General features: G+C 36.4%; 2 protein-coding genes and 1 long non-coding RNA gene across 9 annotated transcripts; 2 read left to right on the plus strand and 1 right to left on the minus strand.

Moving 5' to 3' along the window:
• The first annotated feature begins 29,237 nt into the window (after positions 1-29,237).
• On the plus strand, positions 29,238-191,233 carry TRPC4 (transient receptor potential cation channel subfamily C member 4). 2 transcript variants are annotated; one of them, XM_049701357.1, is made up of 11 exons: positions 29,238-29,473; positions 72,667-73,071; positions 103,613-104,131; positions 139,094-139,430; positions 156,622-156,761; positions 166,532-166,845; positions 173,947-174,142; positions 177,785-177,979; positions 188,531-188,572; positions 188,698-188,787; positions 190,263-191,233. In XM_049701357.1, the coding sequence occupies exons 2-11, from the start codon at positions 72,694-72,696 to the stop codon at positions 190,983-190,985; spliced, it is 2,934 nt and encodes a 977-aa protein (XP_049557314.1). In that variant the 5' UTR covers positions 29,238-29,473; positions 72,667-72,693; the 3' UTR covers positions 190,986-191,233. The 2 variants fall into 2 exon arrangements, with proteins under 2 accessions (XP_049557314.1, XP_033265968.1); XM_033410077.2 differs by lacking the exon at positions 29,238-29,473 and adding an exon at positions 30,558-30,758.
• Positions 118,011-138,277, minus strand: LOC117197611 (uncharacterized). Its single transcript, XR_004478314.2, has 5 exons — positions 138,089-138,277; positions 137,527-137,669; positions 133,515-133,728; positions 127,005-127,136; positions 118,011-122,562 (listed from the first exon to the last, which is right to left on the minus strand). It is a non-coding gene; the product is annotated as an uncharacterized LOC117197611 (long non-coding RNA).
• A 35,455-nt stretch (positions 191,234-226,688) lies between the features above and the next one.
• On the plus strand, positions 226,689-260,979 carry POSTN (periostin). 6 transcript variants are annotated; one of them, XM_004282233.3, is made up of 23 exons: positions 226,751-226,925; positions 228,219-228,317; positions 231,691-231,755; positions 233,532-233,689; positions 235,820-235,984; positions 236,919-237,065; positions 237,590-237,731; positions 238,890-239,102; positions 240,082-240,216; positions 241,372-241,520; positions 243,093-243,229; positions 243,803-243,933; positions 244,450-244,580; positions 244,687-244,789; positions 244,898-244,965; positions 245,691-245,736; positions 248,656-248,736; positions 251,799-251,888; positions 252,565-252,654; positions 253,683-253,760; positions 254,142-254,225; positions 258,583-258,624; positions 260,178-260,979. In XM_004282233.3, exons 1-23 carry the CDS (start codon positions 226,807-226,809, stop codon positions 260,213-260,215), a joined length of 2,511 nt encoding a protein of 836 aa, XP_004282281.1. In that variant the 5' UTR covers positions 226,751-226,806; the 3' UTR covers positions 260,216-260,979. The 6 variants fall into 6 exon arrangements, with proteins under 6 accessions (XP_004282282.1, XP_004282283.1, XP_004282281.1 ...); XM_033410072.2 differs by lacking the exon at positions 254,142-254,225; XM_012537591.3 differs by lacking the exon at positions 248,656-248,736.
• Positions 260,980-288,358: the final 27,379 nt, after the last annotated feature.

Consider the following 288,358-nt stretch of genomic DNA (forward strand, 5'->3'; position numbering starts at 1 on the left):
CTAGACCTAATAAAGAGTAACCTCATTGTGTGAAAGTCACCTAATTAGATGAAAAACTCATTCACGTGGAAACACCATGGTCCGCCTCCTTAAAATGGGTCGAGGAGAGATGGCTCTCTCTCCAGGAGGCTACCATCCACACTGCTCCTCTTTAAGAAGAGCGTGACCAGATTGTAAGTCTCACTAAGTGCCCTGAAGATCCCCAAACACCCACTTCCTCCCTGGGTACCAGAGGATTTGCATTGTGAGCCTTATCCCCCTGGGTTGTTTCCTGGTGGGAGCTATTTCATCATTTCTGTGCAAACTCTAGTCAAAAACATGTTTAGCAGTTAGTGCATTTCTCTGATTCTGAGCATGAAATGGCCACTCCTAAAGAAGTTAGTATACTCAGTATTACCCAGTTGATGTCAGGAAAGATATAGAGACATATTTACAGATTCCTGCTGAAATCCTCTGAAAGGCTTTTAAAAAAATAATCTTTCTAAAGCAAGACCCTAAAATTGATCATCAGATAATTTCACTGTTTCTTGAAATTCCTCATTTTGCTTCATCTCATGATAAGAAGTGAATTTGCACTAGATTCACTGCACTGAGAATTATTTGCACGTCCACATTCCTACAAAATTTAGCGAGTGATCTATCTGTTGTCTACTCATTATAGAAAATTATTGCCATCGCCTAAAATATTCGTTATAGTATATGCATGTAAAAGAGTATAAGATTGATTGGCAGTGAATTTGGGGCACTTGCTAGCTGATATGTATATTGAGAATTTTGTTCTATTAAGATAAAACAGATGCTCATGATTTCATTAAACTTATTTCTTAGGTTGAGAATGGGTGATCCACTCATAGATTCAAAGACCAAAAAGTATATAAAGAGAAATAAACTCTTCCTCCCATCTTTGACCCCATGGTTCAAGTTCCCACACTGCCCACAACTCATATACATGTAAAACCTGCCCTTAGCTCTTATGTGTTCTCGGAGAGTTTATCATGCAGTCTTTCAGCGTTTCTTTATGCATATTTCAAAAAGTACTTAAGTAGCTTCTCATTTTTCCCTCTTTAATATCTTTACTTTCTTCTGAAAGGCTTTTCTAATTCACTTTTAATTTTATCCCTAGATATTTCATCCTTGTTGTTAGTATTCCAAACGGGGTCTTATCTTTCACTGTATGTTCTACACAGATGTTATTTCATATATGAAAGCTATTAATTACTGCATATCAATTGTGTACCTTACTGCTTCACTGAATTCTCTCTTTTTTAAAGTTATTTTGTTATCTTCTGGTTGTCCCTTGTACAACATTCACATCCTATGCAAGCTAAAACGTGTTCCCTTCTCATTTTTACTTTTTATACCTTTAATTTTCTCTCACATATAATAATACCTATTATAGAATGGAATAAATTTACATACATATTCTCAACTGGCATATAGGCACTATATAAGAGACTGCTGTCATTTTTTCCGTGTCACTTCTATGTTATCAGCTAGTCATCTTCTATATCATCCATACCAAGTGTTGCCCTTTTTTCAATCAGGACTTTATTTGTAGAAAGTTCTCAGTATCTCCTTAAAATTATTTATTTAGTCCCTAGTATGTATTAGTTACTATGATAAATTCTTGATATATATGTTGTGGTGAACAAGAATGGCCTGAATGAAGTGTGCACTCTGTCAAAGGTTGCAGAGAGGTATGCAGTTAATTATTGTATTAACATCTTCATCAACCATGTATACAGCTTTGGCTACCCACGTTCTTAACTGGATACTGGACAAATTGAAGTATTTCTGGAAATCTAGGGATTTCTGTCTCTTTTAAGTACACATTTCTTGCTGCCATGGTTTACTACCCAGCTATACCCCCCTTATTTCTGTGCAGTGGAGGTGAAGTTACATAAACAGCCCTTTGTTCTGGAGAAGTATAACTTCCAAGTTAAGTCATATATGAAAGTCTTTCTGCCTCTGCAGAAATGGTTACTTGGCTTGCTACCCCTTGAGGTGTAGCAGAATGGGGTTTTATTATCTAACTATATAATGTTCACGTGGTGTCACGTGTTATTAGCACATGGAGTATTCAGCGGTACAACTTGGATTTTTGTCTTAATGGACTCCTTTATGTGACTTGATAATGTCACACTAGGCTCTCTAAAAAGCTTAAGATTGAATAATCTTATAAAACTCTCTCCCCCTGCCCACAGTGGGGGGTTGCATTATTCTGCTTTTCCACTTTATTTTTTAACCCCACTAGGACATGGCTAGATTTCTTTCTTTTCATTAAATTACTCAAAAGAATAAAATAAAAACTGGTTTAAAATAACATTTAGATCAATTGGAATATGGTAGCCCTTATTTCTTAAGGGAAAAAACATCTGACAGCTTTTCACACACCATATAGAAGTAGGGCAAAGAAAGTAGGTTGATCATCATTTCCGCAGTCCAACTGCAAGTTTCTAAACCTAAGCAATGTCTTACTTCTCTTTCAGTGATTCATGGGTAATTAAATTTTGGAACTGAGGCAGAGAAAAGCATGTCCTTGCTGCTGTTGTTAAGGAGATAGCAATTTTTCCAGCAGAGGAACAGAAGAGGACAACTACAGTGGAGACATAATTACCATGATCAGTGAAGTCAAGGGTGTCATCACAGGGAATTAACTAGAATGACCCCACCCCCGCCCATGCATGCTCTAGGAGCATGTTTCTAGGATGTGTCTGTAGGGAAGAAAACATGGCCCAGGGGCGGGGGGGGGGGAGCTAAAAATATGAGGCTGTGAGGTTAAGAAGTCCATGCAAAATAGTGAGGATTCTACAAAAGGAAATTGAGCATCGTGTAAACTACTGGACAAGAGCATCAAAGACTGTGTTTATCTCTAACTTTTATGATGGATTCATTTGTAGGTTCACTGTTTGATATTAGCAAGGGAAATTTCAGTGAGAGTTTCACTTGGGAATATGAAATTATAGCTCAGAGGAGGGACAGTGGCGAGATAGAGGTGTTGAAGTACAGATTTGGGAGACATCTGCTTGGTGGAGATAAATGAAGCATATTATTCTCCCAAGAGTAAGAGAGCGCTAGCCATCCAGAAACTGCAGGGGCCATTGAGAAGGCAAAGTAAAGACAAAAGCATAAATCAGTGAGGGACCAGAACTATACGTGTTTAAATTATTTCTTAGTTTCTACTCTAAACATAGAATGTGCATGGATAATTTATATTTCTCTTCTTAAATAAGTATTTTTATCATTTATCGTATGATCTTTCTCTAATATATACCCATCAGTGTCTTGAATAGTCTAGTACAATATAATTATATGAAATAACTACCTAGAAAAATGTTGGTGTTTTTTACTGTTTAATAAACCTGGGTAGAATTCTCACGGAATGTGCTGAACAAAATACAATTTACTTAACATTACTTTGTATAGAGCTATGTTTTCAATCAAGAATTAATCAACTTTTATGATTGGAAAGAGATTTGGGTTAAATGTATTTTTCAGAGCTTTTTATAGAGCTATATACTCTGGAAGGCCTCTATGATCTATTATTCTCTGTAGCGTATAGGAAAAGCTCATTGGCTCCTACGTTAATTTAGCAGTATAAATTATAAGCTGGAAGATTAAAAAAGGCTCAGATGAGTGACTACCCCAGGGCTTCTTTTAAGTGTACATTAGTGCACAATAAATCCTTGCTATTTAAATCTTCTAATGTTTTTATTCAAAATAAATAGTTTTCCATATATTTCCAGTTATGAAGCTTACTTATGGTGATTTAGATAATCTCAAGACAATTATATTGGTGACACTACTGCAGTGCATGTTCCTTTGGAATTGCTGTTTAGAGACATGGAGATCATCTATGGCCCGCTGCTTTGGATGACAAGGATGAGTTCATTATCCGTCAAAAATATGTCACCTTATTTCCTATGGACTTTGCCTAGGATTGTTATTTACACAAAACCACCCCTATATATTTTTTAGTGTAAATGTAATTATTTTGCTATATAAAATACATTAAGTATCCTTATGTCCATTTAATTCAGCTAAAAACCCAGATCTAAAAAGTAGATGGGAAGATAATTCTGAAAATTCTCAGAATAAATGGCATAGGCTACTAAATAGAGCAGTTCATTAGGGCATTTAGATAGCACCCGTCTAGAAAGCTTTTTCACAGTGGAAATATTATTTAAGCTCTTGGCTTTGGAAAATAATGACTATTTTTTCCTCCACCTCATAGAATGTTACCAATTATTTTAAGTGAGAAAATGAGTGGTATTCTATTAAATAGAGAGGCAAAAATGACTCGAACGTATTTGTCTTTCAAATACTATGGGTATCCTTTATGCGACATGTCATAATAGGCAGAGTTAAATAAACAATCCTTGCCATTGGACTGCAACGCGCTGGGACTCAGAGAGAGACTGAAATACTGATCCATTAGCCCAGGACAGACCTGGTTTATTTTCGTTGTCCCTGCTTTTTATTAATAGCCCTCTCATTACACTCTCTAATGCACCCTGATTTGGATGATAAATCATAGGCCACCCTAAGAACTCTATGGCAATGAGAAACCGCTCTTATGGCTCTTTCCCCTTCATGAACAAATGCTTCTCCTGTTTATCTTCTAGAACAAAGGTTCGCACACCTGGGTGCACACTAGCATCACCTGTCGAGGTTTTGTGCCCAGGTTTCACCAACAGAGATTCCAGTTTAATCAGTTGTAGGTGGGGTCTTCTCAGGAGTCCTTTTTTTTTTATGCACCTCAAGTGCGTAAGAAGTGGGCAGAGTTGAGATTCACTCTTCTCTATGGAAGCAGCTCAGAGGAACGGAGCTCTGGGATCAGAAAATCTGCATTAGGCACTGAGTGGTTCCACTGGGCTGCTCTGTGACCCCAAACCGTCCCCTGGGTTCTCTGAGCCTCTGTTGTCCTGTCTGCAAAGTGGGAATGGAAATATTCATCCTGCAGGGCTAGTCTTGGTTTAAAATATTGGTAGATAATATGTATACAACATGTGCAAAATAGTAAACATTGATAAATCCCACTGAGCCTTCTATAGAAGAGCAGGGCCTTACACTGGGAAGGGCTGAAGCTGCTGAGTTGGGAAAGCTTTCCCAGAAGTGTAACTCACATGTTTCTCATCTGAAATAAATATCATTTTTATAAAAATGACTTTTCTTAATATTCTAGAACTGGAATGTGTTTGCATAAATCCGACTACCTAGATTATTCAACAAGCCACAGGAGAGGGAGGTATTTTCTTCCTCCAGCTATAAAGACCATGGAAATTAGCATTGTTTATCGAAAATGTTCGATTATAAGCACATGATCAGATATTAAGAGCCCATATTTTATCACAAACAGGTTATGTGATTTTGAGACACTTAACTCTTCTCTGTTTTAGTTTCCTCATCAAAATTATTCATATTTTTTGTTCTCCTTGAGCTCTATTTAAGTTTTTCTATGTATTCAGTGCTTGATACTAAGGGAGAAAAATAGGAAATAATACTCTCTAAAACAAGAAGCTTAAAACTAAGATAATTTAACTAGTTATACTATTAGGTAAATCATCATCATCATCACTGAAATATACTATAGAAGAATTAGCAACATAAAGATTGTATTTAGGACTTCCCTGGTGGCGCAGTGGTTGAGAGTCCACCTGCCGATGCAGGGGACACGGGTTCGTGCCCCGGTCCGGGAAGATCCCACATGCCGCGGAGCGGCTGGGCCTGTGAGCCATGGCCGCTGAGCCTGCGCGTCCGGAGCCTGTGCTCCGCAACGGGAGAGGCCACAACAGTGAGAGGCCCGCGTACCGCAAAAAAAAAAAAAAAAAAAAAAGATTGTATTTAAAGCATACGGAAAACAAATCCATACTCACTTGCTATTGATAGATTTCCAGTTTTAGTTATTGAATATAAGCTACAAACACACATTTCAACATTTTATTGTGACTTTTGGGGCACATTTTTTGCCTATGGAAATCTTTCCTTAGCCAGTATTTTATTCAACAAGTAACTCACTTTGGAGTATAGAAAATTCATTTGCTATTACCCAAATGCAGACATTTTCTGATTCACCAAAATTCTGCCTTTCTAGCTTTTAGAGGTTTCTTGCTTTTCTGATTAAGTTCTCCTTCTGTAAAGGCTTCACAAACAAGTAGCAGTTGAGAAAGTGATGCGATGTGAAATAATCCCATCAAGAACTCATCTAGAATGTTTCATTTTAGAAATGCACTCTGAGGATCATCTTAGCATGCCTCCTTATTAATCGCATTTTGTTTTACATTGTACCTATTGATATTGTACCTCAGGACTTACAGAGGGTGCTAAAAGGGAAATGCTGAAAAGAGGAAAAACAATCAAATCTGATGGAGGTATAGCCATTAGCAACCTTGTTCCACCCCCCTGCTTCTACTCCTCTTGCTGTTCCCACACAATCGGACTGAAAAAGCAAAACTGTCACCTCTTCTCCAAAGTGTGAGAGCAGATGAACAGGAAAGATAGCCAAGCTGAGGCACAGGCAACTTGGAGGAAACAGTGTGATCACCCAGCATCCTGCTTTATTGCCATCATTAAACCATTAACGATGAAATAATACAACAGGTGAAATGCCATTCGTATGTGTCACTGGCATCACTTTCTCTAGGTTCATAAAATAGAGTAATTGGTTTATTGCTTATATACAGAAACACATGGCAAACATCCACCCACTTCATTTACTTTGGGTATTGAGCCTTCTAGAAACATTAGTAACAGTAACCAAATAAAAGCCCTTTCTAAATAAAATAGAAGAAATTTTTTATATTCTACGTTAAATGTCACCAAATGGTATGGATCAAAATACAAAGCAAAATGAAAGGAAAAGTCACCCTTTCTTAAGAGCCTTAAAATGGATTTCAAGTGCTCATTTTCTTAAAGAACATAAAGAGCTACAAAACCTGCAAAAAAAAAATAAAGTTATTGAAAAGAGGACACCCCCATTTTGTTGATTTAAAAGGCTGGAAAAGATTAAGGGAAAAAAGAAGAGTATAGGATAATTCAAGAGGAAACAGGCTCCATTTCTGTAGGAAACTTGCAGAAATAGTTACTCTGGGCAAGAGGGCTTCCTATTACAAAGCGTATCCATTCCCAAAAGTGCCAGTGACACCATGCCATGAAGCATCTTCACTGAGATAGCCAACAGCACTTCACAATCGATCCACTCTTTCTTTGCTCTCTACTGCACCTCCTTTTCCAGCTCAGTTTTCTGACATAAATATCTGGGTAGACTTTTCAGTTCAGTTTAGAACGATTATATAGTCCTTTCCTCTTTCAAATCACTTTTGATTTTTCCCAGAAAGTCTATGAGACAAAGTTTAGTATCTCCATTTTACTAATAAATGGATGACATTAAGAGAGACAGATTTTCCCACAAATCACAGTGAAAAAGTGGTGGAACCGATATTCTAATGGGTTTTCAAGTCCTTACACTCTTTCTATCGCTACACCTTTGTCCTTTGGTTAATCAGGACTTTACTTTTTGAAGTGACAGGACCCCAACTCAAACTGGTTTAACAGAAAACAAAACTCAGATAAATCAACCAATAAAAGGGAAATGCACTGAATCACCTAAAAAGGTTGGGGACATATAGAGCTCCTCTCAGGTTAAACTGGATCCAGAAACTCATTTGCTGCCTCTAGATCTCTTTTTCTCTGTATTCATCTTTCTCTCTGTCGTTATACATCTTCCTGTTTCTCTATCTCTTTTCCGTAATGCTGTCCTCAATCTCTTCTACTGAGATTATGGAGACCAGGCTGAAGAGTCATTGTTTTCTCCACAAAGTGAGAGGTATGGCTCTCAGCACCTCTAAACTTAAACGATCTTATCCCAGAAGCTTCAGAAGACAGGAAGAGTTTCACTTTTCATTACCTGTAAATTCCAGGAAATAATTTGCCCATCCTGGGTCAAGAGCCCATCCCTTTGTTCAACCATTAAGGCCAGGGGATACATGCATGCCCTTCTCTGTGTCTATAGTGGTGGGTTTCGTGTGAGTTTATAAAGCTTGGGAGAGGGAAGAGTACCTTGCACTGTAAAAAGAGATAACAAGTTTAGAAAGCAGAAACGGACAGCTGCCTTTAGCCCTTCATTTTAATTCAATCGCCAGAGCTGAAGACAGAATTTCTGTTCTTTAAAAATGATTATTAGTTATGGCTTCCTAAGCCCAACAAACACTGTTCTTGGTTTTCACTGAACAAAATTTATAACAATTATCTAGAAAATACAGTAAAAGAAATTGTATTGAATAGTATCCTACTCTAGGGAAAAAAACTATTTTGCTGAAACTAAATGAGAAAATCTTTTCAGCACTGGGTCTAGCTTTTCCTTTACATTCTAAAACCTATGTCCAGAATGTAAAAGTTATTTGCCACAGGTAGAAATTCCACCTTTAAAAAGAGAGCATTTGGTTAATTGCGGTATGTGCAAGAGTAGGAGTGGGTGAATAGGAAAAACCTATGCATTTCCATTTAAAAGGTTTTCATAATGACTGTACTAGCCATTTCTCTTTGCCATTTATGTCACCAGTCCCGTTGCACCCTCTGTCCTTTTCCTCTCTCTGGATACATTGTTTTCTGCTTGCCAAGTGTCAATCTACCCTTTTCTTCCTACTGTGACATCTGAAGTACTTTAAGATCTCGTGATTTATTCTGGCTAAGAAATAATTAACACATAGTCTGTGCCATTACGGATGATACGACAGACATCTCTCAAAGGGTAAGTGCAGATTCCAAGAGAAATCTTTATAATGATCTGAATTCTTAGAGGGAACAAAACTTTATGTTAAAGAAGCTAGAAAGAACACTGTTTTGCTATGTTTTATCATTTGATACCTTTCATGCTAAAAAGGAAGGAAAAAGACATGGAACAAAGCGTTTTTGGAAAACAATAAAAGTGTACAGATTGTATAAGGAAAGTAAGGCTACTATTTTCTTAAAGTGAATAGAACAGCAATTCCTGCTTCAGGATAAGCTCATACACTTACTATGAATCACCAGGCTGATACAAAAGTCAGACAGATCATATTTAGCATACATGGGAATCAGCAAATTAATCAGAGAAAATGTAATTTTGCAAATAAGCAAATTCATATCATTGAATTGTTTGCTGCTTGAATGCATTACTCTATAAAGTCAATATGTCTCTGTTAAAGCATTTGTAACAGTGATTTGATGGTGGTGGGAGAAGCAAAATGTGTGTATTCCAAGAGAAAAGACAATTGAAAGCATTATGTATGACATCTTAACAACTTCTAAATATCAAATGCATTTTGATAGTATTTATTTATTTTAATTTTATTTGCAAAATGGCAGCTCAGAGTTGAGAAAAGTAGACGTTTTAGATCACACTGGGAAGAGACACTGAAAGTCATCAAAACAGAAGAAAGGAATTCTGGAATTTGGTTCAGAGTACGAGTTACATGCCCCATGCACAGTCATTAATAACCCAGAGATCACACAGCACAGCTGGTATGCTTGACACTAATGTCACATTTACATATGGTTGTGCTAGTTGGAGCTGCTCAGGTAGGTGTGCTGCTTTTAGTCTTCCAGACTATCAGTTTAGCCTCATCTTTTCCTACTGCAGTCTGTGGCCCAAGGAAGCACATATGATTTCCACATGAGAAACAGGAAGGCTCCAGGTAATAGGTGCTTACTGTCTTCTCTTTATTTCACAGCTCTGTTGCATTGAGCTCTACATAAACTATTATTATTTTAATCATCCACTCCCTTCCATCACAGAATTCATTAAATTGTTCTTTCTAAATCTTTATTTACCATAGATCCTTGAATACAAATCAGCTGCTTCCTCTTTCTTTCACGAATAAGATTTAAATAGTAACACTGTAAAAGTAAAAGGTACTCCATCTAAAAAACTAGCTTTTTCCTATACATAGAACTTTATTATAAAAGCCTCTGAAACTAGTTCTACTACATATGGTTAATAATCTTGAAATAACATTTGGAACAGTAAGTAAAAAAATTCATGTGCCTAAATAAGTTGTAAAATTACTTCAGTGTAGGGTAGATGGATAATTATGATATCGTTCTACATATTTTGTAAGAATGTTTCACTTACGTAATCAAAATTTGGTAGGATTATTATGCAAGCTACTATTACTTCCAAGTTGCAGATGAGAAACCTGAGGTTTGTCAAATTTAGCAAACATGGCCAAGGCCACACAGGTTTACCATATGTGGCATAAACCAAACTTTGTCCATGCCAACTGACTTTATAGAAATAAGGTCATATTATCTTTACAAATATATTTTTGTAGTTCTCTAATAAGTACTTATATTGTTTAGAAGGTCAACAATTTTCCTGAGATTTAAAATATTTCAACAATAAAAATAATCATAACATGCTAATGCATAACTAGTGGAGAGGGTTAAGTCCATCTGGAGAAGGACCCAGCCTCTCCTTTTGAAGAACAACTCTTTTGGCTATTCAAACACACACTCCACCCCCTTCCAAACAGAACCAGCAAAACTCTCATAAATGGAAAAGATACTCCAAAAGAAACAAGCAAAAAAACCTCAACATAACATTTCCTTTTCTAGAGAAGCTGAGGTGCTTTGTTATATTCCACTATATCAAACACTTCGACCACAAGCACTTCACTGCTGGCTTCAGGCTGTGACACGAGACATGGCAGAGGCCATGCTTACAGCAGCTAATTTGAATTTAACTCAAAGGACCTCTGGCAGAAAAATGACACCACTGATCTGAAACCATCACTGCGTGGTCATAGAATAATAAAATGCATCCATTCCGTGAAAATGGGAGTATATATTTTTTTATTTATTACGTTCTTAAAGAACATCAGAGAGCTTGACACACTAGGGATAAGTGAACTATTTCTAGGATATCTAAAGACCAGGTCTTTTCCTCCCTCGCACTCTCCCTCTGCCAGCCCCCCTTTGTCTTCTCTCCCTCTCTCCATCTTTATGTATTTTGTCCTTAGCAGCAACTAATAACTACTTTATCTTCTCCCAAATGAAATATGAAGGTGGGTGCAATAAGAATAACCAAGACTACCACCAGAAAACAGCTACCTTAGCGTTTAACACAGCTGTCAGCACAACTACGTGTATCATGTAGTCCAATTGAATCTTTGTTTTATTTCCGTTTGTATACTTCGATTAATAACCCAGAAAAGGAACAATAACCTTCTCAGAGTCCTTAAGTAGCTTTTCATGTTATGCAGTGGTGGGATTGGGAGTCATAATTTCATTCTGATGAATGAAATAAAAAGTAATATCTAGGAGACGCAAACTCATCTCAAAGAACCTCAGTCAATGCCAGCCTTGGATGCTTAGAGCTCACTCGTGAAAGAGTCATCATTAAAAAAGAAGTCAAAAAAATACAATACACATGTGGTAATTATTTCTAGGAATATGTGCTCATAATTTGTGTTCAATAGTATTGTAAATTAGTCTTATGTTATTAAAAGCATTACATGTTTTATTTGTCTGTTTTGTGGCGATCAGCAGTATATGTATAAGAGATGAAAAAAAATGTTCTAATGTTATGTGAATGGATTCTTGAGGCATAAGATAAAGCTTCCAGTGACAACATCACACACAGAGTGCATGATGCATTTAAAAGGGCAGCATATCTCCAAGTGTTTAAATGGAAATGAAAATAAGGTTTTCTATAAAACTGTTAGATATCTTGAATAATGGTTCTAATGGTGACTAGGAAATTTATTTTGAAGTGGCAGGTGAAGAATCTCAATTAAATTGTTTCATCAAATATGAGAACAGAGAAAAGCAATATTTCTAAATATCTTTATTTCCTACAACATAATTTTAAATGTATTGACAGATAAATTAATAAATTAAATATAAGTAGATATTTTTCCACATTATCTGCATGTTTTATATTCTAATGGACCAAATCAATTTTTTCAAACGTTATAGAGAAAAATAGGGTTTTACTTTGTATTTAGATTTCCCATATATTTGATTCTCTATATTATTTTGGTCTTATAATAATTTTTTAAACTTTATTTCCCTCAGTTGAGTTTGTAGACTGAGAAGTATACCTGGTACAATAGATGTTGATAAGAAAACTTCATATTTAAAGAACAATTAATTAAAACTCTCAACCTGATACAGCCAGCAGTATTTGAATTCAGGTACACTGGCTTCAATGCACATGTATGATTCATATATATGGTGTTGCCTCCTCAAGAAATGAAAATTTACTGAGGTAGTAAAACCCTTTACATATGACAAAATGTAAACTCTGGAAGTACCAAATGAATGTAACATGCTAAACATATTACATAAAAATTTAGAAGCAAAAGAAGTTATTCTAGGTTGGGATTGTCGTCAAAGAAGTAAGTTGCCCAACTGTCCTGACTGGCCTAGGGCTGAGGAGTTTCCGTGGGGACACGACTTTCAGTGTTAAAATCAAGAATGTCTTGTGAAAACTAGGATGAGCTGATCACTCGACAAACGGGTGAAATCATACAGGGTCATGAGTAACTCAACAAAAGAAATTTGAGCTCCTTCAAGAATGAAAAAACAGAGAAATTTGTGCCATGATTGGTATGTTAAGAAAAGGATGTACTTTTTTGATGGCATATATAATTGTTAACAAGGAATGCCTTTGCTTTGGGATCAGAAAGAATAAAACAAATTGGAATACCCAGAATCCATTAGGGAAGCAGGGTTGATACATAAATTACCAACAAGATACTGATGTTGGCTTTAATGACAAATCTCTGGTGACTGCTTTTGAGCACTGTGAACAATTAAATTCCATATCTTTATCTTATGCTACAGAGAAATATTTGTGTCCATTTCATAAGTAGAGCTGATTACACTTTCACAGGTTTTCTTCAGTTAAAAATAATTTGTGCTCACATGAAAACTATAGTTTTAGTGCTTACATATTGTGTTCTGTGTATTGTTCTTCTTAGAAGCTCTTAAAACAAGTTTCAGGAATTGAAAAGAAGGAATAAAATTTACTACATTTATTGAAGTCTTACTTTGTGCTTTATAAATGCCACCACATTTAATGATCATAACAACCACAGAAAGCAAATACTCATGTTCATTTGCCAAATAAGGAACTGGAGTCGCAGAATGGTTAAGTTATTCTTGCCTAAGGTCACTTTGTTAGAAAGGGGTAAAGGCAGGATTTGAACTCAGATATTCTGACTCTAAAGCCCATGTACTCAGACACCATACAATATCCAATACGTGAAAAGAACATGAAGTAATTTAAAACTTCGCATCATAAAGAACTCATAAAAGATAAGATACCCAAGTTTCTTTTGAGGACAAATGTATATCTGTGTGCTGAAACCTCAAAGCTATTTTTTGAGTTAGGAACTCAGAATTTATTCTATGACATAATTTCCCCTGGTTTGGCCCTATTTCCTACAAAGCAGGACCCAGCTTTTCCAGCATCGTTGGAAGGATAGACAATCTAGACAGTCCAGAACTGAATTGCTCTTGCAGCTCTGAGGTCCTTGAATTTGCTCTTTTCTCTGCTTGAATTCACTGATGAATTGCAAACCTCTACGCTACTTTGCTCTGCACTGATATATTGCAAGAATTCCATCAAAATAAGTCTTAACTTTCTTGAGTAGACCACATTTTTATTAACATTTTAGGAAATAGCTTCACCATCTGTGAAAAGTCAGAATACAAACATACTTCTATGTAAAGTAAAAAATAAAGCAACATACAACACTTACAATGGTAGGTACTGGAGGCAATTTACATTCATTATTTTACATTTGTTTACACAGATTTCTATACCAGTCCTACAGCAGAGGTAATATTATATTTCCCACTTTAGGAACAAAACCCTGAGGCTGAGAGGGTAGGTGGTATGCCCAAAGCCATACAAAGAGTACGTGGCAAAGCTCAAATTCAAACCTAGGCAGTCTGGCTGTAGAATACGTGTTCTTGTCCACTTAATTGGCCATTTCACCTACTTTTAAAAGTAATTTGATCAGTTCATGTATTCTTTTTTTCTTAAATTTATTTATTTTTGGCTGCATTGGGTCTTCGTTGCTGCTTGCGGGCTTTCTCTAGTTGTGGCGAGCAGGGACTACTCTTCGTTGCAGTGTGCGGGCTTCTCACTGCAGTGGCTTCTCTTGTTGTGGAGCACAGGCTCTAGGCATGAGGGCTTCAGTAGTTGTGGCTCACGGGCTCAGTAGTTGTGACACAAGGCTTAGTTGCTCCGTGGCATGTGGGGTCTTCCAGGACAAGGGATCGAATCCATGTCCCCTGCATTGGCAGGCAGATTCTTAACCACTGTGCCACCAGGCAAGTCCCCAGTTTATGTATTTTTAATCAATTATATAGAAACTAAAGGCTGACACAGCAGTAATTGGGTTCCTGCTATGAGTTAGGCATAACCCATAACTTAAGTATTGTTTCCTGACATATTATTTCATTTGATACTGTAAGAAAGATAAGAGCCATTCCATTTAACATTCAGTTATTTTCTCAGAAACTTATGATCCTTATAAAAAACAGTAAAGACTCAAATAAACCAAGACACACAATGGTAAGGAGAAGGGTCTCTAACCAAAAACAGGATGCTATCTTTTCTTTTCATAAATGGTCTGATTTAAAAGACTAGGTAAGGGAAGACCTTCAAGATGGCAGAGGAGTAAGACGTGGAGATCACCTTCCTCCCCACAAATACATCAGAAATACATCTACATGTGGAACAGCTCCTACAGAACACCTACTGAACGCTGGCAGAAGACCTCAGACCTCCCGAAAGGCAAGAAGCTCCCCACGTACCTGGGTAGGGCAAAAGAAAAAACAGAGACAAAAGGATAGGGACGGGACCTGCACCTCTGGGAGGGAGCTGTGAAGGAGGAAAGGTTTCCACACACTAGGAAGGCCCTTCACTGGGGGTGCCGTGGGGGGAAGCTTCGGAGCCACGGAGGAGAGCGCAGCCACAAGGGTGCGGAGGGCAAAGCGGAGAGATTCCCACACAGAGGATCGGTGCTGACCAGCCCTCACCAGCCCGAGAGGCTTGTCTGCTCACCCACCGGGGCGGGCGGGGCTGGGAGCTGAGGCTCTGGCTTTGGAGGTCAGATCCCAGGGAGAGGACTGGGGTTGGCTGCGTGAACACAGCCTGAAGGGGTTAGTGCGCCACAGCTAGCTGGGAGGGAGTCCAGGAAAAAGTCTGGAACTGCCTAAGAGGCAAGAGACCATTGTTTTGGGGGCACAAGAAGAGGGGATTAAGAGCACCGCCTAACTGAGCTCGAGAGATGGGCGTGAGCCACGGCTATCAGCGCGGACCCCAGAGACGGGCATGAGATGCTAAGGCTGCTGCTGCCGCCACCAAGAAGCCTGTGTGCAAGCACAGGTCACTGTCCACACCTCCCCTCCCGGGAGCCTGTGCAGCCCGCCACTGCCAGGGTCCCCTGATCCAGGGACAACTTCCCCGGGAGAACGCACGGTACACCTCAGGCTCTTGCAAAGTCACGCCGGCCTCTGCCGGCACAGGCTTGCACCGCATCCGTACCCCTCCATCTCCCTGGCCTGAGTGAGCCAGAGCCACCGAATCAGCTGCTCCTTTAACCCCATCCTGTCTGGGTGGGGAACAGACACCCTCAGGCGACCTACACGCAGAGGCAGGTCCAGATCCAAAGCTGAACCCCGGGAGCTGTTCGAACAACGAAGAGAAAGGGAAATCTCTCCCAGCAGCCTCAGGAGCAGCGGATTAAATCTCCACAATCAACTTGATGTAACCTGCATGGGTGGAATACCTGAATAGACAAGGAATCATCCCAAATTGAGGAGGTGGACTTTGGGAGCAATTGTAGACATGGGATCTGCTCTCTGCATCTAAGTTGTTTCTGGTCTTATGTTTATCTTAGTTTAGTATTTAGAGTTTATTATCGTTGGTAGGTTTGTTTATTGACTTGGTTGCTCTCTTCCTTTCTTTTTTTTTTTAAATATATATAGATATATATATATTTTTTCCTTTTTCTCTTTTTATGAGTGTGTATGTGTATGCTTCTTTGTGTGATTTTTGTCTGTAAAGCTTTGCTTTTACCATTTGTCCTAGGGCTCTGTCAGTCCATCTTTTTTTTTTTTTATATACAGTTTTTAGTGCTTGTTATCATTGGTAGATTTGTTTTTTGGACTGTTTGCTCTCTTCTTTCTTTCTTTATTTTTCTTTTTTTAAATTACTTTTCAATTTTTTTATTTATAATAATTTTTTAAAAAAAATTTATATTAATAACTTGTAATTATTTAATTTATTTATTTTTCTCCTTTCTTCCTTTTTTTCTCCCTTTTCTTCTGAGCCGTGTGGCTGACAGGGTCTTTGTGCTCTGACCGGGTGTCAGGCCTGTATCTCTGAGGTGGGAGAGCCGAGTTCAGGATATTGGTCCACCAGAACCTCCGGGCTCCACGTAATATCAAACGGTGAAAGCTCTCCCAGAGATCTCCATCTCAATGTTAAGACCCAACTCCACCCAACAACCAGCAAGCTACAGTGCTGGACACCCTATGCCAAACAACTAGCAAGACAGGAACACAACCCAACGTATTAGCAGAGAGGCTGCCTAAAGTCATAATAAGGTCACAGACACCCCAAAACACACCACCGGACACGGTACTGCCCACCAGAAAAATAAGATCCAGCCTCATCCACCAGAAAACAGTCACCAGTCGCCTCCACCAGAGGGCCTACACAACCCACCAAACCAACCTTAGCCCCTAGGGGCAGACACCAAAAACAATGGGAAGTACGAACCTGCAGCCTGCAAAAAGGAGACCCCAAACACAGTAAGTTAAGCAAAATGAGAAGACAGAGAAACAGACAGCAGATGAAGGAGCAAGGTAAAAACCCATCAGACCAAACAAATGAAGAAGAAATAGGCAGTCTACCTGAAAAAGAATTCAGAGTAATGATAGTAAAGATGATCCAAAATCATGGAAATAGAATGGAGAAATACAAGAAACATTTAACAAGGACCTAGAAGAACTGCAGAGCAAACAAACAACGATAAACAACACAGTAAATGAAATTAAAAATTCTCTAGAAGGAATCAATAGCAGAATAACTGAGGCAGAATGGATAAGTGACCTGGAAGATAAAATAGTGGAAATAACTACCACAGAGCAGAATAAAGAAAAAAGAATGAAAAGAATTGAGGACAGTCTCAGAGACCTCTGGGACAAAATTAAATGCACCAACATTCGAATTATAGGGGTCCCGGAAGAAGAAGAGCAAAAGCAAGGGACTGAGAAAATATTTGAAGAGATTATAGTTGAAAACTTCCTTAATATGGAAAAGAAAATAGTCAATCAAGTCCAGGAAGCACAGAGAGTCCCATACAGGATAAATCCAAGGAGAAACACACCAAGACACATATTAATCAAACTATCAAAAATTAAACACAAAGAAAAAATATTAAAAGCAGCAAGGGAAAAACAACAAATAACTTACAAGGGAATCCCCATAAGGTTAACAGCTGATCTTTCAGCAGAAACTCTGCAATCCAGAAGGGAGTGGCAGGACATATTTCAAGTGATGAAGGAGATAAACCTACAACCAAGATTACTCTACCCAGCAAGGATCTGATTCAGGATAGACGGAGAAATTAAAACATTTACAGACAAGCAAAGCTAAGAGAATTCAGCACCACCAAACAAGCTTTACAACAAATGCTTAAGGAACTTCTCTAGGCAGGAAACACAAGAGAAGGAAAAGGTCTACAATAACAAACCCAAAACAATTAAGAAAATGGCAATAGGAACTTACATATCGGTAACTACCTTAAATGTAAATGGATTAAATGCTCCAACCAAAAGACATAGACTGGCTAAATGGATACAAAAACAAGACCCGCATATATGCTGTCTACAAGAGACCCACTTAGGAACTAGGGACACATACAGACTGAAAGTGAGGGGATGGAAAAATATATTCCATGCAAATGGAAATCAAAAGAAAGCTGGAGTAGCAACTCTCATGTAGTCTATCAAAATAGACTTTAAAATGGAGACTATTACAAGAGACAAAGAAGGACACTACATAATGATCAAGGGATCAATCCAAGAAGAAGATATTACAATTGTAAATATTTATGCACCCAACATAGGGGCACCTCAATACATAAGACAAATGCTAACAGCCATAAAAGGGGAAATCGACAGTAACACAATCATAGTAGGGGACTTTAACAACCTAATTTCACCAGGGGACAGATCATCCAAAATGAAAATAAATAAGGAAACAGAAGCTTTAAATGATACATGAAACAAGATGGACTTAATTGATATTAATAGGACATTCCATCCAAAAACAACAGAATGCACTTTCTTCTCAAGTGCTCATGGAACGTTCTCCTGGAGAGAATATATCTTGGGGCACAAATCAAGCCTTGGTAAATTTAAGAAAATTGAAATGGCATCAAGTATCTTTTCCGGCCACAACGCTATGAGACTAGATATCAATTACAGGAAAAAATCGGTAAAAAATACAATTATATGGAGGCTAAACAATACACTACTAAGTAACCAAGAGATCACTAAAGAAATCAAAGAGGAAATCAAAAAATACCTAGAAACAAATGCCAAAGAACACGATGACCCAAAACCTATGGGATGCAGCAAAAGCAGTTCTAAGAGGGAAGTTTACAGCAATACAATCCTACCTCAAGAAACAAGAAACATTTCAAATAAACAACCTAACCTTACACCTGAAGCAATTAGAGAAAGAAGAACAAAAACGCCCGAAAGTTAGCAGAAGGAAAGAAATCATAAAGAGCAGATCAGAAATAAATGAAAAAGAAATGAAGGAAACGATAGCAAAGATCAATAAAACTAAAAGCTGGTTCTTTGAGAAGATAAACAAAATTGATGAACCATTAGCCAGACTCATCAAGAAAAAAAGGGAGAAGACTCGAATAGAATTAGAAATGAAAAAGGAGAAGTAACAACTGACACTGCAGAAATACAAAGGATCGTGAGAGATTACTATAAGCAACTACATGCCAATAAAATGGACAACCTGGAAGAAATGGACAAATTCTTAGAAAAGCACAAGCTTCCAAGACTGAACCAGGAAAAAATAGAAAATGTAAACAGACCAATCACCAGCACTGAAATTGAGACTGTGATTAAAAATCTTCCAACAAACAAAAGCCCAGGACCAGATGGCTTCACAGGTGAATTCTATCAAACATTTAGAGAAGAGCTAACACCTATCCTTCTCAAACTCTTCCAAAATATAGCAGAGGGAGGAACACTCCTAAACTCATTCTATGAGGCCACCATCATCCTGATACCAAAACCAGACAATGATGTCACAAAGAAAGAAAACTACAGGCCAAATCACTGATGAACATAGATGCAAACATCCTCAACAAAATACTAGCAAACACTATCCAACAACAATTAAAAAGATCATACACCATGATCAAGTGGAGTTTATCCCAGGAATGCAAGGATTTTTCCATATACACAAATCAATCAATGTGATAAAACATATTAACAAATTGAAGGAGAAAAAACATATGATCATCTCAATAGATGCAGAAAGAGCTTTCAACAAAATTCAACACCCATTTTGATAAAAACTCTCAAGAAAGTAGGTATAGAGGGAACTTACCTCAACAAAATAAAGACCATATATGACAAACCCACAGCCAACATCATTCTCCATGGTGAAAAATGGAAAACATTTCCTCTAAGATCAGGAACAACACAAGGTTGTCCACTCTTACCACTATTATTCAACATAGTTTTAGAAGTTTTAGCCACAGCAATCAGAGAAGAAGAAGAAATAAAAGGAATCCAAATTGGAAAACAAGAACTAAACCTGCGACTGTTTGCAGATGACATGATACTATACATAGAAAATCCTAAAGTTGCTACCAGAAAACTACTAGAGCTAATCAATGAATTTGGTAAAGTAGCAGGATAGAAAATTAATGCACAGAAATCTCTTGCATCCTATACACTAATGATGAAAAATCTGAAAGAGAAATTAAGGAAACACTCCCGTTTACTATTGCAACAAAAAGAATAAAATAACTAGGAATAAACCTACCTAAGGAGACAAAAGACCTGTACGCAGAAAATTATAAGACACTGATGAAAGAAATTAAAGATGATACAAACCAATGGAGAGATATACCATGTTCTTGGATTGGAAGTGTGAAAATGACTATACTACCCAAAGCAATCTACAGATTCAATGCAATCCCTATCAAACAACCAATGGTATTTGTCACAGAACTAGAACAAAAAATTTCACAATTTGTATGGAAACACAAAAGACCCCGAATAGACAAAGAAATCTTGAGAAAGAAAAATGGAGCTAGAAGAATCAGGCTCCCAGACTTCAGACTATAATACAAACCTGCAGTAATCAAGACAGTATGGTACTCGCACAAAAACAGAAATACAGATCAATGGAACAAGATAGAAAGCCCAGAGATAAACCCAGGCACCTATGGTCAGCTAATCTATGACAAAGGAGGCAAGGATATACAATGGAGAAAAGACAGCCTCTTCAATAAGTGGTGCTGGGAAAACTGGACAGGTACATGTAAAAGAATGAACTTAGAACACTCCCTAACACCATACACAAAAATAAACTCAAAATGGATTAAAGACCTAAATGTAAGGCCGGACACTATCAAAGTCTTAGGGGAAAACATAGGCAGAACACTCCATGACATAAATCACAGCAAGATCCTTTTTGACCCACCTCCTAGAGAAATGGAAATAAAAACAAGAATAAACAAATGGGACCTAATGAAACTTCAAAGCTTTTGCACAGCAAAGGAAACCATAAACAAGATGAAAAGACAACCCTCGGAATGGGAGAAAATATTTGCAAATGAAGCAACTGACAAAGGATTAATCTCCAAAATTTACAAGCAGCTCATGCAGCTCAATATCATAAAAACAAACAATCCAATCCAAAAATGGGCAGAAGACCTAAATAGACATTTCTCCAAAGAAGATATACAGATTGCCAACAAACACATGAAAGAATGTTCAGCATCACTAATCATGGAAATCAAAACTACAATGAGGTGTCACCTCATACCAGTCATAATGGTCATCATAAAAATACTACAAACAATAAATGCTAGAGAGGGTGTGGTGAAAAGGGAACCCTCTTGCACTGTTGGTGGGAATGTAAATTGATACAGCCACTATGGAGAACAGTATGGAAGTTCCTTAAAAAGCTAAAAATAGAACTACCATACGACCCAGCAATCCCACTACTGGGCATACACCCTGAGAAAACCATAATTCAAAAAGAGTCATGTACTACAATGTTCATTGCAGCTCTGTTTACAATAACCAGGACATGGAAGCAACCTAAGTGTCCATAGACAGATGAATGGATAAAGAAGATGTGGCACATATATACAATTGAATATTACTCAGCCATAAAAAGAAACAATATTGAATTATTTGTAGTGAGGAGGATGGAACTAGAGTCTGTCCTACAGAGTGAAGTAAGTCAGAAAGAGAAAAACAAATACCATAGGCTAATGCATATATATGGATTCTGAAAATAAAATTGGTTTTGAAGAACCCAGGGGCAGGACAGGAATAAAGATTCAGATGCAGAGAATGGCCTTGAGGACACTGGGAGGGGAAAGGGTAAGCTGGGACGAAGTGAGAGAGTGGCATGGACATATATACACTACCAAATGTAAGGTAGATAGCTAGTGGGAAGCAGCCGTATAGCACAGGGAGATCAGCTCTGTGCTTTGTGACCGCCTAGAGGGGTGGGATAGGGAGGGTGGGAGGGAGACGCAAGAGGGAGGAGATATGGGGATATATGTATATGTATAGCTGATTCACTTTGTTATAAAGCAGAAACTAACACACCACTGTGAAGCAATTATACTCCAATAAAGATGTTAAAAAATAAAATAAAAGACCAGGTTAAATGTTCAGGCTTGAAATAGCATCTGCTAGCAGTTCTTTTACAACTTCTGTTAACTTTCCCAAAATTCATGTCTCAGAGAAGAGATTTCATAACAATGTTGATCTTATGTAGGACTAATTGTTGCTCTGTCACCAGAGTGTAGAAAGATTTCCACTAAATTAAAAAATCATGGAACAGAACATGAATTGTACAACAAAACTGATGATGCAGCAGTGCTTTGCTTTAGGAATTGTGCAAAGCTATCCTGCTGAAATCAGGAGGAAGGTCCTTTAGCCAGGTCTCATTATCTCCTTCCTTTTTGAAAATTAGTATGTGTTATGTGTATTGCTGTACTTTAGTAACCATTAGGAAAGTGGGATTCTGCACGTCTACTCCTTGTGTTTCTTGAGGCAGCCAAAATATCTCTCTCAGGTTCCCCAATGGTACATACTTGTTCTAGATCTAGGAAAGGACTTCAACCTCCAGAACATAACTAAGCAAGAATTTGTGGAAGAGAGGTTACCGAGTCCAAGCACTTCCTGCTCAAAGCTCAACAGGTCAATAAATCAAGAGATGATGTTTTGGGGCGAGAAGTAACTAGTGACTTTATTCAAAAAGCCAGCAGACTGAGAAGATGGTGCACTGGTGTCCCAAAGAACCATCTTACTCGAGTTAGAATTCAAGCTTCTTTTATACTAAAAAGGAGGGAATGTGGCTGGCTGCTGCAAACTTCCTGGTGCTGGAATCCTTTGTTCCTGCAGCTGTCACAATGTTCCTGTAAACCTCTAACAAGACACAGATTGTTTTCTGTTATGTAATTTTCATCTCTATATGAATGGGAAGGTGTTATAACTTTAAAGATCAAGACTGGGAGGCAGAGCCTTGAGAATGGGCTATCATGTATATTTCAGGCTATGGGCAACATTCTTTCAAAAACGTGCAGAGCCAGCATGACTGAGACAGGCAACAGAGCACAAGGGTTAGAGCTAAAGGAATAGATCCAATATGGAGTCAGGTTTGTTCTTCTCTGTTACAAGAGTAGTTAATGAAGGTGAACTGTATGCTGTGAAAATTTTTCCAGGTTAGGGTGGAGAACACAGAAGTTCTGGGATAAGTAGTGCACTTGGGATGGGAATCTGCTACGTACCATATGTGATGGAGTGCTAGGCTGAGGGTAGGAGGGTAAACAATTATTCCATCTTAGGGGCAGCAGAGCCTCATTCATTGATGGGTACTGATAAAGCTGACATCAGTTAACAATTATTGAGCCTGTATATGTGCTCATCCCTGTTACTATCATTTTACAGGTATTAGTATTAGTTCATGTCATCCGGACAATTATGGCTTTCACTGGCCGTACCCATCTAGACATTGGGAACTGATGGAGGAGCTAACCAACACCATCCTGTGGTATTTAGTAATTGACCAACTCCAAAAAGGATAGGGAATGAGGAAAAAGGCAATTTGGGGCTAATTCATAAAAGTGGAGGTATCAGTAGAAGAGTAGATAGCTCAGAAAGAGGCATTGGCAAAAGAATCTGGTTTATAATAAAGGTGACATTATCAATCAGTGTGGAAAGAAAGAAGTCGTTCATGCATTGCCAGTTATAGTAAATAGTTCTGGTTCCCTATTTTGTCAAAGAGAAACATTAGATCTTCACTAAATAATGCATACTAAAATAATTCCCATATATGTTAGAATTCAATGTAATAAAATGAATAGACAAAATCTACATATTGTATACACTGTGTTGATAACTGCCATAAGTGCTTTACATATAAAAATGTTTTGGTCCTCATAACAAGTTCCTATGAGGTAGGAACAATGATTTCACTCTTCCACAGGTAAGAAAACCAGCATGGAGAGAGGTTAAGTAACACTGTCCAAGGTCACACAGCTTATCTGTTCCAATAGCCATCTCAGACTTAACATGTCCACAAGCAAATTCCTAATCTTCTTTATAAAAAAATGACATATACCATCCTCTATCGTCTCCATCTCAGAACATTATTTACTTAGAGTCATCTAGTTACTCAAGTCAAAAATCTCATAGCCATGCTTAACTCTTCTTACATCCTGCACACAAGCATTTTGGAAAATGCAAGTGGATCTAAGATGGTCCACACCCTATTTCCTAGTTTATTTCGTCTCCTAAGTGGTCTCCTTGCTCCCACCCTTGTTTTTCTACAGTCTATTCTCACTGAAGCAGCCAGAATAATCCCTTACAATGTAAATCAGATCAGGCTACTCCTCTGCCTGAAGACTGCTCCCCAGTGAATCCCCATAGCCAGCTCTTCAACCTTCAAGTCTTTGCTCAAATGTCTCCATAATAATGAAGACTATCCTGACAACATGTCTAAAATTGTGACCCACCATCACCATCTGCCCCCACCAGCACTTGTAAGCCCCATATTTGACTCTTTTAATTCATCTCTAATATCACATATAATTTATTTAATATACTTATTATTTTTTGTTTGTCTTCCCTAAAGTGTAAGTTCTGCATGGGCATGATCTTATCTGTTTCATTCACAGATGTATGCTAAGCACCTAGCACAGTGCTTCACCCTTAATACAGACTCCATAAATATTTATTGAATGAATGTTGGGACTAGGATTTCAAACATAGACAGCATGAGTCTAGAGTCCATAAAATTAATGACTAAGCAGCTCCATAAACAATAAAATTATTTCTAAAAATGTTCAAAAACTCAGTGAACATGGGAAGGGAAAAGGCTTTAGGAATATTAAAGTACTAAAAGAAATTATTCACGAAAAAATGTGACAGTTAAAATTATATAAGAATTAGGAAACACAAAAGACCCCGAATAGCCAAAGCAATCTTGAGAAAGAAAAACAGAGCTGGAGGAATCAGGCTCCCTGACTTCAGACTATACTACAAAGCTACAGTAATCAAGACAGTGTGGGACTGGCACAAAAACAGAAATATAGATCAATGGAACAGGATAGAAAGCCCAGAGATAAACCCACGCACATATGGTCACCTTATCTTTGATAAAGGAGGCAGGAATATACAGTGGAGAAAGGACAGCCTCTTCAATAAGTGGTGCTGGGAAAACTGGACAGGTATGTGTAAAAGTATGAGATTAGAACACTCCCTAACACCATACATAAAAATAAACTGAAAATGGATTAAAGACCTAAATGTAAGGCCAGACATTATCAAACTCCTAGAGGAAAACATAGGCAGGACACTCTATGACATAAATGACAGCAAGATCCTTTTTGACCCACCTCCTAGAGAAATGGAAATAAAAAGAAAAATAAACAAATGGGACCTAATGAAACTTCAAAGCTTTTGCACAGCAAAGGAAACCATAAACAAGGCCAAAAGACAACCCTCAGAATGGGAGAAAATATTTGCCAATGAAGCAACTGACAAAGGATTAATCTCCAAAATTTACAAGCAGCTCATGCAGCTCAATAACAAAAAAACAAACAACCCAATCCAAAAATGGGCAGAAGACCTAAATAGACATTTCTCCAAAGAAGATATGCAGACTGCCAACAAACATATGAAAGAATGCTCAACATCATTAATCATTAGAGAAATGCAAATCAAAACTGCAATGAGATATCATCTCACACCGGTCAGAATGGCCATCATCAAAAAATCTAGAAACAATAAATGCTGGAGAGGGTGTGGAGAAAAGGGAACCCTCCTGCACTGCTGGTGGGAATGTGAATTGGTACAGCCACTATGGAGAACAGTATGGAGGTTCCTTAAAAAACTACAAATAGAACTACCATATGACCCAGCAATCCCACTACTGGGCATATACCCTGAGAAAACCATAATTCAAAAAGAGTCATGTACCAAAATGTTCATTGCAGCTCTGTTTACAATAGCCAGGAGGTGGAAACAACCTAAGTGTCCATCATCGGATGAATGGATAAAGAAGATGTGGCACGTATATACAATGGAATATTACTCAGCCATAAAAAGAAACGAAATTGAGTTATTTGTAGTGAGTTGGATGGACCTAGAGTCTGTCATACAGAGTGAAGTAAGTCAGAAAGAGAAAGACAAATACCGTATGCTAACACATATATATGGAATTTAAGAAAAAAAAATGTCATGAAGAACCTAGGGGTAAGACAGGAATAAAGACACAGACCTACTAGAGAATGGACTTGAGGATATGGGGAGGGGGAAGGGTAAGCTGTGACAAAGTTAGAGAGTGTCATGGACATATATACACTGCCAAATGTAAAATAGATAGCTAGTGGGAAGCAGCCGTATAGCACAGGGAGATCAGCTGGGTGCTTTGTGACCACCTAGAGGGGTGGGATAGGGAGGGTGGGAGGGAGGGAGATGCAAGAGGGAAGAGATATGGGGATATATGTATATGTATAACTGATTCACTTTGTTATAAAGCAGAAACTAACACACCATTGTAAGGCAATTATACTCCAATAAAGATGTAAAAAAAAAGTATATAAGAATTAAACCGTTTTTAAAATATAACGTTATCCAAGATGTTAGCAATAAGTAAAACCGAGAAATATCTACTATACATGTGGTAAACTGTTACAAATCAAATGGGGAAAAATCCTCCCTACAAGTATTAAAAAGATATATAAACTCACAAGAAAAGAAACAAATAGAAAAGCATAATATATAGAAATTCACATTGTCTAATAATACAACTCATTACATTGAGGTGTCATTTTTAAAAACCAGGAAGTTAGCAAAAATACAGAAAGAAAAGAGGAAAAAAAAAAAGACTACCTAAACCCTGTGTCGATGAGGGCTCAATAAATCATGTATAGCATCTATCATGAGCTTTAAGATATTCCTGCATTTTGATACCGTGGCTCTATTTCTAAAAATCTACTCTGAGGACGTAAGTGGATGTGTAGAGAGAAGTATGTGTACAAAGGCTTTCATCAAAGTCTCAGAATAAGGAATAATACTATAAAAACAAACCATACTTTCCAGACTTGAGAACTACTTAAGTATTTCATGCAAATGTATAGTAATCCATTAAAATGAATGTTTTTGAAGGAAACATAGAAAATAACTTTTTTTTAAAGGCAGGTAAACAGTTATGATGATAGCATGGTCTATGCCGGTTGGATCAAAGCCTAGTTACAACTGGAGGATGCAAAAACCTGGAGCAGGGGTTACAGTCTACTAGGCAAACTGATCAGACCCTTCAGTGAAGGGCCTTGGGTGAGCCTAGTGCCAAATCATTGAGACTCCTGGTCACGTAGGCAGAAAGGTCACTTGGGCTTCAAAGACAATGCTAACGTATTTCCCAGATTTGCCTAAGGAAAGCAAGTAAAGGCGATTATCATGTAATGATGATGATGATGGCATCATTATATAGAGAGTATTATATATATATATAAAATCACATATATATGTATATCACATAAAATCCTGTTAGTGACACATGTAAAAAAATAAATTTTCCAAATACCTCTTCCAATAACCTCTCTTTGTGATTGCCTTTAAGTCCGAGATACAGCAGCTTTGGAAGAAAGTTCTTCGCATGTTACTAATCAACTCCAAAGTGGAAGAATAATTTTTAGAAAGAAGTTGAAAGTTCCTGAAACAATTGTAATTCCAGTTCCATGATACACTTTAGCTATGAATAAATAGGCATTGTAGAGAATAGTTTCACTGCTATCATTTCTGAGGTCACCCACTTATCTCTTGCTAATTTCAAAATGAGCACGTTCTTGTTTTTCTGACTAAGGTACTCAAAAGAAATTTCAAGTAACCATATAACCTTTTATTGTAAATTTCTGTGAGTTCAGTGAATTGCATTTTAAGTGGAATGCCAGTTTGCGGAATGATGTCACCTTTGTATTGTCCTTCTATTGTTAATGACTGTAATATACCAGTTCAGTGTTATTTAAATAGATTTCAAATAACTTTCTTGTAGTCCTTAATCATTTTAGTAGGTGGCATGAGGTCAGCCATCAATAAGCACGTGAAAGTGTTGCAAATGAGGCTCAGGGATCAATAGAACATTCCTCTTCCCATGGAAACACAGCCTACTCAGATGGCTGCCCTCCCTGTTCCTTTCTGTTTTGTATTTATGGTACATTCACAGGCACATTTTTTATGGAAAAACTGCCAAATTAGGGAAATTGACAAAATGCATCTCACCAACATCATGACAGAGATGGCATTTGTTATAAAGAACATATCCTGAGAGAGGCAGGAGCAGGCATTACAGAAGCTAAGGTTGCAAAGTAAAGTTCTCAGCCTTTAATGGGTATGTGTCGTCAGTGGTCCACTTTCTTTTGCATGTATTTTTAAATGTATTACAAAGGCATACACTCATCTTAGTATGTGGAATTCTGTTACGGGTTTATTTTAAAAGACACACACTTAAATATGTAGGCTTTTGTTTATCAGGCTGAGACAAAACATTACCTTAATAAACGTCAGCTTCACTTTTGTTTCTTAGGCATTAAAACATTTTAATTACTGATAATTAATGGGAATATAAGTTGTTTCATGAAAAAATACAAAAATATTTACTGCTCCATTGCATAAAATAGATTTTCATATATGCTGTCCTCCCCCTCCCTTGTTAGGCAGAAAGTAGATTTGTATTTATTATAAAGTTCATTAGCATGTCTACAGATACATGTGTTCCTGCATATTTCATAATTGCCATTGTTTAACATAAAACATTTTACAAACTGTTTAAAAATGTTAAAGTACTTTTGTGGTAAAGAAGTGAAAAGAGAGAGATTTCAGGAAAGAAAGGAATCCCTTTGTTGTTTGTGCCTTTAATTATTTTCTGGAGAGATATTATAGGAACCACGTTTGCTTCTGTGTACCTCAGTATTTGTAGATGACCTAGAAATTTACAACAGGGGTCAAGCCTGGGCTTGAGAGAAACCCATGAGAAGAGCCGTAAGCTAGAGAGAAAGAAAAGTTTAGAAATAAGAAAAGTGATTTTTTATAAAAAGCAGCATGCACATCACCCCAGGGGGTGATCTCTAGCAATATCCTCTTTACTCATGTAAATACTCAAAAAGGAAAAGAAAACAAACAAGCAAAAACCCCCTCAACTCTTGTGAACTTAGAAGGAAAATATAAAAGACAGCCAAGAAGGAAATTCTCTAATGTTGCACTTTGGAGTCTGCGTAGGGGTCTTGCTTGCCGCCTATTCTTGACTCCCTTGGGGGAACATTTCTTGGGAAGAAACTGGTCCTCCCAGCAGTCGCCAGAGCACTGATTCCCAGAAGGTGTAACGACGTGTGTGGCTGGGACAGGGAGAAAGGGTTGCCACTCATCTGTTGCACAAGCGCGAAGCTGGAGCAGGCATCTGCTGGGACGCAACGGGCGACCAGCAGCTCACCCCAGGGCTTTTGGAAGATAAAACGAATCAAGTAGAACCCGAGGGTGTCAAGTCGGGTATTCGCTAATCGCTAGCTAAGATTCCGCGTGGACGCCACTCTCTATTTTACAAATGGACTCTCCAGTCCCTGGGTCGTGACCAACAAAGCCTCCGTGAGTGACAAGCTGGGAATCACCGCGTCGCAGTGGCAAGCAAGTAAGTTATTGCCAACTTTGCCAATATATATGTTTTTCCTCTAAACACTTGGATCTTATTCTCAGGTGTGACCATTAAAGTGGTTGCCAAAAGATAACTTTTATCCTGAAATCTCAGTACGCTGATGGGAGCATCCATCTCTCTCTCTCTCTCTCTCTCCCTCCCTCCCTCTCTCTGTCTCTCTCTGTCTCTCTCTGTCTCTCAATACATCCCACCTGAAGCCACCGAGCTTCGCGCTTCTAGGCTGGTGCGCGTTTGGGGTTTTAGTTGATATTTGGAAACTTACTGATTTCCTATGCCTGTTGCAAAGACAGAGCTGGATGAGGGTGGGTGGAACGCTGCCTCGTTATTTATTCATTGCGACTGTCTCCATTGTTGACACTAGTAGGAAGCCGCAGACGCCTGCTCTTGCAGGGGAAGTCTGACACCTTGAGGACGGGAGAGCGGGTGCCGGGACCCCAGAAGAGCCAGAGTGAGAGAAGCTTTGAGAGTTACGGGGTGAGGGTGGCAGTTACTTTTTCAAGTCAGGCGACCTGCCGCCCGGGTGCTTGTTTACTAGGGTGGGAGCAGGGTGCTCAGAAGCCGGGTCCTGACGCGAACTGGAGTCGGGCAGCCTGCAGAGCTCGCCCGGAGCCTGGAGGTGTGTCTGGCTCGCCTCCAGGATCACTGGGTGGGTTCTGGCCACCGACAGGGCTGGATGACCGCTGGTTTGTGGTGAGCTCGCCTGCCCCCAAACACTTGGTTCACCCCAAACATTTGGCCCCGGGAGGCGGAGGGTATTCCTGGACAGCCGAGCCGGGGTCCTGCCCTCGCGCGGGTCCCATCCACCGCCAGGCAGAGCGGTGCGTGGGACGCGCATCTTCACGAGTGGTCCCCTCCGAGCCCGGTCTGTGCGGACCCCGAGTCAGGCAGCCGCCGGAGATGGAGGGAGGGGTGCCTTCCTCTGGGTTCATCGGCTGACAGCCGTGGGAACGCTAACTTTATCCGGAGGGGTCCGTAAGGGCGAGGGTGGGCGAGGTTCTCCTCCCCCGGAGCTCACCTCCCCCTCCAGGGCCTCCCCTCCCCCGCCTCCCATGGCATCACTCTCAGAGCATCCTCACTCCGCCCAGTTCGGTGCCAGCTGCGTGGGCTCCAGCTTCGTGCGTTTTCCTTGGAATGCTCCAAAACTCGGCGGAGACTAAGGAAATCCCGTTGGAATTTGCCGGGCGTGCTCTCACCCGGCAAAGCACCCGCGCCGCCGACCTTGACTCGATCCCTCTTCAGCCAGAAGATTACAACTTTGCAGGTAAAGAGGGTGTCGCCTCAGAGCTCCATTTGACCCGAGCTATACCTCGCCTGCTTTCTGGGATCTCGGTTAAGTTTCTCAAGCTGCCTGGGAAGCCGGCTGTCTCTTGGGAGGCGGACATCCCTGGGGGGTTACGAGTTCAAGAGGCTCCGGCGGCACGGTTTCTCTTTAAGGCTTGGGACTGGGTCCGTGAAGCTTTCTGTGATGGACCCAGGCTGAGCTGGAGTTCTCAGCCTTTCACCGCAGCCGGCTTTAAAGCAGGGGAGAGGGCAAAGAGTGAACCTCCAGTGTGACTTATATGGTACTCAAAGCAGCAGCAGCCACGATATGGAGCTGGGAAAGAAGGCTGTTTTTAGTCTTTTATGCATTTAGGGAAAATGGAGATCTTGGTGGCCCCTGGGCGTATATAAGTGAGCCCTTAGATTCTGGTACCTAAACTGGGGTAATGAAGAAAGGATAGTGATCAATATCCTGTCGATCAATTATACTCTGCGTCATTTTCATTCTCTATCAAAAAACAGAAACACTTATCCGTGTCGCTGGACCCAGGCTAGGGATTCCTAGTTTGCTTGGCAACTGAAATTCCAACTAAGCCAATGACCCTGTTTGCTACTTGGCTGAATCACTGAGATTTGCTGCACAACTTGTTGTTCTAGCTGAGAACTCAGCTGCCTTTTGTGATGAGGTAACTAGAGACTACTGGAAGGGGATGGACGGTTGGGAGAGATTGAGACAAGGGAGCTCCGTGTCTTGTCTGTATTCACCATGCTGTATCCACTATGGTGTAATCCTCTTCACATGGTTTCTTAGGGTGGCCCTTCGTGGTTAATATCCACAGGGGACAAATGCAGCAGGTCGCTTACTCTGAGTAAGCACCAAGCCAAAGGAGCAGGGGGAGACAGAAGCAAGGTTTACTTGTTTTATTAAAAGGAAATTTAAAACATACTTGTAACACTGAAAAAAAAATTCTGTTCTCATATACTTTCTGGATTTCCTATTACAGTAATTGCTGCACAAAACATATTACAAATTCTTTAAGAGAAAAGGGTAGCTAGAGTTTGTTGTGTTTTTTTTTTTTTTTAATTCTGAATTAGGGAGAGTAAGAGTGGGTGGATATGTTAAAACATTGAAATCGTCATCACTGTGTTATGGTTGGCTATTTATACTTAGATTTGTAATACCTACTTCTGTTCACCCGGACAGTAGACCAAGAAACACGTCTCTTTTAAGTATGGAAGGCAAAGAATCAATAAGATAAAGGGATAACTGGCAGTTCAAATATTAGAATCAAAATTTAGTAAGATATTGCTAAAGAAGCACTTTAAAAACTATATTTATAAATTAATGCAGTTAATGCAAATCAGTATGTCAGTAGAAGTTAAATTCGCTTTATCAAAGTATTTTATGCAAATGTCTTGAATTAATGGACGGTTAGTACAGGTAGAAAGCAAGCAAGCACTTTCATTGTTCATGAATGAGACCACAGAGCTGGAGACCCTTTCAGTAGAGCTGATCAGAGCTCAGCTACCCTGCTAAGCTTGCCGTTGTGGAGTGAAGTGCCAAGAAGGTTACACACAAAGAGAAGTACTAACAGGTTAATTAAATTGATACATAAGATGTACTTAATATTCATTGAGTGAATGAATATATAGTTAGGTAGGCAGACAGTTTAAGGCATAGCAAGAAGATTTGTAATTGCAAATTTAGAAAAGTTCTTCCACTTAGTTAAGAGCTTAAAGGAACATGGGCATTCATCAAAGCATAATTTATCTCAGCTCAACAGGTAAAAGAAACATGTATCTTTAGTAAATCCTGTCAAATATTAACTCTGAAAATCTTGGTTTTTGAAAAGTAAGTTTCAATTTACTTGCTTAATGGTCATTCTCACAGATATGAGGTGGAATAAATTTTCCATTACTTATAAGCTTTAACATTTTGTAATTTTTACGTTATTTGTTTTTCTGTGGCAGTTGTTCCTATAAAGCCAAGTTCAAAATGCAAAGAGAAAACCTTGAGAAAATTAAAGTTCTATATGAATTTTATGGCCACTTTGATTATTAAAATGGTAAGAGAGCAAATAACTTTCCACATAAGATAAACTTTATTAATGCATACTTTATATAAGTAGGAAATACCAGACATTGCTTTTATTCTTTCTGATTAGGGGAATTTGAATATCATGTTCAGTACATACATTTTAAACTTTTAAACTTAAACCCTATTATAAATGTGATAAATTTCTATTGAAGTATAATAATAACCTCTAGGGATGCACTGATTAACCCCACTGAATTGAAAATACTTTCACAAATATATTGTAGAAAATATTGTCATAGTTTTATGCCTGCGTGTTTAATTGTCAGGATAATTTATGGCAATTCAGATTATCAACATTATATTTAGCAACTGAAAACTGACAATCTGCCTTTTCTAATTAATTCATATATTGGAACAAAAATAAAGACATGCACACTTTTGTTCAGTAGTTAATATTGTGAATATAAGTGCTCCAAGAGATAAAGGATTTTGTAAATAAAGATATAGAAGAAATGCTAAACACTAGCTAGGAAAGTAAAACTGTGGACTGAATATTTTCTTATGAAAATGTGCTTGGTTTATTTTTAAAAACAAGCTAGATGAAGGGAAATATAATAAACTATTAACTTTTCTTTTTTTCAAAATCATAATTGCTGAACATTTTATGAGATCAGATTCTAATGTGCATCTTTTCCTCCCACGTTGTATTGTCTGGGCCAAACTGAAACTCGTGTTACTCACCTCTTTAATATCTATGGAAAACCTACCATAAGCATTTTGGTTCTTTTTAAAAATGATGGGGCTTCCCTGGTGGCGCAGTGGTTGAGAGTCCACCTGCCGATGCAGGGGACACGGGTTCGTGCCCCAGTCTGGGAAGCCTGCTGCGGAGCGGCTGGGCCCGTGAGCCATGGCCACTGAGCCTGCGCATCCGGAGCCTGTGCTCCGCAACGGGAGAGGCCGCGACAGTGAGAGGCCCGCGTACCGCAAAAAAAAAAAAAAAAAAAAAAAAAAAAGATGAAGAGACAGCTCAAAACAAAAACCTTATCTTTTCTCCTCATTTATGCTTCATCATGCCACACAACACATACTCATACCAAATAAACATTAAAACGTGTTAATTCAACCCAACTTAAATTGGACATTTGCTTCTGTCTAGTTGTGATGAAAAACTGCTTTAGAACTATCTTTCCTCTCCTTATGTTTTCTAGTTCTAATCCTCCAAGATGCTTTGAGACCTTAATATTTTAAGAGATTTGAGAATATTTTGATCAGGGATGTAATATCATAGCTGTATCTTTTTAATCAGTACAAATAAAGACCTGATCTCTGAAAACATTAGTACTACCAAAATATGGTACGATGAAAAAATACATTTAGGAGAAGAAGCTCTTCATCTGTGAAACTGAAAATTAAAGACACATGCATTGGAAATGTATCAATTTAAAACTACATTGTTCCATGAACTATTCAGTAAATGTAGATATACTTAAATTTTTTAAAAATCTCAGTCATCCCTCTGAAAGTTCAGTTTCACTTAAACAGGTTATAAAAGAGAGACAATAGTTTCAGTACTTGATATTTTCTTTTAACTGATATCTCATTAATATTAGTATACGTTTTGTCAATCCTTATAAAAATGTATTGCAGTGTCACTGAGTAACAGCTTCTTGAGAAGCAACAGATGACACATGGGCACAGTTTTATTCATAAAATTAGAAAATGTTAAGTAAAATGTTAATTTAAAAACATGCTTTGATGGCTTTATCTAGCACACTGCATTCTTTTTGAGAAATGGCAAGTGAAATGTAATGAATCAGATATGCATTCGTTACACTCTGCCTGTAGTTTGCTATGTTTTTGAAATATGTTGAAAAAGTTACCATAAGTCATTCCTTGAACAAATATTATCAAGAGTAAATTTTACTTAAGACAGGAAAACAGGAACTATTATGAAAAAAGGAAAGGAGGAAAAAGAGAGGGGGCCACTATTTATGGGTACTTAAGGTATGCCAAGAGCTATGCTAGAAACTTAGAAAAAAATTTTTTTCTCACATTTATCTTCACATCTATCCTAACACTAAGGTATTATTACTACCTTTTAACAAATCTGAAAAGACTAAATTACTAAAAAAAAAAAAAAAAAAATCACAAAGCTGCTTTATGGTAGAGTCAGGATTTGAACCCATGTCTACTTGATTCTAAAGCCAATACTCTTTTTCCTTGATTCTTATGGTCTCCAAAATAAAATTAGTAATCTTTTAACAAGATCCATACAGTCATTGTATTCTTGCAGCCATTTATTGCTTGAATTTTTCAAATGTTATAACACTGGGACATAATTATGAGGCTAGACCCCATTATGAGGCTAGAATTTGAAACAGTACTCTTAACTAAAGCTCCATGGGTTTTGAAGCAGAGCAGGAGATGAGCTACTCAGCTCAAGCTAGTTTCTTAAAATTATTTCCTTTCTTACTCTCAAATCTAAATGTAACATATGTGGAAAGAAAAAAAGGCTTATTTTCATGGATAGCATTCAAGGTAATAAATTTTTAAATAGTCATGAGATTATAATTTCTAAATAAAAAATTGTCATTCAAAACTTTAGAACATCTGCAGGCTGTTGATAAAATGTCTTTGTACAAAACACAGTCATGTTAAGACAGGTTTATATTGCATCTTATTAGTGTTATATGAAATTTCTAGACAAGTGTTTGTTTTGTTATCATTTTAAGTTCCTAATTATTTTGCATGTCCCTTGGTATTTAATGAGGGGAGTGCTCTTTCATGCATCCCAGAAGATATCTGTCAGCTGGTGGCACATTTTAACAAACTTCCCATGGGTTTTTTTTTTTTTTTCTTTAAACCTACACCTGAATTTAAAACCAATGTGCTTAAATCCAAAAATCTATTTATGTCAAAAATTGAGGAAATAACTTTTTTGAATATATGTCATACCATTACAAAAATTAGCACTGAAGTGGTATCCATTCAGTAGATATTGTTTGAATATTAGTAAATGAATAATTGAATAAATAGATGAGTGACGCGCAAATTAGATCTTCATCTTTGCATTTGCTGGCAAAGCTCCCTCTGTACAGAATAACTTTTCCCTTATTGCTTCCTGTCAAAATGTTCTCCGGGCACCAAAACCTAGCTCAATATCACTGTCTCCTTGAAAGTTCCCTTTATGTCTCCAGCTGTCGCACGTATAAACACAAGCAAAACCCTTGTTATATTCTGCCTTGCAGATGGGTAGAGGTATATCTCCTGAACTAGACAGTAAACTCCTTTAAGAAACCCAGAGAATGGTCAAAAAATGTGTGAGGTTTTTTTTTGCGCTACGCGGGCCTCTCGCTGTTGTGGCCTCTCCCGTTGCGGAGCACAAGCTCCGGATGCGCAGGCTCGGCGGCCATGGCTCACGGGCCCAGCCGCTCCGCGGCATGTGGGATCTTCCCGGACCAGGGCACGAACCCGTGTCCCCTGCATCAGCAGGCGGACTCTCAACCACTGTGCCACCAGGGAAGCCCAATGTGTGAGTTTTTAAGTGACTTTGACTGTCAAAAATATTACGCTTTTGCAATTAAGCATACTTAATTTATTTCAGTTTTATAATTCCATTGCGAGCATATAATTGTGAGCATATTTATTTAACTAATGAAGCCATTAGAATGATAATTTTGCACTTATGTGATATAGTGAGTACTATATTACTTCCTATGTTATAAAACGTAACCCATTATTCAATGGACATAAATTTCAGTCAACTTTTATGTCCATTATTCAATGGACATAACTTTCAGTAATAACTTTCAGTCAACTATAATGCTCATTTTCACAGGATTTATATAACCAATTATATTATTAATGTGCTTTAGTTTAAGTGGTGCTGTGCTGAAATTCTTAGGAGGGAGTTTAAGTTCTATTACACCATGAGAAGTGTGATTAGAGTTGAAAGAGGACAAAACAAGTATTTCTCAGGAATACCTACTGAACTAAAAGTCAGAGACTTCTTTGGTGTGATTAGGTTTGGTAAATTAAGCTAAAAATTCATGTCAAAACCTTGACAGTATATGATGTCCAACTGTGGGTGGCATGAGCTATTATTTTTTGGAGGGTGGTTGGTGTATTTTTAGTCTTTTTATTCTACTTAATTAAGAGTAAAATTCTTACAAATGAAAGTGTATGAACAGTGTTCAGGTACTCTGCTACACTTTTAATATATTTTACCTCTAAATGATAGTGGAGAAACAACACAATTGTGTAAGCTAGTACCCTGTGCATACCAGGATCATAGTTCATAGCTCATGGGATCGTAATTTTCATTTTCACAGAATTAAGATAATTAGTGTTCAACATATGCTTTTTGAATGGGTGAATGGAATCAATGAATGCATGGGCGATTGTTGTCAGCTGCTATGCTCAACCTCTGTATTTTAATATGCTGTACCTTCAAGGAACTGGTCACGTACCAATATGAATCCCCCCAAATATGATAGAAGGATGAAAGGACAGGCGTGGTGCATAGTGTACACTAAGTGAAGGATGGAGAATCCATCATGCTTTCTATATAATCGTCCTTACTGTTTGTGAAGCATGGGTATCGTTTTATGTAAAGATCTCTTTACATCAAATCTTTAGGCTGTATGAGCTGAAGATCACATTGAAGGCTACACTTTAAATGAATTCTCTTCTGTGATAGTTGCAGTTTGACAAGCAATGTTGGGATTTGTTTAACTGTAGAAATATATATATATATATATATATATATATATATATTTGCATTTAAACATATACCAGCTCTTAAAACCTGCACTTAAATTCATTAATTAAGCATAAATTATATATATCTCCATCTGTATGGACTGTATATGTATATATATGTAAGCCTGTACATATAGCTATATATAATGCTATATAAGTAGTACAGAATGATACAGAGTGGGAGATTGGGGATGAGTTCTTAAGATGATGCTTACAGAGTAATTATCAGAGACAGGGAGATAAAAATTGTTAGCAAAGAGGGTAAAGTAGCCTATAAAAGACAAAAGAAGTTTTTTGCCAATGTATCAGTGTCCCTGTAGAAAGGTTAGATAAGTAATGAATGGCTTGGAAGTTCATCTAATTCAAAAGTCTTTTTTTAAGCAAATGCTCAAATCTTACCAAATGATTTTTTAAAATACTATATACATATATGATACATATACACACATATAGAATGCTTCATGAAGGACTTATTTAATGCATGGCAATCACTCTACTAGATGCTGGGCACACAGAGAGGCACATACTACCTTTTGGTTTAAGATTTCCAAAAAGGATTCTCATAAGCCTCTTAATATGTTCTAGTGTCCCCTGTTATCTTGTAGATGTTTTGCTGTTTTATTGTCACCTGATCTCTTCTCATGGAAATAGAAAACTTATTAGGAAAATAACAAGTCATGCTAAAATAAATATAGTCTATATTTAGAATTAAAAAAAAAAATAACATCAGGTCATGTTGGAAGAAATCCAAATGCATCTTCCTTGCTTCCAATTGTTTTCTGTAAGGGTAGGGCTTAGAGTTTCCAACCAGAAATTTATGTTAAATTTAAATAGTCTTATTGACACTGTTAAAGATGGTGCTTTCCTTTTATATATAGATATTACTGAATTACCATTCAAAGGTGATGTATTTTAGCAGATAAAGTGTTTTCCAAAGTCTTGATGGATTTATGGTGATACAGCCACATGTTGCCCAATGGCCCTTTGAACCAATGAAGCAAACCTAAGAGAAGAAGCCAGTTTTAGAGCTAGGGATATCTTGACTTGGATCCTCACCCCCCTATCCCTTTGCCTTGGTACATGAAAAACTTTGGCTCAAGATATTCTTAGATGGATGAAACTATCCTAGAATCATCTAAGAGTTCTCAGTATCCACTGTTAGTGTTTCTAGGAAGCTCTTCTGTCTACAGCTGAGCATGTATTGAAGGCCTCGAAATAGGCCAGCTACCTCATGGTCTTAAATATTGGGAACAAAAAGGGAGCTACACTGAGCTACATTCATGTTTTTAGAATCATGTTTGGGGGAGTACATCCCTAGGACTATCCACTCTACCAGAAATTTTTTTTGTCTGAGAGTTATCATGTGAAATAATCAGAGTGCCTGTCTCTAAGCCTCTAATAGCCTCTGCAATTAAAGAGAAAAAAATATTTTTAAAGAACACTCAAATATTCGGGTTATTATTGCTCTGTAGGATATTAAATAGCTTTGTATCTAAAAAAAAAGATATGTCTCTCTGTATGTGCTGTATAAAAAGAAAATGTTGGCAGAAGGAAAAGACTTCTTTGCTTATCTGGTTCATTTTAACCTCACAGCTTAACATTCTGATTTGTAACGTGCAAACTACTTAGAGAACTGAACCGTATATTTTCATTTAGCACTCCAGCACATTCGTGGAACAGAGTGAACCAGCAAGTAATTTTGCCCTTTCATGAATAAAAGAAGCCTTAATGAAAAAACATTTCATTATAATAGTGCTTATGATAAAGAATTTTTCCCAACATATAAGATATCAAAAAATCTAACCTGAAGAACAAAAACTGCTTTTGTCAGTTGTACTTAACAGTGAATCACTAAAACCAGAATTTAAAACCTAACTTTCTAATCTTCTTAAATATTTTCTTACTGGTTATTACATTGATATAATTGAAATATTGGGAACAATTAAATATTAAAATTACCACTTTTTTTTCAACAAATTGAGTATTTGAAATGATCCACTGTTGAATAACTTAGGTATATTTGAACCATATAACCTTGATTCGTTTCAGTTTATTTAAAGAGTTATTTGAAAACTGAACTACTATCTTATGAGTCAAGATCTTCTCATCTATACAAATATATAATGTGTCAATTATTTAATGTGATTAAAGATAACCTCTGCTCATAGAATGCATTGGTATTCAATAGCTTTTAGGAGTGTTTCAGAGTCTGCCAGAATTTGTTTTGATTTGAATCATAATAAAATGGATGTACAGGTATAACAAAGACAGTGACTGCTCAAAGGGTTTCATACACCCTTTGGTTCACTTCCAGTGCAGCATTCAATAATATCTACTGCTTGCACTCCGTCCTCATATCTACAGATGGGCACCTTCAATTGTCTAATTGGTCCTGTGTTTAAGGCTGCTCCCTCATAGACTGGAGGCTGATGACAGAGAAGTGGCCATATAGGAACCAACATTCTCTGCTGCCTCTACCAGATCAGGGTACTCCCGTATGCAGATGGCAAGTATGATGAACATTTATTTCTCTGAAGATTTATAAAATTGTGGTAAGGTTCTGTGTTCATGGTGAAATTTCATTGCAACCTCTAATGAATCATGACTTCTGATAAAATACTCTTGTTTCTTTTCTTTAGGTTAGAGATAAAAGTTTCTTTCTAATATATTTAAGAAAATTTCATATCAAGAAGGGCTTAAGCAAAGGATTTTAAGAAAGGGAATTTCACATTGTTACATTCTTTCTAGGTATACAAGGGGCACGATTAAACTATTGTGTTTAAGAAAAATGGTCAGTTGTATGCTCTGCTCCATTATGAGGGGAAAGTCATTACATGATGGTGCTGGGATTTCTGACCATTTTTGTGTTTTACACTAAAATAAATGCTGACCATAATCATAAGGATAAATATTATATGAATTCACTATAAAGATCTATATGAATATTTTAAATGTCTTGTCTGAAATAAAATACGATATACTACTGATTTATTAATCATAACTACTCATTCATTTTAAAAAGAGTTTAACCCTTTAATTTTAATTCATGCAGCAAATACTTTCAGTTTATTTTCTTAAAATTCACAGCAGTACTTTGCAAGTGTTTGCCAATTATTTGACATATATGTGTAAGACCAACCAATGCAAAACGTTTACCTGACTATTGATGAGCTATAGTCATCTTTCTTTCTTATCACAGAAGAAAGTGGAAATAAACTTGAGGGACAGTATATTGATCTTTTAAAAAATAAAATTTTATACACGCTGACATACATGCATTTGGTGGAGGGGTGGGCTGAGCTGGATAGACTTAATTTTTTTCAAGAACAATTATAAACCTGTTTCATTTTTTAATTTTGGTTTTCTTTTTTATTTTTATAATTGCAGATGCTACACCTGCTGTCTTTATATGCCCTCTGTTCCTTGTAGCACCGCCATGCCTCTGTGGGCAACCAAGCGTCCTCTTCAGCATGTTTAGTGTCAGTATGTTGGCAAAAATTTTTCTCAGTTTTTGTTTGATTGAAAATGTTTTTATTTGATCTCCCTTTTAAAGCTATTTCCATTGGTTATAGTATTCTAGAGTAAAAATTATTTTCTTCCAGTACCTTATGCCACTCAATTGACTTTTGACTTCTGTCATTTCTGCTGAAACGTCAGCCATCAGTTTGATTGTGGCTCTTTTGAAGGCAACGCGTTCTTTGTTTTTGGTTGCCTTTATGTTTTCTTTTAGTCTTTCGTTTTCAATAGTTTTACAATCATGTACCGAAGTGATCTCTTTGGATTTCTGCTGCTTGGCGCTTGGAACATTTCTTAAGTATGGCTTGCTATCAGTTTTGGAAAATTCTTGGTCATTATCTCTTCAGAGGTAGTTTTGCACCTACCTTTTTTTCCCCTTAACACCTCCAGTTACACATTTTTTTTCCTTTTTAGTCTGTGTCATATATCTAGTATTCTTTTAATTCTTCTTTTAATGTATTTCCACACATTTTTGCTCTCTGTGCTGTAATCTGGATATTTTTAATAGCTTTATCTATCCTCTGCAAGGCAGATAAAATGGGAGTAAACATCTTAATCCAACCAGAACCTAAGCTGATGAGAGGCTAATTTCAGACTTTGCAAGCCCATGAATACCTGGTTGACCCCGTTGATATGTTATAAGACCCCAGGGTCTGAGAACCTTGGCTATTTAATAGATCACTTCTCCTTGAAGGTTCCTGAATATGAATTTTTCCTCTGCATTTTTGCGAGATTGATGAATACTCTAAATTTCAGCAGCTTTCTGATAAGTGTCTTACTTATTTTCCTGCAAAGCTTAAGATTTTAACAAATGCTTTGAGAAAATTGCTGCTGAGTGTGAGACTCACTTCCATCTGTCTCTCTTCTTACCAGGACATGAGAAACTTGTATTTGCCTTGGCAGAAGCATTGAGGGGAAATGTGGTTTGTAGAAGGTCAGGTCATCTCTCTGTGGTTTCTCCCTAACTGAGATATTGGCTTCTGAAGTCCTAGTCAGCTCTGTGACTCTTTTTTTTTTTTAAGTTGTTTTTTTTAAAAAAATTATTTTATATTGGAGTACAGTTGATTTACAATGCTGTGTTAGTTTCAGGTAAACAGCAAAGTGATTCAGTTATACATATACATATATCCATTCTTTTTTAGATTCTTTTCCAATATAGGTTATTACAGAGTACTGAGTAGAGTTCCTTGTGCTATTCACTAGGTCCGTATTGATTATCTATCTTATATGTAGCAGTGTGTATATGTTAATCCCAACCTCCTAATTTGTCCCTCCCTGCCCAACTTTCCCCTTTGGTAACCATAAGTTTGTTTTCTAAGTCTGTGAGTCTGTTTCTGTTTTGTAAATAAGTTCATTTGTATCCTTTTTTTAGAGTCCACATATAAGTGATATCATACGATATTTGTCTTTCTCTGACTTGCTTTACTTAGTATGATAATTGGAACTTTTCTTTAGACAGAGATTTGTTTATTTGCTTGTTTGTTCATATTTACCCAGCGTTTCTAAATGTTATCAGAAGGAATGTTAGTCCACTACATGCCATTCTATCATAGTCAGAAACACAAGTACTTCTTTTATATTTGAATTTAATGCCGAAAAATTGAGACAAAATGTTTAAAAGAAAGAAATTATACTTATATGGTATAGTATAGATACATAATTATACCCACAGAGAGATGAATATAGCAACTGCAAAGGAGTTTTGGCACGTTTAACCTGCTTTTTTTTATTAGCTCAGGAGTAACATTAGTCTTGCAAAATGACCAAGTCTGTGACATTAGAACAACCATTTTAAACATCATTTTAAAGTTATTTTGTATAAAATAATAAATTCTAAATAAAACCGTATTAATGTGGCTCAAATCAATTGTAATTAAGTTCCAACCAGTAGCTCTTTCTTATTGAATAACAGAGACACTATTAACTGAACAAAAAGTAGAGGCAATATGATGCAGTAGCAATATGACCTCTGTCACTGAGGTGAGATTTTTTTTCAGGCTTGTGGTTTTCTGAGTAATCTTTATTTCTCCATTCGAAATCCATTATACAAGGTTGGGAAAGTGTCATCGCTCACTGCTGTTTGTGTTAGTTATAACTGTTATTGCTAAAATTGCCTAAGGCCTGGAATGTTTCCTTAATGGTGTTCTGCAGATGTGCCCAACATTATAGTAACCAGTTCATGTAACTTAAGACGTCACCCGAACCTACCTATGAGATGTTATATCTGAATTTTTCATCAGTATCATTCAGCATTTGATTAATATATCTGCTAGTTGTGTTCATATGATCCAAATCAGACCTTGTTTACCCTGAGATGTGCACTATTGTCTTTTTTGAAAAAATATACATTGTAGTTTTATTCTGTGCAAAAGGGATTCAGAAATGGATGAGGAAGATGCCATCTTCCCAATATAGACTGTACAGATCCATCATTAAGTCCAAACACAGCGTGGTCTCAGCTCCAGACTGACAAGTGACTGTTAGGTTGTCAGTATGAACCTTCCAGGAATGGAGAACCTTAAGTTCTTTCCACAGCCCCTTCCAGGTTAATAAATGGCTTTAAGTAGGATGAGGCCTTAGAGGAGGGTCTGGCTAAAGGACCATTATGTTTGCTCAGAAGAGAGTGAGGGGTTAGATTAAATTCTATTTAACCTGGTTGGTCCTGTCCCAGAAGTGAGATGCATATTTGTTTTTTGATCTGACATTCCTAACCTGTCCCTCAGCCCACAGTCTGATGCCATGGCTGTGACCATGGTCCTGAACACCACATCTACCACCATGGAAAGGAGTTCATCTCATGGTCAACAACAAGTAGACCATCTCTGAGCTTCAGGAGAACCCACCCTAAAGCTGGACTTTCCTTCCAGTGGAACCTCTTGGCCACCAACCCTAGATTCATCCAAGTAGTTGTGTTTATCAGTAGCTTGTTCCTTTTCATTCCTTAGTAGTATTTCACGGTACGGATGAAACACAGTTTTCATATTGGCTGGGACAACAAATGCACAAGCTGGAGGACTGCTGAGCTCGCTTGCCCACTGGGCTACCTTCCTATCCAGTACCTGAGCCTCCGTAGCTGCACATCCAATCCTCTGCCCAGGAAGCCCATAGATTTCATCTGACTGTGGGAATCCAGGCCCATGCAGTGGGCTGTGATGGGACTTCAGTCAGTCTCTTGATATATCTGGAGGAAGGTAATCAGCCTTCCCCCAAAGTTGCGGGGTGTCATCTGGAGAACTTTGGGGTTATAACCTTTATCTAAGACAGTCCTTGAGGAAAGAGAAGATGTTTGGGATCTCTCAAACCCAACCCAGAGGACCACTTTATTTCTACTCCACAGACCTGTAAAAAAGCAGATACTTTAGACCTTAATTCTTTGTGACCTGAGTACTACTTTCTTTTTCTCTACATACCATGTAGACTTGCCAGAAAGCCATCATGCCACTTTTCTCTTATTAGTACTAATGACCAAGAGCACCTGCTCACAGACCTGAAGGCTTTCTTGAATAAGGACTTCAAGATCAGTTGTCTCCTAACTGGATCTGCATTTACATAGATTATGGAATGGGAGGTGGGGTGTAAAATTGGAGGGGTCTACTTCTGGTCTTCTTGGTGAAGACCTCAAGTGCCATCCATCTCTGTATGATTTGACATGCCCTGTAGTAAGACCAAGTGCTCTTACAAACAAGAATGGTGTGGACAAAGGTAGGATTCAGGAACCTGAATACCTCTCCCTTTCCTATATTCCTGTCTCCCCCAGCCTCCTTTTCTGCTATCTCTGTCTGCCATTACGCTCCAAGGATGCTGTCATGATGGCAGTTTGTGTATTAAAGATTTTTCTATTGAAGTTTTTTGATGGCCAAAAAAATTTATACTGTAAATATATATATTTTTAATAAATACCAATTTTGAGACACAATTCTGTAACTGCATAATTACAAACCCTCAGGACTGAAATCCTCTTTGAGCCGTGAAGTTGCTCAGACTTTAACCATACGGGTTCAATTTTCTGAAGTGTTCTGTGAAGAGCGACATGCCTAATACAATTTTTCTTGAAATCTTCTAGTCTCTTGCTTTGTGGTATCGCACTGGAGCTTAAAGTCACACTGCAGTTCCCCAAATACACAATTATCGTGCTAAATAACTAGATGGCTTTTAATGATTCTGGGCGTACGGGAAGTTTAAGGTGCTCTGATAGTGGCTAGAATGAAGTTTTCCAACTTTTTTTCTGAAAATAATAGCAAAGTAACATCAGTTCACATTTAGTGAGTGAGTAGGCTATGGCAGGCCCTAGGCTGATTGGTTTGCCTGCCTTATATTATTAGCCTCAGGACAACTATCATCATCCCCATTTTACAGATGAGGAAAATAAAGGCTTAGGTGGATTAAACAGCTTTCCCAGGTCACACAATTATTATGTAGTATGGCCCTGAATTAAACCCAAACCTGACAAATTCCACAACATAGTTTCTTAGCAATTATGCTATAATGTAATGAAAGTTTGAAATCTGAAGCATTTTCTCAGTGTACCCACATGAATTACTGAACAGTCTCTAGTTTTCTGTTTATCAGTCTTAGCATGTATGACATCACGTTTCCAAGCCTTTTCAGGTTTTATAACACTTGCTAAAGTATTAATTTTTTAGGGACTGGATTTAAATCCAATTGTACAATGTCTGGGGAAACAGTGTCCTTATTCCTTCCTTTTTAGTTCTAGTCCATCTTTATCAATCTCAATTTTAATAAGACTCACCAAATCTTTATCTGTTTTTCCTTTTCAAGTCTATTTTAAACAGGACTGTTCCAAGGTCTGCCTCTTGATTTATATTTTAACTTGTGTGTGTCTGTGTGTTTCTTTGATAGACACCATCTCTAACCACTAGAAACCATTCATTTGTTTTGCATCACTGTATTTTTGTCATTTTGAGAATGTAAGATAACTGAAATCATACACCTTTGTATGACCTTTGGAGATCGGCTTCTTTCACTCAGTATTAATGCTCTTGAGATGCATTGTATTGTGTGTATCAATAGTTTTTTTCCTTTTTATTGATGAGTGGTAGCCCATAGTGTGGATAAACCACACTCTACTTAACATCTGGATTATTTTCACATTGTTACCATAACCAACAACACTGCTATAAACATTTGTGTACAGTTTTTTGTGTGAACATAAGTCTTCATTTATCTGGGATACATGCCCAGAGTGTAATTATTGAGTCATATGCTAGTTGAATGTTTATTTTTTTAAGAAACTGCTAAACTATCTTTCTGAGTGACTGTACCATTGTGCACGCTTAGCAGCAATGTATGAATGATCCAGTTTCTCCACATCCTTAACCGCAAAAGGATGTGGGAACGTAGGATAAGGTGACATCTGTACTTCAGTGCCATTACTATTTTTTTATCCTAAAATTCAGCCATTCTTCTAGTAGTGATAACTCATTGTGGCATTAATTTGCATTTCTCCAATGGCTAATATCAGACATAATTATATGTGCTTATTTGCATCTGTATATAATCTTCCATGGAGTGTCTCTTTATGTCTTTTGTGCATTATCTAATGTGTTTTGTTCTTGTTTTGTTTTTCAAGGTTGAGATTTGAGAGTACTTTAAATATCTATGTTCTAGTCATTTAGCTGATGTGGTTTGCAAGTATTTTCTTCACGTCTGTGGCTTGTCGTTTCATCTCTTAAACGAATCATTTGCAGAGTGAAAGTTTTAAGTTTGATGAAATCCAGTGTATCATTTTTTTCCTTTTATAGCACTTTTCTTTTTAAAAAGGAAAAAAATAAAGCATAGAGAAAACAAGTGATTTACTCAAATCCTCACAGCAAAGAAAACCAGCTTATTGCCTTCTTTTCTTGCTTCTAGTTATAGTGTCGTGTAAATGGGTATCTCAGTCATACTGTCCCCATCCGTCTGCTCACTCCTAGGCCATTCTTATTCTGTTGACATACAGGTGTAGCATAATATAAAATTTTTCTTGTATATTTTTGATTAAATGCACATGTGCTTATTATGATCATCTGTAAATCACCTGTCCTTATATACAATTAAGCTCAATTTGAACTATTTTTCATTTTATTTTGCATCATTCCAAAAGTATTTACAATACATCATCTCGAGCCACTGATATAAAATTTTTGCTTTTATGGTGATTAGAATTAGGTGAGTCTGTCTTGAATTCCAGATTCAAGATGAATTAATTACTTGAGTAGCAAAAAACAAACAAACAAAAAAAATAGATTCCCAGGCCAATACTCAACTCTGTAATGAATGATATTCATATAGTTATTATAATGCAAATGAATCTTAATGGTTTTCAACCATAGAATCAAACTTTGACAAAAGATGGAGGGCCAACTTTGGTGACAGAACCTACTGGAAATGTTACAAAGTTGAAAATGTATAATTAAATTTATAGCTCACTGAAGTCAGGAGGTGAAAGTTAAAATGAAAACAGAACATTAAATATAAATTTATGAATATTATTATTTACAAACAGTACTTAAATGTATGAATATTATTTATGAAATATAGATTTATAAATATTATTTCTAAAATATAAAATAGTTTGAATCATATGAAACTGCCTATATGTGATGACTTTTTAATACAAAATGACTACTTCATATGATTCAACCTATTACTAAAATGATTACCAACATTGGGGGAAGATATGGAAGGATGGGAAGGGATGGTGTATGTGAAGGAGGTCCTTATCATTCTTAGCAGGACACCAGTAGAAAAGTGTCTGAAGAATCACATTAAAATATTTTTCTTGCGAAGTTAATCCTTGCAATGATTAACTTTCAGATAGCAATCAGATTCATCCTTGCAACTGTCTAAATATGTTTTCAACTTTGTTGAGGTATAACTGACAAATGAAACTGTAAGATATTTAAAATACACGTTGTGGTGATTTGATACATGTATACGTTGTGGAAGGATTCCCGCATCTAGTTAACAATCCACCACCTCACATATTTATCTTCCTTTTTTCTTTTTAGTGAGAACATTTAGGTTCTACTCTCTTAGCAGATTTCATCTATACAATACAGTTTTATCAACTATCGCCGCCATGTTATACCTTAGATCTTCAGATCTTATTCCTCTCATAGCTGAAAGTTTGTACCCTTTAAGCAACCTCTCACTAGTTTCCCTACCCACACATCCCAGCCCTTATCAACCACTTTTCTTCTTTCTATTTCTATGACTTCGACTTTTTTTTAAGATTCCACAGATAAGTGAGACCATACAGTATTTGTCTTTTTCTGTCTGGCTCATTTCACTTAGCCTAATCCCCTCAAGGCACATTCATGTTGTCACAAATGGCAGGATTTCCTTCTTTCTCATGGCTGAATAGTATTCTAGTGTGTGTGTGTGTGTGTGTGTGTGTGTGTGTGTATCTTCTTTATCCATTCATGCATTGATGGATACTTGGGTTGTTTCCATATCTTTGCTATTGTGAATAATGCTGCAATGAACATGGGCATGTGGACATCTCTCTGATATCCTTTTTTCATTTCCTTGGAATACATACCCACAAGTGGGAATGCTGGATCGTATGGTAGTTCCATTTTTTTGAGGAAACACACAAATATTTTAAAATAAACATTTGTCTTCTTTGAATAATGTTTGCATTAGAGATTTCTCATGTTTAATAATCCTCTTCGTTTGCAGCATTGCCTCTTTCTAAGGCCCATTGTCTGAAATGGCTGGAAATATTTTTTCCTGTAGTGCCAGATACCTGACAACAGTAACAATGAAAAGGCAGAATTAAATAATTGATGTGGCTCCTTCTGGAATCAACCTTTGTTTGATTTGATTTATCTTCCTGGTACTTTCACTGACATAGCCTGTCAACAAAGTTGTAGAGTAAAACAAAAACATCGAAACACAAGGAAATGCATATTACTTTCTGTTTGCAAAACTTCTGCTTTAGGTAAAATTTGTGTCTGAAAATTGATTGTTGATGAGCTGACTAACAAAAAGATCATATTTCAGGCTCAAATCTGAGTGTTTTTACAGTAAATTGCCCAAGGCAGATGGAATCTTCTAGTTGATGGAACGTTATGGTTAAAAGCATTTGAGAAAAATATTAGAGTGACGACACTCTTTCACAGGGTGTGCCGTTTGAATTTTGCTAAACCACCCCAGTTGCTTGGGAGGAAGTGATTAAAAGCCTCAGATTTGATGTTATATAGACCCCAGTTTAAGTCCTGACCCTCACATTCACTAGCTGGATAACCTTGTAGAAATCACTTAATATTTTTAATCCTCAGGCATCTCATCTACAAACTGAGGATAAAAATACCTAGCTAACGGTGCAGTTGGTAAGATATATAAAATGAATATATCACAGTGCCAGGAGCATAATAATCTTTCATTAAGTGGCAGGATCACAGCTGGTAATTTATTACTGAAAGTTAATTATGAAAATTGCATTGAAGCTCACAGGTTGTTTCTAAGTCGAGTGATAGTAACTTTTTCATTGAAATTGTGCTCTAATAGTTAGAGATGCCCTGATATGCCTGCATTATAAAACAAACAATGCCATTGACCCTAATGATATTATCTAAGTTTAAAAGAGAGAGATGGAGAGAGATGTGATTATAGTTTTAGAGGCCAGGAAATAATGTCTTCTGCTATATTCCTTTCCATCGTTTTGTAGCGGGGCAAGGACTTCTCTGAATGGGGAAAGCAGAGGAAAAGAAAGTATGTAATAGCTCCAGGAGCAGGTATGCAGAGCTATAGTGTATCAAGGCAACCAGTTAGTGGAAATCCTTGGGACGTCTTCATGTGGGCCTAGGAGTAATAACAATGATACTAATACTACTAGTAGTTAAAGATATCAAAATCTTTCTGCATATTACCTTATTTAATTTATGAGATAAGTTCTATTAGGGTCATAACAGACAGTGGCTACGAGCATGGTATCACACTTACCAGGTTTCCATTTCAGCTCTGTCACTATCTGTGTCACTTTGGATATGTTATTTATTGAATTTAAGCCTCTGTTTCTTCTTCTGTAGAGAGTGTTTTTATAATTATAATCATGGATGAGGGCATTCAGGTTTTAAGTCTCAGGGCCTTGTAGCAAGTATGTGCAAGTCTAGAATATGAATATTGGTGTGTATATTGTTAACTTCCCCTCAGTGCTTCCGTCTCCATAAGAATAAAGATATACTTAAAATGTCTACACATAGAAAAGTATATATTGTTTATTGTCTATATACAGATTTGTGTTTGGGCAAAGAAAATGTCAATTGAATACAACCGAATGTTTGCTACTTTCTCTTTTCAAGTAGATGAAAATTCAAAAATGTTAGTTACAAGAAAAAAAGAAATAATGAATCATCTGAGTTATGTCATTCAACTGACATATATTTGATTAATGACTGCATGCAAGACAGTATTTATCTAGACTGTGCCACCCAAGATCACTTAGTTAGGAAAAAGATATTCTAGGCCCAACTTTAACCCTGCCACTGTGACTTTGCAATTCAGTGTTTTCTTTAACAATATTGTTCTAGCATCTAGATCAGTGGTTGTCAACCTTTAGGGTATGTACATCAGATTGCCGCCTTATGTTCTGGACTTTCTGGTTCAGTGTGTTTTGAGGTACAGCATGAAATTTGCATCTCTAACAAGTTCCCAGGTGACATCTATGCTGCTAATCACACGCTGAGAACTACTGGTCTGGATCAGTGGTTCTCATCTCAACGTTGTACGTAGCATTCCTATGTGATCAATACCAAGTTTGGTGCAAATAATTCATTATTAAGTATAAAGTAGCAGTGTTTGAGAAAGATATAATTAAACATTGGAGGATATTTATATTTACCCTAATAATATCACTCCTGTGTACAAATTAATGTCCTGGGAATTACGCATAAGAATACGCTGCACATCTGAATGCCAGCTGTCTCGTGTGTTGATTCAAAAAACCAGTCTGCAAGTAGGCTACAAACATTTAAGTTATCTTCCACTTGTTTTTGGCTTCCTTGTCACTGTCATGTCAAACTGTCCAGTGAATTCTGCTGCAGTCACTGGCTGCATACCATCATCCTTGTTATGTAACCCCTTGGGTGTTATCAATATCTAGTAAGAGGTAGAGGAAAGAGGAGGAACAGAGTTTGCAAGAATAAGAAACCCATCGTGTTTGCACACCATCACAAAGATGCAGCGGTAAATACTGTAACAAAATTTTGGACAAGAACACAGGTGAACCATTTTGCATTTAACAGAGAGGAACATCTCAAGCCTCTAATACTAGGGAGAGGGATGGCTATGGATGGAGGACATGGGACAGTCATAGACCATATTTTACAGTGAAATAGAAGGCACAGCTGCTTCCTGAGAAGGAAAAAGCAATAATTTATAGGAGGCATGAGGGAAAATTGAAAGCTTCTGCGAGTCACCAAAGAGAGTAGAAGTCAGCCAACTGAAACAAAAGTGTTAACTAACAACTTTGAGAAGGTAACAGTCATTAGAAAATGGATTTCATGGTGACTGACATTCCCATGTATTTTTGGTTTTGCTTTGTTTTTATTCCAGCAGCAATAAATAGATAGGACATATAAGAAAAAAAATCAGAGAGTAGGATTTATCCAGGATTCATCCAGATGTGGTGGAGAAGTAAATGTGTATCCCCAGTCACTGTGTACTCATCTGAAGATGCTATGATAGGAACTGTGTCAAAGAGAGGGCTCAGAGGCAAAAATCTTAACACAAGAAATGTGATGAGAACACATTCTCATCCATCCTAGAATTTAATTAGGAACTGATGAGAAAAATAATCTATTTCAGTGTGACAGTGTTTAGGGTTTGGGTTTATAGAAAAGGATTTCCTCAAATGGCTTGATAATTTTTGACCCACTATCAGTAACATACTTCATCTTCACAGGCAAACTCAATGGGCAAAGTTTTGATTTTTTAAGTAGCAGCTTTCCTTACATAAAAACATATAAAATAGTCAAAACCAATTAAGAGCAAACCTGACTTAAAGTATTCAAAACAACAGATAATTTCTCTTTAAAAACTTAAAAAAAAACCCCCACAGAAACAAAACCAAGGAACCCTCTAGAATACATTATCTTTTTGAGAGTCTTATTGCTATGATGTGTGAACCCCATCTAGCCTGGATGGCTGTGGCAGGCTGAGCTCTCTGTTACACATACTCTGAAATGGAAGTTAGGGCCTACTAGATATTTATTACAGAGTGGAAGAGAAGGAAAGGAAGCAGAACTGGCAAAAGCATCAAGTTGAGTTGTGGTGCAAACTCAAGGGTAACCTCAGCTGATCCCATAGGGTGCTCAGAGGCTAACCTGACTCCAGATTTACCTGACCCAGACACGGTGACTGGACTTTCTACTCCTGCATCCATTAATCATTTGCTGTGATGCCACCCCAGCAGGTGTGACCTTGGGTGAGGTGAAGGGGCTGGCAGCTGAAAGCTGTCTCCTGTCCACGTTGGCAACAGTTGATTCAATAAAGCCTTAACTGAAGAGGGATCTGGGTGGTACGTCACTGCCACCAAAATGTTTTCCCCAAACTCTTAGTTACAATTATAATGAGTTCTCTCGAGTTATGTAACTGTTAATGTGGGACATCCCTCTTTTTTTTTGTTGTTAGCCATTATACTATGTACCATCTCCACCCCTCTCAATGACACAAAAAAGTAATTTTCTGAGACAGGCCTGCCAATGTTTTCATTTCCATTCTAGTTTCATTGAAGACATTTTAAAGGGTCATAGACTTTAGGTGTTTCAGTGAACCTCTAAAACATAACACTGAGATAATAATTGGGAAGCATAGCTTTGAACTCATAGAATGTTTTTTCCTAGTTATATTCATTTCTTCCTTTGTATTATTAAAAAAGAGAGCAGAATCTTAGAAATGTTCTTCTAAATAAGTAGTAGAAGAAGAAAAGAAATAGATGTGAGAGGAGCAAGACCATTTAGCACCTGTCAGACTGAAAGGAGTCTGTAATCAGAGAATCAGACACCTCCTATGACCAAAAGGGTGTCAGTTTTCTTTTGAAAATAAGTAAAAATTGCATTGGCAGATCAACAGTTTGCAAACTTAAATTTATATCATTTAATTGAAGATCTCAAATTATTATTTCAAAGGGCTTTTTAAGCCTTTCATTAGTCACCGTAGGCTAGGTGGTTTTTTCTCCTTTAAAACAGATTGTCATTTATTTCAGAAACAGAATTGACACAAATGAGAGCAATAGTGTAGTGCTCATGACTCGATTTGGAAGGATGAAAAGAGTTTTCTGTTTGTTTCTCTTTGGAGGTGGCATTGCAGTGGACATCTGTTGGGTTAGCATAAGTTAATTTAGTCCCTTTGTACTTTATAGTTGGTCCAGAACAGAGCCTTTTCCATGAATGGGTGTGAGAGAGGGGAAAGAACCCAAGTATCCTCAATTAGTTTGCAATGTTTCACATTGTTTTATATTGCCTATTTGTTTTTCTTAAAAAAGATATTAGAATTTAAGATTATGATTATTACCCAGGTGTATTAGATGGAATTCTTGATTTTCAACTAATTAAACAACAATACTACTATCATCACCGTCATCGTCATCATCATTATTATTTTGCTGACAGAGGCTGAAAAGTGAGTATGACACTTTTAAGCAACCATATTTTAGGGATCTTTTTGTTTTTGATCAGTTTCCAGTCTGAATGCTCAAATGGAATGTTTTATAAGAATCAGTAGCTCTTCTGTGCATATAGAGATGATAAGAGCTTTAATGGCCATCAGGAAGGAAGGGTTTGAGGTGAGAAGAATTATTGTAGCAATTTGACAAATTCTGTATATAAAGGGGAGATGGAGGGAGAGGGAGTGTTTGACTCAGTTTGAAGTCTTCAACAAGTATGAAGAAAGGGCAGAGAAAGAAGTTGGCACATATAATAATTGCAGTTTTTTCATAGAGCATCTGAATGTATAAGGTGCCCGAGAAATCATTTTTTCTATAAACTGATTAAGCAGTTTCTTTCATGGACATTACTATGGTTGGAGTTTTGATTAGACAGTTCTTTGGGAATGGTGACTTCCAATTCCAGTACTCTTTTTTTTTTTGGCGGTACGCGGGCCCCTCACTGCTGTGGCCTCCCCCATTGCGGAGCACAGGCTCCGGACGCGCAGGCTCAGCAGCCATGGCTCACGGGCCCAGCCGCTCCACGGCATGTGGGATCTTCCCGGACCGGGGCACGAACCCGTGTCCCCTGCATCGGCAGGCGGACTCTCAACCACTGCGCCACCAGGGAAGCCCCAATTCCAGTACTCTTGAAGAATAAGAATAGTGCCTTGGCAAGTCCTGGTGCTCCAGAGTCAGGAGAGGCTCCCAGGGTGCAATGCGAGGGTCTGCAGGCCACGCGGCCAGAGCCTGCTGGTGTGAAAGGAAGACACAAGGGTTTGTGCTTAGACGCAATACTGGTAAGAGGACATATTCTTTCCTCCCCATCTCTCTTGTTAATCAGGTACAACTGGGAAGAGCAATGGTTATAATCATTCTGCTGACCTCTCACTTTGGTTCTAAAGACCACACAGGAAAAGCTTTCATAGGTCATGTGCATTGGCTTGAGAAGTTAATAGAAACAGAGAGAAGAATTTTTCAGCTACGTGGATGTCATTGCAGTTGTCCAAGGAATTATTCATTGTTTGTATCCTAAATGCCCAGTATATATGGTTGCAGCTGTGTATCTGAGCTTCTCTGGTATCCATAAAGGTTTGACGAGATACTAGTAGATGCCTGGGGAATAATAACAGTAACAAACCCCCCAGACTTATCTTGTTTTTTTCTTTTGTCTTTAATTAAACTCAATAATCACCTTGTTGTGTACAGTAATATCAAGAGACCATCTTTTGATTTGTATTAAAATTGAAGTTAGCATATGGGGATCATACTGCCCATATTCCTACTGACAACAATGCAATGTTATCAAAGATGAAGGTGGAGGGAAAGGACATTTGACACCTCTGAGTTGCAATATTCTTAATTGTTTGACATTCTTATATACTAACAACATTGTATGGTGGACTTCTCTGGTACCAACTCCAGAATCTTTCCGTATTTTCCTATTTAGAAAGTCTTTTGTCCAGATAAATGTCCTCTAGGCTTATAACTGAACTTGTCAAGCTCAATCAAGGCCTCATTCTTTCTATCAAACTTCCCTTCCATTTCCCCAACATTATGCTATGAATTTACTCTTTCTCTGGTTTATCATCTTCTTATTCTACCCTTGTTTCCGTGACACTTCTGATTCTTTTCAATTTTACTTAAGGATGCATTTACCTTGATCTCAAGAAAAAATGTTTTTATTTCTCAATGAGACAGTGTTTAGAGAATGGAACTTCTCTCCTTGAAGGACATCAAGAAGAACGCTACTCACAGGGACTTACTGAAAGATTTCATTCTTAGGGCATTTTGGTTGACATCGGGTTGGCTCTTCTGACTTATCGCGATGTTCGTTGTAAAACATAAAATGCAAGTCTCATGACAGCAAATTTTAAGTCATAGGTTTCAGAATTTGGGATGTATTTGGTAATACCCAGACGACTTTACTATTATCCAGAATCCCAGCTTTAAAAAAAAGGCATAATCTTCCAAAATGGTGCAAAACATACCTTACAAAAGAACAAAACCTAAGGGTCACATACTGTTGAGAGAAGAATCTCTCTCCAGCCAGGCCCTAGAACCTTGTGTCTATTGGAGGCATTCTACATGTAGGCTTCCTTACGGCAGATGGAAATGAACATCATGGATTTATGTTTGAGGGAAGAGACGTTACTAACTCAAGAATCCTCCAGTGAAGGCTTTACTTCTCAGTAAAGAAAAAGGGTATATACAAAAAGTGTATATACAACATGGTAGCAGCAGTAAAGATATGTTTACTTTATTGTATGAGTGGACATGTAATTTGCCATCGATGGAAATGGGTTGCCTATAGCCTATTTGCATTGCAAGAATTCATAATATTGTTATACACAACCGAGAGACAATGCTTCCTGCTTATAGAACAAGAAGTACTCCTCAGTAGGATTCATTACCTCATATAATAAAAATAGCATGAACCATTTTCAGTAGGAACTGTAGTAGGAATCTGAATTCTTTCACAGACAGAACAATCTAAGGGGGTTGGAGAAGCAGGCCAATGTGTTACCTTGCAGATTTGAAATTCTGTGATCTTTTTATGATATATTTATAGTAACCTATGCCATGTAAAAGCAAAATACCAACAGTCTGAGACTGTCAAAGCATTTTTTGAAAGAATCATGTCTATAATTTCTCATCTATAGTTTATTAATACAGTTCTTAGTTGTTAAGACATGTCCTTGTGGAAATATTTTCATTATCTTTTATGTGTCTCTTTGTGTGAAATCACTTGGACACATTACTCCCATACCTGTTTCCTCACCTCAAAATACACTTCTTCCTGGGTTTGTTAGGAAGATTCATATAGGTGAAAACACTTTGAAAGAGTAAAGCATTATGTCTTTTACTAGAATTCTATCTGCAATTGTTATTCACTTTGCCTATTATAGTTCTTTTCAAATTATCTAGTGTAATCTCGATAATTTTTTATTTACTTCTTAAAATACTCAAACATTTTATTGTTATTATAGATTCACAAAGTGAAATTTGAAGACATGTAAAAATCTTTCAACCTATAAAATACAATAGAAATCTTTTTAGTTAAATTTCTCAATAAAAGTAATGACCCTTTATAAATCAGTCATAACTTCTTTTTTCTTTTAATGAGAACTGATATCCACTCTTCAGAGTTCTTTTCAATTTGTATTGAAATGCCAGCACAGTGCAGGAATAAAGAGTGTGTGATCTGGAGCCAGACTGCTTGGGTTTATACCTCAGTTCTGCCACTTACTAGTTGTATGATCATGACGCTGGACGCTCAGCTTCTCTGTACACTGGTGCCAAACTGAATCTCAGAGACAGAGTTTTGAGTGAAGTAGAAAAGGATAGCTTTATTACTTTGCCAGGCAAAGGGAGCCACAGTGGGCTCCTGCCTCGAAAAACTTTGTTTCCCAACTTGGAGGGGCTAGTGAGAGGTTTTATAGGAATCGTTTAAAGAGGGCACGATCAGCAAATTCTTCTGATGGGCTGCTGGCGAGGTAGCAGGAGTCAGCATCATCAGCCTTCAGGTTCCCACTGGTCTGGGGTCTACATGCTTGTGGGCAGCATACATCATTAATCGTTAACTTCCTCACCTGGAGGGGGTTTCAGTATCTGCAAAACAGCTCAAAGACGGTGTGTGTATTGGTTGAATAGGAAGCAGGACCTTGCCCCAGGGCTGCATTATTGTTTCTCTTGACTGTTTTTTCCTCCCTGATCTGACATCCCCTCTGTTCCCTAATTAACAACTGCTTGAATCTGTCCGTTGGAACTCAGGGAAGGTCATGGAGGCTGAATGAAAGCTATTTCCTGTGATCAAAGAAATGGGGGACACAGACCGGCTTTGTGCCCAGGAGTCCCACAGGGCCCTGCTCAGTATCAATCATAGGGAAATATCTTAATCTCTCAGAGTTTCAGTTTTATCATCTATAAAGTACATATAATAAAGTTACTTCCTCTTGGAGTTGTAAGAATTAAATGAGATAGTGTATATAAAGCACGTGGCAGAGTACCTAGAACATACTAAGCACCCAGTGAGTGTCACCTTTCTTTACTGCGGTCTTTCTCTGGAAGTTTCTAATCCAGTATAATTCCTACTTCCTAATACAAAAAGGGTTTCTTAAACATCTGGACCATCAAGAATCTTACTATGTAGATTTCACCTTCCAGACAGTTCTGCATTTGCACATGATTGTGTGGCCTCTAGATTGTAGTCCTTAGGAGCCGTACTCGATTAGCTAGGAGATCCTGAAGTGCAGTAGTACTGAGAGGTATATCTTGATGGCCTTTGTAATGACCTCTGCAATCATTTCACTTCTTTCTCCCAGTGCTCCAGAGTGAACAACCAACTTTCTTCTAGCCTTATAGCCTTGGCCCCCTCTTCCTCCTTCTGCTGATGTTGTCATTTTCTTTAGTCTTCCCACGCTCACTCCTTTGGTCATTCGGATTCCAACAAACTTCCCCTAATGCAGTAATGGAACTAAAGTAGCCACGTGGGCCCTCGGTATCACGTCACCAATTTTATTTGTCTGAACTTCCGGATGATCTTCATGATAATTTGTTAAATTTGTTTCTGTCTCCCCATCGTGAAATACAAGTTCCATGAAAACTGTGGCCATATCTGCCTTATTCACTTACTGCAGTTTTCTCAGCATATTATACGCGTCACCTACGAACTATACGATACATATTTATTGACGCATAAATGCAAGAGAATCATTTACTTCAAATAAAATGGCAGAGCAGTTTTCATATATCTAGAATATCTTTCCCACATTTCTTATTTGTCAAGATGGCACTCATTCCTATTCTATGAAGTTCTTTAAGCTTCACACAGGAAAAAATTAGTCTCTCTCCTATGTGCTCCTATAATATGCAGTTTCCTTAGATGCAAAGGCCTTTGTTAGATATGATTTTGTAAGAGAAACTACTTGTGCATCTGGTCCATACTGGGCTGCGACAATTTTCTAATAGGGGTCACCCTATATAGCTTGAAGGAGATTCCTTTGCTTTTTTAAAAGATTTTTTTAAGGTGAGTTGAGAGTCATTATGTTCATAACATGGAAAAGAAATGCATGGGTTTATTATATAGCTAACCAGCATATTTTATACACAAAAACTTATAAAAACATAGAGTATGTCCTGGTTTTTAACATTCAATTACCTTTAAGTAAAAACTCAGGGAAGGCCTTTGATAAATGTGACAAAATGTAATGTTTCTGGTAAGGTGTAGATTCTGCTTTTGACAACCTGTTTATCATCATTTGTTTACCCACTTTAGTGTTCCACGCAGTTCTGATTTGGAACACTCTCTTCTTTGTCTAGAGGTTGCTAACAAAAATTCTAAGCTTACTTAATCTCCATCTGCTCTTGTAAATAGCTCAAGCGCACAATCTTAATTCATTCACTTATTTGACAAAACAAAACTGATTATTGGGCTTCCCTGGTGGCGCAGTGGTTGAGAGTCCGCCTGCCGATGCCGGGGACGCGGGTTCGTGCCGTGGTCCGGGAAGATCCCACGGGCCGCGGAGCGGCTGGGCCCGTGAGCCATGGCTGCTGAGCCTGTGCGTCCGGAGCCTGTGCTCCGCAACGGGAGAGGCCACAACAGTGAGAGGCCCTCATACCGCAAAAAAAAAAAAAAAAGAAATGCTGAATTCCTTGTGCATAATGAACTTTTATGAAGAGTATTCTGAGCAGTTGAGTTTTAAAAAAACTAATTTGTTTTTGATTTGCATAATTGATGTTTGAGTTCAGCATAGAAATAAACTCAGTTGGTAAATTGAAAGGACATGAAAAGATTGAGTGAAAGATTTAAAAGTTCAAGACAAAAGGAAGAGATTGCCTTTTATGATATTTATGCCTACTACTTCTCTGTGAATTGTATGGTGCTTTGAGGTTGTTATTCAGTCTGAATTACTCTCTAGAAACAGCAAAGAAAGTGAGAGTTGCCTTGCAGCACAGTTCTACTGAGCTTTAACATTCTGGGTTTAATTTAATATTGGGAGTGAAACCCACACTTAATTATTTACTAATTGCTACATCTCACATGAGCAAAGGACTAAATTATATTCTCTTTTCTAGCTGCATTCATAGTGAATTGAACCAGATTATTTGAGATGCTATGACTGGAGAATGGGAAGGGGGAGATGAGGTGACTATGACTTGCCAGGGGTCTTTTTAGCAGGCATCTATGAGCCTGGAAATATTCTCCAAACAGGAGAAGAGCCAATGGAGGAGTGACAAATAGGCCTCCGTTATCTTGAGGATAGGTTAATATGGCTGCTAAGACTCGGTTTGCAATGAAGCCTAAGATCTGAGGGACCAATGTTTAGGGGAGGTCCAACAGTGCTGGTAAGGACTCAGAGGACTTTCTGAGAGCCAGTGATGAGGAATCTGAGGTTCAGAATTAGACCAACTACACAGGTAAGGCATCACTGGAAAATTAGGGAACATGATAAAAACCCAGTCACTGGGAAACGGAATGGCCATTTCATTAACAGAGAGAAACGCAAAATGTGTAATATGGGATGAAGAAAATTGGACATAGAGTAGGGAACACATGTCTCAAGCCCTTGTGACCCTGTCAAGTTAGGTATCTCACTATCCATCCCAAGGGTCACTGATCAATTGTGCTTAATCCAGGCAGGTTTCCTGAGGATTGAGTTCATACATGTAAAATTTAGGACGGTGCCTGGCATGGATTAAGTGTTCTGTAAGTGTTGTTGTTTTGGTTGTAACAGTGTTTTTGTTGTTACAAGGGACTGAGTTTTAAAGTAGACTCAGTCTTTGCCGATCTAAGCAGTAAGGTAAGAACAAAATTCCTAGGGACATGGCGGGACCAGCCTCATTAAGCAACAGCCCTAATCTAATAGGACTCTCACTCCCACCTGCCTAGACCAAAAATTGGTTGGGAATGTGGAATAGAATTTATCCTGAAGGTGTTTACCATGTCTGACCTGACTACTTACTGAAACCATCAGCATTTTGCAGCATCTTCTGGATGCAACACTAAGTGGCTGCCTGTCCTTGCAGAAGTTTAAATTTTTTTCTGAGCCACAGAAATGTATCTTTCCTGTGACTTTGTATAGTTCTTTCAAATCCCCAAATTTATACAATCACTAACAAGTTCAGTATTTGGTAGGGAATAATAAAGGTCACTAAGTAATTTAGACCAAAACTGGGATAACCAAAATTCTAAAAGGCATAATAGGAGAGACATTGTGTAGAAGTCTGGATACTTATGAACAATAACAGTTATTCTAGGAAGAGAAACTAGCATAGAATGGGGGAGCTCTTTCTCATCCCCATTCCTTTAAAAAACTGCTTCCTCCTCCTGGAATTCCTTGCTTCCAGTGGTCACTGGGGAGACACCTACTCATAGTTAAATATTTACTTACACAGAGCTCCATTAACAAGCATTTCTTTCCCCACAGGTACAACTAACTGCTTTCTCTTTGGAATCCCCAAGAAACAGTTTATAAATCTGTACTGGAGGCCTTGCCATGTGGTGTTTATTATTGATTATCAACAAAACTCCTCTACTAGATAGTGTCTTCCCTGAGGTCAGGGATTTCTTGCTGTTGTTTTAACAGCTATATTGAGATATAATTATGTGCCATAAAATTCACCCAGTGGGATTGTGTTTTATTTGACTTCTTATCTTCAGCCCTCAAAATAGTCCTGGTGTGATATAAAATTAGCCTCAATAAATCTTTTTTTGAATAATGGAACCCACATATGAAGGAGTAAGGATTTCCAGTGGACACCGAGCAGATGTGAAACTGATGTACCCCAGTCAACTAGTTTGTCTTCAGGATCAAGTTGGTAGATGAGGTCACCCTCTGCCACCCACACTCTGTATACTTTGCTTTAAAGGTTGTGCCTTCAGGGACTTCCCTGGTGGTCCCGTGGTTAAGACTTTGCCTTCCAGTGCGGGGGGCGGGGTGTGTGTGTGTGGGTTCGATCCCTGGTCGGGAGCTAAGATCCCACATGCCTCGCGGGCAAAAAACCAAAACATAAAACAGAAGCAATATTGTAACAAATTCAACAAAGACTTTAAAAATGGTCCACATCAAAAAAAAAAAAAAAAACTTAAAAAAAAAAAAAAAGAATGGGCCTTCAGATAGAGGAGGGGACATTGCTTCACCAAAAGTGACCCCTTGCCTGAAATTGCAGTGGACTAGTATAAATAAATTAGCTTCAGGATTTACAACTTGGGACCTTAATAAGAGGCTTACCACGCTATCTTCAGTAACTGAAAATGGGAAACAAAACAAAACAACCTATCTTTTCCTTTTTGTATCAGGACAGGTTGTTTTAGGAATACAGAGAACAATGGATTGGGAAACATTCAGGATTAAACCTCTAAACATAAAAAAATTTTAGGAACTATGTATCAGTGGTTGCAGGGGAGTCTAGTTTTGTCCCCCCAAATGCTAAGAGCTCTCTTGGTAATGCTAAATAAAGCAAATTATACAATCAATAAGTACAGGGAACACTGTTTTCTACTTTTATATTTCCTCCAAATGTCTCAGATAAAGGCTATATGAGAAATGAATGTCATATAATAACTACCATTTAGAAGAAAAAAACTAATGTAGACTGTCGTATTTACAGGTATAACAAATAAAGATACATGTGTGAATTTTAAAAATTATACCCCTAATAAAAACATTCTGTCTAACCCTAGCATGACGGTAAACCTGTATATCTTCACTACCCAAACACAAAATATATTTTAGTTTTAATAATAAAATAGTACTTTTTAGAAACAAAAATAACCAAATTAACTTCATAATAAATACTTAGAATTAAGACTACGATGTAAAATTCTAAAAACTGCGTTATCTTCAGAAAGCTAATTTATCTTTGTAGTTATAAAATAAGTAGATTTGAAATGACTTCATACAGTTGTGTTTATCTAAACAACTAATAAGTTTGGAAACAGTTTCCTTGGAAAACTCATTTGTGTATAATGAGGAGATACCCAGTCTATAAGCAAGAGCAAAAGTCATGTATCAAAGCAGAATACAAATAACCTTGTATTTATAAAAATTAAGTCAAAAATTATAGAGCTTTATGAAAACATGAAGATGATTATAAGTTTAATAGAGGAATAGAAAGAATGACAAAGTAATATGTCTAAAGTCACATGGCTTATTGGCAGAGACAATGACAAAAGCAGAGACAAACAGGATCAGAGTCTAATCACTACAGTCATTAAAGATTATCCACTTTGTCATCTGTCTAGTTCTTGAATTCTCTCTTCAGTACATTTTCCCTTTTGAGTTGTCTCTTGCATGCTTGAATACTGTCAGCAACAGGGAGTTTACTAACCTCTGAGAAACACATTTAATCTTTGACAACAAATATTACCATTAATAGATCACTCTTTAGTTGAGAAGAAAGCTTTTTCATTATAATCTCTACCTATTAGTCTTTATTCTAGTATTTGCAGTCATGAAACACAAGTCAAATACCTTTTAAACATGAGACTTCTGCTAATTATCAAGAACAGCTGATTGTTCCTTTTATAAAGTAAACTTTTACTTTGTGATTAAGAGGTTTTTTTGTTCTGTTTTGTTTTTGCTTTTAGTAACATATACTGTGTTCTCCTTATCAAAACTTAGAACATTTAGGCAAGAACAGAAATCACCAATTACCCATAGGTAACCTTTCTTAATTATAAGCATAGTTACCTCCTTCTTACAGGTTTTATCATTGTTGTAGACATTAATTTTACTGTGTTCAAAATTTTATCCATGATTAGCACGTATCATAATATGATTATTCTGCATAATATTAACTTTTAATACATATTATTTTAATAGTGGTGCACTTTTTAATTAAATAGATATTTAGCTCTTAATTGACTAGCTTACAATTATAGGTTTTTAAGTCTCTCCAGTTTTTTCTGACAATATGTTAAGAGTTATTTTTCCTATGTAAGAGTTATTTTTCCTTTTGTGCATACATCATTGCCTGCTTTATGAAATACACCTCCAGGGTTGATTCCTGGGAGAGATATTCGTGGGGTAAAGGGCTTGAACCTTTCAAAAGGGTGATACACATATTTCTAATTCCTTTTCACTTTAAACTATCACTAACAATTAATAAGAGAAGTATTTTCACTGCATCTTTTCTGGTACCGGTTATTCTTTTGTATGTAATGTGATCACATTTGACATGCAATGTCTTTTATCGTATTGGTAGACTTCACAGTTTTAGAGGTCAGTAAAGTAGAATGCATTTTCAAATGATATTTTCCAGTTATATTTCCTTTTCTCCCAGGAGGCTGTTCTTTTTATTCTTTGAATCTTAGTGATTTTTCTTTTCTATTTAATAACCTCTTCTCAGTCATATTTATTTTGAATAATTTTCCTAGTTGTTTTGCCTCTTAATTTTGTACATTGTTTTCATACTAAGATTTTTTGCATTCTGTATATACATAGCATGATTCTTCCTCATGGTCTGACATTTTCCCACCACTTTGCTTCAATATTTAACTTTTAAATATACTTTGAATCACTCTTATGGTGTTACTAAATAATTATTTCCAAAACTTCTAACCAACTGTCTCAACATTGTTTATTGTTATTCCATTTCCTGCTCTGATTTTTCATGCTTCTTGGTTGATATGCTACTATGAAATATGTGTTCCATTACTTCTCCATCTCTCTCTCTCTCTCTCTCTCTCTCTCACACACACACACACACACACACACACACACACACCACCACCACCACCACCACCACCACCACCACCACCACCACCACCACCACCACCATGACCAACAGCAATAACATCTAACATGGTATCCTTACCTCTGCAATAATCTAATGGGTATTTTTTTTTATTTTGGCGTCATATATTTATCAAATATTCCATATGTGCATACAAATTTAAGCATTTTTAGATTACTTTTGCTATCACTACAAGATTTGTTCCTTTTTGTTTTGCTCAAAAGACTCACCATTACCATAGTTACCATTCATACATACACACACGTGCCCACACACAATGTCAGAAATTAAAGGTCAGCTATGGACTGCAGGATCTGGTTGTTCTGGGCGACTTTTGAATAAATTTTGCTGTTGAATATTTCATTTTTGAAATTAGGTTATTTTGTCTTTCTTTTGTCTCATCTTGTAAACTGCTTATCTGCAACATGTATTGCTTTTCCCCCACATTTCTTCTTAAAATTGCTTCCTTTATGACAACTTATGCTTTCACTGTCCACAAGTAGTGACATCTTTGACACAATGAAAGAAGTAAAAGTATTTCTGATGTAGTAACAGCAATATGTGTGCACACATTCTTGTTATAAAATGATATATGTATCCCTTAAAATCTTCACATTCCATGGAGGTATGAAAAAATAGGGATATGGGAAAGGATTAGAATGAGAGTACTTGAAATATATTCAATCAGAGCACTAATAAAATATTAATAAACTCAATAAAATATGAGCAGACATTTAAATCTCCACAAACATACCACCATCAGAGTCTGGGTTTTGCATTCTTAATCCTAAGGGTTAATGTTTCCTCCTTTGTGATATAAACTCTTGACGGCATTCACTTGGTTTATTGGCAGATGGTCTTAGTTTTCACTCTTACGCATTTCCAAATCAATCAGCAGCCTAAATGACCATTAAAAACAGAAATTGGAGGGACTTTCCTGGTGGTCCAGTGGTTAAGACTGCACACTTTCACTGCAGGGGGCCTGTGTTCCATCCCTGGTCGGGGAACTAAGATCCCACATGCTGTGCAGTGCAGCCCAAAAAAGCCCCAAAACAAACAAAGAAAAACAGAAATTGGATTATGTACGTCCTCAGCTCAAAGCCCTTCAAGAATTGCTTATTATGTTTTGAATACATTCCCAGATCCTCGCACTGCATTTCCTGGCTACAGAAGCCATTTCTTCCACTCTCTCCCTTGCTCACAACACTCCAGACATGCTGTCCCTGTTTTACATCCTAGAATGCATCCTGCCCCTCCCGCTTCACTGTTTTCTCACTTTCAGATCGTTTTAACATAATGGTCTTCTCTGCACTTTTTAATTTCACTTAGCTGGCTTTTTGTCATCTTTCATGTCATAGAGAGGTAACCCCTGAGCCCCCTACCTAAGGTAGATCTCCATGTTTCTCCACCCCTTCTCATCATTTGTTTCCATTGTAGCCCTTAAAAACGGTAATTTTGCTGTGGGTTCCTTTGCTTTTTTAATTTTTTGTGGGTCCTGTCCAATGGATCCTAAGCTCCGTGAGTGCAAGGATCCCGGCTTCAGGGTATTGCCAATGCTTAATATACACATTTGACATACAGATGTTCAGTAGATACTTTATTCATTCAGTAAATATTTATTGTGTACTTTTTACATACTAGACCCTTTTCTAAGCCTCGTACATAGATCAGTGAGCAAAACAGACAAAAACTCAACTATTTAAACCATAGAAATCTTTCTCTTTATATCTATACTTTCCGTATATTGTAGTGTCATCCTATGATCAAATATGGTCTTCATGTGAGCAGTCTTCTGAGGCTGTATGCATGAGACTAATTTTATTCCTCCCTGTATTTAAATACTTTTAATAAATATGAAATTCTAGATTCAAACTTCTGTTTGGGGGGGGTTTATTATCCTTTTCTACTTTTCAGTCAAAACCTCATTACATTCTAACCTCCAAATTTGCTGTTAAGAGGTCTGATGTTAATCTGATTCTTTATTCTTTTTATGTATCAGACTCCCAAAACATTATCATAGTTTTCCAGTAAAGCAAGGATAAGTTCTTTATAACTCCCAGCAGTAGGGAGAACATCACACTGATACAGCTGTGTAGTGCCACCAAAGGGGACAGTTGAGGAGAATATCTGTAGGGTTTTCTGCCCTGGGTACAAGGAGTTTAAGGTGGATATTTCAAGATAGGAGAATGATTGATATTGGGCAATATTTGTGACATACTAATTTAGGATTGGTAGATTTGGCCAAGTGAGGGTTCTGGAGAGAGTCTTGATAAGTACAGTGTCTGATAAGGAAGCTGTTTGCCCAGGTGAGCAGGATATTATCTCAGATAAACTTATATGCAGGAATTTCTTGATGGAATAGTGAAATCCTGACTTATTTATTGGTTTTACAGTCTTATCTTCCCTGGGCAAAGTTTTTCTAGAACAAAAACTAATGTTGTCACAGCTATTCCTTATGATGTATGTGGTAGGGGATATTCTCATAGGGGATATTTTTTTCTCTTCCTTTATAATTTTTTTTAATCTATGAAGGAGTTATTCTTATATATCTTATGTGGTACTATGGATTCTTTCCATGGGAGGTCTTATATCGTTTATAATTATGAAAATTCTTGGTCATTAATACTAAAAATATGTCCTGCAGTCCATTATTTTATTTTCTCTTCATTCAATTGCTATTTTATAGATTTTGGCTCTTATACATACATTCTTTTTCTCTTCACTTTTACTTTTTCCTAACTGGGAGAATTTCATGATCTGAACTTTCCGTTTACTGATTCATTCCATGGTCATTCTACCAGTATCTCCAATTACTTATCATTGATGATTTCTTATTCCTCAGATTTTCTCATATTCTCTTTATAATTTTGTAGATATGTATACACGTATTTTAGTCTCCTGTTTACAAGTGTATTAACTCTGTTTCTCCCATTATAAGACATTCATTTTGCTAGCCTTGGCTGTCTTGTACTTTTTTCCTCTGTGCTCGCACTTCCCTGGAAGTATCAGCCAACTGACCAAAATCTTATGCCTTTCTGATGATTTAGGTAGTAGTGCTAGGAAGTGTAGTCCAGAGCTGAGAGCTATAGATGTGTTGCTTTACACATTACAGTTATAATTCTTTGTATGGGTGAAAAAAACCTTGGGGGTAAGATAGTTAGAGAAGAAAACTAGGTAGAAAATGAAAGCATTTTCCCCGGGGTATTCAGTAGCTTCGTGACTGTTGGCTGGATGTCCGGTTATGCACTGTTGCCTTCAACGGGCCTACAAGTGCTAAACCATTTTTTGGCACCTGACTGAAGCAATTTTACCCTATTAACTTTATTCCTTTGCCCCAAATGACAGAGGAATAACTCTGAAAGTATAGTCGTTAATTCATTGATTCATCAACAAATTTGGGGCACTAACTACCTGCTTAGCATTGGGGATGCAATATTGTATAAGTCACAATCTTTTATACAGTAAAAAAAAAAAAATGTTCTAAAGCTAAGAGGTCCACAGGGTTTACGAAGATGCATAAAAAAGGCCATTAACTCTGCCTTAAGGGGAGGAGAAGAAAAATCCTCAGAGGCTATGATACTTCACAGAAGGTTTTTAAAACTTGGCAAGAGTTGCCAGAGACTCAGGGGAGGAACAATTTTCCTCTTGTAAAGAAAAGTGTGAGGAAATGCTTAAAACTGTAGTGGCCAAGTGGTTTGGGATTCTTGTCAGTGTAAAATAAGGTCTTCCAGGAACTGCCTTGGTAGACATATCTGAGAAGGCATTTAGAAGCCAGGCCATGGAGGTCCCGTATTCCATAATAGGTTAGTGTTTTTCCTGTGAATGGTTCTCAGTCATTTAAGGATTAAAAGTGAGAGAGTGATTGAATCAGCGTTACATTTTAGAAATATTAGGCACGTGGCATTGTGGAGACTAAACAGGGAGGACAAGGATAACATTGGTGAGATTATTAGAAGGATATTGGTGTAGCCACGTGAAAGATGATGAAGAAAAAGCCTGGAGTTAGGAATGATAGCCAAAATGAGAGCATTATGCTTTTAGGTGGACTATGCATTATATCAAAGATTATTGAGATAATATACCAATAGCAAGAAAAAAATCCGAATTGGATTGAGTGTGAATAAGTTATCTGCGAAATTGTTATTTTATATCAGATTTCAGAAAAAAATACAAATACAACTTAGATATGTGCCATAGTTTCCTAACAAAAAATGAGTGTCTTTATTTCTCACTGTGTCATAAGATCACACGTGTATGAAATGTATCTTTTGGTAGTTAGGGAATAAAAAGCGAAAAGAAAAAACAACGTTGTTTGGGGAAATTTTATTTTACTTTTAATAATGCATACTCAAGAGTGGAGATTTCTATTTTCTTTCCTTTGTGTTCTTCGGAATTCAAGTTCACTGTTCTTTGCACCACACAGCTAAATTTATCCCTTAGGGAATATGCCTTCAGACCCTATAAATATCTGAAACTTTTGTTTTCCTGCATATCTTCATGTTGTTTAGACGATTGTGGTTTTCATATCTAGGGACAATTTTTAAAAAATTTCTCTTGGGATTGATGTCAAGGTGAAGCTCTCCCGCAGTTTTGTTTCTTAAGTCCCAAACATATTTAGGGAAAATAAATGTTGGGTTAATTGAGAATTCACGTCGCGGGATTTGAGTTTTTCTTCATCACATCCCATAGCTCTTCCAAGTCTTTGAAACATAACTTGATGAAGCAGCCATATTACTCCTGGCTTATGTGTCATAAAGGGGGCATTGAAATCAAAGGATCTGTTCACCTCTGTAATTTATGGGGAAAAAAATATCTTTTTCCTCCAGAAAGTTTATTCTGAAAGTGCAGGGTCAGAAACAGGCTTTTATTTCCACATTTGAGGTCAAGATATTTGCTTCAGTGAGACCCCTGTTCTTTTACAGACGTTCTATCCAGTAGCAATTCCGTTGTTGCTGATAAGGGTGTCAGCTCAGGAGCCGTCGGCCTTATCGGCAGCTTCTTGCAATTACATTCGTGTATCACAGTTTTCAATTGTTAAACTTGATTTTTCTCTTTCTGTTAGTATCACTGCACCAGGTAATCCAGAAGGACAAGTGGATGTACTGAAAAATTATATACCCTTCCTGACTTTCTTAAGTTTTTAGCCATCAATCAGAGTTGCTCCACCTTCTTTCTCTTCCCCTCTCTCTCTCTTTCTCTGTTTTACTGTTCCACTGTAAATATTTAAATTTTATTTACTTTATGTATTTACATAAAGTAAATAAGTACATAAAGTAAATAAATACATAAAGTAAATTTTATTTACTTTATGCATTTACACTTTAAGTATATTTCAAATCCACGTAGGCTCCCAAACATGAATTCTTGTGTTTTTGTTTTTTTTTTAATCAAATTCAAGATGTTAAAAGAGGACAGCAGATAAAAGGTCTTTCTCAGCACTTACTCTTTGATTCTCCTCACCCATTCCTTCATCGTTGTTGTTTCTCCTCACTTTATAGATGGAGAGACAGGTTATCTAATGGAAAGTCTCATGCCCAATTCACATCTTAAACACAACGTTGAATAGAATATTTCTTTCTCTCAATGTCATATTACTCTTTTTGAAACTTACGTAGTTTACATTTATGGTAGTTATCTGGATTAAATGAAATAGATTTTAGTAAGTCTAACTTCTCATTATCTGTCCCCTCCTCTCGCACAAATTCTCCAGTATCTGCTGTGTTGTCCTCCAATCCCTTCGTTGTCACCAACATCTTGTACTCTGAAAATGAGAAGTCAAACGCTGTTTGCTGTCTAACATTTTATATGATACCATCATTAATAAAACAAAGTAAATGAAATAAAATGAAATACAGTTTTTCCATCCTCTAAGCTGATTCCTAATCCTGACTGAGCCATAATTCACATGAATTTCTGATACTGTGGATGTGTATGTATGTTCATACTTTCATCTTAACCTGTATTTTGGGTAAGCTACAATGAAACACTAGTCTTAAGCAAAAATATTGTTGGTGGGAAACCTTGGATTCAACTCTAGAAAATGAAAATTAATGTATTTTTCCAAGAGCCATGGGTAAGGACAAAGTGAGGTAATAGAGAATGTATACTGCTGAAATAGAGTATAAATGGTGGTTATTATCATTATGAAGATTTACACTATAGTCTGGATAAAATTGCCATGTGAAAACCACAACTTTGATCTCGCACACTTTCATGGATGCTGACATGGATAGAAAAGTTGTGCTGGGGAAGTGGGTGACAGTTGCCTTCCTAAGGCAAATATCTTAATGTTACCACTGATGCATATATGGGCCATTTGGGATCAGAAAATTAAAAAGAGATATGTAACATAATAATGATGTTGATTTTTGAAGTTTTGGTTATACTGGAGGACTATTAAATTGTCTTTGTTGTCTGATAATATAATTTTGTTCCCGTTATTCTAGTCAGTTAATGCATTGTCTAAATACTGAAATTATAGTCAAGCTTCAAGTAAGCACTTTGCATATCTAAAATTAATATATCTGAACACCAGTATTAATTTTTATGTTCCTCTGAAAAGGAAATATTGCTATTTAAAGAACTTACAACACACTTTGTCTGCAATTATAAAAATAAATTTAGATCATGCTGTATAGTTGGTCATTATACATTTAAAACACCAAGACTAACAAAATGTGAAATATTTGAGAAAAATATTCTGGATTATTGGATTACCACTTTTTGCTTGGTCTATGAAGAGGCCTTAATAAAGTGCTGAATCAAATATGCCAGAAAGGAAGAAATTATGGAATTGCAGTTTTGTGTATTAGATCCTGAACCTAGATATTTGAGAAATCATGATGCATAATCTGGACATCAAAAAATAAAACTTAACTATTTGATAACTGAAATTACTGTTAAATTGAGGTAGCATACAAACAATGCATACTTTCCCAAATTGAGAACATGACATTAAATATAATCACATTTGTCAATGCAATGCATGTTCAAGCTACAGTTAAAGCATTATTCAAATCTGGTTAAGTTACTTATAAAATGATTAGGTCTAAAAAGATCAATTAAGATGAATATGCATGTTCAGGTACTTAGAAAACCCCATTCATTTTAATTTGATGTAGTGAATGTATGTAAATAAACGTGGGTTGAATATAAATGACATAGAATAATAAAATAGTTCAGACCGTAAGTATGGAATCAGGACCTAACAGCAGTAAAGAAATTATATTCAAAACAGAATACATTTTTCAGTAAGTTTGTACCTCTAAGATGATTACCAAATCAGTATAACTTTTAGCGACATCAGACTTTTTTATTAATCTATTTTAAGATGATAATCTCTTATTTATTTGAAATAATTTCCTCATCTTCAACTGTATATTTACTGTAACTTCAAAATAATATTACATTTTACAATAAATGTATTCCTGCCTTGTGGTTTATTGTGTCATGATACAGAGGTAAGAGAATTAAGAAAATAGCATTTTCATAATAAACCATATATTTAATCCTTTTTTAAATGCTTCTGTTGGAAATTAAATTGCCTAGACTCATCTTGATAATTAATACCATTGGTACACATTCTTTCTTCCTCAATGAATTTACTTACAAGAGGAAAAAAATAAAATTATGCTCATCGGGCTCAGTATGATATTTTATTGACATTAATATCAGTAACTCACAGTAACTTTAACGTCAGTTCTTACAAACATTAAAACTAGAAATGAAAGTGAAAGACATTTTGCCCAGATACTGATACTCCGTAATCTCAACAGCATCTCCATGATGAGCAAAACTGACAGTGACTGACATTCTTGAAAATCCCTGGTCCAGTTTGGGGACCCCAGAGATACAGCCTTTGACTTTCAAGGTTCTCCGTTAAAAACAATATATATTTATGATAAATTTGGTAAATAATTTTTAAAAATTACAGGTGCAGCCTCTGACAGACGTCACTTTTTAAGTAACTTGCCAAATACTGGCCTCTCTTTCTTCTTAAGTAAGAACTTTGAAACCTGTGTTTCTAGATAACTGAATAATTATTGCCTATTTCCATTGTTTAAAGGGAACATAACTTCTCACTTAATAATTACGGTTTCATCGTTGTTATTGGCCTCATTGTGAGTTGTTAAATGCGATGCATAATCATTCAAAAGTGTGCTAATACTAATCCTTGTGTGTGTTGGTTTTTGTTTGCACTTTCAGAGACCAAGAAATAGCATGGCATGAAACATGGCTCAGTTCTATTACAAAAGAAATGTTAACGCCCCCTACAGAGACCGCATCCCTCTCAGGATAGTCCGAGCAGAATCAGAGCTCTCACCCTCCGAGAAAGCCTACTTGAACGCTGTGGAAAAGGGAGATTATGCAAGTGTCAAGAAATCCCTAGAGGAAGCTGAGATTTATTTTAAAATCAATATTAATTGCGTCGATCCACTTGGAAGAACTGCTCTCCTCATTGCAATCGAAAATGAGAACTTGGAGCTCATAGAACTACTCTTAAGCTGTAACGTCTATGTTGGAGATGCTCTATTACACGCCATCAGGAAAGAAGTTGTCGGAGCTGTAGAGCTGTTACTGAACCACAAGAAGCCCAGTGGAGAAAAACAGGTACGTGCAAAAATACTAGCTTTAGTTTATTTTACTTGCAGAAGGTTTCCAATATTAAGAAATGTTAGCCTTGAAATCAGAACTATTATGACACAAAACCACTGCTAAGTACACATTTTATACTCTCCAAAAGTCACCGCCCCCTGCACCCCCTACCCTGGCTAATCAGACTTTAGTGAGAACCAAAGCAAAACAAAGTAGCCTGTGGTGGCTTCCCATACATTGGAAACATTTCTATCTAATGGTCAATAATGTTTTCGGGGGGCTACTGTGTACGTGTGGGTGTTTCTCCTCTCGTGCGTCATTTTCTGACGTTCTACAGTGACAGGCTGAATTCTTTTGCTAGTTTCCTTTTTAACCTGCTTGCCTGTTCTGGAATTCTGCATGTTATTGCAGAAGTGAGTCGTACATATAATTCTGATATTGTTCTTTAGCAAACTCCAATAGATTCTTTTAAATTGAGACTTAAATTTTTTAAAAGCAGGAAAAAAAAGATTACTAAAAAGTAACTGAACTCTGACTGTAGGCTTAACTATATCAAATTCACTAATGGCAAAATGTAGCTGTATCTTAACATCACGGGTAGAAAATAAACCAAAATGGCACACAATTATAAATACAATGTGGTTTTATTCCTATCTCCCTATTTTTTTTTTACCACTAAGGAAGTGGAGAAATCGTTGACATAAACGAATAAGGAATCTATTTTTTCCTTATTTTCTATTTTTCCCATTTGTCCATCTAGATCCTTCCCTTTGTTACTGCCCTGTATCTGAATCGTCTCTCTGATCCTTTATCCTTTCACACTGAACTCTTCACTTCCCTGCATCAAGTCTCACTAATTGCAGAGACAATGCATGTACTTCATTGGCTCAAAACTGTCCTTTATCCTTTCACACTGAACTCTTCACTTCCCTGCATCAAGTCTCACTAATTGCAGAGACAATGCATGTACTTCATTGGCTCAAATCTGTCCTTTAAAGTAAAATCTTATAAAAATGTGTGTTATTACAGCTCTAGCAATTTCTGTTCTATTTGGTAAGGCGCAAACAATTTCTGAAAATGATGGACTCTTAGAGATGTTACATTCCTTTAAAGCAAGCTCTGCTGTAGCTACTATTCTCTTTGCTTTACTGGAGGACTTTGATCAGAATCCCCACCATAATTAGGAGAAGAACTTCATGGCTGGGTGTCTCCTGAAAAAGTCTCCCCGGAAGTTTGTGTTGTATGGCCCATTCTTTTTTTTTTTTTTTTTTTTTTTTTTTGCGGTATGCGGGCCTCTCACTGCCGTGGCCTCTCCCGTTGCAGAGCACAGGCTCCAGACGTGCAGGCCCAGCGGCCACGGCCCACGGGCCCAGCCGCTCCGCGGCATGCGGGATCCTCCCGGACCGGGGCACGAACCCGCGTCCCCTGCATCGGCAGGTGGACTCCCAACCACTGCGCCACCAGGGAAGCCCTGTATGGCCCATTCTTATGTCTCACCACCATGCACCCCTTTCCCTTACCTGAGCCCAAACTTTGATAAAACAACACTCCACGATGACAGTAGTTCTTTGCTTGTTGCTTTACTAGCTTTTTGTTCTCATATCCAGTTGTTTGGGATACCTTCCCATCATATTGGTAAAACTTTCCTGATAGAAGGATTTGCTTCTTTCATGTATCCTTTCAAACTTGTACTGACCTTGACAGAGGTGGATAGGTAATGGTAATATCTGAAGGCATATGTTATGTTATATCGCAGTTTTCCACCACTAGAGGAACACAGGACACGTAGACAGGAATGAGTAAGAGTGTGTTTTTATCTGTGTAAGTTCAGGCTCTACATTCCCAGGCCCCTCGTGATTTTGAAACTCCTTCCACAATCATACCCCTAAAGTATTTGCATTTCCTAATAACAATGATCTTATATCGTACACGCTGTTGTTTCATATCTATAAGGGCAACCATAAGACAGATGTTGGGACTGTGGGCCTAGATCATTTGAGGTTGCAACAAGTCAATAGAACAAAATTGCAATTGTGTTTTCTCTGTTTATTACTGTATAACCTTCTTAATTCTATTGTCTAGAGAAGAGTGACCAAACATTTCAGTGTCTCTTTAGTAAATGACATTTGTGCTGGCCAAAGTAATTTGGTGTCTGGAGAAGATATCTGCTATTATGAGATTGTTTGTTGGAAGATGTTCAACTTCTGAGCTAAAGTCTAGTCTGACAAGTGGGTCCTGGCTTCTTAGAGGCACTTGATCTGAACCCTGATTATTAATAAAAGGCAGTAAAGGTTTGCAATCTGCCAGGAGTCTGAAATATCCCAGGCCATGTGTTTCTGGAAGATTTCTCTTGTATCAGTTTGTAAGCCAAGAATTTTCCTTTTCTATTTGCACATTCTAGAATTCCTCTTCAGCGAAGGCACTGAGAATCAACAAAACATTGCATCTTTTGGTTTGAACTTTCTAATTTGGAAAGAGCAACTCCAGTCTACCTCAGAGTGCCTGGTATCTTGCACAATAAAAGTGAGGTTGTTAGGTCATGAAATGTATACAGTATAGCCCATAAAAGAAGTCCTCAGGGCTTGTTGGGGGGAGGAAAGGCAGACAAACCCCATGAGAGCCTGGCTGTTTATCTGTGATCTACATAGATAATGCATCTCCTAAGTATGGCCAACCTTGTTTGGAATAACAGTTTCCATAAGCCAGTGTCTGGTAGGTAACAAATAAATTCTTGACAGGAATTTTGTCTCTCATAAATTGTAATTCCTTAGATGATTCTTGTGATCATTGAAAGCCATTTTGTGTTTACTATTTTTGCCTAATTTCCAGTCTCATGGGCTTCCCCCAAAGACCCTGGAACACATTACCATTCATTTTGTTGAGGTCACTGAAGCCGAGTGTTAAAACCTGAGAACACTAATATCCAAGAGGACAAGATAAACATAACTTGTCTTAAGATGAGTCAAGGAAGAGGATCTAATATAAAAAAAACCATACAAATCTGAGGATTAGAACACTTACTTAGAACTTAAAATGTGACAGATGTGGATCAGGAAATACAGTCTTCTTTTACAAATTTGTCACAAATTGATTTCTTTCTCCTGAAGAAAGATGCCATGTGTGATGGCCTCCTGAAATCATGGGGGCTTGGGAGTTCAGATTAATCTGTTTACTCTTCCAGTACATTCACCAGGGAACAGTTTACAATTTGCATATGCTTACTGTGTCAGGCCTTAGCCCCGGCACTGGGGAGAAGACATTATTCCTGTTTTCTAGAGTCTAGTTGTGAAGAGAAACAGGAAGAATATCATGGGAATATGAATAAAGATGGTCACGGAAAAGATAAAAGAGAAATAAATCCTTGGGTAATTATGAAATTAAATTGACCGGACTTGGTAGATACAAAATATTATGTTTTAAGGTTTATAACTGGGGAAAGTTAATTCCATTAACTGAGATAGAGATTATAAGTAGGGTTTATGAGACCTGCTTGGATATACTCAGTTTTCAATTTATTGACATTAACATCTAGGAGATAATTAGAAATTTTGGACTTAAGAAAGGGGTCTGGGATTGATACACAGATGATAGGGAAGACATTGAAACACATAAAATCACCTGTCTTCCTATCACCCTGACATTGATTGTCTATCCTTTCCATCATATCTTGTTTAAATGATTATGATTGCTAGTATGTCAAAAACTTTTCTCAGTGCAGGATCTAATGAAAATATTTAGGTTTTGTCAGATAAATAGATGGGCATAGATCATTAAGTGTTTCCTTCCCTATTTAATGTACTTCTTCATAAACCAGGGTTTTCAGTTCTTAGTGTTTTATTTTCATTTTTACTGTAAAAAATAGAAAGAGTAATACTTTATTTCTTTCATGTAGTAGACAGCATGGAGAACCTGTAGTTCTCCACACTGGGCAGGAAGATGGAACATTATGTATTCTTACTGGGGCTGCTCTCTTGCTAGAATCATTACTCTGATACTCTCTGATGATTTATTAAGCTTTTCTTTAACCTTCTTAGTACCTTATTTCTCTACAGGGAATAACCGACAGTGGCTTCTTCGCCCCTTTTCTCAGTCAGTTGATTGGTTACTTGACTTGTAATTATTTCTAGCAGACCTTTCTCTTTGATATCTTCTAAGGCCAGATTCAATTTCAGTTTTAGCTGCTTCGGTAAATGTTTAGCAGAAAAAGAACTTTCTTTTTCACTCTTCACTCAGACCGTAGTACTAAGTCTTCAGTATCATCAAAATTTCTGGGAGGACTTGTTAAAACATAGTTTGCTGGATCCCACCCCAAGAGTCTCTGATACAGCGGGTCTGGAATGGGTCACTGGAACTTGTGTTTCTGACAAGTACCCAGGTGATATTCAATACTAATGCTTCCGGTCTAGAGACAACACTTTAAGAGCCAGTGACTTAGAAGATGTTGACAGTTACAGAATACCTATAGTTGTCTACCTTGTGTTAGGTGTGCTGGACTCTACCATGCTAACCTTACTTTAAGGAGACTTCAAATAATTAGCTTAAATATGAATGAGTAAGTGATATTTAATGTATGAGAATTTTCCAACTTCACTAATATATTTATTACATTTTCCCTTCTTTGGGAAAAATACTTTGCTAAACATTACTTATCAGTTCAACAGTTAAGATCCTAGAGTATTTCAATTGAAGAAATTTTTGGTTTGAAAATTCTGCTAAAAAGAGTACCAGATTTTAAAATTTAGAGGGATCGTGGAAATCTTGGAGACCATCTAATCCAGTCACTTCATTTTACAAAAGAGGGCAAGGAACCATGGACCCAGTGGCCTTTAGGGTTTAACCTAACCAAAAGAATCTATAAATTAATAGCTAGCAACCAACCTGGAGATAGTCTGAATGATGAACGTTCATTGAGCTTGTCACCATGCCAATAATTGTGATAAGAATTTTTTTTGCATTATCTCATTTAATCTTCACATTATCCTGTGAAGGTTGGTGCTTTTGTTCTCCCCATTTATAGATGAGGAAATGAAGGAACAAAAAGGTGTAAGTGACACGTCCCAGATCACAAAACCAGGAAATACCAGTGCTGGAACTCAAGAGTCAGAAGATAACCACCACACTGTCTGGCTCTAGCTGATTAGTTAATAATGCTAATTTAAGATATGGGTTATATAAATTTAAAAGAGCCTCTAGAGGTACATATTTAGGCTGTGTCTCTGTCTTGAACACTACGATGCCATTTATAATTTAGTGGCTCAATAGATACTAAGTCATTAGAAGCTATGAAATGCCAGGGAAGAACAGAGTTGAGTAACAGAAATGCTGACTTCTAGCCCTGTTCCACACTTGCTAACAGGACAAGCCTCTGAAAATCATTCTGAGCCTTGGTTTTCTTGGCTCTTAATTGGAATCATAGAATTAATTTACTTGCTTCTTAATGTCTGGTGGTGTTAAAATTCTGTAAAAGTGTTTTGTAAGGTGACATGTAATAACTTAATATACTGTTATTACTGTTTTATGCCATATTCTCTGCCTTCCTATTGACAAACAGATATATGAATAATACAATAAACACTGGAAAGAAGTCCAGCCCTGGCAATTTACCTATTTGACGTATGACTTCATTTTCATTTGAAAAATGCACTCACTGGAAATAGAAACCCTGTTCAGGGAGAGCAAAGTAGAATTTAACTGTTTACCCCTTTTCTTTCCATCTCAGTGCACATAGGGGATTTAAAAACTAATTTCTGTAGATGTTCTAATGCAATTTGTGACTTTAGAAACAGTACCTATTATGTGATCAGGAAATCAAAGGGTGAAATAGGAGATTGGCTTTAGCAGGTTAATGCAAATGTATATCCAAATCAAAATATACCCTGCTGGGCTTCCCTGGTGATGCGGTGGTTGAGAGTCCGCCTGCCGATGCAGGGGACACGGGTTCGTGCCCCGGTCCGGGAAGATCCCACATGCCGCGGAGCGGCTGGGCCCATGAGCCATGGCCGCTGAGCCTGTGCGTCCGGAGCCTGTGCTCTGCAACGGGAGAGGCCACAGCAGTGAGAGGCCACAGCAGTGAGAGGCCTGCATACAGCAAAAACAAAAACAAAAACAAAACAAAAACAAAACACACACACACACACACACACACACACACACACACACACACACACACACATATATATATATATACACCTTGCTGACTAAAAATAAAGGGCAGTTTTTAGTTGATATGGGTGCTAATAAATATATCCCTGGCTAGTGGGCAGAGATAAAGTTTACTTTTATCTCTTACATTCATCTGATTTTCCTCACTGGACTTCAGAACAAGTAATTTACTTTCTGCAGTCCCATGAACTTCAAATGGTCCCTATTAAATGTCGTATCTGCTAAGACAGCCCATCTGTTCTAGTCTTTGGAGCTGCCCCTTGCAGAATGAAAACATTTCAGCTTCCTCAGTAGTTAAACACTTGAGGTTACCCCTTTCTATTTGCTTTTGTTACATCCTGGATATTGACAGTAAGTGAAACTAAATAAATGTATAATAACCATAATCTTGGTTACTATCAAAATTCAGAGAGTATGCGAGTAAAAGCAAGAGCAAGAGAGAATTATAGTAAAGTATTAAAAGTGTTCTCCCCCCAAAATACTTATCCTATTGTGAGACATAGCTAGATAAATCATCAATTATACTTTCTTTATATCTGGATGTAAAATATCAATAGGAAAGATGTTTATAATATTGTCTAAATCCACCATTAATATGAAAAAGCTGAAAATTATCCCCAAATATGATCTGTATAATGTAAAGTAGAAATCAGTATAAAGTAATTTTTATTAAAAAGTACTTTGAAAGTCTAAAAATTAAATTGAGTCTTATTATTCCACAGCAGGGAATTTAAATGCTATTACAACATAGAGCCTAGATTGCCTTTAGTCAATTGGCAATTGGCAATCATGAGAGATCTGAATAATTCTGCCCTAAATGGAAGAATTTTTAAAAGACAGACTATGTTACACTGTTAATATGATGAAGTGGATTAAGATAACAGGTCATTCTGACTTATAAAATAATACACACTGACATTTTCTTCTTCTTGAAGACCAGCAAATTATAGACAAGTAATTCTCCTGAACCATGCTCTTTTCTCTCAGCATATCACACTTATTATGAAAGTAAAAGTAATCATCATCATCATTAAATATGTTTGGAACCGACAAGAGCAAAAAGCTTTTAGCTCCTTTTGAAACTCAAGTGAAAAAAAGTACAAAAAACAATCTCAAGCATTAGAGCTCCATGCATTGAGGCATTTCCATGCCACAATAAGAAAATACAAGACAGGGCCCTTATTCTCTGTTTGTGGACAGGGAAGGAGTGAGATATAGTGAAAAGAGTCAAGAGAGAAAGATGTGGCTATAAATCCTATTCTATAATCGCAGGAAAATTATTTGAGCCTTTTGAGCCCCAACTTTCTCATAAATAAGAGGGGATGAGAGTCCCTGCTTGGCAAGTTGTTTTAAAGATTGGATAGTTAACACACTAATGTGACTGACATCAAAAGACCTCAGTAAATGCAAATCCCTCCACCTTGATGTCATTTGAGTATTTTATACGTACGTATGCAATTCAATTTAATTAAAAATACATATGTGCATTGAAAAGGCTAAAAGTTCCTCAAAGCAAATGCATTGTGAGGTGTTACTGCTGGTGTGAAGAGTGAGTTTATGTTAGAATAAGAGAGACGGAAACTAGCATTTCAAATGTGAGCTTTGGTGAAAAGATTTTCAGGGGTCATTTTTATTAAATACCCCCCAATCCATTATAAATGTTGTGATTAAATCTAAAAATAATAACTTGATGTCTTAGTAAGCAGTATATCAATTGAACTTCATTAACTGTAATAATTTAAAAATTAATCATTGAGGAAAAATGATGTCATTCAACAATTGTAATTCACTGAATAGATAAGGTGTTAATATAATTAGGAATTTAAAAAATACATATTATGATTAGAATGTCTCAAAACTGTTTTTAAAATGTCCTTTCAACCTATTATATTTATTTCTGCTCTGATTAGATATAAAGTGAGTAAAGTTTTTATTGCTTTAATATCTGAAACACAAGAAAGTGAGGATTGAAGTAATGTAGAATTTTAAATGGTCTTTTCAAGAACCAATTTTCAAGCATTTAGGAAGAAAGAATATTGTCATTTTTATTACCACAATTTATTCTTTACGCAATAATTTTCTGGTTCAAGTAATGTCTGGATATATCAGTATTCCAAGTCTCCAATGTTTGAATCAGGTATTAGAAACACTTGACAGTAATTCTAAACTGTGAATTTTGAGCATGTAAGAGCTGATTTATAGAATCTAGCCTTCTCAGAGAATGCTCAAACCCACCCAGAAAGAGTGGGTAGTTTTGGGAGGGTAAGAGAAATTCATAATTACAAATTTACCAAATGGATGCATAACTTCTCTTCCCTTAAATGAGATGATGATGGATGAGTAGGGTGGGTTTGAGTCTGAACAATCTTCATCCCCGTCACATGTGTAACCTAACTGCAACACTTCTTTTCAGTTTCTGGACTCTCCCAGGGAAAAGTATATAGATTTGTTTGATTTGGAGCTACAGGCTTAATTTTTAAGCACTACTGGTACCGTCAGGTAAAAATGTGAATTATTAGTACAATAATATCTTGATGAATAAAGTATAAATTAGAAATAATTATGCATTTATTCAGACCTTATACTATGTGAATTTCCCACTGTCCAAAATATCAGAGAATCCTCAACTAGTAGTATATTGTAATTTTCCTCAAAAACAATACATAATTTGAAAAAGTAAATAGGTTGAGGTGCATTGTAAATTTCTATTAGATGTTACCATGGTGGTGGTAGGTCAAGGGATAGTAATAAAAATTGTTTATAATAATTGAGCATTATAGTGTGCCAGGCATTCTCTTAAGACCATTCTACATTGTTGTCTCATTTAAACCTCATAACAATTTTTGTAATAAGTTCTTTATTATAGCCATTAAAAAAATAAAAAGTTAACTTACCCAAAGCCACCATCACTAACTAAGGATTTAAACTGTTTTCTCCCCTCCAGCAACCAATGTGGACTCTACAAACAATTGCAGACTGCATACTTGCTGACTTTAAAACCAGCTTTAGAATCTTCAACAATTGTTGAAGCAGTCGTTATTAAATAATAGGGTTTAAATGAGGAGTAATGCATGAGTACATGAGTAGGGAATACAACAAACTTGGTTTTTTTTGACTGCCCGGTATGTATTTTCACATTTATTTAATGGATTCCTCCCAGTTACACTGAACCATTATAGGTAAGGAAATTGAAGCTCAGAAAAATTGAATAACTTGCCCAAGGGAGATTTGAGTGTAGGCTTCTCTGTTTTCATGGACTTTACTCTTCCTTTGTCAAACTGCCTGGTTACTTTGGCCATGAGATGTCTGGCACTCTCAGCCCTTCAGAAAATGCTTCCTCCTAGGAGTAAAACTTGGTCCTAGAGCAGCACAGAAAGATCTCTCCAGGTCCTTGACTCCCGGGGATCATCCTGAAATTCCTTCAGCCGGAGGCTACTGACCAAACCTTTTAGTACTTTTTTTGTTTTTTCAGATATGTAAAACTTTATTTTTATTTATTTTATTTTTTTAATTTAACATCTTTATTGGAGTATAATTGCTTTACAATGGTGTGTTAGTTTCTGCTGTATAACAAAGTGAATCAGTTATGCATACACATATGTTCCCATATCTCTTCCCTCTTGCGTCTCCCTCCCTCCCACCCTCCCTATCCCACCCCTCTAGGTGGTCACAAAGCACCGAGGTGATCTCCCTGTGCTATGCGGCTGCTTCCCACTAGCTATCTATTTCACATTTGGTAGTGTATGTATGCCAATGCTACTCTGACTCATTTAACAAAACTGGTTATCTGATTCCCTCGATTTCTCCTAGATTCTTGTAGGAAACAATTGGCAGCGATAAGGACACGCTGGTGGCACATTGAGAAAATGCTAGGAAGAGGGAGGTGATTACAGGTCAAGCCATGTGCATTTCAATATTGTCCTGTGGTTGGGTCTGACACAGAGGTTGAGGAACTCAGAGAGGACCTGACGGCTGAGACTCTGCAGAGATAGACCCACCCTCCCAGACTGGAGGAGACTATTTTGCAGACAACACAAATCCTTTTCCTATTTATGTGTGAGATCAGTTATGAAGCCCTGATCAAATTAAACATCTCTCTTTGCGACCATCATATCCTGTGCACCTCTTCACACCTCTTAGAATATTATGTTGAAAGTATGCAAATATGTATCACTTTCCTCTACTTTGTCAACCTCACAATACCAACAAGTGTATGTGTGTGTGTGTGTGTGTGTGTGTGTGTGTGTGTGTACACCCTCCGTATCTGTGGGTTCTGCAACATCCTTGGATTTATCCGATGGCAGATGGAAAATATTCCCCCCCACAAATTCCAGAAAGTTCCCAAAAGCAAAACTTAACTTGGCCTTGCACTGGCAACTATTTACATAGAATTTACATTGTATTTACAACCATTTACATAGCATTTACATTATATTAGGTATTAAAAGTCATGTAGAGATGATTTAAAGTATATAGGAGGACGTGCATAGGTTATATGCAAATACTCTGCCATTTTATGTAACGGACTTGAGCATCCTTGGATTTTGGAATCCAGGGCAGGGGCCCTGGAACCAATCCCCTGCAGATACCGAGGGACACACATACGCATATACACACACAGATACACACAAATATGTCTACACACACACGTATGCACGCACACAGGCTTGTGCAAGCACACACCCCCCTTCATAATAAAAATAATGGAAAATCGAGCTGCTTTTCTTAAAATCATAGGTAGTTTCTTAGGTTTGGAAGAGATTCTAAAGGTTATCTGGGACAAACACACATACAGTGTTTACTATCTGTGCCAAGCACGGGCAATATCGAATCACTATATTATTCTCTTTTTTTTCACTTTCAAATGATTTTCATGCTCACACCGATCAGCCTGATTCAGTATGGAAGGGCATGAATACCAGGAGGTGAAGGTCATTAGACGCCATTGGAGGCCTGTCACAAATGCATGGTAAAATGTTACCATTAGTGATCTGGGTATCGGGATAAAGTGCATGCTCTTCTTTCTTGTGCTTTTCTGTCCTTCCTAAAATCTCTACAATGAACATATATTATTTTTAAATCAGAGAAGAATACGTGTCTCTATCTATATACATATCTTTATGTATATTTAGGGACAGGCGCATTTATCTTGGAGAAACTGGTTATTTATGTCATCATCCACATTGACAGACCCAGCAAATTTAGAATCACTATGTTATTCTTAGTATAGAATCACTGGCTTCTGCTCCTTCAAGTCCACTGGAGCAGAGCAGCAAGGAGAACAACTCAAGATGAAGAGACAGAAGTCTCCTAGAGAATGGTTTGGGCGAACAAATCGTCAGTAAAGGAATCATGTGTTTTCTCATTTCTTCTCTTTATTCTACTATCTTTAACATTTCCTTGGTTGCCTACTGTGACCAAGATAGGGTTCAAATATGATCTCATAGTAGACTTGACCTCAAGGAATCTAATCTAGCAATCAATTGCAACTTCAAGATAAATAAAAGTAACAATATATAAAATGTATACTCATCCATTTTGCTTTTTATACTATATTGATTTTCCATTTGTATTTACATTAATATTTTTGTGGGAATAGGGGACTAGTGCTTAATGTCTAAGAATTATCCATATTAGATTATACAAGACACAAAAATTCAAGAAACTTAACATCAGTAAAAGAAAGAGACCAGTACCATCATATTTCTGTGAAATGATAGAAGTGTATAAAAAGTATTCAGTAGATTTGGGAAAGTGTAATATGTTGACCTATGAGAAGAATTTTTGTACAGAATAATACATATAAAGCATACACTTCACCCTAAATGGAATCAGTATGAAATATATTTGCTTTGCACACATATAACTATTAGCTTTAGCAATGAAATGCTTAAAATTAAAAAAAATTTATTTGGTAAATTAAATATATATTAAATGTTGCTAAACATACTTCTCTTGCATACTTTATCCTAGAGTATCAGAGCCCATTAATCTTTTTTAACATCTGAGGGGCCTTTGATTATTTTGGTCAAGCCTTAAAGTACCAGCTTTAGGAAAGACATTTCAAGTATATTCTATTTAGTGCTTTTCAGCCTAAACTTAGTGTTTGACTTGCAGGTGGTGTTCATTAAATCATATGTTATAGCACCTATTTTGGATGACTTTTACGTTACTATACCATGTTCTCCTTAACCCAAGTCTACACTGCCTGGTTCTCTCAACTTAAAAGCAAAACCTCAAGTTTAACTTTGTGAAATCAGAGAGCAGTTTGATATCATACTGACCCTACAGCCCTCTCCCCCTTCCCCCCTCCTCCTGCTTCGCTACCCACCCACCCACCCCAGCCCCCACAGACTCCTGGAACCATTACCTTAGAGATATGAAGAAAGTGAAATTTACAGAAGTTCAGGAAACTTGCCAAAGATTACTGAGATGATTCATTCTTGAGCCAAGATTAAAATTCACTTTTTTTGCCTAGAATCAAATAGAAATATTTACCATAAACAATACTTTAATTCCAGCCTTAAACATTTTGTAGCACAAGGAAAGAATACAGATATAAATAAATGTTTCAAGGTTTAGTTTTGGGCAACAGGAAATGTTTCCTGGTGGAAAAAGATTAGGTTTGGAATCAGACAGATAGGAATCCAAGTCTTAGCTCCACCCCTTACTATCTGCATGACCCAGTGGTGATTATTTAACTCAAAACGGAAAACGGTAATGGCTATTTCTCACAGTTCTGATGAGAATTAGAAATTTGAAATACTTCATGTAAAGTGAACGCCTAGTGTATTTACATTTGATTTCGTGTTGTTGCTATTATTATCATTATCATCATTCATTCATTTCAGAACCAACTATGCTAATTTGATCAATGTCTAAAGATTGACATTTGCATCATGATTCTAAGTTGTCGTGATTAGATTTCAAATACACTGATGCAGGCCACAGGAGGCAAACTTGCTGAATTCTGGTGATGAAATCTCAAAGGCAAGGCATCCCAAATATCTGCATAATGGTCAGGAGGATTGTGAATCGATGAGAGGTTGGATGGAGCCAGGAAGCTTGTCTGTGACCTCAGACATGTGGAGAAGTTAGGAGAGTGGAAATTGACCAGGCTTCTAAGACTACAGTGAAGTCTAAATACATATAATCTAAACATGTTGTTAATCATCTGATACAATGTAGTTTCATTCTGAATACAGAGAAAGAAAAAGAAAAATCATGACAAAAGAGGATGATCAGGGATGATCTCAAGGAAGAATAAACAGGTTCCCTTAAGGATAATTCAGAAGAAACAGGTCATTTCAATGCAACATTATGAGAGAAAAAGCAAAACATCTCCTGCCCTAAGTCACATTTCTTTTAATAAAGATGAGGTAAAGCAGATCATTTGTTTTAACCACACTTAAGGAAAAGACTGCCACCTGGTGAATATTTGAGGCCTTTTAAAATACATTAGTATTAGTTTAAACATCTGGCATGAACTCAGAAATAATAGTCATCCACTTTATATTATTTTCCTTTAATTTCATTAGATTACAGTTTCGCACACCACCATATTAGCAGAGGTTTTGTAAGGCACCATAAACATCACGAGTTTCCATGAAATTTATCCATTTTTACCTGGTACAAATGCATCTTTTACAGGTCACCTAATTGAGATGAAATATTACCAAGAAAAAGTAAACAAAAATTTATGAACCACCATGATATACTTCTTTGGATTTCTTCTTTACTTAATTCTATAGCAAAATGACAAAAATAATATCTTGGGATCACTATAATGCTGATACATTCCATTCTTTACAAATCTGATCCAAAAAGTCAACAGCCGGGGAAAGTCATTTTTCATTCTATAACTAGTGCTGTAGTCAGAGTCTGTTTTGATTTTCCCTGGGACTTAGCTTTTTCTGAATATTTTATCTGAGGCATGAGAGATAAGGAATTAATCCCCAAAGTTTTCTTCTTCTAGTAGCATGTTGCCACTCCACCTATCCCGGTAAATATTTCTGACACACTAAAGTGGAGGTTAAGAAGTCTCTTAGCTGGTTGCTACAGAACTTGTAAATTGCTGAAGTCTTTCATTGTTGTAGCTCAAGATTCAAGTTCACAGCTAAAGAAACTCAATGGAGGAAAGAAAAAGAAAACATGATTCTTTCCCTTCACATGTGTATTTCTCAGCCCCCAGTCAAAAATCTAGGTAGTATTTTCCTTATCTGTGGACGGAGGAAAGCCATCATTCCATTCAGAGGACTAAGTGCCTATCACTTTACTTTTGCCGAGAAAGTCCAGCTATGGGGCTGACATGACTTAGCACCTGTCTTTTTGCGTTAGTTTCACACTGTCATATCCTCGAATTTTTCCAAGCATTAGTTCAGTTATTTTTATGCAATCTCAGAAGAGAAGTTTTGTGAAACAAGTTATTTCCGTAGTCCTCCTTAGTTTCAGAGCTACGTTTTTATCCTGAAAGACTGTTTTTGTGTCCTTGCCTTTCTTTGATACTTACCAACATAACACACTGTGTTACAGTGATGGATCATACTATTATCCTCATTTGCATTAACTTCCCAATTCTTCTTTTTCTTCTTTTTTTTAAATTTTTATTTTATATTGGAGTATAGTTGGTTAACAGTGTTGTGTTAGTTTCAGGTGTATAGCAAAGTGATTCAGTTATACAAATCTATTCTTTTTCAAATTCTTTTCCCATTTAGGTTGTTACAGAATATTGAGTAGAGGTCCCTGTGCTACACAGTACGTCCTTGTTGGTTATCTATTTTAAATATAGCAGTGTGTACAAGTCAATCCCAAACTCCCAATCTATCCCTCCCCCCTACTTCCCGCCCCACCCCGTATTCATTAAGTAAGTTCTCTAAGTCTGTGAGTCTGTTTTGTAAGTGAGTTCATTTGTATCATTTTTTTAAGATTCTGCATATAAGCGGTATCATATGATATTTGTCTTCCTCTGTCTGACTTACTTCACTTAACATGATAATCGCCAAGTCCATCCATGCTGCTGCAAATGGCATTATTTCATTCTTCTTAATGAAGCCTTTTTACCTTTAATTTTTCCCTCATGTGATTACTAATATATAAATGTAAAAACTTTAATTAGCCGTGGTTGTTGTATTTTGGGTCTTTAAGAAACAAAATCTTTTTCACCCTGTTATACTGTGATGGTCTTTGTAGTTCATTTTCTTCTCAAACTTATGAATGCCAGCCTATTCCTTAGGCAGATTTTACTCTTCACACCAAATAACATGTTAGTCCTCTTTTCTTCTCCTGGCTACATAATACTACACACATCCTAGGTGTTAAGTAACAGTTTGCTGAATAGATGGATGAACATGACAGATTAAAAACCCCCATCATCACTCATGAAAATAAAGCAGGCAAGGAACAATCTGGAAAGATAAAATCAGACGTCAAGGAGCTTATAGGCACTAGTGAAGGTAGCACTTCTGATTTAGATCATACTCAGAATGAAAACAAAATTATTACTACCTCCATTATAAACTGTTCTGGGAATATATGGTTCTTGAAGTTGGGCCTCTATTTCACCACGATGCTGTGTTATGATGGTAAGTGAAGTATTGCGTTCTGAGAAGCCTCACCTCATCTTAAAAAGTTAAAGTTCCACCGTGGAGCATGCAGACTTCCTTGAAGTAACTGCAGTATTTCCATAAAAGCCTGCAACTGGTAGAAAAATATAAAGCACGCTACCAATTTTGTAGATATTGAGAGAGAGAGAGAGAGAAAGAGAAAGCATGTATATTTGGGTGAGAGAAAGACAATGTATATCTCTGGGTAGTGGGATTTACGGGGAATTTTGCTTTTCCTTTTGTACTTTTGATATTTTAAAAATCTTTAGGCAATAAGGGTGTATAGCTTTTGTAATAGGAAAAAGTGAATGCTTGTCTTAAAGATCGTAATGTGGGGCTTCCCTGGTGGCGCAGTGGTTGAGAGTCCGCCTGCCGATGCAGGGGACGCGGGTTCGTGCCCCGGTTCGGGAAGATCCCACATGCCGCGGAGCGGCTGGGCCCGTGGGCCATGGCCGCTGAGCCTGCGCGTCCGGAGCCTGTGCTCCGCAACGGGAGAGGCCACAACAGTGAGAGGCCCGCGTACCGCAAAAAAAAAAAAAAAAAAAGATCGAATTGCACCTGCACATCACAACAGGAAAAGGTAGTGAACGAGAAAGAAGTTATTAAAGCTATGGCCAGGTTAGGCATAAATACAGAGTTGTTACCATTATAGTAATTAATGAAAGGGATATAAAATTTAGGAATCTTATACCCATTCAACAGGCCCATTCTTTTAGGGTTCATAAATGAAATCTAAAATTTTATTTAGTATTCTTAAATTTGATTTCCCATTATTAATAGAAAAAAAGCCACAATTGTAATAATTGTCTGTTTTCATTTTTAATATCATAAAAGCAAAGGGTACTTTCTCCTCCTTACATTTATGAATCACTCCAACTCTGTCAAAGTTCTTTCATCATATTAAGGTGGCTTGATCCTGTGGGTAAACAGGCAATGCTGTTATCGCTAAAAGTGAAGCTGGTGAATGATGTGCTGGAGGCCACACTGATAGTCAGTGGATGAGCCAAGGTCACCTGACAACTCAGCTTTATCTCCTCTGCTCCTTTCAAGGTAACCAATCCAACCTCACACCCACTTCATAATAGCCAGACATTCAGAATACTACCCAGCACAGCCTTACTAACTTGTAGCCTCTAATATCTTCTTAGCCTCAACTGCTGGTTGCATACTTTCAATTTGCATCTCCTCATTCATGGCCTTTGGGATCAGCATGTTTTTCCATTAGGATACACTATCGATGTAATTCTGCTGCATGTCTCACTGCCAGAAAAGCATCCATATGAAATTCTTCTTATATCTTCTCTGTTTAATAGGTGCTGTGACAGATAAAAGCTCTTAGAGTGAGTTTTCCACTTGAAGTCTAGATGTTTTAAAGAAATTGAAGTACTAACAACAACATGCAATGGGACTTTGCTGTACTGGATTGATGAGACCTTGTTCCTATACTTCCACATTCCCCATATTTTGAGTGTTCTTCAATCAGAGTGGATTAAGATGTGAGGATTCATGTCTTTTGTCCCTACATTCCTGCCACACATGCTCCATTCAATTTGGCAGACAAAATCTAGTGCTATATTTCCTATCGTCCTAAGAGTCTCAGGGCACTTGAAAATTACAGGCAAGCTTGATAATATTTGTTTAAATTTAACGTAAGATAAGATCTCTTACTCCATGGAGCCTTGATTGGAACCTCAAGTCACAGGACTTGACATAATTATATCAACTTTTATTCATTCATGTAAATCTACATTAATCATGTGCAGCACAGTTTAAACAAATCTATGAAGAAAAATATAAAACAGAAAAAATGAAGGTTTACCTTGGTGTGATTTTTAACCTCTGAAAGATCTGTTTTATTTCAAAATTAGCTCTATAATAATTTAACAGTGTGTGTTCCTTTGTGTGTTTAAAGTAAAATCATAAAATCAAAAATTGAGAAAGGAATTCATAAAACATAAGACAAAAATTAATAAAAATAATTCTATTTAATGCTGACTGATAAATCAACAAAGGACAATAAGGCAATTATGCAATCTTCTGAATTTTATGCCTCATCTATATAGTGAAACTAGCACCCTTTATTTTTGTTGGAACTAAATCCTTTTGGAAAAGCAACTTAGTGATGTTTAGCAAAACCAAAGAAAAGGGTATTCATATTTAACCACTCTTTCATGTATTCAAAATGGAGGTGATTAAGTAAATTACAGTGTATTTTTAATTGAAATATTGCACAATCATCACAATAATATTTTAAAGTTTTAAAATCTATCACGGGATAAATAAATATCAAATAACTGAATTCCATATGGATTAAATAAATAGCATTATAATTAATTTAAATATGATGCAAATACTAAATCTCTTTAGCAAGGGTTAGGGGTTTTCATGTGGACAGACTGTCTCAGCTTAAAAGTAAAGCAGATATTTAGCTTATACAAAACCCTATACACATGGCTTTCATTCTCAAAGATTGGTGACCTATTTTCATGAATGAATGTCTGGGCTACACAGAGCAATATTAGGGGAAAGAAAGACTGATAAATTTGTTGAGGTGAAAATAACATTAACAATCTTCATAATAAAAATTTGCATAAAACCTAAAACATGGAAAATATTTGAAATAAATACGATTGATTAAAAAAAGGTAAATAAATATACTTTTAAATAACAATGAAGAAAAGCAGGTGAGATCTACCATTCAAGGAACATATTATTCCAATCTTTCACAAACATTTCTAATTTTATGAAACTGATACAGCCTTGGCATCAAAATCAGAAGAGGACAGTGTGAGAAAGGAAAATTATGGTCCATCAAAAATTCAATGCAAAATCTAAAGCAATTATTAGAAAAATCTATTAATGTAATTCGCTACTTTGACAGGTAAAGGAGAAGGAAATGCATGATTATCTCACTAGACGCCAAAAAAATAAAGCGTTTGATAAAATGTTTATCCTTGCATGTTAAGAAAAAAAAAAACAACCAACTAAGCAAGCCAAGAAGGAAATAGACAAAAAACTTTCCTTAACTTGATTGAGTCTACCCAAAGCCTACATCTTATATTATTCTGAATAGTGAAATATTAAAAACATTCATGTTACTATCAATAACAAAATAAAGATTCTCAATATTGATCTTCCATACAACACTCTACTGGAGGTTCCATTTTGAATAACCAAAAAAGAAGTAAAAATAAAAGATATAAAGACTAGAAGAAATAAAAAACATATTCAGCTAATTTGTCTACATAAAACCAAAATGTAATCTACATAGTATTATAAATAATTAGAAAGTTTATGCAAGTCATGGCATGAACCATTAATCTAGAAAACTGTCCTTCCATTAAATTGGCCAAAAACTCTAATTATACTCATGCTTCAGGGTCTTCGCACTTGCTGCTCTCTCTTCCAGGAATGCTCTGCCCTTAGATGTAAGCTTAGCTTGCTCTCTAAATTTCCTCAGCCTTCTATTCGAATGTCTTCATAGTAGTAAGACTTCCCTGTCACCCTACGTAGGGCAGTAGCCTCTCCTTGCCTCTGACACACTTTATTTCCTCTTACTCCACTGTACTTTTCTCCATGGCCTTTACTGTTTGAGATTTCTTCATTCATTGATTTTTGCATCCACTTGTTCATTCATGTGGTGTCTTTCCCTCCCCTCTCTTTCTAGAATGCAATTAGAATAAAGGTGAGGATTTTGTCTGCTCTGTTCACTGCTGTATTCCCCAAACTTTGAAGAGTGACTGGAATAAAATGGGTGCCCCAAAGTATTACTGAATAGCTGGAGGCTGGAAGAATAAATATTGACACATATAGACTATCATTAATATGAAAACAACCAACCTTCAGGGAGTACATGTATGCCGAATGAGAAGAACACTGGGCTTAAGTTTGATCCCTAAAGAAACAGTGTTCAAGGGATGAATAGGAGAAGGGTCCCCAGTGAGTGAGACTGAGAAAAAGCAACCAGAGAAAATGATGATGATACTGAAGATAATTATAGTAATTACACTAGATTTTGTTTTATCAAACATTATGTACTGATACAAAACACTTTCATATTAATTATTATTCTGTATTTCTTTTTGAATCCTTAAAAAAACCCTATGAGGTAAAGACTATAATAATCTCCATTTTATAGATGAGAAAATTGAAGTTTAGGGGGTTAAATAATGTTTCCAAAGCTACAAACCATTAGTGGGACAGCCAGGATTTGAGTCAATACACTACCCAGTTATGGAAGTCAAAGGACTGGTGACTTTCAAAAAAAAGGGACCGTGATAAACACTGTCAAGTGAAACTAAGATTAGAATCTCTGATCAGAATTTGTGTAATTCTTATACAATTAAGTATACACTTGGCCTGTTGAGCTACGTTCTTTACCAATAAAAGATTTCACTTGGATATCATTTAATAGATTTTCCTTCAATGTAACAGATATAAAGAGAGAGAGAGTTGTTTTTTTTTTTTTTTTTTTTTTGGCGGTACGCGGGCCTCTCGCTGTTTTGGCCTCTCCTGTATGCGGAGCACAGGCTCCAGACGCGCAGGCTCCGCGGCATGTGGGATCTTCCCGGACCGGGGCACGAACCCGCGTCCCCTGCATCGGCAGGCGGACTCTCAACCACTGCGCCACCAGGGAAGCCCGAGAGAGAGTTTTAAAAATAAAAGTGATGTCTGTGAACTAAACAATCTGGGAGTCAGTGATAGCAATCCTCTCATTATTTTAGTGATTAAACCTAGCCAAAGCTGGTGGTGATTTAAAGTTGCTATTTGTTTGATGTCGCCCTAGGAGTCGAAATAGATTTCTCCAGTTCTTTATCCAAGATGCAAATGATATTTAATAGCTATTATTTATGGTATATCTATAGCAGTATACAACAGAGTCTATGCCATTTTAGGAGATACACAGTTTAAATTTTCAGTCATGAAAAGTACATGTTCCAAGCTTTGACATCTACACTGATGAAACTGGCCCACCAGGAAATAATTGTCCTACTTTTCAAATGAATCAAGCACTATAACTGGGGTTGTGTTTATGTGAGGAGAAACAAATCAATCTGGCAAAACTGAACAAGACTGTTTTATGCTTTCTCCTAACAATCTTTGGCTTGTCACATAACACTAGTCCCTTCCTGTTATTTAGTGATTTGTAGATACCACATGCTTTCATGTTGCCCTGCAACATGAAATCTTCACTGCAGCCCTGTGTGTATTAACTTTGAGAAGCCTTTGATATATATTTCTCCAGTTCTTATTCCACAAGGAGAAATATCTTGAATGAATGTCCAGATTTCAAAATGGGAAACTGGAAATGTGGAGAAGTTAACTGGCTTTGTCATTCTCACACAACTGAAAATGGTTGAGGCAGGATGGAATGCTCACTCCTGATGCCTGAGCTATTTCCAGGACCTCACAGCTGCCTTACTTACAAGACATATAGTTTATTGATGAAGAATTTAGACCCAGGAGTCAAGCTGCATGGATTTCTGTATGACCATGGGCAAACTATTGCAATTCTCTAAGGCCTATTCTATTTGTCAAAAGAGGATTACAGTGACACCTAATTCCAAAAATGATTTTGAAGATTAACTAAGATGTGGCATGAAAAGCTCCTAGCACGGGGCACGGCACATGATAAGTGCTTCATACACCTTAGTTGTTACTTGTGTCACTGTAATCAGACTCCAGGCATATTTGTATTAACAGTGTCACTGAGTTGAAATGATTTTTGCCAGATCCTTGTTCATTTGGTTCAAGTGTGCTTCATAGTTCTAAAATAAATCTGTTACCCAAGTTATTGTAGAAGTATATTCACTATGTGTGTCCTACACCTATTTAAATCAATACAAACTATATCTATTTGCTGGTATTTTTAATTCAAAGTAGACTTGAAATAGGCTTACCATAAAAATATATAATCAATGCAATTTAAAATGAATATTAACTTTAAGAAAGTAGAAATAGTTATTAATGTTACATTATTTATATTTATATACTGGATGTATCACTGACCAAAGCTTGAGTAAAGTTATTATAAATAGTTTGTGTGAGCGCACTTAAAGGAGATAAGAGAATCATCAATTGTATAATCTGCACTCTCATTCTTCACTTTTCCCACAAACTCCTCTTTTTATTTTATTTTTTTACAAACTCCTCTTTTAAAAAATTGATATTTATCTCTTCTTGTAAAAAGCTAATAACAGCACCTTCCCTTTTGCCTGCCTCCATTTGAAGAAAAAAATGCCAGGTTAATGACAGTTCAGTTTTACTAAAGGGCATCATAGAAATCATAAGGTTTGAGTTGGGTCTTGAAGGTTTGGTAGAATTTGGTAAGTGGGAGGGAATAGGCAGAAGTCAACAAGAAAACTATGAATGGAAAGTTTGACACTGAAATGATTGGGCCATGGGATGCCTGTCAGGGTGGAGTACAATTTAGATTTGAATACACAGGGTGGGACATGATTATAGAGGTCTTTGTGTATCAAATAAAGTAGTTAAGATATAATTAGGTAGTACCGAGCACAGTCTCTGATATAAAGTTAACTAATGTTTAAAGAACCTAAAATAAGGAGCCTTTATGTAAATACCTATGCTACAACTCTCCAACAGGGCAAAATGAGACCTCAGGGGCAACCCTCCAAATTGATACCTACAGCACGCATTCAAGTTCAAATACTCAATAGCATCATAATGTTTCGTGTAGAGATATTCCACAATTTGTTCAACCTTTCTCTTTTGAAAAACATTCAGGTGATACCCAAGTTTCTATCATGACAAACAATGATGATATAAATACATAGTCTCAAGGTGCCTGATTTTCTGTAGGGAAACTAACTAACTAACACTATGGTGCTTAGAATTTATGTAAGTGCCAGAAACGTTCCAGCAAGGCTGTTATAATTTGCATTCCTCTTGCTTTTGATGAATGTGGATGCATCAGCTCCTTAAATTTGGCAAAATAATTGTAGTTCATTATTATTTTATATTTTCTTTCCCTGTCTATTAATGAGAAAGATCATTCATGTTTCTGACCTTTTTTTCTTCCAGTTTTATTGAGATAAAATTGACATACAGCACCGTATACGTTTATGATTAACATTTAGCATAATTATTTGACTTACATAATCGTGAAATGATGATCACAGTCCATCATCTCATACAGACACAAAATAAAAGAAGAAAATATTCTTCCTTGCGATGACAGTTCTTAGGATTTGCTCTCTTAACAACTTTCATATATAACATGCAACAGTGACAATTATATTTATCATGTTGTACATTACATCGCTAGTACTTATTTATCTTGTAACTGGAAGGTTGTACCTTTTGACTGCCTTAATCTATTTCCCCCTCCCCCTAACCCCTACCTCTGGTAACAATAAATCTGATCTCTTTTTCCATAGGTTTGTTGTTGGGTTTTGTTTGTTTGTTTTTAAGTATAATTGACCTACAACCTTATGTTAGTTCTTGGTTCACAACATAGTGACGGATGTTTCTAACATTATAAACTGATGACCATGATAAGTCTAGTTACCATCTGTCACCATACAAAGCTACTACATTATTATTGACTGTATTCCCCATGCTGTACATTTCATCCCCGTGATTCATTTATTTCGTAACGTATATTATATTTGTGCCTCTCAATTTCCCTCACCAATTTCACTTACCCCTGACCCTCTTGCCTCTGGCAACCACTTGTTCATACTTTTGGTATCTGTGACTCTGTTTCTGTTTTGTTATGTTTGTTCATTCGTTTTGTTTTGATTTTCTTCTGTGAAAATCTTGGGTCATTCTACTTGAGAACTGTAAAACCAAATATGTAGTTTTCCATATTCTGTGTTTCCAATCTTGCTTTAAGAGTTCTCCCCAACCCTTGGGCTATAGAACTATTTTTTAAAATTGTTTTTCTGAACTTGTGTTGCTTTCTGTTTTTACATTTAAATATTTACTCCATCTCAAATTTATTGTTATGAAATGAGATATGCACTAAGTTTGTTTGTTTGGGGTAGAAAATTGTTTCAATAAATGAACCACTATTTCCAATTGAATAGAAATTTTTTTTCACATATCAAGTTCCCATATAAAATAAGAAGTAATTCTGGGGACTTCCCTGGTGGCACAGTGGTTAAGAATCTGCCTGTCAATACAGGGGACATGGGTTCGAGCCCTGATCGGGGAAGATCCCACATGCTGCGGAGCAGCTAAGCCTGTGCACCGTAACTACTGAGCCTGTGCTCCACAACAAGAGAAGCCACCACAGTGAGAAGCCCGCGCACCAAAACGAAGAGTAGTCCCCGCTCGCTGTAACTAGAGAAAGCCCACGTGCAGCAACGAAGACCCAAAGCAGCCAAAAATAAATAAATTAATTAATTTTTTTTAAAAAAAGAAGAAGTAATTCTGGTCAAAATTCTATTCAACTTATCCCGTATTTCTTGCTATATTTTCTTGGATCATAGCCTTCATATCATAATTTTTGAAACACTTGGTTATGTATTCCTCCATATTAACTAATACAATAATTTTATAAAGTTATAAACAAAACAACGTAAGTAAAAAAGATTCTGAATAAAATGCACATATTTATTTTGAGACAATCGACATAATTAAGATATTAGGTCTTCCTATTCAGAACATAATATTGTATTTTCCCCATGTTTTGGATTTTTGTAAAAGTTCATGTATGAGTATATATGTATGTGTGTGTATATGCATATTTATGAAAGTTCTAAATAACTGATGTTAAATTGTTTTAAATATAACTCTAAGTTGAAACTCCCTTATGTTGGTTTGAATTAGAAGGTAGTCTGGGTGATTGAGAGAGGTAAATTTGATATTCATAATCCTGAGTTTCAAAAAATGTAGGTTTCAATACATTATATAAAAACAAAGTTAAAAAGCAAGATGAAACTGAAGATATTAACAAATTTTTATTGAAGTACTTGAAAAAAAATTCTCATAAATTTTCACTTACTGTGCTATCAACTGGAGTATAAAAATCGTTTTTGAGTCATAGAAATTCCATAACCTCTTTCATATAACAGACATATTAAGGGACTTTCACAAGATAATATAACTAATTGAGAACAGCCAGATTAGAATATGGATCTGTTTAGTCTTAATAATTTAGGATACATCAAATAATATTATATAAGTAAATTTCTTTTACTCAGTTTATACAACCCAGTTTAATAAATGCTGAATGCAAGGGAATGAATTCTTTTAAATTGGTTGAATGTCACTCCAGGATGAATTTCTCTTCTAGAAATGTATACTTCAGGATTAATAGTTCAAAAATGTATATGTTAGTCACAAAGAGACATTTCTATATTTGGGTAAGATGTCACATATGCCTCAGACTGGTGCCGAGTGATTTCAAGGTAAAGCATTTGGTTGAATTTGAGAAAAGCTAGCAGTTTATGGGTTAATAGTTAATCACTTAAACTGATTAATGGGTGTTAATTAGCTTATGTGTAGGTCAGTCATTGTGAATGCTGTGTGACATGAAAATGATTCAGTTAATAATGTAACTAATGTTATGATAAGGCTGAGAAAAAGACGTTGAACAAATAAATACTCATTCATAAATCTTAGACAGAAGAAAAGCCAGAGCAAACTTCCAGCTACGCAACATAAGAAACAGGGACATGAATTTGGTTTCCAGATCCTCTTTTAACTGCCTCTTCTACTTAGTTGTAGATTACTGGGTCAACTGTATAATTCAATCAGTTGGAATCTGTTAAACGGTGGAGTGTGTTGTTTGTTTTCGAGTAATGTGAGTATACGTTTTCATGCATGTATGTTTGCCTGGGAGTAGTGTTTTTATGTCTGTAGAGTTTACTTCAGCTAAAATAAGTCAAGCATAGTGTGATTTTTATCTACAGGGTTATCCTCATGATCTTTATATCTATCCTTAAATATGCCAAATGGCAAATTTGAAAAATTTGGAGAAATACAATATTTCTATCAAAACTATTTTTAGGTAATAGCTACCAAGCACTTCTAGTGACCTATTTATTTATTTTAATGCTAGAAAAATATGCTTTTCGGGCTTCCCTGGTGGTGCAGTGGTTGAGAGTCCGCCTGCCGATGCAGGGGATACGGGTTCGTGCCCCGGTCCGGGAAGATCGCATGTGCCGTGGAGCGGCTGGGCCCGTGAGCCATCGCCGCTGAGCCTGCACATCCGGAGCCTGTGCTCCGCAACGGGAGAGGCCACAGCAGTGAGAGGCCTGCGTACTGCAAAAAAAAAAAAAAAAAAATGCTTTTCACTTGTAACGTTGGCACCACAGAAGGAAAGAGGGAGAGTTGCATATTGAAGATATTGAATAAAGCGAAGCACAGGATGGAGACAGAAAACAGACTGGTGAATGAAGCATGAAAAAGAGGGAGCAAGCCCATTTTCTGCATTTCCTAAATGTTTCTGAGATCAAATGCCTTATATTTTAGACTTCTTTAAATTTCTGAGTATTTAGTAGATAGCAAAGTGGCTACTCAACAGATAAATTTCTCAGCTGCGGGAGCTCAGCAAACAGCAGTCTCTCAGCTTGCTGCCCTCTTCCTGTCTTCAATGTCACCATCTTCCAAGGCAAGAGGTCGTGTGGGTGGCACTCTCATCTTTCCAATGAAGTCAGTAAGAAGTGGCCTTTTATCAGTTGTTATTCATAGCCAGCTAACAGACCGAAGAGAGGGGAAAGGTCATTGGCCCTTATTTGATTCAGGACTTCTCTGAAAGTCCCCTTTCAGGGCAAGATTTTGCCATTAGCACATGGCCATTCTGTAATGGAACTCTGAATTGTTTAGTTCTGTTGACCAGCTTGCCCTCCCAGAAAAGTAGACATTAAAGAAAGTGAAATCTGAACTGGAAGGTATCTCCGGGCATCTGGACTAGACCTCTCTTATTTTCTGATCTCTTTGCTTCGAATTGTTCTATTCCATGCTTGTTCTCTCTCACACCCCCAGCATCGCTTGATGGGTCATATGCACAGCCTCTCCTTTTCCTTTGCTACAACCCTAATTCAGACTGCACTCGTTACCAGGCTCCGTTATCTGCCTCTACCCATCTGCCTCTTAATTCAAGAATCAAAATATGCTAGTGTGATGTTAATACTTCGGAATTACTCCATCACTCTCCTGGTTCAATTCTTGTATGATTCCACCAATGTCTACAAAATAATGCGATTCAAAACCTTCCCTCATTTTGCCCTGATCTACACTGAGGCATTTTATGATTATTTATCTCTATATGATTTATCCCATACTCTAAAGAAAGTATTTGCTATGAATCCATCTTTCTTATTTTCTTCTTGTTGTCATTTTTCCTGTAACTTTTCTACATTGTTAGTTCCAACCAATCTTAAGTTTAAATTCCTCCTAAAATCCTTTTCTAATTCTACCAAGTAAAAATAATGTCTTCTCTAAATTCATTTCCCTTTTGCTTTATTCATACTCTCCTTAGGGAATTTACTAATTTTTTATGCTAAAACCATTTGCATAGTATTATACTGTGTGTGTGTGTATGCAGGTGTGTGGGCTTGTGTGCACACGCACCATATTTTTAGGACTAAGGAGAATAATTATGATTATCCTCAGAGAAGTATAAAAGGCCTTAGACAAATTCAATACCCAACCCTGATAATAAATAATGAATAATCCAATTCAAAATGATTGCTTAACAAGTTGAGTAGTGTAAATAAATAGATGGATAGATAGATTGATAGATAAATAACTGGGAATACCAAGTATAATTTGTGGTGGGCATGAAAATTGGTATCACTGCTTCAGAAAATTGTTTGACCCAGAAATTCCATTGCTAGATACAAGACCAACAGACATGGACAAAAATGTGCATAGGAGCAATATTCTGAATAGCCACAGACTGGAAACCACAGAAATATCATCAAAAATAGAATGGAAAATAGAATAGAATAGAAAAATAAATTGTGCTATATTCATAAACCGGAATATTTTGCAGAATTGAAGTAACAAAAACGATTGCTACTAACAATATGAATATATTTCAAAGAGCTAATGTGGAATGGAGAAAGCTAGACATAAAAAGTACATACTTTAATTTGTTTATATAAAGTTAAAAAGTATGTGAAAGTAATCTGTGGTGACAGCAGTTAGATTTGTGATTATAAAATGGAATGACTGGGAGGTGACAAGAGGGAGGTCCCTGGGGTGCAGGCACTCTTCTAGATTTATTTTTTATAAATTTATTTATTTTATTTTTGGCTGCATTGGGTCTACGTTGCTGCGCGTGGGCTTTCTCTAATTGCAGCAAGCAGGGGCTACCCTTTGTTGCGGTGCATGGGCTTCTTCTTATTGCGATGGCTTCTCTTGTTGTGGACCACCGGCTCTAGGCACGCAGGCTTCAGTAGTTGTGGCGCACGGGCTTAGTTGCTCTGGGGCATGTGGGATCTTCCCGGACCAGGGCTCAAACCCGTGTCCCCTGCACTGGCATGCAGATTCTTAACCACTGCACTACCAGGGAAGTCCTCATCTAGATTTTTGTCTGTGTCTTGTCACACAGGTGTGTTCACGTTTTAAAAAAGGTTTCAAGATGTACACTGATCTCTGTGCATTTTACTGTATGTATGTATGCTGTACCTCAATAACAAGTTCAAAATGAATAATTATTGCAATGAATAAAAATATATTGAATAAAATAAAGGAAGAATCCATGGGTTCATTAGTAATACTCAATAATTAAGAGGAGAAGAGAGCAAAGTTGTACATACAGATGAATGCCAATTACTAAACTTAGAAGTGATGGAAGAACAAGAAAACCCCCAATTTTCCGACTCCATGTAATACTTGATTCAGGTGTGTAATTAGCACTCAATAACAGGCAATTGTTTAAGTGTTTTTGTTTTACTGTTATTTTTCAATGCAATGCTTCCTTACCCTCTGGGACCTGGATAAACAATCACGTGTGCCAGCTGGGCTGACCTGTCAGAGTCCCAGCAGACTGCTGTCTGTTAAGTATATATAGTTTATGTGTTTTGTTTGAATATAACTGGTGAAAGTGATGGGGTTTTTTAAAAAGCAGTAGTGATTTGGGGTTTTTTTGAGTTTTGTTTTGCTATTTCATTCCATTCTTGACCAAAGCTTCCTTTAAGTCGTTTATTATGGAAAATTGTCACACTAACTTAAAGGAAGGGGTGGGGGAAATACATAAATTGTCTTCTAAAAAATTAAATAAAATACTGAATATCTTAAAAATATGTATATATATATAGTGTGTGTGTCTTATGAAATAAATGGATATTCAAAATGGCCAGATGAATTAAAAGCATTTGAGTTTAATTATTCTCATATAAAGATAACACCTCTACTTAAAAGTAGTGCTACTGAAGTTTCCTATGACTTTCGTTTTTCTCTACATAGTTGTTTCTTTTGATCCTTCTGTGGTTTTAATCATATTTGACCAGCAGCATATTTTAATGTGACGTGTCATCACTTTTTCTGCCATGCCTGTTTAACTTGTCCTTACGTAGCATTTATTTTCATAGAGGCCTCTATGACTTTGCACCAGCAGGAAGAAATACTAAACCAAAAATTGTAAAGCAGCAGGGTGTAGTGCAGTACGTACAGGCCTGGGTGTCAGACAGATGGACCTAGGTTCAAATAGCAGGATTCCCACCTACTCACGGAGAGACCATGTCTATAAAGTGTGAATAATGAATAGTGAGGGTGGATGTGCTTTAGGCCTACTAAATAGTGCCTATTAAATTATTTTTGTCATTACCATTCCTAGAAAATAACCCAAAGGAAATTGTTCATAAGCACATTGGTGACCTGATTCATTGGGAAGCATTTCTTTCTTATTTTTTTCTTTTTTAATAGCTTTATTGCGATATAATTCACATACCATAACATTCACCCACTGAAAGTATACTATTCGGTGATTTTTAGTATATTCACAGGGTTGTGCAACCATAAGTACAATATTAGAACATTTTTATCACCCTCAAAAGAAACTTTGTGTCCTTTAGCAGTCACCTCCCATCCCTTCCATTACCCCCAAGCCTAGGCAATCACTACTTTCTCCGTATACAGATTTGCCTATTTTGCATATTTTATGAAAATGGAATCATACAATATGTGATCTTTCGTGACTGGCTTCTTTCACTTAGCATAATGTTTTTAAGGTTCTTCCACAGGAAGCATTTATTTCTAATAACAGCGATGTTAGAATGGGGCACCTCTTGTCATCTGGAAAATATACCATAAAGGAATGGATGAAAACAGAAAGCAGAGGGGCTAGCACTCTTGCGTTCCCCTGCCACCTGTAATCGCAGGGTGGATCTTAGGACTGCAGAAGATAAAACACAAACAAACAAGCAAAAACCTGACTGAAGAATTTAAAACCTTCTATTGCAGAGGAAGATCTTGGGTTTAAAACAAATCATTAACTATTTTGTAGCGTCTTTCTTATTATTTATGGAGCCCATATCACTGGGGAAGAAAAGCAAAGATTGTCAGCCAGAAAATAAGTTGGGAGCAAGAAAGTCTTTTATCAAAGAGTTTCCATAGGCACTGAGTTTAAGATATCATGAAATGTCACAATTCGGATTGAACAAAGAATAATGTGTCATTCTATTGCAGAGCTAGTTTTTGTTTAATTTTCTATTGTCTTTTGAGGGGAAAAAAGCCCTAACTCTCCTGCAAAAAAACCAAAAACCTGACAAAAGACTTACGAATCTTGTTCAACATTGCTATAGCGTGTTGTTTAAATTCACAGGCTTGAGCAAATGCGTTACTACTCACGAACTCTGCTTTCTTTTTTCTAGGTGCCTCCTATACTCCTTGATAAGCAGTTCTCTGAATTCACTCCAGACATTACACCCATCATTTTGGCAGCCCATACAAATAATTACGAGATAATAAAACTTTTGGTTCAGAAAGGCGTCTCGGTGCCCAGACCCCATGAGGTCCGCTGCAACTGTGTCGAATGCGTGTCCAGCTCGGATGTGGACAGTCTCCGCCACTCTCGCTCCAGACTCAACATCTACAAGGCCCTGGCCAGCCCCTCTCTCATCGCCCTGTCCAGTGAAGACCCTTTTCTCACAGCCTTTCAGTTAAGTTGGGAGCTCCAGGAACTGAGTAAGGTGGAAAATGAATTCAAGTCAGAGTATGAGGAGCTGTCACGACAGTGCAAACAATTTGCTAAGGACCTACTGGATCAGACAAGAAGTTCCCGCGAGCTGGAAATCATTCTTAATTACCGTGATGACAACAGTCTCCTAGAAGAACAAAGTGGAAATGATCTCGCGAGACTCAAATTGGCCATTAAGTACCGTCAGAAAGAGGTGAGTTTTTCCAGGCTTTATCCATCAAAATGCCACAGAATTTAAATGGCAGTGAGGGAAATTGGTACCCCAAAATTAGGTTGGGGGTTTAAAGCATTTTCTGTTTAACTGTAAGTGGATGATATTTCTTGTTTGCCAGATTACGGATGATGAAACACATTGAAGAGGGGCGGTAAGTAGGTTAATAATTAGTGATGGTTTTTGACATCTGTGTTAAAATGTACACAGTTAATGGTGTGTGATGGTAAAACTAATGAATTTTAGAATCTCTGCACTAAGAGTTCTGGTTCTGCCATTTATAAGTTTTGCTACTTCAGAGGGTCACACAGATCTCTTTGAGTTTCGGTTTTCTCATCTGCTTAAGGGACTTTATATTTGATTTTATATATATATTTCTTTATACATATAAAATATTTTACTCACAGATTTGTAGGAAGTGTAAAATGAGTGGATGTGTGTGAAGGCTCTTAGTAAATTATAAGGTATGATCCTAATAAAATACATTATTAGAAGTTATTAATAAAGGAAAGCCTTTAGTCCAACAGCAGATGAAAATACTAAAACTTCCTTCATGTTTGGCTTAGTTTCTTGATTTGTTGGGAATGAGAAGTTAAGAAGTCAATTGCAAATTGCAGAAGAGTAATAAATTTTTCATTAGATTTCCATGGATTTGAACATTAAATAAGGAAAATTCAGATCTATTACACTTACCACCTAGTGTAATTGTTGTTTCCATCACTGATTTTGAGTAAGTTCTCAAAAATCTATTTACTTCTACCTCCAGAAAATATTGGTTTTCTTTTCATTGGTGAATTATAGTAATTGTTCTAGAACAGAAGTTGGAAAAAACTATGTATGTAATATAAGATGAAAAAGAAAGAGAAAGAGAAACTTCTGAAAAAAATGTATTCATTTTTTTTTTAACTTGGCCCTAAATATTCTACATTAGCACTGGCTGCTTTATCTATTGCTACTTACTAAATACTTAAGATTGAAGATACCTGAATTTGCTTCTTTGAGTTTTTCCTGTAGTTCTTTGGCCAGTTGTCATGGGAGCCTAAAAGTAATTAACAATCTTTTCCCTGAACAACAAAGGAAACAGCTTCATTCCTGTGCATTCCCACTGATTCTAAAATCACATGTACTAGTATCAACTCATTTTTTTAGGGTATTGTGTTTAAGACTCAGGGCTCTTTTTTTTTAAGGGACTAGAATAATTTTAATATGCAACTAGAAGAAATTGATGAAAAATTTCACATGATTAAAGATTGTAAAATACTAAATATGAAACTTACAAATACACCAGATAGATTTAATTGATATTTATAGGACATTCCATCCAAAAAACAGCAGATTACACTTTCTTCTCAAGTGCACATGGAACATTCTCCAGGATAGATCACATCTTGGGTCACAAATCAAGCCTCAGTAAATTTAAGAAAATTGAAATCACATCAAGCATCTTTTCTGACCACAACACTATGAGATTAGAAATGAATTACAGGGGAAAAAATGTAAAACACACAAACATATGGAGGCTAAACAATATGTTACTAAATAACCAAGAGATCACTGAAGAAATCAAAGAGGAAATCAAAGAATACCTAGAGACAAATGACAATGAAAACACGACAATCCAAAACCTATGGAATGCAGCAAAAGCAGTTCTAAGAGGGAAGTTTATAGCTATACAAGCCTACCTCAAGAAACAAGAAAAATTTCAAATAAAAAATCTAACCTTACACCTGAAGGAACTAGAGAAAGAAGAACAGACAAAACCCAAAGTTAGCAGAAGGAAAGAAATCATAAAGATCAGAGAAGAAATAAGTGAAATAGAAACAAAGAAAACAATAGCAAAGATCAATAAAACTAAAAGCTGGTTCTTTGAGAAGATAAACAAAATTGATAAACCATTAGCCAGACTCATCAAGAAAAAAAGGGAGAAGACAGAAGTCAATAGAATTAGAAATGAAAAAGGAGAAGTAACAACTGACACTGCTGAAATACAAAGGATCATGAGAGATTACTACAAGCAACTCTATGCCAATAAAACGGACAACCTGGAAGAAATGGACAAATTCTTAGAAAGGTATAACCTTCCAAGACTGAGCCAGGAAGAAATAGAAAATATGAACAGACCAATCACAAGTAATGAAATTGAAACTGTGATTAAAAATCTTCCAACAAACAAAAGCCCAGGACCGGATGGCTTCTAAATGTTTGATGGAATTTGTTGAATTCCATCAAACATTTAGAGATGAGCTAACACCCATCCTTCTCATCTTCCCAAAAATTGCAGAGGAAGGAGCACTCCCAAACTCATTCTATGAGGCCACCATCACCCTGATACCAAAACCAGACAAAGATACTACAAAAAAAGAAAATTACAGACCAATATCACTGATGAATATAGATGCAAAAATCCTCAACAAAATACTAGCAAACAGAATCCAACAACACGTTAAAAGGATCATACACAAAGAAAAAAAAAAAGAAAGAAACTTACAAGTAATTGCATGCATTAGAACTGATAAAAACTTTCCATCTAAGGGTGCATACTGCAGCCACACCTTCTTTCAGGTAAATTTCTGGCCATCTAAGAACTATTGGAAAGATGGCTTTTTGTTGGTATCCAGTAACTCATCTCTGTATCATTGAAATAAAATATCCTATGAAACACATGAAGCCTGTGAAATGGATATAATCGTCTTTTCTGCTCCTAATCAGGTATGTGATGTTAGACCAATTATCCTTTAAGTTTTTGTTTTCTCACCTTTAAAATAGGAAAATACTGCCTACTTCATAGGTCAGTAGTTAAGATGAAGCATGACAATACAAGTCCAGATCTAGGCATACTTCCTGGCATATTTGTCCAGAAGAGGAGCTATCTATTATATTTAGTTATTACTGATATTATCATTGTTTTTGCTTATCCTCTCATGGACCCTCAGTATAAAAAGCTAAGTGCATTTGCTACGAAGCAAATGCAGCTTCATTATTAAATGTTTTAATATTTGTACTGAATATTTATCTAGGCCTCGTGGGTTGAATTGCACTTTTGAATTGGTAGTTTGGTATGACACATACACACTGCTAAAAATAAATAAATTAATTAATAGGAAAAATTTTAAGTTTATCCTCTTACAGTCTATTGTTATGATCATTATGCTAAACTGTTTATATTAAAAAGACATTCTCATCAAAAATGTATAAACTTTATCTCAGACCCTAGGGTTGTCCATGCTCTAATTCTTCCATTATCAGCTTTAAAAAGTAACTTAGATTATATACTACACACTTGATTTTAATTTGTCCTTCTGCCTTGCTTTTTCTTTTTTTTTTTTGCTGTACGCGGGCCTCTCACTGTCGTGGCCTCTCCCGTTGCGGAGCACAGGCTCCGGACGTGCAGGCTCAGCGCCATGGCTCACGGGCCCAGCCGCTCCGCGGCATGTGGGATCTTCCCGGACCAGGGCACGAACCCGTGTCCCCTGCATCGGCAGGCGGACTCTCAACCACTGCGCCACCAGGGAAGCCCTGCCTTGCATTTTTAAAATATATTTTAGGTGGTTGATTATGTATGCCCTTTGAACCTGACTGCTACATGCTACACCTCAGAATCAGGAACTGTTATCATAGCAGAGCTCATCAAAAATGCCAGACATATGGTAGGGTTTTGATACATGAGGATACACTGAGTGACGTAAATAATTAAGAGACTTGTAAAAGGGATAAAAACCAGCATTTCTTTAGCTTACTTTCCTCTTCCTCTGTTCTCCGGAGCACACTCATTGACCAGTTTCTGGGCCCTGCCTCTGTCCTCCAGGCAAGTGCCCACACCGGCTGTTGCTAGGCAAAGGCAAAAGACGATCAAGGCTCCCCAAGGCCTCAGCCCAGGCCCCTCCTGGGGACCAAACATTTCAGCACCTGCCACTGGATAATGGATGAAGCAAATGCCTGTTCAGGACTTGTCAGCCTGGCTGACGGAACTATGACAGGTCATTAGGCATTTAATTTAACACTAGGATTTTAGAGCTTGGAATTCAATCCCCATGAGTTTCTTTATAGCTAATTAATGACATGCAACCACTTTTCCTAATTCATATCTGAAAATGATTGTTTCTGTTTCTTCCACAATTAAATATGAAATTGTACCATGTCCACAACATGGTAAAACTTCAGCCTTTTAAACTGCACTGATTAGAGTGTGATAAATGTATATCTTCCAAAACATAAAATAGCAATTTTTAACTTTAAGTTAGATATAAAACATAGCTTGTATTTGATACTGCTTTAACAAATTCAAAAAGGAAATGATTCAGGAATTTATTTTTAAAGAGGTATATTCTTCTGTTCACCTAATAAAAATGCGTTGCATCAGCAGGATAAACAACTCTTTCCAATATAGCCTTCATTTGCTGCAGACATAAACTAAAAACATTAGGTTAGTTTGGGATTGACATGTATACACTACTATATTTAAAATAGATAACCAACAAGGACCTACTGTATAGCAAAGGGAACTCTGCTCAATACTCTGTAATAACCTAAATGGGAAAAGAATTTGAAAAGAATAGATGTATGTATATGTATAACTGAATCACTTTGCTGTACACCTGAAACTAGCACAACATTGTAAATCAACTATAGTCCAATGTAATATAAAATTTTTTTAAAACATTAGGTTAATGATAGTATCTTTGAAAAATTTCATGGTGAATTAGAAACCTTCTCTTGGTCCTCCAGTGAATTATTTTTTGTATAAAACTGGTGCTTCTGACTCCATGATGATTGACAAACAAGGGTAGCAATATCAGCTCTTTTTCATTATTCAGATCTGATCATTTCATTTGTGAGTGATGAAGAACAATTTCTTTTGCTCCTTTTGCAAAAAATTCACATTTTGGGGGGCAATGCATCTTGCAGGATCTTAGTTCCAAGACAGGGATCGAACCCGTGCCCCCTGCAGAGTCCTAACCACTGGACCTCCAGGGGATTTCCCCAAATTAACATTTAAATTTGAGGGTTATTTTCATTTAAGTCATTATTTAATGTTTCATATCTTCTCTGTCACTCATCATGAAACAAAATTAAGAGTCACCACTTTTTGAAATTATGGATTTAACAGCTTATCCCAACCCACATATTTCCTGGAAAATAAAAAACCCAATAGGTTGTCTTTTAGGACTTTATGGAACAGAAACATAATTGTTCTCAACAAAACCTAATGGTTTGAGATACAATATAAAGTATTGCTCAAGATCCCTTATAAATCATGGGAAGAAGAGGGGGCTTCTAAACTTCTCTTACCCTCATTGTTCTTCGACCATATGAGGCATATTCACATTTTTTCTCAATAAAGGTTAGTTGTTTTTTGTCTCAATTCTTGGAAACAGAAACATACAGTAAAACCCTCTAGGATGTATGATGCCTGTGCTATAATTTGGTGATTCGTGATTCTGAAGCTGAATTCAAAAGCTGCGTGTTTACAGATTGCTTCTAGGTAATATAGAACTGGGAAAGCAATCCCATAAGGTCATATTTTTATTCTTTGGGTCACACTCTGTTCCCTTTTCCCCTTCAGCTTTAGGGAGTACTCAGTGGCATGCCCTCTGCTGCCACAGAAAAATACGAAGATACTAAGACCTGTTTCCTTTATGGTTTTTACCTTCATCTGCCCCGTTGCAAGCTCCCTGCATGTTGTAAGAAGACCTGCTTTTCCTCATTCCAAAACACGACTTCAGTTTTAAATGTGGGGCACCATTGCTGTTTTTCTCCATGGCATTCTCTGGGCTCAGTGATTTTCCCCAGGTGGCTCTGAAACATGCAGCCCAGAACAACTTTTCATCCTTTGCCACATTCTCCTCTAATATCAGGGCTTGGGGGGAGCTGGAAATCTTGTTGGCCGCTGCTATGAAGTAAACATATGAGGAACCTAGTGGATGGGCTTAGGGAGCTCTGGCCAAGAGCTGCTCTTTGTCTCTCCAAGTGCAAATCCACATGTGCTTGCAGGGTGTCCATTCTACGCCAGAGACAGAGGACAGAAAAATGAGAAATCAGCAAGCCCTAGGCCAGGTTTGGATTTCTTCCAGAAGTGTCCTAGAGTCTAGAATTTTATTCTTGCTTAGGTAATACAGTGAAGTTCGTGTGTGTGCTTGTGTGTGTGTGTACTGCAGTACTTAATCAAGCAGAAAATGCTGACTATAAGCTAAAAATTCCTTTGTAGCTAGATTGCACTAACGTTTTACATGCTACCTTCCTCATTTACGATGTTTTCCTCATTTTCTTTCCTCCTTCCCTCCCTGTCCTCCTTCCTTATTAGCCCCTTCACTCACTTATTTAAGAGAGCCTTTAGGGCTTCCCTGGTGGCGCAGTGGTTGAGAGTCTGCCTGCCGATGCAGGGGACACGGGTTCGTGACCCGGTCCGGGAAGATCCCACATGCCGCGGAGTGGCTGGGCCCGTGAGCCATGGCTGCTGAGCCTGCGTGTCCGGAGCCTGTGCTCCGCAACGGGAGAGGCCACAGCAGTGAGAGGCCCGTGTACCACAAAAAAAAAAAAAAAGAGCCTTTACTATTTGCTACTTGCTGGTGATGCTGAAATCAAAGACAAATGCCTTACCCTCAAACAACTACCAGATTATTAGGGATGGAAGAAAAGTCAACACAACTGTCATAGTGCGGGTTACAGAGGCTGTGGCAGAGCTGCCTTCCTGGAGCCCAGGAAAATGCCTCCTAATTTGGTCTGAAGGTTTTAGGGGAGACTTCCTGAAGAAAAAGTGGCTTAATTGAGTTTCCATGGAAAACCAGGAGTCTTCCAGGCAGAGAAGTTACAAAAAGTCATTACGGGAAGAAACACCATGTACAGATGCAGGGAGGCAAAAAAGAAGATGGAGGATGGAGAATCCCTTCATTATTATTTTTTTAAATTAAGGTCCATCTGATTCATTTTTAAAAATTGGAGTATAGTTGATTTATAATGTTGTGTTAGTTTCAGGGGTACAGCAGAGTGATTCTGTTATACATATATATTCTTTTATATATGTATTCTTTATATATGCTTTTTCAGATTCTTTTCCATTATAGGTTATTACAGGATATTAAATATAGTTTCCTGTGCTATACGGTAGGTTCTTATTGTTTATTTTATATATAGTAGTGTGAATCTGCTAATCCCAGACTCCTGATTTATACCTTCCCCCTTCCCCTTTAGTAACCATAAATTTGATTTTTATGTCTGTGGGTCTGTTTCTATTTTGTAAATAAGTTCATTTGTGTCACGTTTTTTGGTTCCACACTAAGTGATATCACGTGATATTTGTTTTTCTCGGTCTGACTTACTTCAGTCAGTATGATCATCGCTAGGTCCATCCATGTTGCTGCAAATGGCATGATTTCATTCTTTTTTTATGGCTGAGTAGTATTCCATTGTATATATGTACCACATCTTCTTATCCATTCCTCTGTCAATGGACATTTAGGTTGCTTCCATGTCCTGGCTATTGTAAATACTGCTGCTATGCACATTGGGGTGCATGTGTCTTTTCAAACTATAGTTTTGTCTGATATATGCCCAGGAGTGTGACTGCTGAATCATATGGTAGCTCTATTTTTAGTTTTTTGAGGAACCTCTGTACTGTTCCCCATAGTGGCTGCACCAGTTTGCATTCCCACCAACAGTGCAAGAGGGTTCTCTTATTTCCATACCCTCTTCAGCATTTATTGTTTGTAAACTTTTTAATGATGGCCATTCTGACTGGTATGAGGTGATACCTCATTATAGTTTTGATTTGCATTTCTCCAATAATTAGTGATGTTGAGCATCTTTTCATGTGCCTCTTGGTCATCTGTGTGTCTTCTTTGGAGAAATATCTGTTTAGGTCTTCTGCCCATTTTTGATTGGGTTGTTTTTTTGTTTGTTTTTTTTGACATTGACCTGTTATGAGCTGTTTGTATATTTTGGAAATAACATTGTTTGGAAATATTTTCTCCCATTCTGTAGATTGTCTTTTTGTTTTGTTTATGGTTTCCTTTGCTGTACAAAAGCTTTTAAGTTTAATGAGATCCCATTTGTTTATTTTTGCTTTTATTTCCATTACTCTAGGAGATGCATCCAAAAAAATATTGCTGTGATTTATGGCAAAGAGTGTTCTGCCTATGTTTTCCTCTAGGAGCTGTAAAGAATCCCTTCATTCTTTCTGCCCTCATTCCCACCCTGTGGCCCCTGCTTTGGCCTTTCACTCTGCCTGGCACTCACGGATGGCTTCTGTATCAGGTCTCAGTTCATATTATCACCTTCCCAGCAAACATCCAGAATACCCACCTAATCACTGTCCTCTTCCTTCACCCTTTATTCCCAGGCATTCCCTGTACATCACAATGTTGTTACAATGGCCTTTATCACAGCCCGAAAAGATTCTGTTTATTTGTGTGTTTAATTGTTTTTATCTGTCTTTCTTAACCTATATCTGTTATCTTGTCTGACTTCATTATCAGTGAAAGTCTAGTGCTTGGAATAGTGCTTAGGACATAGGAGTGCTAAATAAATGATCATAAATTAGAGGAGTGGCAGGAGCTGAGATTAGAGAAAATGACAAAGAATAGGTTGTAAAGGGATCAGCAATCCTAAGGCTCATGGCTTTCCTAAAATCTGTGAAATTTAATCATGGTTTAAATACATAAATCCATATAATCTTTATTATTTTCTCAAACTGCTGTTTCCTAGAGATGAACTCATTATCTTCCCCTTTAAGCCTGGCTTTCTTCTGTCATCTCTGTTGGAGTATAAGGCCTTCCCAGTTACTTATGCTAGAAATCTGAGACTCATCCTTGATTATTTTATATGCATCACCTCCCAAAGTTTGATGTGGTAGATTAAAGATGGCTTCAATTGAGAGATGCCATCTAATTACCCTTCTCCTCGATCAGAGCCTGCCTTGGCTACCTGCCCGAACCAATAGAATGCAAGAGAAGTGACTTTCTGTAACATCCAAGGCTTGGTTGTAAGAAGTCTTGCAGCTTCCACTTATGCTGTCTGGCAGCGCTGAGGTGCCATGTGAGAAGTCTGACTGTCCTAAAAAGGCCATCACACCAGAGAGGCCGTGGGTACACACTCTTGCTGATTGTCGCACCTGAGCCCAGCCTTCCAACCCTTCACTCCAGTGACAAGACTTACAAGAGAAGTGAACTTGGACCTTCTTTACACTCCCACACCAGGCCATCCTCTAGCTGGATACTGCTGAGTAACTTCTATTGATGCCATGTGAAACAGAAGAATCAACCAGCTGAGTCCTGCCCAAATTCCTGTTCCACTGTTATGGACTGAATGTTGTGTCCCCCTAAAATTCATCTGTTGACACCTAACCCCCAATATGATGATATTTGGAAGTAGGGCGTTTGGCAGGTGATTAGGTCAAGGGGATGGAGCCCTCATGAAAAGGATCAGTGCCCTTATACAAGAGACCCCAGAGACATCTCTAATCCTCTTACTACCATGTGAGGACACAGCAAGAAGACAGGCCCTCACCAGACACCAAATCTGTAGCATCTTGATCTTAGACTTTCTGGCCTCCAGAACTGTGAGAAGTAAATGTTTCTTGTTTAAGCCACCAGTCTATAGTACTTTGTTAGAACACCCTGAACTGACTAAGGCATGCACAAAATTGTGAAATATTGAATATACATTGTTGTTTTGAACCAGTAAGTTTTAGAGCGTAGATCATTGAGGTTCTTGTAAACCACCAGAGCCTGCCCATCTTATTGCCCATTATATTCCCTACTATTTCCCAAATTATTTCCTCCCTTCCAGCCTTACTCCTCCTGCCCTCTGTAATGAAGGCTTAGACTAGTGTGTCTCACCCAGTTTCCCTGCATCCATGGCTCCAATCTCATTCCATCCAAAATCACACCACACTTCAGAATTTTTAATATGTAAACATTCCCCACAGTAAAATTTTTAATTTTTTAAGTATATTCATATTGTGGTATAACCATCACCATCATCCATCTCCAAAACTTTTTCACCTTCCCAAACTGAAACTCTTTACCCATTAAGCAGTAGGTCCACATTCACCCCTCTCCCCTGCACCTGGCAACAACCATCCTGCTTTCTGTCTCTATGAGTTTGACTAATCTAGATTCCTTATATAAGTGGAATCATATACTCTCTGTCCTTTTGTGTCTGGCTTATTTCACTTGCATAGTATTTTCAAGTTTACCCATGTTGTGCACGTATCAAAATTTCATCCCTGCATGTATTTCACTGTATGTGTATACACTGTATATACATTGTATGAATAATATTTCACTGTATGTGTATACCACATTCTGTTTATCTATTAATCTATTGATGGACATTTGGGCAGTTTCCACCTCTCGGCTACTGTGAATAATGCTGCTCTATTATGTTATTTTAAAACTGTAATCTGGTTTTCTATCCCTTACTTTGTAGATCCCATAAAGTAAAACCCAGTCTCCTCAACAGGATAGATGATATCTGGGCGCTGACTTCCTGCCCAGACTCATCTCTCACCCCTTCCTGACTTTTGCTGTATGCTCAGCAATTCCAGATTGCTATTATTTCCTCTCCTGTGCTGTGATCTGTGAACGTTACCTCTGTAAACTTTCTTGTTATTTTATTACCTTGAAATACAACCATTACCTCTGGCTAGATCCTACTCCCTGTTCAAGATGTTAAGCCTCGGCTTCAGAAAGGTCCCACATTTGCTCTCTCAGGCTGGGTTTGCACTCCCTCTTCTATGTCTGGAGCATGCACATTTACCACTTTATAATTTCCTTTTTACATTTCTTTCCCCTTCATAAGACTGTGAGCTCCTGAAGCCAAGAACTGTGCTTTTTTTTTGCTACAGTCAGCATCTGTGATGGCGCCGGCATGTGGTATATGAGCTCAACAAATGTTTTCTTCTGCCAGTCGATGCATTTTTATAACACCTTGTTAGTAGTCCTTCTAAAGGATTTTGTGTGGCACAATAACTTGATCATTGGTGAGAAGAAAGTAACAAAGCTTTGTGTGTAATTTCTGTTGATTGCCCCCTATGTTAATGACACTGGTAAATTCTACAAGGAGAGATAAAACCAGTAGACAGCTCCTTTGGGAGTGGGGAAGGGGAGATACTACTTAAATAATATTTAGGCAAACATACCAAAAATACAATTGTTTTGTATGAGTTTGCTTTGAATTATTTTAAGTAAAGAATGAATTTTTAATAAAATAAAATGCTTTTTATTGATAATTTCCATCTTTATTTATCAATTTCCAATTGATAAATTTCCATCTTTATTCCTTATACAGATTGACTTTTATCTGTTCAAACAAGCATTGTTGAAAACATTACACACACAGCATTGATCGTGCGATTACAGTTTAGGTGCCAGGAAGCTGTAACAGCTATTAACATATAACTGAGATATTGTTGTATTGAACCTTTTTATTTTTTGTCCTTCCTGTGTACCTTCTCATGTTTTTCCATTCTGTTTCTGTTTACTGTTTTATCATTTCTTCATGGACCACCAGTTGCTAATACAACTCTGGCTGGGTCTTTGGCTCCAGAGGCAGAGTTTTGAGTTTTGCAGCTTTTTTCTGTTAAGGAAAAATAATCAATATCCCAGGACACATAAGCAGCCTTGGCTTTGAGATAAGGCCAGTAATCTAGCTTCTGTGTGGTGACTGTGTGTCTTGGGTGTCTGAAAATCTTGGCAACCCATTTCGGAAAGGGCAATGAGTGAATATGCAAAAAAGTCTGTTATCCAAGGATACTGGAGAATGGAGAGATATAAAAATAATGCTAATAACATTCCATATAGTTGAATTTTAAGTGGCAACATTTTTTTTGTTTAAAATATCATCAGTTCATATGAGAATCATTGGCTGAAAATGTACAATGTTATGTATTATCTCTTTTTTAAACAAAATTCACAGAACATAAACTTTTCTTTATAATTCAGAGCTTTGGAATGAACCTCAGTTACTGTACTCTATGATCTAGTGGTAAGTTTAGGATTTTTAAAAATGCTGATATGAATAGCTATTTAGGCCTATATAAAAGTATAGCAGAAATCTGCCCTTTACATAGTTTTGCAGTCTCTCTCCTCAGGATGAGACTTCCAGCTATCAGTTCTGGAGAGTGTTGATTCAGCTGCCTTTTTATATTTATTTATTTTAATCAATTTCATACTAAGCAACCCAATAACCACTCCAGGTAGAAAGAAGTGTTGGAAAACATAGTCATAACTGTCTCAGGGCTTGAGGACGCCTCCATAAATATGATGCGTAAGATTGAATGCCTTAATACTGTGACGTTATTCAACTTCTTTGAGAAGAAAATAACAGCCTTATTGCTCAGCTTGTCAAGCCCAAAGCCAAGAACAGAATCCGCTTTCTCTCTACCAGGAATGGCTTGTATCTGGAATCCTCTTTCCTCCTAAGATCCGTGGTAGATACTTGCATTGTGTTTTAGTGGCTGCTTTAAGAATCGCAATATATACCTTTATTAGTTTTCTCTTGCTGCTTGTATAGTAGCTCAAAACACCACAGATGTCTTATGTACAGTTCTGTATGTCAAATCTGACACAGGTCGCATGGGCTAATACTGAGTATTGGCACGCCTCATTCATTCTGGAAGCTCCAGTTGAGACTCAGTTTCCCTGCCGTTTCCAGCTTCTAGAGGCTTTCCACATTCCGTGGCTCATGACCGTCTTTTTCTGTCTCTAAGATCAGCAATAGCAAAAGGTTTAGTCCTCCCCATGAGCATCACTCTGGCCTCCTCTTCTACCCCCACTTTTCATCTTTTAAAGACCCTCTGACTACATTGGGCCCCCCTGGATAATCCCGGATAATTTCCCAATTTTAAGGTTAGCTGATTAGCGATCTTAATAACCATCGTCCTTGCCGTGGAACATAACATATTTACAAGTTCTGGGACTGAGGATGTGGACATCTTTGGGGGGCCATTCTTACGTCTACTACAATGCCTTTAATTTTTCACCATCTGTTTAGAGTTCATATTGTATAATTTCATGTAAAATGTAGAAGCTTTGCCCCAGAACAGGCTCATTTACCCCATACAACTGACCTTTATGCTCTAGTTACATAAACATTCCATACATTACAAACCTCACAAGACAGTGTTTTAATTTTTGCCTTAAATATTGGCATGTACATTGTTTAAATCATCAGAAAAAATTTTGTTTTTTTATCTGACTATTTGCCTTTCATGTTTTTCATTCCTTCCTGACGATCTGAGTTTTCCTGTGGAATCATTTCCTTTCAACCAGAAGAATTCTCTTTAGCATATTTACCAACTGATATTCCTGGTTTTCTTTTATGTGAAAATGTCTTTGTTTCTCCTTCATCCTTGAAGAAGGTTTTTGCCGATTATAGACTTCTGCATTGACAGTTTTTGCCTTTCTCTTTCAGGCTTTTTATTGGCCTCCATAATTTCTGATGAAAAGGCGGCAATAATTTTAATTGCTGTTTCCCTCTGTGTAATGTGCCTTTGTTTTCAGGCAACTTTTAAGATTGCCTTATTATTCTTTACTTTTTAGAAATTTGAATATCATGTACCCTAGCATGGTTTTCTCCATTTTTATCCTGTTTGAGGTTTTCTGAGCTTCTTAAATCTGTAAATTGATTTCCTTCACCAATTTGGGGAAAATGTAGGCTGTTATCTTCAAATATCCTTTTGCTGACTCATCCTCTTTCTCTTATTCTTCTGAGGCTTCAATGATACCTTTTGATATTGTTCCACAGATTCTTGAGGTTGTATTCATTCCTTTCATTTTTTTTCTTTTTTTTTCTTCAGATGGGATAATTTCTATTGATCTTTCATCACATTGACTTACTCTTTCCTCTGTCATCTCCATTTTACTGTAATGTCCATTCAGTAATATTTTTAAATTTTAGATATTTTATTTTTCAGCTCTAGGCTTTCCACTTGGCTTTTATATAGTTTCTCTTTCTCTGCTGAGATTTATGTTTTTATTTATTTTGACCATATATTTCTTTGCCTTCTGGAGCAGATTAACAATAGGTGCTCTAAAGTCCTTGTCTGCTAGTTTGCCCTGTGAATTATCCAGGGGTCAGCCTTCACTGATGGTCTTTTCTCTTGAGAATGGGTCACACTTCCTTGGTTCTTTTTATATGGAGAAATCTTGCACTGTATCCTGGATATTGTGAAAGTTGTATTGTGAAGACTCTAGATTCTGTTATGATCATTTAACTGTTTTTTTTAAATTTAGAAACCAATTTCCTTAAATCTTATGTCAGTTCTTCGTCCAGCCACTTTAGTGAGGCAGTCTGCAGTCTGCCCTACACATGCATAGTTCAGGGTTCTACACAGAATTTAGGAATCCTAATCCCTGGTTCTCTCCTTTCTGGAATTTGCTCTTCAATTTCCATCAGCTCTGGTTGCCCTAGACACTGTCATCTATTTCTTCAGGCTAGAATAATTCAGATTTGTTCAAAGTCTTTGCCACTCCATATTATACCACAGTGGTGATAAATATATGATAGATAGATGATAGATAGATAGATGATAGACAGATAGACCCACTTCACTTTCCTGGTCCTTTCTTCCAAGTTTTGACTCTTCCAGAATCTGTCTGTATTTTTTTTTCATTTTTCAGAACTGTAGGCTAGTTTTTCATGGTATTTTATAAAAGTTATAGTTCATTTTCAAGAGGGTTGGTCTATGTATTAGTCTGCTAGGGCTGCCATAACAATGTACTACAGATGGTAAAAACAACTTAATTTTCTCACAAACTCTGGAGGCTAGAAGTCCGAGATCAAACTGTCAACAAAACTGGGGTGTTTTTGAGACCTCTCTCCTTGGCTTGTAGATGACTGTCTTCTCTCTCTGTCTTCACATGGTCTCCCCTCTTACCTCATTTAACTTTATTACTTCTTTGAAAACACTATCTCCAAACAGTCATATTTTGAGTCACTGCAGTTTAGGATTTTAACATATGAATCTTAAGCATCTTGAACACAGGTTAGCTCACAACAGTATATAAGGAAAATTTTCAGCCATACCAGAACTTAAACTCACCCATGGCTATTAGGGATATTGGACAAGATACATGTTTCCTCTGAATTCTAATTTAGTCTCAGACTCCTGCTCAGTATATGTTCCAGGCCCCCGTTACTAATAAACTTGTGTTGGCATGCGAGATAAAATATATTTTCCATCCCTGTTCCAACATACTCACAACATCTATAATGTCAACTATAATGTTAATTTCTAAAATTAAGTCTTTATTGCTACCTAAATGCAACCTACACTAACTCATAAATATCAATATAACAAACATGAGTGTTTTCTCTCCATTATGCCTCATGTCCAATAAGCAACTTTTGTTGAATTTTTCTTCATAATATCTCTCGGATCTGTCCCTGCCTCTGAACTGAAGCATCAGACATGGAATTTCATTGCTCACTGTTCTCTGTCTAAAACTTGCCAGTGGCTCTCAAATTTCACTCTGAATATAGCCAAAATCTTTACAGTGCTCTCTGAGTTTGAAAACCAAGTTCTTACTATTTTATTAACTATATCACATACTTCTGTATTATGTGTCATTTTTTTTGTTTGTTTTGTTGCCTATTTCCTCTGACAGAAAGGAAACTACACCAAGACCGTTTTTCATTTGTGTTCATTGCAAAATCTTAGAGTTTAGAATACAACCTAGATTCTGATAGATGGCTAAACATATTTGTTGAATTAATCTGAATGAATGTATTATTTGCTTTCCCATTATTCTTTCTCTTATTGCAATGATGTTATTGGAAAACAATAACTCAGAAAAAAAGAATACCAACAAAATACAAGATGTTAGCCATATTTTTTAAGACAACTGATCATATGTTTAGAAACCCTTTCTTTAAGCCTTTGTGAGCCTTTATATTAGTGACACTGCTTTATATTTCATTATGATGGGAAACATCTTAAATCTGAACTATTTTACCATCTTTTAACGTAATAGTAATGAACCAATAGTATTTAAAATAAATATTTAAATACTTTGTAAAACAGAAGTAGTACTCTGTTCTAAAACTATTTTCTGACACTTTCATCTATTAGCTGTTCATTTTTTTGTGAAAGACTCCAGTATAAACTGTCTTAAATCTCTAAATTATGGTAATTCACTGATGAGGATGAAATTCTATTAACAATTTTGAAAATTGTTCCGGAACCTATGTCTCTCTCTTATAGCTCCCTGAAAAACATGGTGAATATGAAATATTGTCATAGAAATAAGCTTTTATCTACTGAGCAGCCTAGTTCTGATTTTTTCCCACCTATATGTATTATTTTACCATTACCATACATCACCATGTCAGAGTTAAAGTGTACATCTGTGTATAAACATAAATTCTGTCTATTCAGTCTATATTTTACCATTCTCTCTTACTGTAGTCTTCTATATGAACCTAAAAATAATTTTTAAAAAACCCCACAAAACTTAGATGTGAGAAACAGCTATGAGGAAAATAAACTCACAGAGGACAATTTAAAAATAATTTTTTTCCAGCTTCCTAGTTTAAAAATAGCATGCTTGTTGAGATGTGTAACAATTAAAAATAGCTCTTAAGTAGAGAGACTGTTTTTTTTAAGATCTGTTTATCTGACTTTTCATGTCAAAAATATTTAAGAATCAAAGTTTATATTTCACCAGTAATGTCTTTAAAGTCCTCAGGGTAAACCCCACACACACGTCCCACCACATACACACAGTATTAACTACTTCCTGGATATGCTAGATAGATTCAGAGTTCATATCAATCACTTTTTAAACATGCTATATAGGTTCAGAGTTCAACTTTATTTTGAAAAAGAATAAATCAGTTTTGAAGTTTTCTTATATAAAACTTGGCTAGAAACTCAAAGCCAGTGAACTGTAAGCATGGTTCACGAACTATTCCTTGTTGGCAAGTGTATGGTAAAGAGATCCTTGCTTGAAGAATGCTGGTATGAAGTAGAAGTATACATTTAAATGAATAGCTTGAAGAGAATGGATTTGTAATTTTAGGATTCAAAGTTTAATTGAAAATTTAGTTTAAATTGAGTAACTTAGAGGCTTTGCTAGGAATTTTTAGTAGTAACATAGAAATGTATCTCTACACTCCTTAGGAAAACTACTAACATAATCAAATACATTCACCAATTTAACTTCTTTCCAGTTCTTTTTCTCCCATATCAGGAAGTACCCACTCTTTAATGAACTTGTTCATCTTCCTACTTGTAATTCTTATATTTTTTTAATATGTAAACTCTCCATAGACCTTTAGGGTAAAGTGATAGCCCAAGCAATTGCCTCATCTAGGAGACTATACAAGAAGTCACAGCAAACACAGAAGGTACTTTCTCTTGGAAAAAAAAATTAAAATTTGTTTTTCATAGTATTTGTTCTCTGCTTTTGATTTGCAGCTAAAAGAGAAAAAATGTTTTCATGTTCTTCTTAATCTTAAAAATACACACAAACATATAAAAACAATATGTTTAATTCCAACAAAGGTTTATCAAGTCTAGAAGTTCTTAAGAACACGCCATAAGCCTATATGTAAAAAATTAATAGGAAGCCTAGGGCTTGACCTTGGCTCCTGAGAAGGGTCGGGACGCCGAGGCACATTCCCACAGTTCCTCTGAGTCATTTGCTGTGTCGTTCATAGGCTGGCAAGGATAGTTCCTAGTCAACAATTCAATTCCGGCCACTGTCAAACCTCCATATACAGTTATAGGAGAAGAAAGATAGACAGTTTCTCATATTTGCCAATTCTGAATAATTACCAAGATCACATTTCAATCAGCAGATTTCTCAGGAGTTTTTTGTGTCAAAACTGCCTATGATGTTATGATCCAGTGAATAATAATTTATTATAAGGTCAAATGCAATGCCTGGAGTAAGTAACACATGATCCAATTTAGTAAACCCACTGCTCTCTTTGCAGAGTTGCAAGTGAATACAGAAATACTTGTAAATTGCTTTGAGCTGTGTAATGCCTCAATGCAGACATGTGTAAGGGAAGACAAGAGAAAGGAAAGAAGTAATCATATTTTTGCACCTGGTACTATGATAAGCACTTCTTAGACTCTGTTTCATTTTATTCTTCAAAAAACATGGCCGCTATTTGTATAATCTTCATTTTAAAGACAGGTCTTTCTGGTTCTGGAGCCTACACACTTAATATAGTACCACATTATTATTATCTATGAAACAAAAGATTTCTGTATTCATTTGCTCCTTATTCAACCCTAGCTAAAAGGATTTACCTTGTTGGTTTCCTTATAGGTCTATACATTGGCACCGGTGATATGCATGTCTAGTCTGCAAATGGCATGTCTCTCTCAGCTTTGACGTCAGGTGGCTCACACTATACCATCCAGCCATATTCAGGTGTAGGTCCCAGGAAGATGGTGGACAAATCTGAAAGTTAAGCATAGACAAGAGCTTCCATGTTCAGGCCGTGAGACTCCTGTAAATTCATTAGGACACTGAGAACTATTTTAGGGGAGGAGAGATAAGAATCACATTGCTTTCATTCATGTATTTATGCATGTATACATGTAGTTATTTATCATCCACTAAACAAACACTATTGGTGCACCTACACAGGCCAGGCATTGTTAGGCATCGGAAATGCAGAGGTGAGTATGACATGTATAGTTCTGGCCCTTACATACCCAGTAGTCTAGTGGAAGAGAATAATATGAAAAAGAATTACCCAAATAAGTGTATGAGGGCAGTCTTTGAAAAGTATAATGAAGGAGCATATTGGCGGGTATATAACCACACCAGCAGGCAGTCTGAACTAGTCTAGATGTTCCAGACAGACTGAATGAGAAATGGGAGATAAAGAAGTACAGGTGTGGGGTGGGCAGGGGTTGGGGGTATGGATAGCATTGCAGACCAAGCAAGCATCATCTGGGACAATTCTGTGGGGATGGAGACACCAGAGGGACCGGAGCACAGACAACCATAGGGCGAGCGGTTTGCAAAGCCCTGTGGAGTGGTGGGGCAGCAACCTGAACAGCCATATCCTCGTTAAGGACGTGTTTTCATCTTAAAAGCGGCAAGAAGTTTTTAAAAGGCTTTAAGCAGGGAAGTGGCATGATTAAATGTGATTTGAAAAGATCTCTTTAGGTGCCGTGTTTAGAATAGAGTGGGGAAAATAACTGAAGTGTTTCAGATAAGACATGATGGTAGCTTGGGCTAAGTGGTAAGAGGAGAGAGCGAGAAATAGACACGTAGGGAAAACAATCGTACTTCTCAGTGATTGCTTGAATCCTTGGAGCTAGGGAAAAGGATGCATAGGGATGAACCCAGACGCTTCCTATGTAAGTGTTGAAATTGAAGTGAGGGATGCACAGATTCTTATTAAATGTGGTCACTGCTTGGTTACTGCATTCATCTTCTCATCTTCCTGAGCACATCTCTCATTTAGCAGAGAAAGTTACCCCTTTTACCCTTAGGATCAATAAGTGATTGCTCTCCTTGACCTTCTAGAATTTCTGCCCTGTCTGGAAAGTTTGAGAATAGCTAAACTACAAAACAAAGCACCCAAGGATTTTTTTTTCTTCTGTCTGGCTTCTCTTCTCTTATTCCCCCTGATCATATACATCCAAACTACTACATCTCATCCCACATAAAATGACTCTTCTCCCTCAATCCTTTAACTTTGAGAAATTCTTTTAGTTCCATTTAGAAAACATCAAGTAAGATTTAAGAGGCTAGGCAGTGGAAATACTCATTTCTCTTTGGAGGGATTATGTTTTATCTTTCAAGGTTATTAGTTATCTAGAGCATGAGAAACGGCATCTGCAACAATCCCAGGGACTCAGAAGATTAAGAAAAAGAAATGAAAAGCCCTCTTGACCACAAAGCCGGTACTTTGGAACCGAACGCTTAGTTTTATTTCATTCAATTTTTAGAACTTGCTTAAACCACTATTATTGACTTGATATCTTTCATTGTCTACATAGAAGAATGCAAAATGGCAGAAGGTGATGGTAGATCGCTACCATCTCACTGCCGCTATCCAAAGTCTATAACTACTGAGCTGGGATTATAGATCTGCAACTTTGACTTCATTCGGGGGTTGACTTGAATCCTGAGCTACTGCCCCTCACCCTGCATTCCAGTCAGCACCACACCTGATAGGGAACTACCTTTGCCTCTGCCATTAACTAGTTTTGTGGCTCTGGAAAATTCATCTGACCTCCCTGGACCTCAGTTTCCTGGTTGTAAAGCCAAGAGGTGAGGCCTGATGATTTTTGAAGTACCTTCCACTTAACTTTCTAAGAAAGACAAATCTTGGTATGTCTGACACAGAGTGTGTGTATGTGAACCGGTGTATTTCCTTTTTATCCAACTTTTTCAATCTTGTGCCTCATAAATGTTACAAAACAAACCTCACATATTTCTTTCTCCTTTGAGAAATAAAAGCAGATAAATAATAAGCCAGGTATTTACAGTTATAAGATCCCGGACATTTGAGATGTCTGTTAATTTGCCCCTATCTTATCCATTTTGGCCTGTCACCCATCTCTAGACTTACCTCCTCCAGGGCCCTTAGGGTCTCCAAATGTCCCTTTGGCAGGACCTCTCCCAGGCCGACCCAGTGAGGAAGTGCTCCCAAATCAAAACTGAGCAGCCCACCCATGCTCGTAAAGATAATCTCAGCAAGGAGGAAAGTAATCTGATTTCCTGATAAAAAATGTGACGTTTCAAAGATGGCACTGACTGATAGGCTGGACTACCCCAGTGTTATTTACATGTTCAAATAGGAACAACTAACACCAGTGGATTGCTTATTGATCGGGTGCCCCTGAGAAATGAGTGGGAGCCGTCAGGCCATCTTGTTGCCTAGGCGGGGTTGTCTGCCTCCAAAGTATATCCTCAGAACAGAGGTCTGTGACTGGGTGCTCCACTCTGAAATCTTACTGAGCCGCATCATTCAATTCCTTTTTAGCACTGCGAGGAACAGACACTATACAGAGGAGAGAGGAGTGCAAATCCTCTGCACCACATGGCACTGGGGGATGGGGGAGAAGATGTGCAGAAATCATTAAATACAGTTGACTACCTGCTTGTCGCCCTTTGGAGAGAAGGTCTGTCAGGGAAATAGGTACAGTCACTGTCTTCTAGAATAGACTTTTTATTAAGAGCTGCTGAAACAACAAAATTACTGCTCTCTGCATTCAGTACTCAGTGATCCTCTGTTTTTTTTTTTTTTTAATTTCAAAAGCTATCTGTTAGTCTATAATTTGAAAAAACTAGACCTCTGTTGTCAGTACGTAGCCACTAGCTACATGAGGCAGTTAAGCACCTGAAATGTAGTTTGTCCAAACTGAAGTAGGATCCAAGTGTCAGATGCATCCCAGATTTCAAGCCCTATAAAGAAGGCTACTCATCAGCTGAAGATTTTTCTAACAGGAGATGGGACAACTAACATGACTGATAAGCAGAATGTATACATCGAATAGTATATATATATATATATTTTTTTTTGTGGTACGCGGGCCTCTCACTGTTGTGGCCTCTCCTGTTGCGGAGCACAGGCTCCGGACGTGCAGGCTCAGCGGCCATGGCTCACGGGCCCAGCCGCTCTGCGCGGCATGTGGGATCTTCCCAGACTAGGGCACGAACCCGTGTCCCCCGCATCGGCAGGCAGACTCTCAACCACTGCGCCACCAGGGAAGCCCCCGAATAGTATATTTTGCTAGGAAATAATCATCTGGTATTTATATTTCTAAGCGTATCCTTCTCTTTGATGCAAAAACAAATAGTTTTCACACCAAAGCTATCAAATTAATTCTACTATAGTTGAAAATTAAGGAGAAATTTTTTTTTTTTTGGCAGTATGTGGGCCTCTCACTGTTGTGGCCTCTCCTGTTGCGGAGCACAGGCTCCGAACGTGCAGGCTCAACGGCCATGGCTCACGGGCCTAGCTGCTCCGCGGCATGTGGGATCTTCCCGGACCGGGGCACGAACCCGTGTCCTCTGCATCGGCAGGCGGACTCGCAACCACTGCGCCACCAGGGAAGCCCAGAAGGAGAAAATTTTATAAACTACTTTTTTCTTGGTGGTAGGGGTAGTACTTATCTTCTCAAAATCTGAAAAACTTAAATAAGAAGCTCCTTCTAAAACTCAAACAGTAGCCAAAAAAGAAAAGTTTTGTGCATTTTTTGATTAACTTTATTCTTCAAGCACTGCCTATTAAAATACAGTCACAATCAACACTTAGGCACAAGTCTTATGCATGAGCCGGGGATCAGTGTCTTATCTCAATGTTTACATAAACCAGGAGAGTAGAAATCTCATAATCCAGCAAGAGTTAGAAATCGGTAATTAGTTTGTAACAGAATTAAAGTAAGTCGTTCCTTTTCCATATATCATGATCATTTTTATTTACTGAGAAAATAATTTTCTTCCTAATTCTTAGGACAGAGTAGAAAAGTCAGTTACATACTGTGCTATAGACTTTGACTTCCTTTAGAAGGAAGGTTGTATTGTTTGCCCTTTTTTCTTTAGCCTTCAGCCATATGTTTAGACTCAGCCTCTCCTTCCATGCTACACAGCAGCATGAAAGCCATAAAATAACCTAGACACAATTTTGAAAGCAGTGGATAAAGTCAATCTTTCTACTGTTGCCATTCATATATTTACTCATTCATTCTAAAACTATGTCTCAAGAATCATCTTGGTACCAGAAAGTCTGCAAAGCATTATAGATACAGAAATAAATAGTATCAAGTTGGTATGGAGGTATACAGAGATAAATATACCAATTTCTATTGGATGTAAGGAGTTAACTATATTAGGTATTATAGTTGACACTGATATAAAAATATATATAGAAAGCCCACCACTATGAAGGGTGATCCTGGACTGCTTTCTCAGAATGAATCCTGGCCAGAGAAGAAGACGACAGGGTGGTGATTGCAGTGGTTGAAGGAGGATGTTGCGTTTGGGACAGAGGATTTCCGGAGCTTGAGTATCTATGTGAAAGGAGGAAAAGTGAATGATGAAAGAGGATGTAATTTTTCACTCTTCAGTTGCTTCACGTATACAGTTTTGCCTTTGTCACTTATATAGTAATTCTACAGTGATTATTATCAATAATATTATTGTTAAATATTAATTCCATACTCTTCACAAGGATAAGCCTATCTGTTTTTTTGGGGGGGATTATTTCTTTATTTACTTTTTGTATTTGACATCTCTCTAATGTAATTGGCAGATCCTTGTGATGTTCTGAATTCCTTTCAAATCTGGGTATTGGGCAGTGTCTGGACACTGGCATTTAGTACCAGAAGATGTTATCACCTCTTAGATAATGAGTGAATGTTCCAGATCTCCAACTCAAAAATATTCTCGATGTTTAAACATCTAGCCACCTTTTGAGGCCAAGACTGCAGTGACACTGTGGAAAACGGTCTCAAAAGAGACTCCCCATTATTCCCTGCCCGGTGTTTTCTGCCTCCACAGTGTCCTGGGGTGGAAAATTTTGCCTTGGACTTCGCTCCAGTTGGAGAAGGACATTTCCTTCTCTGGGCAGACTCGTAAATTGTACAGACACAACAGAAGATTATCATGCTGAAGATGAAAGAGTGAGACTATGTCGATCCCAAGAAATTAGGTCATAAAAGTTTTTCTAGCGCTTTGCTAAATAAGAAACCTATCTTCAGTGTACTGAGAAGGCCGAGATTACTTGGATGCCATTTATTTATATGGAGAGAGAAAAATGAAGTTTCTTTGTCACTTTTGGGGACTTTAACTTTCAACTAACTAACTAAATGATGTACTGAAAATTAGGTCTTATTTAAATATTATGTTTTGTAGAGCCTTACTCACTGTTCTTAAATTCTGGGAATAGGTATGAAAATATTCCCTTCTTGAATTCCTATTGTGATTTTGAATTCTTTTGGGATTAGGGAATGAGGTGCCTACAGAAATGTCCAGAATATGTATCGTGGTCTTACTGAATTTAGTAAAAGGAAAAAGAATTCAAACCGTCTTCAGCTTTTAACAATGTTTTAGGTAAAGTAAAATTATCCTGACAGAAATGTAAGTAAACATTTTGACTACCTTCCTCATATGCATGATGCACCAGAAATTGCATTATAAACGTTCGGAGGCGGTTAAATAGTTACTCAGAGCTGGCAATAATATGTCTAGATGACATGAAGCAGATAGGTTCTGCTTGCCATCAAATGGACTTTCCACCTCTAGGGAAGAATTTAGCAAGAAATTCTTGAGCATTTGTAAACCTCCTCATAGCTTTCATTTCTTTTGACTGAAAGTCTAGGTACCAAAAAAACAACAACAACAACAAGAGGCATTCTGTGTAATTATCTTTATCTTTATTTTTGCTGAGATTGTAACTCTATTTACTAACAAGTTTGGAAGCTTGTCCTCTGTTTGAACCAAGAAATCTAATCCCTACTGTAGGATAGAGAGGGCGCCAGCATTGAAGGTTGAAGACATGCTTACTGCTTGCCCTTCCTCTCCAGGGTCAGTTAGGTCAGAAGATTCAGACCAAAGACACGTGGTGGGAAGAACCCAGGCCAGAAAGGCAAGGTTCCTTCAGTTCTGGGACCTAAATTTCTGTCATTCACTATCTTTTATTATTTCTTAAATGCAAATGAAAGATTAAGGTGAATGCAATTCGCTGCCAATTTGTATGAATTCTTTTCATCTCATAATCAGGCCCTTTCTAGTTAAGTATAGCTATGAATATATAAATAAAAATAGAACTAGAGGGACAGTCTTGGTTCTGCTGCTAGGAAAGGAGGTATGCAATTTGGGGCATCCCAGGTTAGCAGGAGGACAAGAGTTATTGGATGACCATCGTAGGCCCACTTGAATCGCATTGTGGTAGCATGGGTGGTGGGATGGGGCAGTGGGGGAAGGTTGGAATGGATACTGGTGCAGGCGTAGGAAATGTTCACATCTTGTCATATTTAAAGATAACTACTGAAAATCTTTTAGAGGCAATCCCTAATTTACAAACAGATTGTATTACAGAAGCTTAACAACTTGATGAAACGAAGTTTGGGGATATAATTACCTTGTGGAACAGAATGATAGTGGGTATGGAGAATTCCAAGTCAAAATACACAATTTGCTTTAACCTATCCATAGATGTTGTCTGATATATGTTCAGGACATAGGAGAATAAAACTTTAAATCTACTTTTAAAGTGTTTCAATTCTCTGTGAGTAGTGAACAGTAAATATCCTCCATATAGAGACTAAAAATGATTTTTAAAAATTTGTAGTTTGTACGTATGCATCTTTTTTTTTTGCGGTACGCAGGCCACTGTTGTGGCCTCTCCCATTGCGGAGCACAGGCTCCGGACGCGCAGGCTCAGCGGCCATGGCTCACGGGCCCAGCCGCTCCGCAGCATGTGGGATCTTCCCGGACCGGGGCATGAACCCGTGTCCCCTGTATCGGCAGGCGGACTCTCAACCACTGTGCCACCAGGGAAGCCCCCGTATGCATTTTTAACATCAGTGTTTTTTTTGCATAGAAGTCCAGCATTGCTACTTCTTCCCAATGTTTGGACATCACCAATGGTTTTGTAGTCAAGGAAATGAGTTCCTTGAGGTTGGTTTATCTTTTTTTTCTTACATTTTTCATCAGACACATCAGACCTGCATGCCTCTGATTGCACAAAAGAGCAGGGTAGAGAAAAGAATCCCATTATTATCTTTTTTAAAACACTGTTAAGAGGATCACAGAGTCCTGAAGACCATGTTCGCCACTTCAAGTTCTCGTCCCTCTTTCACTGATTCTCATGGAATTGAACTACATTTCTCTGAAATATATTTCCTTGGAAACTTCTTGAAATACTCTGCCTCTGGACTCCTTGTAAAGATGTACTTTCCAAGAACAACTTGATTTTCAATAGATTTTCTAAGAACTGACCTCTAACCTAGACTGAGGCAGCCTTCTCATCCTATACTCAAGCAACACCATGGCTTTCCTAGGAAGCTGCCTGGACTAATTAACATTATATTCAGAAGAAAGAGAGGCAGCTAATGTATTTTCTGGAAATAAGCACAAGAATATAAAGTGCCCTTCTTATTGTTGAGGGTAACAATGTCAACCAGGCTTTTCCGTGGAACTTACAGGAGTGGTTAGTGCCTAATTAAATGGATTCATAAGCCCTGAGCTATGTTCAGCAATTAATTCAATTGAGTAAACATCCATTGACATCTCAGGGCCAGGCACTGGTGCGAAGGATCAAGTGATGAAAAATGGCAGACCCTTCTCAAATAGCTCACTCCAACCCATGATTAAAATGCAGGAGATAAGGGGAAGAAGTGCAACTGTAGGTGTATGTTCAAGGGACAATATCAGTACCGAGAAAAAGAACAGTTGACTGTAAGAGTGATCAGATGAATAGAAGCTGAGTTGGAAGACTCAGGAATTTACTCTGAGAAAATAGGAGATGGATGATTCCAGGCAAAAGTATCCGCACATGCAGCCCTACAACAGTAAGAAAGGTCCAGACATGGTCAGAGCACCCTGAAGGGTTTGTGTGTCTGTAGTATAAATATGCAAGGGTGGAGGAAAGGAGTCTTATGGTAAAGGAGCTCAGGGCCTGGTATGCCTTACATAAACTGGGGACTTTTTCCTGGAGACTATGAGATGACAGTACAGACTTTTAGTTGAGAAAGAGACAGTTAAATTTGCAGTTTGCAAGGCCCTTCATCTCAGCGGTATGGTACATAGGTTAGTTAGAGAAAGAACTCAGAGGCTAATAGGCTTTGGCAGAAAGTAGACCTTTTTTTTTCCTCCTAGTTTAAGCCTGAAATAATGATATCTGATGTTATGATAATATCTCATGGTAGTGGAATTGAAATTAAAATGAGACGAATCCAAGAGAAAGAAGCCGACTTGGTAAGATTGGTAACAGATTGGAGGTAGATCATTCTGAATGTGCTTTCTGGCACCAGCAAAATAGGGGCAGCCATTTTTGAACCACTTTATTGAGGTAACATTGACACACAATAAATTGCACGTATTTAAAGTGAATACTGTGTCAAGTTTTTTATAATATGTGTACAGCTGTGAAAACACCGCAATTAAAATAGTAAACGTGTCTGTCACCCCCGTAAGTTTCCTTTTGCCCTTCTGTGATCTTTCTCTGCACACCCCCTCACCCCTTCTCAGGCAATTGCTGATCTGCCTTCTGTCACTGGAATCATACAGCATATTCTCTTTTGGCCTCCAGCTTCTTGCATTCAGCATAATTATTTTGAGATTCAACCATGTGTGAACATCAATAGTTCCTTCCTTCTCATTGCTGAATAATCCTCCATAGCATGGATATACCATGTTTGTATCTTCCAGTTTTATTGAGATATAATTGGCATACAGCACTGTATACATTTAAGGTGCATAGCATAATAATTTGACTTACGTACATCATGAAATGATGATCACAATACGTTTAGCAAGCTTCCATCATCTCCTATTAATACCAAATTAGAGAGATAGAAAAAGATTTTTGTGATGAGAACTCTTAGGATTTACTCTCTTAACCATGGTCATATATAACGTGCAGCCATGTGAATTATATTTATCGTGTTGTACGTTACATCCTGGATATACCACATTTTGTTTATCCATTCACTGGTGGATGGAAATTTGAATTATTCTTGTTTTTAGCTATTAAAAACAAAGCTACTATGACACTTGTATGCGACTATTTGTATGGCAATATGCCTTCTTTTCTTTTGGAGAAATGCCTGGAATTGGAATAAGCCCATCATATGGTAAGTGTAAGTTTTTTTTTTAAATCCTGCAAACTGTTTTCCAAAGTTGTTGACCATTTACATTTTTAAAATTATTTATTTATTTGCTTGCTTGTTTGTTTATTTTTGGCTGCGTTGGGTCTTCGTTGCTGCGCGCAGGCTTTCCTCTAGTTGTGGTGAGCAGGGGCTACTCTTCTTTGCAGTGCGTGGGCTTCTCATTGCGGTGGCTTCTCTTGTTGCAGAGCACAGGCTCTAGGCTCGCGGGCTTCAGGAGTTGTGGCACGCCAGCTCAGTAGTTGTGGCTCACGGGCTTCGTGGCTCCACAGCAGGTGGGATCTTCCCCGACCAGGGCTCGAACCCATGTCCCCTGCATTGGCAGGCGGATTCTTAACCACTGCGCCACCAGGGAAGTCCAACCATTTACATTTTGATGGCTGATGTATGAAAGTTCCATTTTCTCCAAATTCTTATCCACACATATCATGGTTAGTCTATTTTTTAAATTTTCTCAGAAATAGTTGGTCTTGAAATTATGTGAAAAGGGATAGAAAAGGGGAAAGAAGAGTGACTGTATCCTTTCATCTCAAAAGAGCAGCTGGTATTCATTCCTGTAGTGCCTCTTGTTTCTCTTGGGTACTTGTCCTAATGGCAGATAACAGAGCAGAGTTTGGTCCTCAGTAGGCTTCCCTCCAGGAGACTGAGAGGGGACCACGCTTTCTGAACTGCCACTCTTCTTGCAGTAACTGTCGTCAGAGACTGGAAAACCAGCCCATTGAGGGCTGGCCGGGACCAGGAACAGGCTGTCCTCTGTTTTCCATCTACCATTCTCACCTATTACTCACCTACATGATTCCACAGTCAAATGGTGGTTCCTTCAAAAGAGAATGGACTTGAGGACACAGGGAGGGGAAGGGTAAGCAGGGACAAAGTGAGAGAGTAGCACTGGCATATATACACTACCAAATGTAAAATAGATAGCTAGTGGGAAGCAGCCACATAGCACAGGGAGATCAGCTCAGTGCTTTGTTACCACCTAGAGGGGTGGGATAGGGAGGGTGGATGCAAGAGGGAGGTGATATGGGGATGTATGTATATGTATGGCTGATTCACTTTGTTATAAAGCAGAAACTAACACAACAATGTAAAGCAATTATACTCCAATAAAGATGTTAAAAAAAAACACTGTATAATTGTCTGCCTCCACATCTCTCTTCATTTTTAAGAAAGCATCTAGGTAGCCACTTAGAAATGACTGGCAGTTTTTCATCTCTTTTCCATGATAGTTTAAAACAATTCTTCATGTGCACCCTGAAGAGTTATTGGTGAAGAGACGTGGAATTTCTACCAACTGCTGCCCTTTGTGATTTTCAAGGAACTAACAGTATCTATTGACTCTGCCTTCCCACTACCAAAATCTCATTTTGTTTGTTTGCCAAGTTCAATAGTTTAATGTATTCAATGTTGGGTTTTTCACCTCCCACCATATTTCCTTTGTCTCTGCATTTTCTGCTTCCCGTTATTGCCCACTCATCATCCCAGCTCAGTTGCCAAACCAATTTTGAATTTAGGCCCAGAAATGATTTAAGAAGTTTAATCCTGCCCCCGCCTCACCAGCACTGTCAAATGGAGTTTAGTTGTCATCTTCCCTTCTGGATATGTAGACATCAGAAGTGGTGCCCTAGTGATATGCTTTGAGTTATTCCTTGAATTCCAATCTGCAAATCTGAACTTCACATGCCTGTCCAAGGAAAATAATCATGTGATTTGATGACTGGATGGGAGATTCTTTGACTTGACAGAGCCAGGGGAATTGTAGGCCAATATCCTGTGGAGGAAAGAACCTAAAGTTTATCAAGCAGTCTTCTTGACTGATCTCAGGCTTCTTAGCCAATGTCATCTCAGATATGATTAAATCTTCATTAACTTTTTAATGACACTGATAAAAACTCAATTAGTCAACTAGCTATTTTATTGGATTCCCTATGCCTAAATTATTATTATCTTCTCAGTGTAAGTTTCTTATAGAAATCTTTTTAAACTAATCTCCCATCTGTGACATTATATTCATTAAAATTAGGTTATAAAATATGTAAATATATTAAAGTTGGCATAAGTGCAATACTCTGTAATTCAATGAAAGTGAATAAATATTATATATTTGTGTATAAGACTATAAGTGATTGTACAGTTGTCTCTCGGTATTGCCAGCCTCGGCCTCCACTGAGCAGCAAGGACTTAGACTTGAGAAATTGCCAGTAAACATTTTTATCTGTATCCCGATATATGGCCGCAGTATCCCTTTATACTGCATCTCTAGCATATTCACCATTGAATGTAACATTCTAGAACAAGGGGTTGCTCATCTGAACTTGCTTATCTCTATCCTCAAGTTTTTAACATGATATTCTCTAAATCTGAATTAAAACACATCCACCTACCAAGCTGTGCCTGTCAAAATTCTACTTGTTATCTCAGGCTTAACTAGAAAATTCTGCTTCCTTTCTTCAATCTTCCCTAATTATTTCCTATTGGGCATAATTTCTCCTACACATTCTACCTCTTTTCTAACAAGTCACGTAATGCTCTGTATTTAATTTACTCAGTCACATTATCAGTCTGCCACAGATTTTGAGATCCTAGAAGACAGATATATCTGGTTCTTACAGATCTCGGTCCTCTCCCTGCTTATCTAGCCAATGCCCCACTCACAGATGATGCACAATACTATTGTCTTAATCAAACTAAGGAGCACCGGATGAAAATGATGCTTTGAATAATGAAGTAGGTGAGTGATTAGTTATGCAGTATGACCATGCTCAAGGAGACTGGAGAACTGTTTTAATTAGGAACACAACTAGAGCTATCTCTAGGAAACAGAGAAAGGCCCAGACAGTTAAAGGCCATTGGCAGCTATGAAGGGATTTAAGGGTAGAAGTAGAAGAAAAAAGGGTTTTCAGTTATGGACAAAGTAATTTCCCTGAAGCTCTTCTGCCTACAAATCATTCTTAAGCCTTGTTATCCACATTACAAAATGAGTTGTCAAAAAACATTCTTGGGCAGAGGAAATAAAACTCCAAAGGAAATAGATTATTTTTGAAATTCTAAGGAGTAAATAGTAAGACCCAGGGGAAACTGGCATGTATATGAATCTGCAGTCCTTTTTAAGCCCTTACCTAGATCACTTTAATTCATTCAACCCAAAAGTTTCAACTCTCTTTATAATCGTCCAACAGCCAATAGAAACTCCCATGTAACTATCTGACTTAGTCAAGATGCACTAAGGTGCCAGGTTGGTTGTTTCCAGAATCTAGATTCTGCTCGTTTAGAGAATATGGCCACAGTCTGAACCTTGGATACAAAATTTTAAGCTAGAAAAATATATTGAAAAACTAAAAAGATGAAGAAAAATCAAATAGGAAATCGAATCCATAGTTATTTTAATTATCAGAGCTCCATTAATTTTTGAATTCTCTTCATCTTATTTTGTCCATATCCAATTAATATTTTAATTCCTCACCACGTAGCAGTGAGGTTTCTTGGTTGTTTGGGTTTGTTTTTTGTTTGTTTGTTTTCACTTTTCAGCTTTATCTCCTTTCTCTTCATCATGTTTTGTTTTCTTTAGGTTTGGGGTGTTTTAGTACTTTGAGTAGTTGTTTTTAAATCATTGGTACTGGAATTCACTTTATTTGTAAAAATGAGATTAGATTCAGTAATCTTCACAGTTTCTTCAGTATTTAAAATTCCATGACTAACAGTTTCATAAATAATCATGAGATTAGGTTTTTAAAAATGTTTTAAAGGTTATTGAAAGAGAGGAAATCTTTCTTTTTTTAGAGTGTCCTTTCTAGTTTCATGGCACAAATGTGAATTTGAATGTTTATAATGTTTTAATATGAATTTTAATGTGATGTCAGGAATTGTTTAGGAATCGGCCAACAAGTGCAGAGAGGGAAGGGGCTGTAACACGGTGTGTTTCAAAGAAACCCCACCTCCCGCAGTCCTGGGATGGTATAGAAGATGGTGGGTCCCATGACTCCCTGTGCAGTAGAAAGATGGGTCAGAGGAGGCGCGACCTCTAGGCTCCCAGCAGGCAATGTGAGGGCCCACCTGAAGAGGGCTTTGCTGGAATGGACCAATGGCAAGTGTCACAGAGATAGGGTGGCCCCCTCTGAGGGGGTCCTTCAAAGGAGGTTGGCGTACAGCTGAGTAGTCTCTATAAATAATCCAAGGAAACCAAGAGACGAGGAGGCAGGGAGAAGGAAAGAAAGACAGGAAGAGGAGGGACAAAGAAAAAGCAAAGTACAAAGAAGGAAGCATCTAGGAAGGAAACAAAGAACAGGAGGAAAGAAGGAAGGAAGGGACACATGAGAGAAATGAAGTGTTTTAATCTACTTTAACAGTTAAACACCGTGAAAATTTTTGTAATATAAAATTTTAATTTTTTTAATCTTTAACTTGGTAACTGCTTTTTTCATGGAAATATTTATTAATGAATGGGCTACAATTTGGAGAATGCTGGTGCAGACATGCAGCAAACAGGTGTAGAAGAAGAAGGATGTAAAACCATTGTGAGAATATTTAGATCTATAGTGATTCTTAGGAATACATTTGCGGTTGTTTCAATTCTAAGATTAGAACAATTTTGTAGCCAAATAATATCTACATTTGGGGAAACTTGTGTATTAAACACACCCACTCCCCCACTCCTGCTCTTATAGTATCCTGCCTCTATTCTTTACCTCTACGTAAACCTCACTGTGTCTGTGTTTGGTAAAAAATTGTGCACACTGTTCGTTTACTAAGCACAGATATATACTTTCCAATAATTAAAGAAAAAGATCTTTTAAGAAAAAGTGTTAGTAAAAATTAAGGCTAACCGAGTGCTTGGCATGGCAGGTGTTCTATGAGGATTAAATGATTTGCTTCTTCTAGGTAAGTTAACACGGTCTATATTTGTGTATTAGGCAACGGAAATATTTTTCCAAGCAAACCTTAAGTGCTCCCAATAAAGTTATTTGCTCAATTGCCCTGGGGTGTCTCATGCTCTAATGAGATTTGGGCTAAGAAGGGCAGAGTATGTTAGTCCTAGAATTCACCCAGACCGTGTTGAACAAAGTACATACCTTTCTTTTACTTTTTTCTGCATGTGTCAGATGTGTTGTTCACGCTTAGTCCCTTATAGTGTTTCTTCAATCTGTGAGAATTACTGAGATTATAGTAACTGTTCATTATATCTTGCATTTTTCATAGGTTTCATTAATTCCCTTCTATTATGGTCTTTGTGCTAAATTCTAATGAAGAAAACTGTAGAACATATTTTATATGAGAAAATAGCAAAAAGATGGTAGACTATGCTTTGTGTATAAAATGCTGACGTGAAGGATTATGTGTGTGTTTTGGGTGGGTGTGAGGGAAACTAAGAGAACAGAACTTGTTAATGACCTGTATCACTCTTTCCCAGTACTCTACAGATATATCATCAAAAGCTCTATTGTGACTTTCAAACACTTGACTCTGACCAAAATAACAGGCAAGGAATGTGTCAAGAAAAGCTCTTCTTTGGATTATAAAATTTAACTTTACTAACTATGGAGCTTGAAGCTTACTTTCATAAATTACTTACAAAATAGGAGAGCCCCATCATCCCAGTCTTGAAGAAATGCAGTTTTATCTTGTTTTAGCTGTACTTGCTGAACCTATTATTATACATTTAATTCCATTTATACATGTGGCTTTGCCCACTATATCTTTTGATGAACACAATATCTAAGACAAAATGAAGAGAAACAGTTGCATGAGAACTCATTTGACATCCAGCCCATATGATTGCACACCTCAACTATTGAACTGCTCTTTTAATCAATCACCTGTCTCTCCTTTCACTTTCAAACAGCTTTTTGTTTATGATCATCAAGCCACTTTCTGTGTACCCATCAGAAAAGAGTAAGGGTCAAGTAAGGGTCTCCTAAAGGAGATCCATAAAGTCTAAGACTGAAGAAGAAAAATAGGAAATATTGGGGCAGGGAGAGTCCCATGAAAGGCCCAGGTGTTCAGTTTGCTTCTAGGGTGGGTCTATTTTTGATGCCAACAGAACTTTCTTGAGTCCCTTAACAAGGGACTAAAGCTTCTACTACAGTCCAAAGTGTCCATAGGGCATCCCTTAAACACACTCCACACTTCCTCACCTGCATGCCGTGCCTTCCCCTCTCTTCTCTGCTTATACAAATCTCCACTTTCAGAGTGCAGACCCACTGGGAAGCATTTTTGGACCATTCCATCTGGAAGAGAAAACTCCCTCTGAATTTATATAATGCTTAGCTGTCAGTGTCAATGAGAACGATCATGTACAGAAAAAAAAGAATCTTGGACCAGATAGCCATACATTTCATCATTTACTATATACGTAATCTTCTTGAATAAATTTATAGCCGTCATATACGCCCCCCATCTTCGTCCTTAAAATAGAGTAAGATCTATGCTACATCTCAAACATGTTGGCAGGATAAAAATGTTGTCATGTTTGTGAAATGTTTTGTATGTGGTAATTGATTATACTTAGGTAAGGTATTTGCTTTATTTCCACCAAATTCAGCTATGATGATTTACATCCTGGTAATGTAATATGCTTTCAGTTATGACTTTCTTATTGCCTCAACCCTATTAAAAATATATTAACTTTTTCTGATGTGATTATTATAGAAAATATTAAAAATACATCAAGTATAAAAATGGGAAAAAAGTATAATGTCCTAACCAGAAAATAACCACTAAACCAAGAAATAACCACTAGTACCATTTTTTACTTCATGTCATATACCTATATATATATCACAATTCTTATATATGCACATATATGTGTATATCTTTGTACACAGCTCTGTTCAGTTATCAATACATCCTATGGATATTCTTAGTCCTCAGCTCCATCTTTGCTTCCTAAGGTACAGCCATAGTATTTTGACCCCTGTTGTGTCTGGCTAAGCACTCAGCACTTTGCTGTGGGTATAAAATGTTCAATAAATAAGCTTTGTTCACAGAATGGCTTAAAGCACTTTATGATGGTGTAAACATAAAATTATTTTATGTTTGAACAGAACTTGTGACTTGAACGATAACACTGTGTTCCTGTTGATGAGCTGGAGCCCCTGCGTGTAACCCTGACTCTCACTTTTCCTTTCCTTTCCCTGTAGTTTGTTGCTCAGCCCAACTGTCAACAGCTGCTGGCATCTCGCTGGTACGATGAGTTTCCCGGCTGGAGGAGAAGACACTGGGCCGTGAAGATGGTGACGTGTTTCATAATAGGACTTCTTTTTCCTGTCTTCTCTGTGTGCTACCTTATAGCTCCCAAAAGCCCCCTTGGACTGTTCATCCGAAAGCCATTTATCAAGTTCATCTGCCACACAGCATCCTATTTGACTTTTTTGTTCCTGCTGCTGCTTGCCTCTCAGCACATCGACAGGTCAGACTTGAACAGGCAAGGTCCACCACCAACCATCGTCGAGTGGATGATATTACCATGGGTCCTGGGTAAATGTGATACTATAGAAAATATAATCCAAACGTGTTGCTGCCATGGAATTTTGTTGCTCAGAAAAGAATATTCATTAAAGTTGGGGACATAGGAATGTTTAAAACAGGTTCTGACCATTGTAGCTCCAAGTCTTAATCCTCAAAGCTAAATAAATACTTCACAGACTGCGGTGGACCTGCCCCCAAATGCAGCCTACAAAACGTTAACTTTAGGTTTTAGAATTCCAGACTTTCATGACTTCAGGTCCCGTGAATGATTTTCTGGGTTTTGGTTTTTTTTTTTTTTTTAGTATGTTTGTCTTCTGAAGCCTTTCAACATGTCTCATTAGCCATATGTAAATAATCTTTTTAATTTTCTTAACAGATACACCTTCTAAAAGTACAAATTACTCTGCAGAATTAGTGATTCTGTACATAAAATAACTAACCATTTTTTTAAAATCAATTCATTTAAGTTTATCTTTGAAACTATATAGTAAAGCAAAATAATAGGAAATTAAACAGTAGGACATCCTCCATCTCTCTCTGTTCTTTTCATAGAAAAAAATTTTGTTTTAGATCTTCAGCAAATCATGGTAAGGTAGAAAACCTCAGAGTAGCTGGTAAAAACCTTGTTTTCCTTTCCTCTTGTTATTGAAGTCATAGTTAAAATTTAAAATTTAAGTATTCTTCCTTCTATCCTACTGTGGTTTGCTGAGAAATCACATTTTCTCAATTTAGCTCATCATTTTAAACCTCTCTGATATTATATCCATCTCAGCACTTATTAATTAGAAAATATGTGACAAATTTAATGATTCATAATCTCAGAAGATCAGTTTGGATTAACTGTCAAAACGGCTGGAGAGACTGTAAAATGAGGAAAAGGCAGGAAAAAAAAACCAGTATCTGAATCTGAGATAGATACACTTTTTAAAGATTACAAATACTGTAAGTACTGACAGTAAGAAATGTGCTTAGGAACAAGATTTGATGTCTTACAAATATTTCTATTAATTAAAAAAAACCCTTCTCAAGTGAATGTTAAAATAAGATACATTCTCAATCTGAAGTAAAGTGTGATCTTGGGATGGTTTATATAGTCTGTAAATGTCTTTTTGAATAAAACAATTATGACATAGCAATTGATATTAAATATAAAATTATCCTACCTGTATCCATTTAAATTAAATATCTCCCCATAGGAACCTGTTCTTTATTGAGTTTTCTTCATAGAAAATTTCTTGGGAACAATTCATAAGGAAGCTTTTGGAAGTCAAATTTCCCATTGTGTGTAACTTATATTGAATGTCTAAAAATCCTGGTGGCCCAAGTGAAACACAGAACATTTCACTTTGAAAAATGGTATAGATATAATGCAGCATAAGTAGATATAATACTTCTAGTCTTTTCTTTATACAGTCAATGAAAATATGTAGGGTACTTTCTATGGATTAAGGGCAGTACAGGGCAATAGTGAAACAAAAATTAAAAAAAGAAGAAAGAAAGAAAAAATGAAGAAAGAAAATGAAAGAAAAAGAAAGAAAAAGAAAGAAAGAGAAAGAAAGAAAGAAAGAAAGGAAAAGAAAGGAAGGAAGGAAGGAAGAAAGGAAGGAAAGAAAGAAAAAGAAAAGAAAAGATCTCTTCTCCTTATGAAGGTTAAATTTTACTGGAAGAAATGGATAATAAACAAACAATGAGATATGTGATATAATATCAGAAGTGGTATATAATATGAAAATTAGAAGCTCCAAACTTTGAATAATTCATAGAAGTAAAACAGTCATTGGCTGCCTCCTACATGCAAAACTTGTCACATAATTTTCCGTGAAAATTGGCTAGAAGAAACCGTATCCAAATTTCAGCTGAATGGTTAAATAAGGTAGAAATTTAATTATGAGAACTATAGTTCCAGCCAAAAGAAGTAGGTGCTAAAGGCAACCTTTCCTGAAGATATCCTGCAGAGGGAGTTCATTTATATGGGAATCTTTAGGATGAAAAGAGATGTTCTAGAATTTAAAAAATACCCATGAATGATCATCTTGCTTAAATAACAGAGCATGAGAAAAAGAATGTTTCTATATCAAATAGATCTGTCAAAACAGATTATTCATCAAGGCTGGTGAGTTCTGAGTGCCTCATATCTAAGGCTGAGTTCTAAGTGCTTTGCTAGAGTCATGATTATAACGGGTATTCTCCATGTTATTTGGCTGTAGAAGAAAAATGGATTTGAATACATGTCCAAGTTCTACCACTGAGAGACTATTAAATTATGGGTGGACACAATCTCTCAGGATTTTCTGTGTTTTCATCAATAAGATGAAAGATTCAGAGTGATAACTTCTTCAGTCCCACTGTGTCCTGTTATCCTGTCCTGGGGACCTATCATTATCGGTGCAGAGAAAATTGATCTTTTCGTTGGTGGGGAGAGGGAGTGGGTGGAGGGAAGAGGGCTAAAGACAACAGGGTAGGAATCCTTTAACCTTTTACCAGAAGTGTGATAGACGCAAAAAAAGCATGGTCTCATTTGCTGACTATATCAATGAACCTTCTATATTGCCTCACTCAGTCCTGCTGTTTGGTAAAGTGAGTGACTGTACATTTCATGGTCCCTGCATTGTAAGGCTCTAGGTTTATAATAACAAGACTTCACGACTTACGGAGAAGTGTGTGGCTTGTGTTTCCCTCATCATGTTAATGTTCCCAGTGACTGAATGAAGTTCTGCGCATGGGTTTTTCTCAAGTCTCCTTGAACCGACTTAGGTTTTCAACTCATGTCACCTCTGTGAGTTGCTTGTTCTGTAAAGAAATATTTTTTCATTTTACTAAACTTCCTTTCCTTCCATTTTCAGATTTTTCCCAGACCTATGATACTGTAGTTTAAGGGAAATGATTACTTTGATACTTCTCATTTTGTTTATCCTGGCAAAAAGACTTTTGCTTTACTTGTTTTATATATTTATATCATAAATTTCCAACTTTTTTGAATAGAAAATTTTTCTAACTTTAAAGCTTATCCTCTCAAATCAATCCCTTTATCTGAAGAAGTATGGTTTTTGCTTGGGAATTTCCATGTTATATACTTTGCTGTGTTTCAGCAATAAGATTATACAACATGACAGATCCAGATACCTTGTGATTTAGTTCAGTGGAGAATAATGTTTCTGTGTTATTTTCACTGTCTTTCCTGTTGAAGTTCAACATCTTTTTGACTATATAAATTGAAGTCTATTGAGTTTGATATCTTTAGAAGAGAATCTACAGTGGTCCTTATATCCTTTCGCTGTGGTGTGATTGATAAATTGTAGCTCATCTCTAGCAAAGCTTTTCGAATTATTTTTCCTTCAGATTGAAGGTTATCAACCCTTCTTTTCTCCCATCAAATAACCTCTAGAGATCGTCTTACCTAAGTTTGCTGTCAGGATGAATTTAGCATATAAGCAAAGAAATTTAAAAGCCTGATAAAGGGATAAAAATTATGATTCTGGTCATCTTGAGAGATACAGTTTTAAGCAACAGAGAAAACTAATCACAGATAATTCCGTTAGAACTCTGTCAGTAGAAAGGTAGATTCTAGACAGATAGACACCAGTATATTTCTCAGATTGTCAAATTACCCATTTGAACTAGAGTAAAAAGTAAAACAACAGTTTCATCCTGCATGCATATGGCCTGATAACAGAGCTATGCTTTTCAATTTCAATAGAGAGAAAGTATCACCGGGAAGACTGTGATGGATTAAAAGAAGCCTGGGGTCAGATCAGAGACATGTCTACTTCTGTATTCTGTTGTGTCATGACCCCAAGGCTCTTAATTTATTAAAGGTTTGATTTTAACAATATAATACTAAGGATATGAAATGAATATAATATTCATATGAGAAACTCATTTTTATATAGAATTTAAATGCAAACTAAATATAGCATGTTATATGTAGAATGCGTATTATGAGAATTCATCTAAATTAAAGCAGAAGTTTTAACTCCAGTAGATGTCATTTGTTTCTGGAGATAATGTGGAGTAAAATGTGAAAAAAAAAACTTTTTTGAATGCTAATTTTTAAAGCCTTCCCAAAACTAGATTGGATTTTTCCACAGAATCCATTATAACTCAACTGTAACAATTAAATTTGTGTCATAGCTTCTTCTCCTGCAAAAAAAAAAAAAAGTGTGCATATATATGAAACATCCAGATTAGACTTAAGTTATCACTTAGCAAAAAGAATATGAAATTGATAACATTTTCCACAAAAGAAGTAGAATGTTAATGAAAGCTATCATATTAATAAAGCAGGAAATACCTTGTTCCCAATGAGAATACTGCCGAATGGCTGCTGAAGTGACTTGATATTATGTGTGTGCTTAAGAATATGTCATAATTATATAGCATATAAATCTGTGCATGCTGAGAATGGTGAACTGAGGAAAAGATATATCAGAGGAAGAGATATGAGATCTGTTAAAAATAGCTTCTAGGGCTTCCCTGGTGGTGCAGTGGTTGGAAATCCACCTGCCAATGCAGGGGATGCGGGTTCGTGCCCCGGAACGGGAAGATCCCACATGCCCCGGAGCGGCTAGGCCCGTGAGCCATGGCCGCTGAGCCTGCGCGTCCGGAGCCTGTGCTCCGCAATGGGAGAGGCCACAACAGTGAGAGGCCCGAGTACCGCAAAAAAAAAAAAAAAAAAGCTTCCAGTGAATTTCTAGGCATAAATTAAGAATTGCTCATAAGATCCAGATTCTGTCTTGCCTATAATACATACTTATTTAACAATTTTTCTGCAACAAAACTGGCCTCTCATTTTCATAATTTATTTTATATTTTTATCTTTTAAAGGGTTGATATTAGCAAATCTGAAAATTTCAACAAGGCCTGCCAAATGGAAAATAAAAAATGGTGATCACGTTCACATCTAGATAAAGACTCAGGGACAAACAATCCTGTATATATTCTTTCTTTCTTATTACCATTTCTTCATCTTTTGTCTAAAAGGCATTAAGATCACATGCCTTCAGGTACTCGTACTTTCAGCCTCACCCTTCAATTATCCGTCTTCCCCCAAATTAAGAATTATAAGAAACAAGTCTATAGATTTCCCCACTCTCTCCCTTGACTAGGTATTCTAACCACCTCAGCAAACTAGCTGCAGACACATATAGACAACTCAAACACAGCTGCAGAACATCCGTTTATTAATTTAAAGGGATATTTTAATTTTCCAGAAAACCAGATAATCATTGCAGCATGACATAGAATTCTCATTTTCCTGTTTATTTGTGAGGAAGAAATTTTAAAGTCATCTTTACCAAGATTTATCAAGACTAACACAGTAAAATCTCAAACAACAAAGTATTCATATAGTTGTAAATTGTTCAGTGTGCACACACCATTGCTGACCAAATGACTTCCTTTTCTATTTTTTAATACTTTTTATTGGTGTACAGTTGATTTACAGTGTTGTGTTAGTTTCAGGTGTACAGAAAAGTGAATCAGTTATACGTATACATATACCCACTCTTTTTTAGATTCTTTCCCCATATAAGCCATTACAGACTATTGACTTCTTTAGTGGAGAGAAAATTAAGTCTTTTAGGTCATATATGCAATACAAATTTGGTGCACCAACAAGTGAAATCTACAGGCCTTGGGAGAATGTTTGACGACCGTGGTTCTGATGGTTCAAGGGAAGAGGAGAAAAGATAGGAAAAGAGGAGTACATAGGAAATGAGGGAGGGTCAGAGTAAAAGATTGGCGGTAAGCTGGAAGTGGTTTCTGTTAGTTCAGAATAACAATAATGGTAATAGTAGTGATGGTGGTAATAACAATAGAAACTAAGAAATTTGGCACTGTGCTAAGTGATTCAAATGTGTGTTTTTATTTGAACTTCATAGTCAACTCCACTTTACGTATAATAAATGATGTTAGTATCTCATTTAATAGAGAGGAAATAGGCTTAGAAAAGTGAGATCACTTTCCTAGGTTCAAGGAGCTAACAAATGGTAGATACTAGATTCAAACTCCAGTTAGTCTAACTCCAGAGCTAGAGCCTTTATCGTCCATAAATACTGCCCTCGGAGTGTGAGAAATGGAATTTAAAGGGGCAAAAACAGCCCAAGAACTCAAGTTTCCATCCACAGACTTCTTTCCTGTTTTCTCTGCCTCTGTTTACCAACTTAAGTCTTTACAAAGGTCAAATTTGAGTGGACCACGTTTCTAATTTATTAAAGATGCAACGCTCTTTGAGATACACACTTGATATAATTTCCTATTGAAGGTGATGCTTGTTAATATAGCGAACTTACCGTTGCCATCAGCATCACATCAGCAGGACCCTCCATCTTCGTCTCCACCACCGGTCTCTGTTCTAAAACACATGCATTATAAATGGTTCCCTAATACTGACAGAAGCAATTTCTATTCTAAGAAAGAAAGAATAAAGTCCTTTGCCATGACCTTGAGATGCTTCCCTTTTAGTTTCCATGTTCACTTGCTAAGACCTAAAGCTAAATTTCCTTGCTTCCAGGGATATCATTAATTTTTTAATCTTTCATTGGTGTGTATATGTATGTGTGTGTGTAGCGGGTCTTCAGGAAATGTAAAGAGATAATTATATTTCTTTTGCACATAATTGTTTCAAAAATAGAAGCTTATAGTAGGTGGAAAGTGGTAATCTTCATAGTGAAAAATTAATAATCACTCATTCAAAAATATTTATTAAGCAACTACTGCCACTCATTGAAAAGGTGACTTAAGACCTGAGGAATATTTATTCATTGTTTTTCCACCTACATAAATATATAATGCCTTAGTTCTCATGGAAAATTTTAAATTAAACAGAAATCCTATAAAAAGTCTAATACTGCATTGACAGAAACATTTTACTTGATTTTTAAGTTACTACATTTATGTCGTAAGCAATCTGATGAGCTAGAATTCTAAAGTTCTACATTTTTTACATCTTAATCGAAAACTAGCATTGTATTGTTCCTTGGCACAGTTTCAAAACGTGTACTTCCTTAATTGTATATTCCTAATGTTTTTCCTCTAAATGTTAAATTGATGCTATCAAAACTGTAGTAATTTAAGGGTTTTTAGATGTCTTCAAACTAAGCATATTTGACTATTCACTGTCCCTTTAAGTCAGAGTTTCTTGAAACGTGGTGTGCTGACTATAATCATAATCACTGTGAATTTTTTATGAAAAATTTAGATTTTGAATTCTCCCCTTGGTTGACTGATTCAGAAATTTCAGAGGTCTTTAAACACTAAAGATTAAGAAACAATTCTAGAAACCAAATTTTATGCAGGTTTCGTATTTAGTTCCGATTTCAGCTTTATTGAGGAATTGAGACTCATTAGAATCTAAACATGAAATGGTTTAACCTTTTCCAATCACTCTTCCCAACCACCCTGCACCAAATATCCTTTCCCTTCACTATCTGTCTGGTAGATATCATCAATTTCCTGAAATTTTGAGTTATTAAAAAGTAGTCCCAGTTCAGTTTAAAACAGGAAGCTTACCATCAGTTGAAAGCTCTCCTCTTCCCCACAAAGGCCTGACACGTGCATCAAAGGACCCGGAAATATTCATTTTTTGCTCATCCTTCGACCCCAACACTGGAATGGAAGGAGGGACATAGACTTTTTCTGTTCTCCCCATTGCTTGGTTTCTGCAGGCAAGAAGGATGTCAGGAAAAGTTAGAAGTCTTCTTTACCTCCTTGGTACCCTGGTCACAGCTCTTCCCTTGTTGGTTGTCTGCATCTCTGGCTTATACTGAGTGGCCTATGTGACAGGTCTTGACCCTCTGACTCTCCTGATGGGTCCATGAGTGTTCTTTAGAGGGTCCTGTGTACCTGCACACTACATAGTTCTCTGAATCCGAGTTTCAGCTCTGCCTGACATCTTCCAGTCTGGGAACTCATAACCAGCAGTTGGCCCCTTTATGGGTCCTGTGACCCTAGTAAGGGCAGGAGAACAAGATGGCTAAAGCCCGGCTTCTTCCTGTGATAAGCACTAGCTCCCCCAAGAGATCACAAAACCTTACTTCCTCAGGTGGCAAGGGGCCAGGCTGCTGCCAGCTCCCCAGCTGCCTGGGGAAGACCCACTGTTGGTTTGTTTCCCCTGAAGTGCAAGCCAAGTGAGAGACGAGCAGCCCAAGTGCTTGGGAAGATGCCCCAGCAGGCGTTAAGAGCCAGCTTCTCCTTGCAGAAACCCCCATCTTTGTGAGGCGTTTTCGTGGAGTCTCCTACACTTGACCTAGGGAGGTGGCGGTGCTGGTGAGGTCGCTAGCACCCGAACTGCAGTGCCCTGAGCTCACAGCTCTCTGGGCCCCTCTTCCCAGCGTTCTCTCTGTATAACCCATGGGTTAGAGTGTGGCAGGAGGCTGGTAGCAGATATGGTCCTCACCCCTCAGGAATCCCCAGCGGGAAGGGCTGCAGTTTTCTGGACGCTCTCTTCAGAAACTGGATACTCGAGGCTCTTTATCTTTGTTTGGGTTTTAAGAAGAACGCTGAGACCGTAGCAGCCGCCCCTTAACTTAGTGCCTCTTATGGGTCTGGCATAATGTGAGTCTCTACTGAGTAAAATAACTGCATTTAGATTTCTTTTTGTACAAAAGCAGAATTTTGACAAGAAACTACCTTTTTGTTTCCTGACTTGGGGAGGGAATAAAACCCTCCAGCGAAGAAGAATTCTTTTTTGTTGCCTTTATCTTCATTGATTGGTGCCACAGCCTGGATTTCAGTGTTCTGTCAAGGGACTTCCAAGGCCAGATCCCTCGACTAGCTCTGGGGCTGCTGTAAAAAGCCCTCAGAGGTGTCGCAGGTGAAAAGCTGACTTGCTCTTTGCTTGGGGTTATTTACTCTTCGTGTAAATACTGACAGCAAGAAAGGAGAGGCGAGAGGTCTGTGTGCAGAGCTACACATTTCTCACGTGAAATCGAGGCTGCTAAGTGCAGCATCGGAGGTCTGCCTGCTCCATCCGCCCCCCACAGCCAGCTTCACGTGATGGGCTATGACAGAATAGCCCTGGTGAAAACTGTTATGGGAAAGGTAGAAAACAATAGCCCAGACTTCCAGGCATCCACAAATATTTTTAAAGGAAGTTCTCTGACTCACTGGTACTGCGATCTTTCCGTGGTTGGTCCCTGCAGTCTTAGATCAATGCTTGTAATTAGACTTCCACCACCACGCTGAGAAATCATGTCACCTGTTTATAAACAGCAGAGAATAACTTTGAAATGTTCCCATTGTGGGACCAGCACAAACATTTTCTGACAGAAGCTCCCTCAAGCTTTGTTTGCTTTAGTCGTTTTTTGGTTACCATGAATAGTTTACTATCTGGATGCATGTTTCAGCCAGTTAATAGCACCTTCTAGTTTTTCTAAAGGCTTGTTTCTTCTAAAATTTCGGTGAATATTGCCAGAATAGAGGAAACTTGGTATTTCACTAACGTGCTCATAACAAATAGAAATCAATGTCATCAAACAAGGATGTGGTGATACAGGAAGTGATCCAAACAGCTGTAGGAAGTGATCCTACAGTCTGGTGCTTTGAAAACAAAAGATCCCAAACCCCATTAGCCAACCAGCACTGACTGACAGTCTCATTTACAGTTCAGGTTGAAAAAACAGTGGGCTAAGTCCTCAATTTCATCAGGATCTCTGTTTTTTCCATACAGTTGTGCCTTTCCAAAGTCAGGAGTAATATAATTTTTGTATAATTCAGAAGGTTAGATTTTATGTCTATTCTTTGAACTCCAAAGGAACTGTAATATATCCGAATTGTGAGTTTTTGTTTTGACTCTTCTTCAGAAACCTTAGAGGTCATCTATTGAAGTGTCATGTCCTTGAACCTGTCTAATAGGAACAGAGTCTGCTCAGATATTAAGGGGCTCCAGGTTAAAATGCTGCTTTCTACTGAGCTCCTAACTGCTTCTTCATACCTCCTTCCCCTCTAAAGCAGTTAGTTTTGGTGTCTTTACTCTTTTACATAATTACCCACAAAATATTTGAAGTTCCGTATTTTGGTGACTTAATAATCCCATTTGGCTTTCCAGTTGGGTAGAAGCAAAAAAAGAGATACAATTTATCTATAAAGGGAAATAAAATATAAACCCTCTTGTTGGTTAGTAGGTATTTTTAAATATATTTCATTTTAAAATACATACAAAATTTGAAAACACCAGAATCACAAATTCATAAAGTTGGAATGACCTTTAGAGGTCCAGTGGAACAAGTCTCCACTCATTGCTAGAATTTCTCTGGAGTATGACTGATCAAAGACATTCCAGGCTCTGCATTGGAATCGTAACCTCAAACGGTGATCCATTCCAGTTTGGGGACAACTCTGCCAGAGAATCCCCCTTACATTGGGCAAGAAGGTTCCGTTCTATAACTTTCATATCATAGATCCAATTTCTGCTTTCTGGGGCAGACCAAAGCTGGTGTGTGCCCTCTGGTACAGAAAAGCTTTTAATCTCTCATGTCAGCTATTGTGATGACTGATTTTCATAGAATATTGATAATTCAAACAGGAAGAATCAGTGTCTGGCTTATTTATACCATTAAGGTAGAATTATATATACTTCTTGTATGATTCTATCTATAGAATTCTGTGATAATCCAAACCTTTCTTTTTTTGAAGTGAGATAACTGAAACCTAGAAGGACGAGACTACTGGCTAAGATTACAAAGCTGATTACTAGTTGAGCTGAGCCTGGCAATTCACTCACCTGACTTTATCACTATGCCTTCTGATGAAAGTGAACTTGAATGCATTTGTTCAGTCAACGATTGCAATGCTCACATCGCCTCCTCTCTGGGAATTGGCAAAGTTTCAAGCAAAACAAAACAAATAAGCTCCACTGTGAAATCTCAGGAGTAAGAAAATATTGTCTAAGAGCACTGCCTAAGGAGACTGGTATCCTGTTCTGGTTTCTCCACTAACTGGCTTTAGTCACACGGCCTCTTGGGGCCTTAGATTTCTTATGTAGGTTGTGGTTGCGTGCTGGATTCTGAGACTGTACCCAGGCTCAGTAGGAAAAAGCACCACGAATGTGTGAGAGGAGAGTATTTCCATGAGTACCGAACATTTTTCCTCATTGCATAATATAAATTGTAAGTTTCCCACAAGCTATAAAATCAGTGCGTGTATCACATCTTATTCAGATCTTATATATTCCTTTCTTCAATAAGGAGTCAGTGATCATTATCACCTCCCCAAATATGCCCAATTTTATCTGAGTTCTCAAGAGAGATTTATTTATGAAAGAAACTTCAAAGGGGAAGCTGGATATAACAACAAATCTAGAATAAAGCTGTGGTCTACAGCAGACTTTAAAATGCACTCTATATTTAATTCAACTGAAATCAGTCCTCATCTGGGTTCTTAATTTAAATGTGACAAAATTTTAAAATAAAACTTTATTAATAATATTAAATAACTATTGCTAGTTTTCACTAAATAATTATGGACTAATATACTTTTATTTCTTCCAGAGTTCTATTGTGCAAATTTTCAAACACATCTATCAGCAATATATCACAATTGATACTTTATTATATTTCTTTATTTTAAATCTAACCCTATTTCCATTGTCCAGCATAAATCTCTCATAATTTTTGCTGCCACTACTTTTAAATTTTTAAAATTTTTTACTATTTTAAACTTTTGCTGCCACTACTTTAAAATTTTTTTTTCTAGGGCACAGGTATATAAAATGTTGACAAACACATACAATCATATAGCACCACCACAATCAAGATATAGGACAAACTGTGGCCCAGTAGGCCAAATCAGGCCCTTTGACAGTTTTTATAAATAGTTTCATTATAACAAAGCCACACTCATTCATTAATTGCAAAGCCTAAATTATTTATTTTCTGGCCCTTTACAAAATAAGTATGATGGTAGATTTTTTTCCCAAAATATCTGTTGATGTGACAAATTGCATTGATTGATTCTTAAATTTTCAAACAATCTTGCATTTCTGGGAAAAACAGCATTTGGTCATGACTTATTATTAAGTTTATATATTACTGTATTTAATTTACTAATATCTGTTGAGGATTTTATGCATATTCAAAGGGTTATTAGCGTGTAGTTTTCTTTGTATTATTTTTGTATGACTTTTTATCAGAATAATACATACTTTTTAAACATTTTTTCTTGTAATTTTGTAAGTGTTTGATTAGCACTGGCATTATTTTTTCCTTAAATGTTTGGTAGAATCACCATGAAGGAACTGGACCTGAATTTTTCTTTGCTGGAAGGTTTTTAACTATGAATTCATTTTCTTTAATGAATATAGGACAATTCAGGTTATTCTATGTCCTCTTATGTGAGTTAGGAAGGTTATGTCTTTCCGGGAAAATGTCCAGTTTATTTAAGTTGTGAAATTTATGAGTATCAAGTTCATTTTATCACTTATCCTTATGAAGTCTGTAAGATCTGTATTTATGTCCCTTCTTTCATTTCTGATATGGATCATTTATATCTTCTTTTTTTTTCTTGACCATTCTAGCTAGACTTTTATCAATTTTAGTGACCATTTCAGAGAATTAGATTCTGTTTTCATTGACTTTTCTCAAGTTTTATATTTTAAAATTTATTGATTTCTGCTTTAAAATTTTCTTTCTTCTGTTTGTTTTGGGTTTAATTTGCTCTTCTTTTCAGTGTCACAGTTGAAGCTGAGATCACTGATTTGAGACCTTTATTGTTTTCTAATTAAGCATTCTACTCTAAGTACTGTGTTAACTGCATCACAGAACTTTCAGTTGTATTTTCATTTGTAATCATTTCAAAATATTATCTAATTATTCTGTTAATTTCTCTTTAACCAAAAGTTATCAGAAGCATATTATTTAATTGCAAAATATTTGGGGATTTTGAGGTACATTTTATAACTGACTTTTTGTTTGCTATGTTGTCATGGTAAACATTTCAACATTTCAACATGTATAAATATGTTGAAGTTATATAGTCTATCTTAGTGAATGTTCCATGTGCACTTCAAAAAAATGTCTTCTGCTATTTTCTTTTTTTTTTTTAACATCTTTCTTGGAGTATAATTGCTTTACAATGGTGTGTTAGTTTCTGCTTTATAACAAAGTGAATCAGTCACACATATACATATGTTCCCATATCTCTTCCCTCTTGCGTCTCTCTCCCTCCCACCCTCCCTATCCCACCCCTCTATGTGGTCACAAAGGACCGAGCTGATCTCCCTGTGCTATGCGGCTGCTTCCCACTAGCTATCTGTTTTACGTTTGGTAGTGTATATATGTCCATGCCACTCTCTCACTTTGTCCCAGCTTACCCTTCCCCCTCCCCATATCCTCAAGTCCATTCTCTAGTAGGTCTGTGTCTTTATTCCCATCTTACCCCTAGGTTCTTCATGACCTTTTTTTTTTTCTTAGATTCCATATATATGTGTTATCTTCTGCTATTTTCAGACTGTTGGTAGTGTTGTTCAGAACTTCTATATTCTTACTAAACTTCTGCCTACTGATTCATTTACTTATAGAGAGGAAAAGTAAAGACTATAATTGTACCTTTCTCTATTTGTATTTAAATTCTATGGCATCTTGCATTATCAGGTTATTTTGTTAGCTGCATTCATATTTAGGACTGTTCTGCCTTCAGAGTGATTTGACCTTTTTATCCTATGTTATATCCCTGTACATACCCAGTAACACTTCTTCTGAAATATATCTAGTCTTACATTAATATAACCATCTAAGTTTTTTTGAATTAGTATTTCATGGTAACGTTGTTATTCCTTTATGTTTAACCTATCGATGAATTGTCATATAGTTGTGTTTTGCATCTTTATTCTATGTGAACATCTCTGTCTTTTAAGTAGTGTGTTTAGACCCTACCTTTCATTCAACGTAATTTTTGATATTGACAGAATTAAAATCTACCCTATTGTTTTTCCTATTTGCCCCATCTATTGCTGTATTTTTCCCTTTTTTTTCTGCCTGTTCTTGCATCATTTATTATAACTCCATGTTTATTTACATTTGTGGCTATTTATGCATTTAAAAATATTTTGAGAGAAAGCCCTAGGATTTACAATGTAAAATTTAATTTATCACAGTCAAACTTCAAATAATATTTTGCTTTGCATGTAGTATAAGAACCTTATGATAGTTTGTTTCTAATTCCTCTTCCTCATCTTCTGTGCTAATGTTGTCATATGTTTTACCTTTACATATGTTATACATGTTATAAACCACAATACATTTTTGCTATATGCTATTTTTGCTTTATGCAGTCAATGATCTGTTAGAGCAATTTGAAATAAGAAAAACTATTTTATATTTATTTTCATTTTAACAGTTCCTGCATAGAGATTTTTATTTCTTTTTATAAACCTAAATTTCTGTTTAATATCATATACGTTCTGCCTAAAAAATATCCCTTTAGCATTTCTTGTAGCATGGGTCTCTGTCTGAATTTTTGATTGTCTGAAAAAAGTTTTTCACTACCCTTCATTTATTAGAGATATTTGTGCTGTGTATAGAATTCTGGATTGACTTTTTTTCTTTTCAGCACTTTAATGATGTCAGTCTGTCCTGCGTGGTTTCAGATAATCAGTTTGATATCAGTCCTATATTTCTTCCTTTGTATGCAACGTGTCTTTTATATCCACCCACCCCCTCCCTGTGATGTCTTCAATAATTTTTCTTTATCTTTTTTTGAACAGTTTGAGTATGATGTAACATGGTGCTCATGTGCTCATACGTGTGTATTTTGTGAGGGTATTTATTCTGCCTATGCAGAAGGTTAGACAGAAGTGTATAGCATTTATGCTTGAAAATGGACATACCTCTTCTGCTAGAACATTAGTGCAGGAATTTGACACAATATAATCAGGAGCTGAGCTGGGTTTGGGTTTCATTGTTGCTACAATCAGTTTCAGCCTACCATACACTTCTGCTTAGAGTGGTGTTATGGGCTACAAGTCTTTGCCCCCCCCCCACAAAAGTCACACACTGAAATCCTGACTCACAATGTGATGGTTTTTGGAGGTGGAGCCTTTGGGAGGCAATTGGGTCATGAGTGTGGAGCCCTCAAGAATGGGATTAGTGCCCTTATAAGAACAGACCAGAGAGCTAGCTCGCTTTCTTTCTGCCAAGTGAGGATCCACAGAGAGGTCAGCAGTCTGCAACATGAAAGAGGGCCCTCACCAGAGCCTGACCCTGATACCCTGATCTTAGACTTGTAGCCTCCGGATCTATGAAAAGTAAATTTCTGTTGTTTATAAAACAGCTCATCTATGATGCTTTGTTATAGCAGCCTGAACAGACTAAGACAAGTGGGGAAGAGGATTATTATCAGAATTCCTGCTCCACCCACAGCTTTTGGCCTTCCTTGAGCACCTCTGCCTCTGAGGGACTTACTATCCATATGTTTGCCACTCCTCCAGTGGTTGTCAGCTTCTGCTTCTTACTCGGTGTTTGTCAGCCTGGTGATGTGAGGCAGGAAGCTTGTCTGTTGTCTAGGTCTAGGGTCAGACTTAGGTAAAACTACACCTGGGTGGAGCTTCTCAGTGATCCAAATCTTCCTTCTCAAGGCAGTAAAACTGTGCAGGTCATGTGCCGAAGAGAGTTTCCTGCCCTTCCTCCTGTGGTAGGAAGTCTCTAAGGATATTAGTATAAACTCTAGGCCCTGGACTGTTTTCTGCTTCTCCCACAGGGCTAACATGTTCTGCTTCATAGGGGAGAGGAGCTTGGGTAGGGCTTTGTGCCTTCCCCCCAGAACCAGCCTCTTGAGCAGTGGTGAGGTCTATGGAGATGAGCTTACTAGTGAGTGGACGCCCCCCTGTGTCTCCCAGGGGTTCTGTCCTCTCACACTAGCTCACAGCCTTTAGAATTTTGTTTAAGAAGGTTTTCTGAAATTGTCCTTCTCTCTTGTATGATGCCAGTGTTTCTTTTTTTTTTTTTTTTTTTTGCGGTACGCGGGCCTCTCACTGTTGTGGCCTCTCCCGTTGCAGAGCACAGGCTCTGGACGCGCAGGTTCAGCGGCCATGGCTCACGGGCCCAGCCGCTCCGTGGCATGTGGGATCTTCCCAGACCGGGGCACGAACCCGTGTCCCCTGCATCGGCAGGTGGACTCTCAACCACTGTGCCACCAGGGAAGCCCGATGCCAGTGTTTCTTACCCTGCACTCTGCCACAGGGGAACTAATGCTCACCTCGTCACTCTCTTTACAGGAACCTGTTTTTCTTTGAAGTATAGGCTCCTTGGTTTCTCACCTCTCTGACGGATTCATGAAAAGTCATAATTCTATAGTTATATGACTTTTTCTTGCTTTTAGTGTAGGACAGATATGAAACTCTGTGCTACCCACATTCAATGTTTCAAACTATCATTACCTTAAAAGTCATGTTGTTTTCTTGCTTTAATATAGCTTTAAAATCATATTTATCCTTTTAATATTTCCTGATTCTAGATATTTTGATATCTTTCTTTCTCATCATTAGGCTGTAAAAATAGATTTATGAAAATTTAATACGATTATGGAAGTAGAATAATGATATACAGTGATATTTTTAAGTGCTTTCTAATATTTGAAAATAAAATCTTTCCTATTAAAAACATGACCATAATAAAGGAAAGTGATTTTTATTTTCTTTGGATATAGCTTTAAAGCTACTGCTAGATATAAGGTCTTTTATTGAAGTATGAATGTTATAATCGTCTTCTGTCCAGAACTGAAATCAGATCTCTGAAGGTGTTAATTGCTTACAAAAACACCACAAAGTACCCTGCTTAAAGGCATTAAGCCAGTTATGTTCACTAGATACACTGTTCTTTCATAAATCTTTGAGTCATTTTGATTTGGGAGGAAAAATATCTTCAAGTATCTGTTTACAAATAAACGTTATGATATTTTCCAGAGAAAGATATATAGGTATAGAGGAATTATAGTTTGATTCAAAACTGCACAACCTTATCAATTTATCAGATGGATAAAAGAAAGTGAAGCTGCCCCAAGAGAATTCTCTACAAATTAGCTAAATGTCCTGAAAGTTTTAAAATCTGACTGGGACTCAATTATTACTACCTATAAAAATAGGTGTTGCATTTAGAGTAACTATGTAGTCTCTGGAAGCTCCAAGATTCTCTAATTCCTAATTATAGATCTCTGTTTTTAGTGATTTCATTGAAAAATCACACTTATGTGAATCTTTCTATAATTGCAGGTTTTATATGGGGAGAAATTAAACAAATGTGGGATGGTGGACTTCAAGATTACATCCACGATTGGTGGAATCTAATGGATTTTGTGATGAACTCCTTATATCTAGCAACAATCTCCTTGAAAATCGTTGCATTTGTAAAGGTAACTATTGTTTATGTTATTGGTAAAGCATAAGTTCTGATAAGTATCGATATACCTTTCACTGCTACTATTTTTATTAATAATGTTACCTAGAGCATTATCTGTATGTGAAATTCATCATCTCATGACTTTATTGAGAGATAGGAATAAAAGACATAGATAATACACAGTTTATAGTCATAAAACAAATTTTAATAGATTTCCAAATAGAAGTTGTCACCCAATTTTCTTGCACCTAAATTGAATGATGCCTCGAAATGATTCACAATAGCTGCTCTCATTTCTAATCCTTTCCATTTCTAATGAAATTCTACCTCAAACACTTCAAATTTCAGCAACCAAAATCTATTTTTATCAGTTACAACTAACTGATAAAATTACATAGATCAAAATATTACTCTTTCAAAGCATTGAAATTATTATTTCAGTTTAAACTAATATAGTTTGATATAATTAGAGCAGAATATAATTTTTTTCTTCTCACCCCATTCAATATGACAGTGCTGAAATCTCACACACCCATACTCCCCCGTATTTCTTACAACATCAATCTTATCCCAAACCACATAATTTACATAAAATGTTTTTGTTCTGCAATGACAATTGGGATTATTTTGTACTTTGGGGGATATTTTTCAAACCAAAGTATTATATTATTGCCTCCTCCTTCCTGCCTTTCTTTTTCCCTCTTTCCTTTTCTCTTCCTTTTTAAAAAAATTTGTGTCAAAATGATGAGTGAATTAGTAAAAAATAAACAGTGCTTAATTGAATTGTACATGAATAATTCATGCCATCTAATGAGCTGAGCTAGGAAATGCTAACATGTAAGTGAATTCTTATTCATGTAGTCTTGTCCTAAGTCGACTCTTGCAATTTTCAGCTATAACAGGGTCAAAATTGCCCAAAGTTGTTTCCTGAATTGTTCAACTAAAATGTCTCCAGCACTCATATAAACATTAAGAAAAAGCATTTTCTACTACTTTCATGGAAAGCAAGCTGTGTTTTAAGAATGGAAACATGATTTGATAATTTTTCCTATCTGCATTAAGGTGAATGGCCTTGAGACCTTCTGAAGATGACAGAAGGTTTTGTGTTAACCAAGGAGGTTTTGCATCTGTGTAGGAGATGGACATCTGTTTTGAAATGCATATCCTTCCAATTCTTCTTTCTTCTGTAATGATCTTTAAGTATATCTATAAAGTTGGTTTGGACATCTCTCTACTAAAAAGTAATACATCTGTTTTTTATGGTCCTGTGCACTTATAAAATTCTAATATTACATGACTATAGCAGTTCTTCTCAAACTTTCAGGTGCTAAGAATCACTCGGAAAGCTTGCTAAAACAGATTCCTTTTCTCCATTCCCAGGAATCAGGAGTATTAAGGAGGGGCCTAAATTTGCATTTCTTGCAAATTCATCAGGTGATATTGATGTAACTGGTTTAAGGAAGACACTTTGAATAGCCCTGGACTGTAAAATTCTATTCAGCAGCTCAGAGAAGCATGGGATTGATGCCAAAAGGATCCTCTCTCATACAATATTTATACTAAGAAACAATATTTTTACAGGTCTTATTTATATGGTGTTTACTTATAAAACATATATTTTATATATACATATATATATATATATATATATATATAAAAAACCTCTGGTATATACTGGGTACAGTTACATGAATTAATGGATACTTGTGGATTTTTGGCCTAATGGTTTTAGATACTGAATTTGAATTTTCTTAAAATGTTGTAAGTTTTTCACCTGTATTTTTCTTTATACTACACAAAGGGAAAATTTATGTTAAAAATTCAACTCACCCACCCCAAGTGATGAAGAAGAAAAGAAAGAGGGGGGAAAAAGGGAGATAGAAAAGTAGACAGAAATTACCTCTGATGACAATATGTAAATACCATGGACTCTTCGGGAAATACATAGTTTGTTTATGTGCTTTGGCCATAGGCGTTCAGTTAGGATTGTAAATATAGATGATGAAATGTTCTTTCTGAATGATTAGTTTGTGTGACCAAAACTTGAGTTGCGTGGGTAGTGTTTGAATGGCTGTACTTTTTTTTTTAAATAAAGTTATTTATTTATGTATTTATTTATTATTTTTGGCTGTGTTGGGTCTTCCTTGTGGTGTGTGGGCTTTCTCTAGTTGTGGTGGCATCTCTTGTTGTGGAGCACAGGCTCTAGGCACATGGACTTCAGTAGTTGTGGCTCGCAGGCTCTAGAGCACAGGCTCAGTAGTTGTGGTGCACGGGCTTAGCTGCTCTGGGGCATGTGGGATCTTCCTGGACCAGGGCTTGAACCCGTGTCCCCTGCATTGGCAGGCGGATTCGTAACCACTGCGTCACCAGGGAAGTCCTGAATGGCTGCACTTTAAACTTGGGTTTCCTGGGCTCAGTTTTCTTTTATCACTTACTAGTTATGTGAACTTGGGTCTGTTTCTTCAACTCTCTGTGCCTCACCTATAAAATAAGGAGAATAACAATTTCTGCTTTATGTGGTTAGTATGAGAAGTAAATGAGTGCATACATTTAAAGTGCTGGTTACAGAGTAAGCGTGCATGATCAGTTTTTCTCCTTTCCCTTCTACTGCTGTTTCCTCCTTCTTCATATATTATTGGTCCACTGGACTTGCCTTTTGTAATGTCTTTATTGTGTCTTTTCATTTGCTTTTTTTTTTAGTTGAAAAGGAGTCTGAGCTCTGGATTAGGACTGCCTTTACCACTTGCAATCTGTCTGATTTGGGGCAAGTTATTTAATGTGGGCCTCAACTGTATCATCTGTTAAATGATGATAATAGTCAAAAGAGCACCTACTTTGGGAGTCTGTGATATGCTGATTTGCCGATTCACCTGTCTTCATCTTCTTTTGTTCTATCATTCAATTTTTATGCTAATTTTTAATAACTTACAACTTGCTATTTCAGGAAAAGGTGCTTTATTTGTGAACAAAAATAGACTGCTATAAACAAGGCAAACAGTCATTATGTGAATCAAGCAATAAGAATTTATGGGGTCACACTAAGAAATCAGCTTTCCATCTGTTTGCTGAGAATGCAAAGGTGCCTGAGATATAGCCCCTGCCTCCAAGCAGTTCAGTAAGGAAAGAGAAATGCACATGAAGACCGTACAGTGTGATAAAGTCTACAACAGGGGCCACGCTGGCATCAAGGAAGGAACTAAATTTTGCTGGCAGTGTCCTGAAACTATTCAGAGGACAGAGTGAGTAGGCACCTATCGTGTCCATGAGCATTCTAGGGAGAAGAGACAAAACGTGCAAAAGTCTGAGAGGGTAAAGGAGGTCAGCTCTCAGAGGGATGAGCCAGGGAAATGGGGGCGGGAAGAGCATGGGAAGAACTTTTCAAATCGTGCTACAGAATTTGGACCCTATAAATAAAGAGGAACGATTAATGAGGTTTAAAAAGCAGAGGATGAGTCAAATGATGATGAATGTCTGAAGTAGAGCAGTGGATATAGGAGAAGCTTTAGATTTTAATTAGGAGGTAAGATCCACAAGGTAGTTGATTCGTTATTATGAAGGATGAGGTAGATGGAATCATCTCGATGCTTCTCCCCGGCAAATAGCTCACTTCTCATGGATCAGGCAAGATGACCAAGGAGTTATAACTGGGATCTCGACTGAAATTGCCCAGGTTCTATCCTCTGCCTGCAGGTGCATAAATGGTAGCAAAAATCTAACCCTCGGTGATTTTGGCCAAGCCATGGATCCAGACCAAAAGAACTGTCAGCCCACAAAGAGGGAAACCCTTCCATAATTGGTCTTCAGGGGGAAAACCTCTTAGAATAGGTCTGGCAGAAGGGCAATTCTTCCTTATTTGGTTTATCCTTTTGCAATTCATCCACCTGGAGGAGATTTTTTTTTTTTTTAACATACAAAAGGGTCGTTCTAGCCAAAACCATGGTCTGGGCTATGATCCATATGACTGCTGCCTATACCACTTCCTACCAGTGTGATGTGGGGTAAGTTACTTAATTGATGCCTCAACTTTCTTACCTGTAAAATGACAGGAATAATCAAGTCCCAGAGAATGTTTGTGAAGATTACATTAATAAACACATAGAATAGAGCTTAATATAAGCACTCAGTTTTTAATCAAGTCCCAGAGAATGTTTGTGAAGATTACATTAATAAACACATAGAATAGAGCTTAATATAAGCACTCAGTTTTTAATTTTTATTAAAATGCAACAGCATTATATTGTACAAAGACAGCACAGAAGTTCATGAGATTTCAGTACTGTCCTCCTTCTGTGCAAGGCTTTGTGGCGCTGCCTTAAATGCCTCAATTCATTAGCATTTCACAGCGCAGAGATTGTAGCTTTTTTTTTTTTTTAATTTGCTGTGAATTTTTTGAAGGGGAAGGTTTGTCAGTCATTTCCTCTTCTCACCATGTATAAAATGTTAGTTAATTCAGAGCTTTTTGATGCCTGGGCGCACTTAGAAAATGTTACCTTATCTTCATTAGGACTGGTTTTCTCCTAAATTTACCCAGTCCCTGTCCCTAGGTACAACTTGTTTCATATTTATCTTCAGCCATTTGGCAGAAATGATTAAATTCCTATGCCTCGACCACTGTGTAATATAAATAATATTTTCAAAAATCACAATGATTAGGAATAAGATCGTTTATTTTAACAGTCTTGCTGGAGTTTTTCATAGCACCATTCATCTAAATAGTGCTAAGTATTTATCTCACTGATCCCTCTTCTTATCAGTTAGAAAGAAGGCAAATGTTTCCGTTTCACAGATGCTATAACTGTAGTGAACTCTCCAAATTATGAACTTTTCTTTTTTTTTTTAACTTTTCTAAACATTCTTTAGTTTTATGACAGAGAGCTGTAGATATTTAAATCCAAGTTATTTAATCTAGTATCATCCACCACAGGAGAAAATCATATGCCTTCCTATTGTCTTTCACTACTTAATTATCTAACCAACTTATAGAAAGGGAAAGGTTTTCACCTTATAAATCAGACATTAAAACCAGCATACATTTTCTATTTAATTCTGCATGACAAATGTTTTCATTTTGCATTAAATTAATTATTACCCATTTTGATTGATTGCTTGACTTTTATAAGTGTGTATTGGACTACAGAGAATACAAAGATGAACTTTTCCTATATTCAAGGAGCTTATGATCCAATATTACGCTGCAATCCATTTTCCTCTCCTAACACTCCTGCTAAGGGGTTCATGACCTGGTTTCATCTTTCTTTTAGAGTTATCACTATTCCCAAACCCTCCGTATTCCAACTATATTAAGATACTCACATTTCCGCAAATCATCCATGTTTTCTAACAACCATGCTTTGGAATGTGGCTATGATTCTTCACCCTAGAATGCTTTTTGAGCTTCTATCATATATAAAACACTATACTAGATGTCCAGTACCAAAAATGCATTAGACAAAGCTCCCTGCATGGAAATCTGACAAGTGATTCAATGGTAAATATTCTATTTCATAGGTCTGCACCGGACCAAGTCTCTTAAAAAGAATCTAAATAGAAATGAAGGCTTAAGACAAAGCCAAACTATGGTAGGTTTATACTAGAAAGCAGATTTTTGAGAGAAATAAGAGGGCAGGAACTGCTGGTCCTCGAAGGGCTATAGGTGTGTACATAGCTCTTGACCTCTGTCTAACATGGAACTACCAGCTTTGGTCAGCAGGATCCTGGTGTCTACACATCTGTGGTCTGAGAGTACTTCTCAAGGGAAAGAGTGGCATTACTTATTTAATGTCTGTCTTCTTCACTATATTGTAAACCTGCATGGCATGAATTATGTCTTGTTTGACTACCACTGTGAGCCCTGAAGTTAGCTCCTGATACAGAGTAGGCACTCAACACATATTTCATAACTGAATAATAGCCAAAGAATCAAAATGATTGGAATTTAAATCCATTCTAAACAAAGGGTCCAGTATTCATAGAAAGGCATTTTGATGAGAACGTGAGGGTAATCTGGGGAATTGCCAGCACTAAAGGTCTGAGCCAGAGTAGTAAGTACGTAATTGGGTATAAGTGGCAGGTCAATTGCAAAAGAAAGTCAAGACCTAGATTCCCGAGGCTTCATGTGACAGGCTGGGAAATCGGAATTTCATCCCGAGGACATTGCAGTCATCGAAGAACATTAAGCAAGATGTGAGATGATCTGATTGACCCTTTTAAAAGATGATTCTAGAGGAAAGTAGGGACAAGGTTCAAGGCAGGGAGAAGAGTTGGGAGGCTATTAAAATAATTTCTGTGGGAAATAGAGGAACTTTTTTAACAATGAGAATACCAATGTAGAGCAGTGAGCAGCACATCTAAGATTTCAGTTTTAGAGGCTGCAAGTTTGGAAGACTATCAGATCAAATCAAATGCTGCCTTGGGTGATTGGCTGCCATTCACTGAGACGAGAAAGCAGAAACTGAGAAGGAGCTTGAGGATGAAAACATGATGCGTTTCAATTCTGGCCTGTGAGTTGGAGACACCTGTGAGATTTCTAAGAGGAGAAGTCAAGAGGCAGGAGAATATAAACTATGATTGTAAAGGTGCGATTTCTGGGCTGGAGATGTGGAATCGGGAGTCACCAGCATGTAAATGACAGTTGAAATCACAGGCAACATCCAGGGAGAATAGACAGAATGAGAAGAGAAGGAGTTTGAAAAGCAAAGTCAACGTTTAAGGGGAAAGTGAGGAAGAAGGGCCTGCAAAGGATACTGAGAAGAACCATCACTATGGCTTGAGGCAAACATGCAAAGATGAAACATGAATATAGATTTTGCGAATAGTTTTTAGAAAATAGAGCCAAAGAAAACTTTAAAATTAGAGTTAATCTTTTCAGTTCTAACGATAGCTGTGGGAAATACATTTAATCACTGAAGAATTACCATTTTTCTCTACAAATTCACAGAACAGTATGGTATGTAAGAATTTTTAGAATTCCTTTTGTAAAATAATGCCTATATTTAAAAACCTAAGCTAAATATACATAGATGTGAATGGTAGAAGAAAATTTAAAAAGTAAAGTTAAAAGAGTGTAATCAAGAGATAATTTCTAAAGGTTCATATCTCCATTGATTAACAGGAAACAAGGTTTCTGGGTCAGAGAACAGACAAATTATTTACTTACATGAGAATCTTGGCATTGGATCCCTGTGCTCCAAGCCTCCAGAGGGCGACCGATGAGAGCCAGATGTGCCCTTCACATCCATGAGTTTGTACCACAGGAGAGGAACTGGGAAATGATGCATCTCAGAGCTTATATAGTGCAGCTGTGCCCGCTGCCCATCTTCCCCCTGGAGAAGAAAAGAGAAAGACCTTAACTTTCTAAAGAAAACAAATTCTCTCTGGGGAGGCAAAGGCCCCTTAGAATTATTATCCTTAGACTGTAAGCAGGTGGGTCCAGGGGAGATATTTCTAAATCTCTCAGGAGGTCTCTATCTTTAATTTCCAAGACTCATTTGCCATTCAAACATCCTTTAACCCCAATACAATATATTTCTCAGCAAGCCCCGGCCATGCATAGATGTGAACATATTCACATAGCATTGTTTCCCAACAATTACCAGATGTGCTGGACTCTGAAACGGTCTTGGGTAATTATACTGGGGCAGAAACTAGCATCTCTGATTTGTAAAATGGGAAATGTTCCTCTTACGATTTTGCAAGTTCCAGCTGAGAGCAGGTGCTAAGAAGGGTTCTAAAGTTTAGTAAGTCAAAAGTAGAGCTGGGGTCAGTGACCACGTGACGATGGATTCTACATCCAACTGCCGCAAACTGGCTGTGAGAAGTAGAACAAGGAACAGCATCTCCACCAGCTTCAATAACATCGAGGGACCCTTAGAGCTTGAACAACATGTAATCTCTATTCATTGCCGGCCCCAGCAGCCCCAGACAGACTGTATCACTTTCTCTTCTCTATTCCCACAGCAGTTTGTGTTAATCTCTTAGAGCATTTTTATTATAATTAGCTGTCCCTGTCATCCTCACTGGACTATGCATGAATACTTGATGGGATAAAATGTCTCTTGAGCACCTGTTACACGCAGGACATTGTGTTAAATGTGGTGAGAAATTCCAAGAAAACGATTACATCCTTAAGAATGCTTACTGTTTAGTGTTTTGTACATTTTGAGTTATGGTCCTAAGCCATATTAAGTAAGAGAGAAAGAGACAGACAGAGAGGAGAAATATGTAATTAGCCATCAACAGAAGGGTAAATACTCTCTACTAAAATATGTGTGTCTTTCAAGAGAAGTGAAAAAAGGAAGGTGAATGTTATCGTAATCTTTGAAGGAAAAGGTGGCATAATATACCGGGGGAGGGGAGTGGAGAGATTTAGGTGGTGTTTGATACCACAACCTGTCACTCCGATACTCATTATAATGAATAAAAATCTTAAATTAAAAATTTTTCCTGTATCTTCAATCATTAGCTATTTTATGCTGAAGCTACGCATGGGAATGTTCAAGAATGGTTATGAGGATTCAAAAATAGAAAATAATTTCCTTCTAGTTCAAACTTGATTGTTTTAAATTGTCACTCAAGCAGGAGTCTGAGTGTTGAACAAAATCAAGAGCTTGTGATGTATTTTCTCCCCAAGAAGATTTTAAAAATACCATCTATTAGCTTCAAGAGAATTAATTAACATTTGTAAAGGTCTTTGGTATAAAATGCAATATAAAAAGAATGGAAATATTCTGAGAGACTCATACAGAAGTAAATTTCTTTTCCCTACATGATCATTAGGAAAAAAGTGCAATTGTCTAGATGTATTTTTAGTGATGTATATGAAGAAGAGAATTTAACTTGTTCAGTTCTTATACAGGTGTAATAATAGATGTTCACAATGTAATATTTCAAAGAGTGTATTTGACCTTTTTTCTTGTAGGGGTACAGATTTACCTCAAGACTACAAGGGATAAATTTCACTGTGCTCTTTATATAGCCCAGTATCAAGATAGTTCAAAGCTGACATTTTAATTAAATCATACTTTTAAAATAATTGCTGGTCAAAGTTTAATGTAGCAAATATTTTTCTCAAATCACATATTTTATCTAATTAGGGAATGTTCAGACAAATATCACACTTTCTACACATGAAATATTAAAAATTAGCAATTCATTGACTGCTAGGATGATTTCCAGTTTAGGTTTTATGTACATTTAGGATATAACAGATACAAAATATTAATTGTCATACCCACGTTAGTCATTACTATATCCAAGGCAACAGACCACTACTTCCATTCATTTATATGTAATTTGTATCCAGCATGCATTCCTCTAGAATAGGCAAGTGTGTCAAACATAGTAAGCAAAGCCATTGATTTTGTTCAAAATGTAGCAGTTTTCCTTTAAAATGTAGTTTTCTTTGTTCTAATTATGAAATCACCATTTTTTCCCAAGATAAAACAGTCTATCTTTTCCTATGTAACATTTTCCTTTTCTTTTTTAAAAGTCCCATTGGAAAGATCAAGGACAGATGTAATTCACAGGTTAGCAAATACTACAAATGACAAGGACAGATCCGGGAGGTCACTTTGATTGAAGCTCAACAATTATAAATTCCTTTAGGAAATTCTTATTTTTCTGTAGATTAGAATTGCTGCCACCATCATGGAGAACATCAGCTTCCTGCCAGTAGGCTGCCGTGGTGCCAAAGCTGTCTGAAAAATCATCCTGTCCCGAGACTGACATATTTATATGTATGTGTTTGTTTCATATTTTATTCCCCTTTGTCTCTCTTCTCTCCAGTACAGTGCTCTTAATCCACGAGAGTCTTGGGACATGTGGCATCCCACGCTGGTGGCTGAAGCTTTATTTGCTATTGCAAATATATTCAGTTCCCTGCGACTGATCTCACTGTTTACTGCAAATTCTCACCTGGGGCCTCTGCAAATATCTCTGGGAAGAATGCTCCTGGACATTTTGAAGTTTCTATTCATCTACTGCCTTGTGTTGCTAGCATTTGCCAACGGCCTAAATCAATTGTACTTCTATTACGAAGAAACGAAAGGGTTAAGCTGCAAAGGCATACGATGTGAAAAGCAGAATAATGCATTTTCAACGTAAGTCTCAGACTTTTTTTTCTATTGGGAACGTTGGGCAGAATATAGAGGGTATTACACTTTGAATTTGAACTGCGACAAGTGGTTGCAAAGAAAAATTGTGCTTAGTGTGGAAAACAGAAATATGCAGTACATTTATTTTAAGTTTTAGTAAAATGGTCTTTTCTTTTTAAATGGCCTCCTATAAAAGACAGTTTATATATACTGTTTTAAAATGTGGAATAGAAAGAAATTTGTGCCTAGTGATAGCTTACAAGCACAGTAAGAGATAGAATATATGGAAAACCAATCATGGAAGAAAATCCAAATGCTTTTCAATCTTTGCTTAGGTGTTTTCCAGATACTAAAGTTCCTTCACATGTCTCTTTTATTCTCGGGTTCCCTACGCAAAAATCTAAGCATGGAGAAATAGTCCAAAATAGAGACCTCAGGCTAACCTAAGCCATGATTATGATGCACATATAACCCTCTGTGCCCTTACAGCTGAGGAGGATCAGGTCTTGTTCGGTGTCAAGCTCTGGTAATTCTCACAGTCGGGCATGCCGACAGCCCAGGTTCATGGCCACGGTGTTTCATGCTCACACAGTTCTGATAGAAAACCCCTCTACTTGCCTGTGTCCATTTCCTTCCCACTATGATAAACAGTGAATTGGCAGGTGAATTAAGAAGTGAGGTGATTTTCCTCTCCACAGTAACCACATGTGAACACATAGTGATTCTGTAGATGACTCTGAAAGTCAGCTGGCCATTCATCAGCCCTTCTAGAACTTTATGAAATCTGAGAGAGTACAGTTGTTCCTCCAGAGGGAGGAAATCAATAACGTCCTGTAAACTAAATCACTTTTGGTTAAAATAATCTTGTTGGCTCAATTCTGTATCTGTTTTCCCTTTGATCCCAGTATTTAAAACCCCATTTAACTTCTTTAACATCTGATTATTTGCACGTAAGTTTTCATCGGAACCTTAGCTGCCTCAAATCCATTCAGAAATCGAGTTGATACAAACCGTGAATCATAAAGAAAACAAAAAGTCATCCCAGCTTCTCCTTGCCACTTTATCCCTTGCTCCAGCCCCTTTATTCTCCTGGACTTGAGCAGTTCTCCAGCCCGACCAGTTCACCCAGCCTTGTCATCTTCCTCATGCTCTTTTCTCACCTAGTTCAGGAGGGATTCAGTGAAATCCCTTGCAGCAATAGCCTGAGGAGGAATAGCCTTGGATTGTGTCTCAGTTTTGATATCAGAACTTGCCTTTCCCCACTCGCTCGTGATCCTTGACTTGGCAATTTGCTCCTGGCAACGGGGACTAGGGATGCACAGTAGTAGATCCCACCAAACTCCCCCTTCTTAGACTCAAATTCTGCCTCTAACAGTTCCTGGATGGTGCCTGTCTGCTGACTGGCCTCCTGGATTTCTGATGGACAGCCATGTGGCATGCTCCACCTTTCACAACTCCCTCGTTACTCTGTACTATGTGCCCTGGTGCAACTACTTGCCAAGACCGCCCTGTTGACATTTGTGGTCACACCCTTCTGATCATGCTTTGTCTTCCAGAGAACTTCCACAGGGCCCCTAGAACTGAGTTCCCTCCTCAGGTCTTCTTTAATTCAGGGAACAGCTCAGGTTCCAAGCCCCAACCCCTTCTCAGACATATGATTCATCCGTAGTTAACAAGGTTCTATCTAACCCCATCCTAATTTATGATGCGTGAGATTCTCAGGAATCCCCTTGTCCTGTTACTGGTTTTGTGGTAAATGCTGACATATTGTGAGCTAATTTTAACATCTGTCTCAAAAGAATATGGCTAGAGAATCTGATGCAAAATATTTAATATAAATTTTATTCTAAAAGCAAACACGTTGAATTGCTTGGATTATGTATTCTTTTAGTGTATCCTTACCAATGGTTTTCTCTATTACCATGAAAAGCAACAGATAACTGCATATCACTCCAATATTATGGGTCCAAATCATTCAGTGCAAATAAACCAGGTGTTCTACTTGAATTCTCTTCCAGATAATGGAATGTAAACCTGCAAGCAACAAATTATTTTTGTTCAAAGTTACTCACAAAGAGTAACTGCTAGTACGACTTGTTGCTTGCAGTTATAACTATATCTTCTTCTTTTTATAACTCTGTAACTTCCACAAATTTCAACCCTTTCTTTTTATTACCCCATCTCATGTCTTCCCTATGAAAATTTAAAAAAAATTAATGTAAAGAACCTAATACAGTGCTTGTCATATAGTGTGATAAAAAATGTTATCCACTGCACTTCTTTTTATTAGTAGTAGTATCTAGTGTTTCCTTACCTGTATTCACATGGCTCCTCCCTATAACTCCTTCCAGTTTGGGCACAAATGTATGCTGAAACTCTGAACTCTGTTTCTCATTGGCTGCTACTCCTGTCTCTCTCCTTCCTCTCATCCAAGCAACCCTGAAAAGAAGCCTAAACAAGATACCTTGTTGTTGCTCTAGAAAATAGCTGGAGGCTCCATATCATTACTATCAATGGACATTTATCTCTTTGTATCCTATTTAAACTGTATAATTTGACCCTGTTTGACACCTTCATTTTTAAAATCTTGCCCTCCTTTACTTTTAATATTACTATGTTTTAATACTTTATCTCTTACTTTTCTAATCTTTCTCATGGTTCTCTAATAATTATATTTCAGTGATTGCTTTTAAATAGTGATCTGCCTTAGTAACTATCCTCTGACCCTGTTCCAATATCTCTGTGAAAACTCATCTGATGGATTTGGCCCTATCCAAGATGTCTAAGAGATGACTCCTATATTCAATTTATATCACTAGCATCGCCCTCTCTCCCCAAGATCTGTAAGTCCAACTGTCTTTCGAATGCCTCTCCATGCAAATCTCCTAAACATTTAAACCCAATCAGAGAAAGCTCATCAGAGTCTCTTTCACAACTTTTTAAATTCCTCCTCCTCCAATCCCTTTCTTAGTCAATGCTGCCACAACCCATTTAGATACTTAAATCAAAAACTTGTGTTTTATACGAGATCCCTCTTTCCCGCCACCCCCTCCACATGCAGTCAGTCAATAAATGTCTACTACGGCTCTTTATGGTCTCGGGGCCATCCTCCCTTGCTCGCTGACCCTGCCTAAATCTAAGGGCCTCTGCCCCTGGTCCCTGCCTTCCTTGATATGTCTTCCATCCTGTTGCCTGAATGATCTTTCTAAGCCAAAATCTTGACACTCCTCTATTTAAAATACCTAAATGGTTTCTCGTTCCTTATTGGATACAGTCAAATTTCTTAGCTTGACATACCAGGTCCTTCAATGATCCGCCCCTTGCTTGCTTTTTTAGCTTCATCTTTCTCCATTCCTCAATAACACTTTTCTTCAACATTTTCTAATAGGTTATCAATCCCTAAATATGTCCTATTCTTCTCTCATCCCAGAATGCTCTTGTTCTGCCCTCTCACTTGGAAAAGTTCGATTTTGTGTCCCAAAACTTATCTCAGATGTACCTTTTCCAAGATGCCTTCCTGATCCCTTCCTGACTGTGAGCTCCCAGTGGGAACAGACTGTGATCTGTCTTCTATGTCTCTCTGTGCATTTTCCCACCAGCAAGTGGACACTTCTTCCTGCCCCTTTAATGCTTCCAGGTTGTTTTCTCTTTGACATGGAAAGAACTACATGTTACTAAAAGAAACCAAATATTTAATCACTGAAATTATTCTGCATAGAATTTTAAACCAATAGTCTCTGGGTAAGGGGCTCTCTTATGAATACAGAGGCATGGACCTTGTGATAGATATTTTCTCATTAAGAAAATGCCTTTTATGTTGATTGGAGCTGTATTTCTGATAATTGAAACTGGCCAGCTGAAGTCGTACTTTGTTTTAATATTCTTAATTCCTTATAAACTCAGAATAAAACAGTCAGATCTCTTGTATTAACTTATGTTTCCTCATCGATTTCATCTCAAAGGATAGAGGAAAACACAACTGTGAAATAGTCCTTTTTACCTGTTCTCTGTCTCTAGTTGTAAGTATTTAACTGGGGAATAAGCTCATTTTTAAAAGTAGAAATTGAAAAATAGCCTCAAGAAACAAGAGACATCTTTAGGATGGCAACGCTGTAGAAGTTGCCAGGTCTTAGTCTTTAACCAAGATTCTATGCAAAGTGTGATTTAATTAAGGGTGCCATTATCCTGGAAAGCTCTCTGTCCTTATCTTTCCACAGAATTAGGAAAATAGTTGCCACATAACGTTAATCTACAATGTGATGCAGCTAATGCTAACGGCCCTTTAATCTATGGGCAATGTTGTTACCAATAATTATGAAAACAGTTTTAGAAACAATGGCTTTGAAATATTAACATACTGATTTTTTAAGCCATGTAATAAAAGAATAATTAGCTAAGAAACACCAGTGTCTTGATAACAGGGTCTTGATTCATCTAAAAGTAAATATATTTTGGTTAAGTGGAACTATTCTGAAAATCTTACTTCTGATTCATTCAACTGAAAAAATGAAAAGAAAATAAAAATAAGAATGAAATTCAGAGTTAATCATAAAATGTCATCTTGTTTTGAATTTTCTTATTTTCAAATTTTAATTAAATATGCAAATAAATGTTTTGCCAAAGGGTCTGCTAATATCCTAATGATGAGTATTTCTTATTTAGGTAGAAGAAAATCAGAATTATTCAACCATAACAATCCATTTACTCTACATCACTTTTTTATTTGAACATTTAGAAAAGTAACTGTTATGGGATTTATGTGGCAACATTTTATATAATTTATTATATCACTCATGTAACTTCTACTCTCTCTCTGAACTGCTATTGAGGTCAGGGAAAAACCAGTTGAATTATATTTGTATATTCACAGTGAGAATATACACTATTTAGAAAGGAAGAACAAAATCATTTCACATTGAATCCAATGACACTGTCATTAATCTTAGAAATTCTCCCTAAAGCTACTGAAAATAAAGAACTCATGGCCTTGGGTCAAATTTACTTTTTTTCTGAGAAAGTTTTCAAAGAATACCTTCTAGTGACCTTTGTCTGAGGCCAATGAATTATATTAAACTTTCCCTGATATTGTTAGAATCTGACATCTGGTTGTCCTTTAAGAATATATGGTGAACTCTTCACAAAGTACATCCCTGCTGGCAAGTCAAGGTCTGATTGAGGTTGATCACGTTGAAACCTTTATGATAATTTGCCCCATTGAGAGTTGAACAGCCCTAGCAAAATAATTCAGTAAAAAACCATTACATTTCATATTCTATAATCAAAATTTTATTATACAATTAAAAATATGAAATGGCTTACTTAAAAAAAAACCAATTAATTTAAGAAAAGAAATCCTGAACACCAATTAAGGCATCCTTAGTTAGATTCTCCTTGTCATACTGATCAGAAATTCATGGATTGTTTCAAGTAACAGGAGTTTGGTACAAGAATCCAGCCCTTTGATTCTCTGAGCAAGGGTTGATCTTAGCAAGGACAGAGCCTAGAGCAAGACCTGGCTTCGAGAAGAGCAGCAGTTGATGTAGAGCTGGACCATGGGACTTTTCTCCTCTGAGAACCGATATTAACATGACTTTGCTACTCCACGTGTATTCTCTTCAAGGTTTACTTATTATCTGGCTTATTTATTCTCATTTCTCCGTTTCTTAGCTTGTGCTGTCTCAAACCTTTGGCTTCTCATAATTCCAGTGATCCTAATTCTACATCATAACTCCTGTCATTTCAGTACTTTTTAACAACTACCTCATTCTCTTGATATTTCTAAGGTAAACTTTCACAGAGAGGAAATCTGATAGTTTAAGCTCATCTTTTCACATCAGGTCATACCACTGTCCACTGGCCTCATATGAATTTGCTCTCCTTGGGGCACTTGACCACTGAAATCCCACCTCCTTAGTCGTCATGCCACGTATAAGATACTTTTTGCTTTTGTTTTCACAACATAATTTAAATACAGTATTTTTTTTTTTTTTTTGCGGTACGCGGGCTTCTCACTGTTGTGGCTTCTCCCGTTGCGGAGCAGAGGCTTTCGATGCGCAGGCTCAGAGGCCATGGCTCACTGGCCCAGCCGCTCCGCGGCATGTGGGATCTTCCCGGACCGGGGCACGAACCCGCCTCCCCTGCATCGGCAGGCGGACTCTCAACCACTGCGCCACCAGGGAAGCCCTAAATACAGTATTTTTTAAACCATTTCTCAAAGAATATAAGAGTTCCATTGTCTTTTTACTACATTAAGGTGTTATAATGGTCCTACTGAAACAATTCTTCATTTGGGTTCAGACACTCTTCATCTTATTCCATTTTTGGAGTAAGTTAAGTAATGAAGAAAATGTTCCCTGATATATAAAAAATAGCAAATCTTATTATCTGAGCATTCTGAGACATTTTGTCATCATACAGGATTCACTCTGTGCAATTTTAATTGTAAATGTGGAAATCCATAAAGATAACATTATTTTTAATCCTTCTATAATCAAAAAGGAAAATCAGGTAAAAGAACTTACATTTTTTAAAGACTAAGCCTGCAGATTTATTATTTATTAACTGTCACTCGGTGCCCTGGGACACAGGTTTGCAAACTTGTTATGAAAAGGACAGGTAGTAAATATTTTAGGCTTTGTGGGCCATATGTTCTGTGTTGCAACTACTCACTGCTGCCATTGTAACACAAAAGAAACCATAGACAGTGTATAAATGAATTGGCATGGTTGTATTTCAATAAAACTTTATGTGCATTGAAATATGAATTTATATAATTTTCACATGTCACAAAATATCACTCTTCTTTTGATTTATTTTTCCGACCCTTTGAAAAAGTAAAAACCATTCTTAACTCAATGACTATACGAAAACATGCTGTGGGTCCGATTTGTCATCGCTGGCCAGGAAACTAAATAGTTTTCAAAGCTCTTGAGAAAATTAAGTACACATTTGTGCTAGTATAAGGAAACAATTTTCTTTAATTTTTTTAATTAAGTTTATTTTTAAATAATCAACTATAACCTCATAGTAATCATGTTCTATCATTCTATCTTATTGTATAATGGTTCTATTAATGTAGCCATTAATGTCATTTTATCTTTATTCTAGGTTATTTGAGACACTCCAGTCCCTGTTTTGGTCAATATTTGGGCTCATCAACTTATACGTGACCAATGTCAAAGCACAGCATGAATTCACCGAGTTTGTTGGTGCCACCATGTTTGGGACATACAACATCATCTCTCTGGTTGTCCTACTTAACATGTTAATAGCTATGATGAATAATTCTTACCAACTTATTGCTGTAAGTTGAATAACTTGCCCCCTAGAATGTGTCGTTCCTAGCTATACTCCATCCTATTACCATAGGAAATACAATCTATAATTGCTATTGATGAGACGAATCAGAATTATAATATAAATGGTTAATTTGGTATTTCTAAGCACTATTACCCTACTTGGCTACATACTATTTTAGTTTTTTCATATTACAGATGATTATACTAAATCTATCCTACCAGGCAGTCATTGGCTATGTCAGACAGTAGGTGAGGTATGGATTATGAACAGGCAACTCATCTCTATGCAGTGCCCTTTGGGTTTTACATTGTCTCTGACCATCTAATCTACAATCTTGATATAAGCAAACTCATGCTAGCTTGGCAAGATACAAGAGCTAGCCCAGAGAGGAGTCACAGTGAAAAAGCACAGGATTTTCAGTTTCTTAAAGCCCAGACAAAAGTCAGAGAGGAGTAATCCTGAATGCTGTAGCAGAATATACAGTACCATATGTGTTTATTTGAAACTCTAGAATCCAAACAACTTAGCTTATTTATTCATTCATTCAATAAATTCTTATTAAGCGCTTACTCTGTTGCCAGGTACTGTCCTAAGAACTAGAAGTATGGCAATGAACAAGAACGGCGAAGTCCTTTATCCCCTTCAACTTGCTTACTAGTGATCTGTGTCTATGGCCATTAGCAATAGTGACAAAGCAAACCCATACTGGAATGAAATATATTTCTTAAGTCTTTCTTATGTATACTTTAGACAAGTAGCTTTTTATAAGAATAATTACAGGCTGCCCATTTACTCCATAAATAACTGCAATTATATTGCATCTTTGGATCTATTGCTAATCCTCTGGGGTGTTATTATTGTTATTTTGAGAAGCGGCACTCCTAATTTTAATTATACTGTCTTTATGGAAGCAAGACACCTGTCACAGATGAAAAGCTGCATGAAACATAAGAAGAAATGATTTTTATTTACTGATTCCAAGACTAGAGTATTCCCACTAAATATACTTAGGTCCTAGGAGTTGCGGGTGAATATCTGAATTTGTGGAACTTCACTTAAGCATCTCACAAATCTTAAACTTTTTAGATAGTCCATAAATATATATTGTATATTTGTTTCAGAAGTTCTGTGTTCCTCTAGTCAACACATTTGCTAAATGTGGATTCTAGTTTCCAGACCACCCTTCCAAAAATATTAGAAAGCCTCTAATTATCAAGCTATATACAGAGAAATTGTATATACAATTTGGATCCTATAAAACATTAAATGTATCAATTTCATCAAGAAGAGAAGGTTAGTCAGGAACCGTGTAATATTTTCTTTTTGCTCCTGTGTGGGGTGTGTCTTTCTAGGTGACTTGTAGAAATGAGAACGATCTTCAAATTTCTATTCTTGTTTAGCCCAAACTCTAAAGCTACTTGAGAGGAGAGCAGGCACTGAGCACCTGAGACAGGTGTTCCCCCAGCATCCTGCATGTGATGCCTCCTTGGAGCATGAACATGCCAAGTATTTGATTTTCACCTGTGCCACAATAGCAAAATTTGCCCTGAGGTCGCTCTCGTTTTGTCCTGCTACCCTTAATTCAGAGCTCTAGGATAAAGCATGAAAGAAGAAGAAAATGTAACCCTTGAAAGGCAAAAGCGATCATGCAGACCATGTTCAAAGCCTTCTTCTCACTCACTCTTTTGTTCATAGATCAAATATTTATTGTGCACCTAGTATACGCCAGACATACGCTTGATTTTAGGGATACCCAGAATAACGAAGTCCCTGCCCTCGAGAAAAAATAATATAGGATGGACAAAAATTCAATAAATAATTTCAATATTGAGAAAAGGAATTGGAGAATGTGATAAAAGCACAGAAAAGAGGACTGTAACATGGGCTGGGGAGAGGAGACAGCTGAGATAGATGAGAGTCGGGGCTGACTCCTAAGAAAGGAAATACCTAAGCTAAGCTTTAAACATTAACTGAGAGTTAGAAGATGGGTAGCAGAGGTGATTATAGTTATCACCAGCCTGGAACTTTTTTTTTTTTTGCAGTACGCAGGCCTCTCACTGCTGTGGCCTCTCCCGTTGCGGAGCACAGGCTCCGGACGCGCAGGCTCAGCGGCCATGGCTCACGGGCCCAGCTGCTCCGCGGCATGTGGGATCTTCCCGGACCGGGGCACGAACCCGTGTCCCCTACATCGGCAGGCGGACTCTCAACCACTGCGCCACCAGGGAAGCCCCAGCCGGGAACTTTTCACCTTCATTTTTTCTAACCACTGTAGATGTTGGTATAGACCCTTTCAGAATCCCAAAGGAAGAGTCTGCTTTGTGACAGCAGTAAGAGAACATACTGAGGTCAGGATAATCCTCAACTTGTGACTCCCTGAGAATGAGAAAGAGCAGAAGCTACTCACAGGCCAACACTTCACCTGCGGGGCTGCCTTTTTATTACCTGAAGCCAATTCTACTCAGTCCCATTCTCCGTGGCGGCAGCAAACATCTGCTTTCCTTCATTAATGCAGAATCTATAAGCTTGTTTAGGAAGAAAGATAGGGAAGGAAGTAGAAATGGGAGAGGAGAGACAAGGGGAAGCTGTAGCTTCTGTACGTCCATCTATCGATCGTTTGCTAAGCAAAAATGAAGACCATGCATTTTCTAGATACAGTGACTTCTGTTGAAAGCACGAGCTGTCCAGCGTCTAGACTAAAATCCAGATTATTCAGAGTAGAATGTATAAACAACATATGCATTCATCAGCACACAGCAATTTAGGAAGATTAGAATGAAGTATACTCTGATTTCTCCTACTCTAAAACTCGAGTTTTTTTTATAATATTAATGGGTTAAAATGAACTATTTTGAATTTGTATGTACGCCTGGTTTCTACCACCTCCTACTTCCCAGATTTTCTGCTTAAATAAGATTTGTGGCTAATTTAAGAAGAGACTGGCTGCCCCATATCTAATTGCCACAAATGTTCCTTAGTTTTTCCAGGAGATTAAAACAACACAGAATTATTAATAAATAATTAGGGGGATGCCTCAGGCTTGTGGGCAACCCCTAGCCATACTCTCACCTGGTACCATTTGGCCAAGGTTACGTGAGGGTTCAGTGCTGTGTCAGATACCCTACTGTACATTTCTTAGAGGAACTTCTGTCTGAGTTTATGCCTGTTGCCTAAAGGTGGACAAGGTTTATTCAAATGGAAACATATCAAGTAAGACTTTTACTGGAAACGCCAGAAGTATGAGCCATGGGCACCTACCTAGGCAGGGTTTCAAGGCCTTTGGTAAGACCTAAAGCCCTGCTTGTGGCCAGAATCTAATGAAACTGAGCTAATGTAAGCCTACAGTGCAGTAAATGAAGATTCATCTTCAAGTCATAACTAATCTCTGCAGTCTCTTTAACATGGATTTATTGTAAATGTCTGTTTCCTACAAGTGGGAAGGATGAAAACTGACAAGAGAGTTCTGACTCCTTTCCAGGCTAAGCCACTGTCTGAGTTTAGGTGACCATCTCTGGGAGTCAGTGTTGTTTTTACAGGCAATTTAATTAACGTTCCAAGAGCCACTCAGAGTCAGGTTACAGGCTCTCTGTGAGGTTTATCTCACCTTATTAATTAAGAAACCTGTCAGCACTTGTGTTTTCCTGTTCAGGACCATGCAGATATAGAATGGAAATTTGCTCGGACAAAGCTTTGGATGAGTTATTTTGAAGAAGGAGGTACCCTGCCTACTCCCTTCAATGTCATCCCAAGCCCCAAGTCTCTCTGGTACCTGATCAAATGGATATGGACACACCTGTGCAAGAAAAAGATGAGAAGAAAGCCAGAAAGTTTTGGAACAATAGGGGTAAGGACACAGCATGTTGGTATTACTGTTCGTTTGGTTTTTTAAAATGTGTGCTTGAGTATGTTTGTATTCCTTATTGAATACATTTGCATTTTATTCTTTTTGTTCTCACTGGGTGCATTCGGTGCACATTTATTGCACAGCTACTGTGTCTAAGAAACTGCCTGCTTAACCATGGTTAACTATGGTTTCACAAACCCATTTCCTCCACTGAGGGCGGTCACTGTTATTTTAATAGGAACCACACTGTACATACGCCTCTCCAAACCCACTAGTCAAGGCTTGGAGAACTAGTACATTCTCTCTTAGAACCTTAATTTCTAGCTCTATTCAGAATTATAACCTCAGGTTACCTGTGGCATGACTGACTCATCGTCTGTTTCTGTCTCTGGATTGTAAGGGAAAGGATCTGTTTCAGATACCTCACATTCTTAGCGCCTAACCTAGGCCCCCGCACAGAGCGGAGAATGCTTGATAAAAATTTCTCAATTCAGTGACTGAACAAATATTATAACTTGAAAATGCTGTTCCATATTCAGGTGCAGTGATTTCAGAATATGTTCAATTGTTCAACATTTTGCTTCTAACTCCCAGTTATACTAAATGCCGAGAAGTTGTGTTTGTAAAAACTATTAGGACTGTTCGGAGCCATGCCCCTGTTATACTGGAAGATTATACTTCCCTGGGACATTTCTTTCATATTGGAAAGCAAGAGTTCAAGCAACTCCAACAGAAAAGGCATGGATTTAAGGCTTTGTTCCAGCCAAACCACTGACCTGTCATTCTTCATTTCTTTCTCACTCAATTTCCTAATTTTCAAAGTTCTCATGTTTTAGAAATTAATACCCTAACATTCATTAGTCACTTGGACCTTCTCAGAGAAATTGCTCTGGAAGTATTCTAATATGCCTTTATATTAGAATCAAGTAATATCAGTTATTTAATTAAAACTAATTCATTTTTAATTTTATTTAACTTAGTTTATGACTGTTAGTTATGCCCTTAGTGATTCTTCTTTTTCATTAATTTCATTGCCCACCAGGCACTGTTATCAGCATCAGATGGGGCTTTCTCTCCTGAAAGTGGCATTGATTGTCCCGTCATCTCTGTAACAATTCTAATTCTAAAGAGAAATTGACTGGCAAGGGAGTATAGCAAACAGAGTGTGGTTAGGAGAGGCAGTTATATTCTTTCCTAGAAACCGTCACTCCATGAACTTGGAAATTGGGTGTCTATCTGATCTTAGAAATGGAAGTCAGGTTATGGTGAAGCCTTACCTTGCAATCCTCATACTAATTTATAGAGTTTATCACTGACCTTACAGCAAAATTATTGTACTCCAAGTGTCTTATTTTCCTCTTAAAAAATAAGTTCAATTTATTAAAAAAATATGTTCATAAAATAAATATAATGATTTGGGTTTAATAAGCAATTACTGTACATTTTCCACATGCCAGGAGCTGAGCTAGGAATTAGAGGTGGGAGGAGATATACGAAGGCATGGTTTCCATCCTTGAGGGTATTGTTTTTAACGTGGGGGACACAGATATGAGAACATCTTACTATAATACATGTTACATGACATATTTAACATTACCGTATAGTTATAGGCAAGAGGCCATGAGAACGGTGTGAGAATTAATTCATGTTTTCCTTGAGATAAATGGGAAAAGATGCAGAGATGCTGAACTCTGGCTTACTCCCTTCCATATCACAATATACTTGTCCTTTCTCTAATCTTATTCTTAAATTCATAAGAAATTTATTTTATCAGTCCTTGAAGAGATATTAATTATTAGCACTATCTTATTATGCTTTCTCTCATAGGAGTACTTCAATTGAAAAAGAGTTTCTGGGCACCCAGATAAAAGCCACACGCAAAAGGAATTTGTCTTTAATATTTTAATTTTAGGCAATAGCAGAAGGAATCTTGGGTTTTAAGATGCCATGGAACTTGTAAAAAAAATATAGGGCCCTGCTCTAATATTTTAAGAGCGCCATCTGTGCTGCCACTAAAATAATGGAGGACCACTCTAAGAATTTGACTTCCAACTCTCTCTCCCGTCCCCCAGAATCCTCCCACTGTTGACATATTTTTAGGAGTATATTACCATCATTTCTTACATGCAAAGAGGAGCTTAACATTGACTTGGGCTTTCCTATGAAAACAGTAATTCAAAGGGTAAATGGTATAACTTAAAGAGCTTTCTTTTCTATACATTCCTGGTCAGAAAAACAAGTTTCTTTTTAATGTCTCTGTCTCTAAATTTGAATATTTTGATCCAAGCTGGTGCACAGAAAGGTAATTCACAATTAATTGTGACCTCAAATCACTCCTTCTTCCCTAGCCATATAAATTTTACTAACCTTTGGTAATGGATATTTTTATGCTTTGGGAATTTATGACAAACTAAGTCAATATTGTGAGTCACCTCTCTCTTCTCCATTCTCTTCCTACTCTCAATCCTGCCTCTTCTCTGCGAAGTGGAGGCTTGGGTAAAGAACCAACCTAATCAAACTCAGTGCTGTACATTTACCTTTTACCTAGACTGCATTTCCAGAATGAGAAGGACATATTGTGGTATGCATACCCTTACTTGAGTTTTATACATTTAGGTTTTAGATGGAAATAAATAGTATGTATTATTTGCAAAGAAAAATGTAAGATAAATAAAAAGTAAATTAAGAAGAAGTTTGTAATATTAATGGAGGAGTTAAATGAGAAAATAATTCCAAAAGTGAGTGCTGTGAATTCATTTCAATTTGGTGAATCGACCTGATAGTTCATCGTGTAGACAGATGAAGACAGGAGATAGACACACATCCATTAACTGAAAGGTGACTTTGAAGTACCACTGGCAGTCACTTTGTATAACGAAGGCACGGCTTAGAAGACGCCATGACACTTCAAAGGCACCTTAGAAATCATTTAGCTCAACTATTTCCTTTAAAAAAGAGCTTGTTTACCTTGTGCAGTGTTTTAGGTGACAGAGCTGGGGAAGAACTCGGGTCTTTTGTTTCCCCATCCCATGTGCGTTTCATTGCCCTCTCGTTTCCCTGAAAACTCTGATGACCTTGCAACGATACCCTCCATGTTGTGTGTCCACCTTTTGATTTTTCTCAACAGCTTTTGCAGATTCCACCACTGTTTTCCGCTGCCTCTTAGATTCCTGTATCCCAAAGCCCTTGTTAACAGCCTACCTTCTGCTCTCATTCCAACTTGCTTCACATTTGTGAAGAAGAAAATTAAAGCTGACCTGGAGGTAGAATTTATACCTTCTTGGAGGCATTTTCTCTAAACCTTCCCACTTGTGCTTCACATACTCTTGTCACCAGCACCTGCCTGAATGTTACCCTGTTGATCCCTCCCTGCAAAGCTGAAGCCAATGCTCTCAGGGTTACTGATTGGCCACAGTCTGGGAGCCCAACATTGGTGATCTTATCTTGCGATTTATGGATAATAACTGATACAACTAGCTCTGAAAACTCATTAACTTTTTTTTTTTTAAACTTTGGACTTCCTTTTATGGGTGACTGGGAATTCCAGGTAAATTAAGTTTTCCTTTGGAATGCTTTACGGGAGAAGGCAGAAATGAAGCAGAAATGCTTTATTGAACAACACTTTTATTGTGGGAGCAAGCCCATGATGGAGAGATGCCTTGTTTCTGCAAAATCATGAAAATCCCACCAAAGAGGCAGCATATTGAAAGTACAATCATAAAATAAGCAACATTTTATAGCCTTCTGGTTTTTTATATTACTTGTAGAATTTAAACACATGTTATCAGCAAATACTCTTCTCAGTATTAAAACAGTGGTTCTCAAACTTTAGTGTGTCTTACAATCATCAGGAATTTCCATTTTAACAAGCACTTCCAGCCTGTAACTTTAATTAGAAATTCCTGTTAAAAAAAAGCATTGGTATCTAGCTCAGCTTTTTAAACTAAAAGCCAATGTTTGTACTTGTTGTCCAAGAGGTCTAGATAATTTAAAGTAAAAAGATGTTAATGCAATAAGATCCTGCCAGTGTTTAATTAATATGAATCATTTTTAATGCCATAGACCAGGTTTCCAAATAGAATGCTAAAGTTAATGGGCAATATACTGAACCAAAAAACTACCAGGTCTTTTTATAAAATCATAAAAAAATGGTTTTAACCTCTAGTTTTATGTTTTCCACTTTCTCATTTTCTCTGGAGCACACAGTGAGGGGAACACGAAACACCATCTCTATTAGGGCCCCTTAGCATCACTCAACCCTGGGGTCACAGGTGGGATACTCATGCCTGACCAGTTGCCACAGAAATACATTCAGTTAAGTCACTGCAAGAGAATTAGGAGCAGTGAATGGATTAACATCACCTATCATTACTAAAGAAAAAATGCTAATAGTACTTGCCTTTCAGACTTCAGGTTTTATAATTATCAAAATGTGTCATCCCTTAATCTTCATGACTTTTCATAGGCCTACCAACAAATCTTACAGATACGACTGTGTCCATCCATGGGTACCTCTCAATCCCTAATTTATTGCTGTAAGATTTGCTGATGGGAACTTTCAATTAAATTTTCTTTCCTAAGTGGGAATCTAGAGGAACAAATTTCTTCTTGCTATTTCCAGAGTGAGATCCTGAATACTTGCTTTGACAAGGCAACCTTCAGCTTCTTATATCATTTATTTTTATATGCTTAGAAAGTATGTTTGTAGAGAACAATATGTGTAGATTCATCTATAAATGAGCCGAACTACAATCTTTACAGAGGGATCACATCCTGAAATGGCCCCTTGCCTTTTTACTTGTTTTTTTTAAAAGAAGAGCACAGCAAGCTGCCCCCTTGCAGGGATTCACTGAGCAAAGCAGAGAATAAAAGGCATAATTCATGGGCTTAAAATCAGTGACAGACCAAAACCAGAGTGGAAATGAGAGAAAACGGCACTGACAATTGACTGCAGGGAACGAGCTACATGGAGTAAGCCTGACATTCCACATATTGGACCCGGGAAAATGAGAGATAAAGAGTGACAAAATGTCACCATGGATTCCCCAGAGCCCTTTCTTTCATAGCTGCAAAACCCTTCCTGCTCTAAAGCAACCTGACACTTCTATTGAAATGAGAGGTTACCTCTGGGCAGCAAGGCTTCTCACTAGTTGGTCGTTTCCTTTATCATTAGTTCTGTGATCCAAATACTGCCATTGTCTTGTCCTAACAAAGCAGGAGGAACCTGCAAAGAGAGAGATCTGCTAATGTGGTGGGCAGGTGTGCCCTGGGCACCTGCGTTCAAAGCCACTCTGCCAAAGAACCGAGCCAGACTTCCGATGTAATTCGTGGAGAAAACCGCCATCTTAAAGTGCACGTCTTCCTCCAAAATATTTTTCCTAGACATCAAGTTAGGGAAGGAAGGTCCCTGATCAGTCACGTGGCTCATTTTTCTTAAACATAACAGAAAATCAACCCAAGTTATTTTAGAAAAAGCTGCCAAACGCAATTCCACAAATTTCTCAGTAACGCTGTAAACATGAACTCATCCACAGGAAAGTCCTTATTCCTAACCCAGGCCTATCATGCTATAATTCTACCTCGTTCATTACTATTTAGTAAAAACAGAGAACCCCTAGTCATTGCAGATCACTTATCAATCGAAGTTTAACATGTGAATGGCTTGAAAAAATTAAATACCTCTTACCCACTTAGGTATTTTTTAATGAACTGTCCTTCATTCTGTTACTTTTATAAACACACATTGGTCCATTCTGGTCTTAGTCACTTCCAGTGAGAGTTATAAGATGTAATGCTTTCCCTTATGAGAGTAAATCCTTTCGAAGTGCAGCTGATCTTTACCCAACAAAGAGGTGTTGTTGGTGGCAGCTCTATGATAAATATTTAACGATGTCACCGGTTGCCAAAAATGATCATTATGTTTATGGCAAAGAGTGCATATATTATGGATTGAATTGTGTCTCCCCCATAAAGATACTTTGAACTCAAAATCCCCAGCACCTCAGAATATGACCTTATTTGGAAACAGGGTCTTTGCAGATGTGATTTGTTAAGATGAGCTCCTACTGGAGGAGAGACCTCATAAGGACATGAACATTTGAAGACCTGGAAACACAGGAAGCACGTCATGTGGTGATGGAGTAGATATTGGAATTGTGCAGGCATAAGCCAAGGAGCATCAGAGATTAAGATACCACTAGAAGCTAGGAAGAGGAAAGGCAGGATTCTACTGTGAGTCTCGGAGGGAACATGGAACTGCCAACATCTTGATTCGAGACTTCTGCCTCCAGAAGTGTGAGCTAATAAATTTCTGTTGTTTTAAGCCACGCACTTTGTGGTACTTTGCATGGTAGCCCTAGGAAACTAGTACAACATATGCCATGCATTTTGTGGTTAATTTTTATTCAAATAAATGAGGATCCAGTCTGGAAAGGATGCTGACCCACAAACTAAGATGTGTTGGGAGAAAGAGGCAAAGTCATAGGATGCAAAACAGATGTTCTTATATGTCTCTTAGTGTCCACTTGATCAAAAAAGCAAGGAGTAAAGAGTAAATTCTAGCCTGGGATTCTAGGACTGGCACTGCCTTTAGAACATTGTAGTATTTTTGTTACTCACTCAACTGTGGGGACCTTGGTTTCCTTGCTTATAAATGAGGCAATGAGACTGGACCAGCTCTTCCGTTCTAATAAGTAACATGTCTGTTCTTAATGCCTACACGTCAGTCATCATGTATTGATATTTGAAACCCGATCTTGTGTTCCTTGACCTTTGGTAGATTCTGAGAATTTAGATAATTAAATTAATTTTAGTATTAGCCTAAGAAAGCTAATTTAAAATGAAAGGAATATTTTATGCATTCCTAATAGATATATTCACAATTTATCGAAGATTTTATTGTTCATGATGGTTTCCCTTTAGCAATGCCAAGAAATGTGGATTTGTGATTGTATCCACTCTTGTACCTATGCATATAATCCTCAAATCTTTTTCTTTAGTCCTAACCTTCCCCCAAAATATAAAATAAACAGTGGCATCTCCACCTTAACGTCCTTTGTCAGCATGTCCCAAATTGAATTCTTTATTATTTTTCTAATAGCACCAACATCTCAGCAGCCAGGCTAGAAATCTTAGTCATGCTCCCACCCCAGCAGCAGGCCTCCAGCTCTGTTTCCCCTCAACATTCCCTGTCCCCCTGGGACTCTTACTGTCCCCTCCTTTCCATTCAGAACCCATAGAATGTACAACACAAAGAGTGAACATAATGTAACTATGGACTTTGGGTGATAGTGATGTGTCATTGTAGGTTCATCAGTTGTAACAAATGCATCACTCTGGTTGGGGATGTCGATAGTGGGGGAAGCTAAGAGTGTGTGGTGACAGGGGTTTAAGGGAAATTTCTGTACCATCCCCTACAATTCGCTGTGAATCTTGCATTGCTCTAAAAAATAATAAAGTCTTAATAAAACAAAAATAACTGCCTACAGAATTTGTGTTATATCTATCCATATTTACCAGGACCATCCCTTCACCCTATCACTTAAATATGAATTTCTTATTTACAAATCTCTATTGCCTAGGCTAACGCGTCCAACTCTCTAGCTAAAGAAAATGTTCTTCTCAAGCATAAAATGCCATGCAAATCACTCAAAGATAATTACCCCTAAGTACATTCTTTTACTTTTCCAGAGGCAATCCCAATATGTGTTAAACTATCCACAGGTTTTGTGATTCAAGAATATTTTTTTAAAACATATTTTTAGGTATGTTAAATCATAATATTAATCACAAAGGGAAAAAATGGAGAAAGGACAGGAACTAACATTAGTTAGTAATAGAAGCCTTAAATCTCTTATCTCATTTAATCTTCAAAATCATTCAGTGAGTTTATCTTTACCTTGCAAAATAAAAAATGTGGAAGGGAGAGGGTCTCAGAGATAAATTCCTCATTCAGGCTTAGTCACCTTCAATCCCAGGTGTTCTTAACATCACACCACATTACCTCCCTGAAAGTAAGAAAAAAGCCACAGTTAGCCCTGATAGTAATGGTCAATAAGCATTGGTGAATTCATTGCATTCATTTTTGCTTTCAGTACTCAGAAGATGGTTAACTGCATCCATTCTTATTTTCTTCCTAGGATAGTGAAGTTCGGTTGGCTGATATAATCTCGCAATACTGAAAACTGTTTTGTAGTATGACCATCTAGTTGTGGAAACAAATTGGTTGTCAAAAACAATTAACTATATTAACTTAGCCTTAAACCTGGGCTATGGATATTGAATAAACTTTTACTGTTATCATAGTAAACTTTTTCTATGTTCTTTCCTTCTGGCAGACTATTTTGCTTAAAAAAATTTTTTTCCTAGAAAAATAAACCTGGAATTAGTTTTTAAAGTGTGATCTTTGATCTTTTTATATTTGCATTACAATTTTAAAGTTCATGTATGAGTAAGGTTCTACTGAAGGGAAGACAGTTTGTGCTCATTTTAATACTAAAATGCATCATGATAATTTTCACTTATTACTCATAATTTTCTGATTTTGTCATCCCTAGTTTTAGTTTTGCATTAAGGAAATTTAAAGTTAACTCATGATTTCAAACTGCTCTCTGCTGACTAGTTTTTATTGGCTTTTTACAGATTAAACTAGCAAAATGCTATAGAACCCCAAGATAATAAAAATTGAGTCGACTAAATTCTATATTAAATTCAGAGTTTCTATTTACTTAAACCATGGAATACGATCTCCTGTACAATACTTACACTGAGAGTGCTGAAGAAGTTAGCGTACAGATTGCTTTTGTATTTGTGTTCACTTAAAAAAAAGGGAAGGAGACCTGGAAGGCTTGTTTCCTTCCAGAAGTGCTTTTGTCTCGGGTTTCAGCTGATCTGTGTCTAAACAGGAGTCACATACCTCCATCTTGTGGCCCAGTCATAAAATTCCCATGCTCTATTTCTTTCAAGATGTTCTAGTTTTGTATGAAGTTTCAAATTTCCCAGTCTTTTAATTAATACCATAATCATTTGAAAATTTGTTTCTTAAGATTCATGTAATACTGAATGGTATTCCAATCATTAGTGGCCTTTAGAAAGTTAAGCATGGTCTCATCTGTTTCTAAAAGTCACTAATAGTCATGAAACACAAATCCATTCTCATGGCCAGTGAAAAGGCCAATTTCCCCTATTGTCCTAAAGAGAAAAAAAAGAGTTTCTTTTGAATTGTTTGATTTTTTGTCTAATATCATTCCACAGTGATGTATGCACAGCCCTTTTCAAAATTCCATTTTAACAGCCTATGATTATTTAGTAAAGAACAAGATCAAAAGACTTAATTAAACCCAAGATATGTTATCTCTTTTTTTTTTTTTTTTTTTTGCTGTACGCGGGCCTCTCACTGTTGTGGCCTCTCCCCTTGCGGAGCACAGGCTCCGGACACACAGGCTCAGCGCCCATGGCTCATGGGCCCAGCCGCTCTGAGGCATGTGGGATCCTTCCGGACCGGGGCAAGAACCCGTGTCCCCTGCGTCGGCAGGCAGACTCTCAACCACTGCGCCACCAGGGAAGCCCGATATGTTATCTCTTCTGCTTTCTCACAATTTACCAAATTCATTCCCTTGTAACAGAAGTATTTTTATTTTACATTACTTTGGCTAGTTTTCTTCCTTAAGAATCAATACTGATATTTATCCGACATGCATAAAATTGGGATTATGATAGATTTTTTTCTAGTATCTTTAGAATACTAGTGAAATCTGCAAATATATCATTTGTCATTTATTATTTAACTCAATTTATAATGGACATTTTCTAGTCCTTAAACATCTTTCTCCATTTTACACTCCATAATCATTGCTCTCTGCTAACACCAGCTCTGCTCCCAAACCGTTCTGATCTCTTCAAAATGATAGCTCAGAGTCACATTTATTTTTTTTTAAATCTAATGAACCCTATCTTTGATCAGAACCTTTTATTTTATTTTGTTAAATTCAACCATCTAATTAAAACAGCAATCTCCTCTTAATGTACATCTGCTTGAAATTAAGTGTTGGGGAGTTCACTAACAGTGTTTCTGATTACATGTTTTATATCATGGTTAAATTCTTAATGTTGCTATTGATGAAGATCTTCATATTGTTATAATGCTAGATTTTTACCCATCAAATCATTATTTTTATTTGACATTTATTTTGTATTTGATATGTCCCATCTGCGTCTCTTAGGATCATTTAAAATGATTTGGGATACATACTAAGTATGATTACTTAATTCTTCATCACTTATATTAAATGAACAATCTTGCCATCATCAACAACTTATTCTATATGTTAAATGCCGTAGGAATTATAACCTTGCCCTTTGTTGTTTTGGTTCATTCATTCTTTTGATTCATATGAAGCACTCTCTCTAGCTATTTATTGTCTGTTGTCCAGTAAAATTCCCACTTTGCAGAAATGAGGGAAATAATATTCTTGATTAAAAGAACCAGGCATTATTTTACAGAATGGTACAATATCACTATAACCAAAAAGTAAATGTCCCTTCCCTTTTCAGAGGCGAGCTGCTGATAATTTAAGAAGACATCACCAATATCAAGTAAGTTATTCTTATATCTTGACACTTACATTAAAATAAAGCACAATCTCCTCTTTGGAACTGACTCAAGAGAAAAATCACATTTATGCACTGAATATCAATTCTCTTGTGTTCAAATGCCTCAGGAAGTTATGAGGAACCTGGTAAAGCGATACGTGGCTGCAATGATTAGAGATGCCAAAACTGAAGAAGGTCTGACTGAGGAGAACTTTAAGGTAACCACTTTCATCTTTGTCGCCAAAAGGCAGATTCTGCAGAGCGTGGAACCAGGTGCAGCACGTTTAACACCAGAGCTGGAAACTGGGCCACGTGTTCTGAGCAAGCCTGTCTGTCTTCTGATTTTTAAATTCAAGCCCTATTGATTTATATATTAAAAAAAAAAAGCGGTAAAATTTCTTTTCAAAGTACATTGCTTTCAAACAGACAATCTGAAAGATCGAGGGGACTTATTTGGAGGCAAAGAAAATCCTAGTGCCTTGTGGCATTCTGATTGCTCATCCCAGCCACACTCTACTGAGTGAGCTTTACTTTTGGAAATGTCGGTCTGATTTCTAAACCTGAAACACTTAGTAACCAACATTCTGAAAACAACAACAAAAACCTTCTTTGTGTTCGGCACGGCTTTGGTAAAAGAAAATTTAAGGTCTGAGCTTAACTGTAGCTTATAAAAGTAGTTTTTCTCCCTGAGTTGTTTTTGGTTTTTTCAATTCTATCACAGAAGAAAGGTAGAATACACAAAGTATATATTTGCTCAAATCATGTGTATAAAAAATGCCTTTGTTAGCCTGCATGAGTTGCTAGAGATTTTGGAAGACTAAAGTCAATAAGATCTCATAGGCAAAAACAAACAAATAAAAAACACTACAGGAGACCTTTGACAAAGAAAAACAGCAGGCTTAACAGAGAATAAATATAAGCAGCGTTAGGTAAGAAGAGAAATAAATTGCAAAACTTAAAGCACAGATTGAAAGTTGGCTAGGATCCAAAACGTTCTTTGCTGCCACACCTCTGAATTTTGGAGTTAAACGATTCCTGATGCTTTGGGAGATGCACTGGTGGCAGGAGGCCACCACAAGGCAACCAGCAGGTTAGGACTGAGAATTCAGCTGCCCCAAAAGATAAAGGGATGAATCTAGGAAGTGCTGTGTGCTCTGAATCAATTCCCAGGATTTAGTGGCTGATTTTTTTATCCCCAGAGGTTGGGATAAAATCAACTCCAAGGTAATAAACAATTGAAACTAACTGCCAACTCTTGGAAGGGTAGACTCCACTTTAATTATTTTGTTTTAGATATCCCCTTGGACAGCAAAATGTCCCTGAGAGAATGTAAGATGACTTGAAAGCAGATGAATATTTTGCAGAGAAAGAATTTGAAACTGTAGTTCCAAAGAAACCCAACATACTCCACCAGAGTGATGGGAAAGAAAACTCTTCCTGTTTCTTTTTACATCAACCGTAGGAAGTCTCCTATTACTACTGAACTCCGATAGGGAAATTAGGAGATAACAAATAGATACAAGTGCCCCTGAGAGAACTGACAATTCTAAACAGAACCACAGCAGAGTGGACACCTAGCTCTCAAAAATGAATGAAGACGTGTCAGATCCATATATGAAACGAGCAGATAATGATTCTTAACGTTTATTTGTTTAGGTCACAGACTAATTCCGTCGTTTTCCATTTCACTTAGGAACTGAAGCAAGACATTTCTAGCTTCCGCTTTGAAGTCCTGGGGTTACTAAGAGGAAGCAAACTCTCTACGGTCCAATCTGCTCAGGGCACGAAGGATTCTTCTAACTCCGCAGACTCGGATGAAAAGAGTGATAACGAAGGTAGTAGCAAGGACAAGAAAAAGAACTTTAGCCTCTTCGACTTAACCACCCTGATTCACCCACGATCAGCAGCGATCGCCTCCGAAAGACACACCATCAGCAACGGCTCCGCCCTGGTGGTGCAGGAGCCACCGAGGGAGAAGCAGAGAAAAGTGAATTTTGTGACCGATATCAAAAACTTCGGGTTATTTCATAGACGATCAAAACAACACGCTGCCGAGCAAAATGCAAACCAAATCTTCTCCGTTTCAGAAGAGGTGGCTCGTCAACAAGCTGAAGCACCACTAGAGACAAACATCCAACTGGAATCTCGAGGGTTAGCTTCCCGGGGTGACTTGAACATCCCAGGTCTCAGCGAACAGTGTATATTAGTAGATCATCGAGAAAGAAATACGGATTCCCTGGGTTTACAGGTTGGCAAGAGAGTGTGTTCATTCAAGTCGGAGAAGGTGGTGGTGGAGGACACGGTTCCAATCATACCAAAGGAGAAACACGCAAAGGAAGAGGACTGCAGTGTAGACTACGATGCAAACCTCACAGACATGGTCACCCATGAAGATTACGTGACCACAAGATTGTGATACTTGACAGAGGAAGCATTTCTCATCCATAACACACATCTTTCATAGTGCACTGGGTGGGGGATGTTTAAAGGTGAATGAGCCAATGCTAACGTACACTTTATAGCATTTATCAACTGGGGCCTATTGACATGTCATGTTTAAATAAGGCAAAGGCTATCAAACACCCTTGTTTTGTAGCCCGCTTTTGCTTTCACAATTTGTTTTACAATTTGTTGTTGTTGCTGTTAATAAATAAATGCACCTTGTATTCTTGTTAATAAATAAATGCACCTTGTATTCTTGTACTGTTGCAATAACTTACAGGAAATTTTTAGCTCTCTTTTTCAATTAAAACAAATGTGACTCAATATATGTGCTAGTTGACTCCTATAATAGATATTTTTATATGCAAAAAACAATGTAGCTGAAATATTAGCGCTTTTCACAATTTTTTAGGGTCTCTAGAGATGGTTACTCAGCAAGGACTTTTCACTTAGCCCTACAATTTGGCTTTAAAACACAAATATTATCCAATTTTTTTTTAAGAACATGTAAAACATTATCATACACAGTTTAAGCAAACAAGCCTCCTTCTCAGAGTCAAGCTCAGACTTTTAAAATGAAAGTCAGGTATAATTTCTAGAGTTTTAGGTTGCCCAGTTTTTCCTTTCAGTAAGTAAAGGAAATGTTCGTCTTAATAAATGTTGATGACTGATGATTTTTAAAATTAATTTATTCATTTTAATTTTTTTGGCTGTGTTGGGTCTTCGTTTCTGTGCAAGGGCTTTCTCTAGTTGTGGCAAGCGGGGGCCACTCTTCATCGCGGTGTGCGGGCCTTTCACTATTGCGGCCTCTCTTGTTGCGGAGCACAGGCTCCAGACGCGCAGGCTCAGTAGTTGTGGCTCACGGGCCCAGTTGCTCTGCAGCATGTGGGATCTTCCTGGACCAGGGCTCGAACCCGTGCTCCCTGCACTGGCAGGCAGATTCTCAACCACTGTGCCACCGGAGAAGCCCACTGATGATTTTTAATGGCATTTTGTCAGAAAATAATTTTTATTTTAATGTTTTTTTATGACCTTTTTCAGATTCACCTGCCAATCAGTATAAATATGAGGCTTTGTGAATAAGCGCATTTCAAAAATGTGGCAAAATTTCTAGAAAATAACAATAAATTGGAACAAAATAAGCACCTTAAACAAAGCGAGATGACTGCATGTACATAACATCCAGATGAAAATGAATTCATTCTAATAATCTAAATCTAAGCAAAGTTAAATCCTATTTTCAATCAGTGCATTTTTGTAATTCAAAAGAAGTACAAAAACCTAGTAGTTTCTTCTTCTTTACCCCAGTGACTGGTATTTCTTTAGAATTAAAATCACCCAAAAATCATTATTAATTTTAACAGTAGGTATAGATATACAGTTTTCCCCATGGGGACAAATCTTCATTGCTTTTTTCTTCTATTGTTTATAAGGTAATTTACCTTATATTATACTCATTCATGGAAAAGGAAGTGTTTTCATCTAATATCAAAAAAGGTGCTGGCAACTTCTTAAAATTTAAATTCTATAACTTGTATCTACTTAAGCCACCATGGAAATAGAAGTTTCCTCACCACATGCAATAGCATTTATTTCAAATCAACAGAAACATGCCGAGTTTGTTTCGTCAAAAATCACCTCCATGGGCTAGACAAATCATATATGATTTAGCACTGACCAAAAACTGCGTAGTATTACAAACCCCAGTTTCTGATTGCCGTACATCAAGAATAAGGACTAACAGCAATAGCAATGCCAGCCACTGTCTTATGTGCTATGCGTGTACTAACACACATGTACTGCTCATGACAACGCTCTGAAGTAGCTACTATTCTTATCCCCACTTCTTTGGATGAGGAAATCGAGGCAAGCACTGACTAAGCTGAGGTGCCCAGCTAGTGATGAAGCTATGATGAGTCCTTCAAGGCCATGCCCTTGACTGCTTTATTGTACTGCCTCTCAGAATGCAGACCAAGCAAAACAATGTGTACAATAGACGTTACTGTTGCCACTTCTGAAATGCTACAGTGTGAGAGAATGAGTTTGGTAAACTCCATAAATTTGTGTCCCTTCTTGTAAAGCAAAAGGAATATGCAAAATTAAAGAGGCAATGTATTTGACTCTTTAGACAATTACATTATAGAAGTTAGTAGATTTTTTTTTTAATGGATTTGATATGGGATATCAGAATTCAACTTGAAATATTAGATTTTAGTTTTCAGGAAAGCCAGAGGCACTGACATGCTGCTCATTCCTAAATCTGGATTTTGTCCTAGGGATTTAGGAATGGGCCAGGGAGGTTTAGAGAAACACAGTAAGCTTAATGAATGTTCTGACTGCTTCAGGAACACCTTTATCTCAAATATGTTAGGACTCAGAATAAGCCCTGGGAGACAGTGATTTAAATACTCGAGTTGTTCTAAGTCAGACATATAGTAGTAGGGGAATTGTAGTCATACTCTCAGTACATGCGGTATTTTCCAATGATTCCTTTTTTGCTGCCTCTGTTGTGTGTGTATGTTTTTCCCTCAACGGTAAACATCATATATATCACCATGATACATACTTTACAAGAAATTTAATTCCAAATTTCCTCTGTTCCTTCCAATAACACCACCAACAATAAAAGCAACCAAAAATTTTTTCCCAGTAGCTTATTTATATCAGGTTAGGGTGATGATGTTCTACAGGTAAACACGGTGATAGTAGAAGGATTTCTTTGGAGCAGGTTAACACCCTGCTTTTCAGTGTTCCAGAAATGATGGTTTCTAACAATCCTCGGATGTCACTGACAGAGGTATTTATGAGTTTAAACAAAATATCGGATATTGCTTGTACTGGATATCCTAGAATTGGATATTATTCTAAATATGTAGTGATATTAGGTAGCGTTAATGAAGGGAAACAGCAGGGAAAGCATAAGAAAACATAAAACCACAGCAGAATTGCAAAGTAAAGGGATGATGTGTCTTTAAGTTTTTTAAGTGAATAATTTGAGGCTGCTTCTGATTTCTATTCATACTTCTATCAACAGAAATTCCTAAACACCAGAGAGAGATTTGACATCATGCTTTGGTTTGTGTAAATAATGTATCTTGTGTTCATGCCCTTTTGACCTTCTTGTTGCTCACCTTTATTTATTTACTTATTTATTGCCAGGGTTGGGTGGAAAAGGATCTAGAAATTTCAGTATAACTTTAGTAGAATTAGGTTCAGTTCATAGCACTTCACTTAACCATAGATATGTTTTGGAAAACCCATTTACAAGAAAGAATGCTACAAAGATGCACTCCACTGTTTGTGATGAATGTATTCCTGAAAATGTCTGTGTAAATAAGTCTATATTAACTTCAGCAGGGAACTAGCTCTGTAAAAAAAAGAAATAATGGTGGTGAATTATTTTGTAAAATGATGAATTATTTTTCAAAGTGATAATCCTCCTCAAAATGTAACTGTTTCATAAGTTGGATATTTGTATATCAAAATTTCTTAAATTAGATATTTTATTTATGGGCTGGCAATTAAAATACTGTGAAAGCATACTCACTTTCTTGCCTTGACCTGGACAGCAACTTGACATACTTCAGTCATCAGCACACAAACCCAAACAATGAAATTTCTTGGGTAACTGTTGGAGTATAAAGAAAAATTTGATGAAGAGTTAAGGATAGTAAACTTATCATATGATTCTCAGAGAAGCAGTCAATTTTTCAGCCAATGTGGAAGGAATACAGATAACCAGTGGCATAAAAATTCACTCTTCTACTGTTCAATAACCCTTCATAATTCTGTGATTTCATTGAGTGAATGATTGTCCAGTCCCATGACTATCTGTTGAAGACCAGACATCAAGCACTGAAATCTGTTCATTCTCATTTATTTTGCACATTGTGTTTGCAGCAGAATTTCTACAGTTTAGACATCTGTCAGTTTCAACAGTTTAGGTAGTAACCCAAAAAATCAGCCTAGCGAAAACCATCTATGTGTCTCTGTAAGTATGACACATGGATGGTTTTACAATGACTCAAATTTTTTAAAAGCCAAGTTTATGACTATATTTCCCCATTTTGAAAATTATTTCTTCAGTTTAGCCTTATTGTATTTTTTCTTGTCCTATAGTCTCCAAAATTCAGACTGTCCAGTAACTGTAGAATTTAGAAATTTAAAATAGGTGGTAGTCTCCATAAATACAACTTCAAAAATTTTATTCTAATTATTTCACAATATATTACAAGGCATTTTGTTTATATAGTGTTATCACGTGACTTTTTTAAAATTTGAAAACCATATTAAATATTAGTTCTCCATATATAACTGCAGAAACTAAGGCTCAGGGCATTTATGGCAGTTTTCAAATTTACCCAGCTACTCAGTGGTTGAGTGGGAGCTTAAAGAAAAAACTCTTCATCTAGATATTCTGATAAGATACCAGGTCATAAAAGTCTTGGCTAATGAATTTTTATTTTTGTGGAATTATTTCTTGTTTGCCCTCTCCTTCAGTAGAAAATATTTATAGTCGTTCAAATTTTCAATGGCTAAAATTTTGAGTTAATATCATATTACCATTTTTCCCCTACAAAATTGTGTTCACAGATTTTTTTTTTAAAGCTGGTTTCTTACTGTTTTCTAAAAATACGCTGTTCAGTACTTTCATTTCAAGCTGTAGATTTTGTGACAATTCTATGTGCACACTGGTAATAATAAAATGTATTGACTAATATTAAACCTTCTTAACTGAAACATGATAGAGCTGGAAAATATGAAGCAGAACCAAGATTGAGAGCATGGGACCAGGGTTAGATATGGCCATGCCGTCACTGAGCTGACAAACAGTGTGGCTGTCACTTCATTGCCAGAGAAATTCACCAGTAGCAAAACCATCAGTTTCCATTAGAGCTGCCCTGTCCAACATCATAGCTACTATCTGCATATGGTTACTAAGCACTTGAAATGTGGTTGTAAGTGTAAAGCACACACCAGATTTCAAAGACTTAGTATGAAAACAATGTAAAATATTAATATTTATATTGGTTACATGTTGAAATGAGAATATTTTGGATGCATTGGGTTAAAATATACTAATGAAATTAGTTCCACATTTCTTTTAACTTTTTAATGGAGCTGCCACAAGATTTAAAAATACCTTTGTGGCTTGCATTTGTAATTTGCAGTACATTTCTCTTGGACAGTGGTGCTATTTGTTTCACTCAATTCATGTATTTCCTTCATTTGGATTTCATGGGTAAAGCTTATATATTCAACTGCTCAAAAAACGTTGATGTGGCTGAACTAAAATTTGTCGTCTCTCATTGATTCCCAATTTCCTTACGTAATCACCACTAATACGTTTCTGTTTTTCACATGTTTTTCCTTGCCTTTGCAAATATATTAATATATGAATACATATAGGTTATGTTTTTTTGTTGTTTTTATCAAGAATGGGATTATACTATATGTATAGCTTAGCGACTTGTTTTTCATCAGAGTATCATGGAAGCCTTTTGTAGAGCCATTTAATATAGCAGAGACATTTTAATTCATTCAAAGAAAGTCCTTCACTAGCTATTTTACCTTTCAAAACACATTCATAGGCTATTCTAAAAGCTCTTTGGAAGAGCTACTTATTGGGTCAAATGCGAGATTCTGAGGAATGACGACGATGAGGTATTTTGAAAGGCAAATATGCTCACTTTTCTCTCTGTTCAGCTCTCTCTGTTGCAGAGCTCTCTATTGTCCTTGTGTTTAAGTGCAGATTCCACATCAGGACTGCATAAAGTGGCCCCACTTGATGGTACCAGCATCATTTTTCAGCATCATTCTTTCGTACACGTTAAACTTCAGCCATGCTGGACTTCTTTTCGCTATTTAAGACAATATTTCTCTTTCTCCAACATTTGCAAATACTGTTCTTCCAGGCTTGGATCATAATTGGACTAAAAATTTATAACTTTAAAGAATTTTCTTTAATATAGGATTTTAATTAATTCTAATCTATTGTTTTTATGGTTGCCTTTAGGTCTAATTGTTTTACCAAATGTCTTTTTCCTTAAAGATTATCTTTTCCTGAGCCTGAAGATAATGATCTAGGCTTCCCCACTCTGGGAGTAAGAGTTTATCTGCATTGACTTCCTTTCAGACCGTCAACTACTTAAGAGAGGTTTAATTTACTCTCAGGAAATAACTCACCGCCTTGCTTCAGCATTCACAATGCAAAATGCCCTGTGGCCTGGAAGAAGGCAGGAAGCTGGCGTGTTTTCATAGCTGCTGTGGAGTGACCACAAATTGGGTAGTTCACTCATTCAGATTTCATCTGCTGATATTTGAAATTTCTGGATGAAAATGTCCCATCAATCTCTAAAATACTGAACAATGCTAAGTCATCTTTCTAAAGTTCTAAGTACCAAATAAATAGGGAAGTGGAAATGTAGGGAAAAATAGACACCATAAAATATTCAGTGAATGCTTATTTCTTCTGTTTTAGTTTTAATTAAACTTAAATTTTTTTCAGATCTTTATAGATTCATATGAAGTTGTAAGAAATAATACAGAGAAATTTCACGTACAATTTACCCATTTTCCCCTCAACAGAAACATCTTTCAAATCTATAGTACAATATTGCTTAATATTGATGTAGGTATAATCTACCAATCTTATTCATATTTCTGCAGTTTTACTTGTACTTATGTAGCTGGGCTTGTGTGTGTATTTAGTTCTGTACAATTTTATCACATGTATGGGTTTGTGTATCCACAGCCATAAGCAAGATACAGAACATTTCCATGGCTACAAGGATACCTGGTATTGCTTTTTGTTTAACCACATCCATTTCTTAACCACCCCCCCCCCGCCTCAATTCCAAACCCCTGACAATCTAGCTTGTTCTCCATTTTTATAATTGTGTCATTTCAAGATTTTTATACATGTGGAATCATATGGTATGCAACCTTTGGGGATTAGTGGTTTTCACTCAACATAATTCTCTGAATATTCATCCAAGGTGTTACACTATTAGTAGTTTGTTCCTTTTTCACTGCTAAGTCTTATTCCATGGTGTGGCTGTACCACGATTTGTTTAGCATTTCACCCATTGAAGGACATCTGGGCTGTTTCCAGTTTTTGTCTATTACAAATAAAGCTGCGATGAACATTCATGAACAGGCTCTGGCATGACCAGAACGGTAATTGCTGGGTAGTTTGGTAGTTGCATACTTCGTTTTATAAGAAACAGCCACAGTATCCTAGCACGGCTGCACCATTTTGCGCACTCACCAGCAATGTATGAGTGAGTCAGCTTCTCTGCATTTTTGCTAGCATTTGGTGCTGTCACCAATTTTTATTTTATGTGTTCTGATAGTTGTGCAATGATATCTCATTGTGGTTTTAATTTTCATTCCCTTGATGGCAATGTGTTGAACAACTTTTCTTGTGCTTATTTGTCATCTGTATGTCATCATAGTGAAATATATGTATATGTCTTTTGTAGATTTTCTAATTACATTATTTATGTGCTTTTTTTTAATGCTGAGTTTTTTGAGAGTTCTTTTTATATTCTAGATGCCATTCTTTTGTCACATATGTGTTCTGCAAATATTTTCTCCCAATCTGTAACTCATCTTTTTATCTTCTTAATGGGGTTTTTTGCAGAGCAAAATTTTAAAATGTTGATTAAGTCCAAATGTTCAGCCTTATGTTTTACAGCAATTCTAAGAAGCCTTTGTCCAGGCCTAGATCATGAAGATCTTCTCCAGTTCTTTTTTTCTAAAATCTTTAAAATGCTACATTTTATATTATGTTTTATATCTAACAATATTATTTTTTCTATTTTTTCCAAGTACTTTATGCAGATTTATGGAAAAAAAGTCATCTTGAGGAGTGAGATCACATACATAGAGAGGTAATGAAGAAAAGGATTGTGGACAGGTAAACATGCAGGTAGTAGTGAAACTGGGGTGACAAAAAGAAAGTTTAGTAAATCATTTTTATGACATAACAACTGACTTAGTTACTCAGAAATTATAGCCAGACTTTTCTGAAGTTTGAAAAAAAACCTCAAACTGTTTCAATTCCATTGCATTTCTCCCAACTTCCTGAATCAGATGGAAAAGCAATATAGAATGAGAAAAACTGCTGTGATGAGATTGAAAACCAGAAACAAAAAATTTTCAAATGCACCCATTCATGAAATCCAATTGCTGTTTGAAAAAGCCTGGGATTACTGAAATATGATCTAATCCTCTATTTTCTGAAGAACAATCACTAAATTTGAAGCTAGTACGTATGCACCATTAAAATAACCAATCATGGGCTTCCCTGGTGGCGCAGTGGTTGAGAGTCCGCCTGCCGATGCAGGGGACACGGTTCATACCCCGGTCCAGGAAGATCCCACATGCCGCGGAGCGGCTGGGCCCGTGAGCCATGGCCGCTGAGCCTGAGCGTCCGGAGCCTGTGCTCCGCAACGGGAGAGGCCACAACAGTGAGAGGCCTGCGTACCGCAAAAAAAAAAACAAAAAACAAAAAACCAATCATTTGTTTAAAATGCTTCTTTTTGGCTTTAACAGTGAACACCAACAACAAATGAATAATTTGGATATAAAAAATGTAATGTAATTCATTAATGTAAACTTAGTAAAACTAGAATAATGAAATTAAAACTACATGAAAATACATATGACACATTAAACAAAGAAATTTAGTGCACACAAAAAAATAATGATTAGCTGATAAACAGTGTGGCATAAAATTCCCATGTTGATTTGAAATCATTTCTCAGGCTTGCATTAGAGAGAAAAATTATCACTAATAACTAAAATAAAAAATAGGGGCTAGAATTTTAGCTGAATCATAATACCCCAATATTTTGATTCTCTAAGGGAAATATGGCAAGTAACTGAATTGCTTAAGCAATGGAAACAGTTGGAATTCTTTTCCAATAAAATTCAAAGTTGCCACTTTACAAAGCACAAATTTGGTAACTGTAACTCAATTCATAAGGTGATGTAGATCTTTAATTTTGCTTTTACTTTCTATCATTTCCTATTGCCCCCACACAGTTAGAGATTCAGCCTGGTGGCAGACAACCGAGATAAAAAGATGAAGTATACCTTCTAGAGGAGCTCACAAAGTCAAGTCTGGAAAATCTCACTTATGTTTCACAGTGTAAGACATTAGAAACAGTATTGTTCTCCAGACAGCTGGTGCTTAGCAGTCAGGGTTTATAGACTGGATTTCTTTCTCTTCATCATCCAGCAAGCCATGTGAAAAGACACTATTTTGTTAAATGAGGTATGTATTTTAGTTTTCTTTGTGGTAGAAATGTAATAAGAAATACAGAAAAGATGCAGTTCTTAATTTCATGCCTAGGAAAAATTATTTAATTGGTGATAAGCTGATCAAATAGCATCTTCGTATTTTTACCCAGTCACCGAGTAAACTGCCTTTTGCAAAAATTATTCCTTCACTCACAAACATTGATTAAGCACACGTTTTGTGACAGGCATTGCAATACATGCTGAGAATTAAAAAAAAAACCAAAGAGTCACTGAACTAAATACACGTTAATCTTCTGGAAATAACAATTCAGTCTGATGAGCATGATGATGCCCCTGGGGAGCATCTGGGGGAGCACCCAACCCAGCATGGGAAAAGAGAACAAGAGTTGTCTACGTCAGTTCCTAAAGATGAGTAATAGTTATGAAGAAGTTCGTTTTTATCCTGGGTGCAATTGAAAGTCATTAAAGAATTTCATGTAGGAGTTTGTCATGACAAAATTCTCTTGAGGTAGAGATGGAAAGAGATGTGGAAATCATCACATTTGCACTACAGAATTAAAGAGAAGTGAGTCCTTTCAATTCTGAAAAAGAGGATTTTTTTTTTTTTTTTTTTTTTTTTAGAATTTCGCTTAATGGTTTTAATAGCCTAACCTCCAATCTGCAGGAGATAAATGGGTCATTTTTCCTCAAGTTTTCTAAAGCCAAACAAGTCAATGAAATTCTAATTAGTTTTACATTTTATCTTTCAAAAAGCTCTATATTCAATCATAATAAATTTTCAGGTTACTCAATCATCTGAAGAGTAATTATCTCTTTTAATAGTTTTATTGAGATATAATCCATGTACCATATAATTCATTCATTTAAAGTGTAAAATTCAATGGTTTTTAGTATATTCACAGATATGTGCAATATTCACCACAGTCAATTTTAGAAAATTTTCATCACCTCAAAAAGAAACTCTGTACCCTTTATCTATCACCGACCTATCTTCCCACCCCACTCCTCTCCAACCCTAAACTACCACTAATTTCCTTTCTGTCACTATAGATTTCCTAGTCTGGAATTTCATATGAATTTGATCACATATTCGATGTTTTGTGACTGACTTCTTTCAGTTGGAATAATGTTTCCAAGGCTCATCCATGTTGTAAAATGCATCAGTACTTCATTTCTTTGTATGGCTAACATTCCATTCTATATATATACATTTTGTTTTTATCCATTTGTTTGCTGATGAGCATTGAGTTGTTTCCACCTTTTGGCTATTATAAATAATGCTGCTATAAACTTTTGAATTTCAGGTTTGTGTAGACCTATGTTTTCATTTCTTTTAAGTAGGTATCTAGGAGTGGGATTCCTAGGCCATATGGTAACTTTACATGTAATTGTTTGATGAACTGCCAAGACGGTTTTCAACAATGGCTGCACCATTCATATTCCCACCAACAGTGTATGAGAATTCTGATTTCTTCACTTCCTCATCAACAGTCTTTCTCTAAAGTTTTTTATTCTAGCCATCCTGGTGGGTGTGAAGGGGTATCTTATGTGGTTTTGATTTGCATTTCCCTGATAACTTATGGTGTTGAGCATCTCTTCATGTGCTTCTTGGCCATTTATATAACTTCTTGGAGAAATATCAATTCAGATTCTTTGCCCATTCTTAATTGGGTTATTTATCTTTTATTATTGAATATTAAGAGTTCTTAATATATTGTACCTACAAATCCCTTACCATATGTATGACTTGCAAATATTTTCAACCTCTCTATGGGTTATATTTTCACTTTACTGATGGTATCTTGTGAAGCACAAAAAATTTTAATTTTGATGAAGTCCAATTTATCTTTTTCTTTTGTGGCTTATGCTTTTGGTGTCATACCTAAGAATCTAGTGAAAATGCCATGAATACCTAGCCAAATGTTTTCTTGTAAAATTTTTACAGTTTTAGCTGTCATGTTTAGGTCACTGATCCATCTGGGGTTAATTTTTAAATATGCAGTGAGATAAGGGTCCAACTTTATTCTGGTTAGTAAGATGTTAACGAGTTACCTCTGTACCTCTGAATAGTTTGTTGAAAATACTATTCTTTCCTCATCAAAATGTCATGGTACTCTTGTCAAAAATCAGTTGACCACACATGTATGTGTGGACTTATTTCTTGGCTCTCAACTCTATTTCATTGAGATATATGTTTATCCTTGTACTGTTACCACACCATTTTGATTATTGTTATGTTATAGTAGTTTTGAAATCTCTTACTTGATTCTTCTTTTTTTAAATTGATTTATTAATTTATTTATTCATGTAAGAACACTTAACATGATATCTACCCTCTTTTATTAACAATTTTTGGAGTATAATTGCTTTACAATGTGTATGTTAGTTTCTGCTTTATAACAAAGTGAATCAGTTATACATGTACATATGTCCCCATATCTCTTCCCTGTTGCATCTCCCTCCCTCCCACCCTCCCTATCCCACCCCTCTAGGTGGACACAAAGCACCGAGGTGACCTCCCTGTGCTATGTGGCTGCTTCCCACTAGCTATCTATTTTACGTTTGGTAATGTATATATGCCCATGTCACTCTCTCACTTTGTCCCAGCTTACCTTTCCCCTGCCCCATATCCTCAAGTCCATTCTCTAGTAGGTCTGCATCTTTATTCCTGTCTTGCCCCTAGGTTCTTCATGACCTTTTTTTTTCTTTCTTTTTTAGATTCCATACATATGTGTTAGCATACGGTATTTGTTTTTCTCTTTCTGATTTACTTCACTCTGTGTGACAGACTCTAGGCTCATCCACCTCACTACAAATAACTCAATTTCGTTTCCTTTTATGGCTGAGTAATATTCCATTGTCTGTATGTGCCACATCTTCTTCATCCATTCATCTGTCAGTGGACACTTAGGTTGCTTCCATGACAATGTTACGAGACTAGATATCAATTACAGGAAAAAAACTGTAAATAATACAAACACATGGAGGCTAAACAATACACTACCAAATAACCAAGAGATCACTGAAGAAATCAAAGAGGAAATCAAAAATTACCTAGAAACAAATGACAATGAACACACGACCACCCAAAACCTGTGGGATGCAGCAAAAGAAGTTCTAAGAGGGAAGTTTATAGCAATACAATCCTACCTCAAGAAACAAGAAACATCTCAAATAAACAACCTAACCTTGCAACTAAAGCAATGAGAGAAAGAAGAACAAAAAAAGCCCAAAGTTAACAGAAGGAAAGAAATCATAAAGATCAGATCAGAAATAAATGAAAAAGAAATGAAGGCAATGATAGCAAAGATCAATAAATCTAAAAGCTGTTTCTTTAAGAAGATAAACAAAATTGATAAACCATTAGCCAGACTCACCAAGAAAAGAAGAGAGAAGACTCAAATCAACAGAATAAGAAATGAAAAAGGAGAAGTAACAACTGACACTGCAGAAATAAAGGATCATGAGAGATTACTAAAAGCAACTGTATGCCAATAAAATGGAAAACCTGGAAGAAATGGACAAATTCTAGAAAAACACAACCTTCCAAGACTGAATGAGGAAGAAATAGAAAATATAATCAGACCAATCACAAGCACTGAAATTGAAACTGTGATTAAAAATCTTCCAACAAACAAAAGACCAGGGCCAGATGGCTTCACAGGTGAATTCTATCAAACATTTAGAGAAGAGCTAACACCTATCCTTCTCAAACTCTTCCAAAATATAGCATAGGGAGGAACACTCCCAAACTCATTCTACAAGGCCATGATCACCCTGTTACCAAAACCAGAAAAAGATGTCAAAAAAAAAAAAAAAACTACAGGCCAATATCACTGATGAACATAGATGCAAAAATCCTCAACAAAATACTAGCAAACAGAATCCAGCAGCACATTAAATGATCATACACCATGATCAAGTGGGGTTTATCCCAGGAATGCAAGGATTCTCAATATACTCAAATCAATCAGTGTGATACACCATATTAACAAATTGTAGGAGAAAAACCATATGGTCATCTCAATAGATGCAGAAGAAGCTTTTGACAAAATTCAACACCTATTTATGATAAAAACTCTCCAGAAAGTAGGCATAGAGGGAACTTCCCTCAACATAATAAAGGCCATATATGACAAACCCACAGCCCACATCATTCTAAATGGTGAATAATTGAAACCATTTCCATTAAGATCAGAACAAGACAAGGCTGCCCACTCTCACCACTATTATTCAACATAGTTCTGGAAGTTTTAGCCACAGCAATCAGAGATGAAAAAGAAATAAAAGGAATCCAAATCGGAAAAGAAGTGAAACTGTGACTGTTTGCAGATGACATGATACTATAGATTGAGAATCCTAAAGATGCTCCCAGAAAACTACTAGAGCTAATCAATGAATTTGGTAAAGTAGCAGGATACAAAATTAATGCACAGAAATCTCTTGCATTCCTATACACTAACAATGAAAAACCTGAAAGAGGAATTAAGGAAACAGCCTATTTACCACTGCAACAAAAAGAATAAACTACCTAGGAATAAACCTACCTAAGCAGACAAAAGACCTGTATGCAGAAAACTATAAGACACTGATGAAAGAAATTAAAGATGACACCAAGAGATGGAAAGATATACCATGTTCTTGGATTGGAAGAATCAACATTGTGAAAATGACTATACTACCCAAAGCAATCTACAGATTCAATGCAATCCCTATCAAACTAACAATGGCATTTTTCACAGAACTAGAACAAAAAATTTCACAATTTGTATGGGAACACAAAAGACCCCGAATAGCCAAAGCAATCTTGAGAAAGAAAAACAGAGCTGGAGGAATCAGGCTCCTGGACTTCAGACTATACTACAAAGCTACAGTAATCAAGACAGCATGGTACTGGCACAAAAACAGAAATATAGATCAATGGAACAGGATAGAAAACCCAGAGGTAAACCCACACACATATGGTCACCTTATCTTTGATAAAGGAGGCAAGAGTATACAATAGAGAAAAGACAGCCTCTTCAGTAAGTGGTGCTGGGAAAACTGCACAGCTACATGTAAAACAATAAATTAGTACACTTCCTAACACCATAAACAAAAATAAACTCAAAATGGATTAAAGACCTAAGTGTAAGGCCAGACACTATAAAACGCTTAGAGGAAAATGTAGGCAGAACACTCTATGACATAAATCACACCAAGATCCTTTTTGACCCACCTCTAGAGAAAGGGAAATAAAAACAAGAATAAACAAATGGGACCTAATGAAACCTCAAAGCTTTTGCACAGCAAAGGAAACCATAAACAAGATGAAAAGACAACCCTCGGAATGGGAGAAAATATTTGCCAGTGAAGCAACTGACAAAGGATTAATCTACAAAATATACAAGCAGCTCAATATCAGAAAAACAAACAACCCAATCCAAAAATGGGCAGAAGACCTAAATAGACATTTCTCCAAGGAAGAAATACAGATTATCAAAACAATCACATGAAAGGATGCTCAACATCACTAATCATTAGAGAAATGCAAATCAAACTACAATGAGGTGTCACCTCACACCAGTCAGAATGGCCATCATCAAAAAAATCTACAAACAATAAATGCTGGAGAGGGTGTGGAGAAAAGGGAACCCTATTGCACTGTTGGGGGGAATGTATATTGATACAGCCACTATGGAGAACAGTATGGAGGTTCCTTAAAAAACTACAAAGAGAACTACCATATGACCCAGCAATCCCACTACTGGGCATATACCCTGAGAAAACCATAATTCAAAAAGAGTCATGTACCACAATGTTCACTGCAGCCCTATTTACAATAGACAGGTTATGGAAGCAACCTAAGTGTCCATCAACAGATGAATGGATAAAGAAGATGTGGCACATATATACAATGGAAAATCCAATGGAAAATCACTCAGCCATAAAAGGAAACAAAATTGAGTTATTTGTAGTGAGGTGGATGGACCTAGAGTCTGTCATACAGAGTGAAGTAAGTCAGAAAGAGAAAAACAAATGCTGTATGCTAACACAAATATATGGAATCAAAAAAAAAATAGTTTCTGAAAAACCTAGGGGCAGGACAGGAATAAAGTCGCAGACGTAGAGAATGGAGTTGAGGACACAGGGAGGGGGAAGGGTAACCTGGGACGAAGTGAGAGAGTGGCATAGACATATATACATTACCAAATGTAAAATAGATAACTAGTGGGAAGCAGCTGCATAGCACAGGGAGGTCACCTTGGTGCTTTGTGACCACCTAGAGGGGTAGGATAGGGAGGGTGGGAGGGAGATGCAAGAGGGAGGGGATATGGGGGTATAGGTACATGTATAGCTGATTCCTTTGTTATACAGCAGAAACTAACACAACAATGTAAAGCAATTATACTCCAATAAACATGTTAAAAAAATAAAAGAAAATAGGGCAGCTCCAGTGTGTTGCACGATTTCCTCAAATAATTGATTTTCCAAGTTCCTGGTGTATTTGGGAAGAGAGTTGAAACATTACTCACATTACTATACCTTCTGGGAAAAATCAGCCTTATCTTTGATTAATTGTGTTTCTGAGAGAAGCTTAGCCCAGGTGCACAGGCATGTAATAGGTTTTATTACAGATTAAGAGTCTATATGTAAAATTGAATTACTTTGCTGTACACTTGAAACTAGCACAACACTGTATTAACTAGATTATACTTTAATTGAAAACTTCTTTTAATTAAAAAAATTTTTAAAGAGTCTAACCAGGAGTCCTAGATAATAGTAGATTTATTCGTTTGTTGAGTGAAAGCATTAACTGAAATCAGCATTTTTTGGTACCTTAAAAATTGTTGCTGAAAACCAGGAAATGAAAAAAAGGAGATTGGTTAAGACAGTGACACAAGCTTATTCAAAAGATGTTACTCGATCCAGTGCAATTTTTATGAGGTTATTTTCTAGTTCCCAATTTTTATTATAGTCTTCAAAAATCACTAGACTATCTAAACTTTTTCCTAGCCATTAAATTGTTTATTTGTTCCTTCTCTGTTTATTGTCTGCCTCTTCCTCTCTAAAATACCACTCCATAAGGCAGGGGCTTTATCCAGCTGGTTCGCTCCTAATTCTAGTGCCTAGAACAGTGTTTGAGATATTAGGATATGCCTAACAAATATTTTATAATAAAGTTTGAAATGTTCCTTCACACTTCCAAGTTTACTAACCACCCCAATTTCCTCTGTCAATAAGTCAAAGAAGTAGGAATCGTAAAATACATATAAATTCAATGTTTTTCTAAAATCACAGTTTTTACAGAAATTTTAACAAAGAAATGAAGGAAAGAAAAGAAATCTATTTTCAAACACTTACTTATACCAGGAGACTTTCACACATATTTCATTTAATGTAACTCATAAAGGTTGTTAATAAATAAGTTTGGTAGGTGAAGGAAGAAGAAACTGAAAAAAATTAGCACTGCCCTCTGTCAAATGCCATGTTTGGAGAATAAGGTGGATTTTAACATATGCAACTCACTTCCAAGAGAAGGAAGAAGGAAGAGAAGCAGGAGAAGGAAGGAGAGGAGGAGGGAGAGAGGGGAGGAGAAAGAAGATAGAAGAAAAATTAATGCTTCCTGGCATAAACACTTTATCTCATAATTTTCACAAGAATTAGATGTGATAAATTCCATTCCCATATTATTCAAAATTGATGATCATACAGTTTTTATGATCTTTCCATGTGATTCTTAGCTGAAAGGTAGTGGAGCTGAGATTGAACTGGGCTATTTTTAATCCCAAAGCCCATGCTCTTCCAATTCAATCAACATCTTTGACAGTAAGAGAAAAGAAAGGCAGAAGAGATTTAGTTTCATTAAGAACCCAGACTGATTTTCAGAAAACTGGATTTGGGCTGGTTCTTGTAGTCACGGTAAATGAAGGACAAGGTGCTCCTTCTTATTCACAAGTCCCCATGCTTCCACTAGCTGCAGTGACGTTGTTTGCATTACATATTAATACTGTGCTAGAAATAAAACTCTGAGGAAATTATGTCTAGTGTCCCTTACGCATCTACCATCACGGTAGTTGTTTTCTCTCACACTGGAGAACCTGTCAGAGCACCACTCTATAAACACAAACAAAAGGAAAGATTTTTTTCCTTCGCTTTCTGCCTCCACAGAACATAGACTTGTAGAGTCACCATGTGAGTCCAGAGAAATGCCCCCATAAATTAGCCCCAGGAGTGATCTATGTGATAAAATAATGGAGTGTGGTGTGATGTTAAGTGCATATTTCATTAAGGATGCATACGAATTACTGCATTTTCCATTAATGAAGGCAGAGGAATTTTAATGAGCTATGCCTACTCTAACTTTTCACATTTGTTCTGTCTTTCCTGAGCTTTCATGCTGTTTCATGGCTTCATGTCATCACCAACAATAATAATTGTAGAGACTGATTATTGGGTAAGTGATTCATATAATAGCAGCAGATGAAAAATCAAAATCTACAGAAGCCAAGACTAGCTTTGTGTGCAAGAAATAAAAGAGAGAGAGAGAGAAATAAGTGTCTCAACACAGAGTCAGAGGAGAGTCTATTGTCATAACATGATGTCTCACAGAGTGTTATTGTGTAAATTCGATCTGAGAGCAAAGTTAACAAATGCTGCTTTTGTTTGCATTTTTTGAAGTGCCATATTTTTAAGATTTCTGTCATGAACTTTTTGATACACAACCTTTGCCTGACTCTAAACTCAAATGATTCTTGTATTCTTGTCATACTCTGTGCAGGGTGATTTCAGCTATTGAAGAGAATTGGTTATTGGCTGGTTGGAAGAGAACAAATAGAGGCACAGATGCCCTTTGTCTGTTCCTCTCTGCTCTCATCCTGCAACCTCTCACTTTCTTGGGCTGCTAGTTTTCAGGATGAATGATGGCTTTTTCCTTGTATAAGAAGTCTCTCTTAACCTGACTCATGTAGGAAATAATGGCAATTGTCACAGTTGTAACTCTTCTAATACAGGTTATTACAACAGGTTATTACAATAGCGACCTATATCTATTTCCAAACGTTCACTCGCTGTCAAGAAGCAGGGGACCTCTCTGAGGGAATTTTTGCAGAAGAGACACAATGTGATGTGTCCAGGTCCTAAATGCTTTGCTTGTGAGTAGGGGAGGGAAAACTGTGAACTCCAATCAAAAAGAGAGTGGTCCAAGCATGACTTCAAAGTGATTTTGACCTTGGAATGTGTATTTGAGTGTGAGTTTGTACACCGGCGCATGCGTGTCTGTGTCATAGGCAGGGAGTAACCACAACCTGGCTCCCAGCTCAGGGGAAATGATCAAAGGCAATTCTTCCCAGTGGGGAAAAGTTTGGCAATGGCAACAAACTGAGGCGATGCATAAGTTTACTGTAGTGGTCTTTAAAGAGTTTTCCATTCTCTCTGTTTATCAGTACCATGAAATTCCCTATGAGAGATATTAATACTAAATATAATAACAAAAGCAACAAAATGTGATTCAGATGCTGCAGATCTTTTAAAAATGCTCACTTTAAATATATCCAAATAATATATGTAAATATGTAAAGATGATGAAACTGGGGGTTAAAAGGTTAAAAAGTTGCCAATGTCACACAGCCAGGAGAATCCATGTAATAGCTGCTTGAGTGTTACAGAAGGGCATCACCCATTCTCTACTGTTAGAAACAAACTCTCAGCCGTCTTTCTTTTACATCCTACACACTTTGAGCTTCTCACTCCTGCTGTCTTTTGTCCATGGTAGCTGATGGGAACCCAGGGCTTAAATCTGGGGATGCTACAAGTGAAAGGAATCTCAGACATGTACAAAGGAGCAGATGATACTTCTTCACCTGCAGCTTTCATGAAGACACTGACATTTATAAAAATTATTTGTCAAAAACATAGAGAAGCATTGGCGCTTCTGACTTGTAGCAACACGTATGAAGATATAAATTATTGTTTTGAGTTCCTTATTCAGAAGAATATTTAAGAGTTGTTATCTCACTTAAATTAACAATGTACGTAGCTGTAGAATTTCAAGGTGGAGAGACTCTTTCAAATCATCTCCAACAGTCTAATTTCAGCTGAGGTTTTGTGAAGTTAAATTATATTCACAAGGTTACATGGCAAGTTAGAGATGGAAGCAACTCTGGAATCCAAGTTTCCAGATTCCTAAGCCAGCATCTTAAGTCCTATCCACATGACTAGCCTTCAGGAATTATACTGAGTGGCACCTAATGCTGATTAAAAGCTATATTTTAGAGCTTCCTGTATAAACATATGAGATCTGACTGGGGTTGCTCAGAACCTGATGTGATCCTGTGGTAAGCTAATACCGCATAGGTATAATTAAATCATGCTTAGATCATACTACGTTGTATGACACTCATATCAAGTCAACTTCAGGAAATTTAAGATGAATTTATATTCTGTAATAATTTATAGTATTTCATCTCGTTGTAGAATTTGTTCTGGGTATTACTAAGCACCAGAGATCTAATAAAAAGTTTACTGCAACCTGGGGCCCATTTATCACAATTTGGTCGGTAGTGGCTTATTCTGGCTAATCTAAAGCAGTGTGAAAAGTCAGAAGACTTTAAGTATTACTCCATAATCCATCATTTAGGTCTTATTCTAACTTACCTTCACCAAGAGCTAGTTGCCTTAGCAATAAAGCGGAGTTAATCATAGCACTTGACTTACTGAATTATGAGAATCAAATGAAGTCAAGTGTTTGAAAGTTCTTTGAGGTGCAAAAATGTGGTAAACAAACATAGCCTGGTGGATCTTTTGCCTGAACTCAACTTACAGAGGCCACCGAAGCAAGAGAGAGGTTGAAAGATGCCAGGATCTCTCTCTGTCTCACACACGCGCGCGCGCGCGCGCACACACACACACACACACACACACACACACACACACTGATAGATCCTTGGAGAAGAAAAACATGGTTACTTTCAAGTGTGGGTTTGGGGGCAGAATGGTAGCCTAGGACATTATAAAAAGTGTGTAGGTTAGAGAAGAGATGTCTAGATGTCTGTCACAAAGAGAATAGATACCTATGATGTCCTATAAGCATAAGATTGAATGTTACGTGTCTGTCAGAAGTAACAAACTCAATCTACATATAGCTACATGGATCGATTTAAAGCATGGTATTGAGTTAAAAAAATATATATCTATAGCAAAATACTACTTGTGTAAATTCATAATGTGCACACACAAAACAAAACAAAACAAAACATTGTACATTTTTCCTACTACACACACATATTAGCAGTTAACTGAGTTTCTATAAGAAAAAGAGGAATGTCATATGTGGTGAGTTTTTTAAAAAAAGAAAACAATAATGAAACAGAACAAGGGAGGAGTCTCAACCTTCCCTATGTGGAGAATGTTTCATGAATATCATTATCTTCAATCCACCAATTCCAGGAAGAAAAAGAAAGGAGCAGGAAAATAGGAGTAGGAAAGTGGAGAGTACTGCTTAAAATCAGGCTACGCTTCACCTGTCTTCGCTGTTGTACAGAAAAGTATCCTGTGATGTTTTCACAGTAACCATTCCCAATCATACACGTAATCTTCAACAAGTGCAAATTGTCATTGTCTTTTACTGATATTTGTATTCCTGTGTATATATGCATTTGCATACACTGCATAATTTTATCTCATGTCTTTACTATCTTCTTGGATATAGAGATACAATAAAAAGACTATAAATAGTCTGACTCTATTTTTGATGTTGGACTGCGCAGAGCTTTCAAGCCTGCCCCTCCCTTTTCCCTCTTAACTGGCATCTAGACAAGCCAATGAGAAAGCCCACAGGTACTCCCAAGGGCTTTCCCACTCTCTCTCCCTCTCTCTCAAGAGCAAACCCAGGGCCGAATGTGAGACCATTTACCCTGGCCCCATACCCTAACTCCAACAAAAGTCAAAGTCATTTTCCCCTTCCTACTCTCTCAAATCCCTTTTGAACCTTCTTGGGAGCCTGCCCTGCTTTCCAGAGAAAGCTTTATTATGTAAGTAATAAATGTCTTTATACCCTATTTGTGCATGTGTGGAATCATCAGTCTGGACCTCTAGACAAAATTTGAGTAGTGGAATCGAGAGTAGTGGAATCGAGAGTAGTGCCCCCTCTCAAGAAACCACAAATTAAAAAGGAAAACAAAATATCCACGGGCCCTAATTTCCATTCACATGATCCTTCTAATGATGATGCTGGCCTGAGGAGCAAACACACAGTAAAAGAAAGTTGCTAAAAAGAGATATGCATTGATTACATTTAACCTTTTTATCTGAAATTACCATTAAGGCTGAAGGCTAACGAAAAACATTTTTTATAATTTTATCTCTATTTCATTTTGAATAAAATAAAAATAGCACTTAAGGAAAATAAGTCTTTTATAAGCCACAGGGAATATATTACTATGGTAACATGATCCCCAACAGAAATAGCAACAGTGATCTTGACACACTCCTAGGATTAGTTTTCTCTTGATATGACACTGTGGCATATAGATAAGTCCTGCAAAGACCTTAAACAGAACACATAAGCTACAATGGAAGGCAATGTCCTAATGTTATATAAAGCTTGACCCTCAAAGTCATCATGCAAAATATTCAGAAACTCCTTTTTCAACTGTGCATTTTACATGTTTAAAAGGGATACAAAGGATCGTTGCTTTTTCAGGGCACATCAGCAGAATAGAAACCCTGTCAGGTACTCTTTACTTTTAAGTTAGTGTCAACTATGTATGTCTCCTGGCAGCCAAAAATAAAACATCAAAAACCAAATCATGCATCAACAACAAAATATCTTGTAACCTTTTAGACAAAACACTAAAAAGGGATTTTTAAAACCCAATTTACATTAATTTACAAACAAATATGTAAAGTTATTGTATATCATCCTGATACATTATTGAATAATATTCCTGTATGTGTATACATATTTTTTTCTTTTTAATTTGGATACATTGCATTTTGAAAACTTTTCAGTTTAGCATTTCACTGTCATCATGACCTAACTATACAACCTCAACAGTGAACTTATTCAGCAAGTACTTTGTCTTTTGTCCATTTGACCTGCCCTTTCTCCTCCACAGCTGGGCTCTCGCTCTCTCCCTGTATCTCCCCAGAGTTGATTATCTGTGTAGGTTGAGTAGGTGCTTCTGTGTATTTTCTTCCCCCCAGAAATGTCCTAATCCTCTAACTCTAAATGTTCCTTCACCTGCTGTACAATATAAAAATTATACAATACACACCCTCCACTTCAAGAAAAATAACTCTGGACATTTCACTGATATTTTTGGTGCTACTGCAGGATAGTTCCTTGAGGTCAATCACCATGCCTGTCAAGACTGAAAAATAGGTATCTCTTATACTGCCTTTTGAAGGTCTCACTCGACATAAAAACAGAATTGGCAATTTTGAGTATTATTCACTTCCGTCAACCTCAAAAAGGCACAGGAATTACTCTATTTGGATATTTACTTTAAAACTCTCTCCTACATTAAAAATAACTCCTGAAACATCTCTGAGGAGTTGAAATGGCAGATATTATTAGCTGATTAGTCAGCTAAGGGAATTGAGGCACAGAGATGTTAAGCAATTTTCCCAATGATCTCACTACTGAAGACTAGATAATCAAGGGTTCAACTGAGGCCATCTAACCTCCCAGTAGCAGCCTCTTAAAAAAATATATATATATATATATATGGCACTGTGTCTCTTTGTCTCATCTTTAAGTTTTTAATTTCTTTACTGTCTTTTTACTTTTATTAATATCCAAACTCCCTTCAAATATTAACAGTAACGTATAAGTTTCTGTGAAAGAAGAAAGATCCGATGCAAATATAGAGAGGAATAAAAGAAAAGAAAAAAAAGAAAATAATCTTTGCTAAGGGATTGATAAGGTGTCAGTCATAAGTTTACTTACAGTTTTTCCTGATTTTTCTTAGAATCTGAAATCAAGCAGAACTATCATAAACTCATTTTTCCTTAAGAAATAAGCAGCTGATCGATTGAAGTTTTACTCCTGCTTCTCAGAGAAGTTGTTCCTTAACAGATAAAACTGTTAAAAAAAAAAAAAGAAGACTTTCATACAGTAGAATTTCAGACTACATCAGACAGTGGAGGACATTAGAAGGATGAAGAATTTAGAAGGGGAGGAAAGAGTGTATCTGCTGGTTCTGAGAACATATGCAGGGTGAATTTTCCTATTCAGCCCTTTATTCTCTTCTCTGCTTTAGATTTTATGGTTTGGGTGACTTCCAGTCCATAGCCAAACCCCAAATATGATCCATCTCACCTTCACCCCTTTCTACTGTGTGTGTAGTGATATAACGCTATCTCAAACAAAAGCAATCCTGAAATTCATCTGATTGCTTTATGTTGAACTAATGTCAAAAAATACCATCTTTGTATTGAGTTCAAAATATTTTATCTCTTCAAGCGATTTTACATGCTAACTTAATTAGAAGCTGAAAGCATTTCTTTAAATAACTTAAAAGGAACAACAAAATTAATTTACTTTGTGTCACAACATCTGAACCAGTGGTTCTCAATCCTGGCTGTTTATTATTGTTTCTCGGGAAAGTATTGATTTATTTATTTTCTGGGGTGGTGGTCTGGCTATCAGTATTTTTAAAAGCTCTTCAGGGCATTCTAATGTGCAGTTAGGGTCAACAAGCACTAATCTAGACATTTCATATAATAGTACTTTAGAGCCCAAGTTAGCTGGAAAATGGTCAAAATATTTTTTTCCCTATGTAATTATAAAACCCTCACATTTTTAAAGGTTTAGCACTGAATATATAGTTAAAAGTCATGTTTTAGGACTTTAGTTACTATACCAAAAATATTTTCATCTGCTACATCCTGGATCTGTTATTTTGTCAATAAAATCTCAAAGGAATTAGGTTAGTCACGTCTCTGAAGGAAATGCATCTTCCTTACAGTTGCAAAAAGTAGTTGCAACCACTAGAGGTCAGACAGTTAAATCTGCAGTATGATGCTCAAATACTAAAGTTATCCAGTTTAGAATTCTGTATCCTGATTTCAAAAATATTTTCTAAATTTTCTTCCATTATTAAAAACCGTGTCCTTTCAAAAAGTTCAAAGCATTTCCTGCCTGTGTGGATAGGTGTTTTACACTCTATTTCATCCAAGCTTCAAAATTCTAAAGAGAAATGTAATCCAGGAGTACAGAAAGTTAAAGCACTATCAGCATGATCATCTTCTGATGCTTTTCTAAAAATAAAATAGAAAATGGAAGTGTTAGGTATATAGTACTTCCACATAACTATCTAATTTAACTACAGATTAGAGGACTCTGTAGGCATTTCAGGGTCTACCAGAAGTCCCAGGGCCTAAATGCCATTCTCCCATTGTCACAAGCATTTTTATCCTCCTGTCAATGACGGGTGGAGTCTATGAGCTCTTCTCTTATGTTTGGGTTAACTTGTGACACTTTCAATCATTAGCATATGTGGCAGAAGATCACCATGTGCGCTCTGAGTCAGCTCATTAAAAAACATGTATATTCTGTTTGTTAGGTGGATCACTGAGCTGTCATGTACGAAGTCCAACTACTCTGAGGCCACCGTGCTGAAGAGGCCACGGGGAGGTGCTCCAGCCGACAGTGCCAGCTGAGCTCAGCTTTCCAGTCCTCCTTGCTAACGTGCTGGATACATGCATGAAGACGCCAACCTGGAAGTGGAGCCTCCTCCAGTACAAAGGGTTCCAGGTGGCAGCTGGTGGTCTTTGGGGTTACCCCTGCCATTCTGGTCTCTCCACCTGAAGCTGCAGACATCACAGAGCAGCATGGATTATGGGCAAACCCACTGTGCACTGTCAGAACCCCTGACCCATAGAAACCATGAATGTAATAAATCGGTTGCTATTTTACGCCCCTAAATTTAGACTGGTGTGTTAGGCAGCGCGAGATAACTGGAACTCCCAGAGAAAATAACTGAGCTTCCTCCCCTCAACTGGGATTTTGTTAAAGCAGAAATGGCCAAAATGTAGTCATTCTGGGCAAATGATTTGTTTGTTCTTCACAATTAACTCCTTGGCTATTAACTTGGTAAGATTGGTGGGGCGTCGGGTGCAGGAGGAAAAAAAGCTGGAGAAAAAGCCACTGCTGCATGGCAAAGACATATGCTGATAGATGCTTAAATACAATTGAAGAATTAACATAATCTATTTTAAAATTGAAGTTCCCAAAATTGTCTCTCAGACAAGAATTATTAATTTACAGCCTCTATGGTTTCTCACTGCTTGGCTATTACATCTTCTTATTGCACCAGCACTACCAATGCCCACCCCAAATAACGTTTTCCTCCCACATTTCACTTTGTGTATGAATTCCAAACACTGCTGATGTACATGAATATATCCATTATAATGAATATCTGTTACTGTTATTTTTTAACCAATGTCCACATGCTTAAGAGTTTATTTTACTTAAACTGCAAATGATTTGCTAAAGGCAAAAATGTACAACTTGTGAGTGTGTTTCTATGAAAATTAAAAGCAGACTTAAAGAATCAAAAATTCTTTTCTCATTTAAGGTAAAGGCTTCCATTAACTACTATAAGCCTTTTTTTTTTCCTGAATAAGAACCATAGAATTAGTCTATATGTCCACTTGAATGATTTTTCTCCCTAGAAATCTTTCTAATAAGGTCACCTTCTTTTTTGTTGTTCATTATATCCTGGGAGGCTATTACACCCAAACCCCTGTGTAGGTTGTACATGTAGACATAACTTTAGGTCCTATGACTTGTCTAATTCCATTTTTTCCACAAGTACAGGTATCTCTGGGAACAAGAATAAAAATGAATTTTGGACATTGGTTAAAATAAGAATAGAAGGTCTTTTCCATTTTTGTTCCCCTACAGTGCTAACACAGTACCCCAAGATTAGTTTGTATATAAGAAAATTGTAGTGAATAAAAACCTTCATCAGATGCATGTATTTAGAGAAGAAGTGACATTTTTGGGTAAATTTGAGCAAGGAAAGTGGGAGCTCTCATGATATATGGAGAGAGCAAGAAGAAAGAATCTCCAATAGTGAAATTCATCATATAAGATCAATATCTGGAGAAGTGGAGAAACACAGTTAATTTTAGAGCAGAATATATTCATGTCTTTGTGGATAGCAGAGAGATTATAGTTGAAAAATGAGAAGTAACTCAACATTGGCTAGCATTTTCCTGGGAAGAAGTACAAGAAACTTCTCAGGTGTGGAGAGAGAGAGAATATAGACCATGTAGTACAAACACTGGAAACAGAAGATGAGGATTTGAGGACACTGTCGACATGGACAAATAAACAGAGAAGATATCAGCAGATAGAGAGCTCAGCATGAGACCTGAGAATATTCCTGTTTTTCAGGGACAGAAGGAGGTGATCTATGGATGATTATGAACGATGGTGTTATCATCTTTCAGCAGACCAAATGTGCCAGGTGGGATGCTGAAAGTCTAGTATTTTAAGGGATAGATGTCTACAGAGTGCTTTTAATAGCAGCAATTTATCCATCCCTTCATCTTACAATCTGATCTGAAGGAATATTGGAAGTTATCTGTAAGTGGGAGACAGACAATGACTAGGGTCTTAATTGCCTCTGAAACAAAGTCATCCAAATCTAAATGAGGGAAAAGACGAAAAGCACATGTCAATATCATCAGGCAGGCCAGAGATAAGAAATATGGGATGTATAAATGTGAGGGCGAACCAATAAGTGAAAATAGACTGTGGAAGTGATTACTTCCAATCATTTACTTGAATTAGAAAAGTCAGTCACGAGTCCTTATTCTTGTCATTAGCCTATGTCAGCATAGAACAACAACAAAAACTCAGATAAAAAAATGAAGCAATTCATTCTTCAGCTACATACATACAAAAACGAGTCCAGATTTTTCACTTTTTATCCGGATTTGACAACATTTATTGTGGTGACCACAATAAATCTAATTTGAATTCAATCAAATGATTTGAATCTAATCAGCTTTAAAATATTTTATATGAGACCATTATTGGAGGAGCTTCAAGATGGCAGAAGACTAAGCCACGGAGATCACCTTCCTCCCCACAAAAACATAAGAAATACATCTACATGTGGAACAACTCCTACAGAACACCTACTGAAAGCTGGCAGAAGACCTCAGACCTCCCAAAAGGCAAGAAACTCCCCACGTACCTGGGTAGGGCAAAAGAAAAAAGAATAAAAAGAGACAAAAGAATAGGGACGGGGCCTGCACCTCCGGGAGGGAGCTGTGAAGGAGGAAAGGTTTCCACACACTAGGAGCCCCTTCGCCGGTGGAGAATGCGGGTGGCGGAGGGGGGAAGCTTCGGAGCCACGGAGGAGAGCGCAGCAACAGGGGTGCAGAGGGCAAAGCGGAGAGATTCCCGCACAGAGGATCGGTGCCGACCGGCACGCACCAGCCCGAGAGGCTTCTCTGCTCATCCGCCGGGGCGGGCGGGGGCTGGGAGCTGAGGCTCGGGCTTCGGAGCTTAGATCCCAGGGAGAGGACTGGGGTTGGAGGCGTGATCACAGCCTGAAGGGGCTAGTGCGCCACGGCTAGCTGGGAGGGAGTCTGGGAAAAGGTCTGGACCTGCCGAAGAGGCAAGACTTTTTCTTCCCTCTTTGTTTCCTGGTGCGCAAGGAGAGGGGATTAAGAACGCTGCTTAAACGAGCTCCAGAGACTGGCGCAGGCCGCGGCTAACAGCGCGGACCCCAGAGACGGGCACGAGACGCTAAGGCTGCTGCTGCCGCCACCAAGAAGCCTGTGTGCGAGCACAGGTCACTGTCCACACCTCCCCTCCCGGCAGCCTGTGCAGCCCGCCACTGCCAGGGTCCCGGGATCCAGGGACAACTTCCCCGGGAGAACGCACGGCACGCCTCAGGCTGGTGCAACATCACACCGGCCTCTGCCACCGCAGGCTCGCCCCGCATCCGTACCCCTCCCTCCCCCACGCCCTGAGTGAGCCAGAGCCCCCGATTCAGCTGCTCCTTTAACCCCGTCCTGTCTGAGCGAAGAACAGACGCCCTCAGGCGACCTACATCCAGAGGCGGGTCCAAATCCAAAGCTGAACCTCGGGAGCTGTGCGAACAAAGAAGAGAAAGGGAAATCTCTCCCAGCAGCCTCAGGAGCAGCGGATTAAAGCTCCACAATCAACTTGATGTACCTGCCTCTGTGGAATACCTGAACAAACAACAAATCATCCCAAATTGAGGAGGTGGACTTTGGGAGCAAGATATATTTATATTTTTTCCCTTTCCCTCTTTTTGTGAGTGTGTATGCTTCTGTGTGTGATTTTGTCTGTATAGCTTTGCTTTTACCATTTGTTCTAGGGTTCTGTCTGTTTTGCTTTGTTTTTTTATATTACTTAAAAAATTTTTTTCTTAATAATTAATTTTTATTTTAATAACTTTATTTTATTCTATTTTACCTTATTTTATTTTATCTTCTTTCTTTCTTTTTTTTTTTTTTCCTCCCTTTTATTCTGAGCCATGTGGAGGACAGGCTCTTGGTGCTGCAGCCAGGAGTCAGGGCTGTGCCACTGAGGTGGGAGAGCCAAGTTCTGGACACTGGTCCACAAGAGACTTCCCAGCTCCACGTAATATCACATGGCGAAAATCTCCCAGAGATCTCCATCTCAACGCCAAGACCCAGCTCCACTCAACAACCAGCAAGCTACAGTGCAGGACATCCTATGCCAAACAACTAGCAAGACAGGAACACAACCCCATCCATTAGCACAGAGGCTGCCTAAAATCATAATAAGGCCACAGACACCCCAAAACACACCACCAGACGTGGACCTGCCCACCAGAAAGACAAGATCCAGCCTCATCCACCAGAACACAGGCACTAGTCCCCTCCACCAGGAAGCCTACACAACCCACTGAACCAACCTTAGCCACTGGGGACAGACACCAAAAACAACAGAAACGATGAACCTGCAGCCTGCAAAAAGGAGACCCCAAACACAGTAAGTTAAGCAAAATGAGAAGACAGAGAAACACACAGAAGATGAAGGAGCAAGATAAAATCCCAGCAGACCTAACAAATGAAGAGGAAATAGGCAGTCTACCTGAAAAAGAATTCAGAATAATGATAGTAAAGATGATCCAAAATCTTGGAAATAGAATGGAGAAAATACAAGAAACGTTTAACAAGGACCTAGAAGAACTAAAGAGCAAACCAACAATGATGAACAACACAATAAATGAAATTAAAAATTCTCTAGAAGGGATCAATAGCAGAATAACTGAGGCAGAAGAACAGATAAGTGATCTGGAAGATAAAATAGTGGAAATAACTACTGCAGAGCAGGTTAAAGAAAAAAGAATGAAAAGAATTGAGGACAGTCTCAGAGACCTCTGGGACAACATTAAATATACCAACATTGGAATTATACGGGTCCCAGAAGAAGAGAAAAAGAAAGGGACTGAGAAAATATTTGAAGAGACTATAGGTGAAAACTTCGCTAATATGGGAAAGAAAATAGTTAATCAAGTCCAGGAAGAATAGAGAGTCCCATACAGGATAAATCCAAGGAGAAACACGCCAAGACACATATTAATCAAACTATCAAAAATTAAATACAAAGAACAAATATTAAAAGCAGCAAGGGAAAAACAACAAACACATAAGGAAATCCCCATAAGGTTAACAGCTGATCTTTCAGCAGAAACTCTGCAAGCCAGAAGAGAGTAGAAAGACATATTTAAAGTGATGAAGGAGAAAAACGTACAACCATGATTACTCTACCCAGCAAGGATCTCATTCACATTTGACAGAGAAATTAAAAGCTTTAGAGACAAGCAAAAGCTAAGAGAATTCAGCACCACCAAACCAGCATTACAACAAATGCTAAAGGAACTTCTCTAGGCAGGAAACACAAGAGAAGGAAAAGACCTACAATAATAAACCCAAAACAATTAAGAAAATGGTAATAGGAACATACATATTGATAATTACCTTAACTGTAAATGGATTAAATGCTCCAACCAAAAGACATAGGCTGGCTGAATGGATACAAAAACAAGACCCGTATATATGCTGTCTACAAGAGACCCACTTCAGACCTAGGGACACATACAGACTGAAAGTGAGGGGATGGAAAAAGATGTTCCATGCAAATGGAAATCAAAAGAAAGCTTGAGTAGCAATTCTCATATCAGACAAAATGTACTTTAAAACAATGACTGTTACAAGAGACAAAGAAGGACACTACATACTGATCAAGGGATCAATCCAAGAAGAAGATATAACAATTGTAAATATTTATGCACCCACCATAGGAGTACCTCAATACATAAGGCAAATACTAACAGCCATAAAAGGGGAAATCGACAGGAACACAATAATAGTAGGGGACTTTAACACCCCACTTTCACCAATGGACAGATCATCCAAAATGAAAATAAATTAGGAAACACAAGCTTTAAGTGACACATTAAACAAAATGGACTGAATTGATATTTATAGGACATTCCATAGGTCATCGGATGAATGGATAAAGAAGATGTGGCACATATATACAATGGAATATTACTCAGCCATAAAAAGGAATGAAACTGAGTTATTTGTAGTGAGGTGGATGGACCTAGTGACTGTCATACAGAGTGAAGTAAGTCAGAAAGAGAAAAACAAATACCGTATGCTAACACATATATATGGAATCTAAAAAAAAAAAAAAGGTCAGAAAGACCTACGGGCAAGATGGGAATAAAGACACAGACCTACTAGAGAATGGACTTGAGGATACAGGGAGTGGGAAGGGTAAGCTGGGACAAAGTGAGAGAGTGACATGGACATATATACACTACCAAACGTAAAATAAATAGCTAGTGGGAAGCAGCCGCATAGCACATGGAGATCAGCTCAGTACTTTGTGACCACCTAGAGGGGCAGGATGGGGAGGGTGGGAGGGAGGGTGATGCAAGAGGGAAGAGATATGGTGACATATGTATATGTATAACTGATTCACTTTGTTAGAAAGCAGAAACTAACACACCATTGTAAAGCAATTATACTCTAATAAAGAGGTTAAAAAAAATAAAATAAAATAAAGATGGCTTCACTCAAAAAAAAAAAAGAGACCATCATTAATCTTCAGTTGTCTGGCATTTTGAAATGCATGTAGATTATTTAAATTTTTTCATATCAATTTCATATTATTATTTTAATCAAAACATAATAGACTGTATCTGTGCTTCTTGAAACATATACTGTACTTTCTCCACTAGATGTCTCCAGAGAAATACAAGTAAATACTGCTAATTAAAAATGCTGGTAATACACACCCAGCTCAACGAAGGACAAATAGTTACATTGGTTACTTAGTATGAGAGTGAAATCTGTCACTTGATAGGCTTTTAAGGAAAATGAGAGTCTAAATGTATAAAGGAAAGATGGCACACTACCCACGTTTATCACAGAAAGCCCTTTCGCTTCTAAATGAATTAACGTTAAAGAGACATCATTTAATGTTTACTTTGTATTTTGGCTGTTATGATTGTTTTAATGAGTGAAAAATAATCACAAAATTTAATTTTTAGCTTAATCTGAATTCCTTTTACTGTTGGCTGAGTTCAGCATAATCTAATCATTTTAACAAAAGGTTTTCTCTTCCTCGAAGGAAGCGAAGATCTCTGGGTCTTTGCCAGGACTTCAGTTTACAAGGCTGCAAACCCAGGTACCAAGGAAGGCTACGCACTTCACAGGCCAAGGTGCTTGGACACTGAGAAGTGTGCCCCCAAGAAACTGTGGGAGTAACTTCAAAGCCTTATCGGCTTTTAGAAGTAAATTCTATTACCTGTAGTTTCCAAATGGGCCAATAAGAAAGGAAAGTAGTACTTAAGAAACGCCAAGATCCCACAGACCATACATTTAAGAAACAGGGGATTTTAAATTATCTGGGGGAAATAACCACTCTGGATCATTCAAAACCAAGGAAATTCTGTTTTAAAAATCCAATAGTTTGGTATGTAATCATTCCACAATGATTCGTGTATCCAATCATCACGTTGTACACCTTAAAGATATACATTTTTGATTTGTCAAGTATGCCTCAATAAAGCTGGGGGAAAAAAAGTATGGTTCCTAGAAAAAAAAAAATCCACTATTGGCTTGAGTATCCAGGTTTGTTGAATCCATAGGCCATGTCTAATCCCAGAGATTGTTAGGTAAGTTTAATGTTGGCTACATGCTGGTGATAGTAAGCATGATACTTTAATCACATCACAGTCTCCAGAGGCTACGAGGCTGCTACAAAGATCCACTGGATAATTTGCAAACTGCCAGTAAGTTAGATCCTGATAGCTAGAAACAAATGTCACTGTCTTTCGAACACATTATTTTTCCTTGGTTGTGTAATAAACCGTTTCTTTTTCATTAATGACTTACAGTTCTGGGTCAGACTTTGCAACCCTGAAAGTCAGATTTAATTATCAAGGTTTCAAACTTCCTCCAAACTGTTAAGAAAATTACATAGCCAACCCAGGGTCAGGATCCTTTCATGAAGCAGAAGAATAAGGGTCCTATGTGGAGTGAGAGATTAACCCTTGATGAGTGCTCAGAAAGGAGAGAATTGTGTCCCTCTCAAGATGTTTAAACTTTTCTCTACAGCTTAGAAAGTATTCCCAATCTCTGGAACTATTCCCTCCCTCACCCTGCCCCAAGTTGTTGGCCATGGACCAGGGTTCCATATTAGCTTCCCTGAAGTCAGGATCCTGGCTAAAGTAGTTGCTGGGACTTCCCCCACTATGTAATATCTTATAATATCACCCTTCTGGGGTGGGCTCAGCATTTTAAGTTGCAGTGCCTTTTTTTTTTTTTTTAATATATTTACTCTAAAATTTTCCTTCTCTTGGAATGTTCTCCAACCTCTAAATTTACATGAAATTTATATGTACAATCTGGCCTTCATTTTCAAGATCCTCTTTGATGGCATTACTCACCCTGAATATAAATATTTGTTGAGGGCTAGCATTTGTTGACTTCCAAATATGATGCTCGAGATGGATACATTTAAGACTCAATTATTTGAAACTCTGAAAAGAAAGATTTAAGAATACTCTTTTCATAGTATAAGCATATACAATGCTTTTTACAAAAAGTAAACCCCTACCTACTGTCAGGAAGGAGAAGTCATCTTTTGAACTATGAATGCATTTCCATTTTCACGACTTTCCTCATGCAATTATTTGTCTATTTGTACCAAAGGAGGAGTCAGGGTGAATGGAAGCCATTCATTCCAGTGGATAAAACTGTGGTCACAGGAACACAGGTCACAGGTCAAAATCGTTCTTTAAAATAATCGATATATTTTCAATTTATAGGCACTGTTAAGAAAGTAGGTAACATGACATATTAATTCTGCCTTCACCCCTATCTTCAAAGTCAAGTCCACCTGTTATCATTCTGGACCATATTTAAATAACTTTTTCACTCTTGATACATATTTTCCAAGTCTATATCTCTCTCTATACCTCATTCCTTCCTCTCCAATCAAACCCCATTGGATCTGAGCAGATTTGAGCTTCATTACAGAAATGCTTACTAACAGTTACAGCTGTCTAAAACGAAAAGGGTTGCATTAATCTTAGAGAGCATCTCAGTAAAGAGTGGATGACTATTTACAGTGATGATGTTGGAGGGATTTCTGTATTTTGAGTTTGATTTGTTTCCTGTAATTCCAAAATTCTACTGTTTTATCTTAGAAGATAAGCAATCTACGTTATAATGTCTCACCAGCCTAGAATTGAAGACTTTTACATAACTGTTATCAATAATGTTCTAATAGCTAATATACTGATATCAGATAGAACTTATTTTCAAAAAACCTTTTCATTCTACTCAATAAGCAATTACTGACCACCTTCTATCTGCGCAACATAAGAGTAATAGAAACCTATTGTATAAAGCAAAACAGTGACATACGAGCAAAGTTAGAGTAATTCCATTCAGAGAAATATAAGTGATAGATTAATTCTCTGCTTCCCACAAGGGACCAGGGAAAGAATATAATTTACCTCTTACCATCTTTTCTCCAGCTCTCCTTTTGAATTGCTCTTTCATTTTCTATACCTTAATGTCAAGATTTTCAAATTGAAAAGAAGCCTCTAAACATATTTTGGAATTTATTATTACATTGTACGCTTTGTTACTAAACTAGCAGCAAGTTGCAGAATTATTTTAGTGCCCCAAGACAAAATCCTATAGCAAGCTTAATATAACTCTCCTGATACTTGGAATCCTCTCTGGCCTAATCCAGCCTTCCCTAAAGACCTTCCAATTGGGCAACATGGAGTTTCAGTCTAAAATTTCTCTATATTGCCAGTGGGGAAACAACTCCGATGGGCCACTACAGCGGGAGCACTTTGCAACAAGACATATTTGAATTACACTTTCACTTTAGGATAGTGTGTAACTTATTTATCCAGGGAAACTCATTGTAGTTATTTAGCTAATTGTTGACATATCACGTGTGGAGTGGTGAGAGTGCATATTCCCTTGGCTAGGAATTGCACTGTGTAACATTAAGAGACTTTGGTTACTCTTAATAAAACAGAAGAAGAATAATTCTGGCAATGCCCCTGTTTCTTAATATGTATTGCATTATTCTATTGCAGTTAGACTGGTAATACTTGTTTCCAACAGGGGATGCTTTTGTCCTGTGGTTACCAAGAGATGTGCTGTCAAATGGTTAACATCATGCCCTGTGTGTAATGAAAAAACAAAATGACACATGTTTTTCTTTCCTGCTTTGCTTCAAAAGTTAGGGAAACTTAACAGAACCAGATTTATGTTAACTCTATCTATTCCTTGATAGCTGAAAAGAGAAGTGAAATGGGAGGGATGCCCCCGGTTTACACATTGCAAGGAAAATGTGATCCCTCCTACATGTTTCATCAGCAAGTTAAAATTCTTGTCCCATATTCTGTGAAAGTTTATGTCCATTCAACATTTGTTTTTAATCAACAGCCATTACTGCCTTGTGATTATCCAACCTACATCTACCTTTGTTATCTGGTGAAAAATAATCTTTCAGTTCTGATGTGAACTGAATATGACAAGATGTGATAAGATCAAATCATACTCTCATTGAGCACAGGGACACGCACCCTGAAAGGGATGTATTACAGAATGATCCTTAAAATCTAAATAAAATCATTTCCCATAAAAACCCTCTAAATTACAAAAGAATAAAACAGAAATATGAACATGAAATGAGCCAGGTAGTAAAAATAAAGAGAAAGATAAATAATATAAAAATAAAATAAATATCCTTTTGATAATGAGAAGAAAAAGAGGCTCAGTGTGCTCAGTAAACATAGCTGAAAAAGCAGATTCTAGCTGGCAACTTGAAATTGCTGATGTCTTCTGGAGAGAGTTCAGATTCCCAGGTTGATACAGAGCTCCCTCCCAGAACTCTGCCATGTATATAAGCTCTGAGCTCTCCAAAGCCCACTGCCAGTTCTCTTCGTGGACTAACTGCAACGGAGAGACCAGAGATGATTCCTCTCTTATCCATATTTTCTCTATTCTTGCTTGTTGTGGTTAACCCTGCAAATGCCAATGGTCATTATGACAAGATCTTGGCTCACAGCCGTATCAGGGGCCGGGATCAGGGGTAAGTCAGTGGTTTGATTTTATAAACCTTCTTTTCCCTTAGCTTGTTATATGTACAATTCTACATACAGTTCCTTATTTATACCTCAGGGTTTTTTTTTTTTTTTCCTACTTATTACAATGTAACAAGAAAAAGGAAAAAATGAGTATTCTGTGGTTGATGTATGTGTCTTAAACTTTAAGGATTACTGTCCAAAAAACTTGTGTATAATTGCTTTTTATGAAACACTGTAAGATTTTAATGTAATTAACAACATTTAACAGGGCATTTCTTCATGATTCAGTTTATTTGTGCTTTTATTTGATTCCAAATTTCTAGAATGAGGTTTCCAAGATGAAAGAATCTATTGTTGGAGACTCTCATTATGTAAACAGCTTTGAAATATCTCACATTATGTTAGGGAAAACTTCATTTATTATGAATATTAATAGGTAATGTAACCAGTTTTCTGAATTTTTTGAAGCATTTAAGAATGCTTTTAAATTTTGCATTCTGTACAATTTGCAAAAACTTTATTTCTTAGAATAAACTCAACTATAACTTAGCATTTTTAAAGTTATCAGACATAATTTAGTAACTTAACCAACAATTTATTATTAATTTTTGAAATGGATCTTGGCACTACATCCATAATGTCTCAGAGAGATGTTCATAATGCCCCAAAGTTCCCTTGCCTTACAGAGCAAATAAGACTTCCTTCTTTTTAAGGGAGAAAAACACTTAAAATTCTGGCAGAGGATGTCTTAATCTAATTACTTCCAGGCAAAGCAATAAATTTTCCTTTGTGCAGCCATATTATTTAAGTTAAACTTAGCATTCATTTACTTCTGTGATTGCTTACCTAGAAAATTACAGAGTACAGTGTCCTTGGACTTAGTAAAACCTGTCTATTTTGCTGTCTGATCTGTCATTGTTCCAGAGCCTTAAGCCACCCCCAAACCCTAAATGAGCACATGTTTGGTTTAAAAGTGTCAGTGAAATACCTACTATTAAAAGTAATAAGACACGTTGTTTAATTCTATTAGGTTAACTTTTGAAACAATGGCATTTTACTCTCAGAGATGTATAATTTCCTCTCTCTCTCTGTCTCTCATAGACTTTAGTTTTTCCAATGATTCAGGAGGATTGGATCAGAATGAGATTTGTGCTGACTAGAATCACATCTTTTTTTAGAATTGCATCTTTGATAATCGAATCCACATATTAACTTTTTTCTTTTTGTACTATCTGACATGTAGATATGAAAAACTAGTTGTCATTAGGACATTAACTTTCTTTCCTTCCATCTTCCAGCCCAAATGTCTGTGCCCTTCAACAGATTTTGGGCACCAAAAGGAAATACTTTAGCACTTGTAGGAACTGGTATCAAGGTGCCATCTGTGGAAAGAAAACGTAAGTGTCATTTTTTCCTTAATGTGCCAGTTCCAAAGACAACACCACAATGCCCATGTCTTTCCTTGGACATACACATGATCTTCTTGAAAATATTCTGCAAAATTGTGAGCTTAAAAAAAATGGATCACATATGAATAAAGACATTTTCCCTGAATTTCTCCCTCTACTAGTGGAACTCATGTTATTCCTGAATCTATGGCACTGGCCATGTGATCTGGTATAGAATCACTGACAGTTTGACTATGTCATTTCTACTCCTGGTTTGGCCTCTTTTATCTTAGGCAAGTCAATTAACCTCTTTGCCTCAGTTTCCTCATTTTATTTAAAAAAATGCCAGAAGAACAAATTGATCTGAAATACCAGGGTTTTCAGGTAAAAATTAATGTTTGCCTACAGTCATTTAGAAATTATATAAAGTACACCAGTTTACCCCAGAGTTTTCATCAAAGCTTAAAGTTGGAAGGGACTTAGGTTTCATATCTTCATTTAATCCAGTCATTCCATCCCAAACTGTCAGATCTCCAGGGGTCCCCAAAGGTGATAATGGAAACCCACCACTATATTACTATTTCAACAGCCAAAAAGATGATTACTTTTCAACTTAGTTATATACTTCACTGATTAACCTAGAGTTGGAAAACATTTTTATTACTTGATAGCTTATTGGTTTAATCAATTAATAAATATTGGTAGAAGAAATATAATCCTAGACATATAAAGGTTGATAAGTACTCATGTGGTGCAAATTCTTCATTTTAAGATGAAGGAGCTGAATTATAGATAAAAAAAAATTAAAGATGTCATCCTCAGTCAGTGAAATGGCTCCTGCCTGCTTCTTATTACTTTGGACAGCAACCTCAGTGAAGGATGACTTGAGAACCAGAATATCTGAAGCACATCATCATTAAACTTCAGTTACTCTAAATAGGTGGAAGGATTGGGGGATTGTTAAAAAACATATTCTTAACTTAATAATATTGGTTACAAATATTAACTGTGGAATCACATAACATTCTGGAGTCTTGTTTCTTTGCCTGTGAAATGCAGATTTAATACTTGGAGAGTTTCTGAAGGTAAAATGAATGAACAAATGAACTAATGTGAAATTACTAAGTAACTCTAACTCATAACATTAATTGTACTTAAATTTAAACTACTTTAAGCAAATTGGGTATATGCTGGTGTGAAAAGGAGGCGTATGCAGATGCCTATTTAAAATGCATAGGGTTGGTTCTCTTTATTTTACTAAGAATCATGTATTCAAGGCATATAACCTTATCTGGACTGTGCCTCCCCATGGTAACCAAGGCTAGGACCCCACAGGACACTGCTGCCCGTTCCCACATGTTGGCTTAACAGAGTTTTAACCGATGTTACTTTTTGACCTGGACATTATTCTTATTAGTTTGCATAAATGTGCTAGACTTGTGGATCATTCACACAACTACAGCGTAAGTCAGTAGTTACAAGGATCCTGGCCATGATTTAGGTCAGGCCCCAGTTGGGAACTCCAAAGCTCTGGATTTTTCTCGCTTTGTTCTTTGTATTCTTGGTTACCATGAGGCCTATTTGGAAGGCACACTAACTGCATAAGAAAGGACCTGCTCTCTGAAATATTTAGGGAAAATTTTTATTACACACTTCCCGGAAGTGAAGGAAGTCCGATATAATCTTACTTTAACCATCTAAATATGTTAGAGATGCCGATGCTTGTACAAAGCTTATACCAAGATTCTTTCTTGCTTTCCATTAAAAAAGAAAAAAAAATTCCTGCTTTGAAGCCTGGTTTTTTACCAGAAATATAACAGTGTCTCCTTTGTTTAATTATATTAGCTTATTTCCCTTAACTTCATTTTCACAAACACATTAACATCTGTGCTCTGGAATAAATGTAAACGCTAGTTGCTAGTTTCAAACAACCAAAGGAATCAGTAACATTGACAGGAAGAATGCCTGATTTGCCATCTGCTTGCAGCTGCTAAAGTTTCCAAAGTCATCTTTAGGACTTTATGTATCAGTTGACAGAAATGTTTATCTTCTGTTTGAATAGCTGCTTTGGGGATTTGGGGGAAGTAACTGGGTGGGTCTAATGAAAAACAGGAAGTTTCCTAGGTTTAAGATATTCCCCACAATATATATTGGCTCAATAATATAGAATTTTGTAGACCTCCTTCAAAAAAATGTCAGTGACATTTTCAGTTGGCATTTCCATGAGATTTTAGATACTATTCAGAAAATGAAGATAAATTTCCCACTTTCAGAGATATGCACATTCATGAGATTTTTTTACTCTTATTTGTCCTACTGACAATATGGGAACTTTGAGTTTTGTGTAGCATAAATTTCCTGGAAAAAATACTTCTTTGTTGTCATTGCTTTCAAAGCATTAACTCAGACAACTGTATTGTTCAAGTATCATCTGAAATTGCAATTGCCTGTTTTGGAATTCTATACCATATAGTGCATTAATATGAGCATATGTTATAGAAATTTTTGCTACTTTAGCAATTTCTTCTTCTATTTACTATTTTACATAAAGTATTATTAGTCCCGAACTAAAAATTATGTATCTCATTCTTATTGTTTATGATATATGCTAAAGCTAAAGTATAAGCAATTCTTAATCAATCCCTTGGCATCCAAATATTCACATTTATTTTTATGGGTAGCCATGTAAATAAAATTATTTCAGGGACCATATTTGCATAAGGCTCTCTTACAGTCTGTGTATGTTTCCGATACCAGCTATTCTTGAAATTATATTAAAATTAGAGAACAGTTTGAAAATTTAGTTTCCCACTTATCTCTATATTCTTATCTTTTAACTATCCTTAAGCCAGTATTCCATGCCAGAAATTTTATTCTCATCTATCGTTTCATGTTTTACTACCTATAAGTGAGTTAATAAATTTTTCTGACGTTCTTAGTTCCTAATAACCTTATACTAATAAACATTTATAGCTATTTATAGTTTGCAAAATTATTTCCAAAGCATTGTTTTATTTGAGATTCACAACTACCCATGAATAAGTATTTTAGCTACTACCTTCATGTTAAATAGTTGGGGAAACTGAGACTCAAATTTATTAAATGATTTGCTCAAGGTCACACATCAACTAAGTAGTGGAACTGGGAACCAAACTCCATTCTTCTGGCTCAAGATCCTGGAATTTTTCCACCATGCCATGAGGCTATAGAGAGAAATCAAGCTAATATAAATACCTTGATGTCATAAACAAACAAACAAAAAAACTGGATTTCTAAATTCTCAACAAATCAAGGCAATAAGTAATATGTTTTGCTAAGTTTATGTCAAAATATAGCCTTTGTAGTTCTCCCATTTTAATATTAATTTTCTTCCAATGTATAGGACTGTGTTATATGAATGCTGCCCTGGTTATATGAGGATGGAAGGAATGAAAGGCTGCCCAGCAGGTAAAATTTCAATTACTGAATTGAATGAGGAATTTGTCTTGTTTGAGGAAAAAGAGTTGAAGTAGCTTATAGCGAAGCCAATTGTGTGTGTGTGTGTGTGTGTTTAGCACCATGATAAATCCAAGATATATCCCCCATATCTTGGTGTTAATCATGACTTTATCATGTTGATAAAGTATTCAAATATACATCATATACACTAAATGCTGGACAACAGAAGTTTATTCTAAATTTAAATTAGTTCAACTTTCCTTCAAGAACAAAAATCGCCACTACAAAATCCCTTTCTTTGAATTTGTCTAGGAACATGGGCTGACTACTTGGCAAGACATCATCTTCTCTGCTTCAACAGCTCTGATTTTATAACGTTTCTCAGATTGAAAGTTAGTTTCCTGTAACTTGCCAACTAGAGAAAAATTAGTTCATCTATTTCCTCTTTGAAATGACAGCCATTCAGATAGTTAACACAAATCATCACACCCTTCCTCCAGCTACCCTCTCTTCCCCAACAGAATCTTCTCTTCTCTGGGCTCATGGCCCCCAGTTTGAATGTGATATAGACTTTGGAGTCCTTACTGTAATTGACAGCAACCCATGAAAAGCCTCTAATCCAGTCTTTTTTTCCTTCTGATTGTGATCCAAGACTGGTGTCTACTATCTATGTGTGTCCAGGAAGCTGAGAAAATATTAAGACAAATACCTCAGTTTGGGGCAGGTGGGCTCCTGAACTTTGGTTAATGTTATTGGTAACCATGTCATATCGTTAACTCATGCTGAATTTTTAAGTAATTAACATTGATTACAGATCTTTTTTAAATGAATACTGTCAAATCAAGTCTTCCTTTGGGATTTGTTTTTTTTTTTAACTTAGGCATGGGACTTAAATGGAACCCTGTGACATTTAACTGTCACATTTGACTCATTTTTCCCATCCTGTTGGGGTGTTTTTAAATCCTGATTTTGTGACTTAATTTACTAATTGTGTACCTAGTCTTGCTATATTCACAAAGGTAATAACCATTTCTCCTATGATATGATCCAAATCATACTAAATTTTAAATAAGACAGAGTCATAAAAAATAAGTTGGCTGCACCCAAACTTCAGGCTGACATTCATATATTAATCTTTCTTCTGAAGTTCAGAAGATGTATTCTAGAAGTATTAGATATTTTTATATATTTCCTTCCTGAAATTATGATGAAAAGAAGCAGGTCTACATATTTCTTTCAGGGACCCAAATCTGTATAATTACACCCCTATACCTCCTTCCTGAAATTATGATGAAAAGAAGCAGGTCTACATATTTCTTTCAGGGACCCAAATCTGTATAATTACACCCCTATACCTAACAGTATTATACTATTTAGGAGCTTTAAGCCAACACGAAAAAATAAATTACCTTTGCCATTGTCAGTGAGAAGTGAGGAACTTTTGTTGTTTTCAGAGAAATAATCAAAGATACTTACTAATAATTGTAATTGAACCATATTGACATAGCAGATTTGACATGTAAACAGACTAAACCTCAAACAAGGATAATAATTGAAAATTCATTTTCCCTCAACACCAAGGATATATGGAATGATATTTTTCAATAGTACTTTATTATTTGACATTCAAAAGGCAACTTTCACATAAAATTGATGATTTATAGAACTGTATTGCTGAAATTATCATTTAATATATTGGGGGGCTTTGTGTAAAGGTTAAATTATTGTAAAATAACATTCTTGAAATTTTTTCCTAAGTACTTATTCATCTCTTGATTATTTCAGTTATGCCTATTGACCATGTTTATGGTACCCTGGGCATTGTGGGAGCCACCACCACGCAGCGTTATTCTGATGTCTCAAAACTGAGGGAAGAGATCGAAGGAAAGGGGTCATTCACTTACTTCGCACCAAGTAACGAGGCTTGGGACAACCTGGATTCTGTAATTCATTATTTTCATGAATATAAATTTTTTTACTGCTATTGGTATACTTTAATTGGTTTACTGACTTGGAAATGAATAGAAATTGTATATCTTTCTGTCGTACATATATGAGGATACATAAAAGGATGAGTTAATTGAGGGTAAGGAGAAAATCATTTTAATACATCCATAAATGGAATAACACCCCAGTAGGCTCATGGACTAATAAAGGTAAACTAATAGTGGATTGAACAAGCACTTTATCATTATTCTATTTTACTCCTTTCCTCTTTCCCTTTTGGTTGTGAAGAAATATAGGTAATTTTAAATGACATATCTCATAGAAAGGCAAGTTAAGAAGCCTAGTGGAATTTAAAATTTTTAATAAGCTATATTATACATATACTTATTATTTTAATTATATGTAAATATATATGGCTGTTCAGAGACTGACAGATTTATAAACGTGTGTGGATATTTAAATTGAAGGGTTGTAAGCAATACATTTAATTTTCAGGCTTTTTTGTGCATAATCTGATTTACAACACACTAAATTATGACAATATACAAATCTGTAAAACTGGTATAGAAATATATTCCTACTTTCTACTTGATATGAAGATGAACTGATAATTACTACTAGAGTCATACAATACTTAGTAAAACTTAGGCAGATTCTTCTAGATTTTATCTTGCTTCATTAACTGTGAGGTTAATTGCTTGCATTATAGAACTTTCTCTCTTCTGGTTGTCTTTGACCACATCTCTAACCACCTTTCTGGTCCTTTTTGCAGACTCCTCTTCTTCCATGCCTTTAGAATGGGTCTTATTAAGGTCTCTTCCAGGAACTATACTCTGAAGTTTAGATGCACTTCTGATGGCTTCAGCTTTCACTTTAATGCATAGAGCCATGGAATCTGTGTTTCTTGAATCCCAGGAGAATATTTCTAACATCTATCTTAATATTTCTCCTTGGATACACCATCTGTATCTTTAAACAAAACGTTATCTAAAATAGATGCCACTTTCTTTCTCCCCATCAACAACTGCTTTTCTGCTGTCTTTTTTCCATAATTGGCAGTACCAATCTCAGAGTTCAAACTTGAAAATTATGAGTTATCCTTACTTTGCCTCTCTTCAGTTCTTAGAAACTACTGTTAGTCACCCATATCTAATTTTTCATCCTCATAATAGTCTTTTTCCTGCTATGCACTACCACCAGATTAACCTTCCTAAAGCCCAGGCTAATCATTATATTCCAAGCCCACAACAGGCTCAATGGCTCCCCATTGCCAGTTTAATTTACTCTTTACTTGGGCATTAAAGTCTTCTATGTTATGGTCCTATATACTTTCTAAAATTTCTTTCTTAATATTATCTGAGAAACGTAAAGGCATATAATAACCACACTGGACAACTTCTGCTTTCCCAACGTTCACCCTGTGCCAGGAGCTGGACTTAGAATGATCATCACACCGTCCCTACCCTGTCTACCTACCCTGCAAGACCTGTCTCCAAACCTGAATTGCCAGCCATCTTCATTTGATCTGGAAAGCATTTTTTTTCTCCTTCCGTCCTTTATCTTACTATGTTTATTTTTGCCTGCTGCTATAGAATAAGTACCTCAAAGGTCGAGACTTCACCTTACTTATCATTGTATTTCTCATAACACCAAGTACAGTATTTTAGTGTGGTATTGGATAAATTAAAAGGTACAGGATGGTTGAATTCTTGAATTTGTCATAGAATAAACATAAAACGGTTATTAAAACTCTGATGTTGTACACAAATATAATGCCACTTTTATTTTGTTTTCCACTCAAAGTACTTTAAATATCTGATAATTTCATATTCCCTAAGCCTTTACAGCAAGATCATCTCTTCATCAATACATTTATTAAAAATTTTGTTTTGTCTCTAAAAATGTCCAAGTGCTCTGTAAGAGCTGGAACCCTTTACTGAGTACCTCTACTTACAAAATTTCTTAATCAATTGAAATAGTATAATTTTAAGTTATTTATGTCAATTTGGCTTGACCGTCTGGGTAATTCAATGAGAAAATAACAAGAGAGTAGAAACAGAGTGATTATAAGATTTTAAATAATTAACTATAATAAAATAAACTTCTGTCATTTCAATTTTTCCTAGGATATCCGTAGAGGTTTGGAGAGCAACGTAAATGTTGAATTATTGAATGCTCTACATAGCCACATGATTAATAAGAGAATGTTGACCAAGGACTTGAAAAACGGCATGATTGTTCATCCGATGTATAACAATTTGGGGCTCTCCATTAACCATTATCCTAATGGGGTAAGTTTCATTAATAAAAAGTACCTTTCTCAATAACATTGCCCTTAATTTTTTTCTATACCTTTTATATAAGGTTCCCAGAAATAATAAAAAGTTAGTGAATATAATGTAAATGCCATATCAAGACTTTTCCCTACATCTAGAGCATGTAAATTTCTAATTCAGTGAGTGATTTCTATTAAAGAGTGATTGCAAGGAAGAAATTAAATTGATAGTTCATTGATAGTAGACTTAGGTGTTCTACAAAAGGAAATTTTAGTATTTGATGTGTTTGAAAAACTAATAATCAGAAAAAATAATAAGTATTTGTCAGAGAATTTATCAGAGAAAAATCAGAGAATGAGTATTCTTTTATTCACCCTCTGGCTACTATACTGATTTAGGTCCTTGTGTGTTTTAATAAAGTCTTTGTGGGAGACGTCCAACCAGGGTCATAGAGCTCTTTCAACAGTCAGAGTTCCAGGAAACAAAGGGTCAGTGAGGACTCAATATTTAGGAAATCATTGAAATAGAACTGATTATATTTATGCAATAATTGTTTGTTTCTGTCTCAGAACTTTTTTTTAGGACTAATTAGACTTCTTTATGTAACTCATTGACCTACATTAGAAATAGTGTATGACTATCTTTATGAAAGAAATAGAGGAATAAAAGCAATAATTTAAACAAAAAAAATGTTTTTGCCTTGCATTTCTAGGTATGTTAAGTGTAACTGGACTTGGGTTCTCAACTGGTTGCATTTTTTCCTAGGTTTTGTTTTTTTTTTTTGGACACAGTAATATGTAAGTCTTCACCCTCAGAATTTACATTCAGAATGTCAGTTCTTTCATGTTACATTTACCAGTAATCATGAAAAATAGGAAACGGGGGCTTGCAGTCTCAGTGGTCAATAGATAGCCGTGATTTCTAAAATTTGATTTTCTCAAATAATTAGGTTGTCACTGTTAACTGTGCTCGAATCATCCATGGGAACCAGATTGCAACAAATGGTGTTGTGCACGTCATTGACCGTGTCCTTACACAAATTGGTACCTCAATTCAGGACTTTATTGAAGCAGAAGATGACCTCTCATCTTTTAGAGTAAGTACAAGAAGTAATAGCAGATTGTCTGGGACCATTGAAATTCCTCCTCTTTCCCTGTCAGAATCTAAAATAATTATAAAAAGCTATTAAATCTGGCAGACACATAACCAATGTATTTCTTGAAATGAAAAGGTTTTCATTTTACGCAGAAGAAATCATCTCCTTATATGAAATAATAATATTTACGTGGACATGATAGATAAAGAATGATTAGTTTCATGACTGTAGTGTACTTAGTGCATTTAGAATGAATTCATCAATTATTACGTTTACTGCTGTATATTGTTCAGTCACACAAGCATTGGCAGAATTCCCCATCTTACATACAGTTTGAGGAAAGTTTGAAAAGACATGGTTGTTTGCGTCAAAAGATAATATTTTAAAGATCTAACAAGAGTTATATCTAACTTCTATAGTTTTCTATATAATCAACTCCCTCATGTCCACCCAGACTGAGTGTATTGTAATTTTCTTCTGGATTTGCAATGTGCCAGCCTCTAAAAAGCACATTTGTGTTTCAGGCAGCTGCCATCACATCTGATATATTGGAGTCCCTTGGAAGAGATGGTCACTTCACACTCTTTGCTCCCACCAATGAAGCTTTTGAGAAACTTCCACGAGGGGTTCTAGAAAGGATCATGGGAGACAAAGTGGCTTCAGAAGGTACTTAACTGTCTCTCTCTAGGAGAAGTCTCCCAGAATTCCAAGAAAGGAAATGAAAAAGAGATCAAGTCCTGCCAGCATTATCACCTTTGATAAGCAAAGGCAAAGAAAAACTTTTATTCTGAGGTGGACTATAAAAATCTTAAAAAACAAAATCCTTGAAAGAGTAGGCAAAGTAATTCAATAATTAATTTAATAATTAAAATAATTAATCAGGGTATCCTAAAGATCACATTCTTCTGCACTGCTTTCAAGTAACTAAGTAGCAGACATTAAAAAGAATTAGAAAGTGTTGAAAAGAAATATTAGATCATCAAACTTTAATACTGTATACATATTGTTCAATGCTTTTAATTCTAAATTTACACTGAAGTTGAGAAAATTGCATGGTTCTCTTTGGCCATTACCTATTGATACACAGAACTTGGCTTCTTTCGAGTCTCCTTTTTAGTTTCAACTAGATTTTACATTGTGACTAGCACATTTCGCTTACTCAGCCTACCCCAAATTGGCTTAACCAATTTATGATGAGATATTTTGGTGCAAATATAGACAATTTAGGCACAGATCCCTTCAGAAGTCCTTCAAGAAAGCATCTTTATTTTGGTTATTTTCTAGATGTTGCCTTTAGGGTTGTCACAAACCTTCAATTTGTAAAAAAAAAACAAAAAAACAAAAAACATAGTATCTGCAAAGTGCAAAATAGTGAAGCTCAATGAAATGAAGTATGCCTGTAGAGCTGTTCTGTCATGGGTAGCTGATGTAAGATACTGCTTGGGTGTTTGGAACAGGTATCACTAGCAAATAACTTTATAGGCCTTCTGAAAGGAGGAATTATTCTTTGTTCCCATTGGAAATTCCTTTCTTATGATAGAGGGAACTTGATCTAACACATTTTCTAGAACTACACAAATAATTCCATGCAGCTGATCTTCTTTTCTTGTTACTTCCTACTGAGCTGAGCTAATTTTATTGTAGAGTTGATGGAAAAAACATTTTGAGAACATAAACAGAATTTTAAAACCTTAGGTCAATACTTAGGTCTTATATATATTATATTTCTTAGGAATACTTAGTTCCACAGTGAAACACATCTTTTAAGGGTCAAATGCTATTCTCCTTGATCTGAAAGCTTACTCTTTGTACTTTGTCCTCCAGCTCTCTTGAAGTACCACATTTTAAACACCCTCCAGTGTTCCGAGGCTATCATGGGAGGAGCAGTATTTGAGACTCTGGAAGGAAACACAATTGAGATAGGATGTGATGGTGACAGCATAACAGTAAATGGAATCAAAATGGTGAACAAAAAAGATATTGTGACAAATAATGGTGTTATCCATTTGATTGATCAGGTCCTGATTCCTGATTCTGGTGAGCAACAGTTTCATATTGTTCTACCTACTATCGTTTACCAATTAGATGCCTTAAGAGTAGGCAGATGGAAAATAAATGTGCAGTATAAGGAATGCCATATGAAGCACAAACACAAAATTAACAATGAGCTGAGTACTAAATAGGCAGCTTGTGTAGTCATGGGCATTCCATGCATTGACCTCTGGCTTTCCAGAGTTTCTTTTTTTTTTTTTTAATGAATTTTTATTGGGATATAGTTGATTTAAAATGTTGTGTTAGTTTCTGCTGTATAGCAAAGTGAACCAGTTATACATGAACATATATCCACTCATTTTTAGATTCTAATCCCATATAGGTCATTACAGAGTATTGAATAGAGTTCCCTGTGCTATACAGTAGGTTCTTATTAGTTATCTATTTTATATATAGTAGTATGTATATGTCAATCCCAATCTCCCAATTTATCCCTTCCTCCCTTCCCCCTTGGTAACTGTAAGTTTGGTTTCTACATCTATGACTCTATTTCTGTTTTGTAAATAGGTTCATTTGTACCATTTTTTTAGATTCCACATGTAAGCGATATCATATGATATTTGTCTTTCTCTGCCTGACTTACTTCTAATACCTAATATTGATAAAGATTATCACAGTGCCAGAGCTTTTCTTGAAAACAGAAGGGAAGATATAACCAAATGGTTACTTTTGGATAAATGAAAGACCTATGGCACTCACAAGAGCAGAGAGTTAAGAGGCAAGTAATAAAAAATCCAAGAAAACTGCAAAGCAAGAAGTCAGAAAGATATTGTCCTTCTGAAAGTCTTTGGTCATCAACCCCAAAAAAGGGAAGCTGGAACTCTCTTACTAAGGAAAGGCAGGATGTCACATTGCCAGTACAGCAAATAGCTTATGGAAAATAGCCAAGAACTGATTTACTAATTTCATGATTATGGTAATAACAACGATGACATTGTTTGAATGGTAATGGTTTATGTTACAGCCAAACAAGTTATTGAGCTCGCTGGAAATCAGCAAACCACTTTCACAGACCTTGTGGCCCAATTAGGCTTGGCATCTGCTCTGAGGCCAGATGGAGAATACACTCTGCTGGCACCCGTGAATAATGCATTTTCTGGTATGTACTGGACACTGTCATTCCTACTCTTTCCTCCTCTACACACATTGTTTCTTCACCATGATTGTTTGCATTAAGAAACAATAGATATTTTGTGAGGTGTTAATTAGTTTCTTTACCAGCTACACATACAATGCATTAGCACTATGTAGTGTCTATTAAAATGTCCTTCATTTCAAAACATTTCATTATAATAGATAATAGCCTACAGGAAGCGAAAGTTTGTGGTAAGTAGTCTTCAGTTGTTCTGTGAACCTGATCATATTTCCAGCACACATAATGGATGTATTAACAGATCTTAAGAAAAATAAATCTGATTTGTTTATTTAAACACCAACATAATAATATTTAGGAATACGTAGGTGCATTTTGCAACTCAGAATTTGAATGTAAGGTATCAAATTATAAATAAATACAAACAAGAGAAAATGATACACTTCCATATTATGATGTGAACTGTTATTACAAGTATTTGACCTAGTAGCTGCTATTCAAGGACTGTGTTTAGATTAATACAACCTGACACTTTTTCCAGAAAAAAATGACTTCACAAAGACATATTTAAATTGTTAGGCAAAATTTAGCAATTAAAAACTAAATAAGTATCACCTTTTTAATGCTTTTCCAAATACTAGGTTGTGACATAGAAAATTATTAACGAGAAAATTCAAATTCCTAGAAATGCTGTTTTTTCTCTTCGTAATAATAATATCCATACATGTTGACATCAACCCATCTTTAAGAGGTTACATGCTTCAACTCTCTCTCCATAAATAAAAATAAATGTAGAAATGATTCATCAGTAGTTTCTCATGTGACTAATGGACATCAGATTCTCAAAGAAAATCTTGGCCAGGCTTAGAGTTTAACTTTTGTCAGTGACCGCATAAAACCATGTGGCCCTCACATAGATGAAGCCCATTGTTTGGACTGCTTGGAATCATATTGTAGTCATTTGATGAAATAGCTCATGGAATTTCTAATTTGTGCACAGAATTCTTAGCTTTTGGCATGTAGTCATCTCATATACTATATATGTGTAGGATCCATAAGATCTATAGTGGTAGGGATTACCCATTTTCATGATTTTCTCTTACAGGAGAAACTTTGCTTTCAAAACAAAATAACACTCTTTTGTAATGAATTTACTTATAGATGATACTCTGAGCATGGATCAGCGTCTTCTTAAATTAATTCTGCAGAATCACATATTGAAAGTAAAAGTTGGCCTTAATGAGCTTTACAATGGACAAAAGCTCGAGACCATTGGCGGCAAACAGCTCAGAGTCTTCGTGTATCGCACAGTAAGTGAATCCGAATGAGATAAAATATCCATGCTGGCCTAAATGTCAAATGACGTGCCCTTGTCAAAGACTGTTCTTTTTTCTTTTTTTTAACATCTTTATTAGAGTATAATTCCTTTACAATGTTGTATTAGTTTCTGCTGTATAACAAAGTGAATCAGCTATACGTATACATATATTGCCATATTTCCTGCCTCTTGCGTCTCCCTCCCACCCTCCCTATCCCACCCCTCTAGGTGGTCACAAAACACCGAGCTGATCTCCCTGTGCTCTGCAGCTGCTTCCCACTAGCTATCTATTTTACATTTGGTAGTGTATATATGTCCATGCTACTCTCTCACTTCGTCCCAGCTTACCCTTCGCCCTCCCCGTGTCCTCAAGTCCATTCTCTACATCTGCGAAAGACTGTTCTTGTAACAAAAGTTCCTTAGAATTTTATTAATGTGGTCTTAATAGTAAATATTTATAGGAAGATCGGGGAACTGAATAGCTTGTTTAAAAAGACTTTGAGGAAAGTATACAAAAAGTGCTGTGTATTAATAATTCTGATAACTTGCACTTGTTTTATTATAAATAACGTTTTCTAAAGCATTATTTCAATTCCATAAATCACTAAAACTCATTTAAAATAAGCTTTTGCTTTACAGAGTACCGTACTTTACTGTTTACAAGGTAATTTTTATATTGAGTCCAATGTTTAGGATGATCTTTTAATGTATGACCATCATCCAACCACCGAATCTCTTTTGAATGGCTTTCAGGATAAACTTTTATAGGCACATAAAGATTTCTAGTAAGTGGTTCTAATGTGCTTTATCTGAGGGAAAATTTCTAGAAAATATTTATCAGAATTACAGTGCTACTTAGTGGTGCTGTTCAGTTTCTGTCCAGGCAACCTTGCAGCTACAGTTAAAAAGAACTCATAGGAAAAAAAAAAAAAAAAAAAAAGAACTCATAGGAGGTGAAGCATTACCTTGAACTAAACATGACACACAGTGCTGTGCACCATAGTTCCACAAGGCCAAGACACACATTTTAAATGATGCAGAAAATGCGCCGCATTCTAAATGATACATATATAAATATTATTGTTCAGAAATGCTATAACTTAATCAGTAATTTGACTTAAAATTGATAGTGTCTTACAGTCAAGATAATATACTAAATATTTGTGAAGAGGCAGTAAAGTCATGAAACTTTATGGTTAAAGAGGGTCTTAAAAAGTTAAAGGGTGAAAGTTCACAAAAGAGGGTCTGTAAGAATGATTAGAACCTAGAGAGGAATGATAGGAAATGTAGAAGTGGAATTATATGGAGTTTTTAAATTCACTGACAAAACTACCTGCCCCACACATAGGGTAGCTTGCTTAGTAGTGGAAGACCTAGTTGAATAGGAAAAGTGAGGTCAGAGTGTACAAGACCTTAAAAACAGAGGAGAGAAACTGTTTTTTCTCGCATTAGAAGTCAGGTGACCTCTTAGAAGAGCCCATCCAGAAATTCAATTATGTAGCTTCTTTTACGTAGGGAATTTCAAGTAAGGAAATGGACAACTGTATCTTTATTTCTTTGCTAGGCTGTCTGCATTGAAAATTCATGCATGGTGAGAGGAAGCAAGCAAGGAAGAAATGGTGCCATTCACATATTCCAAGAGATCATCAAACCAGCAGAGAAATCCCTCCATGAAAAACTGAAACAAGATAAGCGCTTCAGGTAAGCTTACTAGTTTCACCACCACAAGAGAATAAGAGCTTTTGGCATAGTTTTGTTTCACAGTAAGTATTCCAAAATCCATTCGGTATTCAGTACTGCTGAGAACAGAATTTAGAATAGAAAGTCTATACAAATGTTTTTAAAATTAAGATATGTTCTTAACAATATTTTTCTTCCTGGTGCAGCATACTTACTTGGTAAGTAAAAAACAAACAAAAATCAACCTAATAGACTGAACTACTTCTTGCAAATCTTTTTATAATTAAGTTTTTAAAAACTGATAGTATATTCTAGCAAAGACTATTTTGCAGAATATTAAATAAAGTGTGACCTCACCAAGATTTATAGGGGGAAAACAGAGTTTAGGAAATTTAAGAATCATATGTATATTTAAATAATTTCCCCATGATAAACCTTTAACAGTAAATTGCATTTGAAACATATGAAAACATATGAACCATTTTCTCATGCTTCCACGTATAGGGATTCTACTCTATTTCATGCATGGTGGGTAGGCTTACCTAGATTAAATCTAATAAAATAAACATATGTCCATATGTCCTTCCTGCTTAGCATCTTCCTCAGCCTACTTGAAGCTGCAGACTTGAAAGAGCTCCTGACACAGCCTGGAGATTGGACCTTGTTTGTGCCAACCAACGATGCCTTTAAGGGAATGACTAACGACGAAAAGGAAATTCTTATTCGTGAGTAGAAGTGAACACCAGATATATTTGCCCCTTGATTTCAGGATCTCATTTCTTCCTCAAGCGGTCCTGCCCAGATATCAGCCACCAAAGTGTCCCCTCTTTCCTATTCATGGCTAGCCTTCGTCTCCTTTAATTTCATTTGGAATAATTAGAGGGTCACTCATAAATGTTCTCAATTAACTGCTTACCGTAATGTTGTTGGACTAGATGTTCACTTATGTTGTCTCTATTAAAGGGCACACAACTAGGTGACAAAGAAAGAAATAGTCACAATTTCAAAAATAATTTGACTTTTTTCTCCCAGTAAGTTGGATAATATTTTGATTGAACTTATTGAAGGGACTGCATGTTTTGACATAGCATTGATATCACATTGAGAGAACAATGATATTATGAGAAATTACAGTGTGGAAAAAATAAAGACAAAGAAATATTTTTCTCCTTCATCCTCATAATATCAAAATGTCAAAATATATAACATGTTATTAAATAAATATATATTTTTCCCCCTAGGGAACAAAAATGCTCTTCAAAACATCATCCTTTATCACCTGACACCAGGAGTTTTCATTGGAAAGGGATTTGAACCTGGTGTTACTAACATTTTAAAGACCACACAAGGAAGCAAAATCTTTCTGAAAGGAGTAAGTTCTCTAGTATGAATCTATGAGAGTGTTAATCTATTATTCAATTATCCTAATGTTCATATTTCATTAAATTTCCCATTGAAATTATCCCCTGTTTTAATAGGTTAATGATACACTTCTGGTAAATGAATTGAAATCAAAAGAATCTGACATCATGACAACAAATGGTGTCATTCATGTTGTAGATAAACTCCTCTATCCAGCAGGTTGGTAATTATTGAACTGATTAATGAAAACATAACTCTTTTTCAATAGAAACCTAGATTTTTATTTCATCCATTCTTACAATATTCATTTAATATTCCTCTTCACAGACACACCTGTTGGAAATGATCAGCTGCTGGAAATACTTAATAAACTGATCAAATACATCCAAATTAAGGTACAGATGTTATTGCATGTGTTTCTAATGTGTTGAACAGACATTGCAGGTTTAACATAAGAAACTAGAAATGTATACATTAATAAGTAGATGTACACTGGGACTGCATTGCTCTTTGTTGATTATAATGGTACACTGGCATCATTTCTTCATGGTTTTGTTTAAGGAGGATTTAATAAAAGCTACTTGGGGCCAAGCAGAATGTTAAGTATTATGAGAAATATTAAGTTGAATCAGATATGGCCCTTTATTCAAAAAGTTTACAGACCAGCAGGGAAGATAAGACATGTAGATAAGAAACTATAATTTTTCTATTATCAAATATTTTTGCTACAGAATATAAGGGAAAGATAAAATATTTGCTTATAAGAAGTTGTCACCGGTCACAATAGTTAAAGGTAAAGGAATATTCTAGGATAAATATTGGGTTGAATATTGGTAGGGTTAAAGCACCAGACAACATAGGGAGTATTATTTAATGAACTTTTAATTTGGGATTCGCTATTCTATAATTTTTAAAACTCTGAGTAACAAATCCAACCATTTTATGCCATGTTGCCCAACAGCAGGAAATTGGAAGATGATTTATATGAAGCCTTCATTTTTACTAAATATAATGATAGCTTCACTGTCTTTACTTCAGTGAAAATTAAAAATCATGGTGCCAAGATTTTGTTAATAAAACTACTACATTTCATGTTACTAAATATAATGTTTATTTTCAGTTTGTTCGTGGTAGCACCTTCAAAGAAATCCCCATAACTGTCTACAGTAAGTACATAATGAATATTTGTCACATATAAGTGGCAAGATGTAAAAAAAAAAAGAAAACCCAAGAATTTTCTTTGTGTTTACTGAGATGATTGATAATCTGGTATTTAGAATTCCAAACAATGGCAAATCTCATGTCACTTGAAACAGGGCTTGAGGTCTGGATGAGACCTCTCAGCCTTGACTACACCCTTCAACTCCAATGAACCACTTCCTCATTCATCTGCTAGCATTGCAAAGACGCAGGGGAAAAAAGACACACAAACATACAAAGAGGAGAGCTAGCTAAAAGGCACTTGAGAGCTATCTGAAAATTCAAATATGTGGACACAGAAATAACATTGCTGAAAGATTTGTAGCTCATTCCACTCTCAAGACCTCAGCCATCTAAGGGCAGGCTGTCAGAGAAGTCTAATATTTATGGGCTGGTGGTCCAGAAACTCTTCCCCATTCAAAACTGGATGAAGGAACAAAAAAATTGTCAGGTGATAAACCTAGAGTTTCTAGATTCCAAGGTTCTTTTATTCCTGACTCTACCAGATTATCAAAATTAAACCTCTACTTCTTAACAATAGCAAAGGTATTTCATTTTCATAAATGTAACTCATAGTATTTCTTATTCAATGTGGCTTTTTCCTCCTTTGTCTTTTTTCCTCTCTTCTGTTGCAGCTTTCAAAGCAGAAATTCTTTCCATTTTGTTTTGACTCTGCAATTCAACACTCAAAATGCATCAGTAGCTAAAGCATTGCTTCAATTCCCACATTTATCTTGGCAAGAATTATTCTATTTTATACCATGAGCATCCTGTTATTTAATTAAGAAAATTTTCCTTAACATTTACACTAGATATGGAAAAGGAGTAAAGATGATGTAAGGAGCAAAACAAAAGGTCTGCTGTTCTTACTGATCTTAATTATGTAATAATAACATAAACAATCCTAGTATCAGGCCAGCTCAGCGCTGTTTCAATGACTTAGTTGGAATACTTATAATTCAACACGGTTTAAATTCCAGTATGGAAGTATACAATCTTATTAAAGATATATTTTATAAAAAATGAAAGAATGCTTATGGGCTCTATTCATCAGAAATGCTATGTCATCTTCCTCCACTAAAAACGTATATCTGCACTACATTTCTTTACCTTTTCTACTTTATCCATGAGAGGTCCACTACCTTTTATATGTCAATGCAATATTTTGCTTACATTGAGCCAAAATATTATAACTCCTTTATTTTCCTCTACTTAAATTGTTCTCACAGAGAACAAGCTACAGTTTGTGAAATTATGCAAGTCTAATGAATCTTACCTACCTACTCAGCTCTTGAAAGAGCTCTGAGATTTACAAGCTGATGTGGAATATTTCTTTAGCTCTTCTCCGTGTATGCAGTTACTTGAAAGCATAGTTCAAACAGAGGTTGAGACTAATTAAACCAAAGATTCCATTTTCATGTTCCTTTATTGACTTGTCTCTAAAATTTTAATTTTCTTACTATGTATTATTCTTGTCCCCCAAATACCATACATTTTAAATTGTAAGGGGGGAAAATGCTCTTTAGTATGTGTTGTCAAATATATGACATTTGAGGTGGAGAGGAAGAAAATCAGTATTTAATCCTCAACCCGTGATCTGTCAAAACTATTTAAGTCTTCAGAAAAGCAAGACTGAAACAAAACTAGGACCCCAATAAACATTCTAAACTTCAAGTTCCTTAACATGAAGTGAAAATTTAAGCTAAAAGTAATTAACGCATTCTGATAGTAGCAGCAGAGACCTCTGTGAATTTGACCTTCATGGAAAGGTTCCTCTGTGGCCAGGCCACCTGTGGAATCAGTAATTGGACACAAAGATTTGACATATTTTAGTTTCATAATTTGAGATCTCAATATGTAAAATCTGAAATAACCGAGACACAGTCACAATTAAGCTCTAGAATCCATATGAATTCAAAGAGTTGACACAGATAAACATCTCAGAAACCTGAACTGAGAATGTGACAGAAATCCAGACTGCGCTAATATCTCATCTCTAATGCTTCAACACAGTCTGTTATGATTGCACAGATAGCTTTAGTGCTTTATCTAATGAATCCATCTTTTAAGGCTCTAATTAGAAATGATAAAGAGACAGTAGTAGCTCTGGTATCTGGCTCCAGAGGCACACTTTCAGTTAATCTATACAACCAAAAGCCAACCAAATAGTTGGCTGTTATCTGAAATATATTTTGCACATTATTATTATTTCAGTTGGAAGGATGACATACATTCAAAATACATAGCTTTCAGTATAAAAATGATGATGATAAAGCTGAAAATTAAAGCCAATTTAGCCTGTAACTTAAATAATTAAATACATGATCATATCATATTTGTTGCATAGAGCTCATGTCTGGCTGGCTGGAATCCATTTTTACATTTAAGTATTCTGAACTATTTTTGTATTTTCCTTTCTGTATCACTGTTATCAAATGCATGAAAAATATTTTGAGTCTTTTTCTTTCAATGTCTTCTTCTAATTGAGAAAGAATCCAACAATGCAATTTAAGATATTATGAATTGCATGAAATTAATCATGTTTATTTGTCTTTGTTGCTACGCAGCCAATATTTTCAAGACGTACAAAAGAAGGTAAAGAGCTTTAGTGGTGCAGTTCAAAATGATAGATTTCTAGATAGAATTCCTCACTTAGCAAGTATGTATTTCACTGGAACAAATCCAAGTCACTGGACTTCAGAGTTCATCATCTGGACATGAGAAGATACTAGATAATTACCAGGAATATTTCCTGTATCTGACTTCCTGAACATATTACCACATCTGATACCTCAGTACCCAACAAAGACCAAAAAAAGAGAGAGAATTTCGTTCAGGTTGTTTTTATGTAAACATCATTTATGTTCCACTTTCTATACTTTCAGCAACTAAAATTATAACCAAAGTTGTGGAACCAAAAATTAAAGTGATTGAAGGCAGTCTTCAGCCTATTATCAAAACGGAAGGTAAAAATCAATGTTATACATGGTTCCTTAAAAATCCATATAATAGACTGATTTCTATGAATGTATCTACATTCTTTTTGAAACTAACATGCTAAATATTTCTATATCAATGGCATGCTCATTTAACAGCAGAATGCGGAATGTAAGTTATTTAGCAGAGTAGATGGTGCATGAAATGTACTTTCAGTACATTTGCTTGTATTTGATTTCAACTTAATTTACCATTGCATTAGCACTAGTACCCAGATAACTCACCATACAAATAAATCCTAAGCTATTTTTCCTGCACCTAGACTCTTTTAGAGAGTATACTCTTTATAGTTTTGTTTCCAGTCTCCCCACATAAATCTCTTTTATACTGTTGCGAGGTGTTCCAAAAAGTGCAGGCATTTTTGATTCAACAACCTAAGAGAGCACAGAAGCTGTATACTGAAGAAAGCTTTTAAAATGTATATCCACACATGATATATTTTTTAATTAAACCACCAGAAACAGAGGAAATAAGTAGTTGGTGCAGTTGAGTCAAACCTTAGAATCCTTAATTCCAGCCCTGAATGTGTGTCTATATATAATATACATTACATATTCTTATATGTATACATACATAACACATTAAATAGACACATATACTTACATATATACTTATCTCCTGATGTTTCAGACTAGAGCATTAAATAAAGTTACTTTTCTCTCTCCCCCTACTGTGTATGTTAGCCAACTCCAACATCTCTGATGCCCCCTTCATTTCACATATTTTAATTACTCCCAAAGGATCGGAACTTAAGAATTATTTCCATGTCTAAGAATCTTAATGTGGTGACTGGCCACAGAAGAAAGACCAGGTTTTCTTCATTATTCTGTAAGAAGAATAGAAACAGTCTTCCAAAAAAGGAATAGATGATATCCTCAATTGAATCTCAAGAAAACTATTATTGTAATTATCTTTGATTTGGGTATTCTCATTTTACGAATTGAGATGGCAACTTCTTGAATACTTTTGATTCCTCGAAAAGTGTGTCATTACTTAAAACTTAGACATTGGAAGTATGTATGTAAAAGTGTATTTCCTAGCTAGTGAGTTATCTATATTTTTATACATTCTTGAGACTTAAAATTGAGGTATTTGGAATCTGTGCTTTTTTTAAAAAACATACTATACCTATTGTCATTTGAGTATTTGATTGCTCTTATATAGTGATGAAGAGAATTTGATGATTTAAGAAGTTAAATCTCAGAAATTTTTGTTGAGAAAATGTTTCTTGATCATTTTAATGAAAAATGATAAAATGATCCTTGATGTTTAGATTCTTGTACTCTTTTTTAAAAATCAGATTCCCTAAAATTTTGTATAATCACTTGTACACAGCTTCTATAGTAAAAATCATTCACATGTACTATTTTTATTTTCAAAGATTCTTCTCTTTTCTTTCAAGCTTCTTCATTCAACCCATTTATCTTCCCAATCTTTGTGAGCAGGATTCTATTGTATTACTTTTCTTCAATTAGGAACACAATGAAGCATCAGCTCTACTTGAGTTTTTCCTATGAAGGGAACTAAGATGAAAAATGGGGTCAAGTCACCTATGCATTAACAACTCTCCAGTTAAACAATTTGGAAGTTTTACTTTGTGCAATATAATGAGGGAGACAAATACTTATTTTGGCAGCCATTTACAATTGTCCAGTTCTAGAATTACTATTGGCATTTCCTTCTCACTGTTTGAACTTTTGCTGATTCATCGATAACTCTTGAATTCTTACTAAATAAATTAGACCCCAAGACACAATTTTAAGATGTTTCTTATAAACGGTACCTAACCAAATTTTAGAAGTAAGAATAAATCAACTGAATACATATTGAGCACGTATGGTGCCGGGTACTCTCGTAGGTGCCCGCCAGGAATAAATATGAAAAAAAAATTTTTTTGGTAGTAAATCCCTGCCTTCATAGAATTTAAGGATAGACGATGTTTCTGAAATTCCAGTTGAGGCTCTTCTAAAGAAATGTCTATTGGGATATTTTATTAACTCATTTCCTGTTCTTAAACTCCTTAGCTGTTCTTTCCTTTTGAAGTTTCCTTAAAACTTGGGCTTACGTTTTGATACTCAGTGTCCCTTGACCACATAGATCAAATATTATGGTGCGAAATACTTACTGTTTGAATGAACTGTACTCTTGTTTTCATTATTTTAGATTGTCCTAGACTATATAATTCTGGGTCATGGTGTACATTGACAATTTCTGAACAAACAAATAAACCCTCTCAAAGATAAGCAAATATAGTTATATTCAACTGTTGAAGGGTGTCACAGTATGAGTTAAATGTACTGAACTTCTCTAAGAAACAGTCTTGATTAACTAATGTAGTAATCTGCTTTCTAACATTCAAAATGATTTTCTCTGGGAGCAAAATCATTTTGCAAGTCAAATGCAACACTTAACTTTTGCATTTGAAGGACTGTTTAACTATTTATTAGTAAATATATGCATCATTCACATATAGAAGGTAAGTACTCAAATCTATTTTCTCATAAAACCTGAATTTCGTATTTTAAAGGTAGGCATAAAGTTGGGCTTTTTTGATGTTCAGTCTTATGCCCATTAGATAAAAAATGTAAGATATTGACTGATTAAAAATTAAATTAAAAATTTAACAAGAAAAGAAAGTAATAGACAATATCAGTATGGTAAATTAAGATCTACACTAGTTATCATTAGAGCCACTCAAATTTGTTCATACTGTATGATTCACAATGTATAGTCACATATAATATTTTGCATGATCATACTTTACAACTATGAATAAATGGATCAATTAAACATCAATTTAAATGCTAAAGCAGATGGAAGTTATTTTAGTAGCACACCAATAGATTGAGTTATTTGTTCTCATAAATACTGTTTAATTTGAGGACAATGGGAACTGTTTAAAACCGATTTCATAAAGCCTGAAACCACTTTGAAATTTGAGCAACACCAAATGTTGAAATAAATTTCCTGTTCTGGTAAATTTAAAGGACTACATTAACATGATAATTTGTCTCCTAAAACAATGCCTTAGGACCCACAATAACAAAGGTCAAAATTGAAGGTGAACCTGAATTCAGGCTGATTAAAGAAGGTGAAACAGTAACTGAAGTGATCCACGGAGGTGCGTTCTCTGTGTTTCCTGTAGCCTACTGTGAACATTTTCAAACAGTGTTGGTTTAAATATATTGAATATCTGAGGTTTTCTCTTGGACTTTTGTTTTATATAAATTGTGGGAAAACTTTTCTCAGTTACAGATTCTTATTAGCCGATCAATTAAAACATAGTTTACCTTTTAATGGATATAGTTGGAATTGATTTAACCATTAACTCATCAGTTCCAACAAAACTGTCATTACTCTGCATATGCAAGGATGATTATGAAATATAATGAAAACAATCATGTCAATACAAAAGAACATATTGTACTTAGAAGAAAGAGTGGCTATTCTATAAGACTGACTAATAAGTCATTGCTAGGACTTATAAGATTCCCATTCTAATGATGTATAATTCCCTGGACCCTCCCTGAACACTCATTCCACAGTCAAGAGACAAATATGACATGGAGTGTTAGCTTGCTAGTTGGCTCTCTCCCTTACCCAAGATTCAGGACATAACCACTACCTTTTAGACCTCTGTTATATGAATTTATTTGAGATACGTCCCCCAAATTATTATGATTGAATTCTAAATGGCATTGCTGTGAGAAATACATTTAATCATTAAAATGTCTAGCTTATGGCCATTTAGATGCCATAAGGGGATAAATCAAATGCATTTTCTTCCCCTATTTCAGAGCCAATTATTAAAAAATACACCAAAATCATTGATGGAGTGCCTGTGGAAATAACTGAAAAAGAGACAAGAGAAGAACGAATCATTACAGGTAATTTTTTTTTAAACAAATGTGATCCTGAATCTCATATTGATCAAAAATAATGAAAATGAATAACAAAAAAATAACTGGCATTGTGCACATGAAACACTGTAAAAGAAACTATCCTGATAAAATATCAATACATCATCCTTGATGATAAAAATCACCTGTGAGTGATAGAAGGGATAATCCAACTCACTTGAAAAATGTAGTTATTGTAAAATCTTCTTAGAAAAGTTTAGATTGGGATTACAGTTCTCTACTAAGCAGATCTTACAGGTAATTTTTAACTCTGTATATGAACTATGCCTGGATTATAAAGAGCAAACCATTTAATCCTAAAATATCTCTATAAGAATCATTAAAGAAACTAAGTCATTTTCTTAGTGGTTACTGAAGTCATTTTATTTCTTTTTTGGTAGAAATAATACTAATCCTAAATATGTAATCTATGTTTTCCTCTGAATTGGAAATTTTGGGACAAATCTATAAGCCTGTGTTTTTATTATGAATATGCATGTGTATCATATAATACACTATCTTCACTTTGCTATTTATTAATGAGTTACTAAATCCTAGAAAAAAACCATTCCCTCCTTCGATTTTCCTTTAATCTTAAGGTTTACACATACACATCTACACACCAAAATAATATGCAAGCTTATATAGAACAACTGATCAATAATTTCAGTAAACCTCTGTATCAGTCTCCCATCAGTGAATTAGTCTAAAATTCTGAATTCAGCTATTTTTTAAGTCTTTGGGAATTCCCTGGCAGTCCATGTTTAAACAAGCAGTCAGCAAATATGGCCCATGCCACCTACTTATGTAAATAAAGTTTTATTGGAACACAGTGTGACCATTCATTTATACAGTGTGTATGGCTATTTGCACTCTAAAGGACAAAGTTAAATAGCTGCAACACAGACCACAAGACCCATAAGGTCTAAATTACTTTCTATGTGACCCTTACAGAGGAAGTTTGCCCAGCCTTGTTTCAGTTCCTTATTATTATTATTTTTTTGTCTTTCCCTTAGGTCCTGAAATAAAATACACTAGAATTTCAACTAGTGGTGGAGAAGCAGACGAAACTCTGAAGAAATTGTTGCAAGAAGGTCAGTATGTCTAGAAGAATAAGAATGTGGATTTCTTTAAGCTATCTATGTCAAAGTCTAAAATAATCTTTGAAGCCTCTTACACTTTCTACTCTATCTCATTCCTTTGTTCTAGTTCCATACCAACACAAGAAAAAAGTCCAAAGATAGGGGATGAAACTCAAATGACAGTCATATTGATTGTTTTGTTCTATATTTGCTATACAGTGTTCAACAACTTTGTAAGAAAATTGGTTTATCAAAAAGTAACACTAAAAACCAAGAAAGAACCAAGTGTTGGTCTGGAATTCATTGTTGGACAGATGCCATTATATATCACATCACGTCTCCTGCCTTTTTATTACATAAACCAATTTCTGCTATAAACATGTATCCTCTCAGAGGTCACCAAGGTCACCAAATTCATTGAAGGTGGTGATGGTCATTTATTTGAAGATGAAGAAATTAAAAGACTGCTTCAGGGAGGTTAGTAAAAGGGAAACAACTAACCCACTTAACAGGTTCTGATAACTGAGATTTTCAACTTTTTAAAGACTGAGCATTCAGGTTTTATTTTGTTTTTTTTTAGTTAGGTTAAAAAAGACAACATCATGTCTGTCTTAACAGACTGATTGGGTCAATGGTGGTTATAGTAAGCGTTATAAAGAAAGAATTACTAGTTTAAACAGTCTTTAAAAAGTTCAATGGGGAGCAGTGAATATTTTTTTGCTTTGATACAGACAACTGTAAAGATATTTTTGTATGTGAAAGGGGGATACTTTAAAAATTGGTAGTTATTTAAAGAAGCCCAAATTGAAATACTTTTTATATTTTAAAAAATGTATTCACTGCACCCACAACAATAATAAGAGGCATGTTTATGAATTTTTTAAGTGCATAGATCTAGCAAAAAAATTGCATTTAGTATTTTTATTTTCCAAAACTACATACTTGGGAATGGGTTATCTGTTTCTTCTAACAGTTTGAGTCATAATCTATACCTGGAGCTGTAAATTATTTTGCATATGAAATTAATTTTAATATTTAAAATATGGAATGTTCTCTGCCTATGGCGTTAAAAGGACCTACTTTTAAAAGGAAAGAAGAAAAAAAAGAATTCAAAATCTTACACAAACTCTCAATGGTAATTACTCAAAGAAATAGTAAATGTTAATAAAGTATAATTTGGGTAATTGGTATTTGAATAAATTAATTTCCAGTTCATTTTCTTAACAATAAAAGAATTTAAGGTAAGAAATTGTTTTAGAGAAACAAGTATTTAAATTATTTAAAAAAATCAAATATGCTCTTTGAAATATACTGTGAATTGAGAAACACTAAATCGAAGTTTAATGTTTATCCAAATTATGGTCCCAATGGGTTTTATCCTTAAAATTTTAAAAAATTGTAGTACTATGTCCAAGAAGTTGTAAATTCTCTTGGGACCATGTATATTTTTGGCAATTATTGTTTTATTCTTTACTTTTATATAGGTAGAATCTCTTACATAGTATTGATACTGTTCAGTGATAGTAAAAATAAATAATTTTTATTGAACCAATGATTGAATTTCCCCTCAATAGAAAAATATGTGTCTGAAAAATACAAGATTTCCTTTCAGACTCCAGGGAATATGTGACACTCCCAAAGCCACAACAGAACCAGTTTCCTGTGACATCTAATACAGAATTTACTCATCTACCCCTAAATGCTTAACACTGTACTAGAAAAAGGTAGGGATTTGAGGGAAGAGGTGAAGACATGAAAATTAAGTTGAATTCTTTTTTTTTTTCAGTCCTTGCCATAGTAAGCGGCTTTGTAGAATGGCAGTGCTTTGTAGAGAATGAACCAATTAGTAACTGCACTTGTATATATTGCTTTAATTTATTTAGGCTTAAACTTCGGTAAGTATGTTTTCCTCCCCTTCAATAAGCCCCCATTAACAAGTCCATTATAAACGACGAACTAAGTGCTGAAGACTAACTTCAGCCAAGAGAAGATAATACCTGTTACAAGAATAAGATACTCTAATTTTTGTTAATGGAATCCTTCTTTAACTCTAGTTTATGTTCATCCCAAAGGTTGATTCCTTTAGTTCCCAGTATTTGGTTTCTCCACATATTCATAATGCACTGGTTTTGTCAATGTCACAACATAAGTTTTTATCAAAACATTTCCAAGGGTTTTTTTTTTTCTCATAAGAAAGACAATATAAGCAGTATAGTTACTAATATCTGGACACTAAGTGGACATGCTAGTTTTCTTTCTTCCAGCCCTGTAAAACCATTGGGTCAACACTGAATAACAAGTGTCTCTTGTCTAGATCCCAAGAGACGCCAATTTACAAAGAAGCTGGTGTAAATAAAGATTATGTCATGCAAGATTGGCTTTTTTTTTTCTTTCAGAGTATTGATAATTGATCTATAGGTAAATGTGGTCTTCATCTCAAAGCTTGGAGTTTTCTATCTGAACTACTCATATTGTGGTACATATGGTACATTTTGATGAACTGAGTGTATTCCTCAATCATTTAGGTCATTCTTATTAACATGGCTAAGTGGTCAGTTTGGTACAATATGATCTGTCATTGAAACACTTCAGACCCCTTAACTAAAACTTCTTCTCATAAAATGTGTTGAGTTTTTCACTCTTGTCTTAGATAGAACTACATTTACTGAAACTACTAAAGTAATTAAGGGAGAACAGCAAAGTAGTAGGCTATGGAGAAAGGAACAACAACAAGAAGTTATCTGGGAAGGTTTTGACAAATCTGCCTGTATAACATGTAAAGATTTATGGCTTCTGTAGAGAACATAGGATCAGGTTGTAGGTCTGGCTTCCAATCTGGGTTCCAACTTGAACTAACTTGTATTATAAATTGATGCTTTCCTGCCTTGCTTTCTTAATCTGAAAAGTGGGGATAGTAATGTTACCTACATGTAAATGAATCAATATGTGAAAAGCACTTGGAATAATGTTCAGCGCATATAAACTCTCAGTGATGTTAGCTACTATGAGGATTACGGTCAATTAACGTTAACATGGTCAACAAAGTAATATTTTACACTCTAAATTTCCAAAGTCATAGCCATGTAAAAATGCAAAAATCTTGCAAATAAGTGAGCTGAAGCATTTTGTATGTTTCAGGAAACATGTGGTGGAGAGGAGCATTTTTGTGGGATTGTTCAATGATTAATTTATCTTGCCATATTTAGCTTCTCTAAACACGACCTAATACAAGTGTCATTCAGTTTGAGATGGCAGAGGGCCACTGAGCGCAAATCTGGTTTTCTGCACTTTAATCAAGCTTTTCTTCCAGAGATGTTTGTTTGCCACAATGAACACTTCTTATTTTGATTTTATCATAGCCAAATAATAATAAATTAACAAGTTAGTTAATTGGATATATATTAATTGGATGCTGCCAAATTTATAAAAGAAAATCTGAGTGTAAGTGCTTGTTTTGAAAAGTAATGTCAAAATATTGTTTTAAATTGCATAATAAGTGCTCTTTGGAATTTAATAAGTCCATTATAAACAATGCTTTTTGTTCACTGCTTAAAGACTGGATCCATCTTTTCATGGCAACATTTTATAAGCCATTTTTTGTGACCAAGTAAACCTGAAGTTAAGAAAAATATATCAACTGGAGCATATTCCATAATTCAGACTTTTCTATCTCACATAAACTTTCCCTCACTAATCCAACCTAATGAGGTTTTCTCTAGTTCTGTATTTTATTATAGTATTAATATAGTGTGATAAATGGTTATGTATCTTATATTCTGGGGGGGAAAAAGACATGTTGGAAATATGCTATGTAGACAGAAACAGAATTCTTCAAAAAATGCTTAATGTTTCTTTCCCTTTTTTTTAAACTTGATATTATACAGCCCACAATACTGTTGGTGATAGTCTCATGTCTTATTTTTCATGGGATTTCAGAGAATTGAATATATATATAAAACAAAAATTTTGACTTCATTGTTGAGTATAGATGATACATAAAAATCAAGAATTCAAAACTTGGAGTAAAAAAGGTAAGCAGAGAAAGAAAGTCGCCATAGGGACCACACTTATTCATTGATCTCAAATGTCCAACGACAGAGTGAAAATGTGAATTTAGGTTGACCAAGTGGTCTTGACAATGATTTAAAAGAAAAATGAGGAATTGGGAAGTATTTTGCAACTATAACAACAAAAAACTGCATTGTTATGAGACACTTAAAATTCTAAAATAAGAAAGATTTTATTATTTTTAGCTACTTAACTTTTAAATGGTCTTGTAGGATTGGAATTAAATTGGGGAGTATGTTGGCACACACTTCCTGAATTGCTTACTGGTATATTTCTAGAGTTATGATATTTTGTTGTCCTCATGTATTATAAGTTGATCATAGATTAATTTACAATGAGAATTTTACAGAGGCAGAAGTCTGATACATCACAAATAGGAATGACTGGAAAAAATGAGTGGATATCTCTGGGAAGATACTTCTGCTAAACTTTATAGAATGTTAGACATCCTTTCATCATAAAGTGATGCTTTTCATAAAAAGGGTGAAAAAGTCATGTAAGTCACTCCATGCAACAATGGAACATCATCTGGGGTGCTACATGCCATAATAAAACAATATGTTTTGCAAATAGTAAACATTCATTATGATATATGGAAAACAAATGTCTGTTTGTTGCCAGTGCAAAAGTCTCACTACTCCAAAAGAAATCTACATGTTTACATGATGTTTATTTAAAACTTTATACTCTTCTGATCAACTATGGTTTCCTGTCTCATATTAGTCATAATTTCAAAGTATTTTTAACTAAAGCTATTTAATTTCAGACACACCTGTGAGGAAGATACAAGCCAACAAAAGAATTCAAGGTAAATATATTGACTATGGTAATTTGCATATATGACAAACCTTTTGTTATATTAAGACAAACCAAAGAAAAGGAGAGTATTCTAATATATTTTATTTTGAGCAAAGTATTTTGATGATATGAATCAGAAAATAAATCTTTCACTATTAATAGAATATAAGAAAAACAAATGTTAAAAGAAAGGCAATTATACTCATGTAAAGTGCTAGACATACTGAACCACTGAGGTAGACTCAAGTAGAATTAATTTGAAAAGAAACCCTTGAATACCAGAGTTGAGCAAAAATGGGTAGCAGGTAGACCTGAACTCTGTGAAACTATTATTTAAAATGAGGCTACAGTTTGAGACAAAAATAAATTCAAAACTGTATCTACTGTACACACATAGAAAATGATTAATATAGGTATGTACAAAATTTTGATATAATGTGTAGGTTATATACATGTATATATCACCCATGCACTATAATTTTCTTTATAACTTTATTTATGTGCATTTTCTAATCTTCCACATAGGTTACCTTACATTCTGATGCATTCAAAACTCAAAGATTTCCCTTGTGGAACTTAAAATAATTACATATTTGGAATTTCTAAGATAATTATATACTAATAGTCAAAAGAAGTTGAAGGCTTATGAATGCATTATAGACATATCTGATTTTAACCCAGTCCAATCTAGACATTTGAAACTAAAGACTCAATTGTACACATAATTTTTTTTTTATTGGAGTAAAATTGCTTTACAATGTTGTGTTAGTTTCTGCTGCACAATGAAGTGAATCAGCTAAATGTATACCTATATCCCCTCCCTCTTGGACCTCCCGCCCACCCACCCCCCATCCACCCAACTAGGTCATCACAGAGCACTAAGGTGAGCTCCCTGTGCTATAAAGCAGGTTCCCACTAGCTATTTTACAAATGGTAGTGTATTTATGTCAAACAATCTCCCTTAGCCCCTCATTCCCCTTCCCCACCCCATGTCCACATGTCCATTCCCTATGTCTACATCTCTATTCCTGCCCTAGAAATAGGTTCATCTGTAAGATTTTTCTAGATTCCACATCTATGCATTAATATACGATATTTGTTCTTCTCTTTTGGGCTTAGTTCACTCTGTATGACAGACTCTAGGTCCATCCACATCTCTACAAATGACCCAATTTTGTTCCTTTTTATGGCTGGGTAATATTCCATTGTATATATGTACCACATCTTGTTTATCCATTCATCTAACGCAGGACATTTAGGTTGTACACATAATTTTTAACTGAAGGCTTTATCACAGATTTCTTCTAAACATGAAAATTCATCCAAATTTTCTAAGGAACTAAAATCATCACTTTAAATTATTATTTTCATATACCTTTGATCAAAAGAGGACTTGGTTTTATCATCATAACCAGAATATATTATTAAGAAAACAATCTAACATTTATTATAATAAGAAATGATGGTCTTTTATAGATATAGTTATGCATAAAATATCATATTCTTAAACACTATAGTTTCATCACATTTACAATCTATATGCTCTCCCTTCTTCCTAATCAGGATCTAGAAGACGATCAAGGGAAGATCGTCCTCAGTGAAAATCCAGACACCAGACAACAAAGTTTACAAAGTCCTAAATCAACAACCTGATCTTAAAGGAAAAATATGAGAGCCACGCTGACGTGAAGAAATGAACCACCAGCACAAAAAAGCAATCACTGAACAATTCTGAATGCAAATATAGTATTTTTTTTTTCTGAATGAGAAACAGGAGGGAAATTGTGGGCTTAGCCTCCTGTGGGATAGAATCTGAGGGAAACGTAACAACCTTACAGGCTTTTACATCTTGACATTAAAATTTCTGGCTAACTCTGGAATCCATGAGAGAAAATCCTTGCCACTGGATTAATTACAGTTCAAATCTCAGAGTGGTGAGCTGTTATCCCCTTGAGAAGATTGAACCTTGAATAATGGATAGATAAAATGCATGCAAGGAGTTACCTCTCAATGGGAAATGGATAAATAAAAATGGGTGCTTAGTATAAAAAAAAAATAAGAAAACCAAAACTTTTGTATCAAAAAGGTTTGCACATTTGTAATACAATGTGGGTTTACCAGAAAATTATGTTATTTCTACAACTAATTTTGTACTCTTGAAATGTTTGTCTTATGCTTCTTGCAATACATATTTTTATCTCAAACATTTCAATAAATCCATTTTTCAGGTATAAAAAGAATTACTTCAAAGTGGGTAATTCAAAAAACTCAAGGTTTAAGTTAATAAGAGGTTTGGACTTGGGAACAGGACTTTATACCTCTTTTTTTTTATATAACAAATACTCATTAAAGGAAATTGAATGAATTTAGTGTTTTTCAAATTTTTAAAACTATTATGATATATAAATAATCATTATACAATGAAGAAATAATTAAACATCAACTGAGTACATAATATAACCCTGGAACTGTGCTAAGTTATGAGGATTCAAAAGAAGAATTAGACAACTACTGTCCTCAAAGGGTAAAAAGACAAATCAATAATCCACAATGTACCATGGGCTATAATAGAAGAATAAACAGCACTACAGGAGCACAAATACCTCAATTAATTATTCCTAGGCTTAGGCTAACATAGAAGGAGCCAAAGAGATGCCCTTAACAGAGACTTGAAGTAACATTAAGAGTCTACTACATGAAAAAGGAGGGGCAGAAAAATATTGGTTTGCTGAGAATGATAAAGAGATCAGTTTGATCTACTCAGATCTCAATAAATGTCATCCTTATCTTGGACTAGAGATAAGAGCAGACAGGGAATAGAACCCATACTGCTGAGAAACTGACTTGTGATAGTGTGATAAATTATATCATGCATTGAAAGTTGGTCATTGAGAGACTATAAAACTGAGGAAGACCAAACTAAAGATACCTCTTGGATCAGAGGCTCAGCCCTAGAGTAATACTAAAGGATCTGAAAAGATTTGAGGTAGCTGAAAAGCATTGGTTCTTTGAGGAGCAATTGAGGTAAGGAAGTGAGATATAAAGTTCTAATGGTGCCACTAACTGCGGAAGTCTGGGTAGCCTGGGTTTTCCAGAATGTTTCCTAGTCTGGACAGTGGTGAGATTTATGCCTAGCATTTAGAGCCCTTGCCAAGAAACAAAATGTCCTACCAACTCAGTACTCATGTAGAGAATCTTTGGACTGCAATCTAAACTGGACAGAGTGTGGCTGTGTTTTAACCAAAATGATTCAAAGGAAGTGGTTACGTAAGGTGGTGCTGGTAGAATATACTACATCATCATTAACACAGATGGCTATTCCAGACAGACAGCATGTTGTTAATAATCCTCTGGAAGATCACAGGTTGATTGGATAGAACAAAGAGTATATGGATTCATTCAGTTAGCTCCCTTCAGGGTTTGCATTTGATAATGAACCAGGTGTTGCAAAGTTCGACTTTGAACATGGTCATCGGAGACAGTAGGGATGAAACCGAGGGATATTTTTAAAGACTGTTACCTTTAATTTTAAGGCCCTGATGGGTTTTTTTGTACCATAGGAGAAAAGAAATCAGTATTTGAGAGTATACATACAAAAATCTAGCATGTATCTCTGGGAAAAGACAGCCAAGTGACATATGCAAATATAAAGATAAAATTTAAAGAGAAATTATTTATAAAATAGAAATAAATACAAATAAAAAGAAAGGTTAAAACATATGAAAATAAACAATAATTTAAAACTTCAAAATAAGAATTTAAAATATGTAGGTAGATAGATCAATAGATAGATAGGTAGATAGATATCAATCTTCCTGGGACACTTTCTACAAATCAAAGCTGCAGAGTAGTACGTGTTTTACACACAATATTTATTCCTTTAAAAATTCTCAAGAGTCTTATTATCTCCAGTTTCATAAGAAAAACATGAGGCTCAATGACTTTACGTAACTTTTCTTACTTCTTTTGCACTGTACTCTTAAATCAGGCCATCAATCAGCTTACAACATGCCCATTACCCAGCAAGCATAAACTTGAATAGAGCAAACACATCTGTTTTTGAAATTGTGCTTACTCTGCACTACTTTATTTCAGCTCCTCTTCTAACCATCCTCTGCATAAGTGGCATTAAATTTAAGGCTGAATTTTAAAATAAGCCCTTCTAGTCAATCCTGATGCACAAGGTCCACCATCCTAACTTTGAGATATATCGCTTTATAGAGATTTCTGCTGAGATCGTAGTATCCAAGCAACCAGTGATCTACTTTCTGTCACTATAGACACAGCATTTTCTAGACCTTTTATAAACTGAATCACATAGTATGCATGGCTTCTTCTTTGTCTGGCTTTCCTTTCTCTTGGATTAATATGTAGGAGTGGAATGGCAGGACCAGACGAAAGGAATAGGATTAAAGTTTTAGGAAACTGCCAAATCATACTCCAAAGGCGTTCTATTGTTTTGCATTCCCACCAGAAGTGCATGAGAGTTCCTGTTTCTCTTGCCAACACTTGACATGGTCAGTCTTTTTAATGTTAGGTTTTCTAATAGGTGTGTAGTGGTATCTCATTGTGCTTTTAATTTGCACTTTCCTAATGTATGTTTTTCATCTGCTTATTTGACATTTGTATATCTTCTTTGGTGAAGTGTCTGTTCAAATCATTTGCCAATTTTGAGTTGTTTTTTAAAAAATTATTATTGAGTTGAGAGTTCCTTATATATCATGGATACAAGTCCTTTATCAGCTATATAAGGTGAAAATATTTTCTTATAGCATGGGACTTAACTTTTCATTCTCTTAGCATTGTTTTTGAAGATACCAAAGCCTATTTTCTTTTTTTTCCTTTTATGGATTTTCCTTTTGGTGTCATATCTAAGAAATCTTTTATTAACCAAAGATCACAAAAATTTTCTGTTTTCTTTTAGAAGTTTTTATTAGAATTAGGTTTTATATTGATGTATATGATCCATTCTGAATTACTTTTTGTTTATAGTACAAGGTATGAACCAAGGTTCTTCTTTTTTTCTATACATAGCCAATTATTCCAGCACCATTTTCTGAAAAGACTATCCTTTGTCTACTGATTTCCTTTTATACCTGTGTCAAAAATCCATATATTTGTGTATATATTTCTGTTTCTTTCTATTCTCTTCCATTAATCTATTTGTCTATCTTAATTGAAAAGTCACAATGACTGGTTTGAAATCAATCAATCAATCTGTTAGAATTAGTACTCCAACTTTGCTCATATTTCTCAAAGTTGTTTTGGTTATTTTAAGTTTTTACATTTCCAGATGAATTTTTTAATCAGTTTGGCAATTTCAACCAAAAAAAAGAGATATCTGCTGGACTTTGAAATTGTGTTGAATCAATGGATCAATTTGGGGATAATCAAAATCTTCACAAACCATGAACAAAATATATCTCTCTGTTTGTATAGGTATTCCTTAATTACCTTACCAATGTTTCATTATTTTAAGTGTACAAGTCTTGCACATCTTTTTGTAGATTTTCCTTAAGTACTTGATATCTTTGATGGTATTATAAATGGCATTGTTTTTATTTCAATTGCTGACTGTTTATTTTCTGTGTATTGATCTTGTATTTTGCAAACTTGTTAAACTCACTTATTAGTTCTAGTGACTTTTTGTAGATTCCATCATGTTTTCTACATTGACAAACATGTTGTCTTCAAATAAAGACAATTTTACTTTTTCCTCTGCCATCTTAATACCTTTAATATTTTCTTGCCTTACTTCATTGGTTGAAATTGAATAGTAGTATAATTTAGAATAGAAATGGCAGGAGTGGGCATTTTTTTGCTTCATGATCTTAGAGGGAAAACATTCATTCATTCTTTTAGCCTTAAGTATGATGTTTAGTTTCATGTTAGCATCACTACTTTTTCATAGTTCTCCATTATCAGGTTGAAGAAAGTGACTTCTATTTCAAGTTTGCTGAGAAATTTTATCAGGAATGAATGTTGAATTTTACCAAATGATTTCTCTGCATCTATTGGGATGATCATGTGGGTTTTTGTTTTTGACTTTTTTCAGTTTGACAATATGGTGAATTGAATGGAATTAATTTTGAATGTTTTGGATGTAAATCCTTCATTCCATTCATCTCTTTCATTCTGGGATGAATTCTACTTGGTCATGATATATTCAATTTATGAAAGCTTTAACAGTTTTCACATGTATGTTCATGAGAGATATTGGTCTATAATTTTCTTTTATTGTAATCTCTTTGCCTGAGTTTGGTATCATGGTAATGTAGACCTCACAAGATGAGTTGGGAAGAATTTTGTTCAGTTTTTAGAAAGTGTTTTGTATAGAATTGATAATATTTTCCTCCTTAAATGTTTGATAGAATTGATAGAATCAAGGGTTGCAGTTTTCTTTAAAGAAACAACTAAATATCCAATTTCTTTAATAAGTATAAGGCTATTCAGATTATCTATTTTTTCTTGAATGAGATTTGGTAGTTTGTGTCTTTCACGGAACTTGTCCATTTTACACCATTTTGAAATTTATTGGCACAATGTTGGTCAAAATATTCCATTATTATCCTTTAAATATCTTTAGTGATGTCACCTCATTTATGCCCAGTTCTGGAAATTTGCGTCTTCTCTCTTTTTCTCCTAACCAGTCTAGCTAGCCATCAATCAATTTTATTGATTTACTCAAATAAGCTTTTGACTTCGTATGTTTGTCTGTATTGTGTTCCTATCTTCTATTTCACTATTTTCCACTCTTATCTTTATTATTGTCTTTCTTCTGCTTTATCTGGTTTTAATTTGATCTTGATTTTCTAATTTCTTAAGGTAGAAGCTGAAGTCATTGACTTAAAAACTTTCACTTTTCTAATACCATACTTTAGTATTATAAATTCCCCCACTAAATATTGCTTAGTGGTCTCTCACAACATTTCACATGTTTTAAAAATTAAATTAAATTCAAAGTACTTTCTAATTTTATTTCTAAATATGTTTAAAAGTTCCATTATCTTTTTAAGATATTGAAATAATAAGAAAAGTATCTATTTACATGTGTAGTGATGATTTCTCATGTTCTTTGTTCCTTTGTATAGATCTATATTTCCATCTGGTATCATTTTCCCCTTCCTAACATTTCTTTTAGTGCAGATCTGCTGGCGATAAATTGAATTTTTCTGTCTAAAAAAATCATTATTTTGTCTCTGTTTTTGAAAAATATTTTTGCAGGATATGCAATTCCAGATTGCCTTTTTTAAATTTATAATGCTTTAAAGATGTTACTTCACTGTTTTCTTGCTTGTCTCATTCTTATTTGCTCTGTATTTAATATGTGCTTTTTGCTTTTTGATTATTATGTGGATTGGGGTGGTTTATCTTATGTTTTTGTTCCTAGGATGTATTCAGTTTCTTAGATCTGTGATTTTAGGATTTTTATCAAATTTTATTTTCTTCAGTTATCAATGATTTGTTCTGTCCCCTCCTTTCTGGGATTCTAACTACATATATTAGACTACTTTTAAGTTGTTGTATAGCTCACTGTTACCCTTTTTTCTTTTTTTAATTTTTTTTTTCTCTGTGTGTTTTTATTTTAGAGAGTTTCTAATTTTATGTCTTCATGTTCACTAGTCCTTTCTTCTGCAATGTGTAACTTGACCCTGAATCCATTCCCTGAATTTTTCATTTCAGACATTATAGTTTTCATCTCTAGAAATTCAATTTGGCTTTTTTTTATATCTTGCATGTCTCTCCATAACTTTTTGAACATATGGAATATAATTATGGTAACTATTTCAAAGTTCTCTGCTATTCTAACAATGTGCCAACTCTGAGTCAGTTAACTGATTGAATTTTGTCCTCATTATTCCCCATATATAACTTTGCATGCTAGTAAACTTTGATTGGTTCCCAGACACTGTAAATTTTTCTTGTTGGATGCTAGATATTTTGCATTCCTACAAATATTCTTGAATATTGTTCTAGGATGTAGTTAAGTTTCTTGGAAACAGTTTAGTCCATTCGGGTCTTGCCCCTAAGATTTGTTAGGCAGTGCCCAATCTGTGTATAGTCTGAGGCTAATTATTCCCTGCTATTTAGGCATGGTCCTTCTGAGTACTTTTCCCAATGCCCAATGAATTATGAGGCTTTCCAATCTGACTGGTGGGAACAGGTGTTATTCTAGGCCTTGTGTGAATGTGAGGTACTGCTTCCTCTAATCTTTTCAGAGGTTTTTTTCCTCTGTTCTCTATTAGTTTTCTAATATTAATGTGATTACTAATTAATAAATTATTTCTAATAATTTTCTAATATTTCTAATCATGTGCTGATGATTACCCTGCTGAATACTCATGGAAGCCCTCTGCATATCTTTAAAGTTCTCTCTCTGTGCAGCTCTCTTTACTCTGGTCCTCTGTCCTGTGAACTCTAGCCTTCTTAGTCTCCCTTTACACTCAGCTCTATCTCATCACTTCCATGAGTCAGCCAGGCTCCACCTGGATTCTCCCTTCCTGTACTTCAACCTGACAAGTGTTTCAGAACATAACACTGGGACAATCATAGAGCTCACTTCACCTGTTTCCTGACTCTTAGGCATCACTGTCATTCGTTGCCTGATGCCCAGGCACCATTCTAGAACATTCTTTGGAAATTTTTCTCTGTTTTTTTTTTAAATTGTTTTAGTCAGGAGAGTAAATCTGGTTCCTGTTATTCCATTTTTCCTGCAAGTGCAAGATCTTCTCTAATTTAATTTAGTTATATTAATTCCATTTCATAATCATAAACTGCAACTCTAAATAGGAGCAGCCAACTGGAAAATGTTAATCATAAGAAGAGCCAGATGGAAACATGTTGATGGGATGCACACAGATCTATCATAAGTAACAGAAAAAGAATTCAAGATGAAATATCTTACAGCTACTAACATTGTTATTCAACGTGCACATGCACTCACATATACACCAATAAGAAATTGTCTATGTCTACCTAGAGGGGTGAGATAGGGAGGGTGGGAGGGAGATGCAAGATGGAGGAGATATGGGGATATATGTATATATATATAGCTGATTCACTTTGTTATACAGCAGCAACTAACACAACATTGTAAAGCAATTATACTCCAATAAAGATGTTAAAAAAATGCTAGAGAGACAATAAAAAAAAAAGAAATTGTCTAAAGGAAAATGGTAATTGAATTTTATTTATTGAGATTTCTTTTTATATTCATCTGAACAGTTATTTCTTTTTATCTATAAACTCTGAAAATAACATTTCTTAAAGTTTTAAGCACTTATTTATGTTAATTGAAAATAGCCTCATTGTCTTCACTTCTGAGAGTCTCTGAAACGTCTTACAAAACATCTTACAAACATTAATGTCTGTAATGTCTTACAAACATTAAATATTCATTGATGAGATTTCTACGCAATATGATGAGAAAAGAGTAGTAATTTTCTAGCCAACCTAGGTTCTAAAAACAACAATTGGAAAACTTAGACCATATGTGAATAAGGCTGTTGGATGACTTTCATTTTTAGCAATAAAGTCATTAACTAATGAATTTCTTAAACTTTAATGAGGTCTCACAAAAAGTTGTGGAAATACAGAAAAAAATCTGAAACATAAAAGGTAATTATGGAACTTCATGAAAGATAAATCAAAAAATTCCATAATTACGATCTTCAAGGGGTTGGTAAGAACAGTTAGCTTGAAAATATAAGAAATAATCCATGAGAATTAAAAAAAAAAAAACTGGACAGAAACAGGGTCAGTAAACAATGTGTAGATTAAGGATCCAGCTCAGTTGAAGGAATTTTAATAAGTCCCTCCTGAATGAATTATTCCTGAAAATTAATCCCAACTTAATTTTGTTAAACTTTAGAAACTATTTATTAGGTTAAGGCTCTATTATAAAAATCAACCTGGATTTTTTTCTTAATATGGCAGAACAATATACCATTTAGTTAAAAAAAAATTGAAATCATTAATTTTCCTGTTCTAGAAGAGCTCAATTAAATTTTTTCTTAAGTTCATTATATATCACCAATACCTGAGTTTCAAATATTTGTGCCACAATTTCTGTTTGCTTCTCTTTTACTACAATAAAATGATCATCTCTCACACACTTTAGATGGATTGGGTCCACAAATGCAACCATCAAAGACAGCAAAGAACCTGCTGCAACCATACCTAACTACTACATTGTTATCTCTGCAGACCCAAAGGTACTCTCTGGTATTCACTATCTTCTTAGCCCCAATGTAATTATATCTTCAGGAAAATGAGCATAAAAAGAAAATAAAATCCCTAGGTCTTGTTTTACTATGACAGTTTTGCCTAAGCAGTTTTATTGCCAAACATAGGAACTGTATTGGAAAAATTAATGCAAAGAGTAGGAAAAGACTGAAGTAAAAATTAACACAGTTTATGCTACAGTAGTCTTTGATGAGAAATACTTTTATGCATGAATTATTTAGGTAATTTCCTCAGTCCTTTATTATCTTCCTGTTTACAGCCATGCCTTTGCATAGGTCAGAGAAATAGGACACTTAACCCACTGCATTCCCTTAAATACAAAAGTCATATAATCTTGGCAGTAATTATGAGTTCTACCAAACCCAAAATAGCTTAATCTAGTTTGAGTGTAAGCCAAAGGATAAGCGAACTATGGACACAACCAGCCCACTACCTGTTTTTGTAAATAAAGTTTTATTGGAACACAGACATGTATATTCATTTATATACTGTCTGTGGCTTCCTTCATACTATTAGGACTGAGTTGAAGAATTGCAACAGAGACAGATAGACCACAAACCTAAAGTACTTACTACCTGGTCTTTTACAGAAAGAAAAATGCCAACCTTTGGAATAGACTCCAAGTTAGGAAATATTTCTGTAATTTTACACTAAACACAAATCACATACTTAATTCATAATTTTCCACCTGGTTGGAACTAAATAATTTGTAGAAATTAGTCCCTTTAACACAAATGTAATCCCTGCTTTGAAGAGATTTGCTTATTAGTTGATAACTTTGTATCCATTTCTAGTAATTTAGAATTCTCACATGCTTTCAGCACTAGGAAAGGAATGCCAATGTATTAATTAAAGTAACATTAATTCTACACAATTTGCATATAATCAGTAAGACATAAGAAATGATCATTCATTTCTTTTTGGAAACTATTATCAAACACTGGATATGCCAGTGATGGGGGCTGAGAGAACAGTCTTCCTCAGGTAACTGCATCTGTAGAACTATAGCCCAATTTGAAACATCATTTCTAAAGGTGCTACTGTTTATAAGAGGTTTTAAAGCCTTCAATTCAGGTGTCTAAGAAATAGAATTTATTTGTCTTATTGATCACTTAGTCTCTATTTCTAGTCACATTCATTATGATTGGCAGAAAACTTAATCTTTGGTCAACTGTAAATATTCTCAAGACATATAGATTTGAATGCATATGCTTTTCTTCCACTTACTTCTTAGATATCCAGCATAGTCTCTAGTTCCAGTTGGCATTTGCAGTACAGTAATCTCAAGGTATAAAGAAAGGTACTGGACTGCCTGTATACACATGGAAATTGGAGACAACTCCTATTTAGATGTAGTTGGATCTGTTTGCTGTTCAGTGCTCATCAGTATACCCAAGGTGTACACATTCCCACCTCGTCCTGGCCATTTGGCCCATGCGCCCTCCTTGGGAACAAGGTTCTATATCCATGCTCACAAGTCTCTGTGGCAGCAGGAAACTAACTCAGTGTTTACTCAGTCCTATTCTGCCAAAAATAAAAACCACAATACAACCATCTCCAAAGAGCCAATATACAAAACGTAATACTAAATTTGGGCAATCTAAAAATAATACTAAATTTTGATGAAAATGGAAGTACATGGGAGAATTGCTGGCATATTCTTTTTGAAAATTATATCAACAGCTTGAAATTATATCAACACTGATCTAATAATTCCTAAGACTACACTGGTATTTAAGTACGAAGATTTCTGGGTGTGAATGTCTTCATATTTCTTACAATAACAAAAATATTTCTAATGAACTTATTATTTAAATAATATTAGATTTAGGGAAAAGTTGCAAAGATAATTCAGAGAGTTTCTGTTTACCCTTCACCCATTTCCCCCAACATTAACATCGTATATAACCACAAAAAACATTTTTTAAATAACCTGAATGTTCAGATTAGATTACGACAGCTTTTTAAATGTGTTTAAAGACAGAAAACTATACTGTACAAAATTTTAAAAGGAAATTGTATCATATAAACCTATTTATACAGTATAATATATATACAGTATAATAATTTACAATATATAAAATATTGCTCATCTTCAAGAATTTGCTCAAATGTCTCCTTCTCAATGAGATCTACCCTAACTACCCTATCTAAAGTTGCAGACTGATCCGATCCTGGCACTTAAAATCTCTTTTACCCTATGTATTTTTTTTATCCCATAGTATTTATCACCCTCAAGCATGCTAAAAACTTTATTGATTTATTGATTATATTTGATGTTTATTATGTATTCCCCTCCCCTCACATAAACTCCGTGAGGGTAGGGATCTTTATCTGTTTTGTTCACAGCTATATCCCTAATGTCTACAACTGGGCTTTTCACATACTAAGCTTCAATACTGAATTTGTGAATAAGTCTATTTATAATAACTGCAAAAATTTTGGAAGAATATTACTCAAAATATCAACAAGGTAGTTTTACAGGTATTTTATAATCCTTTCATCATTTTCTGTATGGTATACACTTTCTATCACTGATATTTATAATCAGAAAACTTTTTTAAATGGATATTTGCACATGTACTATTGAAAAGACATGGCTAATGGGATTTGTATGTAAATGGTAAGGAACATGTAAATCCTTACACATACCAGAGGCTCAACATTTTTTTCAGACTTCTATGGACCTCCTCACTGCCTCATTTATTCATCATTGATTCCAGTCTGCAATGATTTCAGTTTTTCTTGCTTTTCCTCTCCACCTTTTTTTCCATCTGTTAGATCTAAAATGTCTTCTCTTTGCATATCCCTCTAATAATTTCTTCATTTTAACACAAGGCTTTTCTTTTGCTTCTCTTCACCTCTTCTGCCTACACTACACATACCATACATCATATTTTCATGCTCTTACTTCTCTTACACATCCCAGAGCTTGCGTTACATAAAACACTCACATCTCCTTATCATGAAAGTGATCTATGTTTGGGTCACATGTATACTCCCATTGCCTTACACAAGGGCTGGCATAGATGATACAATTACAAAAAAGCAAAAATTAGGAGTAATAACAAAGTGTCATCTCCTTAATTGGACATGTATTTTCAACTAGGAGCCTGTGCAGACCTTAAAGAAGGTAGACATGCCCTTGCACAAGAGATGAACATCAAAAAGGGGAAATTCAATACCTATCTCTAATTCTTGCACTTGGTTTCCCAAAATGCCCTACATCATGTGCACTGCACAAATACTTTGTTTCATTCTTCTAGCCTCTTTGGTCATATACTTACTGCCTCTTCCACTGCTATGTCATCATCCTGTGCCTTTGTTCTAATAAATGTTTCCATTTTTCTTGTTCATCACTTGGTTATACTTAGTATATATTTTTTCTTAATGAACTCACTCTGGGAAACAGCTTTTCTATGACTTTCCATTTCACACTTATAAGCAACGACCACCCAGACAATCTGACATTTCTAGTAGAACCCAGAAGTTATACAATAATAAGAATTATTTTTAAAATAAATAACACCTATTTGGCACCTATTATATGACAGAACCTGTTAAGAACTTTGTATGAATCCTCCTGACAATTCTATAAGGTAGGTATAATTTTTATCTCTATTTTAGAGAAGAGGAAATTGGATCACAGAGAGTTTAAATAATTTGCCCAGATTAGCAAGGAGAAGAAATCAAATTTGAATCTATGCAGTATGGCTTTATAGTCTGAGCTCTTAATGATATGATAGACTGAATCTCTTTTCTCAGTTTTCCCTGAATCTGGTCTTGAATCCCATTACTATCCTTTGGAGCCTTATGATTTATTTTCTGGACTATAGCAATAGTTTCTCAACTGGGCAATGTACTGCTAGTGTTTCTTGTCTTACCTCATGTTTAAAAAATTAACTAACTTATTTTTATTCCTAAAACTCAACTCTGATGGTGTCACTCCATTGCTTAGCAACTTTGCACTTTCACTTAACTCTGGAAGTCTAAACTTTTAATCAGGCATACACAATGCCCTTCAAATTAACCAAACCTCACACTAAACTTGACAAACACTGGGTATACCAACTGATTGAAGTACTCCTAAATATCTACCACATTTCATTCCCCCTCATGTTGAAGGCTCAGCTTGAGTCCCATATTGTCCATGGCACCCCTCTTGATGTGCCCAGCAAACCATCCATTCCTGTTCTGATTTCACATATGGCTTCAGTGGAACCCTCTTTTGTCACATGTTATAGCCGACCTCGTACTGTATCTCTCCTGCATTAATTCATTCAGCAAACATAAAGCTATATATTTGTGCTATCTTTCCTATAAAACCTCAGATTTTAGAGACAGTGCTACTTTTTTTCATTTTGACATCCCTGTGGCTCCTAATTAGGTGTGTTTCACATAGATTATATTTAATGAGTGATGATTGAAATAAATATATTTATTTGCTCAAAATTTTATTGAATACTTTTCAACAATTTCTCCTAAATCAAAGTTACAGTGTTTCCAGTTGTGCATTAGTCCAATTTCTCTCTATCTTTAGCCATTTCTAGACAATTAGGCTGTAAGCAAGGAATTTGGAGGGAAAAATTGGTGTCAGAATCTTCTCAAGCTGTTGCTCATCTGTACACATCTGTTGGTCATTATTAGTCACAAGAAAACATCTAAGAGTTTACAAGTTTTATTTAAGTTCTCCTTCATAGTCTCTTTATATTAGCCAACCACCTTCAGATTCTGTGTATACTAGCCCTTCCCATGTACAAGAACTTGCTTCCTGCTGAATCTTCCTGCTCATTCTTTATGTTTATAAAATGAAAAAGCTAATGATCAATGTCAGATTGAACACAGTTCTGGAAACTCCAGATGGCCTTTTTCTTTCCTTCAGAAAGACGAACTTTCACATAGAAATACTACTTTGAAATGACCATTTTGGGGTTTTGACAGATTATTTGACTTTTAATAGAGTGTTGTTAATGAACAACTGAATTTCACAAAAATGACGGCCCCATTATGAAACATATCTCACTAACACAGACTCAATCACAAATACAAGCTCCTGACAATTCTTAAACTTGTAGAATTTTAGTCTACAAATACTGCATTTGTTATCTATTCATAAGCATAATAATAAATACTTGTCAAGTTCGTGCGCAGAGCACATGCAAATGCATGAACACAGAATTCAGAATGCTACTAAGTTTAACTCAATACGCCATTTCTTTCAATATTATGAATCACTACAAATAGAAGCTAGGAAAAAACTTAAATGTTATGCTCTCACATTATCTAATTGAATATTACACGTTACTTTTTAAACTAAATTTTCTAGTTTTTATTTTCATGCGTATATTATTCAAGATTCACTAACTTGTAAACAATGGAAAGACCACTCATAATAAGTCAAGCCAAACAATAAAATTATTAGTTTATGCTAGTAAGCATAAACAAATAGCTCCCAAGTTTCAACAAAAGAGCTGCAGACCAGAGCCTTAGGAACTGGAACAAGAAACTCAATGCAAATAAGCTCTAGCTCTTCCTGGGCTTTTGTTTTTGTTTTTGTCTCTGATTGTATCCATGGTATGGAACATGGGTAGTGATAATATTAGTCTATAAGCCCCAGAAGAAAGAATGGTTTTATATTTCAGTGCGTGGAAAGGATATCAACTGATCTGCCATGATTTATGTGCTCACCCTTTGGACCAGTCACTGTGGGCTGGAGACTGTGGTAAGAAGAATGCACTTGACTTTATAAAGATCCAGACCTCTCCCAGGAAAAAGCTCCCACAATGTCCAACAATGTGTAACATGCTGGGGACTTCTGTACTGAAGTCAGCAGAGAACGGGCAAGGTAACGTAGGAGAGTCCATGCTTCACACAGAGAGTGAGGTTTGGCTGAGCAACATGAGAGCTTAATAGTATGGTGCTCTGTTAACTTATACGATTAGGTAAAATTGAGTTCCGGGGTACCAAAGGATTAATGATAGTCCAGAATTCTCTCAAAGCAGGAGATGGAAGGTGCTGGAGTTTTCTGTAGCTCCCGCTCGATCTATTACTCTAGAGGTTGCGCCCATCATATGCACCAACAGCCTCTTTACTTAGGTCCCTTGTACCTGCCTTCGTTGCTTTTTCTAAACGGGTTTCCTTAATCCAGGTAAGGAAATGTCAGCCATGTCTAATTTATGATTCTTACATTTTTTAAAGCAAAATTTAATCTTTTAGGACATAAATCACCCCTCAATATAAGAACCATATGAAGACATACATTAATTATGAAAAATTGTCAAGGCCTTATTCTGTTATTTTCATACCTAGGGGTTCTTTATTTACACCTTGGTGATATAAAAAATCACTATCAACTTCTTTTATCCTTCCAGTTATAAAATATTTTAATAGAGTATATCACATAATTTAAAGAGGAAATGATCTCTCCTAGTGTAGAACATACTTGTTGGAATTTATTTTCAACACTCACCACCAAAAACATGAGATTTAACTTATCGGCCAAAGGCATATTTCCAAGGAACTACCAAATCTATATTAAGTCACAAGCTAGACTTATACCAGTTAGTGTCTGCTTAGTAGGCTACTATTGTTTCTCATGAGTTTTAGACATTTCCCCCTAATAACTAGCACTGAAAGCTGTGACTGTAGTCACCACACACCTAATATAATAGTTAACTTTCTGTTAACTTGGTATTCATATTACAGAAGTTACAAAATATTTTATAATAGTAACTATATTAACATTCTATGCAAGGTTTTACTTGGTTGTTTTCCCTCACCTTTATCCTGACGGCTCACCTGGGTGCCCTCATACTCTGGTGGTAAAAGCATAAATAGGGTCAGCTTTCCGACGGATCAGTTTGAATTAGAAACATGCCAATACTCTGGCCAGTAATTCAGCTTACAATAATTTATTCAAAGGAAATAATCAGAGAACCATACTACACACTTAATAAAATGTTTACTACAGGTTCATTTATGATGCTAATGTAAATATATATAGTATAGTAATATAAGAGAAATAATGTTCATGTCAGACTTCGAGTTGTTAAATTATGGCTATTAGAATAATAATCAGGCAGAAAATGATTTGATACTTTTTTTGTGTGTGTGTGTGTGGTACGCGGGCCTCTCACTGCTGTGGTCTCTCCCACTGCGGAGCACAGGCTCCGGACGCGCAGGCTCAGCGGCCATGGCTCACGGGCCCAGCCGCTCCGCGGCATGTGGGATCTTCCCGGACCGGGGCACGAACCCGTGTCCCCTGCATCGGCAGGCGGACTCTCAACCACTGTGCCACCAGGGAAGCCCTTGATACATTTTTTTGAAGGACCTGGCAGAATGATCAGAAGAACAATAGAATAATACGTTACACAACAGGTTACTACGAAGAATATACAGCATGGATCCATTTAAGTAAAATATGTATGCATAGGCAAAAATAAAACTTTTGGCAATATCTTAAAAATAATTATCTTTAGTTGTAAAATTATGCTTCTTATGTTACAAAATTTTTACTATGATGCATCACTACTAAAATAGTTATAAAAATTAACGTTCAGTTATTTAATTTCATTCTCTAATATATTTACAGGTACTCCATCCAAGTATGAAAGAATGTATGGTGATGATTATGAAGGCAGAAGTAAAGACAAATAGGGAACATTTCTTCCAACTTACGAAAAGGAAGGTATAAGAGCAAGTATTATTTTTCTGTTTATGAAGACAAAGACTACCATTTGTTTATAAAAGCAGAAAGTAGGTGCAAAGATTCATTAAGGCTTTTTGTGGATGAAGTAGAGGTAGGAACATCTGGCATACTATCTACTATAAAAGAAAAGTGGGGACCAGTTAGAAAGCTACTGAGGCAATTTGGATGAGAAATCCTGGTGGCCTGAACAAAGGTAGTGGCAATGAAGACGAAGAGAAGATGATGGTTCTAACACATATTTTGAAGGTAGAACTGACAGGTCTTGGCAATGGATTGGGTTTAAGGTGGAAGGAGAGAAAGGAATCAGGATGATCCCCAGGTTCCTGGCTTGAGCAACTGGCTGGGTGATGGTGCCCTCCCTTTAATAAAATAGGAAAGCCTGGGAGAAAAAAAAAGATCAAGAGATCAGTTTTCGACTTGATAACTCTTGGGACCTCTATAAACATACAAGTGGATATAACAAATAGATTCTTGGACAAAGGAATTTAGAATTCAGAGCAGATACTCTAACTAGAGGAGATACAAATTATACATGTGTTGTCACATTGCTGTTGTTTGAAATTAAAAAATGGATTAGATTAGGAGACAAGTCAGAGAAAAGAAAGAAGAATTTCAGTAGCTGGAGATTCAGTAGCTGGAAGAGGGGGAGATAGGAAACGAGACTGAGACAGAATAGCAACAGAGATGGGAGATACACCAAAATCGTAGTTTCAAGGGAAGAAGGTTGTTTCAAAAACGGAGTGGATGAATGCATTGATCAATGGTAAGACAATGAGAAAGAGGATGACAGAAGTGTGCTCACTGAATGTTCCAACAAGATATCATTGTGGGCCTAGGCAAGGGCAGTATTGGGAACAGAAGCCAAGAATGGATTGACAAAAAGATGAAAAGTAAGAGAACGAAGGCAGCAGAAATATACAACGTTTTTGAAAAATTTGTCTTTGGAGGGAACAGAAAATGAGGCAGTACTTGGAGAGGGCTGAGGAGTCAAGGGAAGTGATTTCTTAAGGAAAAGCTTTTATTTTTATTTTTTTATTGAAATGATTCAGTAATGATTCTATATTATAGGAAGCAAGACAGTATTACAAGCTGTCAATGAAAGTTTTCTGGGAGGTAGACAGCTTAAAAACGTATCGAAGAAACCTCATTAAAATGTTCTATACATCCAGTTGAAGTAAATATGAATTCAATATTTTGTTTTTTCTTCATTACCTCTCTTTGGATATGAATTTTTTCTACTATAGTTTCTCATCCGGATTACTACATTAGCCTCTCACTGCCTCAAGCCTTACTTCTCTGTTATCAGTATCTTTCAAAATCCCAAGTACAACTGTATCTTATCATAAAAAGTCATCCCTAAGCTTTCAGAATAAATGCTCAACTCCTTACTTTACCTCTTCACGTCAGCCCTACCTCTTGAACATCTCCTCCCACTTCACTTATTATGCACCGTTTTTCCAAACAACACTGACATATTAAATATATTTGACTCTCTGCTTCAGACTTTTGTATATGCTTAGAATACATATTTTCTTAGAACGTTCTCTGCAATAATCACAATACTCAAATCATATCCATAAATACATACACTCTTACACATAAAAAACCCTTTTATATCTAGATAATATTTTTCAGCTCTCAACTCAAATGTCTCTTCTTCTGGTAAGCTTTCCTTAATCCATTTGTTTTGGATTCTGATTCCATAAAGTACATTTTACCAATCATAGCCCTCATCCCACTGTATCATATCATTGGTTTTCTTGTCAAAATTGGAAGAAAATAGAAGGTCCTGGAAGGCAAGAGCAAAGGTTCATGAACCTTGTAGTCCCAGATATAGCACAATGTCTGACAACTGTTCTTAACATAGAGTATAGCAAAATAGCTAGAAGGAAGCTGGAAAGAGAATTGGGAAGAAAAAAGGTTTTACAATTTATAGACATTCCCCAGCTGAATCTTAAGTCCATTATGCCAACCTATTTGAGAACCACTGAACTGGGGAAATATCCATTCCTGGGAAGCAACAGGAAAAAATTACTTCATTGCTTTCCTTATGGGTCTGAAATCATACCTAATTAAAAGAACACTTTGTTTCTCTTAACATAGCATATACTAAGAATTGCAGATGTCAAATTTTGGCACATTTGCAATAAACTTACCAAACAAAAATTTAAAATTCACTACTTGAACCAGATAGAAGATTGGAGGAAAATAAAATGTAACATTAATGATAACCATATTTTCTTCAAAATCGGCTGCACATTTCTGAGGAACACTGTTATTCCTTATGGTTTGGCTAATCCAAGTGAAAGAATCACTGCATATTTTGATGTGACACACTTTTTGGTCTTACTATTAAAACAAAAAAAATGTTTTAAGGTATTTCACCCCTTAAATAATTTGGCAAAATGACAACAAAAATATCCTTTGGCACAGTCCTATATACACATTATCAAAACTGATTAAGCCTTCAAAATATGTGTCCTATTCACCTCTGCTTTCCCGCTCAGCTATCTCTTCATATCTTGTGTTCTTTTCAAATTTACAACAGGTAACTGAATCATCTACTTGCTACAAATACACTGAGAATTTGTTTCTCACCCTCAGATTGCAAGAAAGGGGTAAAGGAAAAGAAAGAATATGTTCTACTTCTTATTATGTTATCTTCTGATTAGTTTATTGATCCCAAACTTGTGTTTTCAGAATTATTTATCATCATGATATATGTTTGCTGAGTAGTTGGTTTCTAAAAGGACATGCATCTTGCTATGGGAAAACTTAGAATAAAACCACAGTAAAATACTTAGAAATTTTAGTTCCTCTTGAGCAATACAATGTTACATGTTAAGGAAAAAAGAATATATATATATATATATATATATATATATATACACACACACACACACACACACATATGAATCACTGGGCTATACACTTGAAACTAACATGATATTGTAAATTAACTATACTTCAGTTTTGAAAAATTGAGTAAAAAAATAAAAAAAATGAAGTGAAGCCAATCAATTTTTATGTCTCCTGGCTTCCCACTTTTGAAATGCCTGGGTGAGTCCATCTCTTATCCTCTCTGCATCCTTGAGGCCTTCTTGTTTATTTGAAATAAAACTAAGAGAAACCAGATTGAAAAAAAAAAGAAGGCCGCAGTGAGGTAGAAAAATAAGGTTCACAAGAGTGAGTGAGTGAGAGAGCAGGAATAATTAACAATTTGGCATAAATTTGGAGAGCATGTCCAAAATACAAAATAATTGATAATTCTTTGGAAATATTCAGTTAAGTTGACGCTAATGGACTATATCCTCCTAGAATCTAGAAAGGAGAAAAATAACACCATGAAGTTGAATTGAAGTTGAATGCATTTGTTAAAAACATAGTGTCTACTATATGGAACCAAATGGTTAAAATTAGAATTATGTTAAAATTCAAATAAACACCTTTTCTGATTGTGTTTCACTTTACTGATCTCTTAAATTTTAAATTTTTGTTTAGGTTAGGTAATTTATCTTTTATGAACCTTCTTTGGGGTATAAATAAATAATTCAGAAATAGTAAATAAAATTTCTAATAAAAATGTCTGATTGTATAAAACAGGGACTCTTACATAGCAGAATACCAAGCATCGAAGACAAATACCAAAGTTTTCACCATGGAATAATCCAGAACAAAGCCTATAAGACGTGGAAATACCAACCACTTCTTTGTGTAACATAACATGTGAAACAATTATAAACTGATTAAGTGATGGATTTATTGACCTTTGTTTACAGGCTCTGACATCAACTGAAACAACTTATTTTGAGTCCAAAGCATGTTCATTAATTGAGTCCATTGCCTTTTCATATACTTGATTCTATCACCCCTATGACATGAGTGATTGGGCACAGACTCTAATTAACATGCATTTGGAAAAGCACTAGGGAAGAAGTCAACAAAAATTTTTTATGAAAGGTTTGTGATCCTGAGTAGCAATGTGATAAAATGGAGAAAAGACAACTTCAGTGGGAAGGAAGGTTTAAATATTTGAATCAAGGGTTTATAGGTTGGTTTTGCTCTCAGCGTTCTAAGTTCTACAGCACAGAGTATTCTGTGTTCTCCTTTCCAAAATATGTTTTTGTAGAGGTAATGAACATACATGGCATAAAATACAAAGTAAAAATGCCCATATTTTTAAAAAGTGAACCTCCTTCCTAACTTTAGCCATTCTTTCCAAATTTCCTGTGTAGTCTTAAAAAAATATGCTATGCATATATGAGCATATATATGAGTCTATGTCTATCTAGCTATATATCTGTCTACCTATCATCTATCTATTCATCTTATACATCAAAGGTAACATATTAATCTTATTTCCTGTGCCAATCTTTTTTTTTGAAATGGTAATATATTGTGAACATCTTCCCTATTGGTATATATAGGGCTACTTCATTCTTTTTTTTTTTTTTTTTTTGCGGTACACGGGCCTCTCACTGTTGTAGCCTCTCCCATTGCGGAGCACAGGCTCCGGACGCACAGGCTCACGGGCCCAGCTGCTCCGCGGCATGTGGGATCCTCCCAGACCGGGGCACGAACCCGTGTCCCCTGCATCGGCAGGTGTACTCTCAACCACTGCGCCACCAGGGAAGCCCTACTTCATTCTTTTTAAAGCCTTTTAAGTTCTGTAGAAGTTTTCTTCTTTGACACAAAGCTGACCCCATAGTTTATTGGTTAATACTAAATTTTTATTAAAGAAAGAAGTAAAAAGATACACTTGTTTATCTATTGGTGATCAATATATTCAATCTTCCCATTAACGACTTCCTTTCATGTTTACCATATATAATAATTTAATACATTTTCAATATTGGCATAATTTATTTTAGTTGTACTTTGTTAATTCAAAGTTTGAGAATCATGATTTCGAATAATGTATGGCTGTCTTCCAGTTTTGAAACTACTCTGCTCTTAGAGGAATTGGGTAAATCCAGAGAAGTAATAATTGGGTTAAAACTGTCCATCTAGAAGGCTAGTTCTCCAGCTGAGAGACTATTAACATGAATTTCATATCCATTAATTCTGATATCCTTTACAAATATCATTTACATGTGTGCACAGTGTCACGGGGATTTGGTCTCTGACTTGACTGCTTTGGGAGGCTGACAAGCACAGACTCTTTAAGAATAGAGCATCCAAACTAAATTGTAATCCTTCCAGCCTAGTCATCCACTTAGACAAAAATGACCAAATCTTTGGTCACTATGTTGGAACAGGAAAGAGCCATCACAGAAGGAGCCTTCAGTTGTATTCTGTTAGATTCTGGGAACTACATGATCAACCTCAAGATATGCAAAATAAATATTAGTTAACTAAAAAAATATGAAAGAAAATCATAAGCTAAATCAGTTAAGGTCTTTGCTCATGAGGTCAGAGAAGTATAAAATAATAATCACTAGCATTTGCACTATGTATTTTAGGTTTACAAAGTATATTCGCAAATACTAATTCAATTTAGTAACTGGAACTTGGTGTACTGCACGTGTATGAGTGTAACCACAAAGAGAATTCAGAGATTTGTATGTTAACATAATACCATATGTTCACACAGGCCTCTACCTATGACTGACATTAATACCTTTAAATTATTACAAGGTAGTGAATAGAAGCGGGTGGAGGGGGGGTTTCTTCTGAGGTATTTATAGTGTTCTGTCTCTTGATTTGGGTGTTGGGTTTCATTGGCATACTCATTTTGTGAAAAGCCACCATGTATGATTTGCATACATTTGTATATCCCAATTTACTTCAATTAAATGGTAGGAAAACTACAGAGTAATACATGCTCTAAGTGTTAAAACAAAAATTGTAAAACATTAACCATAAATTTATCCAAATGTTCAAGGTTCACATGTTTTTGATCTATTACATTTCCACAAAATATATAATCATAATGTGGCACTTTTTATAATTCTTTTTTCACTTTATGATGTATTATATACTAACACCTTTCCCTCATAGTAATAATACCTCTAAAGTAGCATTTTAATTATTTTAATTATTTTTTCTATTTGCTGAGACCATCATTTATTTTTGATTTTTGTCATTTTTCTCTTCATGGGACATTAAAATATATCACAAATGAATTGCTACCTTTACTTGTTATGTTAGCACTCTTGTGCCCTCAAAGTCTATTTTGGTTTCCATTTTTATTCTGAGCCATCTAATCAATAGTGATTAAAATTTTAAAAGTCATTTTCAGTAGAAAAGCCACGCTGTAAACCAACACGAAAAGAATTGTCATATTTCATCAATTCTAAGATGCACATATTCTTCACATTTTAACATCTCTGAAATCAAAATGCATAATGTAACTAATGATGGCTTACAGACACTATCACTCAGGCAGCCCTTATGATGAAATTGTCACTGCTTCATGTCTCACATGTGTCAACTTCCTCATAGCTCTTCGAGTCATGTGCTTTGTTTCTACTATATGTTTCATATAATTTCCATTTAAATATTTTCAAACTATTACATTTATCATTATTTTGTCTTATTTGAGTCATGGAAGCATCAGGAACGAAACTGATACTGAGACAAATATCACTGTAAGAGAACTAGCGATAATTCAATATTTTTGTAAAACAAAACAAAATACATTAAGGATTCTAAATGAGGAAAATACCCGTTAGTTAGAATCTTCACTTCATTTTGATTGCAAACAAAAGCAGGAGAGGCATATTGACTGCAAAATTAACAAAGCTTAAGCTGTAGGGTCTTTCGTTTGTCTGCTACATTTCAAATACACTGTTAACCAGAGTGTGCAAAAACACGATCCTTAGCCCTGTGAGCTAAACTCCAAAGCTATAGAATTCATGCTTTAGCCTAGATGATAAGGAAGGTGGATGGGATACACTTAAATATCACATTCTCTTGGAACTTTTGTCTGGCTCTTAAATTATTCTTGGTTCCCTTGGTAATAGTCCCACAGTGAATGCTTTACTATAATTACATATGAACTTGGGTATATTTTGAGGCATTAATCTTTGTTAATTGTCATTATGCATACATACATACACACAGAACAAACAAAAAGAAATTCTTCCATACCTAGGGAAAGAAAAGGGGTCAAGTATGGTCCTAATCCCTAAAACCTGTGAATATGTTACCTTACATGGCAAAAGGGATGTGGCAAGTGTGATTAAGTTAGGGGTCTTGAGATGGGGAAGTTATTCTAGATTACTATGGTGGATTCAATGTAATCACAAAGATCCTTATAAGAGAAAGCCAAGAAGATCAGTGTGAGAGGCAATACGTGATGTCAGAAACAGGGGTCACAGGAATGTGGAGCCACAAGCCAAGGAATGCAGGCAGTCTCTAGAAGGTGGAAAAGGCAAGGAAAGGATTCACCTAGAGTCTCCAGAAGGAATTCTGACCTCTAGAACTGTTAAGAGGATAAATTTGTATTGCTTTAAGCCACTAAGTTTGTGATACTTTGTAATAATAGCAGTAAGAATCCAATACACAGACGTTGATAAAATAAAAGGGTAAGTTATAAGGGGAGATAGCAGGTGTAAACCACGTGGGCGAAAAAGCCCATTTAAGGGAATGAAATAATAAAAACTAGGACAAACATTTGGAGAAACAAGATCATGAAGCCTTTTCTTCACAGGAGAGACTTAGGTATGTTCAAAAGGAAGAAGGAAAAGCAGAGAGAGAATTATCAAAGATTATAAAGAGAAACTGTGTGAAGGGATGAATTTCTCACGGAAACAGGAAAGAATGCTGTAATAAGCACAGCTACCATGTGCTTGCTCTGTGACAGTCCTTGTCAGTCAGGGTCCTTCCCACTTTACAGAAGCATCTTAACAATTCCTTAGAGTGCCCCACTTACTGATGAGAAAATTATGGCTGAGGGTGGGTAAATAATTTGTCCAGGCTATACACATTATAAATTGTAGAGTAGGACCTGAATCCAAGTCTGCCTGATAACAAAGGTCATGCTCTTAACCCCCTGAAAAGAGAGGAAAGGTTAGCACTGCTGTCAAGCCCTTACTCCCTGTCCTTTGAGACAGGAGGGGACGAAGTGAAAATGGATGAAGAAATTAATGTGCTTTGGATATAAAAGCAGAAGGATTGGTCTTCCTTGGTGGCGCAGTGGTTGAGAGTCCGCCTGCCGATGCAGAGGACACGGGTTCGTGCCCCAGTCCGGGAAGATCCCATACGCCACGGAGCGGCTGGGCCTGTGAGCCATGGCCACTGAGCCTGCGCGTCCTGAGCCTGTGCTCCACAACGGGAGAGGCCACAACAGTGAGAGGCCCGCGCACCGCAAAAAAAAAAAAAAAAAAAGCAGAAGGATGAAAATATATTTCAAAAGATAAGTTTAATGTTTTTTCATGAGCCAACTTTTAAAGTATGAGGTCAATATCAAAATATTTTCCATTGAATCACAATATTCAATCAATATGTGATTTTTTTATGCACAATTTTAACGACTACTATATGGTCAAGAATTTCAGTTCAACCAGATTGTTATGTTTTCCCTTAAAAGAGAAAAAATAAGTTAGGAATAAAATTAACATACCAGAGTGTTCAGGTTGAATCTAAATCAAAATAAATTATATTTCTAGTGTGTTTCAAAAGTAAGAGCTATTTTCCCACATCTCTGAGTTACAGATTTTACTGAGTGAGAAAGTCCAAACTACTTTGCAGAACACAGTGTGAATTGACTTATCCGAATGGTATTTTGTGTTTCTAATTTGGGAAGGTTCTTGGTTTACCAATTTTTCTGCATCCAAAAAAGGAAGAGACCACAATAAGAACTGGATAAGTACATGGAATCAGTCGTTAGTATGCAGATATTCTCACTTAGTATTCTTTTTAATGTTTAAAATCTATGCTTTCTTAAAAATCCAGGTATCATTCTAAATTTTAAACAATTAGATAGAATTCATTCAACACTTGATTGGATTTGGGCTAAATTTTGAAGACAATTTAAAATGCAAATTGATGACAAAAACAATGTAACTTGGGAAAATATTTCAAATGAATGGGCCAGTTTGGACGGTTCATAGAAGTAATAATAAAGATAAATTAATGATTTCAAGGAAACTGTTGTATAGCAGAATCAAATATGTACTGAAGTAGAAAGAACAGATTGTCATTTTGAAATAATACAATTGTGATATAGACAATAAACATAAAATGGTGCACCAGACTTTACAGGAAAAGGAAAAAAGTTTAAAATCATAAATGAGGAATGGAGAATGGAAGTGCAAACTATGAATGGCAGTGTCCCTGTAGGAAAACAGAGCAACTGAACCAGACTCAATAATTAACATACAGTGAAGAAAACATCCCCGAGTTTAAAAAATAATACCTAAGCATATAGATTAAGACACTTTATCATATTCTGGGGGTGGGATGGGGGTGGGCAATGAAAAAGACCATTTAAGTGAGACACATCCTGGAAAACAGCCTTCCAAAAAGGTTAAAAGTATACCTCCAAGCATCTATGCAGAAATTGAACATGCAAAAAATGTGAGGATCTATTAAAGAACAAAACTCAAGTTCTCCCCCAGACACTCTTCCAAAATTCCAGATAACAACAGAGAAACCTTTAGTGCAAACATAAAGTTTTGAATGCACCTGATTTTGGTCACCCAGCCAATCTAGATTTATTAGAAATAGCAACAGAAAATTTCAGATATTTAAAGACTCTGAAAATGTCTCCCTTTCCCTTCTTGAATAAAATATTACAAAAGATATACTCCAGCCAAATAAAAGTTACATTACCATCTTGTACATCCTTGCATAGCCCTCCTTGAAAGACCATGTGTTTGGGGATAATTTTTCCTCACTCATCATCCATCCTCATACAAAGAAAGCTATATTCATGGAGTTTACTCACAGATTGTACAATAACCATTGACTCAAGATCACTGTCTGCTCACATGCAGTAGAATGTTTGCTCAGATCTATTGGAAGCCATTATATGCCCAGTGTCAGTTGGAGCCCAGCTTATCTGGAGCACTCTCATTTATTTTGCTTACAATCTGGCTCTTCCTACTCTGGTCTTATTCCAGCCAAAGGCTTTCTGCTGGTATTTAGTGGCGGGATTGAGTCTGTGTTGGTGATGATGTGGGTTAAAACTCTTCCACTTCAAGCCCTCTGTATGCCTATAGCACCTGTATTCCTCCATCAGAGGACTTATAATAGTGCAGCTGTCTGTTAAATGTTTCCTAATTCTCCTACCACATTCATATAATCCTCATAAACCAGTTCCCAGCAGAGTCCTTGAAGTACAGTACATATTTTAAAATTCTGAATAAATGGACGGAAAGGAGCTGCTAGCCAGACATTATTTTAAATTTTATTTTTGGTTGACTGAGGCTTCAATAGTTTATGTGTGAAATTATAAAATTTGTGCATCTGTTGCTCCTCATATATTACATATTAAACAATGCCCTAATTTGTGGGGCCACTTGTGGCTACTTTCTTACTACAATTTATTTACACAGAGAGTTTTTTCCCTTTTATTAAAAATATTATATTCCTAATATAATTGGCCCCAGTGTATGTCTTTTACATGTAGTATTCAAGTTATGTAGTTAAAATGTTGATAATCAATTCTGAACATGTTAAATCTAAAGGATGGATGCACAATTAATAGTCCATAATCAGTGAAAACAAGAAAGTAGACAAGGTCAGAGGCATGCTGGTGCTGGCTCATAGCAGGTCATGAGAATCAATTGTTAAATTTTCAGGAATTTTAAGAGTTGGTTGTTAAAAATAGGCATTAGTAAAAGTAAATTATATAAATCTACAATTAAATAGGTTGCATTAAAAACAATGATAACAAATAACCCAAACTCATTTTCTAATTCTTTACTGCATTGTACTATAATCTGTGCCCTTGAGTTTATTTACATTTACTGAACTGTATGGTAGACATACCATATAATGTGCACTGCTAAGCATATCTTCCCAGCTCTTCATTGTTGCCCGCCCTCATCTTGGTTCACATATTCAGCACTCATATGTTGGATTTCCTCATATTAATTTGAAGTTTTCCATTTTTTAGTCAATGTGATTATTTACAACAAGATCTCAGTTCCCTAGAGAGCAAGGCTGAATCTTCGCTTTACTTAGTGTCACTTCCATTGCACAGAATACATAACAAACAGTTAGGCTTACTGCTACACAGGTATCATCGAAGACTAAAACCTTTAGAGTTCCTTTTGAGTAAAGAGGATCAAAATAATAGTTGAAGCTTCTGATTCTTCACCATAGGGATGGCTCAAACCACCATTATTTTCTTGATGTCTGACCCTGCCATGGTTTGAGATTTCCCGGTTAGTCTAAGGATCACAAGAGGAAGACTACAATAAAAAACTGAGAAAAATGAGAAGCAAGGGAACATGGCTGGGAGGGATGCAGCAGTAGTACACTAGGTGATTTGAAACAGGAACAGCAAATTAGTGGCTTTACAGAAAAAAACATAGGGAACTGGGAAAGAAACATACATTTTAAAATATACACATACCCCCAGAACAAGTCGTTGGCCTTTCCACAAAAGGGAAGAGTGTTGGGTGCATCATTTCTACTTAAGCCACTGCTTTCTTCCTCCCAGGATTAAGCTAGTTACAGGAGGCTGTTACTCATCTCTTAGCTTTTATGAAATTAAAACACTTCTTGGCTCATATCCTTATTTTTATCTAAAATTTTGCATATCTAACATCTCCTGTGGTTACAAAATTTTTTTCTTCAAGTTTCCCAGGCTTCTCCTCAGACTTTTCTAAGGCATCAC

The sequence above is a fragment of the Orcinus orca genome, chromosome 18 (assembly GCF_937001465.1).
Source record: "Orcinus orca chromosome 18, mOrcOrc1.1, whole genome shotgun sequence".
NCBI classification, from domain to species: Eukaryota; Metazoa; Chordata; class Mammalia; order Artiodactyla; family Delphinidae; genus Orcinus; species Orcinus orca.

Bases quoted from the DNA above. Each gene is read 5' to 3' on its own strand.
- POSTN (XM_004282233.3), top strand. From the start codon at position 226,807: ATGATTCCTCTCTTATCCATATTTTCTCTATTCTTGCTTGTTGTGGTT. The intron at 245,737-248,655 runs GTAAGTACATAA...CTATACTTTCAG, and splicing joins AATCCCCATAACTGTCTACA to CAACTAAAATTATAACCAAA. The intron at 258,625-260,177 runs GTAAATATATTG...CTTCCTAATCAG, and splicing joins AGCCAACAAAAGAATTCAAG to GATCTAGAAGACGATCAAGG.
- TRPC4 (XM_049701357.1), top strand. From the start codon at position 72,694: ATGGCTCAGTTCTATTACAAAAGAAATGTTAACGCCCCCTACAGAGAC. The intron at 104,132-139,093 runs GTGAGTTTTTCC...CTTTCCCTGTAG, and splicing joins TTAAGTACCGTCAGAAAGAG to TTTGTTGCTCAGCCCAACTG. The intron at 177,980-188,530 runs GTAAGGACACAG...TTCCCTTTTCAG, and splicing joins AAAGTTTTGGAACAATAGGG to AGGCGAGCTGCTGATAATTT.